This window comes from Polypterus senegalus, chromosome 1 (assembly GCF_016835505.1).
Source record: "Polypterus senegalus isolate Bchr_013 chromosome 1, ASM1683550v1, whole genome shotgun sequence".
NCBI classification, from domain to species: domain Eukaryota; kingdom Metazoa; phylum Chordata; class Cladistia; order Polypteriformes; family Polypteridae; genus Polypterus; species Polypterus senegalus.
Genome location: NC_053154.1, coordinates 35,559,335 through 35,847,692, shown reverse-complemented (window position 1 = coordinate 35,847,692; position 288,358 = coordinate 35,559,335). Strand labels below are relative to the sequence as shown.

The 288,358-nt window shown below is 39.9% G+C and overlaps 5 protein-coding genes and 1 long non-coding RNA gene across 11 annotated transcripts in view; 4 read left to right on the top strand and 2 right to left on the bottom strand.

The window, feature by feature from the left end:
• LOC120524399 (E3 ubiquitin-protein ligase CCNB1IP1) overlaps positions 1–8,305 on the bottom strand; it is a 76,237-nt gene extending 67,932 nt beyond the window's left edge. The window contains exons 1-2 of the mRNA XM_039746256.1: positions 8,191–8,305; positions 1,937–2,094 (exon numbers count right to left, since the gene is read on the bottom strand). The gene's annotated coding sequence lies outside the window, so the exon portion shown is untranslated. The remainder of the gene's footprint in view (positions 1–1,936; positions 2,095–8,190) is intronic.
• On the top strand, positions 5,821–62,195 carry si:ch211-212k18.5 (sal-like protein 2). Of its 2 annotated transcripts, none has more exons than XM_039746247.1 (3): positions 5,821–6,066; positions 56,378–59,058; positions 60,637–62,194. In XM_039746247.1, exons 1-3 carry the CDS (start codon positions 6,018–6,020, stop codon positions 61,141–61,143), a joined length of 3,237 nt encoding a protein of 1,078 aa, XP_039602181.1. In that variant the 5' UTR covers positions 5,821–6,017; the 3' UTR covers positions 61,144–62,194. The 2 variants fall into 2 exon arrangements, with proteins under 2 accessions (XP_039602181.1, XP_039602176.1); XM_039746242.1 differs by lacking the exon at positions 5,821–6,066 and adding an exon at positions 47,789–48,100 and having other exon boundaries at positions 60,637–62,195.
• Positions 62,196–67,031: 4,836 nt separating this feature from the next.
• LOC120524375 lies at positions 67,032–76,351 on the top strand. Its single transcript, XR_005632794.1, has 3 exons — positions 67,032–67,243; positions 70,056–70,198; positions 76,127–76,351. It is a non-coding gene; the product is annotated as an uncharacterized LOC120524375 (long non-coding RNA).
• Positions 76,352–98,937: 22,586 nt separating this feature from the next.
• slc7a7 (solute carrier family 7 member 7) lies at positions 98,938–156,927 on the top strand. Of its 3 annotated transcripts, XM_039746223.1 has the most exons (11): positions 98,938–99,139; positions 104,272–104,357; positions 124,953–125,563; positions 143,224–143,349; positions 143,456–143,600; positions 143,714–143,837; positions 147,768–147,871; positions 147,957–148,053; positions 148,998–149,147; positions 149,651–149,834; positions 156,530–156,927. In XM_039746223.1, the coding sequence occupies exons 3-11, from the start codon at positions 125,047–125,049 to the stop codon at positions 156,604–156,606; spliced, it is 1,524 nt and encodes a 507-aa protein (XP_039602157.1). In that variant the 5' UTR covers positions 98,938–99,139; positions 104,272–104,357; positions 124,953–125,046; the 3' UTR covers positions 156,607–156,927. The 3 variants fall into 3 exon arrangements, with proteins under 3 accessions (XP_039602157.1, XP_039602161.1, XP_039602154.1); XM_039746227.1 differs by lacking the exons at positions 98,938–99,139; positions 104,272–104,357 and adding an exon at positions 119,110–119,216; XM_039746220.1 differs by lacking the exons at positions 98,938–99,139; positions 104,272–104,357 and adding an exon at positions 121,570–121,796.
• A 6,611-nt stretch (positions 156,928–163,538) lies between these two features.
• On the bottom strand, positions 163,539–197,832 carry oxa1l (OXA1L mitochondrial inner membrane protein). The gene is made up of 10 exons (XM_039746209.1): positions 197,703–197,832; positions 196,466–196,606; positions 188,864–189,074; positions 188,621–188,764; positions 188,358–188,443; positions 186,842–187,006; positions 179,828–179,932; positions 174,545–174,707; positions 170,425–170,505; positions 163,539–165,910 (listed from the first exon to the last, which is right to left on the bottom strand). Exons 1-10 carry the CDS (start codon positions 197,805–197,807, stop codon positions 165,783–165,785), a joined length of 1,329 nt encoding a protein of 442 aa, XP_039602143.1. The 5' UTR covers positions 197,808–197,832; the 3' UTR covers positions 163,539–165,782.
• An 11,576-nt stretch (positions 197,833–209,408) lies between these two features.
• LOC120524306 (myosin-6-like) lies at positions 209,409–285,626 on the top strand. 3 transcript variants are annotated; one of them, XM_039746178.1, is made up of 40 exons: positions 209,409–209,472; positions 226,033–226,071; positions 229,536–229,745; positions 230,049–230,192; positions 230,279–230,435; positions 231,262–231,289; positions 232,440–232,539; positions 233,020–233,112; positions 234,072–234,135; positions 235,392–235,490; positions 235,838–235,941; positions 237,883–238,021; positions 238,325–238,443; positions 239,729–239,878; positions 240,143–240,313; positions 241,667–241,976; positions 243,560–243,630; positions 245,985–246,072; positions 248,024–248,141; positions 249,014–249,137; positions 249,908–250,044; positions 251,639–251,894; positions 252,902–253,144; positions 253,239–253,415; positions 258,463–258,608; positions 258,751–258,841; positions 259,396–259,578; positions 259,746–259,952; positions 260,240–260,366; positions 262,188–262,306; positions 264,534–264,730; positions 267,994–268,177; positions 268,257–268,422; positions 270,582–270,706; positions 270,966–271,274; positions 275,022–275,225; positions 275,309–275,434; positions 280,603–280,878; positions 281,024–281,254; positions 285,513–285,626. In XM_039746178.1, the coding sequence occupies exons 3-40, from the start codon at positions 229,545–229,547 to the stop codon at positions 285,531–285,533; spliced, it is 5,805 nt and encodes a 1,934-aa protein (XP_039602112.1). In that variant the 5' UTR covers positions 209,409–209,472; positions 226,033–226,071; positions 229,536–229,544; the 3' UTR covers positions 285,534–285,626. The 3 variants fall into 3 exon arrangements, with proteins under 3 accessions (XP_039602112.1, XP_039602105.1, XP_039602120.1); XM_039746171.1 differs by lacking the exon at positions 209,409–209,472 and adding an exon at positions 224,393–224,452; XM_039746186.1 differs by lacking the exon at positions 209,409–209,472 and adding an exon at positions 224,434–224,452 and having other exon boundaries at positions 226,037–226,071.
• The last annotated feature ends 2,732 nt before the right edge of the window (positions 285,627–288,358 follow it).

Here is a 288,358-nt window from a genome sequence, read left to right as displayed (position 1 = left end):
CACCCGACCATGGGGGGCTTTACAAAGGGCAGGGACGTAATCAGTGCAAGCGTATGACCCACACGCATCGGGAATTTCGCTCGTGGGGAACAATTGGAAGCCACGGTCTCCATCACGAATGGGGTTCAACGGCTTACCCACACTGGGTAGATACACGTTGATCCATTCAGTATAGCGCGTGTGCAGTACCGGACATACAAGTGCATCCCAGACCTGTTAATGCTCAATCTCACGTGGCTGAAAGCCACTTGTCCCTCTAAGAATTTGGACGCCGACCGCTGTTGGGTCGTGTAACTATTTAGCAGGCGGGAGTCTCGTTCGCTTTTGGAAATAACCAGCGACATCCATCCACCAACTAAGAACTGCCATGCACCACCACCCACAGAATCGAGAATGAGCTATCAATCTGTCAATCCTGTCCGTGTCTGGGCCGGGTGAGGTTTCCTGTGTTGAGTCAAATGAAGCAAAAGGCTCCACACCTGTTGGTGCCCTTCTGTCAATTCCTTTAAGTTTCAGCTTTGTAACCATACTCCACCCTGAACCCAAAGACTTTGGTTACCCGGTTGGCTGCCCGGTGGGTCATGGGAATGACTCCGCCGGATCGCCTGTTGCGGGGCCTGCATTGGTGAAGCAGGTGAGTCCTTCATTGGGTTTTAACCAATACACGGAACGAACCAACACAAAATCGTCTGTGCGGCGCTCAGGGTGGAGAGGGAGGAGAGGAGAAGGACATCCACTCTGCTCCCTCCGTCATGCTGATTTCTCGTATACACTGCCTGCTCATGTGCCCACCTCCAACTCGTCACTCGAGTCTTTGTACAGTCCAGATGCACCTGTGACTCACGTAGACTTTTCATTGCTCTGTGCGGTTTTGGCTGCCTTTCTATATATAATCCACCAAGACACCCGACCACGGTGCGAGGGGGGTGTGTACAAAGTGCAGGAGTATCTAAGACGACGCATGTTTGTCGCGGATGCGAATTGCTGTATGTAGCATGTAAAACAGTTTGCTATAGTGCACGCAGTCGTGCGTCGTAACCGAAAACTCGTTTTTTAAAGACTGCTCACTTCATTGTGTTTTAACCTCAGTTGTAAAGGAACGTTTTAAGGATCCCATGGGATACCCCTCGCAAACAGTTTTACACGCCGCATATGGCGATTCACCTCCACGAGAAACATGCCTCTATTAACAGTCAACGTGGGTCGGAGCTGCATGTGACCTCTATGACAGACGAATATAAATGACGCCGGTTTTTCTGTGTCGTTAGGTCCGAAGTTGGTGGGCGTGGCTCTGTGAGTTGTCGCCGTATCCAATGGTCTTGGAGTTGGTGGGCGTGGCTCCTTCCTGCGCGCCATAGGTGTCTCACTTGTCGGCGGCTTAGTGAATCCACGCCCCTTCCAGCGTGCTTTCCATGGTTGTCTTGCCTTAGTGAATTATATATATATAGATTCTGCAAAGATGAGTGGGCCAAAATTCCTCCAAAGCGCTGTAAAAGACTCATTGCAAGTTATCGCAAACGCTTGATTGCAGTTATTGCTGCTAAGGGTGGCCCAACCAGTTATTAGGTTCAGGGGGCAATTGCTTTTTCACACAGGGCCATGTAGGTTTGGATTTTTTTTCTCCCTAAATAATAAAAACCATCATTTAACAACTGCATTTTGTGTTTACTTGTGTTATATTTGACTAATGGTTAAATGTGTTTGATGATCAGAAACATTTTGTGTGACAAACATGCAAAAGAATAAGAAATCAGGAAGGGGGCAAATAGTTTTTCACACCACTGTATATATATATATGCCGCCAAACTGAATCATTATAGTCTACAGATAATACAGCCATGAGGTTGTTTTAATGTAAATACTGAGTACTTATATTCACTATATGCATAACTTATTCAGTTTTTATTTTTATGGTTATTAACATAATTTAACTTACCTTGTACAACTACAAGCAGCAGGAGAAGTGAGGCAGTGTGGCAGAGGTTCACACAATCAGCTGAGTTGACAAGGTGATCCCTACTACATGTGCAACTTGGATGGTGTTCCAATAACTTGCAATGGGGAATCTGTTTTGCTGTCAGGATTAAGTACCATCTGTGTAAAGGAGAAAAACATACAAAATACACAAGTTGCAATAATTTCTCTAAAGTTTAATTTAAAAAAATAACCTAATCTGTCAAATGGAACGCTTCTGTATTTTAAGACAGGTAATTTGGAACATTTACTAATGCTTTTAAATGGATGTTTTTAAGGTTTCTAAAATGTGTACAGTGGTCTCTATATGAAATATCTTCCAAGAAAACTGCATCTGGTCCACTGGAAACTGAATTGTTTAATGAAAACAGACAGACACAGAGTGGTGATAGCAGGTGCTCTTGGATTTTATATGAAAACACCCTCTAATAAGAACAAAACACAAGGCTGCAGCACACCTGTATAAGTTTAGTTATACCAAACTGCATAGTGCAATTACAATTTCTGCCTATATATTTTTTTTCTGTTAATGATTTCTATCACCAACAATCAAGAGCAACTTACCACAGAGCTATTATAATTCAAGTGAACTAGCAGTTGCAGTGCCTGTTTCAAGGTCTTTATATACTTATTTTCAATGCATAACATTGATCTGCTTCAAAACAAAGTAACATTCTTACACAGTTTGAATCTTAGAAAGAAATGTGGCCCAAAGTACAATGAGAATGTAAATATAGATCCAAATAAAACAATGAATTAATGCCCCCATTCACTACTTCTGATCACCTAAATAAAAAATAGCAAAAAATAAAACAATACAATTGGCTGGGAGCTGGAAGGAAAAAGTAACACACAGAATTCTAGTTCGAGGTATAAATGAATGAAAATAATGAAAGAAAATGTTATGTATAACTGACAAAAATATAACTAATAATAAAAGTACACTTTGTAGCTAAACATATCTGAACTCACCAAAAAAATCCTTTCATTTAAATAACCCTAATCAAAGCAACTTGTTTCAACTTGATACTGTGATTGTTTGGCTGTTTCAATCTCTGATACACATCCTCACTGAAACTCATGATTGCGAGAGGTGTGGTATTTAGCTCAATGAGTATCTCTGTTGTCTTTAAGGAGTGTCTTGATATTGCTGAAGATATTCTAACAGTTAACTGAGCTAACAGGGCAGGATTTGTAAGGAAATGCTACTTTTGCAACCCTTGGAAATAGTCAACTTCAATAGTCTTCCAGTAGCTAACGAGCTCCAAGGAGAGAAGCCTTTTATAGCACAGTGCAGATCTATGCCAGAAAGGCTGATGTCTCAATTAATAAAAATCACTGGGATATTTCGGTACCAAATCCTTCAGTAATCTTTCAGTAAAGATTGAGTTTCTTAGTTTTTTGGATATTGTGTGGTTACCTAATACTAGTTGTTTCAACTTTTTCCCACATTAGTCCCATGTAAATAGCTAACTCATGTGTCTTTACCAATGTACAGGTGCTACATTTAAGCCAAGATGTATGCAAAAAATGTGAATGTATTATCTTGATAAAACAAGGCCAGATTACACATTCTGGGTAAAATGTTAAAAAAAACTGATGTTGTAATTATCTCCTGCAAATTATATTATATTATGTTTATATCTGAAATTTGTTCTTATCTGTACTCCCCACATTCTGGAAATCATATAGACCAACCAACCCACCGAAAGCTCAGCATTTCCTGGCTATTTCACTTCAGCTCTGTAAAGTCCATCTTCTCCCTTTGGCTCTCTTGTTCTAACTAAGGTAATTTCACAACAAGCATAAATATGTTACATTTTTAAGCACTCTGACAGATACATACTGTACTATATCATTTGTCTGTGAAGTACATACTGTATGTATGTTATGTATGCCTTAATACTTTAAGTACAGTAAACATCTACATTTTATGAAACTAACTTTTGTAGCTGTAAAAAGCAACAGGGGTATTTTTATTAATCTGAATTTTGCATCACTGCATTATGGTCTTCTTCTCAATTAAGTGAAGTGATCTGTTAAATTACAAATAAGCCTAGATAAATATTTATTACATCCTCATTAAAGCTCCCAAATGTTATTCTGATGTCCTCTTAATTTATGTCCCTATGCTGCTAAATTACAGGATTATCTGAAGGTGTAATCGGGCTTTAGTACAACAGCGTTGTTTTTCCACATCTAGTTAATTTTCTTATCTATGCAAATATTTCTGCTGTGGAGACAATATTTAAATAAGGAGTAGCATTTGTGCTACTTTTATTTCCTAAAATAAATAACTGAAATTTCATTGATAATTTTCTTTATCATGCAACCCCTTTCACCAATTAGTCCACTGAATTAAGAATTTACCACACAAATACATATAGTTGTAAATGAATAACAATTAACACATTATATATTTTTATGGATTGCTAACTTGAAAACCACATAATTACAACTTCTGATTCTTTATTTTTGACACTTAATCATAATTTCTTACATTATCTAACAAAAGCACAGTCCTCTACAGTTCTGATTGCTATTAAGATGCATACTACATATGTCATTACACATATGAATTACAAAAGGACACAAAACTAATTGCAATATATAACTACCAAAAATAAATCTCTGTGTTAACTTTCCAGCTTTATTCTTTATTTTTGGTCTACACCGTACAGCAGGGATTACCAAAAATGGGTCTGTCATTAAACAGTATGGGGCTACAGTGGAAAGGTATGGTATCAGCTCATCTTTAGCATTGAGCTCTGCTTCTATATTGGGACACACAACCCTCAGTTAGTAACTTTGAGACTTTTTGCACAATGGTGCTAGAGTATATTCTTAAAAGAAATGTTGTCAGTACAGTAAGTATCACATTGTTGCTTGCTATTCCCTGGTAGTGTCAGTCCTCTGCCCTGTGTTTGTAAGACAATTTGGCTATTTATGCATATGTCACAAAGATCCTTTCATTCACTGGAAGACCTCTCATGGCAGGCATGCCTGATATAATTTCACAAAGGAAACAATGCACAACTACACAAGACTGTAATCACTGAGGTTTCCATATACACATGTGATCAGTTGTTTCCTTGAACCTCTCATCAAATACCAACTACAATCTGCACCACACCCTTCACATTGAGTTTCCTTCCTGAAACAGCACATTCTCATTATGCATATACTGCATTTTGTTTACAACACACAGATAAATTATATTTCCATTCTTAAATCCTTAATATACAATAAAATGTTTTAAAAATAAAAAAGAAATCCAAAAATACTTGTATGAAATTAAATACTAAATATACTTATGGTTTACATTTCTTCTTTGTTTCAAATAGCTTGGAAAGTAATTTATGGACACCTCAAAGAGACACATAAGAAAAAATATGCATTAGTAAATTGTTATTAAAAAAATTTAAAAGGTTTACATTCTGGCTCAATTCCATTTTTCTATAGTGATGTTTTGTTTACACAAGAGATGCAATACTTGTATGGTACCCCAAACACATTCGTGTTTGGACATGAATTAAAAAAAAACAATACAGCTTATACTTTATATAAATATGTATGTAAATATTTATTGAACATATATGCTGATATTTGCTGCTCTTTGAAGTACTGGCTCTTGTCTCTTCCACTGCAGTTATGCCATCTTTTGCTGACAGACAGCTGGCTTCTGCTGCACAAGAGGTTCAAACAGTAATTAACCATATTGATTGTAAGTCTATGGGCGTCTGTACGTGTTGTTGCCATGAAACCCTGACAAGGTCGTAAAGGGCAGTGTCTGAAGTGAATGAAATGATGAGATGGCTGCAAAAGAAATCACTGCAGCAGGGAAAGCGAACAGGCTGGCATGTGTGAAAAATCTCAGAAAACCTCAATAGCACACACACAGGAAAGCTCACTGATTCAGATGGACGACACATTCACTGTGTGCAAGCTACTCACAGGAACTGCAATGGTGTTTGATAAAATATCACTGTAATGCCCTGTGACTCATAAAAATTGAAGAATTTAAAAATAAGCTCAGCAGCAAAATGCAAATGAACAGCACTATGGACAACCAAATTAAGGCAACATTATTTGGTAAGTTAAATATTTATCTTATCGCTTTACATTTAGAGATCATAGCTGTTAACACATTGATGTATTCAGTCTTTAACAGTGTAATTTTTCAATTTTAACTGTGTATTTTAAATGATAGAACATAAACACATCTTTTAAGATAACATGGGTACATGTTACAGCATGCATCTCCGACGTAAAATGTTTTGAATAATTCAGACATAATAAATAAATGCCAAAAGATGAAGTTATAACAAAACTACAGCATGACAAATGCCAGCGATAGCCAACATAAAGCTTAAGCACTAAAAATTACCATAAATGTAATTTAACTATTATAATGTATTTATAAAGTTACTGGCATTTTTGTCAAGTGATACATACACCCTTTTGAAAAAGGGAATAAGGTTATGCTGTAGAATACTGACATGGGATTAAAACCATAATTATATGCAAATTATTTAATTTGATTATAGTTTTATTAATGAAATTTCAAGTAGCAAATTATGGTGTAAAATTGACTTAACATGGTGACTTAAAATGAAAAATGGGAATAGAGCATTAAGTTCCTTAAAAACTGATGACACTAAATCATAAACCCTTTCTTTAAACATAGATTATTTATTAATGAACAATGTGTCATCTAACCATTTACTAGCATTTACAACTCAAGTATAAGAGGTTTGTTTTTTCCAACTTAAATTATGTAATGCAGTGAATATAACTTATGTAAATATGACACCGTGCTCCGATATTTTAATCATACTCTGCAAAAACCTACTTTGAAAAAAAATCACTCTAATATTAAAATTTAATCAGTTACTGTTAAAGAAAATCAATTTAAATACTGATGAAGAGTTCTAAAAAGGCTCTGAAGAGCTATGGAAGATGCATAATAGAATATTTGTTGCAGTAATACAGTATATTACCACTTTACTTATTAACTGTCATAAACATCAGCAACTTTGTTTACCCATTTAATTTATATATTTTTTAAATTATAAGCATTATTTTTACACAATAAACACTTGACATATTTTGTGGCCAACTGCAGTATACACATTAACAGATATATCATAAGGCTCTATATTGAAACTATATGCTATATACAGGTATATATATTAAAGTATATAATGTGAAATAACAGTCTTCAATCTGATGTATTGACATGTAATCCAAAAAATTGTAAATGTATTATTCTTGGCTTTCCAGTAAAAGGAAACTATTTAAAGTGGACTTAAAGGGATTGAACAAAATGGGGGAAGGCAAATAGGGCACCCCGCATATTCTGCTTCTTCATTCTTGTTTGCGTCTTCCTATTGATGGCAGACGTGAGACTTGACACAATCAGCCTGCGTTTTTGGTAAGCAGTGCGAGTATTATTGAAGTTGGGCTTGGGAGTGGGCAGAATTCATGGAAGGTTCTTTATGTCAGCGATTACCTCATACTGTATGCTGCGACATTTCCAGTGCACAGCATTCCCCGATTCCCCAAAAGACGATAAATCAGCGCATACCACACACACATTTTTTTGTTTTAATTTAAGATGGTGAAGGTCGCCATCCTTTTCATAAACCTGGATCTCCGATTACCTTCATCGGACTGTCGGTTATTGAATGCTGGGTCGGCGGAGGCTGAAGCCTATCCAAGTAGTCTCAAACTTAACTTGTGTCCACTTTCGGATTTTCATTTTTCACTTTTCGTTTCCATCGCACGCAAACATCCAAACTCAGGGCATATATGGGACCAGTTTAACGTTGAAAACCCATCCAACTAGCACATCTTAAATACAAATAACTTGGAAGTGGCAAACCTTAATCAAGCATTAAAACAGTCGGGGTTCTAACCCGGCAGCAAGAAACAATTCAAAAGCAGTGTATTCTGGTTCTCTAAATCCAATCCGCTGCCAAGTAGTGCCCACCTATAAATATTAGTTTAGTTTACTGTAGCACTGTATTCACCTTTATCATATGGGTTTAAAGGCGTTCGAAATATAACGTCCTTGGCTTACTGAGAAAGAAACTGTTTTACGAAGCAAATCTACAGAGAAAGCCTCCAAAAGACTGAATAGCCATATTATGTCTCGCCACCTTGACACTGAAAGGTGAAAGAAACATGGATGATAAAAAAAAAGCAAACTCTTACCAACAAACGAAGCAAAAAGTGTGACCTTTTAACACAAACAAAGCGACGCCGCGCGGAGCCACTGAAACAAATAACTGGTCACGCGGTCCTCCCCACGCGCGTGCGTTTGTGCGCCAAAAACGTTGGACGATGTACACCGTACTGCCACGCTGCACTTTTGGGGAAAATCAAGGGAATTGTTTAAGAATATGAAAAGAGTTTTGAACGTGTTCATATTGATATGACCGCGAAAGACTCTTCTTATGTTGTGCCTAGATGCCCGCTAAAAGCTCTAAGCTAAAATTTTAAAATGAAAACTGTGGATTTATTACATGAATGGATGCACCAGCACTTACATGTGTATAAGGATGTTACAACGACTTTTTGATTAACTGACAATAAACCTAACATAGGTAATAGCTTTCTTAAGGGACAGGTTGGCGCTGATTGCGCGTTGTTTCATCGACCATACGCCGAACTACCTCGATTGGGACATGAGTGAAGCGAGTGACCACTCAGCCCCACACTGGAACGGCGTGTTTTTTTTTTGTTTTTTTTTTTACAGTGGCTGCAGTGCAACTTCTACTACAAACCCCCAAGTTTTCCATGTTAATTGGAGAACCTTTGCTTGCAGATTAATGTCATACCCACGACGAAGCATATGCAGGCCTTGTTGAACGGCCCAACGGGGATTCGAACCGGCAACCTTTCCGATTGCCTGCACAGATCCCTAGCCTCGGAGCCGCCCTGTTTTTTTTCAGAACAGTGTAAAATGCGTACTGAAATGAAATTAAGAGGGACGGTATCAGCACACAATGTAACAAAACGACGAGCGGGTTTAGCAACAGATGGATCGTCAATTCAACGTACGAAAATACAAATGAAAGAAAACCTATCTCAGCAGGTAAGAAATACAAATGAGAAGGGGTTGGGAAAATGTAGAAATGGATGGGCAGTTTTACAAATCTGCCAGTTTTTTTGCAAGGGCAATGCACAAATACAAGAAAAAAAATATTCTCCCTTATGTTCACACAGTATACAGAGATATATATTCGAACACAGTTATTTGCATAACTGTACTGTGAATGCAATTTAATTGATTATGAACATCAAGTTAAATAAAAACAGATGTGTTAAAGGAAAATCAGCTGATATTTATACAAAACAGTCCTGCTTTAGTAGTATCTGTTAATCGAATTGAGCCTCAGCACTGTGGGCCATGGTAGGGCCCACACACAACTATAATTCACTTTTGGACAGTTTGGAAATGCAGAATTTAAACTTCCTGGCATCATGGATCTGGCATTGTAAAAGAAACCACACCGGAGAACTTGCACACTCCACAAAGACAACTCCCTGGATTGGGATCTATTAGAGGTAACTCTAACCACTGAACTTCACGTCATACTGTATTTGAAAGTGAAACAAATGCATTAGTGTGAAATTTTAATGATATAGTATACAGGGTCCTGTTAACAGAAGTGGATTAATCATTCAGGTCTTCAGTTTTGGATCATTTAGTGATCTGATTAAATTTCAACTTTTTTCATAGCAGTCCATATACTTTCAAGTAATCACAAATCAACTGTAGTGTTTAAACACAAAAGGACAACAAAATGGCAAGATCACCCAAAGTAGTATTTCAAAAAATGGGTATGGGGATATTTTTTTAAAATAGGAAAATAATATTCCTTGCAGTTCATCAAAAATATACAAATAAATCTCTAGACATAGGAGTATGTGAATTAATATTAAAGAATGTCAGTTAATTAGTTATTACATGAAAACCTTTAACAGCAAAGTAAAATATTAAATGGAATACAATGAAATACATAATATCTAATCATAATTGTGTTCAACATTTATTTATATCACACATTTTCATACAACAGTGTAGCTTTATATATATATGTTAGGGCTGGGCAAGTTAATGTGTTATTGTCACATTAACGCATTAATTAATTAACGCTGACAATTATTTTATCGAGTGTTAATGCAGTTTTTGTTATTATGATTTTGAAAGCCTCAGTCTCGCTAGCAATCGATAGAGATCAGTGATCTTCTTGTTACAATACTTTTTCTTTTGCTAGAAGCAAAGTTAGCTTTGTTACCTCGATTCCCTGTGCGTGCATGAATAGTGAAGAGAAAACAGCTTCTAGAATGGCATGTGGAGAGATACCAAAGTGAATGCTCAAAGCAAAATAATCCGTGGATGACTTTTTTCGTATTATCGCTGAATCAGAATCTGATTTTTGTCAGACTCCAATTTTGATGCAGTTAATCTGGAAATGTAGATTGAAAACGAAACTGAGGTACCGGCATCAGCTGATTGTGGTGGTGAACACTTTTGTGTAGCTGATGTACCTATGTCAATGTTCGCCTGGGAGGACAGACACGATGATAGGAGGTACAGAACATATTGCATTTCACTGCAACTGCCACCCTTATGCACCTGTCTCACAAAGACAGCCAGGCATCCAGCCCACCGTAAGCTGCAAACAGGCGCAGACACCAGGCACAACAGGCAGCAACAGACGTTTTATGTCGATTTATGTTGAAACCATTGATGCGCTTTTGAGAAAACTTGAGTTTTTTAGAAAAAATATTAGACCTCAAAGAGTTGCTACTGAACATAGACTGCTTATGCTGCTCCCTGATAAAAGAAAATGTTTCTGCTGGTATCTGTTCAGATAAAAAAGAAAACAGATTTAGAAATGTTAACTTGCTGTTGCTTGGATGGTGCCTGTTACAATGTTTTGATCATGGCTCTGGACTCTGAGGGTAACTTGTTTTTCTGTAACAAACTAGATAGGGATACATGAATTCATTATTGAATTTTGCACATAACAATGTGATTGTTTGAGATTAATTGCAGATAATCGTGATTAATCGCGATTAATAATTTTAATCACTGCACAGTACTAATATATATATATATATATTACACTATGGTGTGAGCACACATGACTGAAAAGGAAGAAAATTTTAAAAAGAAAGAAAAGGAAATGTCTGACATGGCAGTCACAGTGAGCTATTATACAGGCATATTGCTGTTGGTATGAAGGAGCCCCAGTAGCATTTCTTGACACACATTTGGTAAGTAATTCATTGGCTGAAAGTTGTCGGTGTTAGTGTGTCTGAGAGAGGATGTGCAGTATTGTTTATAATGGCACTTAGTTTTGTTTTAACTCTCTCTTATACATGTAAGGTTTAACCTCGGGTCACGAATGTCTCGGATCACGTACAAAGCGGGTTACGACCAAAAAGTTCACCAAACTTTTGCATCTGTTTACAACCACACACTTGGGTGACGAACAAGCCAGTTTCCCTTCCGGATTGTGTGCACCGATGATTTCCGCACGTGTTCATTCTCTCCCTGTGCATTCGCTGTGAACTCTTGGTGCTCTGTTTCGTTTTCTTTCCAGTTCATACGCGCCGGTGATTTACACATGTGTTCAGTCTCTCCCAGTGCAGCACATTGTTCTCGGTCAGACGTGCATCACGCAGAAAGACTTTACCTCAAAACTGTAATCTCCTCTCCACCCAGCTTCCTGCTCACTTCCTTCATGCCAGAATTCGACTCATGCAAGGTTAGTTTTCTTGTTTGTTTTTTTTTAGATTTAGTTTACTATTACACTGTGCATTCTATGGTATAACTAACTATTTTTGTGCTTAAAAATCTTTAAAAAAAATGTATTTACATACAGTTTGTGCAGTCCGGAATGGATTAATTGTATTTACATACAATCCTATGGGAGAAATTACTTCGGGTCGTGACGAAATCGGGTTGCGACCAGAGTTTTGGATCGAATTACAGTCGTGACCCGAGTTTCCACTGCATATTGGTACAATAAATGCTATTCAGTGTAAATAAGTAATAAGTTAACACAAGCCTAAAGTTAATTTTTACCAAAGTTCTTTGCACAGTAATGTTAAAAAGAAGAATGAAAAAGTAAACGTGATAAAAAAGAAATGATGAACATATTACTATACTGTTTAAAAATAAAGAGACAGTAGTCTATAGCTGGCATATCTATAAATAATTAATAAAAACTGGAAGCAAGTACTGTATAGTACATGAAGAATAAGATAAATTATATATATATATATCAATCAATCAACATTTATTTATATAGCACATATTCATACAAAAAAAATGTAGCTCAAAGTGCTTTACAAAATGAATAGAAAAATAGAAGACACAATAAAAAATAAACATAAGTCAACATTAATTAACATAGAATAAGAGTAAGGTCCGATGGCCAGGGTGGACAGAAAAAACAAAAAAAAAACTCCAAAGGCTGGAGAAAAAAATAAAATCTGTAGGGGTTCCAGACCAAGAGACCGCCCAGTCCCCTCTGGGCAATCTACCTAACATTAGTCAAACAGTCCTCTTTGTATTTAGGGTTTTCATGGAAGGACCTGATGATGATGGTCACGTAGACTTCTGGCTTTCAGTCCATCAATGTTGGTGTATCATGATGCTTTGAGTAGGTGGTGGTGCGCAGGCCGCCACCACAAAGAAACCGGAAAAAGAAACAGAAGAGAGAGTAGGGGTCAGTATGGATTTTGGAGCCACTGTGAATAGTTATTATGAAGAACTGAACATACAGAGTATCAGTATTAAGTTAAAGTGAAGTTATAAAAGGCCATGTTAAAGTAATGTGTTTTCAGCAGTGTTTTAAAGTGCTCTACTGTATTTGCCTGGCGAATTCCTATTGGCAGGCTATTCCAGATTTTAGGTGCATAACAGCAGAAGGTCACTCACCACTTCTTTTAAGTTTAGCTTTTGGAATTATAAGGAGACACTCATTTGAAGATCTAAGGTTACGATTTGGAATATAACGTGTCAGGCATTCCGATATATAAGATGGAGCGAGATTATTTAAGGCTTTATAAACCATAAGCAGTATTTTAAAGTCAATCCTGAAAGACACAGGCAACCAGTGTAGTGACGTCAAAACTGGAGAAATGTGTTCGGATTTTTTTTTCCCAGTTAGGATTCTAGCAGCTGCATTCTGCACTCGTTGCAAGTGATTGATGTCTTTTTTGGGTAGTCTTGATAGGAGTGCGTTACAGTAATCTAGTCTACTGAAAACAAAAGCGTGAATTAATTTCTCCGCATCTTTCAATGATATAAGAGGTCTAACTTTAGCTATGTTTCTTAAGTGAAAAAATGCTGTCCTAGAGGTCTGATGAATATGCGATTTAAAATTCAGATTACAGTCAACAGTTACCCCTAAATTTTTTACTTCCGTCTTAACTTTTAATCCTAGTGCATCAAGTTTATTTCTGATAACCTCATTGAATCCATTATTGCCAATTACTAAAATTTCAGTTTTCTTTATTTAGTTTGAGAAAATTAATATTCATCCATTCAGAAATACCAGTAAGACATTGTGTTAGTGTATCGAAAGAGTCGGAGTCATCAGGTGCTATTGATAAGTACAGCTGTGTGTCATCAGCATAGCTGTGGTAGCTCACGTTGTAACCTGAGATAATCTGACCTAACGGAAGCATGTAGATTGAGAACAGCAGCGGACCCAGGATAGAGCCTTGTGGAACACCATATCGGATATCATGTGTCTTTGAGATTTGATTACCACAACTCAAAAAGAATTGTCTACCTGGCGGGTAGGATTCAAACCAATTTAAGACACTGCCAGAGAGGCCCACCCAATGACTAAGGCGATTTCTAAGAATATTGTGATCAATGGTGTCAAATGCAGCACTCAGATCTAAGAGGATGAGAACAGATAAATGGCCTCTGTCTGCATTTACCCGCAAATCATTTACTACTTTAACGAGTGCAGTTTCTGTGCTGTGATTTGTTCTAAAACCCGACTGAAATTTATCAAGAAAAGCATGTTTATTGAGGTATATATGTGTATATATATATATATATATATATATATATATATATATATATATATATATATATATATATATATATATATATATATATATATATATAGTATATGGAAAAAAGGCATATTACAAAGCACAAAACGGACCTCATGAAAAAGAAAAGTAAAGGCAAAAAGATGTTAATTTATAATAAACATATAAATTTGTTCAAGCAGTTACAACCCACAGGAGATTACCAGTTTAATGTGAATGTAAAAATGTATTGCTGTAATGTAAAAGATTATTATATTTCTTGAAAAGGGCCAGATTAAAGTCCAGATTAAACATATAGGTGGAACTGAGAACAGAGTTGTGATGGATGCAACTATCTACCTGCGATTAACTGTCTAAACCCAGAAACTCTGTATTGCCTGCTGGTTTCCATTCCAAAATGGAACCAGTGCTTCCATCTTATATTTATATTTATCGCATTATTCTATTTATATTTAATTGTGATTGTTTTCCTGCAAACTTTTATTGTCTTAATATAGTTGTCATCCCAACTTTTTTTGGTAATGGGGTTGTATTATTGTCTTCTTCATTTTACAAACATTGTCTTGTCCTCTAGAGTGGCTACATATATTTTTCAAACACTTGAAAGCAAACACTTCTAGAACAGCACTTTCTTTGAAGTGTGTGTCGCAATACCAAGACTACGCTGATCAGAGGCTATGGTTCACTTTAGTATGTTAAACTGCAAAGCATTGGCAATACCTTTTCAATTTTTGTTGATTTACTGATATTTCGTATGTGAAGCAGGAGACATAAGAAAAATGAGCCTCTCTTTTATTTGTGTAGTCCAAAACACATTTTCCTTCTTCCTTGCAGCTGGATTATATACATTATGAGCTGACCGCTCACTGGTTCTTAACTCTTGCACATACAGAGTCCACCTTCTGACTTAAGTCAAGATCAAACTTGTTTCATTTGGTTTGGGTGAGTCACAGACTAGTGGGACTGAGTCATTGAGTATATGAGATTGCACTACTGGCTACCATGGAAGAGCATCTCAACTGCACCTGACTTGCTTAGTGTATGTAAATGAAGTCTGCAACTGAAAACCCTGGAAAAGTTGTGTAATGTAACAGGGCCTTTAAACACAAGTCTCTCACAGGGTTTTTCGTTTAAGGAGCTTGAAATCTGAATGCATCTTATTGTGTACAGCAATCTTTAATAACATTTAATAACTTCCATGTAGGAGCTGGGGACCTATGCTAGGAACTGGGTGCCTTGGTCTTCCCAGCTCCTGGATTTTAATAAATAATTAAGCAGATGAAAGTGTGTTTACCTGTGACCCTGTTTGAGCAAATGATGTGACAGAAAGATGATGGATGGATGAATGGATGGATGTTGTAAAGTCAAAACTGTAACTCTTTGGGAATCTGTTTAATGCCTATGAAGAAACGAACAAGATAAGATTGTTCGATCAGCAGATGAAGGTTACTGAAAGCAAAGCCTAAATTCTTTAACCTAAAGTCCATCCCGTATTTCACCAAAACTGAAATTCACAAACAAAAATCAAATTCAGACAACAAATCATTAAACCCAGAAAATCAAACAAGAAAGTACACACAAAACTGGAAACATTTGTTATCCTGCTTTGGAAACCAAGAACTGTATGGAGCTGACCTTTCGGTCATTGACCAATATTAACATACACAGCGTAACTTCAGACATCGGCTATAGCAATGCTAAAGCAACCACTACACAAAAACGCTCCACAAAATAACTGCATCCATTATCAAAACAAAATACCACCAAGGGAAGATTCTAAATATTTTTTAAATCCTTAAAATAACAGGATCCCAAAATACTAACAGCGAACATGAACTCGGCGTGTAACAGAAAAAGAAAGATTAAATAGAAATACAAATAAACCTGGAAAAAATTGATTACGAAACTTGATCATGACAAAATGAAGACATTAAATATTAGACAATAATAAATAAAACTCTTCTTGAGTTTTACATGCAGTCTCCCTCTCTCTGTTAAGGAAGCATACTAGATCAGTTAGTGAAGCCTAATCTATCTTTTTTACAAGCAAAGCCTGGTGTCATGGTAGTTATGCACACAGAATGGTAAAACATAACTAAATGAACTGTCCTAATGATGTAGCTTAATTTGTTTCATAGTTTTAATAAATAGATATTTATTATCAGATGACAACTTTTATGTAACCAAACACTGTCTTGTGTTTTGTCACTGTTTTTTCTGCGTGAACTGTAGTTTTCCTTTCTCATCATGTTGATGTGTGCGTTAGATTGATTTGCAATGCATAACTAGCACAGTACAAATGTTTGTGCAGTGTTTGAATGTGACATGCAAGAGGATTAATGTGCTGTCTAGGATCTGTCTCGATATGCATGATTTAGTGTCGGTGAGGCTGTGTGTGTGTCATCACAAACAAAATTGTTATTCTAGTTTTGAAACTGCACCCCCATTTAAATTGTTACATTCCCCCTGTTAGAATTACGTTAATAAATAAGGAAATGTCTCCAGTCCTGGTGAGATAATCTTGCAGCATCCCTTGTTCTTCCCTATGATGCATATAAAACACTGTACTTAATTGAGACCACCTCTTTTATGTATCTTGCATGCATATAAAAGTTGCAAAATGAAGCTTTTGACTGGGGCTGATTGCGCCAGACAGAATTACTATAAGAATGTTTACTAAATGGCCGGCACTGTGGCGCTGTAGTAGCACTGCCGCCTCGCAGTAAGGAGACCTGGGTTTGCTTCCTTGGTCCTCCCTGTGTGGAGTTTGCATGTTCTCCCCGTGTATGCGTGGGTTTCCTCCTGGTGCTCCGGTTTCCTCCCATGACATGCAGGTTAGGTGCATTGGCGATCCTAAATTGTCCCTGGTGTGTATGTGTGCCCTGTGGTGGGCTGGCGCCCCACCCAGGGTTTGTTCCTGCCTTGCGCCCTGTGCTGGCTGGGATTGGCTCCAGCAGACCCCTGTGACCCTGTGTTAGGATATAGCAGGTTAGAAAATGACTGACTTACTGACTATTTACTAAATATTCACAGTAAAAATGCCCTAATAGCCAGCTGTGAATGTGTTTGTATGTAATTTGTAGTGGAGCAGTGTGCCACGTGGTACACATTGTACACCACATGGTGTCCATTTTTACTGTTAAAATTTGGCATGAAGTGGATGAATTAGTACTTATATTGCTAAAAATCCAATTGAAACACATTTATTCAGTTTCAAACCAACAGGTAAAGATCTATTTATTGTTATTACTGTATTCATTTTTGCTAGGTTTACATGCATGTGCAGTTTCAAAATGAACAGATCCCGAGTACTGCAACAAACGGATGTATCACCTGTTAATAACTCAAGCACATATGTGGGATTAGAGTAATCATAATGGACAATTTACTTTTAACTAATGAAGTAGCATTAATAAATAATGGCTTTTAATGAGTTTAATTGTAAATCTATCATTTAATGGTGAACAATATTAAGATATATTTACCAAATGTAGCACTAGCACTATAAGTGTAAAACTAACCCCCTCAACCACTTTCCTTTTTTTTTCAAATTTAATTAATTTTATTGTAATAGTTCCATAGAAATAGATTGATTTTTACAAAAAATAGAATTGAAAACAAATCGAACCCCACCCCTGAGAAAGAGAGCAACCATTTTCTTTTATAAGTGTATTTTATAGCAAGAACCATTAAAAGGTGGAGTACAGTGGCAGAATGTAAGGCATTACTCGGATACAAAGATAGTTCCAATATTAATAAAACCTTAGAAAAATTACATAATAATGAAACTCTAAGGATATCCTGTAGATTCCCTGTCATTAAAATAGCATTAGAAAAAAGATACAATGAATTGAACATACAAAATTTTGTAATATGCGTATAAATATTAAGTTGAAGAAGTGAAGCACATTAAATACAAAAATAAGTTATTTGAAGTAAGTAGCAGTTTGGAATACATTGCCAATCATTCTGGAGAAGTGGGTTTTCTTTTGTGTTTCTGGGTTTGTCTGAGTAGAACAGTGAATAAACTATCCAGGTTGCTAACTAAATGAATTAATAAGCAACAACAGTCCCGTGTTTATGTTAAAATGTTAAAGAAATATGTTAAATGTAGGATTGCTTAGAATGTTGTTCAGACTATCATGAGTCATGTAATAGTCATGAAAACCATCTGTCTTTAGGGTAAGAAACTAAAGAATTTGAGTGTGGGTTTTCTCAAGATTGTCTAAGAGGCCCCATTACGATGAGTGCATATACTGTACTTTGCTTAACCTTAGTCCAAGCAATACTCTAGTTTCTTCCCACATCCCAAAAAGGTGTTCATTCAGTTAACTGACAACTGTTAATTAACAACTCTTCCCTGTATCAGTAAATGTTGTTTTTTGTGTGTGAAAGTGTTTTCTGATGATTTAGTGTACTATATGAAGCTGGTTTCTTCCTTGTACCCAAACTAGCCGGCAAAAATGTTTTTGCAAATTTGTTTACAAAATGGACAGAAACAAAGCTGTTTGTGTACTACACAATAATTGTAGAGAGAAGCCTAAATGAAAGTTACAGCTAAGTGTTTTTATAATGCAGGTATTTTTCTTTCTACAGAAAATAACGCAACAATGTCAGTATTGTATCATTGTACTTTCCCATTCATTTTGCTTATAAATTTACTGAAAATTATTATATTAACATATACTTATTCAAAATCTGTCTGTCTGGAGGGGAAAAATATTTCAATCATTATGTCGGTATTGATCACTGTAATATAATCACTTAAACTCCACGTACATAAAACGTAAATCTTGTTAGTGCAATGAAAATTACATTAATACTAAAGTGTGATTACAAAATCAGCACTTTGAACAAAAAAAAATAAGATAAACATTTCTATACATCTGTTTTTTTCCTGTAGTGGGTCTTAGTATAGTGTATAACACACTTTTTTAGATTTAGGATTTCTTTTTTGAAGTGTTTATGACATTTTTGGTACAAAACACTTTTTTGTTACTGCTGCTTTCTATAAAAGGACATAGTATTGTAGTTATTGCTAATGTTCACAGACATCTTTAAGCACGTATTAATTCTAATTTTCATTTTTGGCAAAAACTATAATGAAGAAAAAATGACAGCATAGCATATCCAGTTGCCAATTCATATTATGTTTTTAGCGAGCAACTGGATCCCATGGGCATAATACATTTTAGTAACCTTTTGCACTTAATGCCTATGTATTTTTTTTTCTTGTGACCCCATACTAGCTGAAAAATTGAAGAATCTTTGTTAGGTTCAGATGTTGAGTTTTATACATATGTATTTATTCTGGTTCCTGAATGTTTCATTGCTTGTTTGATTTGTTCTTACTTTCACACCATGAGCTCTCCATCTTTACAATTTAAATCCCGACCTTTAGATGACTTTTGGAATCTTTCATTCCTTTATTTGCAGGCGAGTCTTCCATGCCAGTAAATACCTTGATACTTAGACAAATGATCTGTTTAGACTTAAGTGAAAGTAAATAACCAGCTTTAACTTGTTTTACAGTTGATATCCAAGGATGTCATAGTTTTGCATAATGTTTAGTTCCGTTAAAAGAGTTTTGGCTCTTGGAAAGAGATCTGCTATGAAATATGATAATGAAACTGCAAATCATTTTTTAAGTAATGGTATAATTGCATTTTAGTATACAGTGAGTTTCACATTTTTAATATTTTCATGTATCATTGGTGTTATAATATTTAGTGGCTTCACTTTACATAACAGATGGCAATAATCAGAAGAGTAAGGACTAAGGCATGATAGTCATGTGTGGATATCTCAGTAGATATATGGGTGAGCAGCTTTCACATTTTTTGCTGTTGCTAATAATTCCCAGTTAAGGACAGCCATTTGGAATATTACCATTAATGTATCAAGTTCTGCAAACAGTAATCTGGAAACTTTTCGGATATATGTGATGACTATTTTTATCCCTTATAAAGATACATTCAATTTGTGCATGTAATGCATACAGTGGAGTCGGAAAAAATTCAGACCCCTTCATTTTCAACACTTTAACAATGTTGTACATTTTATTTTAAATGGATAAATAATTTTTTCAGTAACATTTTCTGTGGCACTCCAAGCTGTAGTCAGGTGCATCCTGTTTGCTTTAATTATCCTTGAGATGTGCGTAAAACTAGACTGGAGTCCATCTGTGGCAAACCAAATTGAGTGGACATTGTTTAGAAAGGCACACACTTGTGCATCAGGACAAAAACAAGGCCATGAAATCCAAAGAGCTCTCTGTAAACTTCCACAATCAAATTGTGGTGAGGCATAGATAAGGGCAAAGGTATTAAACCAATTATAAAGCTTTAAGTGTTCCCAGGAGCACAGCGGCCTCAATAATTGTGAAATGGAAAAAGTCTGAAACCACTAGGACTCTTCTTAAAGTGGGCTGCCCAGCTAAACTAAGTAATGGGACAAAAAGGATCTTGTTCAGGGAAGTGACCAAGATCTTACTAATAGAGCTTCAAATGTCCTCTGCTTAGATAGAAGAGCCTGCAGAAGGAGGACCATCTCAGCAGCATTCCATCAATTGGGTATTTATGGTAGAATGGCTAGATGGAAGCCATTTCTAAGTAAAAGATATATCACAGTTTAAAAGACTCTGAGAGCATGAGAAATCAGTATTCAAAGAAGTATTCAGACCCATTGCTGTGGCATTCCAAAATGTGGTCTGGTCATCCTGTTTCATTTCATTATCCCTGAGATATATCTAGAACTTGACTATAGTCTCCGTGTGGAAAACTGAATTGATTGGACATCATTTAGAAAGGTACACACATGTGTGTATATAAGGTCTCACAATTTATACTGCATGTCAAGACAAAAACCAAGCCATGAAATCCAAAGAACTCACTGTACATCTCTGCCATCAAATTGTCGTGAGGCATAGATCAGCGCTAGGTTATAAACTATTTCTAAACTTTCAGTGTTTCCAGGAGCACAGTGGCCTCAGTAATTGTTAAGTGGAAAAAGTTTGTAACCACTAGGACTTTTCCTAGAGTTGCTCATCTGACCAAGTGGAATAACTGGGCAAGAAGGGCTTTGGTCAACACAGTGCCCTGGAAACCCACTTTGTTTATCTGTTGGCAGTATTTGAATGCTTTAATACAGAAGTCAGGAGCATGCCTGCCTGATTACACATGACTCAGACATTGTCAAGTTTGCTGATGAAACTGCTGTGTCAGGACTGGTATCTAAGGAAAATGAACAGGCTTTCCTGGATGAAGTGAAGGGTCTGTCACACAGGTGTCAGGACATAGTCTACTCCTGCAAGACACAAGAGTTCATTGTGGACTTTTGGAGAAAACACCAGAGGCTGTATGAATAACACTTGATGGAAAGGGTAGACAGTTTCATGTACCTCAGTGTAGGCCTCACAGATGACCTGACCTGGTTCAAGCACCTTGACATCTTATTGAGGAAGGCACAATGATGTCTTTACCACCTCAGATGCCTCACAGATTTCAGGCTGCCTTCCCAATTACTAAAGAACTTCCACACATTCCTTTCAAAGTACTCTGATAGGAACTATTACTGCCTGGTTTGAGAACCACATACCGCAGGACTGCAAGGCTCTGCAGAGAATGGTGTGGTCAGCTGAACTCATCACTGGGTGTGCACTCCCTAACTTCCAGGACTTATACAACAAACAGTGTTGGACCAGAGCAAATTAGAAATTTATTAGTGATATCAGTCATCCAAATTACTGCACCTTCTTTGTGCTGCAGTAGGAAAAATGCTATAGCTTCTTGAAGACCAGTTCAGAGAACCTGAGGAGGAGCTTTTTTTATGTAGCCCATCCACATCTTGCATGAGGATAATAATAATAATTCTCTATTATCAACTCTCTTACATGAAATTATTTATTTAGCTCTTATTTATCACATATGTTATAATTCTATTAGTAATGCACAGTATTGTACTCAATTAACATAATGATTTAGTTTTATATTTATAAACTCATGTATTATTGTCTGCGGTGGGCTGGCACCCTGCCCAGGGTTTGTTTCCTGCCTTGCGCCCTGTGTTGGCTGGGATTGCCTCCAGCGGACCCCCGTGACCCTGTAGTTTGGATATAGCAGGTTGGATAATGGATGGATGTATTATTGTTATTGTCCTTTACATTTCTCTTAAATTTACAGTCTTACAGTTTAGCAACTAAGCATGTGACTACATATTATACTGAATGTATAATTTGCATTTGAAAAATTAAAATTTGATTTAACTTTGCTCAACTTGACTCAAGGTAAATAAACACTTTCAAAAAGTATTAATAAAATGCTTTCTTAAGCCCACATTAAAGTTAGATTGCTTAACACAGCGCCCTGGAAACCCACTTTTTTATCTGTTGGCAGTATTTGAATGCTTGAATACATAAATAAGGTATGCTTAGTTTTTTTCAGTTCAATTCAGTTTATTTCTTGTATAGCACTCTTCACTGAATGCAGACGCAGAGCGCTGTGACACATTCTCAAGCAAAATGCAAGAATAAATGCATACATTTTAAATATGGAATATACACAAAGATGCAAATGTGTTAAAACACACAGAAAAGAAAGTTGAAACTGATCAGTATAAATGGAAGCAAACATATAAGTCTATTAATTAATTATTGAACTATGGCCAGTTGTCAACAGAGCAGGGGAAAATAAAAATTCCAGTCAACAGCATCCCTGGAAAAAATAAATCTCTGTTAGTGGTTGATTGTAAGAGAGAAAATATGCATTGTAAATTTCTAGGTGCATTCACTTACAAAATGTGCATAGATGTGTGTTGCATGTGTGAAGTCAACTTGAAAAAGTCATGAAGCATTATCCACAATGTGTAACTGTCACAAAGCCAGTGTTACAACATATATTTTTGTCATATATTTACATATTTCTGATCATTCCAGCTGGCGTTTTATCAAAAGTTCAAAAATTACTTATAATATCGCTAGCTACATTAATCGTTAAACACAGATAAAAGAATAAATTTAAAAATATTTAAAATATCTTGTCCTATGTTTACTCTCCGCATTACTCCTGTGCTTTTTTCTCAGTACCCTCATGTGTTTCAACCATTCTTGCTTGACTCTTCCTCTGTTAAACATGTTCTTATGAAGCCTTCTTGTCAGATGTCATCATTTTGAGGCACCTTGCTTGCCTCCTGTTTGCTTTTTGGTTACCTCCAATAGTAGGTGGGCCCCCATTACACACTGTGTAAGCATAATCCATTTACTTCTGATTACTTTCTGTCTTTAAAGGTGAGTCTGGTTGTGCTTCATTAGTATCTAACAACACAGCGTCACTCAGTGCATTATTTGCTTAGTCTTTGTTGGAATGCTCCATTTTAACTCCTTTTTTGTAAAAAAAAAAAAATGGCACAACCAGGAATTGAACTTTGCACCTTTAACACATCATGTCATAATCACTACCACTGAGCCACCAAAGCCAAACTGAACAATCAAGACTGCTCGTAGAGACTGGACACAGACAGACAAACAGAACAATGGTTTATTATATACAGTAGTAGATGTGGTAAATATATTGATACCCAGACTGATAAAATATAGAACTGGATTTAACATTTTTTGTGATAATACTGTATATATGTGTGTGTGGTGTAATAAGTAGATAAGTAAAATATACTGCTTTCTTGCCTTATCTTGGCAAATTAAGCTCCCCTTTGGAAAGGTAAAAACTGTTGCTTCCACCCTGTCTTCATGGACTGAGGCTGTTACCAGTCTTATAACACAAGCTATTCTGCATTACTTTGTCAACATCTTTCAGACCTACCATTATGTGTACCCTATGAATCTACATTCAAAAGCTCAGATGGGCACTTCAAGAAATGGATAGTAATATTAGATTACTTTCTTCTGTGGACAGAGCACGTGGATGATTTATAGGGTTTGGGCAACAGTCATGTAAATGTAGTTCTTTCCATGATGCAAGGATATGAGTGGAATTAATTGATAAAACTACGAGTTTACTTTTGTACGGAAGGCTTCTTCTGAAAGATGACTATTGGACAACTACAAAAATGGTGACTATACGCACACATAAGATACCGGGAACAAATATACCTTCTTTATATGCACCAAGTGCTGAAGGTTTTCTCAAAGCGTGTTCCTCTAAATTCCTTATACTGGCATCTTCTGCTATTCTGTAGTTACAGTTGGATTTAGCTTTATCCCCAGATGTTTTCCTGAAATAATGTTCACCAAATAACTTATCTTAGTAGTTTGAATTGTGGGTCATATTCTTACTGCAGCAGTTGCTCCATAACTGTCCTGTGTTTCTTTGTTCAGAACTTTGTAGTTACTGGCTAGGTTTTCATCTAAACTTGATAACACTAGTATTATCTTAAAAATCATTAGATAGGCTTCAGTGTCCTCTTTAAGGCCCATTTGAAGCACATGAGTGGATCTTACTGCCAGGAGGTTAGAGCTGTGTGGGTCATTTCTTCAGCTGCTTTTTGTTGAAGGGAGCTTCTGTGAAGACCGTGAAGGCTCTTAATTGGCCAAATGTAGCTGCAACTGTTGGACCTGCTCTGATTCTCTGAAAGAATTTCACTGGACAATTGCTTGGAAGACTGACTACTGTCCTAAATTCTCTGGACTACTGTATGAGTGGGTCTAGTTCTGTGAAGCCCCAGAGCTTTAGAAATGACTTTATCATCCTTTACAGACTGACAAACGTGTCAGTAATTGTTCTGGAGGTTTTTCAGGGATATGTTTTGATTCAGGTAATGATGTGCCTTTATACTATACAGTACATGTTGATAGCTTTGCACTGATAGATAGATAGATAGATAGATAGATACTTTATTAATCCCAAGGGGAAATTCACATAATTGATAAAACTACGAGTTTACTTTTGTACGGAAGTACAAAAAAAAAAATGATATGAGGTCTGACAATTAAGTTCTTGAACTGTTCGCTTTTGTTGGCAGCACTGTACAGACAGCTCAGTAAGGTTTCATAATCTTGGTGTATCGGTGTTTCACAGCTGTGTTTATGTCGACGTGTGGTGGTGTCTTGCTGAGTGATGTTCATTATTGTTGTTACGTGTTCTTGTGTGCTGTCAAAAAAATGTTGGAGCTTGCATTAGAGCAACGAACAAACATAAGCTCACACAGTACTTCCTGTGAGGGAGTTTTTAGCCAGCAAACAAATAAGTGTATTGGAACACCATCCCTACTCACCTGGGGCCTCATGCATAACGCCATGCGAAGAATTCACACTATAATATGGTGTACGGATGAAAGCGGAAATGTTCGTACGCACAAAAAGATCCAAAGGCATAAATCTGTGCGTTTGCCAACTTCCACGTTCTTCCGCTACATAAATCCCAGTCAGCGTGAAAAGTAATGCACGTGTACACGTCTTCTGTCACACCCTGTCTCCACCCAGAATCATGCCTCTTTGAATATGCAAATCAATATAAATAGCCCTTAAGCTCAGCAAATGTGAAAAAGCAATGGCAAAGAAAAATGTATTATTTGTTGGTTTAAATAGTGGTATAAACAACAAAAGGAAGCTGATCGAGTGAAATAGCGTGTCGGAGAAACTCGAAAGCTCAAGTTCACAAAGTCTCACAGTGCCCGAAATAAAAAAAGTTGTCAGATATCAAAGTCACCGTGAAAGGGAGAGTCGTAGCCCACCGTCTGAGTGTCATATGAAAGCTTATTAGGGTACAGAGAAAAAAAAATAAGCACACAGTGGGGAAAAAAGCACGAAATGTCAACTTTAATCTCGAAACGTCCACTTTAATTACATAGTTTATTTTGTCATTAAAGTAGAACATCATAAACTTCATTTTAAAATTGTTTAATTTACTAGTTTCTCAAATCCCATCGTAACTAAAGTAGCACATTAAATGCTTTGTTTTGTATTTGATCTTCTATGTGCTCAATGTGTGTGAACCACTACGTGATTCTTAAATGGGCTTTCTCTTCCTCCGACAGGACATAGAATCCATTACATTCGTGATATTACAGTATTAAAATACTGAGATGTATACTTGATACCATTTTTATGATGATATGGGTTAAAGCATGTTATTAAACATGGGAACACGGTGGCGCAGTGATTGTTCATGCCTCAATCAAGATGCTTGCTGCGCCGTGCGCGACCTTTGATGAAATAATTTATTGCAGCAGTACTGTCTCTTTCTAACGTACTAATCCCCAATTCCTGTCCTTACTTTTCTTTCTCCAAATATCCAATTGCCACACAATCAGCTCTGTAATAGACGTTAAGCCATCTGTAAGCTTAGAACGCCGATTCTTCAAAACTTTTAAGGAACTTTGAAATATCAAATATAATTCGTAGTAAATGTTTAATTATTCCATCCATCCAGTGTCGCACCAGTCCCAGCAAGAATACAGCACGAAGCAGGAACAATCCATGAACGGAGTGCCAGTTCCTTGCTAGCGTTGCAACACCGTGTCCTCACATGTTTATTTATTAACAATATAGATTATTTAAATGAAGTTAAAGTTTTATCTGTATAATATAATAAACATATTTTGCTGCATTTCATCTTAAAAATGATATTGTCATCATATGTAAATACATGCTTTATAAAGTGGCTTAGTTTGTGCAATATTATAACTGTAGTGCAAGTTTACAGTGTGGTAATTGCACTTATAAGTACAAACAGTTCTACAAGGAGCAATTGATGGACTGATTGAGTGCGTTTAGAGTTCTTGGGATGAAACTGTTTCTGATAAGCGAGGTCCCTACAGGAAAGGCTCTGAAGCATTTGCTGTATGAGAGAAGATCAATAGACAGCATGGCTGAGGCAGCATGTGCTTGATGCTGTATATCGATAATTCTCTTTCCGATCAGCTGCTGTACAGCTATGATTCCACGCTCAGATACAGTGATATAAATATTGTGTTGCAGTGAGAGTAATATGGAAAAAGAAGATCCACTGTTGCATCCCCTAATGGGAGCAGCTAAAAGAAGAAGGTGCAGTGAGAGTAACAACGCTAAAGCAGCTATTGTATTTAGATTAGTTTCACCATTCTGTGGACCATTATATTGTTACAGGTTAATTACAATCAGATGCCTTAAACTAATAAACAATATGCAGTTAGTTTCAGTGTATATAATAAAGCCACATCAGGTATGTGGATCTAAAAAAGAAAGGGTAACCACACAGGAACAGTAGCATTGCTTTGACACTGGGTGCCGCCAGTTTCCAGAACCGAGCGCAGAACTTGTGTATGCCAGGGTTGGAACTATTGTGAAAAAGTGCATGGCTTTACGCCAAGTTTAGGTTTTAAACATAGCGATTTGAGTGTGGAAACGTTCGTACGCAATATTTTTGTGCTTACGCACCGCTTATACATGAGGCCCCTGGTCTGGCCCCCAATGACTTTTTTCTTTACTTAAAGATAAAGAAAATATTGAAAGGATGACATTTTGATGACATTCAGTTCATCAAGCATAATATGGCGATAGATCTGATGGCCATTACATAAAAAGAGTTCCAAAATTTTATGAAGGGTGGACTAGGTGCTGGCGTCAGTGCATAGCTTCCCAAGGCGAGTACTTCGAAGGTGACTGTAGTAATATTCAGCAATGAGGTATGTAGCACTTTTTCTAGGATGAGTTCACAAACTTAATTGTCAGACCTCCTATACTTAAGACACAGTTTCCTTGGTTTTTACAATGGAGCCCTGTTTAATGTGATCACTTAATCTTTAGAGAGGTTCTGAAAAGAAGAGTTATGTATGCCTGTGAGGGCCTAAAATTATTTGGAGAACTTTATGACCAGGAAACCATCCTCTTGTCTCTTTTAATTCTTTTCCTGTTTAAAAAAAAGCAATTTTGTGTAGCATTGTGTAGCATTCTAGTACCTTTCTTCTATTTCTCCAATTTTCTCCATTATACAGTGGAACCTCAGTTCACGACCATAATTCGTTCCAAAACTCTGGTCGTAAACCGATTTGGTGGTGAATCGAAGCAATTTCCACCATAGGATTGTATGCAAATACGATTAATTCATTCCAGACCGTACGAACTGTATGTAAATATATTTTTTTTAGTTTTTAAGCACAAATGTAGTTAATCATACCATAGAATGCACAGCGTAATAGTAAAATAACTGTAAAAACATTGAATAACACTGAGAAAACCTTGAACAACAGAGAAAACTAACACTGCAATAGTTCGCGCTATAGTGCTAGGAAACGCTCGCTAAAAACACTTTTTTTTAATGAGTTTTAAGCACAGTGAAAAAAATTAACATTTGAAAAATCCGTAATTTAATAAACCACTAAGAAAAGTAACATTGCCACAATGCACGCTATGAACCGATCGCTGTAAACAGAACTGAAAACAAAAACAAGCCTTTTCTACCTTATGCGTCCAGCCCTCCCTCTCTCGCTCACTCTCTCTCTCTTTCGTGTGTGCGTGTGTCTCTTTCGCGAGCCTGGAGCACCTGTGTGTGTGCCTCTGTCTCGTGCGCCTGTGTGTGTACGTGTGCCTCTGCGCACCTGTGTGTGTGTGTGCCTCTGTCTCACGCACCTGTGTGTGTGTGTGCCTCTGTCTTGTGCGCCTGTGTGTGTTTGCATCTGTCTCGCGCGCCTCTGTGTGTGTGTGTCTCTCGCGTGCTTCTGTGTGTGTGTGTCGCGCTCTCTCTCTCTCTCTCTTGCTCGCTGCATAGGAAATGCACTGGGAGAGACTGAACCGAACAAACCGAAAGGGAAACTGGGTTGTTCGTATACTGAGTGTGTGGTCGTAAACCGAGGCAAAAGTTTGGCGAACCTTTTGGTCGTAAACCGATTGGTACGTGTACCGAGACGTTCGTGAACCGAGGTTCCACTGTATGTGCTTCTTCATTTGTTTCTGTCTATTATTTAAGAATGTTTAGGGACGTTTAACTTAATCCTCAGACCATAAGAGGGCAGCAAGGAAACACTACAGTCTCAATATTTTTTCACCTGTACAGATATTCAGGGACCAATTATAACAAAGATACCTTGGTCCATAATGAAATACTTCTGATTATGGAAGTAGAGGAACAGATTGCAGCATGGTGAAAAAACACAACCTCCTCCCAGCAAATAGGTTTCCTAACCTGTAGATGTAGGTTTTTGTGGACTGATTTATTCAGCTTTTTTTGTATTGTTCACACGTTTATTAAGCTTTAATTCTATTTGTTTAAAATCAAATCTCTTACATTATCTCTGTAATTTGACAGTTTTGATACTCATTTTGGTTTGGACTTGAAGTCCATTCATTGGGTTAATAGGATTAGCATCTCTTCAGCGTGTAGTACATTAATGCTTGAAAGGCAAAGCCCTCACTCACTCACTCACTCACTCACTCACTCACTCACTCACTCACTGACTCATCACTAATTCTCCAACTTCCCGTGTGGGTGGAAGGCTGAAATTTGGCAGGTTCATTCCTTACAGCTTCCTTACAAAAGTTGGGCAGGTTTTATATCGAAATTCTACGCGAATGGTCATAACTGGAAGCAGTTTTTCCATTTACTGTAATGGAGATGAGCTTGAACGCCGGGGGCGGAGTTTCGTGACATCATCACGCCTCCCACGTAATCACGCAGTACATAGAAAACCAGGAAGACCTCAAAAAGCGCTGAAGAAAACATGCATTATATAATTGAGAAGGCAGCTAAACAATAAGAAGCGAAGCGAAAGTGACATATACAACCATATTCATGAGTTCTGCTACTCGAAACAAAGCACATGTAAACCTACACTTTAAATTAAGTTCATAGACAGGCTGCGCTGGCGCTTGTAATTTAGTGCCTGCCCATATAAGGCCGTCCGTCAGCGCAATCCAATAGCAAACTCCCACTAAATATTCACGGGTGAAGGACTGTGCTTATGGAGAGGAAGATGAGATGGTCAGGGTGGTGTTTGACACAAACTCAGCTTAAACTGCGAGAGAAAGTTTTAAGTGCCAGGACTAAGGTAACATTAAATACAGCCATGGACATAGCACGAGATGGCACCAGCACAGCTGGGAACCTTCGATGCATGTACACCGAGCGGCTCACGGAACTGACGAGTGCACAGATAAAAGCAACAGTTCCAAAGAGCGCTGAACAAAACCAATTACACAATTGAAAAGGCAGCAAAAATATGAAGCGCCTGATACATACAAGCATATTCATAAATCCAGCTACTGCGAAACAAAGCACACGTGGAAAAAGTCAATGTCCCGCTAAAGGAAGACAGTGTAAAAACCCGTGCATGCAGTGTGTCAGGTCTCAGATAAAGAAGAAGACGAGCTGTTTATTGATGCAGTAAGAAACTAATCGATGAATGAAACCTGTCATCTTTACAACGATTGACAAACACGGAATGTAACTTGAACACAACACATCCTACAAATACGAACCTGATTGAAAGAAATAATGATAATCAAATCCTTGATGACAGCAACACTCAGTAACACTCACAAAACAAATACTGTATATTGACAGTCATGTTACGCTATTTTTAAAATGTTCCCTTTTCTTTTCTAGCTTTTTAACACACTACTTCTCTATACGATACGCTGGTATATATATATGTATATATATATATCCCGATCTACATACTCAATAATGGATACTTTATTCGCCATCAATGATTGTTTTGGTAAAGCCATACTCAGTGTATTCATTAGATGAACGGTAAAAAGTAAGAGCGAGGGAGGATGACTTATTGAGGCATGCAGGCTGTAGTGCGCGCCAACTCTATCTGAATTGCGCGATCACATTTGAAAAAATATATCTTTTCAAGTTCTATTTAGTCCATATGTGTCAAACTCAAGGGTCAGGGCCACATCCGCCCGGCGTAATTATATCCGCCCGCAGATCATTTTATATACTGTATTATTGTTATTAATGCCCGGTATATGAAGCGCTGGTAACACAATAAACTACAGATCCCATAATGCAGCGCTTCAGCTGCCTTGCCAACACTTACCGCTAATCAAGTCTAGCTTATGATGCTGCAAGTTATTGCTAGCTCACACGATGCTGAAGAGAAAAGTTGATTCTGAAAATAGAGCCTTTAAAACCGATGGGAGGCTGAGTATATGTTTACTGAACCCGTGTCTCATTTGTGGAGCTAATGTGGCTGTAATTACAGAATTTAATCTAAGACGGCACTATGAGACAAAACATCAGGGTAACCTGAATGCAATGCAGAAGATACAGAAAGCAGAAGAATTAAATAAGAATCTGACACTTCAGCGGACGCTTTACCCGCACAATCACAAAGTGATTTCAAGTGAAGCTGCTTTTATGGGAGACACAAATGCACCAGTGCACTTGCCCCACTTTCCCTGTTGCCAAGTAATGTTAAACCAAGTCGCCACTACGGTGTTCCCAACACGCACTTTGCTGATAAACTGAGCGCACTGAGTTTGCACGGCGCTTTGGTGACTTTGAAGAACAAAAAGTCCGCCTACATGCGGCTCGAACCTTGTGCATGTTTGGTAGCACATATCTGTGTGAGAAGCTCTTCTCAGTGATAAAGACTAACAAAACAGCACACAGGAGTCGCCTCACTGATGAGCACCTGCAATCCATCCTGAGAATCTCCACAACACAGAACCTCACACCAAACAGAAACGAACCTGTTGCCAAAAAGATGCCAGGCGCCCAGCTCTAAAATGACATATGAGCAAAGACAACTGAATGATTTGATTTGTTATTGCTGAAAGGAACACATTTTATTTATATTTCCAGGTTTTGTTATGCAGCATGTTCATATTTGAATTTGTATAATTTTGACAGGATATATTTTTATGGAGAGCAAAATCTTTTGGGATATTTAAAATCTAAGTTTATTTTTATATAAAATTACATAAGAGTAAAGAAATTTGAATGTTTGTTCTTTTAACGTTTACTTTATTTCTAACTTGTATAATTTAGACAGGATATATTTTATGGAGAGCAAAATATTATAAGTTGTTTAAGGTTTGAGTTGATTTATTCAGGAATAATATTCCTGTCTGTTTTTACCATTCCTACCAAAGATATTTCTGTCGACTAAATAAAAATTCCTTCTATTTAAAATTTAAATAGAACTTGAACAAATACGATAGTTCATAATATCCACGCAGACTTGCACGTAAGAGCGGAGTTATCCGTTTTAACAAGCAGCGTATTGCACTGATATAAATAGCTGTGTGTGTATATATGTAGATATGTATGTATATGTATATATATGTTTATATATGTGTGTGTGTATGTATATATATATATATATGTATTTGTGTGTATATATGTGTGTGTATGTATGTATGTATGTGTGTATGTATATGTATGTATATATGTAGATATATATATGTATGTATATATGTGTGTGTATATATATATATATATATATATATATATATATATATATATATATATATATATATATATATATATATATATATATATATGACAGCAACACTCATCACTCACAACAGTGACAAAACAATTACATTGACAATCATGTTACGTTATTTTCAAAATGTTTCCTTTTCTTTTCATTGCTTCTTTAACACACTACTACTGACTGACTGACTCACTCACTGACTCATCACTAATTCTCCAAGTTCCCGTGTAGGTAGAAGGCTGAAATTTGGCAGGCTCATTCCTTACAGCTTCCTTACAAAAGTTGGGCAGGTTTCATTTCGAAATTCTACGCGTAATGGTCATAACCTAAAGTTTAAATTAAGTTCATAGACAGGCTCACTGTTCCCTCTAAGCTGCGCGATTGCGCGGCCGCGCAAAAGCAAAACTTAGGTTGCGCAAAAGTTTTCATCTGCCGCGCAAAAATCATTAATATATTAAACATATTTTTATATATTTAGTTAATGTTACTCACATTCTGCTAATAAAGTTTTAAAGTCTACAGTATATTCAAACCACAAAACCTATGTTTTTTGCTCTATCGGTACATAATTTATATAACATAAGATATCTATGGGTTGCGCATTTTTTACATCATTTACATGTCAGTGTTGAGTCTGTTGACTTCCGTTTCCCGTGTTCTGTTTATTTCTGTAAGATCCGATCCGATATTTAGTTAATAAATTGTTATTTAAAGCTAGTAAAATGTCGCAGTTTTGAAGAAAGCGATAAGGGGACGAAAAAGAAAGTCTGCGTAAAATTTAAGGAAGAATGGTTGCAAGAACATATACAAGCCGACATGCCAGATTCAACCGGTAAGCGACGCACATTTCTGAGAAAAATTTTTAAATATAATCCAGTGACATCTGAAGTTGTCTGTATCATCTGCGAGCGAGCGAATGCCCAGTGCGATTTAGCTTACGGGAAGCGATGGGATGAATGGAAACTTGACTATTTAAAACGTCATTTGCTTCAGAAAGTTCACGAAAAATCTGTTGATACATTACGAAGTCAGCGTCGAGGAACAATTAGGACCTTGTTGAGCGAAGACCGAGAGAACAGAATTGAATTGTCTGAAAGAAAATCGGCCGACGTTGAAGAAGTAAAAATTCTTATTGATAATGTCCTTCTTGCAATAAAATTAAATTCCTCAATGCTGTCTGTTCAGGAGATCCATAATCACATAGCAAAATATGTTAAAATTCCGGAGACTTGGAGAAGTAAAAATTACGCTTTCGAATTTCTGGAATGCATAAATTATGTGATACAAAAGGAAATGTTCAGTGATTGGCGTAGTTAATCTTTCCACACTCTCATTATTGATGAAAGTACAGACATTTCTGTGAGTAAAATGTTAATTCTTTATGTAAAATTTAGAAAAGCAGAGGAGAGATCTTACTGTACTATGTTTGCTGGGATTCTGAAGCTTACAGAATGTACAAGTCAAGCTATAGTAGAAGCCATTACGCAATTTTACAAAGAGAACAATCTGGATTTGATGAAAATGATAATGTTTACGTCAGACGGGGCTTCCGTAATGTTAGGAAAATATAACGGTGTTGCTGCAAAACTTAGACAATCTATTCCATATTTACTTGAGCAGCATTGCGTAGCACATAGAGAGGATTTAGGACTTGATGACACATGGAAACATGTCTCTTTAATGAAAGACATTGAAACCCTAATACGAACAGTCTATACTATTTTTAATCGTTCATCTGTGAAGAAATCCCATTTTGAGGAACTCTGCCAGGCTGCAGAACATGATTCAGTTGCATTCAGACCACTACATGAAGTCAGATGGCTTTCTAGACATTTTGCTGTGAGAGCCATGGTCAAGAACTATGATATGTTGATTCAATATTGCAGGGAACAAGTTGAAGAAAGCAATGACCCTATCCACAAGTACTGCTTCGAAAAGTTGACCAAACCAGAGTATCGTGTTGCCATAACTATTTTGAATGAATTACTAACAGAACTGGCAGAGTTATGTCGACTTCTTCAGAGAAGTAACCTGACAACTATAGAAGCGTTCCAGTTTACCAAAGCCAGAATTAAGAAACTTCGATCACAGTATCTTGGTGAAAACATTCATTTCTCAGCAGAAGTTGATAACTTAATGACATCATATGCGCTTCCGGTCGACACCACTGCCGTTGTCCGTTTTATAGAGAGAGTTTGTGATCACTTTAACAGTAGATTTCCTGACAATGAACTCGGTGATTGCTGTTTTTGATAAAGATGCTTTCACTGCTTCTGAAAATTTGAATAATTTCTTATTTGGATCAGACAAATTTGGAAAGTTGGCAGCAAGATATAGCATCTTACTAAACAAGCAAGAAACAGATTTTAAGAAGAACTTGATTGCTCAGTATGTAGACTTTAAATTGATTATTAGTGAGAAGCAGGCAACAGGTGCCCTTAAGAATTTTGATGTCCTGGTTGCTTACACTAGGCAACAGGAGCAGTTAACTGACTTGTCTCAGCTGCTGGACATTTGTGCTACCTTCCAGGCGTCCAGCGCTGATTGCGAGAGAGGGTTTAGTTTGATGAATCAGATTAAAACAAAGTCAAGAAATCGCTTATAAGTCGACCATCTGGATAACCTTATAAGGATCAAACTTTACTTATCAGGACATACAATTAATTTGAATGAAGTTTATTCTTTCTGGAAGAGCAGCAAAGGACGACGAATTGTTTCTACAGCTGAATGAGCTGATATGTGAGTTTTGAAAAATTATATTTGAAATTAATCAATAATAAAAACTAGTTTCTCGAATATTTTCTTCTAGTGTGAATTTGTCTTTCTCTGCATGTTTTATTTTCATCCCAATATTTTGCACAAAAAAAAAGTTTACAGAGAAAAATTTTGCACACGCTTGTATGCCTTTGCACAAGCACCAGTCAGCCTTAGAGGGAACATTGGACAGGCTGCCGCTGGCGTTTGTCATGCCCATGGGTAATGCGGGATACAAGTTTAATGAGAGGACGCAGGATATAAACAAGAGTTTTGATCACTTTGTAACTAAGTTAAAATTGCACGTGAAGGGCTGTGCTTATGCAAATTCCGAGAGACTGTGTTTGTGGGGGATTGACAGTTAAGGCGGGGGGAGTCACGTCATCATCTCCCCTCCCATTCACCTCATTTCGCTCTGAGCTGAGCTCCGCAGCTAACGCAAGCAGTGTTACAGAAGCGACTTTGTGACGCTGCCACCAAATACTCACAGAAAAATCCACAAGTTAATACACACGCTGTCTCTACAGTTTCTCCACACTGAATCCTCCAGGCACTACTTACAAAAGGTTACATTGACAATCGTGTTACGTTATTTTTAAAATGTTTCCTTTTCTTAGCACAAGCACAGCTGAGAAGCTTCGATGCATGTGCTCCATAACGCTTAAAAATCACGCATTTAATCACACTTTGCATTACAAGCAAAGGGGAACTTCTCTCAATGCATGATTTCATGGTACACCGATTACATTGATCAGCGCTTCCCGATTCATTTTACCCTCGCACCCCCTTGGTTTGAGAAGTATGAAAAAATTATGAGGTTAACACAGAAAAACAGATCACCAATTGAAGCTTTATGAATAATCGATTCGCCATTAATAATTGTTTTGGTAAAGCCATACTGAGTGTAATCCTCATTCCATTTTATAATTTTTCCGCCACTAGCCATGATTAAATAAACGGTAAAAAAGTAAAAACGAAGCGTGGGTGACTTATTCAGGCAGGCAGGCAACAGCTCAATAGCTCGAATTTGGATATAAGTAGGACGCCAGAAATATCTTTGTTAGGAATGGAAGTTGAATTTAGTCTTTAAATTTCTATGGTAAAGAAAAAGTTATGCAATGATGACTACATTTAACTATATATAGTCAAAACTTGATTATATAAAGTCACTGTCGGAATAAATAAAGTCTAAACTTGAATATATAAAGTCAGCGTCGGTAATATATAAAGTAAGCGCTGGAATATATAAAGTCAGCGTTGGAATATATAAAGTAAGCGCTGGAATATATAAAGTCAAATCTTGAATATATAAAGTCAGCGTCGGAATATATAAAGTAAGCGCTGGAATATCGATCCATTTCCCAAGCAGTTGAATCTGACAAAAGGGTCACAGGGGGTCTGCTGGAGCCAATCCCAGCCAACACTGGGCGCAAGGCATGAACCAATCCTGGGCAGGGCACATTCATCATTTTCAAAACATTAACCGAACAGTGTTTTTTTAATTTATTTTTCTGAATACGTTTTTGTTCACTTAGTTCAGTTCAGAGTCGTTTCAATCAATAGATTTTGACTTTGATTTTATAAATTCAGGAATGAGTTTATATACTCCGATGCTGACTTTATATAATCAGGAATGACTTTATAAATTCCGACGCTGACTTTCTATATTCAAGTTTTGACTTTATATATTCCAGCGCTGACTTGATATATTTTGACGCTGACTTTATATATTGAAGTTTTCACTTTATATATTCCAGCGATGACTTTATATATTCAGAAAAAAGTTTTGACTTTATGTATACCGACGCTGACTTTATATATTCAAGTTTTGACTTTATATATTCACAAAATCAATGTATTTGCCTGTTTGGCACCCCATAGTATATATGTGTGTGTTTATATATGTACACATGTATGTATATGTATATATATATATATATATATATATATATATATATATATATATATATATAAATATGCCAGTAACACTCATGACAATTACATTGTCAATCATGTTACGCTATTATTAAAATGTTTCCTTTTCTTTTACTTCTCCGCTGCAAGCTGGTATTTTAATATATAGATATAGATATATATAGATATATATATAGATATATATATATATATAGATAGATAGATATAGATATATATATATAGATATGAGAACAACACTCATATCAATGACAAAACAATTACATTAACAATCATGTTACGTTATTTTTAAAATTTTTCCTTTTCTTTTTCATAACTTCTTTAACACACTACTTCTCCGCTGCGAAACGCGGGTATTCTGCTAGTATATACTGTATATAAAAGTCAATGTGTGTATGTATGTTCTTCCAGCATCACATCCGAACGGCTGGAGCAATTTTCATGAACCTTGGTACACATGTTCCTCATTGGTCGACTAAAACTACTGCGGGGTGAAATCAGCCGTAATCCACCCCCTTCTGGGTAGGGTGGGGGGTGATCTTGCGGTCTTGTATGCATGTTATCATCCAGTTGACACTTGGAACGACCACCAGAGGGCGAACTGGAGGCAACTGCCAGCATTCTTTATGTTTGAGCGCCACCGCGCCCCTGTTGCTTTTGAAATGAAACAGAGTTCTACGCGTGGAAGTGTGTGTGTCTGTCCGGCCCGGAAGTGAGATGTAGAGTCAGGGTGACGGCTCCAGCTCCGAGGATACCCAAGCGAGGCCAGTACACCGACAAAAGGTAACCTCCTAAGAAAGACAGTTGCTTACCTGCTAATGCACAAACGATGCAAGCACTTCGGCAACATGAATCCTTCTAGCAGAGACATGCCCAGAGTAGTTCTGACGATTTACATACTTTCTAGGATCCCATACTTTTAGCAGCACGGGCTTATACAGTTAGTATATACCAGGCGACTGCCAGCATTCTTTATTTTTGAGCAGCACTGCGCCCCTGTTGCTTTTCAAATGGAATAGAGTTGGCTGGTTCTGAGCGTCAACTAGATGATAACATACATACAAGACTGCAAGACAAGGACATTAGTGAGTCTTTGTTTCTTAATTTATTTTTATTTTTAACGTTGTGTTTTCTTAATTATATTTTTCTCAAACAATTAAAAAAGCACGAGGGCGAACTGGAGGTGACTGCCAGCATTCTTTATGTTTGAGCACCACCGCGCCCCTGTTGCTTTTCAACTTAAATACATTTGGCTGGTTCCAAGTGTCAACTGGATTATAACATACATACAACACCGCAAGACAAGCACATTAGTGAGTCTTTATCCATCCATTATCCAACCCGCTATATCCTAACTACACAGTCATGGGGTCTGCTGGAGCCAATCCCAACCAACACAGGGCACAAGGCAGGAAACAAACCCTGGACAGGGCGCCAGCCCACCACAAAAAAATCCACAAAGACACGGGGAGAACGTGCAAATTCAACGCAGGGAGGACCCGGGAAGCAAAACCAGGTTTATTGTTTGGTAATTTATTTTTCAAACAATTAAAAAAAACTTATTTTCCTCCCGGGCAACGCTGGGTATTTCAGCTAGTAAAAAAATATTAAAGCAGAAAGCTAGATCCTGCAATATGACCGTCACTCTGTTTTCCAGCAAATGATCTTATAGCATTCAAAGCCATAACCCCAATTTTTCAAACAGATTCAAACTTAGGGCTATTAAACTGTTAACTCCTGAACAATCATTTGTTTGATCTGTGATCAAGACTCAACCAAGATGCTGTTTAATACATACATGCTTCTTACCTCTCCGTTCTCCATTGCCTCATTATTTCTATTATGCAATCGTCTTTGGAATATGCTAGATTGCCTGTTCACCAGTATCTTAAGTGCTTGTTTTCGGGCACAAAAATATCTCTCCCTTCCATGCAATACAGCCTAATGACAGGGCCTGCTGCCAACCAGTACTACTTCTCAGTCCACACTACCGTACAGATAATTTGTAATTCTTTCTTTAGCCCCTAAACCAACATCCTTCTGTTCCATGCCACCTTGGTGCCACTTCTTTACTAGATGGGTAACCTTCTGTGCAATGTATTTTAATTTAATTCCAATAGCCTATTTAAATAGGTTTATCCAAAAATATACATTCATATAATCAATAGAAAAGAAAAATGTTTAAATGTATCTGTGTAATGCCTGCTACATTACCATTGCATAATGTGTAATTGCCAAAAATGGATAAAGAATTGCTTATCTCTAAACTTTAGTACCCAATTACTTTAGAAGAGAGTAAGTTTAGAAGACGGCAGTTCTCAGGTAAATAAAGCTTTGAAATAAGTACAAATATAAAAGCTGAAGGCTAAAATTTAGGTAGAGAATAATCTTAATGAATTTCATACACTATCGTACATATAGAATGGAAAATAAAAATAATTGACATTTTTTCTGTCCTAATGGACAAGCAATAAATACTGTGTTCAAAAAAATCTTATAGATTTGTAGTCTAATAATTAGTTATAAAATGTGTTACTTTTTGTTGCAGTTGTTATTAGTGTTACTGCCTCCCAGCTCCAAAAACCCTGGTTTAAGTACCAGCCTGGACACTGCTTGTGGACAGTTATCATGCTAACCCGGTGTATTTGTGTGTTTTCCTCAGGGAAGACAGGTTTTCATTTCTCATTGTTATTAAGTTAATTGGCAGTTCTAAAATGTCCCAGTATAAGTGAATGCAGGTGTATGCATGAGTGTGCCCTGCTGTGAACTGGCTCACAGTTTGGAGTTGGTTCCTGTCTTATGTACAATTATTGTTGTGCTAAGCTTTAGCACCTGTGACTCTAAAGTAGATAAACAGTTTAGTAATTGGATAGAATAATGGATTTCTATTTACAGTAAATTTCTTTATTTCCTTGTGGTTTACAGATATATAAAATTCACAAATCAAATATTTCTCTGTTCAGCCTATTTTGGGATGGTGGGAGGGCAGAGTAGATACTGAAGATCATGCACAAGATGGTGTGACCGGTCTTCCACAGCACACCTGGCATGGAGGGCCAGAGCCTATCCCGACAATAATGGGTGCAATACTGAAACCATCTCTGGCTGGTGTGTCAGTCCACCTAAGGCTCTAGTCATGCACACACCCACGCTAAACTCACTGGATTAACTTAAAGTACCCTTTTTATTTACCTTGATAATACTTTGAGCTACCAGATCTGGACACTTCTGAATTGAATACAGCAATTTACCAATGTTCAAGTATCTGTATTCAACAACATTTATTTATACAGTACATTTTCATACAAAATGTGTAGCTCAAAGTCTTTATAAAAAGTTAAAGAATAAAAGATTACAAAGAATAAATAAAAAATATATACAAACTTATACAATATAGATAAACAAATCAGTTACAGAAATAGATGGTAGAGTCCCTAAGTATGGACAAATTGCTATAACTACACTCATTTTCAAGTCTCTAATGGTTATATAGTCCATTGTTCCCTTTATTCATCAGACATTCTAGCCCTTACATTCGTCTTTCTTTGTGTTCTTTATTGGCTTTGTTCATTGGACATTCCGACCCTCTTGTGGACGCAGGATGAAATTACGCTTGAGCCCAGATGCTGGATGTTTTGTTGTTATAGATAGATAGATAGATAGATAGATAGATAGATAGATAGATAGATAGATAGATAGATAGATAGATAGATAGATAATTAAACTGCAGTACAAATTTATATTTTTGATGAGGCTATGGAAGACTATCCGCGTCCAAATGAAATGTAAAATACATTAATTTGAAACAATTTTTTGTGTCATAATTATAAAAAATCTATTTCATGATTCAGTGCCTTTCAGAACAATACACAATATTTCTGCTAATATGAAATGCAATACCAAGGCATATTCCATTCTAATTCATATCCAAGTTCTTTTCATATATAAAAGTAAGTACAGACATGTTCTTCAACAGTTGGTATGACTTAGAGAAACAGTGTAATTCTGGTTTTGCTGAAAAGGTTAATTAGTCAAATGTTGTTACTTGCTGATAATTAGTGCCATTAAATTTTTAGTCTGTTTTAACTATCTGCAATTTACAGAACATTTGATAGATGCTGATGCTGAAAGATTATAATGGCCACAAGTTACATTGTTGACTTACTTAGGCAAGCCATGGACGCTTTGGAGCAGCAGTAGGCTAATGAATTCACTTCAGAAGCAAGTGAAGCTAGCAGTAGCACCAGTGCTGGCTCATCTACTAGTGGAGTCAGTAGTCCCGCCTTATTAAGACCTCGTCTTTTTGCAAATAATGTAGTACAGGGTAAGAGGTAATAGTGTAGTAGACAGCTGATGAGAGCAATTATTGAGAACGAGAAATTTCTAGAGGCATTCTATATGTTCCACAGTTTTCTAGAGAATGCTGTTCAGGAACTTGGCACCCTGCAGTGCAAGTGATTTAAATAGAAGTGCAACAATTTCCAGGTGGTCCAGGATTATATGCAGCAGTAGATGAGAAAGGCAGCCTGTGCGGGACAGGTCCTTTGTGAAGATGGAAGGGGTTTTCTTGTTTTGAGTGAAACAATAAATTCGCCTGTTTGTCTAAGGGTACAAACTGCTCATTCAATATGATATCTTTATGTGTCTCCCGTCTCAGAGCTCATTATAATATTTACTTATTTTAAATCATGTATTTCTTGACAATTATTGAGAACAAACAGTTGTGATTAGAACTCTTCTTATACCTACATGGCAAGAGCTATATGGACAGAGCGGTCCATCTATACAGTCGAACTGGGTGATTGCCTAAAGTGACACTTGAGCAAAGACAGCCACATGTACCAACTACAAACAGCAAAGTGCAGCATTTTAAATAACCAAAACTGCCCGACAGCATATATAAAAAGAGAAGACTGTTGAAAGAGCAGGTACTCCAGAAACACAAAGGGTCATTTTTAAAATACATTGTCTCAGACTCAGATACTATGGATCATAGTCTCCCATTATCAAGTAAATAAGTCGTTGATTCCACTAGAAACTTTGTTTTTCCTGTAAGCAACAGTATGTGTAGAGGGTTCTCAGGCAAAGCAGTAACACATATATCTCCTCAAAACAGACTGACCAGTAGCTAACATTAAAAGGTGAGAGAATTTTAATTGATTCAACGGTATAATTATAGAGGACAATGTTAATGAACTGGATACGACTTTTATAGAACATGAAATAGAAATGCACTTAAGAAGTTTTAAGCTATAAAGGACCAGTGTGTACACTTCAAAACACTAAGCCTAATTAATATAATAATGTACTTTTGTTAGTTGGTTAAGTTTGCTGCAAGTCTGGTTTGTGCAAAATTTCTTTCCCCTGTAGACATTCAGTATGTGTTGACTGGCATGCAGTGCATTACCATGGGATTTGCATTGGTACAAGATGAGTGTATCAAACCATCATTAACGTCTCAGATATCTTGCAGGGCTCAAGATATAGAATGCCATTTGTACCAATTTGAAATAAATAAAATGGTAGTTATGAAACAATCACATGAAAAAGTACCATAATATATATACTGTAGGTGACTTTTTAAATTGTGAAAAGGGCATAATTAAATAAAAATCATTTAATTATTATGAAATACAGTTCCATCAATTTATTTTGGTTCAAAAATGTAGTTACCTTATGTTTAATGTGTGCAGATTATTTTATTTAAAAGTGGGGCTTTTCCAAATACCACCCTTCTGAATGACTATTTTAATGTCCAATGAGCTGAACCTATTCCTATTGGTTAGTCATTTCCTGTTGATTTCCTTCTGCCTGGTTGAAGAAGGTAAGCTACCAAACAACTTCAGCATCACTTACATTCGAGCTAGCAGAAACAATGAGGCAGTGAAGTTGTGATAGTTTTGCACATGAAATATATGCATGAATAATTTAACATGCTGAACAATGGATATGTTTATTAAATAACCAAAGTTCCCAACATTGCTAGTATAAATAAACAGGGAAAAACTTTTTTATCTGGAAATTCAGCATACCTAAACACAACCTGCAGTGAGGCAAAAAGACATACTCTTTGACAAAAGATGTAATTCAGCAAGATGATGAAACTTACCCAGATTAATTGAGAAGAAAACACTGTATGTACCTGTTCTCTTTGAGATTGGACTTTGGCAGGTAGGAAACTCTGCGCATATTGATGTCCTCCATCCATCAACCTTTGTGCACTCCTGCTGCCTGATGGGAGCTGTAGTTCACGCATCGATGCCGGTTTTTGGGGCGTCCTCTCCCATTATAAACCCTCTGCCCGATATGACATATAGCCAATTTTTGATGTCAGATTAATTACAAGGCACATGCAAAATTTCAAGAAAATTGGTTCATTCGATTTTTCATGATTAGTGAAAAATGGGTAATGATTTTATATATATATACTGTATATTGTCGCATGCGGCTGGGGGTGGAGCCCAGCTGGGATGCCCAGGAAGACCGGAGGAAGGCTTGTGCCTCCTCCAGACCACGAGGGGGCGACCGCCCTGGTTGGAAGCCCAACCCTGTAGGGGCCCGTGGCCACCGCCAGGCGGTGCCCCGGTGCCTGAAGAACCCTGGACCTCAGCACTTCCACCACACCAGGAAGTGCTGGGGGGAAGAAGACTGGGGACACCCGGAGGGCTTCCGGGTGTGTAGCCGGCACTTCCGCCACACGGGGGTGTGTCCGCGGGGGATTGCCGGGAAAGCAGCAGGAGCCCATCAGGGTTACTATTTAAGGGGCCGCCACCCTTCCGTCATCAGCAAGAGTGGAGAGGAGTGGAGTGGAGTGAAGGGAAGGCCAGAAGGAAAGGCATTTGGTAACTGTGAGGCCTGGAGTTTGGGGGATCGGTGCTGGAGGCACTAGGACGTGCACTGAACTTCTTGTAAATATTGTATATAATAAACGTCTGTGTCAGTTCCACAGTGGCGTAGGCAGCAGGATTCTCCGTCTGTTACAAGATGGGGACCTGTAGTAAAAAATCAGTCTGTGGACGGCCCCGGACACTGACAGACAGACATCGTTAGTTCACCCAACACACGTTTATTATATACAATATTTACAAGAAGTTCAGTGCATGTCCCAGTGCCTCCAGCACGGATCTCCCAAAGTCCAGGCCTCACAGTCACCAAATGCCTTTCCTTCTGGCCTCCACTCCACTCTTGCTGATGACGGAAGGGAGGCAGCCCCTTAAATAGCAACCCGGATGGGCTCCAGCTGCTTTCCTAGCAATCCCCCGCGGACACACCACCGTGTGGCGAAAGTGCTGGCTGCGCACCCGGTAGCCCTCCGGGTGTCCCCAGTCTTCTTCCCCCCAGCACTTCCTGGTGTGGTGGAAGTGCTGAGGTCCAGGGTTCTTCAGGCACCGGGCACCGCCTGGCGGGGGCCACAGGCCCCTACAGGGTTGGGCTTCCAAGCCCTCTACCCGTGGCCCCCAACACAACCAGGGCGGTCGCCCCCTCGTGGTCTGGAGGAGGCACAAGCCCTCCTCCGGTCCTCATGGGCGTCCCGGCTGGGCTCCACCCCCAGCCGCATGCGACAATATATAATAAACTACTTTAAAAGCTTATTTCTTTATGTATTTAATTATTTTTTGTTTATTTCAATGACACCACAAGCAACATGACACACTGTTAAGTCTTGCAATAAAAAATTTTATTTTCACCTGTCAAAGTAGAGAGGGTGGGCTCTTGTGAGTATCTTGTTTTAAATGGTGAATCATCAGTAGAGTAGGTGTAAGTCTTGGGCCATCAAGTGACACATTTACAGCAGACACTTCAGATGCAATGAATTCAGCGTTTCTTAAATTAAAGGAATTGCTTCCTGTAGTAATTCTGACAGAAGGAAGGATTAGAGCATTCAGTACAGTTAACTTTTTCAGAGGCTGTATTGCTGTGGACTCACACCACAAAGCATCTCAGTTCACAGATTTGCACTATGGTGAACCACTGGTTCTTAGCTACGTAATTAACACTTTTGAACAGTGTGACCTGATTACTTCCTGGTGACATCAGCTGAGATACCTCTCTCCCTCACTCAGCCCCGACATTTTCTGCACAACATCACCACTATACCACAGAGGTGTTCTGGTGTGACTCCACAGCACTAAACCTGGTGACAATGGTGGGATCGGTACTTTGAACAGGTGAAGTAAAGTGGCAGTGTTGCACAAAAAAGGTGGGGTCTGAGAGAGAGCTCAGTTGGCGTCAACATGAAGCACTCTGTTCGCAGTGTTTAGAAGCAGTCTCTGTGCAGCTCAGACTAGAAGTTAACCTCTTATCTCATACTAAAAGCAGACCTACTCCTGAACCAGACATTGCTGGTTTGAAGTTGACCACCAACAGTGCAAATCTGCAAACTTAAGATGCTTTGTGGTGAGTTTACACCAATACACAGACCAGTGGCCCACTTGCACAGGCCTGCATACAATAGATGCAGGCTAAGGCATGGTACGATTTTGGCCCCCCTCGTGGCACATTAATTTTGTTATAGTCACCCTGTTACAACACTGCACCACAGTTATAGTTCTAAAACTAACAACTTTTCTTTTTTCTCTTTTCAGAGAACATTCTGAAACAATTCCAGATATTTTGAAATGATAATCCTGTGCCAGAAGGGGGTACCAATGATGTGCCTTGGAAGCAGCCGAAGTTATAGCGTTAAGTTTACTGTACTGTTTTGTTTTCATGGGTCAGTATCCCTCCCACACAGGTTGAAGGCTTGTCTTACATTAAAGCCACTCTCCTGTGTAGTGTATGTAGGCAGGACAAGTGGTGCCATTAGGAAGGGCTTCTGTGGCTTTAGCCCCTGATCTTCGAGAGTCCTCCGCTCAGCCTGTCCTGTGGACTTAAGCTTTCAGCTTCTGATCTTTGAGAGTCCTGCCCCGTTCTGCATTCTCACAGCACTCGTAAACTTTATGAAAACTTCATAGATGAACTCCTTTTTTGCATCTATCAGATTATTATCCAGGGGGGCTAAGCCCCTAGTAAGTGCTGAAGCTAGAGACGACCCTGGGCTGGCCAGAGGCCTTTAAGGTAAGGCAAGCCTGTGCAGATGGGACACTGATCCATGAAAACATAACAGTACAGTACACTTAAGCGCTATAGCTGCTGTTGATGCAAAACCTCCATTTATCTATCATAGCTATGAATGGTTCTGTAGTAAATGTTGAATAATCTGACCGTCATTTCAGCTCCCCCATTGAAGTATGTGATACTACAAGTTAAAATAACTGCAACTGATAGCTGATTGATAACATTAATACACTCTAAAAACAAAAATTCTGAACCAATTAAAATTCTGAACCAATTCCATGAATGAATAAAAGTGTTAATCATAAAAGTATTTTTTGCCGTGAAAAACATAGCAGGATTTTTATGTTTTGTAAAGGGGCTTTGCAACTGCTTCATGCTCACCACTTTCTATCTTTCTGCCTTTATTTGTGCTTTCCACTCTTTCTTTTTTATTTTTTGTTCCTTCACATTACCACCCCATAACTCCTCATGTACCACAGGTTGAGAACCCTTTCGTATATCAAAGTGTATCTATGCTTGTGTGTGTGTGTGTGTGTGTGCCCATTTTAGGTGGGATCATTCAAAGCCTAAAAACCCTGGATTATTAATCTCACTGTACCAATCCACGTGATTTGAAAAGACTGGCTGAGGCTGAAAAGACTTCATTCTTTTCTTTCTTTTTCTTTTTTTCTCTTTTCCTCTCTCTTCATTTCTCAAGAGTCGTCTTATACATTCACTGAGCTGTGAGGCTGCCTATTCCCTGCTTTGCCAAAGGAAAACCATTCAAGTGTGGCCAGCCGGCTTTTGTCCATGTGCTGCCCCATTGACCGCTTCTGAAAAGGAGATTGTTTTTAATTACATAGGGTGAGGTTTTGGGTAGGTAGGTGGGGTTAGTGCTGAGCAGGATGGTAGCCATTCTTGAAATAATAATGCCCCCACTCATCACCAGTACAACATAATGTTATATTTTGTGTAGCAGTTTAAAATGTCTACCGAAGCAAGGGATTTCCAAGAGAAAGGAGTAAGTATTCTGCAGGGAATATAAACATGTCTTTGGGACAGGCTAAACACATTTTCTTACTACACTGAGCAGATTAATGGGCAACCATATGCAGGCCTCCAGGGGTCTCTCTGGACAAGAGATGCAGCCATGGTGGTAACAGTAATGCTGTACATAAGCTGATGTGTAATGAAAAAAATAAATAGAACCAATTACAGGTGTAGAAGAAAACTCTGCCCAGTCTAAAACACCAGTCCATTGCTCTCCTGAGTGCTGCAGCTGTAGGATGTTCACGATTTGGAACGCATTTTGCATTGTTTAGTAGATAGGAGATTATTAAGATTTGGAATGCAATTGAAAAACGCGTACGTGTGAAATACTGAGAGTACTGCTTGATGCTAAACCATGTTCGAACTCACTTTCACAGGAGCGCAAAGTTGCGCATTCCAGCAGCCTCAAGCGCACCGCTATTGTTGGTTTACTGGGGATTGTACAGGGGGAAGGGACTGCTGAGTGATTTGAGAAAAGAATGTGAAGGGTGTATTTTCCCCCATTTAAATGCAAAAAGAGATCAACTAGTGTGCAACTGTGAGCGAGCGAGCGTGAGAGAGAGAGAGAGGGAGAGAGAGAGGCGCGCGCGGACGATCGATCAATAATGAGCAAAGTGGTCGGGACACCTACCTCTCCACAGCGGGGTGATGTGAAGCATGTGCCACATGTGAGAAAGAACCCGGCACCTCGTGGAGTAGCCACAAGGTACCAGTGCGCCATCACCCACTCCATTAAGAGCGGGGCGCTGCGTAGTTTACTTTTATAGAGAAGATCTCAGAAACTTTCAATTTTAAACCATGTCACGGAGGAAGCAAAGGCGACCGCAGCAGCTGCTCAACTCAGACGTGGGTGGCACTATCAACACTTGTGAGAAAGGTAAGATTTCCGCGAGGGTACCGCGCTATTATTCTCGGTCTCCTTACAGCCTACTCAGTGAGAAACTGGCCATTAAGCTTCCAAACTTGACCTAAAAGCTAACGTGATTTCACTTTGCGCGTGTTTGCCTGCTCGGGGACAGAGGGTGCGAAGTAAACTTTTTGCCTTTTTAAAAAATAGATCTTCGTGCGCTTGTCTAAGTTAAATGATATCTAGTTTTGCGTGTTTCAAAAGAATTTTAACTTTACGTATTCATTTTATTTTAAAAATTGAATGTTTCAGCTTGTTTGCTTGCCTAATTGTACAGCGTTTATGCGCCCTTAAGTTTAACGGTGTGTTTAAACTATTTAGACTAACAGTGTGGAAAAAGGTAAGCTAGATTTTCATGGTCAAATGAGACCATTCTTTCAGAATCTGGAACTGAAGTCCTCGCTTCAATTTGCCACCTTGGAACTTATAACAGGAACTCCTTTCCTCCTCCGTGATGACTAAAAAAGTGATTTCAATGTGTAATTTGATTTGAATGGACACACAGATAAGAAGGTTACATCTTAACTGAATTCATGCTCGTTTGTTCATTCGTGATAACTATCTAACATTTTCAGAAACAATGAAACCTAAAAAAACAAAGACAAGACCTCACCATTTTTATTATTAAAAGTGGCCTTGTCCCAGTAGTGTAGAGGAACCCACCTTGTTATTTTTGTTTACCATTTTTTGAAAGTGATGAGAAAACCTGCCCTCTACCAGACACACTTTTTTTTTTTTTTTGCAATATTCGGTCCACAAATGTATGTAGTACGGCACAGCTGATACTATCTTCAGTGTGTCAATGATTAGAACCTGCATAAAGTAAAGGGTCACTCATATTTTTAATAAAGCTATTTGTCCTCATAGTGATCTAATTTTTAGACTATGTTAGCTATCCTACAGTGAGCCTTGAGTTGTCATAAATGTTTAAACTTGCAGAAGTTGGGCAGTCTGGCAAGTCGGAGACCTGTTGCATAACTAGCTTGTCACTTAGATATAAGTTGGATAAACAATGCTGTGAAGATACGATATGGAGTCTGTTGTTTTGATGAACTACTCAACTAGGCCACTCTGGACTTTGTTTAGTTTGTTTGGCTGTTTATCTTCTGTCCATTGCATTTTTTGAAAGTGCTCTGCATACATTAAGTATGTTAAATAGTATTTTCTTTGCCAAATGGCACTTCTGTCTTCTGTTCTAGTAACTACTATAAAATATCTAGGCGATTAGATTTGTACAGCATGTGCAGCCTGATAGTTAAATAGATCTTTGTTGATATCTCCTATTTAAGCATTATGCAATACAAAGTGAATTTTCTTCATTGAGCTCATTAATGCTGTATTAGCCTGGCTTGTATATTTATACTGGTTGAGACTTTGGACTCTGAGTTTGTGGGTTCAAATCCCACTACTGACACTGTGTGACCATGAGCAAGTCACTTCACCTGGCCATTTTTATAATAGGAATATCAACAAATTAATTGAGGCCTAAAATGAGAGAGGATATTGCAGTGGTAACATAGCCATACTTAAGTATCTTTTTTCTTGCTATTATTTGAGGAACCAACAAGCAGAAGACATGGACTTAAGGCCACATTTTCTGTCACCCAAAAATACTCAATTCATGAAATCTAAAGTTAACTTTCACCATCGTTACTTCTAACTTGGTAAGTGTGGCCATGGTGATATTGGCTATAGCCAAAATAGGTGACTCCAAATTATTAGTAAAAACGAACAGTGAATTTGTTAAATGCAGCTGCTAAGTGTTAGGCATTATTGGCTTAGTACATAAGACTATATACCTCAAGGTTTCCAATGAATCTTCACTTCTGATTCAGTGCTTTCTTTGTAGCTTCGTAGAGCATGTCATTACTTAGCATCCTCCTATCATTTCTTGTCTTGAAATAGGAAACGTTTTTAATGTCTAGCACTATCAGCACTGTAACATCATGCTCAGTCTCTGAGATGGCACCAACAGAGATAGCAAGACTATCAGCCCAGATGGAGCTTTCATTATCTTCAGGGTGATTTTAACTTTGGACCTTGTAATATGTTTCTTTTCTGTATACCAGTGGATTTCATACTACATATCTGTCCAAGACAGGCTGATAGAGTGAACTAACCACTCTGGAGATCCAGAGTCTCATGCTGTGGTGTACACATAACAATGCCTGCCTGAGACACCCACAGCACACTTCCATTGGACAAATGCAAACATATACAAGGACAAAGTGGACTATGAATAAACAGTTGTCTGGACAGGTTTTGCCTACACTTTGTGTATTCTAGGTCTACTACTTATTGAACAAATACACTGACCTGACAGGGGTGTTGCATTGATAGTAGGGAAAGAATCGGAAATAGGTCTGTTAAATGAAAAAACAAAAAACAACTAGATAGGTCAGTATAATACATTTCACTTTAATATTTTAATTTTACTCAGAACCTGGATAGGATTAAGTGGTTTGAGAATATTACCCTTTTATGTTTGTCCTCTTGAACCGATCCACTTAGCGCTTTCTTCACACAGAGCTCATTTACCACCACCCCCACATATTTCTAAACTTGCCTATAGTAAAAATTGCTTCTTTCTTAATGATAGTGCAAAATCCATAACCACCCCCCAACAAAAGCCTATTAACACACTTGTTCATAATTAAAGCCATGCTGCCTCTAATGGCTGCTTTGAATCATTTTCTAAATGCTGCCCATCCTGTTGTTGTGGCAATAAGATACTATATTCATGCTGTGTTTCACCACCCCCACTCCAAATCCTCAGCACTATTCCCGCCTCATCTTAGTAGCAGGATCAGAGTTTAATTAATTTGCTGCTCACTATCCCCCCCACTCCACAGTCCACAAACCCCCATACCCATTGTGCCAAATAGTAGAGGAGCTGGGAAAAGACCACACAGCTCGAGTGATTGAGAATAGAAGCCTTGTGTTTGTGGGAGAGAGAGTGAACTCCAGAAGATGGAGTGGGGAGGTGTCTTATGGAGGTGGGGGGTTGGGGGGTGTTGGCAAGTAGTTATTAACCAAAGGAAGTGAGGCGGGGCAACAGAGTGCAGCTGTCTGTGCTTTTACCTGGGGTTTTGCCAGGCATGCCTGGTGATAACTGCACATGGCATACATAGAAATTGTAAGGTGTATATTTGGGGCCAAAGGGCAAAAAGATAGTGATAAATGGCCATTGGACGGCCATTTATAATGGAGATGAAATAGAACCCAAGCCCAGTTCTGCCACCATCACTTTTACAAGAGGTATTAATCCAGTTTTGCGGCACTTGCCTTCTGCAAATGGGTTTGTTCCAGGTGATGCTTTAAGCCCAACTCTATTATCAGGAAATGTCCTGCCTATACTTCAGCTAGCACAGGTGGAAAGAATTACCACTGAGTGGAGCTGTACTGGGTTGGTTTTGAGGAAGGTTCAGCTCTTACTGAGTATGGACCTGGTAGCTTGTGTTCTTGGCTTAAGACTGTTGTGCTTCCCCACTGTGTATTCATTCATTTGTTCACACCTTTGAGTGTTAAATTTGTGAAAGCAATGACATGCACGAATAATACGGAGTGCCCCCAAACAGCCATGCAGACCTTATCCATTGTTTAGGTCACACAGTCTTAGCGCAATGGAATTTGACCTGGTCATCTGTAGGGGCATCTCTCTGGCCAATGAGAAAGCAGGGTCAGCTTTTTGTTGAAGTTTTTGCTGCAAAAACATGACCTTTTAGCCCCTGTGGGGTTCTGCTTAGGGGCTGGAGAATAATGCTGGAGAGGGGGATGTTTTTTTGAAGTAATGGATAGATAATGTGTTGTCATGGTTACCCATATTGTGTTCAGTTTTGTCGCTTCTTGAGAGGGCTAATCTGTTAATGAAGAGAGTGTGTTTTGTGCGTCTGTGTCTATAAGATGGGGGTGGGGGTGTGAGCGGTTCTTGGAGGGGGTGAGTGGATGAGAGGGAAGAAGAGAGAGGGAACATGGGGGGAAATGAAGGGGGAAGGAATTAATAACAGCAAGCTCGTAGGGAGGGAGCAGCCGCTGTTCTGAAGCAGAATCTGGGTGCATATATGGGCAGGTCTTCCATTGGCATTGTCATCAGTTCATCCATATTTCTTTAATATTTATGGTGTTTTAAAGGGTAAAAACACAAACAAAAATAAAACTTCAAATATATAAATATGATATTGGTCTTCACTGGCACTTAATTTGTACAGACTTTTCTGAGGCTTTAAGAACATTAAACTTTACCAGATTGTGTGGGGTTAGTACATATGCAACTGAGTACCATTCTGTGAATTCCTTCTCAACTCCCAAGTCCTTTTTGGCTGAATGGGTATTGATAATGGAGCATGGGCAGAGGTGCTGAGGACTGCCGATAACAAGTTCACAAAATTAGAAATATAGTAGCAACAAATATTATCAGACAATCATGTTTACGCAAGCTAAGATTTAGGCACACATACTTATAGATGCAGATTTGTATGTACAAATAGAGAGACAAAACCAAAACACACAAAATAGTCTTCACAGTGTGCATACTAGTTAACTATTTGTAATTAATCAAAACAACACAAGAATACACTGATGCAAAAACACATAACAGTCTCAGGCATGGACACATGCTCAAATGCATGCCTTGATAAAATCAAATAGACAGTAAAGTGCATACTTGCACAAACATACACACACACACATGCACAAAAGGAATACGGAAAAAATACGGAAGCACATCTGCACACAGCCACATATGTGACATGAAGAGAGATACAAATACATATATAGCATAGATATACCTATAGAAAGGGGCACAAATATGCAGCTAGTTATAAGCAGTAACTAACTATCATAGACAGAAACACCTAATACCTAGCAGTTATGTTATTACAGTTTTTTATTTGGTAACTTACAGCATCTGAGATACAATTGGTTACATTTCCTTTTTTTGTTTTGTTATTTTTTCCAGCTGGGGCACAGGTAGGTGAAGTGACTTGCTCATGGTCACGCATTATCATTAGCAAGATTTAATCCCACAACCTCTGGGTTTGAAGTCCAAAGCCTTAACCACTATGCCACACTGTCTGCCTAAGCATATGCATACTTAGAGATACATTCAAACAAAACAAGGAGAAAAGCTCAGACATGGACACACACACAAACAAGCAACCCTGACATATGCATACAGAGCCATGTAAAGCCATGCTTACAGAAATGCAGACATATATACTCCTAGGCACAAACAAAAAGTCAACAAGACATAAACACAGAAACACACACAAGCAGTCATAGGCTTATACCCCAATGCTTCCACTTACAAACGTGCATGTGTTCGTAATGCACAGATAATCATAATGTAGACACAAATACATATGTAGTCATATGCTTAGATATACAAACATGTATAGTGAAATAAATATATGAAAAGATACAGATTCGCAGTAGTAGGGAGAAACAAATTAGTATCTACTAATACACATAAACTCATTTACAATACATTTATAATCTCAATCATCCCTCGTTTGTTTGTCTATTTAAATCAGACAAATTGACTGTAGACACTCAAGACTCTCATAGACTTAACCTGCACAACTTGACATAAGCCCATAAATATGTGCATATGTTGACCTAATCATGTAATCAGTCCCAAATGTAGACCTAGAGGACAGTTGCATTTTTTTAAAACATCATGCACTTGTATCCAAAGCAGCATACAACCTACAACAGTGTAATTAGCTATGTAGCAGAGCTTAAGAGGAACAAGCCTGCTTTTAAAAAGACAATCTTCCTTTGAAAAGCTCAATTAGTTACTTGAGCTAATGGCAGACTCGAGCTCCCAATACAGATGTCCAGTGGAAATAACTCATAGCATGAGCACAGCCCATGGATATAAAATACAGACTTAGATACGTGTTTGTGGGAAGCACAGTAGTTAGTGCTGCTACCTCACCACTTCAGGAAACTCCCTGGGCTGCATCTGTGTGTAATGGGTATGTTCTCTACATGTGCTTATGTTTTTCTTCTCCCACATCACAAAAGTGTTAGTGTTATATTGATTGTCAACTCTAAATTAGTTCTTTGTGAATGACTGAGCGTGTCTGATGGCTCATCATGAGTTATTTCCTGCCTTCTACCTGATCCAGCTGGGATAGACTGGAGTGCAAGCAACCCTAAACTGCAAAGCCAAGTATAGAAAATGAATGGATGGAGTGCTCACAGATTAGGGGATATATTTAAAATAATACATTGATTCAGTGTAGATTTGAATTCACAATCTATATACACTACTGGTCAAAAGTTTGAAAACACCTCTGTTTTTCCAGTTTTTCTACAAATGTAATTAGATGAAATGCAATGAATGACCTAAAATGGTCAGTCGTGAACTGTCAAGGGTTTAAATTTTAAAGGTTACGTTAACAAAAACTGAAAAAAGTAAATTTCAGAATATTACAAATGAGCCTTCTTTAGGGAACAGCTAATAGGTTATAACCTACAAATATTCTGCAGCAATTAAAGTAAATAAAGCCTTGCAAGTTGAAGCAAACAATTTGTACAAGTGTCCCAGAGTCTGTCGATTACTTAAAAACCCTGCGTCTTAAGGCAGAGTTGGGAGAAGACTGTGTTTCTACGCTCTCTGAGGTACTACCTGGACAATATTACAGTGATAATGGTAATTTACTAATGAAATGAGACAGAGCATTATTACCCTTAGAAGTGTAAGCCTTTCATTTAGAGAAATTGCAAAAAGAAATAAAATCAAAGTGTTAATGAGTACGGTGTTCCACACAATCCAAAGGCAATTGGAAACTGGAAGAAACTCTAATAGGAAGAGATCTGTCAGACCCAAAGTCACAACTCAATCAGAAGACACGTTTCTGAGGGTCACCAACTTGCAAGACATGTGCATCGCAGCACAACAGCTTCAAGCACAGCTTAGTGGTGATCAAATAAAGAAAGTCTCAGTTTCTACTGAGAAGTATAAATCAGCAGCTAAGAAAACACATGGACAGAAACAAAACAATCGAAAAAATAGAAACACACAGCACATGTCACTTTAAAATGCATAATAAGTATGTGCATACAGAGATTCACATTGAAATACATCCTTACAAATACACACACAATCAGAGAGGACAGACATACACAGTTGCAATCAGAAATAGAAACAAATGGAATAAAACAGAAAGAAACGGATATAAGCACACATGAAAAAGCTTGTGTATGATACACAAATATACAGTAAGTATACATATATAGAAATAAAGATATTCTGCTACAAAACACACAAGTAGACATGAGAAAAAGTACTTATACAAGACAAAAAAGTCAAAGAATCAGATATATACTGACTATTTTGCACAAATTATGTGAAAGGCAAAGAATAAAATAAAATAAAAATTGTTTGAAACACACACAAAGGATATAAATAAACATATATATTTGGAAGCAAGCCATACATGACAAACCTAAATACACAGATAACACAAACAGACAAAGTTCACCGCACACAGAAATAAACTCAGTCAGAGAAATGTATGGAGATTGGGATGTATGGGCAAAAGCTTAGACAGAAAGGTATGGAAGCATACAAATAAAATGAATTAGAGACTCACACATAAATACACCAATCAAATAAACAGATCTATAGTATGCAATGTACCTCAGGGACTCTGTAATAAAGAGATGATTGCAGCAAATCAGTATGTTTTTACTTGAACACTGATAATTTTTCTGATATTATACATTTCTTGAGTACTTTTCAACTATTAGTAATGCATGCTCCACACACTCATAAGCACATAGGTCACTCAAAAAGGCACCAACAAAAAGAGATCACCAATAAGAGGGGAAAATTTTAAAATGATGAATGTGACCCAGTTTCAGTAGCTCAATAGTTTCTTTTCCCATCATTCCATCCCTTTGTCCCAACTCCAAGATAAAGAACATATTTGGTAATCTCACATGGAGGATGCTTTTTTGGAGGTTAATGTTCAGTCTAGTTCTTTGTACTTCACATGGTTGCAACAAGCTAGTATTTTGCTGCTGAGTATCACATGGGTTTTATATTATGTTTCCAATTTTCAGCAAGATTAAGTGACCTAGTGCTCTCCAGACTCAAAAGATTTAAAACAAATGGGTTTAAGTAAATAGAAAGAAGGAGGATAGATCACCATTGAGCCTGTTTTCTGTGACCTTCACTGCCATGCTCATTGACTTAGTTAAAGAGCTAATTTTTATGATTTCTCTTTTTTCTCCTAGCTGATCACACTGATGATCAGGACAGCAGCTCCCTGAAGGTGGAGGAAAGTCGGAGTCACGTCTGTGATCAGTGCTGTGCGCAGTTCAGTGAGCTTTCAGACCTCAAGCAGCATCAACTTCATTGCTCTCGGGACCAGTTGGTCATAATCCCCACCTCCACAGGAGGCCAGACCTCTCCTTTCCCTTCAAACCCTTCTCCAAGTGAGCTAAACTCTTCCCAGGATGATGTAAGTTCCTCTCCTGATGGGTCCACCCACTCTCAAAGCCTCTTTACCCAAGCCCCCTTTGGATATAATTCTGCATCAAATGTAGCAGAAAAATTGGGAGGAGTGAGTCCCACTGTAGAAGCAGATTCTGTCGCTCCACCAAAGCAAAACCGGAAGGAGATGGTCTCCCCAAAACTAGGGGTCTTAGCTACCACCAACACTCCTTCTGCCACGCACCCTGGATCTTCCACCCCTGGCTTGGCCTTTGAAGGTATACGAAGTCCTACTGGTCCAGTGGGGATGGGCGACTCTTCTGGTAGTAACAAAACCGGCTTGAGCATTCCTCTGATCTTGGAAGAGCTACGAATCCTGCAACAGCGGCAAATACACCAGTTGCAAATGACAGAGCAGATATGCCGACAAGTCCTCCAGCTTGGCTCAGTACCCAGCCACCCCCCTTCAGCACTGGCCTCCTCAGCACCACCTCGCTTGGAGCCCTCACCATTGGCATTTTATGCTTCTCTCCTGCAGGATTCCACATCTCTGTCTCCCTCCACTCCAATCTCTGCTCTTTCCTCCAAATCTCCAATTTCCCACATTCTGAAGCCTATCAAGCCTGGTCTTTTACGTCTTCTTGTTCCAGCTTCACCATACGAAGCAAGGGTGGTGGCTGATCCTAACCAAATTCGGCCAACCAACCCCTCCCAGATCTATCCTACCTTAAAAATGTCAAGTCCGAGTCTGCCACCAGGTTCTGTGCAGCAGGCCGTACCCTTCTTGTCATCCTTGCAAAACTCTGGCTCTGCTCCCCCAGCTCTACAGCATGTGAGGGAGATGTCAGGGTCATTTGAGAAAGGTGCAGGGACTGAGGACCGACACCGCTGCCGCTTTTGTGGCAAGACATTTGGTAGTGACTCTGCCCTGCAGATCCACTTACGTTCTCATACTGGGGAAAGGCCATACCAGTGCACTGTCTGTTTGAACCGCTTTACCACCCGTGGCAACTTGAAAGTGCACTTTCACCGTCACAAGGAGCACTTTCCACATGTCCCCATGAACCCTCATCCTGTGCCAGAGCCACTGGATGGTGCCACCAATGGGAACAGCACCAACAAAAACAGCAGTAGCAATGGAGGTGGCACAAGCTCAACGACAGGCCTGGCCCCTGCCATCACCTCCACTGCTGCATCCTCTCTCAGCCCAAGCATCCTTCCATTTCCTGGTCCAGCTCCCAAGGCTCCATCTACCATGCTGCCTCCTAATATGGATCTGGCTTTGCTGTCAACAGCTCACTCCTTACTGGCTCTTAACAGAGCTACCATTGGCAAGCCGGATGAGAACACTCCTCCTCAGGCACCAAAAATGCTTCTCCCCAGCCTGGCTGTCCTTCGTCCACCACAAAATTTTCCATTTTCTGCATTTTCTCCCCTAACCAAGTCATCTGAGACTTCAAAACTGCAGCGGCTTGTTGAAAACCTAGAGAAGAGCAGCATGACTTCAGTTGGTGGGGGGGCAGATGGGGAGAGCAATGCACCAGAGACCAACGAAAGTGGCCCTAGTGGTTACCAATGCATGGTTTGCCAGCGGATCCTGAGCTGTCCACGTGCCCTCCGGCTCCATTATGCCACTCATTCTGGAGATCGCCCCTTCCGTTGTAAGGTCTGCGGACGTGCTTTCTCCACCAAAGGCAACTTACGTGCCCACCAAGCAACACACAAATCTCGACCCCTGGCAAGAGCCCAAAACTCATGTCCAATATGCCAGCGCAAATTCACGAATGCTGTTGTTCTACAGCATCACATTCGCATGCATCTTGGAGGCCAGATTCCCAATCTTCCTACTCTGTCAGCATTTGGCACTGGTGGCAGCAGCAGTGGCACTGAGGTCCCTGCAGGTAGACCAAGCATGGCAAATACAGGAATTGTTACTTTCTGTAGGGAAGAAAATGGAGAAATCGAGAAAAGAGATAAGGAGGTAGAGGAGGAGGAGGATGAAGAAGATGAAGAGGATGATATTATGCAGCACTCGCCGCCCTTTGCACCTGAAGGTTCAGCCACTAGTACAGGTGATCCAGGATGTCCAAATTGCAAAAGCAGCCTGGTTAAGGGTGGTAACTGTGAAGTCTGCAAGCAAAAAATGGCCAAACCAGCTGACGAAGAAATCCATGAGCCCTTAGAACTTGAAGGGGTACCCTACATTCCTGAAAGTCATGGCGATCATAACAATGGCAGCATGAACATAAATGTTGGGAGTCCTTACCCTAATACCCCAGGCTCACTGGCAACTAGCCCTTCTCCAACTTCAAACTCAATTGCCAGAAGACCACCTCCCAGTCGTCAGCACCTCTGCTTGTCCTGCAATAAGACCTTCTCCTCGGCCAGCGCCCTCCAGATACATGACAGGATTCACACTGGGGAAAAGCCGTACAGCTGTAGCATCTGTGGCCGGGCATTCACTACAAAGGGGAACCTTAAGGTGTGAGAAATTTTACGTATCCATCTTTTTTTCTAAAAACTGCTTTAAATGTAATACTGTCATACCAGAGTGGTCATGGATTGTCTAGAAAAGATAAGCTTATACAGTCGTTTTCTTGGCAATCCCTTGAAGCAAGAGTAATGTCCACCAAGGTTACATGTGTGACCTTACATGACTAAGAAGTCCAGTTAAGGCACAAGCTCTGGACCACTGGGAGCAGAAGGTTCCTTTTGAGAGCGATTTCTACATATTTGATTTCTATTCCTTCTCTTTCCATTACTGCCTTTGGTCTATCTGATAATTGGGGCAGTAGATCTCATTATGTCCTTGTCATATGTACCATATTTGAGTCATATCACAAGAGTCCTTCAATCTCAGGCTTTGTACTATAAATGTTTCATAGAATATGTGTGTCTAGAAGTATAATTGTACAGTAATTGTATGATCTTAAGGGGAATTTATACTGTGAAGGAAGTAGATGTAGGAAGGATTTGTATGTTCGTATATCAAAAAAGTATAATTATTATGGGCACCTTCTTGTGCACATGTATCTTAATGAAGTCTGGCATTTATAATAAAGCTTGCCTACATGTGCAATAGAGCAAATTTCTACCTTTTGATAGTTTCAGTTCAGTTTCCCCAATAGCTATGAAGCTCTGTAAATAACAGTTTGTCATGGGTGACTATGTGTTAGAGGAATTGTGTAATAAGATGCCATGTGTGTATGTGCACCAGTAAAGTTCTACTCCTGTATGCCTGTTTAGAAGTATCGTACACAGGTAAAATCCAACCTTTCTTTGTTGTGTAGGAGCTGAGTGCTGCAGTTAATAGTATGTTGTGTATCCTCCAGTTGAAGTCAAGGTGTGTGTTTAAGAACCAAAGTTGCCATCCTGTCTAGCGGAGGATGGTTTAGTCAAGGATTATCCTTGTGACTGCATAACACTGGAGCTATTTAATTAATGTCCAGCCTTGCATTTACAAGTGGATGGAATTTGGCAGTTATAATCTGGTTATGAGAGGTTGTATTGAAGAGTTAGGAAGATCTTGCCCTTCCTTGTATCTCCATAGTGGATGAGATGTTCAGTTAAGTTCCAGTATTCATTACCACATAATACAAGCAACAACATTTATTACTGTAACACATTTTCATGCAAAACAAAATGTAGCTTAGAGTGCTTTACAAGATGACATAGAAAAAAATACAAGAAAAGAAAGACAACTTAGAAAGACGTTAAACTAAGAATGAGTAAATAATATACAAAAAATAATAGATATGTAAATAGAAATAATAAGTAAGAATTATTCACACTTACTTAACATAGATAACACAGGTAACAGAAAAATGTATAGTGCTTATATATATATATATATATATATATATTCATTTTTAAGTCTCTAAAGGTAAGTTAGATATTTTAAATTGTACAGCAGAAGTCCAGCTGTATGTTGCGTGCATCACACACACAGTTTTGTGTGATAATATGGTGTAATGTTTTTATAGTTAGAGCCTAGAAGCAGTAGAGTTGTGTATGTGTCCAGTTTTGCCTACACATCTAATAAATCTGTTTCTTCTGTCAGGTTCACATGAGCACTCACGTGTGGAGCAGCACTCCTCCTCCAGCCAGAAGAGGGCGACGTTTGTCCTTGGACCAAACTGCTTTGGTGCCCCTGCTACCTTCAGAGCCAATGTCTTTTCCCCCTGTAGTAGGGGTGAGTGTAGGGGGACCTATGTCTTTTTGGAACCAGTACACTGCATTTTTGTCTAATAGCCTGGGTCCCAAACACAAGGAGGTGGAGCTGAAAGCAACAGGAACCCATAGAATAACAGGTGTCCCTCCAGTAGCACCAGTGTCTGCTTCAGCTACTCTTCCTGGCACTGAAACAAGTAACATAATTGTCAAGCCTGCGCCTAGAGCTGAGGAGACCTTGGTAGATTCTCTGGAAAAGGAGATGGACACAGAAGACCTGATGGAGAGCAAGCCTGATTCCAAACCAATGGTAACAGACAGCAAGGACTCTGTGGAAGATGCAGAAACTCCATCACTTTCTCCATCAAAGGTAGACACACCGACAATGAGCTGCTAAGTGGGAAAACTGGAAGAAGACAAATGGCCTGTATAGAAACAATATCTCAGATCCTTTCCTGCGTTTTCTTTATGTTTTGATAGGAAAAAAGGGACAGAGAGTATGGCTTCTGAAATTTGACCAGCTCGGGAGGATGACAGTGAATAGTGCATTTTGGCAGATGCAAGTTAATGGCTGGACATGACGCTGTACTATGGTTTATAAAATGCTGACAGATTCAAATGAAAAAGCTTATAACCTAGCATCTGCTTGTTTGTTTTTTTTAAATATATATATTTTTTACACTGGAATGATTAAGAGTAGTAAAACATTGTATTTTGCAGTTTTGTATTACACAGGCCTTAGATAACTGTTGTGGACACTGCATCTAGATGTTGCATCAGGCACAAACCATCATGATCACCATCTCCATTCTTATAATCACAAAAAGAAAGTGACCCAGGAAGTAATTTTTAAAAAAGTTACATTGAAATGTGTTTCCTGTTAGTTTAAACTCCTAGAAAACTGTGCAAATGGTAAAAGATTTTTTTTAACCAAAACCAGTGAAGACTGTCAGCATGATGAGAAGCTGCAACAGGGGACACCCACAGCCAACTTTTGAATGAAATGTCAGGACAAGGCAAATGTGGTGACTTCTGGAAAATGGGCTACTTTCTACAAAATTAAAGAATGCTTGTCTAGTGTCCAGGATTGTCCTGGGCAATGTAGCTACTTGATTTAGCTTCAGATGAATCCTGTAACTTCTTTATGTGAAAGTGTTAGTTAGGGTTGTGCAGATGTATAGCTGTTGTCCATGTCTATTTTCTGTTGATCAGTGTTACCTAATAAAACTGGAAGTTAAACCTGAACACCCACATCATCATTTTCCTGTCCCTTAAAAGGAAGTTAAGTTTAAAGTTGTGTCCCTCCGATAAGCCATAGTATTCAGGCTGTGTCTTCTGGTGACTCTTCACTTGTGCTCTGTGCTAACTTGCCTTGTTCTCCTCCACCAGTAGCAAATGTCACTGCCTTTCTTTGACTTTCATTTCAGATTCTCTAGTTGAGTAATGCCGGGCATTGCATTCCTCTGGCTATATATTTCCGTTCCTCAGGTACAGTCACATGAAGTAACGTCTTACTGTTACACATCATTTTTTCTTTCTTCATATTTCATATGGAGGAAGTATTGTTTTATGAAAATGTTGACTTTAGGTTTGCAATGGTAGACATGTTTTCATATCCTTAAAAAATCTTTTAAGCTTTTTTGAAAGATGTGTCTGTATGTTTCTGGTAAACATTTTGTGACACTGGAACTCAAATAAAAATGGGGCCAATTATTATAAAACTTTGAGGACAGCTCACAGCTGTTGGTCTTAAGAGCTGATTGTGTTTTTGGTGAATTCTAACTATTTAGCTTCAGGCTTTTAAAGTTTAGTGTTCTTAAAGCCAATGTCAGTAACAACCAAACCACTGCTCAGAAGTTCACTAGATTTGGCACACACATTCTTGGAGAATAGTCTTGTAAATTTTGAGTTCAATCAAAGCCTGAGCATTCAACTTTTAAACATTTTCAAATGCAGTAGTCACAGCAGCTAAACTGATTACAGAGAACAATTTCTTAGGCTTTATTCCATGAACACAATGTCCAGGTGAGAGCAGCAGGTACATACTAAAAAAAAGTTTCCTATTTTCAGTATTGAAATCATCAACTTCACTTCATCAGTTGAGGATTTTTCTCCTAAGAGCATACCAATATATGATAAATTGTAATGTATTGCCGGCAGACTGAGCAGTGAGAGACGGTTGAATGCACAGGACCAGAAAATGAATTGTTGGTAAAGTTCAAAACAAAGGTCAATACCGAGAGACAGAGTAAAATACTTTTTTTGGAAAAAAACAGATCACTAACCCAAAATTGAAAGATTTGAATGAAAAACTTTAAGAGCATTTGTTTTTCTAAATCACAGATGGTAAGTGAAACATCATGCCAGTGTTTAAACCATTGTTTTAGTGACGTCAGACATTGCACTGCACCAAACAGCCCTCCTCGCCAATGGAGAATAGAGTCTAAGTAATAGGGCCAATGAAATGGCAGTACCCATTAATAAACAATATAGTGTTGCACAAAACACAACAAAAAATAAATATAAAAGAAGTGCTTCCTTCCGGAGTTATCCTCAGAAAAACATTTTTAAAGCGAGAAAACTCATAACGGGTGAGGATTTTAGCTCTTTCAGTTTACATTTTTTACATCTTAAATGGAACAAACTATGATTAAAGGAATTATTACCAAATTCAGATAGTCAAATGCTATTTAATTTAACCTTTCAAATATAGGGCAAAAATTGTAAGTCCAAATATTTTTAAATTCCTTAAAAATACAAATTACAGTTTTTTAAAAAAATATATTTGCATTTGAAGTGCACCAAAGTGTGAAAATAAAACTTCTTTGTTATTGCTTCTTGCTTCCTGTACATTTTGATAAATTTACACCGTGTATTGTGCTCGAGCTATAAATATGGTGAAAGTCACATGCTAGTTAGATTTTATTGCATATAGTAAATAGATGTGGGAATTTCAAAGAATGCCTCAATATGGTTTTATTGCAGTATTTAGGTCAAGATATGATAACTTTTAAACTACATTTTTTTTTACTGTATCACGTATGGTAATTAGGTTCTAAAATATATTGCAGTGCATTATTCCCTTATTTACTTGAAGTTAAAGAAATCATTTCATTTTGTGCAAAAATGTGCCAATATTTTATACTTTATGACTACCTAAGACCTTTTAATTGTGGAAATAGATTTCAAGTATCTGAGCAGTGACCCCAACAGGAATGTGGGTATTCTGTTATGACACAAAATGCACAGCAGAACATCTTCTAACATCTGCTCTGGTCGACTTAATATTTGTGGCAGAGTTGTGAGCTCATAGTTTAGGATGGAATGTTTCAGGTTTAAAATAATCATTTTGGATACATACTGTAGAAAATGTTTGTGTAAAATTCAGTTGGACACATAACATAAATGGGCGGCACCATGGCGCAGTGGGTAGCGCTGCTGCCTCGCAGTTAGGAGACCCGGGTTTGCTTCCCGGGTCCTACCTGCGTGGAGTTTGCATGTTCTCCCCGTGTCTGTGCGAGTTTCCTCCCACAATCCAAAGACATGCAGGTTAGGTGCATTGGCGATTCTACATTGTCCGTAGTGTGTCCTTGGTGTGTGTGTGTGTGTGCCCTGTGGTGGGCTGGCGCCCTGCCCAGGATTTGTTTCCTGCCTTGTGCCCTGTGTTGGCTGGGATTGGCTCCAGCAGACCCCTGTGACCCTGTAGTTAGGATATAGCAGGTTGGATAATGGATGGATGGACATACATACTTGTAGACATGCCCATATGTGGTAAATGGTATTAGGCAACAACAAATTATTTTTTATTCAGAAGCGCCCCTTGCAAACACTGCAGACAAATGTTATAAGCAATTTCCAGTGAGATTTCTTCTGCACAAAATGTAGTATGTGTGACAGAAAGAAAGAGAGAATTCTGTTTTGCTCATTTTTATAGTATTAGTTTTTCTTGCACTTGTTTATTTTAACATTATGACAGTGATGTCCGCACCTGTAGTTTTTGTGCAATGTTGTTTCTAACAAGGACACCCGTTGATGGCCATGTGATCACTGCCACTGCTTGGTGGTTTCATGCATTGGGTGAACCAAATCCAGATAGTGAGAGGATCTTTTGCCTGCTCTCTTTTGAGCTTGTGCTTTGTTTCGTGTATTGGGCTTTATGTGATGTGTGCCTTTGACTACGGTATGGTATACTAAGTTTTTTGGGGTCCCTGACACCACTCCTACTGTATCCTGCCTTTTGGCATTTTTCTCAGTGTTAGAGGAAACTAAAAGGCACTTCCATGAAGCCCTTAGTGTTAGGACCCTTAGTATGTCCTTTTATACGACTTTGGTTGGTGTTTCTGGATAATCTGCTCGTGTTCTCAAGTGTTTGGCTGCTGGCTGCCACTTTGACTATGACATTTGGTGCTACTTGTTAAATCACACAGTCTCCTTCGAGCTTCCCAAGATGTTCGAGACTGGCTAGTATTTGAATGGGAGAACATCTAGGAAACGTTTGGGGTGCTGCTGGAAGTGGTGTTGGTAAGGCCAGCAGGGGGCACTTACCCTTTGGTCTGAGTGTGGATCCCAATGCCCCAGTGCAATGATGGAAACAATGTGCTGGAAAAATGGTGACGTCCTTTGGATGAGACATACAACCATGATTATGATTTTCAGTGGTCATAAAAGACCACTTGGCATCCTTTTTTAAAGAGTAGGATGTATCCTGATGTCCTGGCTAAAATGCCCTCCTTAGTCTAGTCATTCTGGCTTTCAGTTCATTCCTCGTATCTAAATGGCGATCTCCCCACCAAACAGCTAATGTGTGGTGACTGTACTGAAACAAAAATGTCTGCCGTTGCACCATCCAGGTGGGTGGAGCACATTAGTGCTGGTTAAAGTGGCTCCCTGTTCACTATTTAAAGTGTTTTGAGCAGTGAGAAAAGTGCTATATAACTGTGAAGAATTATTATTATAACAAAAAAGATCTGAAGGGAAAGACTTTCACATTTAACCCATTCATTCTTGTAACACTGAAAAAAATGAGCCCATATGCTTCACTTTACCAGTTTGTTAAATTGCTAATGTTACTGGTATGCCACCTGTGGGAATGCAAAAGCAGTGGATTTTGTTTTGTAAGTATCAGTAAAATGCGTTTCTTTTATAATAATAAGGACGATGATGATGTTTTATTCTATTGTGCCTTTCTAGAAGCCATAATATAAATTTTCTGCAGAAGGGGCAAAAAAAATGCATCCGTTCCCTGCAGTGATTCTTTACCTCGGCTTCTCAGCAATTTCTACTTTTCATTTCATTTCATCTACTTCTAGAACTTCATTTCTTGTGGTGTCTAATTTGACATGGAATCCTCTGCTGACTTCAGGATGAGGTAGAATCTTCCCCTGACATTCAACTACATGAATATCTTAACCATAGATGAAAATGAGGTAAGGAGTACCTGAGGTAAGATGTTTTTTTTTTTTTTTTCTATTCAATAAAATGAAGCTGTGTATTTTGATATATTTTTGCTGGCCAGAAAGAGTTTCCATGTTACTCAGTGGCTAGACAAGTAAGAATTTCACTGCTTTGTGCATGTGACAGTATGTCTACTACTGCTACTAAATTCCTCTGAATCTTTATTTCTGTGGTGACGTGATGTCTTCCTCTAACTCTTCACTTCTTCTCCTATAAGAAACCGGAGGCAAAACGTTCCTCTGACATTTTAGAGCAACACGAGGCAGTGCCTTTCTTTGACTCTTTGCTTTATCTCCATGGGTACAGTAACATGAGACAGTGTCTTCATCCAAGCCTGCTGTAACAATGTAAGGCAGTGTCTTCCTCTGCCTTTTTAACCAGAGTGCTTCCTCTCATATTAAGCCATATCTTCTTCTTTGATACTGGTGCTCCATTTTTGCTCCTTAGGCATGAGTGTAGGACTGTTTTTTTCCAATCCCATCACTTCATGCACCGAGTGGTATGAAAGCCTCAGAATCCCTCGTGGGCCCTGCTTTATGTCCCCTGCAGAAGATGAAGGGGGAGCTGGATATTAAACAGAACAGCTCATTAGCTGTCTCCTGCTTGCCTGTGTCAGAGCCTCCTTTGTGTGGCGGCCTGCTTTGTGCACTCAGCTGTCGTATCCCAGGCAATCGCTTGCAAAGCACTAAATTTTTCTGACAACAACAGTCTTTAATCCACGACACCCGGCTCTAAACTCTGCTCACAGCGGAGATGGGGGAGGGACCGTGCAGGTTATCACAGCTGTCCTTGAATGCCGAATGATTCCCAGAAGAGGGCTAAGTAAGTGACCGGAGCCCTTTAAAGGGGAACTGGACGGCTTTGAGAAGTGCATTACTAAGGATAGTTGCTTGCGCCAAACAGTAGCACCCATGGCCTCTGAACAGGGGGGCATTATCTCAGTCCAGCTAACCAGAAAGTTATTGAAACACACACCAGGACAGGAAGGTTGGCAAAATAAAGAGTCAGCAGAGATGAGACAACCCAGGGACACAAGGCGCCAGGTACTGATGAATTTATAGGAGGGTGGTATTATGGGCACACAGGTCTATGAGAATGTTATGGCCAGTACTGGAACTTGGGTTCAGCTGGCACCTCAGTTCAGCACTGGAGCAGTGTGAATGGAAACTGCAAGCAGCAAAGTGGTACGGAGCACTGAATGCAGGATGAATTCCCCCATTGTGGCACAGACTATGGTTTAACTGGATCGTAGAGGACCAGAAACAGGACACAGGAACAACTTGGACCTTTATCATCTGTGATTACATAAGGTTCATTGGATCCCCTCAGAGAAGCAAAAACGCAACAGCAAAGCCGAAGTAAACTCCAGTGTGAGTCAAGATGATGCAGAGAGTTGAATTGCATAAATTCCGAATACTCTGTATAACTCCTTTTAATGTTGGTAATGCGTGAGATTATAATAAAAAAGTAATAATCGGTGTGGTAGTGTTTAGGTCTGCTACGTTTACTGGGTTCAAATCCTGTGCCTAAATGCTGCTCGTGTGTCATGGTTGGTTATTTTTTATTGTTCAGTTATTTTTTCACAGGGATTGTTTAACTGTATGTGTTTTTGAGGTCACTGTAGCTATTCCTGACTTAAAGATTTCTGAATTAAGGTTGTTTCAGTATGTTTATTTATGTACATGAGGGTAATGTAATACAGGTACCTGTCGACTTATGACCACGTTTGGTTCTGATGGACCAGTCGTAAGTTGATCTGGATGTAAGATGGACTGATATATATATTCAAACCTGACCGTAAATATAGTACTGTATAATAAGTCCCTTATGTCGTATTTTTTGTTTTATATCCTTTTTTATTATTATTCTTAGCACATTGATTGTATAGATTTTCTTTATCTTTTGTTTTTGTACATTTTTTTTATTTTATTATTTTGTTCTGTTATTACTGTTGCTTGCATGGCTGCTGAATCTTTAACAGCTTCTTGAATCTTTTCTTTGTCTGCATTATGTTACGTCAATAGCGTGAGCCTTGCCCAGAGTTCATTGTGTTAACTGTGAGAGGAGAAATTGTACCAGCAGAGTTTGAGCATTCGTATGTTTTCTGTTTTAACATTTCAGCCAGTTAATAATAAATATTAAGAGATAGAGGAGTTCAGCGTGGTCTCATTATCCCTTTGTGGCAGTTTGCACGAAGTGGCATATTCTGAGTCACAACACAGAAGCTTCGAAGGTTAACCGGATTCAAAGCCAGAGTGCAGCAGCACAGCACTGGCTACAATGAGATAACTTAAAGTCGCATGCGATCACATTCGCTTTCTTTCCACCCTTATACTGCTTGATCACTTTTTGTGTCACGATCAATTGCATTTTTTCCTGTACAGTAATTGTAAGACAAATATAACTGAATGTAGTTGAAACCACTGCAGGCAATACACTGAAATTGAGATGAATGAGTCACGACATACGGAGCTGGTGTGGCAAAAACTGTCATTTGCCCGTGAGACGCAGTAGCAGTCATAAGTTAAATGATCATAAGATACATACACCATAAGTCAGGAACTACCTGTAATTATCTCCACTTTTATGATAAAGTTGTTTGGGCTGGCTGTACAGCTTTCTCCATCCACGTAGAAACATTTAATTCAACTGGTCAGTTTCTCTTAATGTTTTCTCAGAGTAAACATACCTGCTGTGCTCTCTGTTAGCATCAAGTAAGAGCAGCAAGCAGTGATGTGTTTTTTATGGACTGAAGGCGTACCAGGGAGCAAAATCCATAGAATGCTTTCTGCACAATATGGAGACACCATTTTGCCATGGTGAAGTGTTTATGAATGGTTTCAGACGTTCAAAAATGGTTGGATAATTGTAAAGAACAAAGAAGGAGCCTGTCCAAGTCCGCTTCCGATGACAACATTGAGCCAGTCCATATCTTAATTCTGACGAACCACTGAGGATTTCAGCCTCAGGTACATCAAGGTCATACAGAGTGGATCACTGCTCGTTACTCTTCTTTAGTGCAAACGGAGAGCAGAGCAAAGCGGCCAAATTTACTACTAGAAAACAAACAAGAGAAACTGACTGGTCACGGTTGAAACTTTAGCACTGTGACCACAAACTAGCCATGTTTGAACACATGTGAGGGGAAGACTTTACAGCTAATCCAAACAAAATTATCACAAAAGTGTGGGTAATTATTGACTTACCCTCATTCATAATTTTGTATTTGGCAAATGCCATATTGTTTTACTTCTGAGCTGCCACTTTGTGACTTTGCCCTTGCTAGCAGCTTCATCAGAGGTCACAAACAAGTAACACTGGGTCACAAGGTATAAACTTTGTTTCCTGAAGTCATTTCATTATCCAAGTTTACGGATATTTCACAAAAAGCACACTGCGTCTAAGTTCATTTGTGTCTTTCTGGTTCTCTGATCTCGGTTTTCACTTCGAGTTTTTTGACTACGAGTTAGCATTGCATTTCAGGTTTCATCGCTTTGATCTCTTGTCTTCCAGTTATGCCTTTAGCTTTCACTTGACTCTTGTTTATCTCCTGGTTCATTCTCTCTTCCTCATGTCATATCAATACGGAGTTTGCATTTCCTCCCCATGTCTGAGTTGAACTTCCTTCAGGTACTTATTTTCTTCCAAAATCACCAACAATATATGGCTTGGCAATTCCAAATTGGTCCTCTTTTGAGTTTGAGTGTGTGCATTTGTGTGAGTGGACTGGTGCCTTGTGCCCACTGCCGTCAGGATAGCCTCCAACTGCCATGATCCTGAAATAGATTGCTCCATAGATTCTTTCAGTAAAAGTTTATTCATCCATTTTCTAACCACATCTCTTATCCTCTTTAGGGTTGTGGGGAGCCAATGCTTACAAACCATAAACCAATCAGAGCACCAGGAGTACAAGACATTCTGATTGGTGGAGAGTACGAGACATTTACAAATTAGAGAGCAAAGAGCAGTCTGCAGAACGCCACAGAAGGACAATGCAGGTACAGTAACTGATTCCGTTTTTTATAACGCAATGCAAACATTGATTTGTTAACATGGACATCTGCATTCAAGTTATACAGGGATCAGAATTCTGATTAGAGCCACCAAGAGCAATAAGAGAGCAATAAGCAATCCGTAGTACATCAAAAAGCAGCAAGCAGACCTGTTCTGAAGGACAACGGAGGTGCAATAAGTGGTGAACGCTTTGTAAGCCTTGTTTTGTCTGCTTAAGTAGGGGTCTGCTTTGCTTTTGACAATTTAACTCACAGTATGCCCTATGTAAAGGACAATGTGGGTGAGCCGGCATGACGGCCAGGATAATCTATGGTACCTTCCCTAGACAGAAAGAGAGGTTAGGAACATGCACTGATACAGCGCTTTGCTACACCCACCACATGATGATCCACCTCAGGATCCCACATTAGGACCCAAGCATGGCTGTGCAACAGGTGACACCTCAGCACCACACTAGTTCAAATGGATTGGATCAGTGTGAGCTTTTTTTGGAGTGCCCATCCTGCCACCAATCCCCAAGTTTTCCCTGCAAATTGGAGGACCTGCTTGCAGGGCTGGATGCTGGTTAACGTCATGCCCAGAACAGAGCAATTGCAGATTAAGGGCCCAACAGAGCAGAATCACTTGTGGTATTTATGGGATTCGAGCCATCAACCTTCTGATTGCCGGAGCAGATCCCCTTAAGGCAGATAGCCTTAGATCCACCACTCCACCTTCCCCAGGCGAGAGGCCAGAATAATGATAGGGCAGTGGTAGCAATATGTTAACACAGTACACAAGGTGGCAGCATACAGTACCTCGTAACAGTATGGCTGTTAGGACAGCTGCAGGGTTGCATGGGATATGTAGTTTGAACATGCAGCCTTGTAAGGGTCCTTTTGAGCCACTGGGAGACCAATCACCCCATAATCTAGGAGCTCCAGAGGTGCTCCTAGGGTAAAGCTTTGATGTGCTAGACGTACCCCCAGGTCTGGCTTTGATGGGAGTTTCCCTCTTCCTCAGCTGATTGAGTGGATGAAGACCAAGCTTACATAGAAAGGAGCAAAAAAGGGAAAAAAAGTTGAGTTGTAACATGAAGAAAAGTCTGTGTGTTGGAAGGTAATGGTGTAGACTTGCGGCTTGTGTGTAGCAGTTGTGTTTGCGGTTTGTGGTTGTTGCACTGAAGGTGAGCTCCCCAAAACAGTAAAGAATTTCCATTGTATTTTTATCTATCACACAATCTTAACTGACCAGAGAGCCTCCCATACACTAGTTGGATCATTCAACTGGAATCATGCATCTGAGTGGCAAGTGACATTTTAAGCCACATGCACCAAAATAAACCTTTTATTTTCTATTCAGCAGATGTGTTATGGGGGGTCAGACAATCCTGTTCAGGGAATCTGGATATACAGTAGGATAGAGCCTGGCTCACTACAGGAGATGCTATGTACTCGAGTGAAGATCAAGTGCAGTGAACCACACATCTGCACGTGGACAAGGGGCTGTGAATGAGGGCATCCATGAGACTTATTGTTTTGGAGGCATTGCACTTGACCCAAACAGCAGGGAAATTTGCTTAACTGCGTCACTATACTTAAATACATCTTCTCATGAAGAGCAAGAACTGTTAATATTACAGTTTATGGGTCTCTCTCATTCTGGTTATTATTATGGCTGGTGTTAGGAGTGGGATAAACCAAAAAAAACAGCCTGAGACAGGGAGGTCATATAATGTAGGAGATGGCGCATGGATTAGTGATTTCAACCTACAGGCTATCATCCCATGAGATTTTATGAAAAGGATGGAACATTCTTTAGAAAAAGCCTGTGGTAACCCCAGCAAATGAAGGTCAACCAGGCCAAAAAGAGCCACATGTACAACTCTAGCTGAGCTTCACAGATCACTGACCATCCACTCGAGCCAAGTACAGGACACCTGGGAGCGGTGACATGCTGGCAATGAGGACAATGCTAAACAATTGCTAAAAAAAAAAAGTACAGCTTGTGGAATCCCATTCACAGATCTGAAAGGTTCAGCATGAGTCGGTTCAATTGATCACGCTTTTGAGAAATTTGCAGTCACAGCCACCGCTAAGGAATACTAGCAAACACTTCTTTAGGTGGTTGCATGGAAAAGGAGGGGTGTTGGAAGTGCTAGAAGACCTGCCACAGGGAGATTTAACAGAGCTGCACTCATTACTGACCATAGAGGAATTTTGGTTTGTCTTGACCGAATCCTTGATGGAATTTCAACCACAGCTGAAATCATTTGGTCAGGTTGGCATGCGAGACCCTTGGTATGTATGCCGCCAAGACTTTGTTCGGTAACCAGCACAGTTTGGTGCAGAATGCAACCGTGAGGGGTCTCTCAATCAGAAGTGCTGCATAGTGATAGTAAGCACACATCATGGAAGGCAAAGATGAGCCATATCCATTGTTAGCTCTATGGACATCCAAAGCTTCTGCCATGCACAAAGAAGACAGCATATAGAACATTAGTCCAGGAACACTGATGTGTGCAGAGTAGCACTGGATCAATCGACAGCCCTAACAATGGACAAAAAAAAAAAAAAAGACTTAACACCCCCTCCTGTGGCAGTGGAATAACAGCAAGGTAAAGGGCATTGGTGGACAATGGGGCTAATGGCACCAATCATGTGATCAGAAATTCTCTCTATGGACTTTATTCTTTTTTTGATATTGAACTTTTTATAATCTGGCTGACCCCTCTCCTCATTTGACTTTAAAAATAATGAAATAATGCTGAATTCTTTACGGGGATTCAAGTAGATCAGCACAAAATTCAATAATGCCTTTCATATCAATCTATTATACTGTGTATTTTCTTTCTGTCTATCTATCTATCTGTCTCTTATATAGTGCCTTTATCTATCATATAATGACTTTCACATCTATCTATCTATCTATCTATCTATCTATCTATCATCTATCTATCTATCTATTATATAGCGCCTTCCATATCTATTTATCTATCATATAGTGCTTTTCACTATCTATATCTATCTATCTATAATATAATGCCTTCCATATCTATCTATCACATAGTGCCTTTCCTATCTATCGATCTATCTATCTATCTATCTATCTATCTATCCAATAATAATATAGTGCCTTTCACACAGTTCTTTCTTTCTTTCCGTCCTACCCTCTACTCTTAAAATGAGTCCCTAGGCTGGAGTCCATCTGCTAGCCATCTTCACTTCTGCCCACATATCCTGTGTTCAGTTTGTCAGATGCGGTCTTCTGTGTAATGTTTTTGTTATTGCACTTCTTTGAAGAACACACATCCCCTCTCGCTGCTTTGGCCTAATGGCTAAGACGCTGCAGCTCAATCCTCATTTTCAGCCACCCCCCCACTCATGTCTGCACAACTGTGAATGTATAATCTAGTTTTAGGGCCCTTGGGAGACGGAGCCTATGTCAGCAAAATTAGGGGCAAAGCAGGAAACTTAGTCTGGTGTGTCATTGCATTGAAGAGTAGAGTACACTAAGTCAAGCACAGTCGTGAAACATCTGAGAGGATACAGGAGGAAACTGGGGGACATGAAGAAAACCTACAGACACCACCCCGAGAGCTGTGAGCCACTGTGCTGCCGCGGTTGTCATATGCTCCAGTAATTGTTGCATAGCTCCATACTGGTAAGGCAGTGAGAAGGTAACTCAGGCAGCACCCCTGTTGCTTGTGCATTCTTGGAATGGCTGGACAAAAACTCACAGAGCACAACCATCTTAGCCAGCCCAGCTATAGGGAAAGGAGAATTCCTCTGCAGAAAGCAGCCAAGAAGTAAGAAAAGATATTAATTATTACCATTTAAACTCACACACCTACAAGTCTTAGATATTTGAATATAACAGTACTATGTTCATCCCTATGGCCACTCAAATTTAAAAAAGTCATATACAAATTGGAATAAAAGAATTAATCAGCCCCGGTAATCTAAATATGCTGGTGGCCACAGCTGAATCTTTGGAAGCGGAGGTGGCTGCCGTCTGACATTTTCCTAACCTGCTTTGTAATGCAGAGGGCCGCTGCAGATCAATACATTTTCTGCTAATTTAGAGAGCGTTTCTGGCACTCTTTTTATTCTTAGTACTAAGATTCTGCAACCAGCATAAAAAAGCAAATGTCACTGTTTTGTCTCCTTTAAAACAATTCCCTTTCCTTTGAAGAAAGCCATTTCTACACTTCGGACTCATCGGCTATGTGCTCAGATCAAAGGTCAGCCTGTTATCAAGCTCTTCAGGGTCCAACTAAATTCAAAAATCGTCACAAATGCTCAGCACAAAGCATGTCGCACATAAAAGGCAGCCGTGTGTCTGCCCGGCTGCCCTGATCCCTCTTGATTGTCTCCATTCTGCGCTCCTCTGCTGTGGTATTGATCGAGCCTCCCTTTATTCACACCTCATGGCGACTCCAAGTGAATAATAATGAGAATTCAGACGGCGTGATCACATCCACTTCAGCAAACTGGCAGCTAGGGCACAGGCCAAACATACCAATCAGGCTGAGCGCTCTAGGGTGGCACAGTGGTGGTGTGCTTAGCACAGCTGCTTCACCGACCCAGTGAACCTTGAACCTTGCACCCAGTCTTTATCCATGTGGAGTTTGCATGTTCTGCACACATCTTCATGGCCCGCTGAATTTGTCCTGGTGAGGTGTACTCAATCCCACCTTCCACCCAGTACTGCTGGAATAGACTGTGGCCCCCTTTTGCCTGTCATTTGGAGCAAAGGGGAAATATTTAACACTTTATATAGCACCTTAACAGCAAAGGAAGAGTCGAGAGCAAATAGGATTTGATGTAAATATAACTGTAAGCTGTTTGTCTTTTAGTCTGTCTGTCGGCTTGTTGCCAATCACCCAAAAATGGACAGTTTGCATGTGTGTGGCCATTGGTCTAACTTAAAAATATTAGCTACAAATTTCTTGGTACGCCTCCATGAAGAAAGAAGAACCCACAATTGTCTCTGAAATATGTTGAAACCGACAAAAGTAACAAAAATCAAATGTTGCTTTAGAGTTTTGATTTAACAGAATAATTCAAATAATAACACAAATGCCAAATTACAATGGACAAAAACGATGGGGCCCATAACCTTCCTTTAGAGGTAACCACTTCAAACAAGCGATTCCCGTAGCTCTCAGTGAGATTTCTGCCCATGTCCACGGGTCGTTTGGCCCACCCTTCTTGAGCAAACGGCACCAGGCAGGTTTCAGTTCTTTCTATAGATGATCGACAAGATTCAAATCAGTGCTCATCGAAGGCCACTTCAAAATAGTCAATGTTTTGTTCTGTCAACAATGGAGTCCTCCTGGGTCTTCTTCCAATTGAGCCCACTGTCACTCAAAAAGTGAAGGATGGTGTGATCAGACACTGATGGTCCTTGATCTTAGGGATCAGCTTGTATCTCCTAGGAAGTTACCAGTTGTCTACCATTCTCACTGTCCTTCTGCCCATTCTGGGGTCAGTTTTCATCTTGTAGCCATGTCCAGGAAGGTTGGCTGCAGCCCTGTGGACCTTAAACTTCTTAATAACATTTGCAAGTGTTGTCACAGGAACACCGAGCTGCTTACACTCTTTGCCTTTAACATGCTTGTTAATAATTTCTTTCTGATCTCCTCAGACGATTCTTTCCTTTGCATTCTGTGGTCCGTGTTCAGCATGGAACACATGATAATTCCTAACAGCAGAGTGACAACGTTTCCCCATTTAAGACTGCATTGGAGACATGTGTGATACTAATTACAGAAAATAGCTAGTTGGAAACATCACTCTCATTGACCTGTTTATGATCTTTTCATGAAGTGCCAACACATGTGTCCAGGCCATTTTAGAATATCTCTGTAAAATAAGCAGTATTTGATCTCTTTCCACACTTGCTTTGCTTCACTTGATGCCATATCAAAGGGATACACTGGCAGAGAGCACATCTTCAATGAGCTGTAAGGACACCAACAGATATGTCCACATCTGTAGATGGAGCATCAGCGAGAGGGGTTGTAATGGAGGCAGGCAACCCCAAAATGAAGCCTTGGCCAGCAGGGACTACAATTCTCATCAGGCAGCAAGAGTGTGCTGAGGCTGATGAGATGACATCATTTGTGCCAGCCAAAGCGGGATCTCATCTAAGAGCGCAGGTACAGTATTTTCTTCTCAGCTAATTTTGATAACAATGTTATTGTCTCACTTGATTGCAGCTTTTATCAGAGTATAGCATTTTGTCTTCTCTTGGGTTATGCGTAGCCATGGCACTCTGAGCTGCATTATTTGTATGAAAATGTGCTATATAAATAAATGTTGGTGTTGTTCTTGTTGAGTTTCTAACAAAACAGTTTATTCCAGTTTATTTTCATCTAAATCAGGGGTCTCCAACACGTCACTCGCGAGCTACCGGTAGCTCACAACCCCTTCCCATGTAGCTCGCCAAAGGATTAATGAATCCTACATAAATTTGAAAACTTGATTAGTTAAATTAGGGATGGGCGATCTTTCCAAAAAATCATATCACGATCCTTTTAACACAAACTCACAATCCACAATCTGAATTATACAATACAATTTATTTTTTATTTTTTGTATAGCCCAAAATCACACAGGAAGTGCTGCAATGGGCTTTAACAGGCCCTGCCTCTCTGAGAAGACAAGGAAAAACTCCCAAAAAAAAACCTTGTAGGGAAAAATGGAAGAAACCTTGGGAAAGGCAGTTCAAAGAGAGACCCCTTTCCAGGTAGGTTGGGTGTACAGTGGGTGTCAAAAGTAGGGGGTCAATACAATACAATACACAAAACAGAACAAATCCTTAATACAGCATAATAATAAAAATTTTAGAAGTACGGAGCAGAATTTAACAGTAGATAATATCACATAATATTGGATATTTTTAGAGTCCTGGAGACCTCATCCATCTAGCTGCCTCCCCATTTGGCCATGCCACGGCTGAAACGTTGTTCAGCCAGCCAATCCGATGAAAGGACCACTTTTTACCATGCAATGAATTGCAATCTATCTTTTCAGTTTGGCATACACTTAAGAGAATATCCAGACTCAAACTCATCAAGACCTAAGTAACACTTTATTTTCAATATCAAACAAAGTTGAATTCAATTGTTCTGTCATTTGCTAGCTAAGCGGAGTTAAGGAACACTCTGCCTGCTACGTGTTTCTCGGATTTGCGCAAATAAATCTGTACCGCAAGCGAACTCTGATCAAAGTCAAAGTGAACTTTATTGTCCTCTCAGCCATATACAAGTATACAGATAGACGAAATTGCGAAGCTCAGGGTCCACAGTGTAACAACATGATGTGCAAATAATAAATTAAAAATAGAATAAAAATTTAAAAATAAAAAAAATTAAAAATTAAAACACAAACAAGACAAGACATTGTGCAAAGATAGGAGAAAGAAGTAGCAGCAATATTGATGTGTAAGATATGTAATATAATAAATAATAGATATAGATAATACAGAAATAATCAGTGTATGATAGTAATTGTTTAATACATGTGTAAACAGTGACAGGTCAGAATGTTTCATAGCAGAAGGATATCAAGAGTGTCAATATACGTAAAGGTCAGTATCAGATTTTCAGTTCTTTTCTACATGCACACTCATCTTAGCAGGATAGTGGTTTTCATGTTTAAAAGTTCTGTTTTTAAAAGTGGTTGAGGCCGTGTGGAAGGTCCCAGGGGGCAGCCTGGTGTTAAGGAGCCTAACAGCTTGGGGTAAAAACTCTCCTGCAGCCTGCAGATCTGGCTTTGATGCTGCAGTATCTTCTCTTGGATGGCAGAAGTGTGAAAAGTCCATGTGAGGGGTGTAAGGGGTCCTGCACAATGCTGCAGGCCTTGCGGACACTGCGTTTGTAAAATATGTCCTGTAGTGAAGGGAGAGGCACCCCAATAATGTTCTCTGCTGTCTTCACTATCCTTTTGAGGTGCCTGCGGTTAGATATGTTGCAGTTGCCATACCAGACAGTGATGCAGCTGGTCAGGACATGGTGCCTCTGTAGAACATGGTGAGGATGGAAGGGGGAAGACTTGCTCGCTTCAGCCGCCTCAGGAAGTGTAGTCTCTGCTGGGCTTTCTTGATTAGTGATGAGGTGTTATGTGTCCACGTAAGTTCCTCAGTTATGTGCACACCGAGGAACTTGGTACTCCTAACAATCTCCACATCTAAACCGTTGATGCTGAGTGGGATGTGGGCAGGATGTGATTTTCTGAAGTCCACGGTTATCTCTTTTGTCTTGTCGACATTGAGAAGATAGATTGTTGTCTTCACACCATGTGGACAGCCGTTTCACCTCATCACTGTGTGCTCTTTCATCATCCCTGCTTATCAGTTCGTATCATCCGCAAACTTGATGATGTGGTTGGTGTTGTGCATGGCTGTGCAGTCGTGAGTCAGCAGGGTGAAGAGCAGTGGACTAAGCACACAGCCCTGCGGTGCTCCAGTGCTCAGTGTGATGATGCTGGAAGTGTTGTGGCCCATCCAAACTGACTGGGGCCTCTTTGTCAAGAAGTCCAGGATCCAATTGCAGAGGGTGGTGTTCAGGCCCAACCTGCTCAGTTTTACAACCAGCTTTGGAGGGATGATTGTGTTGAAGGTGGAGCTAAAGTCTATGAGTAGCATCCTGACATATGTGTCTTTTTTATCCAGATGTGTCAGGGAGATGTGAAGGGCAGAGCACATGGCATCCTCAGTTGACCTGTTTGAGCGGTATGCAAACTGAAGAGGGTCAAGGGAGGCAGGGAGATTAGTCTTTATGTGTGACATGACTAACCTTTTGAAGCACTTCATTATGATACATAGCAAAATGAGAGAAGTCACAAAATCAACCGGAAGCAAATTATAGAAAATAACCCGATCTAAATCTGTTAAGTAGTTCTCTCATGAAAAGCGGACAGAGAGACAGACATTAGATTTTATATATTATATATTAGTAAACCTTCGAAATAATGTGCAGTTAAAGTATCAACAGCATTCTCAGCATTTCTGGAGCTTAGTAGAGCCAGATAACTATAAGAATCTTCACCAAGCAGCTCTGAAAATGTCTGCTTTGTTTGGGTCTCCATACCTCTCTGTGAGTCTGACATGAATGTCATGAAATCAAAGTTCAGAACACGACTGACATTTAAACGACTCCAGAAGAGTGAACCTCAGTGGCTCCACTCCACCAGACACCTGCCTCTCTTGTTGGCTCCACGCAGTGCCAGTCATCTGACTCACTGAAAAACACATCACACCTGTGACTGGACATATGAATAAAGTGACACAGTGACATGGAACAAAATGACAAATGAATAAGTCAGATCTGTGCATTTGGAATTGCATTGTTTTGTTTAGACAGCATTCATGTTTTAATTCAATAGTGTGAGATACGTTAGAAAATGCATACAGACATACAAAATGCACTTGCAGGCGAACTAAATATTTTTTTCTGATATTTTAAAGCAAAATGTGAGTTGTGGACACCAACATTTTAGAAATGTTCAGACAAAACAAGCTTATTCAGTTTGTTTGGGTTGAAATAAGCTATGAGAATAAATGTTAGAAAACATGAGTAGCTGTCGGCCATTTTAATTTTGTAAAAGTAGCTCTCAGGGGGAAAAAAGGTTGGAGATCCCTGTTCTAAATCCTTTTCTTAGAAATATAGAGGTCCAATGATGTGTATGGGCGGCACAGTGGCGCGGTGGTAGCGCTGCTGCCTCGCAGTTAGGAGACCAGTCTGGGTTCGCTTCCCGGGTCCTCCCTGCGTGGAGTTTGCATGTTCTCCCCGTGTCTGCATGGGTTTCCTCCCACAGTCCAAAGACATGCCGGTTAGGTGCATTGGTGATTCTAAATTGGCACTGGTGTGTTTGTGTGTGTCCTGCGGTGAGTTGGCACCCTGCCCGGGGTTTGTTTTCTGCCTTGCGCCCGTGGATTGGCTCCAGCTGACCCCCGTGACCCTGTGTTCTGATCCAGCATGTTGGAAAATGGATGGATGTGTATGATGATGTCAAACCCTTAAGGAGCAATGTTCCTTTCATTTTAAATAAATGCCTTTAAAACTCCAAAAGCACAGTTTCATGGCTGTGAAATTGAATGCGAAACTGCGTGCAAAAGAAGACACTACCAATTATTATGTTATATTATACATAACCATCTGAGAGAGAGGAGCATGGTGTCCTGCACCATGTTGGGCAAATGTGCAGATAGGAATTGCACTGCATTGTGCACATGTGACAATAACAGAAATAAAACTGGTGACGCTTTATTTTTTTTTATCAAAGAAACACATTACATTTTTGAAGATGCCAGCGTTATTGGGCACCTGCATGTTGTTACTAAGTGTGATAAAGATAAGCCACAATGAAACAGAATGGCACGTGGTGCCAAGTTGCTCTCGATTAAGTTATGGTAGAACGAGATGGCACTCGTAATATTTACCGTTTCTTAATGGCAGTCCATTTTATGATGAGGTAGTTAGCATTTTAGGCTTCGGTGCCAAAACAGTGTCGGTGCCCGGATAAGTTGCCCCCCACGTTTCGCCCCCAGGTAATTTTCACCACACTAAATTTTGCCCTGATGTTTATGTACATATCTATTATTGTAATTAAAAATGTAATAAATTTTACCCAACACTGAAAATAAAAAATGTTCAATCAGGTAGTGTTCTTATACGACTCACAGATCAACGTGTTCCACTGAAAATAGTATGCGTGATTGCCTCCATAAAAGGTGAGTACTGTACTTAAAATGTATGTTATGTGATATAGTATTGTACAATTGTACTGGATTTTGAGCATTTTTTTTGCCAGTACTACGACTGTTTCAAGACATGTAATTACGATTTTCGCCGCCTGATTATCGGTGGTGAGTGGCCATGTTGAAGAACCATCAACACCTCGCAGACAGCACAATATCAAAACTGTTATGTCACCACTCACCGCATCATGTATTACTTTCTCACCAAAAGTGTTATTTTTGCATCATGACTAAACCTAAAATCAACTTTATAAAATATCATGGGGGCGAAACGTGCTGGGGGTGAAATGTGAGAGGCGAAATTTCCATAAACCTACAGTGTCATGGTTTGTACTCATTTTAAATCAATGTTGAATGAATCAACTTTTGAATTTATCTTTACAAAATGATCCAGTACTACCACTGGTGCGGGCTCCCGTAATAATACACAGACCCGCAGTGATGTTTCTGAACCCCCAATCCCCCCGGCCCCCCATACTGTAGATGCTTTCTGAGGGCCATGGATTCAATTATTCAACAAGCCATCTAATTTATCAACATGTAATTTAACTTCCATTAGTGAAACCACATTAAACCAAGAATTACAAAGAAGTAGCATTCATGGCTCTCCCCCAATAAGGAGCTACAGTACATCAATTATGGAACCCAGTCAGACAGAAAAAAAACAAATCCTCAACTGATAAGGCAGATAAATTAATAAAGTGCTAGTGTAGATGATGGATGGGACAGGCGCCAATGACAAAAGGGTCCACATTTTAAAAAAATCACAGAACTATTGGAGCGGCATGGTGGTGTAGTTGTAGCGCTGCAGACTGGCAGTAAGCAGATCAGGGTCGTGGTGACTGCATGTTCTCCCTGTGTGTGTGCTCTGGTTTTCTCCCACAGGTGGACTGGCATTACTAAACTGGCCCGATGTGTGTGTTTGTTCACCCAGCAATAGACTGCCCCTGTCCAGAGTTTGTTCCTGCCTTGTGCCCTGTGCCATCTGGGATAGGCTCCAGCACCCCCAACCTGTGACCCTGTTCAGGACGAAGAGGGTTAGAAAATGACTGACATGACACAACTATTGTCTTTCTCACCATAACCCACTATACAAGCCTACTCTGGCAAAGCCGGGTACTTCAGATTGGATTAAAAAGCTCAGCATTGAATACAACTGAAAGTTTAATGCAAGAGGAAACAGGAATGTAGAAGGGACATGTGGAGTACAAATAAGAGCAGAGACAGCCTTAGGGGTGTGCGGGGTTTCTAAGGCTGACCGCTTACGTCAGACGCTGTTACCGGTATGTATGGTCTGTATAAACTTGCGCGTGAATTTAATAAAAATAATGTTAACATACACCGGATTTTCTCATTACAGTATTCAGCTACATCTTTGCAAGATAACACGCGGACTTTATCAAAAAATAACACTATAATCTGTTAAAAAAGTGCAATTCATAATTCATGACGGTACCACGACAGAGCAAAATGCGATGCGGTGTCATGCGGGAATTAGCAGGGCCTCTTCTAGAAAAGTCCCCAAATTGCAAGTGTACTCTGAGTCTCGATATGCAGGATGTAAAAGTCATAACTCACGCTGATGTTATCATGTTTCTGTGCATTAATATTCGGACTATGAAATGTTTTCAAAGATGTACATGTATGGAATTTGACCTTGAAGAGGGATTTTAAAAGGGTTCCTCTTAGAAGCATCTCAAATATATATACACTCACCTAAAGGATTATTAGGAACACCTGTTCAATTTCTCATTAATGCAATTATCTAATCAACCAATCACATGGCAGTTGCTTCAATGCATTTAGGGGTGTGGTCCTGGTCAAGACAATCTCCTGAACTCCAAACGGAATGTCAGAATGGGAAAGAAAGGTGATTTAAGCAATTTTGAGCGTGGCATGGTTGTTAGTGCCAGACGGGTCGGTCTGAGTATTTCACAATCTGCTCAGTTACTGGGATTTTCACGCACAACCATTTCTAGGGTTTACAAAGAATGGTGTGAAAAGGAAAAAACATCCAGTAAGCGGCAGTCCTGTGGGCGAAAATGCCTTGTTGATGCTAGAGGTCAGAGGAGAATGGGCCGACTGATTCAAGCTGATAGAAGAGCAACTTTGACTGAAATAACCACTCGTTACAACAGAGGTATGCAGCAAAGCATTTGTGAAGCCACAACACGCACAACCTTGAGGTGGATGGGCTACAACAGCAGAAGACCCCACCGGGTACCACTCATCTCGACTACAAATAGGAAAAAGAGGCTACAATTTGCACGAGCTCACCAAAATTGGACAGTTGAAGACTGGAAAAATGTTGCCTGGTCTGATGAGTCTCGATTTCTGTTGAGACATTCAAATGGTAGAGTCAGAATTTGGCGTAAACAGAATGAGAACATGGATCCATCATGCCTTGTTACCACTGTGCAGGCTGGTGGTGGTGGTGTAATGGTGTGGGGATGTTTTCTTGGCACACTTTAGGCCCCTTAGTGCCAATTGGGCATCGTTTAAATGCCACGGGCTACCTGAGCATTGTTTCTGACCATGTCCATCCCTTCATGACCACCATGTACCCATCCTCTGATGGCTACTTCCAGCAGGATGTTGCACCATGTCACAAAGCTCGAATCATTTCAAATTGGTTTCTTGAACATGACAATGAGTTCACTGTACTAAAATGGCCCCCACAGTCACCAGATCTCAACCCAATAGAGCATCTTTGGGATTTGGTGGAACGGGAGCTTCGTGCCCTGAATGTGCATCCCACAAATCTCCATCAACTGCAAGATGCTATCCTATCAATATGGGCCAACATTACTAAAGAATGCTTTCAGCACCTTGTTGAATCAATGCCACGTAGAATTAAGGCAGTTCTGAAGGCGAAAGGGGGTCAAACACCGTATTAGTATGTTGTTCCTAATAATCCTTTAGGTGAGAGTATATATATATATATATATATAAAATCTGCTCGAAAGGGACACGCAGGCCTCAAAAGTGGGGTCCCCTTAGACGCGGGGCCTGAGGCGATAGCCCCACTTGCTACCCCCAAATGGCGCTCTTAAATAAGACATAAAAAATAAAAAAACAAAAATGAGTACTTTAGGCAGGGTCAAACATATTACCTGGGATTTAGGGTGGCATGATTGAGGCGGCCTTCGAGCCTCACCATCTGGGTGCAGTTTACACCTCCTGTTGGTGTCTGTGTGAGTTTTCTTCAGTGTCATCCCTCATCTGTGTGTGTTAAGTTAACTGGCCCAGCAGGGGTGAGTGTGCTCTGGGTGTCCACATTTAGTGCCTCTCGTTTTGTTCCAACATACTGTAAATACTCTGACTTCTCTGAGTGAGCAAATGAATGTGGTTTAAGGAGACTTTTTTCTGCAAAGCCTTTTGTGACCAGCAGGGGCCGCTATTGGACCAGGTATCCCTTCTGCTACTATCCAGGCTTGCAAGTCTCCTTCGTTTTCTGCATTCAATTCCGGTCGCTAATGAGTTTGTGTTCTACTCTGCATCTTCTAGCAAGTCACGTTATTTTAATTTTGTACATCGTTTTTCTCCTACAATTTCCAATTTAAAGATTTTACATTTCATGTCTGGCATCATCGTCCACTTTTTGTGATTTTCTGTTTTCCTTTGTCTGGACTAGGGCCCCAAAAGATGATGGCCAATTAAAAAGTAAAGGCTATTTGAAAATTACGTGTTAACCACAATGAATAGGAGCCGATTTAATACAACACATTCACAATGGCTTATGGGTAATTCAAACACACACAGCGCTGCGCTCTGCTGTTAGTCTAGTTGAAGCCAAAGTCAAATGAACATGGATGCTGTGCTGTGGGATTACACCATTGCTGAACAACACACTGTAGTGGGATTTCATTGGGCAGAAAGAATTAAGCCTGCTGAAATTCACCCGAGGACATTGTGCCAAAAGTATTCTGAAGTGTCGTCCTTTCAGGAGGAGCTCCAAGGGACAGCAATCGCCTCTTAGTCCCTTCTTGCCTGCTCAGTTTTGAAGCTAAGATTGCCAGGTTTGGCCATATTGTTTGATTTGATTTGTGTGCTTGAGGCTAACAAGTTCAGCACATCCAGTATCAACATGTCCACCAAAATAAAAAGAACCTCAAGAGATTAAAGTGCCTTTCGTGTCGACTTTAACACCACAAAATGACTGTCCAAATGCATTAGACACGTAGCATAACAATGAAATGGAGGTTAAATTAAACGCTGGCTTGATCTTACGTATGGAAATACACTACCGGTCAAAAGTTTTATAACACCTCCGTTTTTCTTTAAGTTTAATGTTGAAATGCAATGAATGGCCTACAGTGGTGAAAAGGTAAGCAGTAAACTGCCAGAGGTTTAAATTTAAAGATAAGGTTAGCAAAAAACAGAAAAGAAAAGGAAATTTCAGAATACTGTATTACAAATGGGCCTTCTTCAGGGAACAACTAATACTTTGTAGGTCACAACTGTAACAGTAGACGGCGCTACACCAGCGCTTAACCCGACACACAGACACTGACAACACGATTTTAAAACACCAAGAAGCTGTTTAATTTCTCTTCTTCAAGTAAATAGTGCCCAAAGCACCTCCACCATCCAGCCATCCATCCATTATCCAACCTGCTATATCCTAACTACAGGGTCACAAGGGTCTGCTGGAGCCAATCCCAGCCAGCACAGGGCGCAAGGCAGGAAACAAACCCCCGGGCAGGGCGCCAGCCTACCACAGGGCACACACAAGCACACACTAGGGACAATTTCGGATGGCCAATTCACCTAACCTGCATGTCTTTGGACTGTGGGAGGAAACTCACGCAGACACAGGGAGAACATGCAAACTCCATGCAGGGAGGACCTGGGAAGTGAACCTGGGTCTCCTAACTGCAAGGCAGCAGCACTACCCACTACGCCACCGTGCCGCCCCACTTCCACCACAATACACAAATAAACACAATAATGTTTAAATCTCCAAATCTCTCCTCCACATCTCCCAGCAAGCTCTGTCCTCATCCTCCCAACTCCGGCTCGCTTGCTGGGTCTCCACCAGTCCTTTATATAGCCCTTGACCTGGCCGTGTGATTCATCCGCACTTCCAGGTCAGATGGAGAATTGTATTTTTCTTCAGCCCAGAAGTACTTCTGTGCTTCCGTCCCCGTGACTTTGGAGTACTTCTGGGCTATGTAAACAGTTGGGACTCCCCAGTCTCCCTGCAGCATCTCCTGGCAGCACCCACGGTACCCAGCAGGGCTGTGTTGCCGAACTCCAAGTCCCATAGTGCCCTGCGGGCATACACAACCTACAGATGTTCTGCAGCAATTAAAGTGAACAAAGCCTTGCAGGCTGAAACAAACAATTAGCACAGGTGTCCCAACTTGTGTGGATTACTTAAAATCCCTCGGTCTGCCCTAAAGCAGAGTTGGAACAGACTGAAGTATTACTTTGACAATATTCCAGTTGTAATGGCAAGAAAATGGCAATTAACAAATGAAACAAGAATACACTATTGGCACACAGACTTACTGTATTTTGCTCAACTGGAATAATCCTAACTCTCCTATTCTAAGTCAGTGGGTAACTGATGTTATTTACTACTAGGGGGTTCACCACCCTCTCCCCCTGCGCTATGTGCCAGCCACTTTGTGTCTCTGCCACTCGCGTTGTGAAGAGGGGGGAGGGCTGAACGCACCCCAAGGAGATGGAGTCGCTCCTCCAAAACCCCCTCTTAAATGGTGACACAATGGCAAACGAATACTTTTTTTTTTTTTCTTTTTACCTCCTCTTTGCTCGATCAGCTTGTGAGGCACTTTGAACATTTAAAAGCCTGTACAGCAGCTGTCCTACTCTTTGTCTTTAGTTTCCGGCCCCGGGCATGGTTAAATCTTTTGACACAAAGTCTCATTTTGCGGGACATGAGTTCTTGATATTTTTTAGTATATAAATTAAAAGTGGAATAAGAATCTGAAAATCTAACAACATCACATTAAAGTTTGATAAATTCTGAAAAGAATGGTACCAAACATATATATGTAGATTTTAAAATAAGTCCGATTTAAAGTGTGACAAAAAAATGTCACATAAAATCGTTGCACTTTTAGGCTTAGGGTTTTATATACACTCACCTAAAGGATTATTAGGAACACCTGTTCAATTTCTCTTTAGTGCAATTATCTAATCAACCAATCACATGGCAGTTGCTTCAATGCATTTAGGGGTGTGGTCCTGATCAAAACAATCTCCTGAACTCCAAACTGAATTTCAGAATAGGAAAGAAAGGTGATTTAAGCAATTTTGAGTGTGGCATGGTTGTTGGTGCCAGATGGGCCAGTCTGAGTATTTCACAATCTGCTCAGTTACTGGGATTTTCACGCACAACCATTTCTAGGGTTTACAAAGAATGGTGTGAAAAGGGAAAAACATCCAGTATGCGGCAGTCCTGTGGGCGAAAATGCCTTGTTGATGCTAGAGGTCAGAGGAGAATGGGCCGACTGATTCAAGCTGATAGAAGAGCAACTTTGACTGAAATAACCACTCGTTACAACCGAGGTATGCAGCAAAGCATTTGTGAAGCCACAACACGCACAACCTTGAGGCAGATGGGCTACAACAGCAGAAGACCCCACTGGGTACCACTCATCTCCACCACAAATAGGAAAAAGAGGCTACAATTTGCACGAGCTCACCAAAATTGGACAGTTATAGACTGGAAAAATGTTGCCTGGTCTGATGAGTCTCGATTTCTGTTGAGACATTCAAATGGTAGAGTCAGAATTTGGCGTAAACAGAATGAGAACATGGATCCATCATGCCTTGTTACCACTGTGCAGGCTGGTGGTGGTGGTGTAATGGTGTGGGGGATGTTTTCTTGGCACACTTTAGGCCCCTTAGTGCTAATTGGGCATCGTTTAAATACCATGGGCTACCTGAGCATTGTTTCTGACCATGTCCATCCCTTCATGACCACCATGTACCCATCCTCTGATGGCTACTTCCAGCAGGATAATGCACCATGTCACAAAGCTCGAATCATTTCAAATTGGTTTCTTGAACATGACAATGATTTCACTGTACTAAAATGGCCCCCACAGTCACCAGATCTCAACCCAATAAAGCATCTTTGGGATGTGGTGGAACGGGAACTTCATGCCCTGGATGTGCATCCCACAAATCTCCATCAACTGCAAGATGCTATCCTATCAATATGGGACAACATTTCTAAAGAATTCTTTCAGCACCTTGTTGAATCAATGCCACGTAGAATTAAGGCAGTTCTGAAGGCGAAAGGGGGTCAAACACCGTATTAGTATGCTGTTCCTAATAATCCTTTAGGTGAGTGTATATGGAGAGTAGATTTGAAACTGGAAAAAATCTAATTCTCTCTTAGTGGATCTGTACAAACCTTTTTCAAAACCTGGCAGGTTCTTATTAATAACATTTTAGAATAAGCATTTAAATTGAGGAAGCAGATTCTCTCCCCTCTTTTTTATTCGATTTATTTTTATTCATTTATTAATTTATCTATTTACTTATTTTTATTAGCTTAAAGTTTTATACTGCTGGCCTAGCTCTTTCTTAGGGGGTGGGGAGTTGATTTGATTTGTTTTGAACCTTTTTTTTGTAAAACTTGATTTATTTGTACGGAATGTTATTTGATTTTATTTGGGGTTTGATCCTGCCTAGCACCGGATATTCCCAGGATTGGCTCCACCATCTCGCAAGCACCACCAGAGTACTGCAGGTTCAGAAGATGTGTGAATAGGTGGCTTCTCGGGGGAAATGCAGAAGCCTTAAGATTATATGATGTCCAGTGAATTCTGAAATTATTCAGACCCCTTCACTTTCTGCACACTTTGTGTTGTAGATTTTATTTTCAATAGACATATTTGACAGGTTTGCCCACCAATCAACACTTATTAACCCAAAATGACAAAGTAAAAACCTGTATTGATCACAACATTCTTAGAAATCGCCTTAGTCAATGGGTGGGCCTCTCTGGCAGTGTCTTAAATTGGTTTGAATCCTACCTGGCAGGTAGAAAATTCTTTGTTAGTTGTGGTAATCACATCTCAAAGACACATGATATCCGATATGGTGTTCCACAAGGCTCTATCCTGGGTCCGCTGCTCTTTTCGATTTACATGCTTCTGTTAGGACAGATTATCTTGGGGCATAACGTGAGAACATAGCTATGCTGATGACACAGAACTGTACTTATCAATAGTGCCTGATGACCCCGACTCTCTTGATTCACTGACACAATGTCTTACTTGTGTTTCTGAATGGATGAATAGTACTTTTCTCAAACTAAATGCTGTAAAGAGAAAACGGAAATTTTAGTGATTTGCAATAATGGATATAATGAGGTTATTAAAAATAAACTAGATGCAATAGGATTAAAGGTCAAGACAGAGGTAAAGAATTTAGTGGTAATTATTGACTCTGAACTGAATTTTAAATCACATATTAATCAGACCACTAGGACAGCATTTTTCCACTTAAGAAACATAGCAAAAGTTAGACCTCTTATATCATTGAAAGATGCTGAGAAATTAATTCACGCTTTTGTTTTCAGTCGACTAGATTACTGTAACGCACTCCTCTCAGGACTACCCAAAAAAGACATAAATCATTTGCAACGAGTGCAGAATGCAGCTGCTAGAATCCTAACTGGGAAAAGAAAATCCGAACACATTTCTCCAGTTTTGATGTCACTACACTGGTTACCTGTGTCATTCAGGATTGACTTTAAAATTCTGCTTATGGTTTATAAAGCCTTAAATAACCTCGCTCCATCTTATATATCGGAATGCCTGACACGTTATATTCCAAATCGTAACCTTAGATCTTCAAATGAGTGTCTCCTTATAATTCCAAAAGCTAAACTTAAAAGAAGTGGTGAGGCGGCCTTCTGCTGTTATGCACCTAAAATCTGGAATAGCCTGCCAATAGGAATTCGCCAGGCTGATATGGTGGAACACTTTAAAACACTGCTGAAAACACATTACTTTAACATGGCCTTTTTATAACTTCATCTTCTTCATCTTAGTTTAATCCTGATTCTCTGTACATTCAATTAATTATCATTATTATTCATATTCAAAATCTGTACTAGCCCCTACGCCACCACCTAATCAAAGCACCGTGATTTCCTTCATTGATGGATTAAAGGCCAGAGGTCCACATGACCATCATCATCAAGTTCTTCTATGTGAACCGTGAATACCATGAGGACTGACTGAGGTCATTGATGTTAGGTAGGATATCCAGAGGGGCTGGGTGGTCTCGTGGTCTGGAACCCCTGCAGATTTTATTTTTTTCTCCAGCTGTCTGGAGTTTTTTTTTTGTTTTTTCTGTCCTCCCTGGCCATCGGACCTTACTCTTATTCTATGTTAATTAGTGTTTCCTTATTTTAATTCTGATTTATTTTGTCTTTTTTCTCTTTCTTCATCATGTAAAGCACTTTGAACTGCATAATTTGTATGAAAATGTGCCATAGAAATAAATGTTGTTGTTGTTATTCTTGTTTTCATTTAGGTTTGCAAATGTATTAAAAGTCAAAAATTGAAATCTCTCATTCATAGAAGTATTCAGACCCTTTGCTGTGGCACTCAGAATTGGTCTTCTTGAGGTCTGTGTAGAACCTGACTGGAGTCCACCTCTTGGCAAACTGAATCTACTGGACATCGTTTAGAAAAGCACACATCTGTGTATAGAAGGTCCCACAATTCACACTGCATGTCAGGATAAAAACCAAGCCATAAAGTAAAAGGAACTCTCTGAAGTCCTCCATAGGCGTAGATGAGGTGACCAAACGTTTTCTAAAGTTTTGAGTTCCGAGGACCATAGTAGCCTCAATAATTGTGAAATGAAAGACTTTTGGAGCCACCAGGACTCTTCCTACTGTTGGCTGTCTGGCCCAGTGCCTTGATCAGGGAGGTGACCAAGAACCCAATGGTCATTCTAGCAGAGCTTCAGTAGCCCACTGCTGAGATGGCAGAACCTGTCAGAAGGATGACCGTCTCATTTGCACTCCATCAGTCAGTTATTAATGGTAGATTGGCCAGATGAAAGACACTCTTGTGGAACATACTGTAGCAGCCTGCTTGTAGTTTGCCAAACAGCATTTAAAAAGTTCTCGGGTCTGATGAGACAAAAACTGAACTCTTTAGTTATAACTGCAAGAACTGCGTTTGGCCAAGACCAGGCACTGCTCATCACCTGCCCAATGCCATCCTACAGTGAAGCATGGTGGTGGCAGCATCATGCTATGAGGGTATTTCTTAGTGTCAGGGACATGGAGACTGGTCAGAATTGAGGGGAAGATGTTTGCTACCAAGTACAGAGAGGTCCTTGAAGAAAACCTTCTCCAGAATGCATGTTTTCTCAGTCTGAGGCAACAGCTTACCGTTCAGCCCAACAATGAGCAGAAGAGCACAGCCAAGACAACGCTGGAGTGGCTTTGGGACAAAGTCTCTGACTATCCTTGACTTGACCCCATAGAACATCTGTGGAGAGAAGTGAAGACCTGGCAGTTTACAGACACTTCCCATCCAATCTAATCAGGCTTGAAGGCCTCCCAGGAAGAATGGGATAAACTGTCTAAATGCAGGTGTTCAAAGCTTGTAGAGACCTACTCAGGGAGACTCAAAGGGCCTTCTACAAAGTACTGAATTAAGGGTCTGAATACTTATGTAAGTGAGAGATTTCTGCTGTTGATTTTTAATAAATTTGCAAACCTTTCCAAAACAAGTTTTCACTTTATCATTATAGATCAGGGGTGTCAAACTCCAGGCCTGGAGGGCCACAGTGACCTGGCTGCAGGTTTTCATTCTAACCCTTTTCCTAATCAGTGACTTTTACTGCTAATGAACTTCTTTTCCCTTCATGTTAATCGCCCTGTTTTTAAGGACCCAGTCCTCTGAATTGATTCTTTTCCTCATTAAACGGCAGCCAAACAGAAATGAGACGTGAAACGAGCTGACGGATGACCAGCTAAACTGGGGCTTCAAATTCCAGCCAGTTTCACTCCAACCAATTTCTTAAAGAGAAGCCGATTCTTGTTGCTAATTCAACCTGTTATTTAACTCTATGGCTTGTTGCTGCCCTCATTCTGTCACAGCAGACATTTCCAAAACTGTTGATTTTCTGTCTTTTTGTTCTAAGAACGCCGTCAAAATGTTTTGGTGATCTGAGCAGGGTCAGCCTTACTGAGACGTTCACCTTTCTTTATTTTCAGAAACTGCGTAATGGGCAGAAGTGAGCTGGTCATGTGGCAGCTCATTTTGTGTCTCATTATTGCTTGGCTGCTAATTAAGGAAGGACACAGGAGACAGTAGGGTGAAATGACATCTTTCATTGGCTAACTAAATAGATTACAAATGCAAGCTTTCGAGGCAGCTAAGGCCCCTTCATCAGTCAAGGTGTAAGGAAGGAGAAAAACAACAAAGGGGCTTGAATCAACTAAGGCAAAAGAAGTTAATTAGCAGCAAAAATTAGTCACTAATTAAGAAGATGGTTAGAATGAAAACCTGTAGCCACTGTGGCCCTCCAGGCCCGGAGTTCGACACCCCTGTTATAACTTATTCAGCGTAGATTAATTGGCAAAAATGGCAAATTTATTCGTTTAAAATGAAGTCTACAGAATAAAGTCTGCAGAAAGTGAAGGGATTTTGAATACTTTCTGAATCCACGGCATATTTAGCAATTATAAAAAAAAAAAGGGATCTTTTAGGTTAATTCGGCTTAGCGCTCTCACACTACTTTAAAGGGTTAAGGCCAGATGTTCCCAGAGATGCTCCATGGCGTTTATATCTGAGGCAGAGAAAACTCTTATGAGTGTCACAGCTTGCTAACTGATGCACTTCCTTTCCGACTCTCGTTTTATTTGTTTCTTTGCTTGAATTTTGAAACTCCCTTTGGGGCCATCTTGAATGGACCTCTTTGTAACAGAGCAACAAGATCACATTCAGTAGTGACTTTGATTTGCTTTTATCCGTCTGCATTTGAATCAGAGGAACTGGGAAGTCTGAGATTTAATAATGTATGAGCCTTTCCAGTATCAGTTTATTCTTAATATTAGACACACGTCCACTTCAGAGGTTAGCACGCTCTACAGTGGAGTAATTACAGCTTTGAGTAAAAGAAGTGCAGAGTGAACTCAATGCACAGTATATACACAAAATACACATACGTATATTGGATTAGTGTTGCAGTTATGTTTTATATATGAAATATATGCAGTGGTCTGTAGGGGGTGCTCATTAGCCATCTCCCAAACCAAGATGAATCCAAAGAGACCAGTAATTGTCTTATTAATAAAAATACTAAATAAAAGGGATGAATAACTACAGAGAGAGCGTAATGTAAGAAATAAAGAAGAAAGGCGTCATCTTACCGACCCTCGGGACCCTCACTCAGTTCAGTTGATTTTTTCGTATAATGCTCTTCATCGTGTATCAACTCAGACTGTAATAAATTTACAAGCACAATGCAACTTTTACAAATGAAATAATGCACACACGTGAAAATAAAGGTTAGGCTGCACACACAGTCAAAACAGGTAATCCCAGTCTGCTTAAAAGTAAATACATCCTAACAATCTACAGTACGTCTATTAATGTTATCTTTGAGATATTGGCAATTGACAATGGAGGAGAGGAGAGGAGAGAGAGAGAAAAGCCCCCTGGTCACCTGCTCATTATCTTGGGCTGCTTTAAGTCTGTCTGCTGCCCTCTAATGTGCTGGGGGTCTTACATGCTGTCAGTAACCTCCATCTTTCCAATATTCAGTTTCTAAGTTCTGTGGATAAGTAATGGAAGTAAAGTCCAGTTGTGGATCCTGGCCCCCTATTTACAATACAAATTCCTACTCTGCATACAGGGAGGGTTCACAATGCCTGCTTAAAATATTCACCTCCTTGGAAGTTTTGACATTGTATTGTTATATTACATTGAGTGACGGTAATTTGGCCTTTTTGACACCCAACAACAAAAAAAAAAACCTCCTTAATGTCAAAATGACAAAAGATCAGTGCAAAGTGGTCTAAATTAACTACAAATATAAAGCACAAAATAACCGATCTTGTAAATATTCACCCCGTTTATGCCAGTGTTCAGCAGATGCCCCTTTGGCAGCCATGACGGCGTTGAGTCTGTGTGCTCAGGACCCTCTGAGTCGTGCTGGTGCTTTACAAATCTCTACTCTGACGTTTATTCCTCATTAATCCTGTTTGTCAATCCGCTCAGACTCTGTCAGGTGCCATGGAGATCGTGAGTGAGCCGCCTTTTACAAGTCCTCCACTGGATTGAGACCCTTGGACTTTGGCTCAGCCACTCCAGGACATTCTCTTTGCTGTTTTGGCTGGATCCTTGGTGTCATAGTCTTGCTGGAAAACAAATCTTCTCCTGTAGTGCACGTTTTCTGGACACTGCATCAGGTTTGCCCCCAAGATTTCTCCATGTTTTGCTATATTCATTCTACCATCAGAAGCTGTCCAGGACCTGCTGCAGGGAAGTGTCCCCAAAGTCTGATGCTGCCACCACCCTGCTTCACGGTGGAGATGGTGTGGTTTTGATCATGTGCAGTGCCAAAACAAAATTCAATTTTGGTCTCATTAGCCCATAAAACTCCTTCCTGCTGACTTCAGTGACTCCCACGTGTCTTTTGCCAAGATGTTAATTTTAAGCGTTGGCTTTCTCTTTGCCGCTCCCCCATAAAGCTATGACTGGTGAAGCCCCCAGGCTCGGTCTCTCCTGTCTTATAGCTGGTCACTCCTTCAGAGCTCTCGGAGGTCTTTTTCAGTTTTTCTGGACGGCCTGCTCTAGCAGCTGTGCCACATTCCTTCCATTCCCCCAAGACTGATCTAACTGGACTCCAAGGGATATTCAGTGACTTGCATGTTTTCTTGTCTCCAACCCCATGACTTGTGCTTTTTAATCCCCTTTTCTCATGGAGTTGCTTTTAGTGTTCTTTTGTTTTCATGGTGTAGGTTAAGCCACCACAAGTTGGCCCTTAGACTACAATGAACTGAAACCCCAAGCAGGTGACCTCCGTTGAACTAATTCTGGGACTTCTAAAACCAACTTGGCTGCTCCGGTGATGATTTAGGGGTGTCATGTTAGAGGGGGTGAGTACTTACGTGATCACATATTTAACATTTGTAAGTTATTCAGATCACTTTGCACAGATCACTTTATGAACACATAACTCCAGTTCTTAAATCCTTACACTGGCTCTCGGTTAAGTTTAGGGCAGATTTCAAAATCCTCCTTTGAAAATATAAAGCATTAAATGGCCAAGATCCGACTTGTCTGAACTTATCATGACTTACAAACCTGAGCGCACATTAAGATCTCAAGATGCCGGTCTGCTTATAATTCCAAGGATTAATAAAATAACAGTGGGAGGTCGAGCTTTTAGTTACAGGGCCCCTAAACTGTGGAATGGTCTCCCTACTTCTATAACAGATGCCCCTTCAGTCTCAGCTTTTAAATCCCGGCTGAAGACTCACGACTTCAGTTTAGCACACCCTGACTAGAGCTGCTGATTAACTGTACAGACTGCATCTCTGTTGTTAGTCATTAGCACTAAAACATAAGTAACATGACAGTTATAATTGAATACTAACCCTCACCTGTTCTGTTTCTCTTCTCGGTACTCAAATGTGGCAATTGGTGCCACGGCCCACCCTGCCAAGTTGTTTGCCTGCCTATGGTAAAGTCATCCCTGATGGAGGATCACAGGAATCATGGGAAAAAGGGTCCTTTCATCGGATTGGCTGGCCGAGCACTGTTTCAGTCGTGGAATGGCCAAATGGGGAGGCAGCTTGATGGGTGAGGTCTCCAGGACTCTAAAAATATCCAAATCTTATTATGTGATATCATCTACTGTTAAATTCTTCTCTGTACATCTAAAATTTTTATTATTATGCTGTATTAAGGATTTTTTCTGTTCTTTGTATTGTATTGACCCCCTTCTTTTGACACCCACTGCATGCCCAACCTACCTGAAAGGGGTCTCTCTTTGAACTGCCTTTCCCAAGGTTTCTTCCATTTTTCCCCACAAGGTTTTTTTTTGGTAGTTTTTCCTTGTCTTCTCAGAGAGTCAAGGCTGGGGGGCTGTCAAGAGGCAGGGCCTGTTAAAGCCCATTGCGGCACTTCCTGTGTGATTTTGGGCTATACAAAAATAAACTGTATTGTATTGTATTGGGCGGCACGGTGGCGCAGTGGTAGCGCTGCTGCCTCGCAGTTAGGAGACCCGGGTTCGCTTCCCGGGTCCTCCCTGCGTGGAGTTTGCATGTTCTCCCGTGTCTGCGTGGGTTTCCTGCGGGCGCTCCGGTTTCCTCCCACAATCCAAAGACATGCAGGTTAGGTGGATTGGCGATTCTAAATTGGCATTGGTGTGTGTCCTGCGGTGGGTTGGCACCCTGCCCAGGATTGGTTCCTGCCTTGTGCCCTGTGTTGGCAGGGATTGGCTCCAGCAGACCCCCGTGACCCTGTATTCGGATTCAGCGGGTTAGCAAATGGATGGATGGATGTATTGTATTGTATTGTATTGTATTGTACTTTGCAGAGAAGCGTTTTCATGTCGACATTAAAGAGTCCATCCATCCATCCATTTTCTAACCCGCTGAATCCGAAGACAGGGTCACGGGGGTCTGCTGGAGCCAATCCCAGCCAACACAGGGCACAAGGCAGGAACCAATCCTGGGCAGGGTGCCAACCCACCGCAGGACACACACAGGCACACCCACACACCAAGCACACACTAGGGCCAATTTAGAATCGCCAATCCACCTAACCTGCATGTCTTTGGATTGTGGGAGGACTGGAGTGAGAAATGACAAATGAAATGCAATGTGATTCAATGGCGTATAAGAAGAAAGATGAGCCAAGCAAAATGACACCTTTTATTGGCTAAAAAGATTACAATACGCAAGCTCGAGGCAACTCAGGCCCCTTCATTCAGGCGAGATGGAATACAGAAAGTGGAGGTCCCTGAGTTTATACACACACACTAGGAGAAATAACAACACTGGAAAACCTTTAAAGTTTGATTTGTTGTTATGTGTATAAACTCAGGGACCTCCACTTTCTGTATTCCATCTCGCCTGAATGAAGGGGCCTGAGTTGCCTCGAGAGCTTGCGTATTGTAATCTCTTTAGTTAGCCAATAAAAGGTGTCATTTTGCTTGGCTTTTCTCTACATTCATAATGGCTAACACGGTACAACACCCTAAGAAAGATGAGGAAATATTTCAAAGGCACTCACTGAAAGTCCACATTTCGACTGCACCTGTAGGAAATCAAGTTGTAATTTACTAAATAATACAAGAAATCTTCAGCATTCCGCTCAGCCAGTCTATCTGTGCCGAGCTGTCTCTTTGAAACTCAAAAGGTACTCCAGCTCAGTTAATTGGTGCCCAGTATGGCTGTGTTAGTGTGCCCTGTGACAGACTGGCACTGCACCCATGCTTGATTCCTGCCTTCCATCAGATGTGGCATAGATAGGATCTGACTCCCCATCATCCTGAAAATAAAATAAGCAGGGCCAGTAAATGGGTGGATGGGTGTTGTGCTGCCAGCTGCTTCCAGAGGGAGAGGGTGAAGGTAGAAAGATTAGTTTTGGAACGGCAGACGAGGAAGACAGGAACTTTATTTTTAACTACAAAGGAATGCCCGACCTAAAGCAATTACAACTATTATTGTGACTTTTGACCCACAGGTTCCCAGTCTTTCATTTTAAAGAGCTGCTGTTCATTTACAGATCATGTGACCCAGTGGCTTTTCACACGGGTAGCGCTTTAAGAAAAGTTGTCTTTTCCAGGTTCAAAGTGTGCTTTTGGATCAAATATCTGAACATCATAAAAGTTGGACTTTATTCTGGGAGGCATAAATGTGTCTGCTGTAGGGAAGGAGAGGAAAAGATGAGTTTTGGATGAAGGCTCACTGAGAGGAGGAAGAGGGGCCGGGGTCCCAAGTGACAGATACAGCAGGAGAGCTGAGAGATTAGAGCAACAGAAAAAATTGGCCATTCAGCCCAAAAAAGTTTGTCCATCCTAATCATCTTGATTGTCCAAAATTTGAGTTTTGAAGGCTCCTGAAGTCCTACCTTCCACCACACTACTAGGTGACTTTTTCCATTTGTGAAGTTCTTTGTGTTAATTCACCCATTACAATGTTCTGCTGTGTCCCTGTGTTCTGGCTGAAGAACTCATTTTAAAGTTACATCCTGGATCTAGTCTGCTAATTCTGTTTGTCATGTTAAAACCTTCAGTCAAGTCACCTCTTAGTCTCCATTTGCTTGAGGAAGAAGGGAGCTTTGATAGAATTGGGGGGATGAAGACTGGACTGCTTTGTTACTGGGTCTCTGCAGAGAATCCTTGGGTGCCACTGGTTTGACTTTGTGTTGCTCATGGAGTCCCGAATGAGGCACATTACCTGCATTGTGAGGAGGTGTCAGTTACGGCCATGTGTCGCGATCTCCCCGAGGGTGATCTGGCTCACGGGATCCTCATTGCTGAAGATCCCACCGGCTGGACCAAGCCAAGTGGACGCCCACATAATACCTGGCTGTGGCAGAAAGAGGGTCATTTCTGGAGGGTGCGATTTTGTAACTCCATTTCTCCTCCTGTATCTAAGTGGGTCGATTCTGAAGTGCGGGTGTGTGCTGGTGTGTGCGTCAGTGTTCTCTATCCAACGTTCGCTCCTGCGCTGACCACCACAACCCTGAACTGGATTAGGCAGGTTTGATAATGGATGAAGGTGCGGTTCTGTTATTCCACTGATAATTTTCTATCAAGTGAATGCGATACCCACTTGTGTTTATTTATTTAAGCACACTTTTTAAAGCCTACATTTTCTAATGTCTGCTTTTTGGGTAAATTTCCATTTGACAGGAGTTTTTCTTCTTGTTTTTTTTTAAATTTTTATCTCTGATTTGTGACACAACTCCTTGTCAGACTGACTGACTGTCACTTCCATTAAGATTGCTGCCCAGCCTGAACAGCTTGATAAGATGACCACACAACTCGTCAGATTGGTGAAGGATGGCGGATGGCCGATACCTACAGACTCCCTCCTGCATGGGTTTGAACTGAGTGATTCAATCTGAAGCCCTCCGCAGGGGAGACCCTTGAGACGTGACTACTTGGCTTAGACATGACCTGCCACTTGTGGACAGAAATCACAGGTGCGTTTCAGCTGACGGACTTTATCAAAACCAAACAAACCCCGTGGATATGGGAAAGTACATATTGAACGAAGGGAGTATCTTATCAGAAAATGCTTTGAATTGTGACAAATTTAGATGTCATTTGAATTTGTATTCATTATGAGCTGACACCTGAGCAGCACAGAGCGGTGGAAACAGATGGCAGCGGCTTAGTAACATGGGCAGTTTTTGCTTGTTTTTCTATTATGCCTTTTCTTAATCCTTAATAACACGGTGTCTGTGTTGCCACACAGCGTACATTTGACGTAGTGACTTGCTCTTACTTTGCAGAATCGATGCCCCAATGTTTCTCGTCCCTTTCACATGAGGTTATGATGCCAGGCACACTTCCCTTCTTAATGTGTAGGTTGGGATATTGATCGATTAAGCTGGCACATCCAGGACTGGGTCCTGCAACAGTGCAATTTGAATAAATGAGCTGATGCAACACATTCTGGGCTCACTGGTATTTGTGTTTTTCCACAAGCTCCCATTAGACCAGATTATATCAGAACACAAGCAGATGACACACAGCTTTACTTACCTATTGAACCTAATGAACCCTGATGGTCTGGCCAGCCTCATCCACTGTGTCACTTGTATTTTGAAATGGATGGGTCGTAAATAAGGAAAATAGCGACAAAATGGAAATGGTGACAGTCTTACTAGAAGTAAACTCAATCTGTTAGCATTGAAAGTCAAGGAGGAAGTAAAGAACTTGTGTGTAATCATGGACTCTGACCAAAACTTTAAATCACATATTATCCAGATTACTAAGACAGCATTTTTTTATCTAAGGAATATTGCAATAGTTAGTTAGACCTCTTAGAAAAACTGCAGGATGCTGAGAAATTAATCTTGTTTCTGTTCTTTCCTGTAAAGCACTCCTGACTGGACTACCTAAGAAAGACATCAATCAGTGGCAGTTAATTCAAAATGCAGCAGCTGGAATCTTAACCAGTGTAAGAAAATCTGAACACATCTCACCAGCCTTAGCGTTACCTATGTCCTTTAGAATGAACTTTAAAATACTTATAATAACAACAACATTCATTCGGGATACACACATTTACGATATTTTTTGTAACTTTGGTAAAAACAGTATTTGGAATTATTTTTTCTTCAAGATTGCATTGAATTTTGATTCCGTTTTTGGACTTACATCATGACAATGCAACGTATAACTGTCCATGAGTAAATATCGTTTCTTTGTCTCTTATAAATAAACCAACTTTTTTGAATGTTTGTCCCTGTGATTTGTTAATTGTCATGGCAAATGCTATTCTAACGGGGAATTGTAAATGTTTTAATACGAATGGCATATCAAAGTCCTTTGGTGTCTAATGTTATTCATGGAATATACAGTATACTACAGTGGGATGCAAAAGTTTGGGCAACCTTGTTAATAGTCATTATTTTCCTGTATAAATCGTTGGTTGTTACGATAAAAAATGTCAGTTAAATATATCATACAGGAGACACACACAGTGATATTTGAGAAGTGAAATGAAGTTTATTGGATTTACAGAAAGTGTGCAATAATTGTTCAAACAAAATCAGGCAGGTGCATAAATTTGGGCACCGTTGTCATTTTATTGATTCCAAAACTTTTAGAACTAATTATTGGAACTCAAATTGACTCGATAAGCTCAGTGACCCCTGACCTACATACACAGGTGAATCCTATAATGAGAAAGAGTATTTAAGGGGGTCAATTGTAAGTTTCCCTCCTCCTTTAATTTTCTCTGAAGAGTAGCAACATGGGGGTCACAAAACAACTCTCAAATGACCTGAAGACAAAGATTGTTCACCATCATGGTTTAGGGAAGGATACAGAAAGCTGTCCCAGAGATTTTAGCTGTCTGTTTCCACAGTTAGGAACATATTGAGGAAATGGAAGACCACAGGCTCAGTTCAAGTTAAGGCTCGAAGTGGCAGACCAAGAAAGATTTCGGATAGACAGAAGCGACGAATGGTGAGAACAGTCAGAGTCAACCCACAGACCAGCACCAAAGACCTACAACATCATCTTGCAGCAGATGGAGTCACTGTGCATCGTTCAACCATTCGCTTTACACAAGGAGATGCTGTATGCAGAGGAAGCCTTTTCTCCGCCCACAGCACAAACAGAGCCGCTTGAGGTCTGCTCAAGCACATTTGGACAAGCCAGCTTCATTTTGGAATAAGGTGCTGTGGACTGATGAAACTAAAATTGAGTTATTTGGGCATAACAAGGGGTGTTATGCATGGAGGAAAAAGAACACAGCATTCCAAGAAAAACACCTGCTACCTACAGTAAAATATGGTGGTGGTTCCATCATGCTGTGGGGCTGTGTGGCCAGTGCAGGGACTGAGAATCTTGTCAAAGTTGAGGGACGCATGGATTCCACTCAGTATCAGCAGATTCTGGAGACCAATGTCCAGGAATCAGTGACAAAGCTGAAGCTGCGCCGGGCTGGATCTTTCAACAAGACAACGACCAAACACTGCTCAAAATCCACTAAGGCATTCATGCAGAGGAACAAGTACAACGTTCTGGAATGGCCATCTCAGTCCCCAGACCTGAATATAATTGAAAATCTGTGGTGTGAGTTAAAGAGAGCTGTCCATGCTCGGAAGCCATCAAACCTGAATGAACTAGAGATGTTTTGTAAAGAGGAATGGTCCAAAATACCTTCAACCACAATCCAGACTCTCATTGGAACCCACAGGAAGCGTTTAGAGGCTGTAATTTCTGCAAAAGGCGGATCTACTAAATATTGATTTCATTTCTTTTTTGTGGTGCCCAAATTTATGCACCTGCCTGATTTTGTTTGAACAATTATTGCACACTTTTTGTAAATCCAGTAAACTTCATTTCACTTCTCAAATATCACTGTGTGTGTCTCCTATATGAGATATTTAACTGACATTTTTTATCGTAACAACCAACGATTTATACAGGAAAATAATGACTATTAACAAGTTTGCCCAAACTTTTGCATCCCACTGTATATACTATGTGATGTCTACTATCTGCTTTCAGTGTGATGATTGACCTCCAAGGTTATTCCTCTTTTTATTTTATTTTATTGTACAGTAGAATCAACTCTCGGCAGCAGGGCGGCCGTGCAGTGCATGTGTACAGGCGCCGTTCTCATCCCTACCACCTTCGCTGTCACTTCCCCTACCCCTTCATATCTTAAGTCTTCAATCTGCCTCAAGAATGATTTGAGTGGCAGCTTAAGTAAGGAAAGCGCACTAAGTAATTGCAACACAAACACTGACTTAATCAGTTTTAATGCGAAAAGATGCTGACGAAAGAAGAGAAGAAGCGGGCCGCTAGGGTGGAGAAAACGAGAGCTGATCAGGAAGCAGCAAGCGCATCAACATCCGAGCAAATGAATGATAAACGTTCAGAGAAAGAGGATGAAAACTAGGAATGGTCAAGTCAAGTGTATTCACTGCATGTTATCGTTCAGTGTGCCGTTGCTGGTGAAGAATATTTATAAATGGTAATATTGTCAAAGGTAAAGAGTACAGCAAAGTTCTTATTTGCATATTCAACCAATGGCAACACATCTCCATGAAAAACAAGAATATATTAAAGTACCTTGTTTTATTTATTAGAAAACACACATCTGGTTTCCTGATGTCCCCCTTTGTCCTGTTTCCATGACTCTTGTGCAGTGATGCTCCCATTGTGTGATTACGACAATGAGTTAGCGCTCTGTTTGCCATTAGACCACTAGACGTCATCTTTATTATTGTTTGTTTTTATTGTTAGCTTTCTATATAATTTGTTGATGCATTTTGCATAATTCTTTTCTTTGCACTAGCTACTCTGTGCACTCTAATTTCCTTGCTTTTTTAGGTGTGTTTTTCAGTAATTATTTTCAACATGCAGGGTTATTGTACTCTTTTGCAACTACTTAACTTTGACTGGTACACATTTCTTACCACAAATACAAGGGACTGAATTAAGGTGCTGCAGGTTCTCTTCAAGGCTGCCAGAGTAGCTTCAATTTATCCGACCAACATTAGGGTTATGTTCAGGATTAATACCACTTGCGGTATCTTGTACTGTTGCTGCTACCACCAAAGTGTTTCAGCATCACATCTGAGCATTTCCTGAAAGCATTTTTGGTACCAGCCGAGAACCCAAACCACGAGGTCTACCTTTACCATCTCCAAGTATGATCCAAGCATATGGGACCGCCTGACATTTTACGAATGACTTTGAGGCCTATCGCACAACCTTTGAGCCTGATGCCAAATTGACATGACCCACCATAGAGGCTACGCAGAGCTTCATCTTGTTCAAATTCCGGGTCCTTCATTACTCCTTATATTAGAGCACCGCATATTATTATTGCTTTCTCATTTGATTATTTTTTCCGAAGGGAATTTCTCTTCGCCGATTGTGGCTTCCTGTGACCATGTCGTTATGAGGCGTCCAGTAATTATGTCTGAATAACTGTAGGGTTGGATCTCGAGCAAATAAAGGATTCTTTGTGCTCCTCAGTGTGAAGTCAAGCTTGTCTTAGCATTCTAGCTGAACTCTAATAATGGTTTTGGCTTTCCTTTCTGTTTATAAAGGTTTAACGTGTTTAGATTTCAGGCTGGATTCTCAAGTTAGTCTCACCATACTGTTTTGGTTCTGGGGTGTGTCGATGTTCTCAGGTTTGGTGTTATTTGTACTTTAAAGCTATCCAGTTATCTCCTAGTTTTTTTCCAGTATTATTCAATAATACGATTTTGTTTAAACTTCTCTATTGTTTAATGCTTTAAACTATTTTAGTTTGTTACTTATTATTAGAGTAGTTCTGTTATTATGTTCTTTCATTTACTTTTTAAGTTTAGAAGTTTGTAAGTTTCAGATGCTCCTGCCTAAAGACTTAACTTGCTAAAATCCAATGTTGTTATCCAATTAATTATTACTTAGGTAATGATCTAGTCATGTGGTTTATTTGCAATCATCTGCTAAGGCCTCTCTAACTGATTCATTTCCTTTGATAATTGTATTTATGACTTGATGTGCTTTAAATAAATATTAAACTGACCTCAGAGCCTCAACTGAATTACTGTACTTCATTCTCCTCATGTACATTTTTTTGTTTGATTTGGCACAGGTTTCTGACCTACAGTCACTTGAGAGGACATGGGGGAGATCTTGGCTATTTTCATTGCCACAAAGGAAGTCAAAACGTAAGGACTGGTAAGTAGGACTGAAGAAAGGAGGCTTAGAAAACATCCATTGAAGCAGGTAAGACCATCTTGGTGCGGAAAGGCAGTAGCGAGACATGTGGCCTTGTTAATAAAAGATCAAAAAATCAAAGTGAACTTTATTGTCCTCTCAACCATATACAAGTATACAGAGAGACGAAATTGCAAAGCTCAGGGTCCACAGTGTAACAACATGAAGTGCAAATAAAAATTAAAACACAAACAAGGCAAGACATTGTGCCAAGACAAGGCAAAGAAGCAGCAGCACTATGACGTGAAGTATGCAATATGAACATTGATGCAATGGATGGTATTGTAGATACATAAACATATACAATAAATATGTAATATAATAAATAAATACATAATACAGCCCAGAAGTGGCAGCATGACTTGTGTATGATAGTAGATGTTTAAGACGTGTAAACAGTGACAGGTCACAATGTTTCACAGCAGAAGGATGTCAAAGTGCAGAGTGTAAAATCCCTGAAGGTCAGTATGAGATTTTCAGTTCTCTTCTACCTGCACACTCGTCTTTGCAGGACAGTCGCTCACATGTGTAATGTTCTCTGTCAGCGGGTTTTTAGAGGTGGTTGAGGTCGTGTGGAAGGTCCCAGGGGGCAGCCTGGTGTTAAGGAGTCTAACAGCTTGGGGGTAAAAACTCTCCTGCAGCCTGACAGATCTGGCTCTGATGCTGCAGTATCTTCTCTTGGATGGCAGAAGTGTGACAAGTCCATGTGAGGGATGTAAGGGGTCCTGCACAATGCTGCAGGCTTTGCGGACACTGTATTTGTGAAATATGTCCTGTAGTGAAGGGAGAGGCACCCCAATAATGTTCTCTGCTGTCTTCACTATCCTTTTGAGGTGCCTGCGGTCAGATATGTTGCAGTTGCCATACCAGACAGTGATGCAGCTGGTCAGGACACTCTCAATGGTGCCTCTGTAGAACATGGTGAGGGTGGAAGGGGGAAGACGTGCTTGCTTCAGCCGCCTCAGGAAGTGTAGTCTCTGCTGGACTTTCTTGATTAGTGAGGAGGTAAATTCCTCAGTTATGTGCACACCGAGGAACTTGGTACTCCTAACGGTCTCCACATATGAACCGTTGATGCTGAGTGAGATGTGGTTTTCTGAAGTCCTCAGTTATCTCTTTTGTCTTGTCAGCATTGAGGTATTGAGTAAGGCCCCAGCACTGTCTCTGTGGTGCTGTAGTTGTGAGGGGTCAGGAAATAACATGGCAAAGTTCCAGCGGTTTAATAATAAGTACTGTGAGCCGTGGTGTTTGAAGAAGCACTTTGTTGCTATTTATCCATTTGTGAATCAGGTAGTTAGGAATAAAAGCCTTATCAATCACAGAGAGTGACGCCACCATTGTCCATGCACAAGCATTAAAAAGCTATAAAACATTTTTAAAAATCACCTGTGTAGACATACTACTTGGCTTCATTCAGCTTACCTAAAAGAGCAAAATGTTCCATGTTCATGTAACTATTATATCATTCACTTCAAAATGCCACTAGTGTGGGCCACTATTTGCAAGAAATGAAAAATGGAGGAAACCAAACCCACTTTTGTCAAACCAACCTCCTCTCTTTTGATTGAAACCGGGAATCCTGGCGTACAATGAAATGTGGGCACCGTGTGCATGTGGCTGAAAGATGGCCGTTAAAATGCATGCAGCATGAGCTTATGTTTTGTGGCATGGCTCGGCATGACAAAATGAGATATTTATGAAACTATCTCACGGGGGTCTTTGGTTCTAACAGTGTTGAGATGTGAGCTCTCTGAGCACAGCACCCTCAAACTTGTGCAGGAGGCAGCCATCGGTATTAGTGGCACCATTGTCCACTCTTATGACCAGAAAATGCACTCCTGATGGGTCTCAGGCTTAAGGATGTTTCTTGCCCAGAATGCCAGGTAACACACAATGCAAAACAACTTCGAGTGCTTAAGGAAGTTAGTGAGTACAAATATAAACCTTTCACACATAATTTTTGAAAATCTACGCCCAATGGCTGGAGGTTAGCAAATATTATTATCACATTATATAAAAAGGGCGAGCAGGCTGATCTGAGTAACTATAAGCCAGTAAGCTTGATGTGTATCACAGGTTAATTAATGGGAGCGATAACTAAGGGAGAGATTGAGCAGCACCTGTCTGGTACAGAGGGGCAATGAAAGCACACGATAAGAGAGGTAATATGATAATATCTGTCTTGATTTTCACCAGGCTTTTGATAAGGTACCACACAAAAGGTTAGTGATCAAACTAAAAGAAGTGGGAATCCTCTTGTCCTCTTGTGTCAGTGCTGGGGCAGCTGCTCTTTTAAGTATACTGAGGGCTTTGCTCGCCAACTATTTTCTTTTTATAATAGAGAGACATAAACAGTCTAAACAAGAACATAAATCAATAAGCTGATTAAGATAGCAGAGGATATCAAATTAGAATTATCTAAATTATTACATAGGGATATGGACAGCATACAGGCTTGGATCGATCTGTGACAGATGAAATGTAATGTAAGTAAATGTAAAGTATTAAACGTGGGAAGCAGACACATTAGATTTGAAAACAAAATGGCAAGTCTGAAACTTGAAAGTACACCACATGAAAAGGATCTACACTGCACACAGAAGCAATCAGGACAGCTAAAGTTACAGGACACACTAGTGCTGCCTCACCTCATGTATTCGGTACAGCTTTGATCTCTGGACCTCAAAAAGACATAGCAGCGCAAGAGAAAGTATACATCACCTATACTATAATGAGAGCTACTGGGACAGTTATACCAAATACTGAAATAGCCATTGTAAATGTTAGAAGCAGTAGATAGGGGAGAGGAGATCACAGCCAAAGTCTTCTCCTTGTCTTACTTGCCTTCGATGAAGTGCCAGACATCGCCACAGTTTTCTTCGCTTTTGGGATGCACTATATAAGAGGAGACTGTGTGCAGAGGGTACAGACCTATAAATACCTGGGAGTGGAGCTGGATGACAAATTGAACTGGACTGCCAATACTGATGCTCTGTGTAAGAGAGGACAGAGCCGACTATACTTCCTTAGAAGGTTGGCGCCCTTCAACATCTGCAATAAGATGCTGCAGATGTTCTACCAGACGATTGTGGCGAGTGCCCTCTTCTACATGGTGGTGTGCTGGGGAGGCAGCATAAAGATGAGACTTCTCACGCCTGGACAAACTGGTGAGGAAGGCAGGCTCTATAGTAGGAATGAAACTGGACAGTTTGACATCCGTGGCAGAGCAACAGGCGCTGAGCAGGCTCCTGTCAATCATGGAGAATCCACTGCATCCACTGAACAGGATCATCTCCAGACAGAGGAGCAGCTTCAGCGACAGACTGCTGTCACCGTCCTGCTCCACTGACAGACTGAGGAGATCGTTCCTCTCCCACACTATGCGACTCTTCAATTCCACCCGGGGGAGTAAATGCTAACATTATTCAAAGTTATTGCCTGCTTTTACATGCATTTTATTACTATTTAATTTAATATTGTTCTTTATCAGTATACTGCAGCTGGATTATGTGAATTTCCCCTTGGGATTAATAAAGTATCTATCTATCTAGCTATATGAGATAGTCAGTAGTGATTCAGGATTTTATCCGGGGTGAAATAGCAATTAGATATTTGGATTATTATAACATAACATTTTCAAACCTAGTAATCGCTTGTCTTTATCCAAGTCAGAAGCTTTCTTCTTTTTGGAATTCTTTGTGCGTATTTCAGTAGGCTGTTGTTGTTTACTATCATATTTTTGAGCTCCTGTAAATAGTTTAATTTTCCCCTTAGGACAAATAAAGTTAGTTCTTTCTCTCTTACTATCTATTTATTTATTTCAAGGATTGCAGGGTGTCATTTACAAGCCATAGACCTACTGTATGTGTTAGACAGAGACTCTCTCGTTTCATCTAATAAATAATCAAGAAGGTTTATCTGTCCCAGTGTTCATCACAACGCAGTCACCAAGTGAAAAGAAGAGTAAATATCAAAAGCTACAGTTTCTGTGATTAATAAAATCATTTAAATGCATGAATATGATTCAAAAAATTAAGGAAAACCCTAAAACAGTAGATTCTAATTTAATTCAGAAAAATAATTATATATCAAGATTGTGAGAAATGTGGCAGCACTGTCACTTCATCGAGGCTACTATTCTAAGCGGAATCAGAAAGGGAGAAGACATTTTCATCCACATACAGTATATCCATGATTTCCAATGAACTCCCTTTTGAACTCAAACGATTTTAATTTCCAGTACAGTATGTCCTGCGTTTGTAATGTCTGTACATAAAGGGCAAGGACAATCACTTAAAGTTACTGGAGTTTACCACGTCCTGCTATACGTCGCCTGTTCCAGAGTAGGATCAGAAAAGAATTTATACGTTCTTACTCGTAATGGCGAAATGAAAAACGTTGTGTATCATAAGAAACTCTTAATACATTATTCGTTAATAATGACAGTTAGGCTTTTGAACAATATATGAATAACCAGTAACAGCGCACTGCACGTTCTACACTTGACTTGAGCATTTCGTTTCCAACCTCTTTCTCTGTACGTTTATCATTCGTTTGCTCAGAGGTTGACGCGCCTGCTGCTTCCTGATCAGCTCTTCTTTTCTCCACCCTAGTGGCCCGCTTCTTCTCTTCTTCCGTCGGCATCTTTTTGCATTACAACTGATTAAGCCACCGTTTGTGTTGCAATTACTTAGTACGTTTTTCTTCATTTTTCACTTAAGCTGGCACTTAAGTCTCCAATCTGCCTCAAGAGTGATTTAAGATATGAAGAGGTAGGGGAAGTGATGGCGAGAGTGGTAGGGATGAGAACGGCACCTGTACGCATGCACCGCATGGCCGCCCTGCCAAGAGTTCATTCTACAATAAAATAAAATAAAAATAAACAGCGGAGTAACTTTGGAGGTCAATTATCACCCCAAAAGCAGATCGTAGACGTCACGCAGTATATGTGTACCAAATTTCAGGTCAGTTGGTCAAATGGTTTGGGATGATTTAAAATCCTGGACAGACAAACAGACAGCCATGGTAGCGTATTATACAAGAAGATAAATTAATTGCCAAATAATTAATGGAAACTGTTTTACTTTTTTCCAGCCTGAGCAACCACCATGCATCCCTGCTAGTTGAACAATACAGAGAGGACCAGCTGCCCCCATTTGTAAAAGTGATAGCCTTTAAACTGCATTCCATGTGTGTGATATCTGGTTGGCTCCTTCCAAAAATAAAAAATAAGTCAGATCTAGATGATGGTCAACTGAATGAGTTGGAGACAATTAAGAGAGAGAGAGGAAGACAGGAAGAAGTGACAGGAATGGCAATGTGCCCTGAAAGGATAAAAGGTTTGGAGGTCAGGTTTATCCAGAACGTTCTCATTACAAACAGGAGGACAATAGATTGCCAGGAGAAACGAGCTTTAAGAGAAGGTTATGTGTGACCAGGAAACATATTTCAGCCATTAAAAACTTAAATGATACTGGCTGTCTTGAGCCAGGTAAGCAGAGGCTTGGAATCGCTAAGCTAGGACTCAGAAATGCTAACCAGTCAGAAGTCCAACAACTGGGATAAAACAATGAAAAAGACAAAGCAAAGTCAAAAACAGATTTTTTAGTGTTGAATTTATCTATAGAAACTATGAAGTCTTTCCTTTATCATGAACTTTGGATGGGGAACAAACACAGCCCCTCTCCCTTAAATAAGATGAAGTCTGCCACTTTAATAATTAGCACGTTCACAGCTTGGTCCCCTCGATACTATTGTGTCCTCAGAAACGGATGCAATGAATATGCCAATGATGTCGCCATTAATGCAACAAAAAAATAACAAAGCATAAAAATAGCAATTTCAACAAACCAAAAAATAAGAAAAAAATGTACAATTCCTCAAATATTCTCAAACCACTGCAAATCTTGATAGATATGCGATGAACATGGAAATTCAAAGGTGGAAAAAGACAAAGTTGCATGACAATGCAGAGGTGTAAATATCTAATTGGGAGGCCAAAGGAGACCAGAGCTGCCACCACATCTAAAGGCCACTGGAGTGCCAGAGAATTTACGGTTGTTCTGAAAGAGACTGGTTATCTTGGTAGGCCACCTTGGCAAGTTTTTATGATCAGAAAATGAACATGAACTATGATACTGTACTTTGCAAGAGTCACAACACTGAAAAGAAAATAAGAACCTAAGAAATTTGAATAACGAGCAGAGCCCATCGAGTCCATCAAGCGTATTTGTTTAGCCAATAGCTAAGCAGTCCAAATATTGAATTCACTGTCAAAGTGTCTGCTTCAGCTGCATGGCTCGGTAGTTTGTTCCAAACTCACGCAACTCTTCCTGTCTTTGGTCTTAGAGGCACTTCCTCTTAATTTCCACTGGTGTCCTGAGATTCACCATTTAGTTGAAGGAATTCTGCTGGATCTACTTTATCAATACCTTTGAGGATTTTGAAGAGCGATATTGGGCCCCCACACAGTCTCCTCTGCTTGAGACTAAACAGGTTTAATTGTCGGAGTCTATCACAGTATATATGACATGTCCTTAAGTCCTGGGAGGCACCTGGCTGCTCTTCTCTGCACGGTTTCAAGTGCCACTTTTTGTAGCAAGGTGACTAGAACTGCACACAATACTCCTGATGTGATCTCACTAGTGCATTATATAGTCTAAAAACAACATCTATTGAAAGGACAAAAGATTAAGCATCTATACCGAATCACACAGCAAAAAGTTTAGTTAATAAGAGTCTATCCAGAATGTGGAAATACAGAGAAAGTAAATGCAAATCAAATGAAATGGATCAACAATACTGGACACCGCATAACATGTGGCACCAGGGTATGAAACATCATGTCAGTGATCATGGTCATGTCAACCGTTCCCAGGATCACATAATGGCAGCACCGACGAAAAGCCAACCCACAAAGTGTCAAATACAACGCCAGCGAGAAATAACACTGCCCCAGAGAAAATATACAATGAAAAGAACGGCTTTCTCATGTCCAGTCAAAATACATTTTCAGTGTTCGCCACATCGTAAGGAGGTGGAGAGCGCTGCTTTTGATGGCCGACCTGCATGAAGTGACCAGTTACATCTAAGGAGTAAAGATACGGGTGAAAGACATCAAGCAGTAATGCGTTCTGAGCAACTGTTCCACAATCCACCAGGAAATAAAGAGGGAGAAGAAAGGGATGTGTATTATAGGTCTAAATGTGAAGGAGGTGGGCTTGGTAACATGAACAAAAAACTGAATTAAGATGGGCAGCAGAAAAGTAAGTTAGCAAAGAAGAACAGAAGCTGGGCTAAGCAAGAAACAAACTCAGAAAACGATTGATCCAGGTACACACAACTACTGACAGTTCACGTATAATGGCAAGCCAGTAGCATAGTTACTTGAACATCTGTTAATCAGATACACTGTAATATTTAAAATTTCCTGTAAAACAAAAGAGGCAGAAGAGCAGTACAGTAACAGCACAGAGGATTCGGGTCTGTTGTCTGGACTTTATAGATGAGAAATGGTGTAGCTAGCTAGGATGTTTGGTTAGGTTAACAGAGTCCCAATTTACAGCAAACAAGTTCGTATTTGTGATTTGATTCTATAGAGATAACATTTTCTGATTGTATCGAATGCCTTCAGAATATGTTATTGTACTTGTTATGTTTTTTGTAAATTGGGTTGTGTTTTGTCAACATGTTTTGTTTCTGAAATGAAAAGTGAAAACAACAAAAAACAAGTCCTATACTGTAGATATTACCTGACCAGGTCATCGATTATACCTCTGATATGAAGCTAAAGTAGTTTAAAATTAACGGCAGCATTACCAAAACTAATGCAGACGTCTCAACTTGCTCTCACCCACCATTACCTGCACTTCCTTTACTCACTATCTCTAGCAAATCTGATCTGTCATAATGGAGTATTTGGAGAGAACTTGGCATAGACAGGCCTGGATGTATAATGACTGAATGGGGACACAAGTTCCAGCTCATGGAGTCGCTTCTGACTTCACTGTCTTAATCACTGCCATACTGGTGATCAAGCTGAGAAGGAGATGGTGGATTATCTGTTGTCGCAACCAAATAAAAGCAGAAGCCTTGAGAAATATACTGTGTGAGTCTAAAAAAGTCTTAACTTTAAGAGCTGACGATTGGGGGAGCTATCTCCCTTACTGGACTATTCTGTGAAGATTTCAGAATAAGCATGGAGTTGACAGGACTATTCAATGATATCTGCACCAACACTGTCGTGGCCAAAGCACAACCGTATTAATTGTATTTTCAAGGCAAAATGCTCAAGACTGGAATTAGAAATCCAAAAAATGATAAAGATGAATGTAGTACAGAAGCACCTCAGACCTTGGTCTAGTTTCACTGCAAACCTAATAACGCTGATGGTTATGGAATAACTCAGCCAGCCTGTGAGTGTCGCCTCCTATGCCATGCTACCTATACCTTGGCAGTACCATATTCTCCCTTTTTGACTTCTTAAGGCAACAAAGACTTTTCATCATCACATGGTCAGATTGTAGCAACTTCACGGAGTCTTGATGGCAGCACACCCAGATAACACTGTCATCTTTGCACCTGTGTGAGAAGAACACAACACCTATCTGTTATGGTGGGTGCAAAAAAGCAGGATAGTATTCATATTAACCCTGTTAAAAGATAGGTTTATATAGAGAAGGAAAGCTTATGTTTTGTATAATTCAACTTCTTTACGGAGAGGTTTACTTACCTCAGCAGTGACATTCATGTCTCTGGTGACTCTTCCTATGAAGTCAGTAGACAGATTGGGAGCACATGGAGGGTCTTGAAGTTGCTAGAAAGTCGTGTGTGGCGCTCCCGATATCTTTGCAAAAGGATGAAGGTCCAAGTCTTTCAGAGTCCTGGTGCTTCCTGTCTTGCTATATGGGTGCGAGACATGGACACTAAAAAGTGACCTGAAACAAAGACTGGACTCCTTTGGTACTGTGTCTCTTCAGAGAATCCTTGGGTACTGCTGGTTTGACTGTGTGTTGCTCATGGAGTCCCGAATGAGGCACATTACCTGCATTGTGAGGGAGCGTCAGTTACGGCACTGAGGCACCATATGGTGCAGTTCCTTGAAAGTGATACGGCTCATTGTTGGATGGACCAGACCAAGAAGACACCCACGTAACACCTGGCTGCGGCAGACAGAGGGTAATTTCCGGAGGGTGGGACTGGACCACGTGTCTGTCTGGGGGGTTGCCAACCAGGATCCCAAGCTGTTTTGTCGTGTGGTGGGTACAGCAATGCACCGTACAAGTGTATGCTCCCCAACATGAGCTAACCTGACCTGAAGTTCCAAATGAAACTACAGCCATCCATGATTTGAATATTATTGGAACAGATGAATCTCAAAACCAAGGCATAAATATGGGCATTCCAGGGAGTGATGGGATTTCAAGATAGACATGTTTAATACTTTTCAGTGCCTCAAACTAATTAAGGAAAAAGTAAGGGAATATAATAATACAATTTCATCTTTTCCCATTGATGATGCCTGTCGTGTCTCAAAGATGCTTCTGTGGTCTGCCTCAGTATTAATTACCTTTAAGTTTCATCTGCATTGTATCTGACACTTGCAGGAGTGCTCCATGCTGCCCAGGGTGGGATAAAGTGTAGTTCTTATCACTCAATAAATTTGGGGCTCAAGCCAGCATTTCACTGACTAGATCCACTGTGAAGAGCAACTTTACATACCTGTACCAAGTCCCCTTGGGGCACTTTCCTAATAAAGCACAGGACAGCCACCAAGTTGATTTCCGGAAAGAACTAAACGTAGCCTAAGTTTTTGCCCTGTATAACTGGGATATATGTGCACAGTTTCTTAGAGACAGGTTCAGAAGTGTAAATCTGCATAACAGAGAGACACACACTCAGCTTTAGATATAAGGATGGACAAGTACGAGTACTAACATAGGACACTGTTGGAGAGAAACACATATACGCTATATATATATATATATATATATATATATATATATATATATATATATATATATATATATATATATATATATATATACAAATTACAATTAGCCAAATGTACAGCTTTCTGTGGCACAGGGGTATGTGCTGTTGTATCTGAAGCAGAGTCCTTAATTTGAATCCCACACACAGTCTTTGTAAAAAGCACTTTTTTTCCCCGTATCTGCTTGGATTGTTTTTAAATGGTATTCCAGTTTTCCTCCCATGTTCTCCAAAGCATGTGTATTAGGTTAACTCCAAACTGATCCTGTGATGGTCTTGCACCCGTTGCTGCTGTGAGAGGCCCAAGTCCCCTACCACCCCAAAACGGATAAATGTTTGGATAATAATGTTACATTACGTTACACTTCTTCACTAACACATAATGATAACCATAAGCTCCTCCATCCTTGAATGTTCTTCTTCTGTCTCTATGCCCTGGGAACTTTCTAACTCAGGGCCTCCAACTGCTGTCCCCAAGCGACATTGTCTTACTTAGTCGAGGGTCAATTGGCCAGTCCTATAATGTATGTGGTCATCCTTTTATGTCCTGGAGACAGACATTTATCACTTTTCTTACTGGGCAGTGATCCTTCCATAACTTTACAGAATCATTATTAATATCCTTATGGATGTATCTGACATAGTGACCTTTGTTGATGGAAGTTCACTGGTATAGAGACTAGAGTTACCACCGCCAGTATTACCATCTACCAGGCTGTCTTATTTTTTCAACTCCTTTGCTATACTTTCTCAAGCCACTAGCCACCACAGTCCCATACAAATCATTGGCCACGATACATTTTTCCATTATTCACTTTTTAAACTCACTTTATCAAACTCAAACTTGGGGGTTGAAGACTGCTCCCGCAGAAACGAAATACAGAAGGAATGCACCCAGGATATGATGCAAATCAATTTCAGGGCACCTTTACACATCTTCTACTTCTTCTTTTGGCTGCTCCCGTTAGGGGTAGTCACAGCAGATGATCATTTTCCATATCTTTTTGTCTTCTGCATCTTGTTCTGTTACACCCATCACCTGCATGTCCTCTCCCACCACATCTATGAACCTTCTCTTAGGCCTTCCTCTTTTTCTCTTCCCTGGCAGCTCTATCCTTAGCATCCTTTTCCCAATATACCCAGCACCTCTCTTCTGCACATGTCCAAACCAACCTCTCGCCTCTCTGACTTTGTCTCCCAACATTACAGCCTGAGCTGACCCTCTGTACTCGTTCCTAATCCTATCCATCCTCATCACACACAATGCAAATCTTAGTATCTTTAACTCTGCCACCTCCAGCTCTGTCTCCTGCTTTGTGGTCAGTGCCACCGTCTCCAACCCATATAACATAGCTGGTCTCACTACCGTCCTGTAGACCTTCCCTCTCACGTTTGCCGATACCCGTCTGTCACAAATTACTCCCGACACTCTTCACCACCCATTCCACCCTGCCTGCACTCTCTCTTTCACCTCTATTCCACAATCCCCATTACTCTGTACTGTTGATCCCAAATATTTAAACTCATCCACCTTCGCCAACTGTACTCCCTGCACAACTCTTACGTACTTCTCTGCCACTCCCGACTTCCTCATACAATACCACAGCTGCTCTCGAGGCACCCTGTCATATGCTTTCTCCAGGTCCACAAAGACACAATGCAACTCCTTCTGGCCTTCTCTAAACTTCTCCATCAACATCCTCAGAACAAACATTGCATCTGTGGTGCTCTTTCTTGGCATGAAACCATTCTGCTGCTCACTAATCATCAGATTCCACTACTCTTTCCTATAACTTCATGCTGTGGCTCATCAATTTTATCCCCCTGTAGTTACTACAGCTCTGCACATCCCCCATCTTCTTAAAAATCGGTACCAGTACACTTCTTATTCACTCCTCAGGCATCCATTAAACAATCTAGTTAAAAACTCCACTGCCATCTCTCCTTGACACCTCCATGATTCCACAGGTGTGTCATCTGGACCAATGGCCTTTCCATTCTTCATCCTCTTCATAGCTGTCCGTTCTTCCTCCTTGCTAATCCATTTCACTTTCTGATTCACTATCTCCACATCATCCAACTTTCTTTCTCTCTCATTCTCTTCATTCATCAGCCTCTCCAAGTACTCTTTCCATCTGCTCAACACACTCTCCTCGCTTGTGAATACGTTTACATCTTTATCCTTTATCACCCTAACCTGCTGCACATCTTTCCCAGCTCAGTCCCTCTGTCTAGCCAATCGGTAAAGGTCCTTTTTTCCCTCCTTAGTGTCCAAACTCTCATACAACTCATCATACGCCTTTTCTTTAGCCTTCGCCACCTCTCTCTTCACCTTGCGCCTTATCTCCTTGTACTCTCGTCTACATTCTGCATGTCTCTGACTATCCCACTTCTTCGCCATGGTCTTCCTCTATATACTCTCCTGTACTTCCCCATTCCACCACCAGGTTTCCTTCACCTCCTTCCTCTGTCCTGATGTCATGCCAAGCACCCTTCTTGCTGTCTCCCTTACTACCTCTGCTGTAGTTGCCCAGCTGCCTGGCAGCTCTTCACTGTCACAGGGCACCTTTACACATTCAGTCAAGTTAGATTTGCCAAATTAGCAACAAAACAAAACCTGGAGATGTGGGGAGGAATATTCTGAACTCCTTAGTTAGTTACAGGGTCCCGAGGAGTGAGGGCCACTGCTGGCAATGTTAGTAAAGGAAAGAGATGAGCTGTGGACGTCCTTGCTGTCACCTGTAATGGATTCAGTTAGATTTCCCAAACACTCCTTTAGGATGAGAAATGAAAATCTGGAGAAAGCTCAGAAAGGCATCAAGAGATGATCTAGACTACTCCTTGATGCCTCACACGCTTCAGCACACATGGAGCATGCATGCGTACCACACGCAGCTTTTGTTTCATACTGCAACTCGCATGGAGTCCTTCCTCACAGCACTGTTGTCCGGTTATCTGCACTGAAGTTGCGTGTGAATTGACCCCAAGGCAGTTACACAGTGGCAGGGGGGCTGGAGCCTGTGCTGGCAACATCAGCTATGGAATGAACAAATGAATGAAACACTTGATTGTCCGAGACCAGTTTGGGGTCCCGTGTTGGCCTAACAACAACATTTGGTGTTCTGGAAGAATAGGGAGAACAACTCCAGCGGACATGGGTGAAATTTTCATACTTAATGGGACAGTTGATTTACTCCATTGTTTATTTTCCCTCTCTGCGCTATTAACTTCAACTTTATAAACCCCAATGTTAATTGACAATTAATTAATAGTTAACTGTTAATTAATTGACAATTCATTTTTGGTGTCAATATATGCCTGAGTGTGTGCGCCCTGTGATGGACTGGCATCCACTCATGAAATAAGTGGATTGAAAAACTGATTACATATGAGAGTCACTTTTCACTTTTTTAATTGCTTCACAGTGGCCTGTACTATAAAATGGTCCTTAAATAAGTAACTTTTCATAGCTGTAACATAATGTAGTGATTCTCAAAAACTATTATGGCTATGCCAATTCCAGCATCAGTGATCTACTGTATCCCTTCTTCAGTTAATTGCACTGGTGGACCAAAAAAAAGTTTTCTGACCCGATGTTATCTTGCAATATTTTCGGTGCTGCATCCAAAAAGTTTTTTACAATATCACTGTCAGGTAAGGTCTTTGACTGACGTGAAAAATACATTTGAAAGTATTGTCTATTTCCATGCTATATAACCTTTACAATGGTTTTTGTTTCTTTGTTACTTTGCCTCTGAAATGTCTCTCCCAAGAGTCCAGCAGTAGTCAGCCAGCAAATGGGACCCCATTCGCCTTTGTAACACATTCCATACTTGAAAAATCCTGATGAAATCACTCGCCGTGTTCATCACCAAGGTTTTCAAGGAAAAATGACGTATTGTACCCTGTTGTTTAGTATGACTTGTGAAGGTCATTCACTGTTTCAGGAGAGTTTTCAGCCTTACAATTTCCCACAACTTTTGTGCAGACACATTTACAGCTTTGCCAAGCAGCTTTCTCAAATCTTCTTCCAGCCTTTAATCTGTTAACTTTTCCTTAATCTGAGGACCTACAAAACTGCCTTTCTTAATCTTGGCATCAGTGATCTGTGGAATTATATTTCTAGAGTATATGAATCCCGATTATGTTTTATCCATTGCTTTAACAGAGTTTCCCATAAGTCCAGGTTTGATTTGTAGAGGAGGAAGGTAACCTTTCTCCGAATTAACAAGTGGACTGTTTACCAAGAAGGACTGTTTCTAGCGTTGTCACACACCCCTCATGGAGTTCTGTGCAGTTAAACATTGCCCAGGGATTGTTTAGCGATCCTCATGGAGTTCTGTGTGTGTCGTCCATGATTGTCAGAGAGAGTCACGGCAGGAAAGGGAAGTTCTTGATCACTAGGGTTCTAATACTGGAGATCATGAGATGGGGTTACTGCTCACTCAAAGATGGATGCCTAATAAAAGTGACCCCCCAACCACACAGCCAAATTATACCACTAGGAACAAGCAAAGCATGTTTTTGCCACTTTTTCCCCTCTTATTGTCCCACTCATACAAAAAATAAGAGGATTTAGTGTAACCAGACGAAAGTGCAATCACCTTTAGACCTCCACAGATATCCCACTTGTATTCCTCATACTGAATATTCTCTAAAACCAACTTCTTGTTCTCATACGACTCTTTCATGTCAGTAGCATGTCCTACAGGTGCAGAAGGGAATTTATTATGGAGAAGGACAGCTTTCCAGCTCTCTTCTGAGGAGTGAATGAACGAACAGGCTTCACGTATCCACATTGTGTTCAACAAGAACGGAATTCAAAAAAATGTAATGTAATAGTGATTAATATTTGAAATATATACTGTATATATTTTCATCTGAACATTTGTTCTTTGTTTCTGCTGCCCTGGTATTTTGACTTTTGTCTGAAAAGTGCCAAGTGAGTGAAGGCTGAAATTTGAGCATAACTTGGTTTGTATTTATTTGCCAGACTTTGCAGATTTTAAAAGTGGCAATTCAACCCCATTTTGTGTAAAAATTGTTCAGTTATTGTTGTTATTTAAACATTATCCAGCTCTTTGTATCCCATCCGTATGTTTTAAAGCTGGTTGAGCGGATCTGCTGTTTAGTTTGGCAACATTTGGAACAATTTTTGGGGGAAAAAAAATGACAGCATGGATCACATCTTCTACTATCGATGGAGTGTTTCTTTTATTTGTTAGTGTAGGGATTCTGCAAATTGATGATGTCCTTTAAAATCAAGTAGTTAAAACATTCTGAGCTTTTTTAACTTTCCAATCAAATTAGACAACTGCAACACGATTGGACCAAAATAGTTATCATTGATGGGTCTTCAATAGATTGTAATGTGACCAGGGCCAGATTAAGACCTTTAGGACCCCTAAGCACTTAAAACATTTTGGTGTCCCTCGTATATATGAGCTGCACTCCTTCTCAGTGGACGACTGAACAGGACAGCCGACACAACCAAGACAACAACAATCACATGAGGCAGGCCCGCCGCCAGGGGGGGGACAAACAGGACTCTGGTCCGGGGCCCTAACAGAAGGGGGTCCCTTCATGCTTGATTTTTTTGGCATGTGGGGACCCGGGGGAAGGCAGAGGGGCCCACACATACCCAGTTGTCTGGGGCCCGAATATTTCTGATGGCGGGCCTGCATTAGGTTTCGTGGACCGTGTGGCGGTTACCAGATTCTAATTTTGTTGTATTCCCAAAATGAATGCATATCATTAACCTCTAGTATTGTTGTTTTTATTATTGGATGTGTATTTGTATTTTTGTATTCAATGTGGGAGCCCCTTATTGTGGAACAAGGTTCAGCTGCACCATCTGCAGTTTTGCACCATATGGTTGTATGGTTAAAAACTGCAATGGAAAATTTCTGCGATGCCCCCTTTCCCTTGATGCCCTAAGCATGTCCATATTTTACTTAATGGTTTATCCGGCCCTGACTGTGAGGTAGGTGTGAAAGTGGTGGTCCATTTGCACCGTGGTTAATGCTGCAGTCACAAGGTTCTGGAGACCCCAGTTCAATACCCAGCCCTGGCACTGTGTGGGTGGCTTTTACAATTTTTCCAGTGTGGTGTAGGGGGTAAGGCTGTGGACTTCAAACACTCAGGTTGTGGGATCAGATCCTGTTAGTGACAGGCTTGGGATCTCCAAAGCCAAAACATAATTGAGACAAACAGTTCAAATATTGTTACAAAATGTAAATGTGTACTCCTTTTATAGAATTTTTTTTTTTGTTGTTGTAAAAATCGATTTAAAATCGCAAAAAAACAGAGTGTGACTCAACCAATAGTTGATGCAATCTATATTTTTTAATACATTGTGATCTGTCAAAGGCGCTACACAAACTAACTTTTGAATAACCGGTCGACCTCATCGAGCTCCGTGCTGGCTATTTAAGTTCCGGCTTCCTTTCGGTTCGGTCTGGGGGTATCGTTTTTGTCCCAGTCACGAATTATTTCTCAGCATAACTGCCACTCTTTAAGCTATAATCAATACCTATTTATAAAAGGGGGCTGCACTGTTGGGGGGTCTTAAAGTAAAGCTAACACGCCCACCCCAAAACCTCTTCTGTAAAGAACGAAAGGGGCTCATTTGTGTAAGTGTATAGACACGAATCGTCGAGCGATGACGTTGTCGCTGAAAAAGACAGTTCTGTTGGGGAGAGAAGTTTCTTTGCGAAACAACAGGTAGCGAATGGAGCGGTGCGCCCTTGAGAGGGAAAACATCAAGTCCGATATAGGGTGGGGGGGCTTCATCTACTTAGAAATAGTTAATCGTTTTAACCCGATTTCTACCGCTAGACCCCGCAGAATTCCCAGATAAGTAAATGGGTGTGTAGTAGCCACTGCTAGAATTCTAATAACATAATATGATAAATCCACAAGTAACCTGAAAGGTGAGCCATTTAATTATCCGCGAAGATGTACCGCTGGACTGGCGAGCTGTTTTCCTCAGTGTTCGCACCGCACTCTTGTTTGTCTGCTGTGCCTTCCGGAGTTTGAGCGCAACCTTCGCACATCTGCTTATTGACAGTCGGTGGAAAAGACAAAAGCTTTAAAGAGAAGTGTGTGTGTGTGTGTGTGTTTAGGGGCGGGGGGTCGTAACGGAGAGATAGCGGGATGAAGGAGTCACGAGAGAAAAGGGAATGAAAGAGGAAGACACTACCCCCGATGCCGCAGACAGATAACACAATTGAACTCGAGGTGGAAACCGAATGTGCTGATGTGTGTCGCTTTCGACCGTGCCCTGATTAGGAGAGTCCGACCAGCCCTTATACAAGAGCCGGATCCATGCGTCACTCCTTTCTTCCCATCGATAACCTGAAGCAGCATGTCCGGGAGAGCAGGGAGCAGCGGAGAACGAACGGCGCACAGGCACGTAGCCGGCTTTCGGTCTGCCGATTTGCGCTTCTTTTCTTCTTCTTTGTTTCTGCCGCGCCGGTGTTTTGATTTTCGTCAGTGCTGTTGTCAGAAAGAGAAGTGCCAAGTGAATGAAGGCTGAAATGGGATAGTTGATATAATCAAATAATTTGGTTTGTATTTATCTGCCGGACTTTATATATTTTAAAGGTGGGAACTGAACTCAGTTATTGCTTAAACAATAGACAATTATTATTGTTATTTAAACACTGTCCAGCTCTTTGTTTCCCATCCATATGTTCTAAAGCTGGTTGAGCAGATCTGTTGTTTACTTTGGTAAAATTTGGAACCGTTTGAGGAAAAAATGAGAGCGCTGATCACATCTCTTTGTATCGAGTCGAGTCTTTATGTTTTTGAGCTTTACTTTAGGGATTCAGTTAATTGACGATGTCCTTTTAGATGAAGCCGTTAGAAAAATCTGAGCTTCCTTAACCGTTTCTTTCCTGTCGGTACCAATCCATTTAAACAACTGGAAACTTATTGAACCAAAATAGTTCTTTATTTATCGCACTTACATTTTTTTTGCGAGGGTGGCACACTTGTGCAGTGGATTAAATCTGCTGTCAGAAAGTTCCAGGGACCCCAGTGCAACACCCAGCTCCGGCATGGTAGCCTCCTCTGTGGCGTGGTGGTTAAGGCTTTGGACTTCATACCCTGAGGTTGTGGGTTCAAATCCCGCTGCTGACACAGTGTTACTATGAACAAGTCACTTCACCTGCCTGTGCTTCTACTGGAAAAGCAAAAGAAATGTAAATATGATTATAAGATGCCTTGGTTTCACCCGGGTAGTATGGCACTCATTAGGTGTAGTGGCAGCAAAACCACCTCTTGGAACCAGTATGGGGGGGTTAGAATCCTATGTGAAGGCTGCATGTTCTCTCAGTGTCTGTGTGGGGTCCCACATTATGATAGCTCTAGAGTGTGTGTGTGGACCGGTTCCTGCCTTTGCATTAAGCAGGTTTAACAATGTTATGTCATGCATGGGGCTGCACAGTGACAACATTGCTGTCTTTCAGCAAGGAGGCTGGGGGTCTTGCCTGTGTAGAGTTGTCCATGTAGGTTTCTTTCGGGTGCTGCAGTGTCCTCTAATGCTCAGGCTGGATGGAGTGACATTGCTAAATTGTCCATTGAATGTGTGTATATGTGAGTGTGTGTGTCTTCACCCTGCGATAGACTGGTATCCTGTCCAGGGATTCTTCCTGCCTTGCACCTGCTGCTTACTGGGTAGGCTCCAGCCTTCCTGCTCAGGATAACACACGTTTAGAAAATAGATGGATGTTAATTGGCAAAGTTCCGTCAAGTTCAGAGGACTATTTTAATACAGTCCTTTACAAAGCTTTTTACATTTATATATATCTATACATTATATATATATATATATATATATATATATATATATATATATATATATATATATATATATTAAAGAAAACATGTACAATTTAAATTAATAAGATGAAATGCATCATTAAATATGCATTAAATATGCAGTTCTTGTATGATGAGTAAGTGCGATTTCATGAAGGTGCCCTGCAATGGACTGGGGGACACGGGGGGTTCCGGCCTCTGAAACTGTCAGTTGAGGACTGGACTACCACACGACACAGCAATGGAATACAGGGGCCGATGGATGTCGTCTTCTGTTAATACTGTATTCTAATTTACTGTGTACAATAAAATGTCAGGTATTCGCTGTGAAAGGCGCTATATAGAATAAGAACTGTACCAGCTTTTACCTTCAAGTACACCAGGTATTGAAAGGCGCTTTATGAGCAGAATGTAATGCAACTGCAACAAAACAACCACCAGCTACTACGTCCTAACATACAGGACAGAGAGAGCAAACCAAGCAATGTGGTTGAGCTATAAGGGGCAGCTTCAAACATGCAGCCCACCCAAAGGTGCCTTTACAACACAAAGGCTGATAGAATGGTGTGGCCATAATGAAAGAAAAAAAAAAACAATAGTTATATTATTTTCAAAGGTGCCATATAAAACAGATTGACTGGGAGAATAATGCAGGTCTAAGGAGGAAAAAAAAACACAACTTTATATTAATAAGTACTTTATAAAATAAAGGCCTAGAGAAACATGGTGCACATAAATTGTGCAGATCATAGACAACTACTGCCTTGTAATTCTTTTAAATGGTGCTTCATAAACAAACACTAACTGTTCAAAACTTGTATAGCCATAAGAAAATTGGCTTCAAGAGCTGCCGAGTAATAATGAGCATATTGCAAGGCACTATATAAAATAATGGTTGATTAAAAGGTGCTCCAGCTTAAGGAACGGGTTTCTCCCTCCTGACATCTAATGAAGTATATATAAAGTGCTGTATAAAATAATGACCATCCATCTCTCAATTTTCTAAACCTGCTTATTCACAGCAGGGAAGCTGGAGCCTGTCCTAGCAACAATAATAAGTTTTATTTATGTAGCGCTTTTCATACACTCAAGGACACTTTATAATTCAATAAACACATTAACAAGACAACATACATTACTTACAAGAACACCGGGTGACTACAGTTTAAGACTACTAAAATGAAATTTGCAGATTATATATTGAAACAATCTCTAAATCGGTTGTTAATGGTTATCCGAGAGGCACAGGTGCAACTCTGCATTTTTACTGTTCTCAGTAGCCAAGCCGACATGGTAATGGAGGGCAATGTTATTTAGATAGCAATTATTGCAGCTGTTAGCTTGCTCAACCAAGCAGAGAGAGGAGATTAAAATATTCGTGTGTTTAGTGCTGAAGGAAGCAGTACAAAGTCCATCACTGTCTCGGAAGTCACACTGCCTCCTGATCCTGTTCAGCTTCATTAACCAGGCAGCCGGACTATTAAAGACCAGACTCAAACTAGTCCAGGGATCAGGGCAGCATTAAAGGACAAGACCAGAGCAGTCCAGGAGAGTCGCCTGCTAGTTACGAGATCTGAGAAGACGAGCCATAAAGCCAACTCAGAGTCATCTCAATGTCTTAGATGCCATAGCAGCGTTTTGCACAACCTGGCCAGCTATGAGCCATATGCCATACAGTCTTCCGAGACAAGAGCGTCATCACTAGGTCTTGATCTAATGCTTATGTCTTGTTTCTCCTAACAGCTTTTAGACCGGGTCATGTTCATCCTCCAATAAGAAGCTTGGAAACCCTTTCCCCAAACGTCCTCATTCCACATATTGTCTATTATTCAATAAAATGGCAGATAATGTCAAGTACAGTCCTGCCCCCACACAAGACTCTACAACGAGCTCAACAAATGGCACTGCCCAAAACGGACAAGGCCCCGGCGGCTCAAATGAATCCATGAAGCTAAAGAAAGAGATTTCACTTCTCAACGGCATCTGTTTGATAGTAGGCAACATGATCGGATCAGGCATCTTTGTGTCTCCCAAAGGGGTCTTGATGTACAGCGCTTCCTATGGACTGTCTCTAGTCATCTGGGCCATCGGCGGCTTGTTTTCGGTTTTTGGAGCACTGTGTTACGCAGAACTTGGAACGACCATCACCAAGTCGGGGGCCAGCTACGCTTACATCCTGGAGGCATTTGGGGGCTTTATTGCTTTCATTCGTCTGTGGACATCCCTCCTGATCATTGAGCCCACCAGCCAGGCAGTCATTGCCATAACCTTCTCCAACTACATGGTTCAACCCATCTTTCCCACGTGTGAATCGCCCTACCTCGCCAACCGCCTCCTGGCCGCAGCCTGCATCTGTAAGTAAATGTTTAAGGTAGTCTGCCTTTTTAATGTTACTATTATTGATTTGTATATATTTCAAAAGACGTTATTCTTCCGTAAGCTTTCTTCAGACTTCTTTCCTGCTGCTTCTAATGTTTTATTCTTTTCATTAGCATTATAGATAAAAGGAAATAAATTTGGATTATAATTGACACTGGTGATGCCCATTCTTCACTATTGTTTTTGAGACATAGCTACTTTAGACAGTCAGGCTGATGTGGTGTGGCACAATGATGACACACGGGTCGACAGAGTATCATGGGTTTGAATCTCACTCCCAGTCATCCAGGTGGAGTTTGCATGTTCTCCACTCCTCTATTGCCAAAACATGGCAGTTAGGTGAAACAAAGGTTCTAAATTGGTCTGACACGTGTGGACTAGCTATGGACTGGCACCCCATATCTGGTTGTTTCCTGCCTCACCTGAAGCTCCTCACCCCCTGTCATCCTAAATTGGATTACATGGGTTTAAAATGTTATATTGTGGTTGATATGAGGCCAGGAATTCAGCTCATCGTGCTGTAGTGTGTAGCTATCCAGAACAGATTCCTTATCAAGCAGGATGGATTAACAAGGTAACAGGGTTTTCAAGAAGTATGAATAAGCACGATATGATCGTCCAGCGAGAGCCAAGCAGAACTTCTTAGTGCTAAAATAGGGATAATTCATAAGGTGATGAGGAGGAAACATCCTGAAGTCAGAGCCAGGAACAGAAAACCAGCCAGGCTCATCAAGCAAGACAGGCCGTCACAGTCACCTAGCAGGAAACATCTCGGTGCTGAACCAGAGTCAGCAGGAGATGAATCAAAGTTCACGGAGGTGCAGTCAGGAATACAGCAGAACCTTATAGGGTCAGCGTTATAAGCGTGGCGTAGCTCGAGTTCGTGCCGCTCGGGCCGGGGCAGTGCTTCAATCTGCCGCCCTTCAATGTATCTGAATATGTTAACCTATTTAAATAGAAAATTACAATGACGTATAGTGAAAAATTAAGATAAATTTTGCATAGATGTATTCATATATAGAGAAACAGCAATCATTTTTTACATATAATTATTTATAAGCATCAACTAAACAAGAATATAGTAGAGACGCACTGATAAGCCGTGTTCTAATTATTAGTTTAATATAATTACGCTGCGAAAACGAGAACCAGTGTAGTGTACAAGAGATAGGTGGGGATGTTTTCTGTGCAGAGCAAGAACGCATTTGGATTGATAACATTATTTTTGAAGTATTTGAGGATAAAAATCAGAGAATTGTACTTTTTTCATTCCTGAGTGATATTTTTCCGAACCCTGCTGTTTACACACAAATTGTACTGAGCCTTTTGGCCAATAATGCCACCCCTAGCTACGCCACTGGGTTATAATGCAGGATTGCAAGTAGGGCCACTTGGGTGGAAATTTGCACCATCTCTTCATTTTATGAACAAACAACATAAAAAAGGAACAATGACAGATCTTTATCAGTATGTGTCATGCTGTAATCGTGGAGAAAACAAGCTGGATCTACTTTTGAACGTTAAATGCCTAAAAAAGTAAACTGGTGGCACAAATGGGCAGATCTGATTTATCGTATGCCCACCTACATGCTTGATATCAGATGGCAACTGCTTTATCATCTTTAGCCAAGGCAGAATGTCTTGTGTGTGTATGGGGAGGGTGGTTCGTGGTTATAATATTTTGTAATTTTTTCCTTTAGCTTCTGTAGTCTTATTTTCTTCTTGTGGACAGATAGATTGCTTTCTATTATATAGTGCCTTTCCAATCTATCTATCTATCAATTAGGTAGCCTGTTCCCTATGTTGAATACACATTGTTTTATATTTGTCAAAGATTTACTGTTAAGCTTAAATGTATTATAATTTTAAACACTTGTCAAAACTCCCATCTCTATTTGCTTAAGATGAAGACTCACCTCCTTCCATCTTTTCTCTCGGCTGATGCTCTGCTGTCCTGGTATCAGGCCTGTGGCTCCTCTCTGGACTTCTTCGTTGTAATGTGGAGTCCATACAGTGTTCCAGATGTGGCCTAAGGGGTATTTTATCCAGTTTAAGAATAATGGCACATGAAAGGCATGGCATTCTACTGACCTTTTTAACCAGCTCTGTTCATAGTCTGCTGTGTCCATTAGGATTTTCAAGCCTTTCTTATACAGCAAACTTTCCAGCCTCTGAACCCCTATTGTGCAATATTAAACATTTTTACTTTCTCCATGTAAAACTTCACATGTATGTATGTTATGGGTAATACACTACATATCCAATCAAAATTAAGGTTATGAAGTTTGATTCACTCATTGGGTGTGCAAGGAGCCTGTCATAAATATCAGGGCAGCCAGAATGATGGAAAGTCATCTCTGCAGGCCTTTTTAATGCCCTGGATATTTAGATTCTCCTGACAACAAAGTGATCTTGAATTGTAAGGTTTTCAAAGTGTTCATTGTTACTGACTGTGTGTTTGTCAAATTAATGGTGCAAATTGCCCCACATAAGTAATGTATTGCTGCCGGCTTAGGCTCCAGCTCCCGTGTCCCTGTCATAGATTAACTAGGTTGTATGATGGATGGATCAGCACATTTATATAATGATATTTGTTGTATTAAAAACAAAAAAAAAAAGAAGAAAATAGTGGGCCAGTTCTCAGGTGTTGCGAAATCCAAAATCCCAGTCAGGTCTAGAATGATTGAAGTGATCAGTCTGGCTTTAAGCCCACGCCACCTTAGTCGACTTTTCCAGTGGTTTTCAGTCATAGCCTTCATTTACACAGTCTTAGGCAGTCAGGGGTGCACTCCTGTGAGGCCACTCATCTAATGTGACAAACCCAACCACTGAGCTCAACGAGCCTGCGACTGGCCAGGACAGAAATCAAACGGGTGTGATTTTCTCATTAGTCATTGGAGGGGCCGGGCTTTGTATGCAGGAGAGCTGATAACCAATAAATGCTCAGCAAAAAATACATTGGACAGAATGTAACCACGAGGAATAAGGAACACGCATGGTTTGAACCTCACAAATAGAAGAGAAGCTGATTCTGTCTGATGTGTCATGTTTTATGTACGAAAACAGAATGGCAATAAAAAATTGAAGGACAGACTAAACACATTACAGTACGCAACTGGTACAGCACTGGCTGTGGACTATGGAAAACAGAAGAGAAGCTCGTCTGTCTGATGTCTCATATTTCACACATCATAACAGAAAAGGGAAACAAAGGGCAAAGATTGCTGCTGAGCTCGTTGCACCTATTAACCCTATGCACGGCGGGGGCTCTATCAGGGAGCACGCTATTGGCTGTCAAGAAAAGGGGCGGGCACGACCATGTTCTGAGATCGGCGCTCAGTCAGTAAATGTGACATGGGCTGTGATTTTCAGTTGTGTAAACTGACATGGTGCAGCAACAAGATCAGAGATTGTGGTTGGTAAATCTAACATGCCCCCATGACAAAAAGTCACGTAATGTCACTTTGGCTTCAGTAGCAAAAACGCATGTGTTGACGAGATATGACTGCAGTGAACAATCACAGGGCATCTCTTTTGAATTAAGTATCATCTCCTGTACTTCTGTAAGAAGAGGTAAATTTCTATCAGACTGATCAAGAATTCATGCAGTTAATCAAACACTTTGACAGATGAACAGCCGGTCACATGTGGAGTAACACTCTGGTCCCTTTTGTATTCTTATTGATTTTCCTGTGAGACAGCAGGCCTCACATCTGTGCACCCAAACTCTACAGCAGAGAAGCTAAGGGGATTTGAGAGAAAATGCTGGGGACTGATTGGCTCGAAAAGCAGGTGGTGAAGAGAAGTGACATCTGTGCTTTGTTCTGCTTTATATTATGGTGCCAAATGAGATGCAGAGTGTGGTAATTCATTCTATTCCTTCTGTCCCTCCAGTACTGACATTAACATGAAAAATTGGTTTCCTTAGCTCCTCTAAAAAGAAAGCAATCAGTGCCAGTCTGAAGTAGGATCAGGTGCCACAATTACGTCTTTCGAATATATTGGCCTTTCTGTTTCCAAGTCCTGGGTTTGCTTCCCGGGTCCTCCCTGCGTGGAGTTTGCATGTTCTCCCCGTGTCTGCGTGGGTTTCCTCCCACGGTCCAAAGACATGCAGGGTGGGTGCATTGGTGGTCCTAAATTGTCCCTAGTGTGTGCTTGGTGTGTGGGTGTGTATGTGTGTGTGCCCTGCCCAGGATTTGTTCCTGCCTTGCGCCCTGGGTTGACTGGGATTGGCTCCAGCAGACCCCCGTGACCCTGTGTTAGGATATAGCGGGTTCGACAATGACTGACTGTTTCCAAGTGTCCAATGTCACTGCCTTACTCTTAAGGCCAAATAAAGGAGAAGTTCGGTATTTTTTAGTTTTTCACAATCATGGTATATGCCAACCTGTGGCATGCAATTTTGGATGGCGAATAAAATAAATAAATAAAAATGTGATTAATGAAGAGCGTAACTAGAAAGGAGTGTAGGAGTCTGAGTATCACAAATGATTTGGCTTACTTGTGCCCATCCCTTGCTTTCGTAACATTTACTGTATTTCCATCCCAGGCCATTGGTCAGGCTTGACAGATTATGTTCAACAGTTAATTGTGCTGAAACTGTTCCTGGGAATATAAAAAGAGTGGCATTATCTGCTAAGATACTGCTTGAGCTGGCAGCCTGAGCACATGTTTTGATGTGATTTGTGCAGAGAAAAGAGCCAGAGCAGCACATTCCAAGGTGGGAAAGCCCAAAGTGCTGATAACCAGACACTGATAAGACCGCCTTGTTCACAAGAGGTATGAGCATAAAGTGAACTAGTGGGCATTAAGTCCACCCCGATCAGAGCACAGTGGCAGACCGGGATTAAGTAGCCATCGTGTGTGTTGGAATGAGCCTGAACGGTGACAACATGGCTTGTCTTGATGGGGTCTACAAATTTTGGGGTAACAGTATTGAGTCAATCAGGTAAAGAAGAAAGTAAAGCCCGTCAAGACAGTGGAAACAGCACACCGACATTAATAGACACCACCAAGTGAGCCACGATCCCCCCAGAAATGACAAGCAGCACATTAGAGTCCATGCAGACAGCCCCCTACTAGGTGCAGCTGTGCTGGACTGGGACACCATTGGGATTGGCCCAGTGCAAATATGTGTGTGCGGTGGCCCTGCCATGGACTGGTGCCATGATCAGGGCTGTTGTCTGAAAAATCAAAGTTATGGACACAAAGTAAACTCAGCATCGGGTGCAGTAGGTATAGTAAATAGGCAAAAGCTATTTTGTTTCTTCAAATATTGACATCACATAACCAGTTAAGTTTACGTGCAGTGAGGTGCAAATCTTTCAAATTGGTGCCGAAAGACGTCCCGACAACACCCAAAGAAAATCCAATCGTTTCACAGTACAATGGTAGGACCTTTAGACCCAATGTGGTTTAGAAATGTGCCGAAGAGCAATAACACCAACAGACTCAATGTAATCCTCTGAAAGGCTGCAGTTCCCCAAAATTGGTTTACAGTGTCATTATTGTCACTTTTACAGAGTACCGTGAATTCGAACTTTCAGTGCTAATCAACATTTAACACCTCGCCACTCTCTACTGCCATCGTTCACGAGTATGGCTAGCTTACCTTAAAGCTTCTATTTTCCATACCAGAAATCCTTTGTCGTCCTTACCTGAAAATTTTCAGAATACATTTGTTATAACCAAACAGCATTAAATGATATATAAAATACTGTAATGCTTGCTATTCTTTCTGTCATTTTCAGTAACAACACTAACAGGAAAAGGTTGTTTGCTTACTTTTTGCATTAAAAAGAAGTCCAGTAAGTCAGAGTCCCGTTCAGCAATAACATACAAAACGTCATCCGTGGAGTATTTTGCTTTGCGCATTCACTTTGCTCTCTCACCAGATGTCGATGCCATTTTTGCCACTGTTTGCTCTTCGCTACTCACGAGAGCGCAGGGAATCAAGGTCACATCAGCCGGGTGAACTCTCCTTCTAGTAAAGAGAGTCGAACCTTAACGTAACGGCAGGTTTTGTCGAAATTTACAGGCGATGTATTGCCTTATATCCCTAGATGTCAACTTTCCTTCTAGTAAAGAGAGTCGAACTTTAACGTAGCGGCAGGTTTTGTCGACATTTACAGCCGATGTATTGCCTTCTACCCCTAGATGTTGACTAATGTTGACATCCGCCCTCCACCATTGTGTCGACACAAGTCGACATCTGCTCTAAAAGAGTTAAGACGGTTATACATCTCACTGGAAACGATGTCCATGTTCCACTCTAAGTGGGGTGTGTGCCTAATGGGGGTCCTTGTGTGCTACAAATCACGATACTCTGTGGGAAGACTAGATGTGAACTCTAATATGGCAAGTTGGTGTTCCCGGTGGTGGGGCACAGATAGACACTGCAGAGCCACATGGGGGCGCATTGAGTAGAGCTGCTACCTCACAGATCCATTCTCTCCTACACGTGTCTGCCATCTGTGTGCAGTTTGTATGCTCTTTGTGTGTCGATGTGAGGTTTCTTCGGGTGTATTTTTTGTCTCCCATGTTTCCAAAGAAAAGTGCTAAATGAATGGTTGATTCTTAATTGGCCCTTTGATCAACTGGCTGCCACCCCATGGCTGTTTCCTGCCTTACGCTGCCAAGATTTAGCTCTTGTGACTCTGAATTGGATTAATCACATATGTCATGTTACCGCACTCCATGATGTTTTAAGAACTTGCAGCTCCTTACCGTCACTGTAGGCTACATAGAGTATACTGAAGGTCCCCCTCATGCAGTGAACCGATTTGCTAAGTGAATATTGCAGCAGAATTCAGCCAATAACTATTAGAAACGATCCTGATAGTAAACATGAGCTAAGAAAGACAGAGAGAAAACATCTCGGCACATCCGAGTCACCAGTTGAGCCGCTGTATTTCTTGGCTGTGTTAGACTTGCTGGGGTTGTGTCCATTTTCTTTGCGCTATTGTGTAGGACACGCTACAAATCCTGCTCTTCTACAGCATCTTTTGAAGTGGCAGAAAAACACAGTCATAAATCAAGAGCTGTGAACTCAGCTATAAAGAGAAGTCATTATCTTTACTGATGTCGTCATCTCATTTATGTTTACTCGGGAGTGAGTTAATAATTAGCACTGCGAGTAGGGGGAGACGACAGCTCAGCATCTCCAGCAGGTTGGCAGAGAGGCTGGCACACACCTTAAAGTGACTGGGGTCCCGAAAAGATTTCAAAGGAGGCAGCTGCAAGCATACTGGGATGATTTTGGGGGTACAGCTTCTTTAAGAGACTTGTTTGCAGTCTTAGGCTAATGCTAAATCGCTCACAGACTGAAGTGGCGAGTCCACAGAAGTCAAAACGGGCTCTTTACAATAATCTCCTTATGCAACTGCAGTCTCAGAGAGAACTCAAGACTCAGCCACATCCTCGCAATGAGGACTAAGCTGGATTTCTGCTCCGGTCCTGCCTTAAACAAAAGAAACTACGTCTGACACACAGTACATGTATACTCTCGCGGGCAGGATTATCTTTCTGTGTACTTCTAGTTCCACAGACGACAGGCCCCAAAAAAGAAAAACACCATGTTGACTTCTGGCTTAAGAAATCAGAATAATGCTGACTTCCACTTTGACCTCCAGTATCGCCTAAAGAAACCGGTCAGACTACCTCTTTGACTAGAGTCTCCCAAAAAAAAAAAATGGAAGCCAGTTTCCTTTATGAGTGAAGTCTCATAGCCAACACTACCTGTAGGCCTTACTGAGCTTTGTACATGCAAACAGGACGGACAAGGAAAATTAATCTCTTTCAAGTGATAACTGCAAATAAGACCACTCAGAGACAAACCTCGACTTGATGTTGACCTTTGACCTCATTTAATATGCTAACAGACAAATAACCAGGTCCGCCAGAACTGGATTGTTTTTTTGTGGCCATGATTTATTTTGCTTTTAATATGCATGAAAAAAAATAGGATTCAAATTGCTAATCAACATAAACTTGACACTTCTCCCAGAATGCCCACCACAAATTCATATGAATGCAATGCAGCGAGTCTCACCTTCCAAAGATTACCAAAGCAGGTGAACGTGGCACCATCCCTACTTTATTCCATCTGGCTAGTCTCGCAGTCAGTAATGGAGGACCGCAGTGGCTGCAGGTTTTTGTTCCAACCCAGTTGCTTAATTAAAAAAAAAAATCCTTGTCAATTCATTTCAGGGCTCGTTAGTGCTTTAACTCTGCCATGTCAGGTCATTCTCATATCCTAGATTTTTTTTTTCCTTTCTAAGGATATCATCCAAATCATGTGAAGTCTAAAACAGATGAGTAATTCTCAGTCATTTACTTTTTTCTCTTCATTTTCATTACAAGTATTTAATTAAACCCAATAGTGCATGACAAACACACACACAGGTGTACATGGAAACCAGCTAAATGGAGAAATGTTGAATTTCTTCTGTCGTTTGCATCTGATTGCTAATAAAGGGGGATTAAAAACCAAGACTACAGGTGTTTAAGACTCAAATAAGCAATAAGGGTTCAAAATGTAAACGAGTGAGACAACTAAAATGAAGCAGAAGTGTTACTTGAGCAATGAGGGCTTATTATGAAGCAACTGGGTTGGAACAAAAACCTGCAGCCACTGCGGCCCTCCAGGAATGACTTTGCCCACCCCTGCACTAGACACTAGGCCGAATTTATGCCTTCAAATGCAGCACTACACCTCAATCCAACACTGACTGTGGATTAATGAAGAAAGACAGACCTCCACTGCGGTCAGTATGGGAGACGGACGTAGTGTCTGTGACCGCAGTGGAGGTCCTCCTTTCTTCATTAATCCACGGTCAGTGTTGGATTGAGGTGTAGTGTTGCATTTGAAGGCATAAACGTTGAAGAGTTAGGTCTGAATAGGACTGAAAGGAGTAGGCCACATTTACATTGTGACTGTAGATCTGCAGGAAAAAAATCAATCCCAGCATCCTCTACAGCAGTGCTTCCCAAACTCGGTCCTGGGGACCCCCTGTGGCTGCAGGTTTTTGTTCCAATCAGCTTCATAATCAGCGACAACACCTGATAACACCGACCTCATTGAATTGTTTTTCTCTCATTCTACATTCAGAAAAGCACATTTATAAGGCATTTAGAAATGTTTCTGCTTTTGCTCTAGATTTAAATGCTTAACTCTCTTTTGTTGATTTCATTATATTTTGCCCTTTCTCTGTGCAATTTTCTCCCTTCATTGTATCTTAATAATGACAATTTAAAAACGAGCAGATCAGACACCCAGACAAACAGAATCGTGAAAGGCTGCGACTACTTTAGCGTCGGACCCATTAATTAGTAAATAACGGATTAATTAAACAAGACCTAGAAAAGTAGAATGAAAATTAAGATGAAAATACTGTTAAAAAGGAAAAAAAAGGCATTATTCCCATATAAATGCTTGGAACATTTAAATTTCTTTTTTTAACCAAACTTTTCTAACTTCTATATTATTCCCAAAACGCAGAACCTGGGAAATAACACATCACTTAATTAGCGCAGGAGTCCAATGGTTGAAACAAAAACCTGCAGCCATGGTGGGCCCCCCCAGGACCGAGTTTGGGAAGCGCTGCTCTATGGCCCAGTGCAGATGGGGTTAGTTTAACACCGGAAGGTGGGGTGAAGTCAGGGCTTTGAGTGGTCTAGTATGCCCACACCTCCGCGTTCTTACCTTACGAGTACCTGGTGTGTACTCTCAGTTCAGACCACATTAGCAAGCCTTATTTATAACAAACATATGTGTGATCACAACTCTACGCCCACCATAATCTGTATTTCAATATAAAAAGTGCACATTAGAGTGCCATTGATACCCAAACCCCCCCATTATTCACCACGCATATCTAAGGAGTACTAGCAATTGGTTTTTATCTACTTTTGGCACTGGATAAAAGAATTATTAGTGGTGGTCCCCCATAATTTTAGTTCCATCCAAACTACTCAAAGGAGGTGGGTATTTATATAATCTGTCTTTATTTAAATGGAATTTTAACAGAAAGTGAAAATCCCTATAGACTTTACTGAGGTGTGACTCCATAAAAAGTAACCGACATGAGCAATTTGAGCAGGACTAAAATCACAATGTAATGATAATTATTTCCCCTTCTGGTGTAAAACTAAGGCTAGAAACTAGAACTAATTCAGTTTAAAAGGTTAGATCAAAAAATAAGGACAATTTGAAAATGACAAGATAAGAGTAGCAGATAGAAGCTAACTTAATACAACACGTTCATGGCGGCTCATGGGTAATTTGAAAATGCAGAGTGTAACGCTCTGCCGTTCGTCTAGTTGAAGCCTAGCTCAAATGAACATGGAGGCTCCGCTGCAGGGTTGCCCCATTGATGAACTGCGCACCATAATGAGATTTCATTGGGCAGAGGCAGTGAAACCTGCTGAAATTCACCAAAGGACGTTGGCTCAGTTGGCTCAATGAAAAGTTTACAGCGGGAAGAGCAAGTGTAACAGACAAAGGGTGAACTGGTCGACCATCAACATCATGCACACAAGCCCACACCGACCTGTCCTTCATCCAAGAAGACCGGCGGATTACATTGTCAGCACTTACTGCACATTTGGATGTCAGTTATAGATCTGCGCATGCCATACTGCATGCTGACCCGGGGTACCATAACGTTTCTGCAAGATGGGTACCCCCAAAGAGCTCACTGATCTGCACAAGCCAACATCCTTCAGTGATTTTCAGGAGGTTTCACTCCTTTTGTCGAAAGAAATCTCACTACGGCGTGTTATTCAACAAATGGGGCAATCCTGCAGTAGAGCGCCCATGATCGTTTGAGCTTGGCTTGAAGAACATAAGAAATTTGACAAACGAGAGGAGACCATTCAGTCCATCAGGCCTGTTTGTTTACCTAATAGCTAAGCTCTCCCAATATCTCATCCAGGTTCTTCTTAAAGGTTGTCACGTTCAAACTACCCATAAGCCATCGGGAATGCGTCAACTTCAATCCGTTATGGTTACTACATAATTTTCAATGCCTTTACTTTTCAATTTAGCCTTGTAGTTTAGTAAAGACTACCAGAACCTGACTTCCTTGTGCAAATACAATTTAACAGACACTTGACCCGAGTCCACATTTCACTGCACTTTAGCATAGATTAAAAAAAAATATATATATATATAAATCTTTAGTTGGAAAACACTTCAGCATAAAAAATATCTTTAATATCACATAGCCTCAAATCATGCAACTGATCTACAGGTGATATCCATCCATCATCCAACCCGCTATATCCTAACCACGGGGTCACAGGAGCCAATCCCTGCCAACACAGGCAGGAAACAAATCCCAGGCAGGGTGCCAGCCCACCGCAGGGCACACATCCACACACCAAGCACACACTAGGGACAATTTAGGATTGCCAATCCACCTAACCTGCATGTCTTTGGACTGCAGGAGGAAACCGGAGCGCCTGGAGGAAAACCATGCAGACACGGGGAGAACATGCAAACTCCACACAGGGAGGACCCAGGAAGTAAACACGGGTCTCCTAACTGCGAGGCAGCGGCACTACCCACTGCGCCACCGTGCTGCCCACAGGTGATATCTTCTTTGGAATATCAGAAACATTTCTGTCTGTATCCAAACAATAAAAGGGGGTGAATACCAGAGCAGCCCAGAGAAGTCATTTGCAGAAGCTCTTGTACTCGAGTGCTACACAGCTTTAGAACTACTGCCTGTAACAAGCCCATTTCAATGAGGACTCAAAAAGCTGAAGGCCACAGCTAGGCCCGGAGGTGAGTCAGATGACGTAAACCTTCCTGAAGCTGGTCTGCTCGGTGACCGTAGTCTTAACACCACGTCAGACTCCTTCTATCGTCTGCCGTCTCACAAACACGACTAAGCCAGCCGTTATCTTTGTTCGCTTTCATAGCAGGCCCACTTGCACCTGAGTGCTCCCCAATTTGTTGTTTCAAAGAGCACAACAGGAAATGCAGTGACGCTGCGGTTTCCCATCGATAGACAACTCTGTTGTAACCGGGCGTTAAGCAATTATGGAATTTCAGCACTTAGAGATGTGGGTTCCCAGTTTCATTTGTGATGTGCTGAACTCTGGCCCTTTTTTTCCTTTGCAAAGCAGAAGCAAACATGCCTGGCTTATTGTCCGAGTCAGCAGCTGACTTCCTTTGCCACTCTCAGAAGAATTTAGCTAACCTCAGCGAGGCGGGTGGTGGATGTGGGGGGGGGGAGTTTTGTTTAAACCTCCTGTTTTTCTGTAACAGTGTTGTTAGGACTTGCCCTGCTTAAGACGCGCAGCAGGACAGACACATGAAGAATGCCAGCACCTTAATTATGTGTATGAGGGAGAGGTAATGGGCAAGACCCCCTGCACCATGGGTCTCCAACTCCAGTCCTGGAGAGCTACTGTGGCTGCAGATTTTCATTCTAACCCTTTTCTTAATTAGCGACCAGTTTTTACTGCTAATTAACCCTAATTTTTCCTGACTTACTATATTAAGACTCAGACCCCTTAACTGTTTCTTTTGTGCTTTGTTAGCAGCCAAACAATAATGTGTTACAAAACGAGCCAACGCATGGCTAGCTAACCAGTGTCGATCAAACAATATCTGGAAAGAAAGAAAGAAAGAAAGAAAGGAGAATGTTGTAATAACGCTGATCTCCTCAGGTCCACAAAACACAGAAAAAAAAGAGTATCAGAGCACCAAGCAAGGCATGGAATTAAAGAACGGGTTTAATGAACAACAAGAGTCGGCTTCTAATGAAGAACCAGGTTAGATTTTGAGGTCATGACTTAGCTTGTCATTTGTTAGCTCATTTCACATTTCATTTTTACTTGGCTGCCAATTAAGGGCAAAAGAAGCCATTCAGAGGACAGAATGTTAAAAAAATAAATAAAACAAGTCATTAAAATAAAGAGAAAAAAAAGTCAATTAGTGGCAGAAATTGGTCACCGATTATGAAAGAAAACCTGCAGCCACTGAGACCCTCCATCAACGGTGCTGGGCACCCCTGCACTACAAATTAAGTTTTTGGTCAAACAGTGGCCAACATGGACACCAACTACTTTAATCTGCCCAGCGTCTTCTCGCACGCCAGTCTGCTACAAACGTCTGTGGGCTGGCAACACGTTCTGGTTACCAATACAGTGGTATCTCGTATTACGTCCACTTTGGAATAAGTCCAACTTGGTATACGTCCTGTTTGGTATAAGTCAAAGAATCTGGAACGGATTAAGGACGCATACCGAGGTACCACTGTACTTGATTCTGAAACCACAGTCAGTGCCCCGAATCCCACTGTGTCCCCACAAGTGATGTGACCTAAACAACGTGCAGTTTGAGACCTCACCTCTTTAATATCACATGCAACTGATCTACAGGTGATATCTACTTCAGAATATCTGAAACATTTTTGTCCGTATCCAAAAGACAAAAGGGGGTGAATACCAGAGCAGCCCAGAGAAGTCATTTGCAGAAGCTCTTGTACTCGAGTGCTACACAGCTTTAGAACTACTGCCTGTAACAAGCCCATTTCAATGAGGACTCAAAAAGCTGAAGGCCACAGCTAGGCCCGGAGGTGAGTCAGATGACGTAAACCTTCCTGAAGCTGGTCTGCTCGGTGACCGTCGTCTTAACACCACGTCAGACTCCTTCTATCGTCTGCCGTCTCACAAACACGACTAAGCCAGGCGTTATCTTTGTTCACTTTCATAGCAGGCCCACTTGCACCTGAGTGCTCCCCAATTTGTTGTTTCAAAGAACACAATAGGAAATGCAGTGACGCTGCGGTTTCCCATCGAGCGCAGCGAAAGACAACGCTGTTGTAACCGGGCGTTAAGCAATTATGGAATTTCAGCACTTAGAGATGTGGGTTCCCAGTTTCATTTGGTCAGACAGTGGCCAACATGGACACAGTGGATACCGAATACTTTAATCTGTCCAGCGTCTTCTCGCATGCCAGTCTGCTACAAAGGTCGGTGGGCTGGCAGCACGTTCTGGTTACCAATACTTGATTCTGAAACCACAGTCAGTGCCCCGAATCCTACTGTGTCTCCACAAGTGACGTGACCTAAACAATGTGCAGTTTAAGAAACCCTCACCACAAAAAGTGCTTCAAAAAGACAGTAATGTGCTGACAGCCCCGGTATTGTCCGAATTTAGCCAGAAATGAGCTCTATGGCAGTGCAGTACACTTTCTTGGAACTTTTAAGCTGGGCTTCTCTTGTATGAAACAACCTGCCAGCCAAGTGGAGTGGCATCAGAATGGTCAGGGTAAAAAATAACATGCATGTCTGTAGAGAGAACTGAAACTGCGAGGTCCAGCAAGAGCCAAAACACGGAAGGAAAAAAAAATAAATAAAAAATCAGATGACGGATCGTCAAGCTCAATCCCAGGGCACTAAAATGTGACAACAAGCTAGAGTGTCAATCAGGAACTGCTGCAGTTGTAGAATCTGTGAAGATGGGACATATGGGAATCAGCACCATTTAGAAGAAAATCCAAAGGGTAGACAGAATTCCAGCTTTCAATCATTATGGTCAGGGTGATACAAAATAGGCAAGACCAACACCAAACTCTTAAGTAGTCAGCCGTGAACTGTAAACTGGCTCAAGATAAAGGTTTGCACCGTGAAACATGTCAGGCCTTATAACAAAGCTACTGCTTGTGGGGAAAAAACTTAATGAGAAAAACAAAATTTTAAACCGAGGAGCGACAATCTGTTCTGCCAAGCTCATAACTCGGTCATTCTTGCTTATTATTTCAACTGCCTGGTGATTTGTCTGACTGCGTATCTTGCTGGCTTGTTGGAATCTCACAAGTTTTTGAGGGTTGAATTCCTTGTGGGTTCCCACCTGAGTGCACTTCTCCTTAATTTAAACCTCTGTCCTTGGATTCTGTCGTCACCTCTTTCTCTTATAACATTATTCTCCACTGTACTGTGTGCATGTGTACAGTATGTGCTGACTGTGATAAATGAACATCAAGGTACAGCGTGTGCATTAAAGTGCAGTAAAGCTGCCAGGAAGCCCACCAAGCAGGCCAATGCCCCACTGAGGACAGGTGGCACTTAGTTAAATAGCTATGGGTGTGTGCCAAACGCCAAGCAGTGCACTGCTCAATGGCCATGGTAATGTTGTGGAGTAAGTGGTCATCTTCTTATGTGCTTCTTAGTGCAGTTACAAATATGAGGACAAACGGTGATCATACTGCCTCTTGGACAAGCCTTTCTCCTGGCTTCACCACCTTGGTCACAACACTGTTGCTACTCAGATACGCAAACAGTGAGCCATTTGAGCTGACCCATACCTGATAACATCCTGGCATAATGGAAAAGTGCAAGAAAATAAATAAATAAACTGAGTCCAAAACTAAGAATCAGGTCAACAACAGACACACACACACCGGAAAGTATGATAACCGAAATATGGAGCGGGGTGCTCATTTTCAGGTGGACAGAACAAGTGTTCATGTTTAAAAAAAATTAAAATATATATAGTTAACACCTAATTTAAAAGATGGAAATCTACTTCTACACGTAATACATAAGGTGGGAGATCCATATGTTTTATCATGAAAGTGTCCGCGAAAGGCATGTTAGCTTCTTGAAGGATAAGTTCTGTACTTTTCTTGTCGATGTTATTTCTTCACAAACATGGTATGTATGTATTTGTCATATGAAATCGAGTTTAAAAATTGAATTTATAAAGTTAAAAAAAAAATATCTTGCCTACACCGATGCTTTACAATAGAGGCTGTGGGGCATAGAGGAAAAGCTTTAAAAACTTACCACATATATACAGGCAGTTCAAGCCAAGGCAGATGGTGAGTGTTGATCCACACCTTGTGCGTTTCCAATGCATGTTCATGACAGCAAAAGGGTTCTGAAAATTCTCATTTTATCGCATATTTTCCTTGCACTGTTTTTCTCATGGCAAGAATATGCTTTCTATACACTTGTGTGAATTCTCATATAAACACAAATGTAAATCAAATCAAAGCCAATCACATAGCACAAAAAGTTTACTGTGATTTGGTCTTTTGAGAAGAAACCACACCACTGGGAGGTGAAAGGTTGCTGTGCTGGGAAGTGCCGAGCTGGCGCACAGCCGGCCTACTTTTTAAATGGCGGAATTGTTCAAAACTGACATGTAGAAAGTATTTTACAATGTGAGTGTAATCACAAGAGGCGATTCAATACTTGATAACTGTCTTGGCTTGAAAAATTGACATAGTTGGTAAATTTTTAAACTTTTCCTCCATTCCCCATAGCCAACAATGTACCATGCCAGTGCAGACAAGATATTTTTTTTTTAAATTTATATAAAGCCCTTAACTTTAAAGCACAATTTCACATGACAAATACATACACTTGTGAAGAGATAACTTTTAGTTTCCAAACTTATCCTTTACGATTCTTTTTTGTCCCTTAGCTTACTAACCTCGTTTCACGAGTGCACCCTGCCATACTTAATTCATTTAGGAATCCTTAATAAGGGCCGGCTACCTTTTGAAAGGATTCAACACTTAACTTCTGAATAACTTGCTAATGGCTGAGACCAATCTTGCTGTCAGTTTAATGGCTGGCTACCGTGAAAGGATTTTACAGAAACCTGATCAGGTTACACTAACCTCTGAAGACCTGGGTTAGTATCCTACAGAACCTGGAGACGCATTTCAATCCATCATCCAGCACTGCTAGCGTGAGGGCACACAAGGAAGTTTCAGGGCTATAAACTTAAGATTTATATGCAGAGAAACCAGGCCTATAAAACACTAGAAGTTAAAACAGAAAAAAACAAACAACCTGAACGTTTTAAATCAGAGTCCATACAGCAGGCATACGACACAAGACAGTTTGGTTGGCTTTTCAGCTGGTGCAGTCTTTGTCGTCTTCATCTAGCTGAGGAGTTCTTTTTAAGTCAATGCACAGTCTTTTTCCTCGATGGCCAGTCGAGATGCTTGTAGGCATCAGGATGGTTCTGCAGGTGGCTAACTTGGCAGAGATATCACAGAATTGCTTCCAAATTCTCTCCATTATATGGTGCCTTGGTTGTTGATTATGCAAAAACTGGCACCAGTTGCATCAACCAAAACTGGAGAACGGATCATTTTCAGCGGTCTTGTCACTTGTCAGTAAAGCTCCTTGTAGCTAAATACAATAACAGGTTGACTAAAATGTCCCAAACTTTTATTTCCCAATATCCTTCACTCTTATTTGCATGTATTCCAAGATCCTCTATTCCTCTTGAAAATCATGTGCTCACTGACCGATGCTTCTGTCCAGAAAAGGCACTTGCCTGTTAAACTCTCCTGTTTAAATGTCCACAATCAAAAATAATGTCCCATGAGCTTTACAATACAGTTTAGTTCACATAAAAGTTTCTTTAAATAGTCCTGTATTTCCTATATTAACACATCACACAAATTAAATATGAGTGTTATTTAACAACAGTAAAAGGCAGCGTTTTTCACCACAATACAACAAGTGACGACATCTTAAACGGAGCACTCTATGCTGACAGAGGGATGCAATTTCAGACTTCAAAACCAAGAGCACAACTGCACGCTGTCTGCTCTGCTGAACTGCTCTTTAAGATGCCCCCCTTTTCTGTGTTTTTCAGGTCTGCTGACCTTTGTGAACTGTGCCTATGTGAAATGGGGGACCAGGGTTCAGGACCTGTTCACCTATGCCAAAGTCATTGCCTTAATTGCGGTCATCATTGCTGGAATAGTGAGGCTTGGCCAAGGTGAGAGCAGAGGAGGGATTGTAAAAGGCATTGCCTTACTTTTCTCTTTCTTTCTTGAATGGTAATACTTTCCCTGACATTAACGTGGAGCCTGTATCTTGAGCAGGGCACACTCAGAACTTTGACAACATGTTTGAAGGCTCATCTCTTGATGCTGGCAACATGGCACTGGCACTATACTCTGCACTCTTCTCCTACTCCGGCTGGGATACTCTCAACTTTGTCACAGAAGAGATCAAAAATCCAGAGAGGTAACGGATAACAACATTTTGGGTTCTATTTAGTGACAGCACTACAGAATATGTTACCTGACTCGTTAATGTCTTGCCCAGCTTCCAGTCATATGTGTGTTACTACTTTTCAGGAACCTGCCACTTTCTATTGCTATTTCCATGCCAATCGTGACCATCATCTACCTCCTCACCAATGTGGCCTATTACTGTGTCTTGGACATTCCATCCATCCTAAATAGTGACGCTGTGGCGGTGGTAAGTGTGCAGGGTTCTTCATGTCATCCTGTAGATGTGTGTGGCCAAGATGGATCACAACAGTGTAGTGTAGTTTGAACAGACTGACCAAACTGGATTAATCCAGCACTCTGTTTGAGAGTGACCAAGTATAGAATAGAACTGCATCATTGTGACATATAGCATGATGACAGCACTTAGAAGTAAAAACCAGGCTAACCACAAAGATGGATTATGCAGTTGTAGTGAGGCCCACCCGCAGTGAAGATGAGACACCACAACAGTCCAAAGTTGGATACGTCACTTGAGTGCTCCTTTGGCTTTTCTTGCTGGTCCAAGATCATTTCCTGGGTGTCCAGTGGGGATAACCTTTTTGGGAAGTGAAATATGTACGCAAACAGTACGGAGAGAATAAAGAAAGTTGCACACCTTATTGATTGCTCTTACATTTGTTAACCTAGTGCTTACGTTTATTTATGGTTAGAACCTATTACTCCTGCACATTAAGACTGCTGACCTTTTGGCAACATGCTAAATACGTATGTAAACATTTTTCCCAATTTTTGACTTTGTCATTGCTTGTTTCTTTCTTTTTTCACAATCGATCATCTGAGTAGAGTTAGGATGTTCCCGTCACGTCCCCACACTCTCTAGCTACGAGTTCAGAATCCATCAACTCAACAAACTGGTCACAGGCACCCGTGTTCACTCAAGCATGTCTGCCCACCTGAATGGCGATTCACGTAGGCACTAGGCTGACTTTATTCGCATATTGTTGTGAGACACTAGGGGTCGCTGTTGCTCTTTTCAACCTAACAGACAGGCACACTCAACGCAGGGTAAAATCACCTCTGCATCCTTGTTATAGTGCCCTGGAGCACCTCCGCCACCAGAAACTGCAATACAATAATAAAAAACACAATAAATCAACGCAAACCTCTCCTCCACACCTCCCAGCTAGCTCTGCCCTCTACCTCCCAACTCCGGCTCACTTGCTGGGTCCTCAACAGTCCGTTATATTGTGTCTGACCCGGAAGTGCTTGGGTTCTACCATCCATCTGACTTTCCCGCAATTTCCGGGTCAGCTTTAGAAGCAGAGTCTTCTATCAGCCTGGACTATGAAAAAGATAAAAGACCCCATGTCCCCCTGACAGCGTCTCCTGGCGGCACCCACGGTATCCAGCAGGGCTGAGAAGCCGAACTCCAAATCCCATGGTGCCCTGCGGGAATCTGGGGCACCACTATGCTGCAGGGAAATCGCCATCTGGCGTTTTGGGGTAGGCAGTGGTCACACAGTAGCTGCCATCCCCCATCCTTCTCTTCTTTGGACACCCCGACTGGGTTGAGCAGCCGGCTGTCCACCACATTGTGTTAAGTAAGTTGTTTGAGTACAATGAGCAGAGCCACTGTAAACAAGAACATCCATTTAAACAGCATGTTATTTGTTGTTCCCATCAACAATGTTTGCAGACAGCGCCAATTTCATTCACAAACAAACCCTGCTGTATCCTCTATTGGCTTCACTGAAAAGATGTTGACCTTGCTGAAACATATTATTGTGCTCATTTTAGTCTGCCCCCAATCACCTCATAACCTACTATGCTATTCCAGAGTGCTTACTGTAATCATCGTCAGGAAAGAACTGCATGGAGTCGTTCACTGAAAATCTGCAAAACAAATGCCAAGATGAAGAGCAAGTCAAAAACGAAATAGCAAGAGTCAAATACCAGAATGATGAAAACAAAACTTTCAAATAGCATTTGTTAACTGGTTGAACCAGTACCTGGAAACTGAAGGCAAATTGCCTCAAAACAAAACAGTAGAAAATGCACCCGTCCCAACAAAAACAACTCTTACAGGTCTTCTGTTTATGTAATCAGCTGCCACAAAAAAAACAAAACGTTAACGTTAACCACTCAAAAATGAACCATAACTAAAAGGGCTTTTGCCCTTCAGAGCACACACTGAAGAATCTGAAATCTCATACAAAATGTTTCCTGTTGCTCTGTTAAAAATGCATTGGAAGCACAACCTACCAAGGAAAGCCATGCCACCTTGAACATCTGACCAGCATTACACTGAGCAGACTCTTGTCGTGACACATAAACACTTTAGACGTTGCGAGTGCAACACTAAAATGGTTATTTCATCATGCAGATTAAAGTAACATGATGCCCTGAACCAGTTTGTCACCTTACTACAGATGTGCGCTGTAGCTCTAGTTATGTAAGAGCACAAAAGGTACCAGCATGTTGTTCAAAGGTTAGGTGGTGGACTCTAACAGGAACATCGTGACAACAGTCGGCATCACTGAGACCAAAGCAGGCACTAACTGCTGCATGGGTCTCGTATATACACTTTTTTCTCTAAATGCTTCTGCCCGCTTTTCCAAATCCTTCCAAGGCACAGTCCAGTTTTCCTTCCCTGTCAGAAGGGCTTCTGCTGCCACTCAAGTATCAAGTTCTGCCCATCCTGCCAAAAGCCTGCAGACTGCTGCCTTCCACCTTATGCGTCTGCTGGGTGCAGCAATACTTCCTCACAGGCCCAGTAACAGGTACTGAGTGATGCCTACCACTATAACAAGCTTTTAACATTTATTTTCAAGGACATGTGTCATTTTTGAATTTTTGGTACGGCTGGAGTGCCCGTGGACTGTGAGGTTTGCTGATGACATTGTGATCTGCAGCGATAGTAGAAAGCAGATTGAGGAGACCCTCGAGAGGTGCAGATATGAGAGGAGAGGGATGAAGGTCAGTAGGACCACCAAGAAAAAATACATGTGTGTGAATGAGAGGGAGGTCAGTGGAATGGTGAGGATGCGGGGAGTAGAGTTGGCAAAGGTCCTTGGGATCAACAGTAAAGAGTAATGGGGATTATGGAAGAGAGGTGAAGAAGAGAGTGCAGGCAGGGTGGAATGGGTGGTGAAGAGTGTCAGGAGTGATTTGTGACAGACGGATATCAGCAAGAGTGAAAGGGAAGGTCTACAGGATGGTAGTGAGACCAGCTATGTTATATGGGCTGGAGACGGTGGCACTGACCAGAAAGCAGGTGACAGAGCTGGAGGTGGAAGAGTTAAAGATGCTAAGGTTTGCATTGTGTGTGATGTGGATGGATAGGATTAGAAATGAGGATATTAGAGGGTCAGCTCAAGATGTACAGTTGGGAGACAAAGTCAGAGAGCTGAGATTGTGTTGGTTTGGACATGTGCAGAGGAGAGATGCTGAGTATATTGGAGAAGGATGCTAAGGATAGAACTGCCAGGGAAGAGGAAAAGAGGAAGGCCTAAGAGAAGGTTTATGGATGTGGTGAGAGAGGACATGCAGGTGATGGGTGTAACAGAACAAGATGCAGAGGACAGAAAGATATGGAAGAAGATGATCTGCTGTGGCGTCCCTAACGAGAGCAACCGAAAGAGGAAGAAGAAGGTATGGTTGGAGGTCCCAGACCCAGCAGCAACCGACCTTAATTTGCTCTTTGCTTTCATGTGTTTGGGGATGTTGTAGGAAAACACAGATAAAACACTGGAAGAACATGCAAACTCCATCTGGACTTGGGATTTGAACACGACTAAAACCTTACATTACACATTAATTAATAAAAAGTGGAATTGACCGGACATGCAACATATTTGAGTACGTGTATGTAGACTAATATATGCCGACACCTCCAGAGTGAATTTAGAACAAACTGGACCAATACAACAGGCTGACTCGGTATTTCTAGTCAGGGCAGAGGTCAAGTAAAGCAAGTCCCAGCTCACCCTCCTCTGATTTAGGTGTGCTAATGATTCATTTCATAGCTAATGTGGTCAAATTCACAAAGTAATGGGAATGTGTCTCTTCTGCATTTCACTGCATAGCCATGAGGCCCAAGGGAAGCCTTCATCTTCTCTCTTCATTAGTGGCAGCCCTGTCCATGGTGAATAAAGCCATTTTCTTCTGTCTTTCTTAGACTTTTGCTGACCAGATTTTTGGCATTTTTAACTGGACCATTCCACTGGCAGTTGCCCTATCCTGCTTTGGAGGGCTTAATGCTTCAATACTGGCAGCCTCAAGGTAACTTGTGTGTTTGTGTCAAAGGTTGAATATACTGTAGCTATGGCGGTACTGCAGAAATGACTGTTGTCTTTGTAAATTCCAGATTGTTCTTTGTTGGGTCCCGTGAAGGACACCTACCCGACAGCTTGTGCATGATCCACGTTCATCGATTTACTCCAATTCCTGCACTTCTCTTCAATGTGAGTACAAAATATAAGGAAGGAAGGAAGAATGGTAGCTGAGCTGAGAAAAGGCAGCTGGCGAGTGTGCTGAAAATCAGACCACACACTTCCAGGCTATGTCCTTTACTGTTGCTGTATTCTAAACGATATGCAAAACTGTGTTAAGTGTTCTGAGCGCGCAGTCAATGACGTGTGTTAACTAAGAATAAACTGAGCTGAATTATTCTTATTATAAGACAGGAGACCCCAGGTAGGACAAGTGGGTGAGACCTGAGACTGAGGGCCAAGAAAAGTGTGACAAGTGAGGAATGAAGCCCAGGACAGGCCTTTATAATCTTCCTCTTGTGGATGAAAAATGTTCTTGGGTATCAGCAAAAAGGAAACGAGGATTATTTACCTTGGCTAAGGAGATTCCTTTATTTCAAGGCTTTGTGAGAAGTCAAGCAAAATGACACCTTTTATTGGCTAACTAGAAAGAGTACAACATGCCAGCTTAAGAGGGCGACTCGGGCCCCTTCTTCAGGCAAGATGGAATACAGAAAGTGGAGTTCCCCTGTTTATATACACCCACTAGGAGAAATAACAACACTGGAAAACCTTTTAAGCTTAATTTGTTTTTATGTTTCCTGGTGTGTACTGTATATAAACACCGGGAACTCCACTTTCTGTATTCCATCTTGTCTGAAGAAGGGGCCCGTGTCGCCCTCTTAAGCTGGCATGTTGTACTCTTTCTAGTTAGCCAATAAAAGGTGTCATTTTGCTTGACTTCTCACTACATCCATAATGGCTAACACGGTACCACACCCTAGCACTAAAGGCCTTTGTGACAAAGACATGTCCCACCTATCACCTGAAACAATGAAGTGACATTGCACAGAACGCTTATAAATGCTTACCTGTTCCAGATGCATGGCCAAGGACCCTTTAGCCTCCATATAATTTAAATATTGCTTTGTCCACAGGGTGCGATGGCGCTTGTATATCTTTGTGTGGAGGACATCTTCCAGCTTATTAACTATTACAGCTTCAGCTACTGGTTCTTTGTGGGCTTGTCAATTGCTGGGCAGCTGTACCTTCGTTGGAAGGAACCCAACAGGCCACGGCCACTGAAGGTAAGAAAGTATAATCGCTGAATGTCGGATTAGGACTATACAGCATGTCAGTTACCATGTGCTTGGTGGATGACATTAATATATCCAGCTTCTAGACTGTTAGCAACAAGGTGAGGGCACAGCAACAATTAATTTCCCACCAAGAAATGTAGCCAGTAGACTGGACTTTTTATCTTCAGAACTTACTGTAAAGTGCCAGCTATATGCCCAAACGACTTTGATCTTGTTCTCTGAATCCAGAAAAGCATCCGCTCTATTTCTAAACCCATAATCCTGTAAAGAAAACTCATTTCTTCTGCCGAGGCCAACAATATCACCTTGTGTGCATATCATCACTACAAGTTCTACTGAAAAGTGTTACCATATAGTGTTAAAAGCCTACTTTGCAATATTTAAACAAGTAAGAAAATGGGTTGAAATATGGATCATACTGTGTAGCAGGTGAATAAACACACACACGCACACAAAATAAGTCATGTTGGGGCTTTTCTGTTTCCCTACAGCTCAGTCTTGTCTTCCCAATCATTTTCTGCTTCTGCACAGTATTCCTGGTTGCTGTTCCACTATACAGTGATACCATCAACTCATTAATTGGAATTGGAATTGCTCTGTCTGGAATCCCAGTTTACTTCATTTGCTGCTACATCCCAGTCCACAAGCGACCAAAGTGCCTACGCAAAGCCATTGGTAAGTAAGCGGGGATCTGCTTCTTGGTATGATAAAAGCATTTCCTCCGTTTGATTATGAATCATAGGCAACCCTACCACTCCATCGTGATTTCTTTTTCTTTCACTTCCTAATTCTTTAAATATTACATTAAAATTGCTCTATTTATTAATTCTGTTCCTGCACCAAATAAATACTCTTGAGAAATCCTGAAAAGAACACATCAATAAAAACAAAGACCCTTTAGCTTAGGGGCTGATTCGTGACCACTTGATATTTACCTGCTGTCAAAGATTTTTCTTAACTCCAAATGACAGCCCACCCTCTTCTCAAAGTAAATAACGGCCTCTCTACACTCGCTTCTAATTTTAGGCGAAGACCTCCTTTCTTGCTTTATTTCCAGTTGTGGCCTCCATTCATGTCATTTCTGAACAGTTTCATTTTATTTCTTTATTTTTTACTCTAAATTTAAATGTCAAACTTCCTTCTTACAGGTTCTCTGCCTTACTGTAAACTGAGTGGCCACTTTATGTTTGTGTATCTAACTGCTCAATCAGTGACCGCTTCCCGTACATATTGGGCCATTGCTTTTTAGAGAAAGTAGGCAGGTGCCAACAGATCACGTGCACGTGAACAGACGAGAAACGCTGAAAAGGGTTTGACATGGTAGGGTAGGGTAGGGTAGAGGGCAGCAGATGGGGTTGGTTGATCTTTTTTAATCATTTACTCAATTCAATTCAATTCATTCTTATTAAGCACACTTCCACTCACAAGCTCAATGCGCTGTACAGTATAAAAATTGTACAAAACAAACAGAAAACCTAAATGGAGACACAACGTGCAATAAATACAAAAGTTTACAAATATACATGGTGGTTTTAAGCCCAAATTCTAAATGTCTGAATTCAGATGCATTTTGAAAAGAATCAGGCAAATGACAACAATTTAATTTGGATAAAAGCTCTCCATATATACAAAAATAAAAGGGTATGGGGCCTAGAAGTTAAAGTGGATGTTGTTTGTTAACATAATGCAGTATACCGTGGAGCACAGGATACAGAATGTCAGCCAAAGACCCAAACAGGCTCTATTCTGATTAGAAGAACAAAAAAAAAAAAAAGTTCTTTTGTTTGGATTAATTTTGAACCACCCTATTGTATTTGCAATGTTCATTTTATTTGTTTGATTGAGTTGCACTCTGTTACAATGTTTTATTCTAAAATAAAGGCAAGAACCATGAGAGAATATGCAGAAATACCAAACAACCAGAAAAATAATCCCTGCAGAAGGAGGCCAGTTTTCATGGCACAGGCCTGGCTACTAAATGCGAACATAGAAACGGTCAAATGCAACAGGATCTCTGAAGGGCCATCAATTTACAGCGACAGATGTATCTTTGCAGAAGGGTAATACTTTCATGCCACGTGGAAGGAAAGACCTGCCAGTTTAAACTAGTTAGTCTTCAATCAATCATTTATGTGATAAGATGGAGTGAGCTGTTCAATGTAAAAACTCACGGCTACTAAGTCGTGACAAGGATAGCACAATGTAGAGTTGAATTCAGCTGGCATCCCTGAGCCATCCTTTAGACAAATTTAGGGAGGTCAGCCAATGGGGAACCTACTCACTGTTGGGTAGGCCTCTCGGTGTAAAATCACAGCCTCCAAAACGATTATTGGGCCAGTTTGCTAGAATAGGCTCCTTGATTTGTATTTTCTTTAAATGTATAGTAAATGACTACACAGTTTACACAATTTTCTTTTTACTTTCCAACAGCTCAGTGTAAATCAGTCTTCCCTTGTAAGCAGTTTGTATCTCTAATCCTAAATGATAGCAGCCTTTAAACAGAAATGCTGGATGTCCATTTTCCATCCATCCATCCTCTTCCGCTTATCCGAGGTCGGGTCGCGGAGGCAGCAGCTTGAGCAGAGATGCCCAGACTTCCCTCTCCCCGGCCACTTCTTCCAGCTCTTCCAGGGGAATCCCGAGGCATTCCCAGGCCAGCCAGGAGACATAGTCCCTCCAGCGTGTCCTGGGTCTTCCCCGGGGCCTCCTCCCGGTTGGACATGCCTGGAACACCTTACCAAGGAGACATCCAGGAGGCATCCTGATTAGATGCCCGAGCCACCTCATCTGACTTCTCTCGATGCGGAGGAGCAGCGACTCTACTCTGAGCCCCTCCTGGATGACTGAGCTTCTCACCCTATCTTTAAGGGAAAGCCCAGACACCCTGCGGAGGAAACTCATTTCAGCCGCTTGTATTCGCGATCTCGTTCTTTCGGTCACTACCCATAGCTCATGACCATAGGTGAGGGTAGGAATGTAAATCGACTGGGAAATTGAGAGCCTTGCCTTACGGCTCAGCTCCTTTTTCACCATGACAGACCGATGCAGAGCCCACATCACTGCAGACGCCGCACCAATCTGCCTGTCGATCTCACTCTCCATTCTTCCCTCACTCGTGAACAAGACCCCGAGATACTTGAACTCCTCCACTTGGGGCAGGATCTTGTCTCCAACCCTGAGAGGGCACTCCACCCTTTTCCGGCTGAGGACCACAGTCTCGGATTTGGAGGTGCTGTTTCCCATCCCAGCCGCTTCACACTCAGCTGCGGACCAATTCAGAGGGAGCTGAAGATCACGGCCAGATGAAGCAAACAGGAAAACTTTATTTACAAAAACGCCATTTTGCACTTTTATTTCATAGTACCATCTTGCAAGTGGTTTCTTTTTTTCTAAATACGCAGTCAACCAAGTCAAACACTTTATGAAAAGGAACTTGCGTTTGCACTTCATGAGAATCCCTTTGTGCCAGGATGTGGTCGATGGTAGACTTCTTAGGTGTTAAACCAAACTGCTCCAGTTGCTGGTAGGTGAGCAAGTGATCAGGGATCCTATTGCGGATGACCCTAGCAAGGACCTTACCCGGCACCAAGACCAGTGTTATCCGAAAGTTGTTGCCACAATCAAGGCAATCAGATAGGGACAAATCCCGTTTTCCCTTCAGTTAGGATGATGCCATTCTCCCAGATGGAAGCAAAGATTGATTGCAATGCCAGGAGGACAGCCTTACCACCAGCCTGGAGAAGTTCACCCCGGGCACCACAGATCCCTGCAGCCTTCCCTACCCTCAGCTGGAGCACCTCCTGTGCAGTCTCAGTGAGTCTGGGTGGTTCACAGCTAATTGGAGGATCAGCCTCAAGAACTGTGGACCCAGAGATATCCAACGTCCTAACCAGAGGATCAACTTTAAACAGCTGCTCAAAGTAGCCAGCCCAGCAGCTCACAACTTCAGCATAATCTGCAAGGACCGATAGATAGATAGATAGATAGATAGATAGATAGATAGATAGATAGATAGATAGATAGATAGATAGATAGATAGATAGATAGATAGATAGATAGATAGATAGATAGATAGATAGATAGATAGATAGATAGATAGATAGATAGATAGATAGATAGATAGATAGATAGATAGATACTTTATTAATCCCAAGGGGAAATTCACATAATCCAGCAGCAGTATACTGATCTGGATTTGCATAATGTTGTGACTCCTCTGTAAGTAGGATGTGGGTCACTAGACCATATATGGTGTGTCACATGCTCACAGCTTCCTCTAACAAACATCTTATCCACCCAGAGTTCCCTCACAGCCGTCCTTCTCAGTTTCCAGTACAGACTGGATTGGCCATCAAGCCACGCGGTGCGACTCCTCGTGATAACAGCCAGGGTGCCCTGCAAGATGAAATATCTCCTTCTGGGAACACCGGTAACACCAACACAGCTTCTCAGCGACCTTCAGGGTCTTGTCTCCCACACAGTAGGGTTCAGTAGACTGATCAGCCAAAATTAAATGGAAGCTTCATTCTGTCAGTTTTTAATTTATCTACAGTGTTGTTATTTGCAGCATTTACCAACAAAAAGACAATTAATGGTGCAAAACAATTACATTATAGTGTTAAATTGAAAAAGCCCACAAGTACAACATATCTACTTCTACACTAAAAGTCACATCAAGACTTTAGTACTAGTAGCCGTCTGGTGAACACTGGACAGAATACATAACCAAGAAGAAATTAAGTTATTGAAGCAGCAGAGAATAATTCATAAAGAATTTTAAAAAGTCGTCAAGAAGCAGGACTTCAGTTCAAGTGTAAGCTTCACATAATGTAACCTCGCAAACAGACCTAGAGATAGCATTTCAGGAGCGGGATACACAATTCTTGAAGGACGCACACCAAGAGCTTTCTCATTAAACTGTATGATGAGGAAAAGAGTGGTGTGCAGTGAAGACCGCCGATTCTGGAGTGTTGGTACTACCAGATATACGAGCTAATATCAGATCATTCTAGATCATTCAGAGGGGACTGAGTGGTCTCATGGTCTGGAACCCCTGCAGATTTTATTTTTTTCTCCTGCCGTCTAGTGTTTTTTTTTTTTTTCTGTCCTCTCTGCCCATCGGACCTTACACTTATTCTATGTTAATTAATGTTGACTTATTTTCTTATTGTGTCTTTTATTTTTCTATTCTTCATTATGTAAAGCACTTTGAGCTTATTTTTGTATGAAACGTGCTATATAAATAAATGTTGTTCTTGTTCTGTATCCAGCAGGAAGTTAGTTTAGTGAGTCATGTAAAATGAAATGTGGTCATCGTTTGACGTGAGGGAAGACTGACAAAGAATGATGCAGAGCAATTGACTGAAGACGGGCAAATCACTTGAGCATCTAAAAAAAGGAAGACAGGGAGAGAGTTTTGTGATTTTATGCAAGCGGTTCAGAAGATGTGCAACTCAAAATTCATAATCATATCAAGCTTCAGCACCGACGTGTGTTATGAGATGATGTGCATGGATCCAGTCAGCAGTAAGACACTTGGCTTCTGAGCTTTGCTTGACATTCTACTTAGTAGAATTAAAGAACGTCTGCACTCATCTTGATCCTCACGTTACTGAAGCAGGTAGCGAGCGTATCCATTTGATAAGCTAATTCAGCGCAAACATGTATAAATTAAACACATGCAAACCAGGCCTGAGCCTCTGAAGCACACCATGAGCGCTTGAAATGCTTTTACCTTTGAAGAACGACGGCTGCATGCCACCAGATAGGTGAGAGTACAGCAGAAGACATTTGTAATCAGCCATGTTAAACACAGTGCGCAGTGACATTTACAAAGAAGAGTCGTTCTACTACATTTGCTTTCTATACATTCTCAAACCGGGCAGCACGGTGGCGCAGTGGGTAGCGCTGCTTGCCTCGCAGTAAGGAGACCCGGGTTCGCTTCCCGTGTCCTCCCTGCGTGGAGTTTGCATGTTCTCCCCGTGTCTGCGTGGGTTTCCTTCCACAATCCAAAGATATGCAGGTTAGGTGCACTGGCGATTCTAAATTGTCCCTAGTGTGTGTGTGTACCATGCGGTGGGCTGGCACCCTGCCCGGGATGATTTATTCCTGCCTTGTGCCCTGCGCTGACTGGGATTGGCTCCAGCAGATCCCTGTGACCCTGTAGTTAGGATATAGTGGGTTGGAAAATGACTGACATTCTCAAACCTACTAAATGAAGCTCAGGGCTGTGCCGGGCCTGAGCTTATCAGATGGGCAAAGGATACAAAGGCAAGAAACATTGGACAGGGTAGTCCTCCATTTAACCTCATGCTTGTTTTAACTGTTAGAATATATTAAGCAAAACAGCTATAATAGGTGAAATGAATTGGGAATAATTTGACATATGGAATGAAACCTGTACGATGAAACAAGACAAAATAAAACAATGTCCAGTAAATAATGTGCTAAATAAAACACAGCATGCAGAAACGATCCGGAATGTTCACAACACACAAATGACGCCAATGGCCGAGCTCTTCTGTCTGACTAAGGACTAGCGTTATGTTGGACAGAATATTGTGTGACGTTTTAGACGGTTGTATAGTACGGCTAATCTGATTATCACCACTTCTTATATCACAGATTTGTTCCAGGGCTGATATTTAACTTTAAGGACTTTGTTTAAAACTTCGCCTCAGGCTTCAGAAAGGGGGGATTCAATGCTTGAGGTTTAAGTTTAAAGAAAATGACACGTTGACCTTAGAAGTTGAAACGGCCAATTTGACAGATGATTTCATTGCTTGGAAGATTCTGCAGGGGGCTTTTGTGAGTAAGAAGGGCAGAGTCTTTTCAAATGAATGCCCGTTAGTTTTTTGGTGCACAATCCTGAGGTATATCGGTGTGTGTGAGTGACCTCCTGCATGGACACAGCAACTCTCAAGATTTATGTAAGCACATAAACTAACAACTGATACACACTGGAAACAAGATGTTTTAAAATTGGGAGACAGCTGCACTACACAGAAAACTCTTTCAGTTACAAAATGAGGTGGCATTTGTACAAATCTTTAAGACCTGAAACTGTAACTATGTTGAATTCCTGTGTCCTCTTTCTGTCCTGTTAGTCTGGAATGCGTGGGCTCGAAGTTGTGACCCATGTCTTTATACCCTCCTGTGTTTCTAATCAGCTGCCAGACTGGAATGAAAGCAACATTGTCGCTCACAAATATTCATTCATATGTACTTTACCTTTTATAAAAGATGTGTTTCTAATAATTGCCAAATGAAAACACAGAAGTACACGTTAGAGATTAATATAATAAATCTTGTCCTTGTAGATTTCTCTTAAGCGTCAATGTCTCAACTAAAGATTTTGTTTTTCTTTCTAGCATCCATCACACGATTCATCCAGTTTGTGTGTTTCTCAGTGCTGACAGAAATGGACACTGAAGACAAGAAAGAATGAAGGAATACACACACACACACACACACACACACACACGGAGGTCATCCCGAGATGTAAATCCTGACAGACTCTACAGAACAGCCGGGCGGCTCACACAAGACAAGCAGAGCTCAAGCACGACAGACAAGTTAAGATGTCAAGGACAAAACAAAGTATAAATGCTGTGGGGTTTTTATTTTTTTGGCCTAATATATTCTGGATTTTTGAAGAAAGGGTTATGAAAAGTGAATACTGTATTGACTTTTGACAACAGTGTATTTTTAATATAAAAAGATATCATTATTCACTCAAGATAAACGGGAGTATTTTTAAAAATGTGAACTGTGGTGTCGTTCTTGAGTTCTTTCCAGATAATTCATCAAGAAGATGTGCAAAACCGTAGTGACGGCAAGAAGCTTGTGAGGCCAACGGCTGGGGAGCCTGTCTGTCTGAAAATGTCCTGTATTTTAAATCTTTCTTCTATATCAATACATCTACAGGCTTAACAAAGGAGTCTGCTATATGCTAAGACCTGGAAGTTATGCTTCCTCAAAACATCGCAGAAATAACACAAATTACAAATACCCACCACGCTAAGGCAGCGTCAGTTTATGCAAAGAATAAGAACATGAAGACGTGTTGTACTATCACGACATTGTAATTTGACGGACGTTTTTTGAAACCATCATCAAAACTACTCCATATTAGCATTTGCTCTTCTGTAATTACAGAGCCATGCACATCAATATAAAAACAACCTTCCTCTTGACTTAGCTGACTCTGCTAAATCTTTGTCAACGTCTAGCAGCATGTACCCACGTTAAATTATTTATACAGGCAACTAATTACCAAGATGACAGACAGCCTTGGTAACAAAAGCTGTAAGAAACATCGACACAGATGGGATACTTTATATTTCAATGCACTCTGTTATATTTGTAACATCATGGAAGAATATATTTAACCAAACTCACCGAGTTGCTCTTCACACATTTCTAAAAGGAACCCACCACACAGGAGGAGATCTCTGCTTGGGTTTATGGTGTACACCCAGAATTGTCTCCCGCCTGGCCTGGGTGTGCCTCGGGATTCCCCCGGAAGAGCTAGAAGAAGTGGCCGGGGAGAGGGAAGTCTGGGCATCTCTGCTCAAGCTGCTGCCCCCACGACCCGACCTCGGGTAAGCGGAAGACAATGGATGGATGGATACACATGGTGGCCAGGGCATTTGCTATAAATACTTTGTTCTCGACTAATTTTGATTATCATTTAAACATTATCAACATTTTCATGTATATGCTCTGTAAAAACAAATAAAGCCTAAAGTTATTGTTTCACAGTTGGTAGCCATTAAAACAAAATAAAATGGGCACTAACCGTCTCTGCCAATGCTGCAGTGCACAGATGAAGTAAAGCTCCTCCAAGAGCTCCTCCAAAAATCACATAACCTTGTAAAGAGGGAAACAAAAATGTGATTTCAAGACACGGACAAGGTACGACTCTTTAATATGTAGTTATGTCTCTTACCTTCATCCTTGTTAGGTTTGCAGGGTATATTAAAAAAAAATAAAAAATAACACACACACTTTAGAAAATCTGGCACTTGGTGACATTTTCTGAGTGTCTGTTTCAAATTAATTTTGGTTTGAAATTAACATGATGTTCTTTGTTGAAAAAGACGAGATATGTTTGAGTTTAACTGAATCAACTGTAGTTTTAGATTACTTTGTAAAATAACTTTACACGTTTATATTTGCCAAAAACCACCCGATGGAACTGTTTGCACTTTTAAAATCTCAAAAAAACTTCCAAGGTTCTTGGCATTTTGTTTTGCGCTCACCTTAAGCCAATCTTCTCCTTCTTTCAGCTGCTCCCATTAGGGGTCGCCACAGCGGATCATCTTCTTCCATATCTTTCTGTCCTCTGCATCTTGTTCTGTTACACCCATCACCACATCCATAACCCATCTCTTAGGCCTTCCTCTTTTCCTCTTCCCTGGCAGCTCTATCCTTAGCATCCTTCTCCCAATATACCCAGCATTTCTCCTCTGCACATGTCCAACGCAATCTCGTCTCCCAACTGTCCAACATGAGCTGACCCTCTAATTTACTCATTTCTAATCCTGTTCATCCTTGTCTCACCCAGTGCAAATCTTAGCATCTTTAACTCTGCCACCTCCAGCTCTGTCTCCTGCCTTCTGGTCAGTGCCACCGTCTCCAACCCATATAACATAGCTGGTCTCACTACCGTCCTGTAGACCTTCCCTTTCACTCTTGCTGGTACCCGTCCGTCACAAATCACTCCTGACACTCTTCTCCACCCATTCCACCCTGTCTGCACTCTCATTATCACCTCTCTTCCATAATCCCCATTACTCCGTACTGTTGATCCCAAGGATTTAAACTCATCCACCTTTGCCAACTCGACTCCCTGCATCCTCACCTTTCTACTCCCTCTCATTTACACACATGTATTTTGTCTTGTTCCTACCGACCTTCATTCCTCTCCTCTCTACAGCATATCTCCACCTCTCCAGGGTCTCCTCAACCTGCTCCCTACTATCGCTACAGATCACAATGTCATCAGCCAACATCATAGTCCACGGGGACTCCTGTCTAATCTCATCTGTTAACCTGTCCATCACCATTGCAAATAAGAAAGGACTCAGAGCTGATCCCTGATGTAATCCCACCTCCACTTTAAATGTATCCGTCACTCCTACCGCAGACCTCACCACGGTCACACTTCCTTCAAACATATCCTGTACAACTCTTACATACTTCTCTGCTACTCCCGACTTCCTCATTCAATTCCACAGCTCCTCTCAAGGCACCCTGTCATATGCTTTCTACGCAATGCAACTCCTTCTGGCCTTCTCTAAACTTCTCCTTCAACATCCTCAGAGCAAACATTGCATCTGTGGTGCTCTTTCTTGGCATGAAACCATACTGCTAGTCACTAAACATCACCTCACTTCTTAACCCAGCTTCCACTACTGTTTCCTAAAACTTAATGCTGTGGCTCATCAGTTTTATCCCCCTGTAGTTACTGCAGTCCTGCACATCCCCCTTATTCTTAAATATCGGCACCAGTACACTTCTTCTCCACTCCTCAGGCATCCTCTCACTTTCCAAGATTCCATTAAGTAATGTGGTTAAAAACTCCACTGCCATCTCTCCTAAACACCTCCATGCTTCCATAGGTGTGTCATCTGGACCAACAGCCTTTCCATTTTTCATCCTCTTCATAGCTGTCTTTACTTCCTCCTTGCTAATCTGTTGCACTTCCTGATTCCCTATCTCCACATCATCCAACATCTTCTCTCTCTCGTTCTCTTAAGCCAATAAATGTATTAAAATGTCAAAATGTTCTCTTTCACCGACCAATGATGGATTTCAATGATAGAGACTTGCAGAAATGTTTTCAGTTAAATGGCTCTGCAGTCTACACATCCGTAGTTAAAATGTAAGGAATTTACAGTGGTGCGAAAAAGTATTTGCCCCCTTCCTGATTTCTTATTCTTTTGTTTGTCACACAAAATGTTTCTGATCATCAAACACATTTAACCATTAGTCAAATATAACACAAGTAAACACAACATGCAGTTTTTAAATGATGGTTTTTATTATTTAGGGAGAAAAAATCCAAACCTACATGGCCCTGTGTGAAAAAGTAATTGCCCCCTGAACCTAATAACTGGTTGGGCCACCCTTAGCAGCAATAACTGCAATCAAGCGTTTATGATAACTTGCAGTGAGTCTTTTACAGCGCTCTGGAGGAATTTTGGCCCACTCATCTTTGCAGAATTGTTGTAATTCAGCTTTATTTGAGGGTTTTCTAGCATGAACCGCCTTTTTAAGGTCATGCCATAGCATCTCAATTGGATTCAGGTCAGGACTTTGACTAGGCCACTCCAAAGTCTTCATTTTGTTTTTCTTCAGCCATTCAGAGGTGGATTTGCTGGTGTGTTTTGGGTCATTGTCCTGTTGCAGCATCCAAGATCGCTTCAGCTTGAGTTGACAAACAGATGGCCGGACATTCTCCTTCAGGACTTTTTGGTAGACAGTAGAATTCATGGTTCCATCGATCACAGCAAGCCTTCCAGGTCCTGAAGCAGCAAAACAACCCCAGACCATCACACTACCACCACCATATTTTACTGTTGGTATGATGTTCTTTTTCTGAAATGCTGTGTTCCTTTACGCCAGATGTAACGGGACATTTGCCTTCCAAAAGTTCAACTTTTGTCTCATCAGTCCACAAGGTATTTTCCCAAAAGTCTTGGCAATCATTGAGATGTTTCTTAGCAAAATTGAGACGAGCCCTGATGTTCTTTTTGCTTAACAGTGGTTTGCGTCTTGGAAATCTGCCATGCAGGCCGTTTTTGCCCGGTCTCTTTCTTATGGTGGAGTTGTGAACACTGAACTTAATTGAGGCAAGTGAGGCCTGCAGTTCTTTAGACGTTGTCCTGGGGTCTTTTGTGACCTCTCGGATGAGTCGTCTCTGCGCTCTTGGGGTAATTTTGGTCGGCCGGCCACTCCTGGGAAGGTTCACCACTGTTCCATGTTTTTGCCATTTGTGGATAATGGCTCTCACTGTGGTTTGCTGGAGTCCCAAAGCTTTAGAAATGGCTTTATAACCTTTACCAGACTGATAGATCTCAATTACTTCTGTTCTCATTTGTTCCTGAATTTCTTTGGATCTTGGCATGATGTCTAGCTTTTGAGGTGCTTTTGGTCTACTTCTCTGTGTCAGGCAGCTCCTATTTAAGTGATTTCTTGACTGAAACAGCTGTGGCAGTAATCAGGCCTGGGGGTGGCTACGGAAATTGAACTCAGGTGTGATACACCACAGTTAGGCTATTTTTTAACAAGGGGGCAATTACTTTTTCACACAGGGCCATGTAGGTTTGGATTTTTTTTCTCCCTAAATAATAAAAACCATCGTTTAAAAACTGCATTTTGTGTTTACTTGTGTTATATTTGACTAATGGTTAAATGTGTTTGATGATCAGAAACATTTTGTGTGACAAACATGCAAAAAATAAGAAATCAGGAAGGGGGCAAATAGTTTTTCACACCACTTTATAATAACCTGAATTTCCTGCAGGTATTCAGACATCCTCCCACTGTCAGACCTGCCGTTACGAGGAATGCTTCACTTCATCCAGTTGGTTTCTGATTTCTATTAAATTCTGCCAAGATAGGCTAAACTGAAAGATTTTAGAAAATGGATGAACAGATAGGTGGATGAAGGTTATTCTCATTGTTTTTAGGAATAATGATAGTTTCTTTAATATTGGAAAATTGACATGCTTCCACAGTTTTTAATTGTTGTTTGGACTCTGGGTCGAGCCTTGCATCCAAATGTTTTCCAGATTTATAGAATGCCTCTTAAAAATTCACTCAGTCTGAGTTCATTAGCCAGAGGCTTCCTTTGGACATGGTGATGCTTCATTTCAAGAATTAAAACTTGGGGTACCCAGCAAACACAATCCTTGTTCTTTGTTTTTTATCTGTGAATGAAGAGTGAACCTAGCTGACCAAATAACTAATCCCAATACATTATTATTATTATCATCTGACTCTCATACCTCACCACTCTTCAATTCTTCCTCACAGTTTGTATTCTCTTTTGTTGTTGATGTCAAAAGCTGGTTAGACTTTGGGTCATCAACGAGAAACTTCTGGTCACAGCACATTTCTACAGTCTGTGTCTTAATCGTGGCACGTGAAGAGGACCTGCACAACTTGACTGGGTGGACTTGATACTTGATTTTGTGGATTTTTGGGATCCTTGCAGACTGTGTTCTGAAAAATGAAACATACACTATAAACCGCAAATGCTACAAATTTAAAATTCACATATTTTAGAATAGAGGAAGAAATTGTTGACTATTTAAAAAAAAAAAAAACCACCACCACAGAATTAGGCCTGTAACTTCCAATTTTCTTTTTCTGGCAAAAACAGTGATGTGAGTAAATAGTGCTACTCTTGTTTTTGTACAGGAAACGTCAATTTTCTTTCAGCACTTCTTTTAGAGCTTGTTTTAAAAACATAACCTCTTTATGACTGTAGTAATATCAAGATATTATGGGTTCTGCTATTATAATCAGGGCTGTGGAGTCAATTTTGGGTACCTGGAGTCGAAGTCGGCAAAAATGTACCAACTCTGACTCCTAATAAATTTAAATTGTATTAAAAAAAATACAGCAAGTTCAAATGTCCCATTTCACAAACAATAGACCTAATGAAGTACTTCTCTGATGTAAGAATAAAGCCCAGTGCAGATTTGTGTTACTACTAGTGTGAAGTTCAGATGAGCTAATATACAACCTGACATTCACATATTGTAATCTGGATTATGGTACATTACAATAAGAGTTTTCATTTTAATTTCAGATATAATGTGTTTAACTTAAAGTTCATTTGAGCGTAAACAAGTGTGATGATGTAGGTGGAGGTGTGTGCTATGGCCTGATGTGTGTTCAGGGGTTCCTGTCTTTTGTTTAAACTGGCCAATACAGTAGAGAGTCAGCCAGTAGCTCTGTGGTTAAATGACGTGTATGTCGCCTTCCTTTAATCAACATTAGATACATCAGCATCTTAAATACAGAGGAGTCGGAGTCGAAGGATTTATCTACGGACACCACAGCCCTGATTATAACAATATTTCTTACAGTTAGATCAAGATAGCCTGATGAAACTGGGAATTTTTTTCAATTAAATAAAACAAAAAGAACAAAAATGTTTAATGCACCCCATTTCTGTGTAAGTATTCTAGAATTATTTCCTTATTTTTGTTTACAGTAAAAACACAAACTAACTGACACCTGAAGAAGGTCAAACTGTGCAGCACTGTGGAGGTTTGCAGGTGCAACTTTTCCATTAGGCCATCCTGCCTGCCAGCCAAATAATATCTTATAGCATTTGAACAAAATGAAAATAGTACACAGAAACTTCCTTTTATTCAGTGGCACAACCACATGCAACCTCGGCAAGAGAAGAATAAAATGAAACAACTGTCTGAGACGTCTCTGTTTACTTGACGAAGGTTAAATAAAGCTTTCTCATTTCAAAATCAGCTTTGATTGACTGAAAAGGGGCAGTCTATTATTCATCTATTAAAATTCAATCATAAACCATAAAAAGCCCAGTGTTAAGTAAATGGGGGCTCAGACAATGATCACTGGCCTATGGCTGCGAAGTAACAACACCCTGGTCCTAATCAAGTTATCACACTAATTTGAACCATGCACAACTAATTTCATATCGCTGAGTAACATTATGATCAATAGATAATTAAAAAGGCAACCTAAATCATAATAAACAGAATTGTACTTTCCCAAAATCCAAGAGATTCCATTATTTTCAAAAAATGTAGAAAGAACATACTGAAAGTACAGTAATGCAACAAAAAATATATATTAATATGTACTGACTTTAATCATTTGCTTAAATCCTTCTGGTCCAATAGCTGAGCTCAGACATTCCTCAAGTGTTACCCTTCATCTCCCTCCTCTCCTGATACACCACATAAACATGTCCACTTGACAGGAGAGGCTGTGAACTTCGTATCTGCTGATGATACAACACCCTAATCAAAACACAAAGCTGCGGCCAAACTACACCACTCTAATCAGATGACTAAATAAAAAAGAGAACATAAAGCCGAGAACGACGACCTGTTCACATCTCTAGAAGAGTGTGACTGGGCAGGGGGTGCTGGACACAAAGTTCTCCAGAATGAGCAGTTTGCACAGTAGGCCTCAGGCTGTTACTATACTGTACATTTGGACAAGAACATCACAGAGTGTTTGTCCCCTTCCTATTATTGCAGACTTTTACACTGAATATTTTGAATTCTTCAACCAAACTCTAGCTTTAGATAAAAAGGAAATGAGTGTACAAATAACACTTTCTAAAAGTGAATTTATTTAATGAATGCAGGTATCCATCCAGCTATGGTGTTAGAAAGCAGCAATGGCCACTGTGTGAAACGGCACTGCTCATTTCATCGGCAGCGTCTCAAAGGGAACGGTACTACAGCGACCTCTAAAATGGTCCAGAAAGAAATGAAAAACATTCTTTGATTTCATAATGGACAATAGCAGGCAACTGGAGACCACTGGCCATGGAATAAAACATGATTCCTATCTAATTCATCTTTTTTACATTAATGAGAAATGAAATATGGTCTTAAGAATAGTGTAGTGTGAACTCTCAGCTGGCATACAAAAAACAAAAAAGAATAAAGTTTTCATGGTAGAAAAAGCTCAGCCTGGGTTGGGGAGAACAAGCATCCATACAACATTTCAATAAGGGATTCCAAACAGAGTCTGCTTAAAGCTACTACACCAGACCTAAATTTATTTCCTCATCTGTTTGCGTTCTTCTCTCCATGTATGTGTACAAGTGAGAGAAACACAAACAAGACCTTCCACAAATTTATTCCGTACAGCCAAAGTGAGTCAACAAACTGCCATGCTAAGTGGACAGGTGTAGCCGTAGGCCTTTGTGTCGACAAGGCCTCACAATCAGCAATAGCAGTTCTTAAGAAACGCATCAGGTTCACTGTGCTACAGAACAAAGGGCATCTCCTATCATATCAAACCTACCTCTGTGAAGTCAAATAACATAAAAATACTGCATTCAGTTGGAAGAGTTTTATACAAACAGACCATCAAAATGTCAATGTCAAATCTAAGTGATAATTTCCTCACGTAAACCTAATGAATAATAAAAACACTTCTCCTCCCTGAGTGTATGAAAAGAGTGCTCACGTTAAGCGTTACATTCATTATCAGCTCACAGTTCCATATTAAAGAAGAGCAATCTACTGTTTTGAAAGAAAGATCTCCATCTGACAGAGTGAAATAGAAGGCCAGTAAAAACACACTAAGAACTCGTATCTATTCTGATATTTTTACTGCCCACTTATTGACACAGAATATGTTGTATGACAGGTTCAACAGGGGTGTCTGTCTATCACCTTATATAAAGCCAAGATTGGACATTTTGCAGTTTTCCAAAAACAGTTTCCAACATGTAGATGACAAAACAAAATCAAAAAGAGGTGTGGAGTAGCCTAATCGAGCTGTTCAGGATGGATTTGCATCGAATGCTTCAATGGTGAGATTTCCGGTTTGGAAGTGAACAGATAAAATGTGGAGTCCGTAATGAAGACATAAAACTGTTGCTCAGCCTATTGTATCTTCCCAGGGCCTCTTCTTTGTCTTGTTTTGCGCAACTGTAGCATTTCCTGGAGGTCCAGCTTGGGGCACATGTTGCTGAAGTGGGTTCTGGGTAAACGTCTGTCTCAGTGGTCCTTGAGTAAAGAAAAAAATAAAAGTCAGCAAAAACATAAATCTGCATATTTCTACCTATCTATATGTATACCCACACACACAGTGCCCCCATAATGTTTTGGACAAAGACGCATTTTTCTTTGATTTACCACTCTGCTCCACATTTTCAAATTACAATTCAAACATTTCAGACATGATTGAAGTGCACCTTACAAAGTTTCATTTAAGGTGATTTGCATACGTTTTGCTCACAGCACGTTAAAGCTCAGTGTTGCTTTAGCAGTACGTTTAGGGTCATTCATTGTCCAGTCTCTAATCTCTGGCTGACATACAAAGGTTTTCCTCAAGAATCGCCCTGTGTTTAGTGCCATACATCTTTCCGTCAGTCCTGACTCATTTTCCTGTTCCTGCCAATGAAAAGCATCATCACAGTATGACGATGCCACCACCATTCTCGACTGTAGGAATGGTGTTCTTGGTGTTGTTGGGTTTGCACAACACACACGACATTTTCAATGCTGGGCAAAAGTTTCAGTTTTAGTCTCATTTGTCCAGAGACCTTTCTTCCATGTATTTGGGGAGTCCACCACATGCTCCAAATGTTTTCTTATTTTTCTTCTTTAAGCAATGGCTTTTTTTCTGGCCACTCTTCCATAAAGAGCTGCTTCTGTGGATTATATGGTTTAAAGTGGTCCTATGGCCAGAAACTCCCATCACCACTGTGGATCTTTGCAGCTCCTTCAGTGCTATGCTTGGTGTCTTTGTTGCATCTCTGTTTGATGCCAGCCTTGCCCGGTTTGCTGAGTGGCCTTCTCTTGTCAGATGTGAATTGGTACCATATTTTTTCCATTTTCTTAGAACAGATTTAAATACTCTTCCATGGGATATTCAAAGTTTGGGATTTTTTTTTATAACCCAACATTAATCTCTATTTCTCCACAACTTTGTCCCTGACCTGTTTGGAGTGCTCCTTGGCCTTCATGTTGCTTGCTTAGTGGTGCTGTAAAGTCTCAGGCTTTTTAGTTATACACACATCATGTGACAGACATGACATTTTGATTGGACACAAGTGGAACCTAGTCAACTAATATAATATCATCTTTATACTTGGGTCAGGATAGAGTAATATAGAAACGTAATATTTTAAAACAAAGTGCTGAGATTCAGCTCTGCAGTGTATTACACATCATCATTCCCTTTCTTGTGACTGAAGTTAATGTTTTAAATCTATTTCTGCGGTTAAGAATGTGTAAGTCTATTGCATCTAATAATCAAAAGCTCTTGAGTCAACTCATTCCTCTTTTTTGGCTGTGGAAACATTTAAAATATTTTAGCTGTCTCCATTGTAAACATGGGAATACTCAGTTATGGCACATAACACACAAACATACACACTGAAATAATGGCTGAATTTACCTTTAGGTATGTTTTTGTGACACTAGCCTTTAAGTCTTAATAGGATTATCAGCCCGTGAGTGACATTAGAATGTGTCACATTTATATGATTGCTTAAATATACTGTATACATTATCTCATTTACAATTATTGTGGCTACACATTACATTGACGTATATTTACATCATTAATGTGCTTCTTCCACAATGACCAGGATTGGCAGAATTAGGAACAAATACATTAGGGGGTCAGGTCAGTTTGGAGACAAAGCCAGAGAGTTGAGATTGGATTGGTTTGGACATGTGCAGAGGAGAGATGCTGAGAATACTGGGAAAAGGATGTTAAGGATAGAACTGCCAGGTGAGAGGAAAAGAGGAAGGCCTAAGTGAAGGTTTATGGATGTAATGAGAGAGGACATGCTGGTGATGGGTGTAACAGAAAAAGATGCAGAGGACAGAAAGATATGGAAGAAGATGATCCGCTGTGGCAACCTCTAACGGGAGCAGCCGAAAGAAGCAGAAGAGGCTGTGTAAGAAGCAGAAGCAGAGTAAGGAGGTAGATTCTTTGTTGGGATATATCAGAAGGATGCATTTAGTTGTGCAAGTACCATAGATTATCCTGTGTATTTACATAGATGTTGCAGAGCAAATGTTAGCAATGCAGTTTGGATTCCTATACCTATATATGGTACATCTGGCTTTGCCTCAGGCGCTGACGTCCAAGGTTCGATCCCCATAAGGGGACGCAAAAGTGTGTACACCTAACGAGCCCCAATAAGGGTAAAACACATGTTGAATATTTGTATTATTTGGCTGACACTGTATCAAAAACTCACAAACACTATATTATATACACATACATACTGTATATAATATACAATATATTTTTGTATAGCCCAAAATCCCACAAGAAGTGCCACAATGGGCTTTAACAGGCCTTGACTCTCTAAGAAGACAAGAAAAACTCCCAAAAAAACCTTGTAGGGAAAAAAAAAATGGAAGAAACCTTGGGAAAGGAGGAAGTTCACACACACATATATACTATGGAAACAAAGGTCTGTGATATCGTTTGCATATTTGTAGCTAGGGATCCACAAAGGGAGAAAGAATCACGTATCTTAAAAGGTTTTTTTCCCTAAGCACTGATTTGTGCTTAAAATAGACCTCTTCGGCCGATGTAATGAAGAGCTGTCTGTTTAAACGGGGCTGCGAGATGTGAACTCAGCTCTTCGGCGCACCTCATTTGATTTTTTACTGCAAACAAATTTTCAAAACAAACCATATTTTACGACTCTAATCAGAGTCGGAGTAATAATTATGTTGGCGTGGTCATTTTAGATCTGAGGTCGGCTAAAATTTAAACAATGACCGTTGTTAATACCCAGCCATCATTACTCAGTTTGCCAATAGATGTCAGAAGGACGGATGCCAAAACCGAACTGCACAAAAATAGATTTCGACGTACCAAGCAAATCGCGATACGTTCTAAATTACTTACGGTTCTGGAGCTGTCGAAGGGTTTACGTCAGTCGACGATGTTAGTCCTGGAAAGTACGCCCCACCAAACCAACGTTCCAAAAAACCAACCGAACTTACTGTTATCTGCTCGGTCGTCCAGCTGCATCACTGAAGCATTCGAACATTCTTAGCCAATCATGCAATAGTGCTTCCGCATTTCCCAAGTTATGTTCTAACTACAGAGGCAGAGTCCCATTGCATGGTTCTAACTTGTATTGAGTCGAGGTATTGACGCGAACACCATACATAGGGATAGTATCAAATTACTATATATACATACATACACGAGGAGGGACCCAAAAATAATCAGAATTTTGTTATTGTTAGGTTGGTACTTGTAGTACATGGTTGGCCCACTAGGGCGATCTAGTTACACTCCTCACAAGTCAGTCTGCCAAGTGCCATCAGTCTGGAAGGTTGTGCTTGTGTTCAGTGAATTTTGAAAAGTAGTTTTGTGCAAGCGTCATTTTTTTACGATGGCCGATTATCGTGAGCAACGCGCGGCAGTGAAATTTTGTTTTCTTCTTGAAAAAAGTGATGCAGAAACTATTGTTATTGAAACGGTATAACAACCCTGAACCACCCACCCTACTCACTGGATTTAGCTCCGTGTGATTTCTTTTTGTTCCCTCGGATGAAAAAAGACTTGAAAGGAAGGCGTTTTGCTGACGTCGAAGAGGTAAAACAAGAAACGACCAGAGCATTAATGGGCATTACTTCAGACGAATTTAAAAAATGTTTCGAACAATGGAGCAAACGGTTAGATAAGTGTATTTCCACCAATGGAGAGTACTTTGAAGGAAACTAATTATAGTTTATACAGAAAATTAAATTAAACATAAAAAAATATTTCCAGTTATTTTTGGGTCCCCCCTCGTGTGTGTGTGTGTGTGTGTGTGTGTGTGTGTATATATATATATATATATATATATATATATATATATATATATACACACACACACACACTAGCTGTGTAAGTTTGTGCTGTAAAATGCCTGGGCTCCTAGACACCATGGATTCTGGCACTTCAATCAATCCCATCAGTTGTGCATTAGCAGCTAGGTGAGGTTCGCTTTTCTCTGCAGTTTTGTTTTGCCGACGTACTTGTCTTCATTGTCTATCAGCGGCTAAGCAAGTTTCTCACTCCTCGGTGGATTTGTTTTGCCAATGTGCTCGCCTCGCTTGTGTATTAACAGCTAAGCAAGTCTCTCTCTTTTCTTGCCAGTTCCACTTTGGCAACAGAGTTGCTTTCTTTGAGCTTCATGCTGTAGCCTCGTACTTCCAGGCTGGACAGATAGATACACAAAATTCCATGCGTAGACATTTATATATAAAATGTATGACTTGGAATGTCAAAGTATGAATTGGGATCAACAGAAGTGATATACAAATGAACCCAATAACAATTCTTAAGTTTATTTAGTTATGAAGAGTCAAAAGATAAAAAGGCAACAATTGTATCGGAGCCAATTAGTTAAGAGAAAAACTACAAATGTAACCTATGAAAGATGCTAAACTCTTGAAATTTCTTTTACATGATTTATTTGTATTCAAAATAAAAACAAAAAACTAGTGACCTTTGTGCATTTTATCACACAAGGATCAAATGCAATTTCAAGTACCTTTAGCCGCCAACTGTAAGTGATTTTTAATTTTCTGCTCCCTCTCCTCCAGCTGGTGAGCAAGCTGTGCATTTTTCCAACCTGAGCAAAGACAGAACATTTTTCTTTTAATATATACTGTATATATATATATGTACAAGTTATTTGAAGTTAATGAAAATCTGCATGAATGTAAAAACACTGTTTCAATTGTCACCTTTATGATTTGTAATTGAAAAAGTTGTACAAAAAAATTAAACTATTAATATGATATGCCTAAAAATAATAGTAATAAAATAAAAAAAAAAAAAAACAGTTGCCAAATTGTTCGTTTCAGACCATAGCAGGTGGTGTGACCAACCAGCTAAGGAGTTGCAGATCACATTATTGCCATCTTGTGTGCCAAGTACATTCAATACCAATAGCAGTGACATTTTACGATACTCAATGCCTATCAAATACCACAACATTCAATAGCTTTTTATTAAGTACCTCCATTACTGAAGTGATTAATAGTGTACCTTTTTCAGAAACACAATACAAAATATATAACTACTATCGGTAACAGCAGCTTTCAATACCAGTATATCCATAAAGTACAGGGTGGCCCACGAAAAAGTAGCCCACCTCCCTGGCAAAAAAGGCGCCCTTCCATGAAGAAAGAAAGAACTTGAAATGCAAAAATCTTTACTCACTCTTTACAGAAAGTGCTGAAAATGATCTCCTTGTGCATCAATGCATTTTTGGGCGCACCTTAACCTGTTGTCATATACACGACGCAACTCTGGGGCGCCAATGCTCCGAATTGCATTACGAATATTGTCTTTTAACTGGTGTAAAGTTCTCAGGTTATTAGAGTACACTTTTCCCTTCAAATTGCCCCACAGATAAAAGTCACAAGTGCTTAAGTCCAGCGATCTCGGCGGCCACAATCCTTTGGTGACAATCCTGTGCAAAAATGTCCCGCGTTTCCTTAATGGAACCCGTGAGAACGTACGCCTCCACTATTGCGATTCTTTGTGGAATTGAATACATGTCGCTCAGCTCGTACTCACACGTTTGCACGACGTCTACACAGCTTTCGTGATGAGGGTAGTCAATCGGTGCGCCACTCTGGCAGGAAGGCGGGCTACTTTTTCGTGGGCCACCCTGTAGTTACCCAACTAAAATACAGGTGAACAAGTATTGGCATTCATAAATATTTAAATTCAATGAAAGTGCTGAATTTTAATGCAATTTCCTCAGGGAGGGGGGTGGGAGATTTTGTCATACTGTATGGTTTATAAAGAATGATCTTCACATTTAAACAAACTCTTTAAAGCTGTTTTTGTAACAACATGCTTTTAAGTCTGGTTTTGCCTGTTATGTTTACAACATTTGCTATTTTATGATTTGTATTTGTACCATTAGCTGGTTAATAATTTTACTAAATAGTAATATTTAACAGATGAATCAAATTAATTCCAATTTTAAATGTCAGAAACTCATGGTGCTTTAATATTACAAATCTGCAACCCCCCCTTTTTTTTTTTAAACATTCGTACCAAACTTAAAGATTCCTGTGTAAAATCGTACTTGTCCATTTCAAATTAATCCTTTATTTCAGAACTCCTATTAAAGAGCTGTTTTCATGGTTTCTTTCATGACTAACCAGACTGTTATTGCTCATGCCTGAAATGGACCAACTTATGTCATTGCTGGTATAAATATGTCAAATAGTCACTTCATTTGAATCGTGCCTCGCTCGATGTTCTCATGTAATGACTTTTGTTAGTGCTGCACTGCCATTCCTCCAACATCCCTACATGCGTTACTGCAGTTACATACGAGGTTCCCTCGATGCTTGAATTAATACACTGCTTGGCTCATTTCAAACAGAGAATGAATGGCAAGCCTCCATTCATTTATCGGAACTGAGTAGAAGCAATTAATCTCATTATTTCAACTTCTCTTAGAAATATGTGTGACAATACAAGTTAAATGATTTTATCTCATTTGATCGGTAACATTATTTCACTCCCAACATACACACAAATCTGTTTCTAAACTAATTCTATAATGGGGTAAAAGTGTCAATACCACAAGCCTGTGTGCGTTTTGCTTCTTTTTTTTTTTTTAATATTAAGTATGATTCCTGCACTTGCACACTGAAATTCCCCTGCACCAACACAAAAGCATTTGCAGATATGACCTCTGCTGTTTTTCTTTTTAAAATGTGTTGATGCAGGGCTGTAGCATCATTACTGAGTAATTTTCATATGTAGCTTTATTACTGCTTTTATCATGTACTGTATTATTGTGCCTCCTGGAGTAATTTGTCTACTTGCAGTCATGCATGAGTGCAGTACCGACTTTCTCAGTACTGCCAATACTGTTAAAAAAAAAACAAAAAAAAAACAAAAAACTGGTACCGTTACACTTTTGGAAACTTTGGTATCAAATTAGTACTGAAATATCAGATCTTGTGACATCCCCATCCCCAAGCCTTTCTACCAGTCATATCACCACATATCATTCATTGGGAGTTGTATAGAATTATTATTGAAAACAGTATGACTTAATAAAAACAGACAGCCAGAAGCTGAATCCCACCCTTAGCTCAAGAGCAAGCCATGTAATCTTCCAGTATGTAAAATTTAATACGTTTTGAATTCAGATATATTTTTAAGATAGGACTCAACATTACAGACACTCTTCTTCTTTCGGCTGCTCATGTTAGGGGTCGCCACAGCGGATCATCTTCTCCCATATCTTTCTGTCCTCTACATCTTGCTCTGTTACACCCATCACCTACATGTCCTCTCTCACGACATCCATAAACCTTCTCTTAGGCCTTCCCCTTTTTTCTCTTCCCTAGCAGCTCTATCCTTAGTATCCTTCTCCCAATATACCCAGCTACTCTCCTCTGCACATGTCCAAACCAATGCAATCTCGCCTCTCTGACTTTCTCTCCAAACCGTCCAACCTGATCTGGCCCTCTAATGTACTTAATCCTAATTCTGCCAATCTTGGTCATTGTGGAAGAAGCACATTAATGATGTAAATATACGTCAATGTAATGTGTAGCCACAATAATTGTAAATGAGATAATGTATACAGTATATTTAAGCAATCATTTAAATGTGACACATTCTAATGTCACTTATGGGCTGATAATCCTATTAAGACTTAAAGGTTAGTGTCACAAAAACATACCTAAAGGTAAATTCAGCCATTATTTCACTGACTTCCTCTCCCAACCGTCCAACTTGAGCTGTCCTCGAATGTCCTCATTTCTAATCCTATCCATCCTCGTCACACCCAGTGCAAATCTTAGCATATTTAACTCGGCCACCTCCAGCTCTGTCTCCTGCTTTCTGGTCAGTGCCACCGTCTCTATCCCATATAACATAGCTCAATAATTCAACATTACAGACACTACACAGTCATTATTTTTAAACTTGAACAAAATGAATATTAAAAAATCTTGATGTATCAAGTAAGGTGCCAGGATTTTGTGAAATATTTTTTCACACAGTAAGGCTTTCAAGTTAGACTGTGACTATAAGACAAAGATTTAACAAAAAGAACAAAAACCTTAAAAACAACAAAAATCTTTTGAAATTAAATTTAACCTGCACAATTCAATAGCAAGATTCTAATAAACATTAATGTTGAACATTGTCTTTGAGTACATTATTTGTCATTTATCTGAATTTGTTAGATGAACTTTTCTCATTGACTGGAGACTTCTGAAGACCTGGATTAAGTGTTAGCAAAAAGCCTTTTCTATTCAAGACTGCAGAAAGCCTTCAGTTCAAGGATTCTGATGGTACTACTGTGAATGTTTATAGTATGACGACCATAACTGCATGCACACTATATACCACACGCAGTCCAAGGACATTTGCTTAAAATTCTGCATGCCATATTTGTTTATTGAAATATTTTTTATTTACATTTTTAATTGACTTCGGGTATTTCCTGTAGGAAGAGAACACAGTACCAATGTAGATTCCAAAACCATTTTAGGAATTTAAACTACAGTAGAATAGATTGGTGCCATTCTGAATTCAGTTTTATACCAAATATACTGTATACAAAAAACTGAACCAGCTAATAAAAAGACCCAGCAAATATGATCTTGTTCTTCCAGAATTACCTGTCTTTAAGCTCTTGAAGAAGCCTTCCTGCGTTGGAAGAACAGATGTATCATGTTTGACTCTTTCTGGTATTCTTAACTTCTTCCGCACTGCAGGCGCCTTTAGAAGCATAACTTGCGCTAGGGAGAAGATGTTGGAAGTCATCCAATAAGTGAAAATGGCCTAAAGAGAGAAAGAACAAGGTCAAACTTAGATTTTAAACCTACTCATAAGTTAAGTGTTTCGAGTAATGTTAAAGTCAATCAGAAAAAAATGGCAAATTAGTTCCGTCATTGTTGTAACACAATTAGCTACAATTTGGACTAAAAAATTATTTACCAATAACGACTTAAATATACAGTTGATATTGTTCTAAAACAGATCACAAAATCAACTTATTCATCCATTATTGATTCTGTTTAATAAAATGTTATGCTCACTAGGGATGATTCTTAATTTTAAAAGGACCAGGTACAAATCGAGAACTCACTCACTCACAGGCCCAAGGATTGTTAAAGGTAGGGAATGTGGGAGGGGGGGATTGTTGAGGGGCAGGGAGTTTAGGACAGAGCAGGTTTACAAGTATACATGGAGGAATAAACAATAGCGTAAAAATAAAAATTCGTAGTAATATGTATTCTAACCCAACATTTAAATTTAAAAGGATTAACAATTAAAAATAGCTTGCCTTAATGTTAGAAGTATCAAAAATAAGGCATGTGAGTTGGAGTTGTATGTAGCAGAGCATAACTACAATATAACAATAATGGAAACCTGGCTAAAAAAGAAATGTGGGGATGATTATGACATAGAGGGATACACATGTTTTTAGGAAGGATTGACAGAACAGAAAAAGAGCGTGGGGATGCTGTTTATGTCAAACAGAATTTAAATGTAAGTCCTCTTCAGTTAGACAATGAACCCCATCTTAGTGAGGACACATGGCTTCGCCTGGAAAGTATATTCAAATAACTATCATTATTATTTATGGTATTCAAATTCCATACTAACCACTACTTCTTCTGTTCTTTTTCTGGTTTTCTGTGGTGGTGATCTGCGCCGCCACCACCTAATCAAAGCATCGTGATGTCCCTACACTGATGAATTAAAGACCAGAAGACGAAATGACTGTCATCATCAAGTTCTTCTATGAGAATCCTGAATACAATGAGGACTGATTGAGGTAATTTATGTTAGGTAGAATGCCTAGAGGGGCTTGGTCGGTCTTGTGGCCTGGAACCCCTGCAGATTTTAATTTTTTACTCCAGCTGTCTGGAGTTTTTTTTTTTTGTTTGATTTTTCTGTCCTCCCTGGCCATCGGACCTTACTTTTATGTTAGTGTTCCCTTATTTTAAATCTTATTTATTTTGTCTTTTTTCTCTTTCTGCATCATGTAAAGCACATCGGATTACTATGCCGATAGTAATTTCAAAACACATCTTTTTAGTAATATCAAAAAAGCAAGTTTACACGGGGATATTATGGTCATGGGGGATTTTAACTATCCGAATATTAACTGGGATAACCTTGGCAGAGCACAAGAGCAGGAGTTTGTAGTTCAGTGACTATAATCCGTAACTGTTTTTTAACACCAACACCAACACAGGGTGAAGTCTGTCTGGATTTAGTATTTTGTAATAATCAGGATAGAACTGAGGGTGTAGAGGTGATTGGATCACTAGGTTAAAGTGACCATAATATAATACAATTCTCAGTGATTTGTAAGTGTGTCAGTACAAATGCAAAAACTGAAATTGTTAAGTTTAACTATGGTTGGGCAGATTTTGAGCAGATGCAGCAAAGTCTAAGGAGGACAGAGTGGGATAACCTTTTAAGTGTGAAAAAAGTGAAGGTGGTGGAGTGGTGGCTCTGAGGCTAGTGATCTGCGCCAGTAATCAGAAGGTTTCTGGTTCGAATCTGGTGAACACCAGAAGTGACTCTACTCCGTTGGGCCCTTGAGCAACATCCTTAACCTACAATTACTCTGTCCTGGGTATTTCATTAATCTGCAGCCAGCCCTGCAAGCAGGTCCTCCAACTTACAGGGAAAACTTGGGGGTTGGCGGCAGGACTGGCACTACGGCCATAGTAAAAAAAACCTCAATGTTCCAGTGTGGTGCTGAGATGTCACCCACTGCACTCAGGTCCAAATCCAGGTGGTTCATCATGTGGTGGGTGTGGTAATATGCTATCAGAGTATGCCCCCAACGGTCAAAGAGCAGTGGAACAGGTTTAAAAATGTCATGTAGGACAGTTACATACCTAAATCTGGAATTAACAGGAGATTTTTAAAAAAAATCACAGTGGGTTAATAAAGAGTTAAAAAAAAAAGCTACAAAGGAAAAAACAGCTCTATAAAGTGTATAATACTAATAACTACAAAGTGAATCATAGGGAGTATGAGAACATGAGGGCAACCATTAAGAAGGATACTACGGAGGCCAAAAGACAGTTGGGGAGGAATATAGCAGATAAGGCAAAAGAACACCCTAAGGGATTCTTTCAGCATTTTAGTAGCAAAAGAACAGTCAAGGAGGAGGTCAAGTGTATCAGAAATAGTAAATAGTAAAAATAGAAATAGTAAAGGGGAATTAAAAGTAGAAATAGTAAAAAATAGTAGAAATAGTAAAGGGGAATTAAAAGGTATAGACAGTGAAAAAGCGGATGTTCTAAACTTGCATTTTTCTGAGGTCTTCACAAATGAGTCAGTTGGTAACCTCCCAGCAGTAAATGGGACTACTAAGGAGGTCCTGAATGATGTAGAAATTGTAGAGGGAGAAGTTCTGCTCAGATTAAATAGTCTGAAATCAAACAAATCACCAGGACCGGATAATATTCAGCCTCAAGTTCTTAAACAGGCTAGCAGGTACATATATAAACCTTTGACACATATGCAGAGGAAGTCACTGTGCACACATTAATGGAAGAAATTATTAAGGATAAGATTGAGCAGCACATGGCAAGTACAGGGGTTTTACCCGAATAGTCAGCATGGGTTTAGAAGAGGGAGGTCATGTTTTGCTAGCATGCTGGAATTCTATGAAGAAGCAACCAAAGGATCAAAGTGGAGCATATGATATTATTGATTTTGACTTTCAGAAAGCGTTTGATAAGGTGCAACATGAAAGGTTGGCCATGAAACTAAACAATGTGGGAGTTCTGGGTGCGGAACTGGCTCAAACACAGGAAGCAGAGGGTCATGGTGCAAGGATCCTTATCAGGATTGCCTGATGCCAAGAGTGGTATTCCACAGGGGTCAGTGCTAAGTTTGCAGATGACAGCAAGATATGTGGATTTGCAGATAATTTGGAATCCGTTACATCATTACAGAAGAGTTGGACAGCATACAGGCTTGTGCAGATTTATGACAGATGAAGTTTAATGTCAGTTAATGTAAGATAGTACAGTATCAACAGAAAGTAAAAATGTTTGGTCTGAATACACAATGGGAGGTCTAAAAATGAGAGTACAACTTAGAAGAAGGATTTAAGAGTTGTAGTGCACTCTACACTATCAAGTTCCAGACAGCGTTCAGAAGCCATTAAGGAGGCTAACAGAATGTTAGGTTATATAGCGCCCTGATATGTAAAGTACAAGTCCAAGGATGCTCAGGCATTATAATGCACTGGTGAGGCCTCATCTGGCTACAAAAAGTACTAGAAAGTGCTAGAAAATGTCCAGGGAACAGCGGCTAGGCTCATTCCAAGGCTACAGGGGTTGAATTACGAAGAAAAATTAAAAGAGCTGAGCCTTTTCAGTTTAAGCAAAAGAAGATTAAGAGGTGACATGATTGAAGTGTTTAAAATTATGAAGGGAATTAGTACAGCAGATCAAGACTGTTGGTTTAATATGAGTTCATCAAGAACACGGGGTCACAGTTGGAAACTTGTTAAGGGTAAATTTCACACAAACATTTGAATTTTTTTCTTTACACAAAGAACAATAGACACTTGGAATGAGCTACCAAGTAGTGTGGTAGACAGTAAGATTTTAGGGACTTTCAAAACTCGAAGAGGAGAGGACTGGTGAGCTTTCTTGTGCTGAATGGCTTGCCAGATTGTTTTAATGTTCTAATGTTTTGTGGACCAGGACAGATTTGCACTCCATGGTCCTTCATTTTCCTCTCCCATTGATTTTTAAATATTTTATTAACACTTTTTTTTTTTTTTTAAAGACTTATTAAGTGGATAGGACTGGTGAGCTTTGTTGGGGTGAATCGTCTGTTCTGGTCTAGAGTATTCTAATTTATAGTGGGGTCAAGAACGTTCTGTGTAACTTCTGTGTCAGCAGTCAGGGCATACAAAATTCCCAGCTTTTTTTGTGTTAGTGTAACAGCAAAGCCAGATAATTTTATTAGATTCAGAAGGAATGGCTGTCTAAAAAAAAAAGCTAGAGCTTGGTGCCAAAATCATCATCAGACCTAGCTTAGTGGATCCAGACAAAGTACTGCTACCAATGCTTCAAATTAAGCTTAGAAGCAGTTTGTCAAAGCCCAATTAAAAGATAGAAACTGTTTTACATATTTTGTGCCAAACATTTCTGGGTTTGGAATTATATTAGTATTGTGATTTCTGATGTATAATTTGATGGTGCGATGAATTACCTCAACAACCGGTAACCCTCAAAGATCTAACTTATAACTTTAAAGGTCACAATAAAGATACAAATTATAAAGAATTTGTGAAAAATTTATTAAGTTTACGCAACTGGATTGTAACATTTCCAGACAATCTAGGAGTAGTGGATGAAGGGGAGTGAAATTAGGGACATGGAAAGGAGTTACTTTGGGATGTCAGTATGAAGGTGGACTACTCTTGATGATTCATAGGCACACACCAGGAAAAAAATAGCTACCAGACAAAGTTTTTGACCAAAGAAAATAAGAAGTGAGAAAAGCTAAGGAACTTATATGCACCTCAATGAATAAGTACTGTTTTCTTTATATATACACAGTATGTTTAAAAACATTAACTAAAACTTTTCATGTTAAACTAATATTAAAAAATGTTGTATAAATTGTATAACCTCTTAAATTTTTTTTCAGTTTTGTACTTAAATGTGATATAATGGAGACATTAATTGTTTTTACTACATTCATGAATACAAATAAAAATAACTATTCAGAATTAAAACTATTTTTTCAGAACTTTAAATTTTGCAGACCTGTAATGCAGAAGAAAACAAAATAATTTCTATATCTTTTGGTTTTAACTCACAAGATTCACACTGCTTCAACTGCTTTTAAACTATACTAATTGTAAACTTAGATACTGTTTCAACATATAAATGTGTTATTCAACTTACTGTGGGGAAGGAAATGGTAAAAGGTAGAATGGCAATTGGCATGATTCTAAAGACTGTCTTCATTGCCCTTAGGTTGGGGTTGTCAACACCAGTCTCTGCTCCCAGCTGGAAAATATAAAAATTGGAAAAATATATATATATATTAATTTAGCAGTGCATTTCAGAATATGCACGAATGTGTATGAATATGTGCATGTATTCACAGTATATATTTTAGAGCATGACAATACAAAAGAGGAAAAAACACTACAAAATATCAAAAGAATATTCCACAATTGAACTAAATCAACTGGTGTTTACACTAACCATGCTCAAAGGTGTTATCAATTATAAATAAATGCATGGATAAATTAGATAAGTACTGATCAAAAAATATATATGTAGAGCCAAAACAATTAAAGTGTCACACAAAGTATATTAAAACAGAAATGCATGAAGGCATATACAGTGGTGTGAAAATCTATTTGCCCCCTTCCTGATTTCTTATTCTTTTGCATGTTTGTCACACAAAATGTTTCTGATCATCAAACACATTTAACCATTAGTCAAATATAACACAAGTAAACACAAAATGCAGTTTTTAAATGATGGTTTTTATTATTTAGGGAGAAAAAAAATTCAAACCTACATGGCCCTTTGTGAAAAAGTAATTGCCCCCTGAACCTAATAACTGGTTGGGCCACCCTTAGCAGCAATAACTGCAATCAAGCGTTTGCGATAACTTGCAATGAGTCTTTTACAGCACTCTGGAGGAATTTTGGCCCACTCATCTTTGCAGAATTGTTGTAATTCAGCTTTATTTGAGGGTTTTCTAGCATGAACCGCCTTTTTAAGGTCATGCCATAGCATCTCAATTGGATTCAGGTCAGGACTTTGACTAGGCCACTCCAAAGTCTTCATTTTGTTTTTCTTCAGCCATTCAGAGGTGGATTTGCTGGTGTGTTTTGGGTCATTGTCCTGTTGCAGCACCCAAGATCGCTTCAGCTTGAGTTGACGAACAGATGGCCGGACATTCTCCTTCAGGATTTTTTGGTAGACAGTAGAATTCATGGTTTCATCTATCACAGCAAGCCTTCCAGGTCCTGAAGCAGCAAAACAACCCCAGACCATCACACTACCACCACCATATTTTACTGTTGGTATGATGTTCTTTTCTGAAATGCTGTGTTCCTTTTACACCAGATGTAATGGGACATTTGCCTTCCAAAAAGTTCAACTTTTGTCTCATCAGTCCACAAGGTGTTTTCCCAAAAGTCTTGGCAATCATTGAGATGTTTCTTAGCAAAATTGAGACGAGCCCTAATGTTCTTTTGCTTAACAGTGGTTTGCGTCTTGGAAATCTGCCATGCAGGCCGTTTTTGCCCAGTCTCTTTCTTATGGTGGAGTCGTGAACACTGACCTTAATTGAGGCAAGTGAGGCCTGCAGTTCTTTAGACATTGTCCTGGGGTCTTTTGTGACCTCTCGGATGAGTCATCTCTGCACTCTTGGGGTAATTTTGGTCGGCCGGCCACTCCTGGGAAGGTTCACCACTGTTCCATGTTTTTGCCATTTGTGGATAATGGCTCTCACTGTGGTTCGCTGGAGTCCCAAAGCTTTAGAAATGGCTTTATAACCTTTACCGGACTGATAGATCTCAATTACTTCTGTTCTCATTTGTTCATGAATTTCTTTGGATCTTGGCATGATGTCTAGCTTTTGAGGTGCTTTTGGTCTACTTCTCTGTGTCAGGCAGCTCCTATTTAAGTGATTTCTTGATTGAAACAGGTGTGGCAGTAATCAGGCCTGGGGGTGGCTACAGAAATTGAACTCAGGTGTGATACACCACAGTTAGGTTATTTTTAACAAGGGGGCAATTACTTTTTCACACAGGGCCATGTAGGTTTGGATTTTTTTTCTCCCTAAATAATAAAAACCATCGTTTAAAAACTGCATTTTGTGTTTACTTGTGTTATATTTGACTAATGGTTAAATGTGTTTGATGATCAGAAACATTTTGTGTGACAAACATGCAAAAGAATAAGAAATCAGAAAGGGGGCAAATAGTTTTTCACAGCACTGTATTTAAAAACAAGTAAATGTCTTTCTAATTAATAGATAAAACATTAGTTATTCTGCTAGTCAATATCATATAATACTTCACAAACTGAAGTATTTTCAAAATGTTCTCCTATGTTATTAAGGGACCCGCACAGTTAATCTCCTTTTAAAATGTCTCAATTTCACAAAAATAATTTGCCTTTTGCTTTTTTACTTTTAAAAACAACATCAATATGCTGTTTTGTAATGTGTCTCTCAAGATGCAGATCAATACTCGGTAACTTTTTGGCTTGATATACGAGATGAACGTATTAGGTATGTTTTGAGGTTCTTGCATTCACCTATGAACCCTTTAGCCCCATTGTAAGCTGCAAGACCAGACAAGGTATTTTAAAGTTTATTTTTTTTTTTAAAAAAAAACACACACTTCACACAGACTAAACCTGGATTCACTGGGGATGGTGGTAGAAAAGAGGATGATGGCAAAAGTATAGGGCATCAAGACTGATGTTGTTCATTCCCCCATGAAGTGTTGCCCTGGGGCAAAGCAAAACTTCCTCAAATCACTGCAAAGAACCTGCAAGAAGGTTCTGTTAGCACCGAAGTGTGGTGTTGTTTGAACAAGTATGCTCTGCATTGAAAGGTTATCTACAACATCATTACAAAAGTGAACATATAAAATATGCAATATTTATACTTAGATAAGCCAGAAGTATTGGCAAATCAACTGCTGTGATCATTAAAGAAATAGAACACTGGCTATAAATACCAAAGGTACATTTGGTGATAAAAAGGAGAAGCATCTGAAGAAAAGAACATTTTGTCAACTGTTAAGCATGTGGGTGGACCTATTTTATTGAGAGCCTCCGAGTAAGTCAGTGGGGTAGGAAGTATTGAAAAGGTAAAATGGACTCCGTTAAGTATCATCAATTCTTGGAAGCTAAGGTTGTATTAGTAGTATTATTACATAGTCTCAAAGTCAATGAAGGTAATGAAACCTAAAAAATGTTGGATATTATAATAAGTTAACAATCCAAAAACACCTCAAAATCGCCCATAAGTTAAGAAATGAAAGATTGAGATGTTGACATGGCCTTAATCTCCAGACTTGAATATTATTAAAAATTTGCAAGGAACTTTCAAATATGCACTACATGCAAGACAACCCAATAATCTTCATGGGCTTGAAGCATTCAGCAAGGTAGAGGTGTGGTTGAGGAGGATGTTGCCCAACATCTGAGGGCTGCGATTTCCCAAACTTTTGTATGTACCATATTTTATGCTTACTTTTTCCAATCTGTTTAATTTGGCAAATAAATAATAATTGTACATTAAAATTTACAGAAATGTGTTGTGTTTATACTGTTGCTTCCTGCACAGTCTGTGCTAATTTCTTTTCACTTAGAAAAATCAACAAAATGTAATTGAAGCAGAGGTACATAACCACTGGTACACAACAGCAGAGAACATTTTTCCATAATCTTTTCAAATCATGAACTGTGCAAAACAATTTGAAATCAAACGGTCATATACCTGAATACCATTCTTCACTTGATTATGAGACAGGTCTTCTGGCACTACCTCCTTTGACCATATATTCTGGTTTTGCTATCTGATTAAATCATTCAAGACTACAATTTTTACACATCAAGCAGTGCTGGGATATGATAAACTTGTGTTAATACCGTAGACAGGATCACTTAATGAGCACCGAAATATGTTAATTTTATAAACTGCTCAACAGCAAGAATGCGCCTCTGCCTTTGAGAAAAGATGACTTTGTGTAATTCATGATTTCATTGGTTACACAATGACAGGCTACATTGAAAATACTGTATTAAAGTTTAATTAAACTTATTTAGCTATTCATTTCATTAACCTACATTATCCATGGTAGGGCTTAGTATTACAAAGAATGAAGGAAATATAAAAAAAAATGTACAAATTTTTTTAATTCAGTTTATGAGCTGCCCTCATAATGACAATATCTTAATTGTTGTTTTAACAATGTGTGAGCTGAAATTATCAAGTATGTCACTCACTTTGCAAAAACAAAAACACACCTCTTTGTCTGCACTATGAAGTTGGAGCAGGTGATGACACAGGGGAGGGAGCAGAAAAGGAAAAAAAAACTCTTTTAGCAGCTATTTTAAAAAACCAAAAACAGAGGAATTTACAGAAGGCGAGTGTCTGCACAATGCCATTGAAAAAGAGTTTAAGAGCTACTTGATGATATCTGATACCTTGATGATTTTTGTTCTCTCTTGTATGTTGCACAATTCACCTTACAGCAGAGCACTTTATGTTTATCAACACTGTAATGTTGATGCCCTGTAGTTCAATTATGATTAGTATTTTATTCCCTTTGGATCCATATCTTGTTTATATTAAGGGTAAGTGTCTGTTTAAAATGCTCTCATTGTAAGTTTTGTTGACCTTAGTGCAATTTTTTGTGTAAATTCTGTGGGCAACTTTGAAACAGTTTACTCATACTTTCACTGTTTGATCTCAGTAATACTTTGACTGATGATTCTAATGTTTGTGTTATTTTACTTCAGTTTTTAAGTAAATAAATAAGACCTGTTTTCCTTAAATGTGGTTTCCATTAAATCTCATTAGTAAAGGAACAATTAATATCCTATTAACAAGACCAAGCTAGATCAATAAGATGTAGATCAAATACATTTTTAAAGGATGCAAAGTATAGTCTAATTGTCGTTATTGTCGAAGTCTCAGAAAATAGAGATATAATATTTTTGCCAATATCGCACACCCTGACACTTTAAAAAAAATCTTTTTCACGCTGCCTATGCCTTGCTGATCAAAACTATAGATGAACAGGAAGAGTGGAACTGTTTATTGCAGTGGAGTCCAGGCATTTAAACAAATTAAATGAGCAAATGCAGTGGGCTGCATAAGGATGTTTTATTTATCAACATTTTTATTGGAGCATCTTGTAACCTACCAAAAGTTTTTATGAGAATAATGTATTTGCAGAATTACAACTTCAATAAAATAAAAATCAAATCATTTTTGGGAAACAAAATAATTATTACAGTGGGGCAAAAAAGTATTTAATCAGCCACCAATTGTGCAAGTTCTCCCACTTAAAAAGATGAGAGTGGCCTGTAATTTTCATCATAGATATACCTCAACTATGAGAGACAAAATGAGAAAAAAAATCCAGACAATCACATTGTCTGATTTTTAAAGAATATATTTGCAAATTATGGTGGAAAATAAGCATTTGGTCACCTACAAACAAGCAAGATTTCTGGCTCTCACAGACCTGTAACTTCTTCTGTAAGAGGCTCCTCTGTCCTCCACTCGTTACCTGTATTAATGGCACCTGTTTGAATTCGTTATCAATATAAAAGACACCTGTCCACAACCTCAAACAGTCACACTCCAAACTCCACTATGGCCAAAGAGCTGTCAAAGGACACCAGAAACAAAATTGTAGACCTGCACCAGGTTGGGAAGACTGAATCTGCAATAGGTAAGCAGCTTGGTGTGAAGAAATCAACTGTGGGAGCAATTATTAGAAAATGGAAGACATACAAGACCACTGATAATCTCCCTCGATCTGGGGCTCCATGCAAGATCTCACCCCGTGGGGTCAAAATGATCACAAGAACGGTGAGCAAAAATCCCAGAACCACACGGGGGGACCTAGTAAATGACCTGCAGAGAGCTGGGACCAAAGTAACAAAGGCTACCATCAGTAACACACTACGCCGCCAGGGACTGAAATTCTGCAGTGCCAGACGTGTCCCCCTGCTTAAGTCAGTACATTTGCAGGCCCGTCTGAAGTTTGCTAGAGAGTATTTGGATGATCCAGAAGAGGATTGGGAGAATGTCATATGGTCAGATGAAACTAAAATAGAACTTTTTGGTAAAAACCCTTCTCATCGTGTTTGGAGGTGAAAGAATGCTGAGTTGCATCCAAAGAACACCATACCTACTGTAAAGCATGGGGGTGAAAACATCACGCTTTGGGGCTGTTTTTCTGCAAAGGGACCAGGACGACTGATCCGTGTAAAGGAAAGAATGGATGGGGCCATGTATCGTCAGATTTTGAGTGAAAACCTCCTTCCATCAGCAAGGGCAATGAAGATGAAACGCGGCTGGGTCTTTCAGCATGACAATGATCCCAAACACACTGCCCGGGTAACGAAGGAGTGGCTTCGTAAGAAGCATTTCAAGGTCCTGGAGTGGCCTAGCCAGTCTCCAGATCTCAACCCCATAGAAAATCTTTGGAGGGAGTTGAAAGTCCGTGTTGCTCAGCGACAGCCCCAAAACATCACTGCTCTAGAGGAGATCTGCATGGAGGAATGGGCCAAAATACCAGCAACAGTGTGTGAAAACCTTGTGAAGACTTACTTTGACCTCTGTCATTGCTAACAAAGGGTATATAACAAAGTATTGAGATGAACTTTTGTTATTGACCAAATACTTTTTTTCCACCATAATTTGCAAATAAATTCTTCAAAAATCAGACAATGTGATTTTCTGGATTTTTTTTTCTCATTTTGTCTTTCATAGTTGAGGTATACCTATGATGAAAATTACAGGCCTCTCTCATCTTTTTAAGTTGGAGAACTTGCACAATTGGTGGCTGACTAAATACTTTTTTGCCCCACTGTATATGTGTCTAATACAAATACAATAGCTACTATTTACATGTAGCATTCTTTAAATTACTCTTATTCTTTATCTGTCCTTAAGACTATATAACACCTGGTCAAACTTTCTTACAACTTTTAGTTTAGTTTAGTTTTAGACCTGCGCAAATGCCACATTTTCTTCTGAGAATTTTACAGTACAACTTTCAACATGCAAGATGAATAATATTTAAGTGTATTTAAACTTTCTTCTTGTAGCCTTTTGGACATATTTTTATTCAGAAAACAGACAAGGTTGAAGTTACTTGATACACACTTGTGGTCAAGCAGCTTTGTTTTGATCTAATGTACCTCTATAATGGCGCACATCGTACCAGTCACTGCCAAGGGGAGAATATAATAGGGGTCAGCCATAGTGAGATCAGTAAACCACAATGTTCCACCAGTCTGCATGCTGGGAACTGGCAAATAAGCCATCTTCCGAAGTGCAACGAAAAATGAGATAAAGACAGGTGCCTGTAGAACAAAAAGAAAAATAATTCAGAGAAAGTCGGCTTATTATTCAAAACAAGAGACAGTACAGGCCAAGGGAACTTTTCTCCTACATAACTAACTAATAAATGTGTATGTAGAAAAACTTTTAATGGTCCATAAGGATAGTATACATTCTGAAAGTAACACTTTTATAATCAGTTACAAAGCATTTTAAAAGCAAAAAACAAGAAGGAAATTAAGATACCAGGTAATAACATGTAAAGCCACATTTATCAGTTGAAGACGTCTAATAATTCCTGTGACTATTAAAAATTGTTGCAATCAAAATCAGTGGTTCAAATTGTACAAAATCCATCATACAGAATGTGCAACATCCAAGACAGACATGATTTAAAAACAAGGAATACATTTTACTGGTCCAATGCAGATCTAGCACATGGAGGTCATAAGCATCAGGTTAAAAACCCATGGCTGGTAATAGGACTATGCCTTACAGTTTTATTTCGCCCATAAAGCTATGCTCTTCACAACACCAACTCTATGGAGATAATGGTGTGACAAACTGTGCGGTATATTACAAGTGGCACTTTTGAAAATCTTATAAAAGTTTAGGGATTTGACTGGCTAAGGGCAGGAACTTAAATCACAGGGACATTTCCATTAACTGTCAGGGGTGTACTGGTGGACATGTGCGAGTCTGCCACCAAAAAAAAGTCAATTACTACAAGTTCTTTCAAAGTTCATGCAGTTTGTACACTCAAAAGGGACTGCCAAAACACAGAGCATAAATTGAGAAAAACTAAAATAACACTACACTATAAAAATTCCGGGATGCAATAACAATCTAACCTGAGAATCAGTCTTATTTACTCCAAAATTATTCATGGCAACGAAGGAAAGAATACTATTTTCAACTAATTAACATTTAGTAAACCCACCGCTGCAGAAAATAAATTCCTTAAACTTGAAGGAATAACTACTCAACTCAAACTGTTAACCTGCTTCCCAGATAAAGTCCCTACAAGCTTTTTCAAAGTTCTGACTGCTTAACTGGGAGCATAAAAGACACAGTTTACTGGTCTCTCTAAATCTCTCATCTTCTTATGAAATTAAATACTGTGTTCTTGAAGCACTTTTGAAGTTTTCCATCCAAAATACAAGTTTTCCACAGTCCCCCTGACCAAACCCTGAGCAGTTTTAATCTTTTCTTAATTTGCACCCAACATTAACATGCAGATCAACATATACTTAGCTAAACTGATTTTTAATGATGGTTTTTAAGAAAACCAAACCACTGCTCTTCCTCCCACCCCCAGAGTCTATTATGTTAAAAAAAAAAAACATATAAATGCTTCGTGAGAAAGAGTCTTACTTGTACTAAAGGAACTAAGAACCCTCGAAGTGGATTAACATCATGCTTCTTCTGGTATAACATCATATCAGAATATGCTTTGGAGACTAAAATATAAGTGTAAAGTAGATAAAAAATAAAAATTAGCTGCAGAAATATGGGTAAAAATAAACATCTTTGTGAAAAACTACAAAGCAGGACCATTAGAATGGTACCACTGTTGACATAAAACAACAGTTCTAACGCAAACACAGAAAATGAAGAATCAATCAGCTCAAACTCACACTCAAATTTGTTACCACTTCGCTTAGCCTCATTCATCCGGTTACTTATTTTTGTCATTTCGGGAAGATGGTTATTCAGTTTTATAGCCTCTCGCTGGCCCTTCACAATGAGTGGAAAGATCAAGCATCTGGCTGTAACAGTACCTAGATTAAAATATGAGAATAGAAATAGCTCTAAATAAGAGAAGTACTTTTATAAATATACATTTTTAAATACTGACTCTCAAGTATTCACACACTCACCAAACACAATGGCCCCCCACCAGGGTAGCCCAACACCTACATGAAGAAATTCTAAGAGGTTCTGGATAAGCCCCACAGGAGTATACCCTCCCAGACCTAGCTCTACCAGACTAGCTTCTGCGCCTGCTGTTGTGTCCAGAAGAGTTGGTGCTGTCTCTGCAAGTTGGTCAAGGATAGGAACATCAGATTTTGAGGGCCCTTCGACTGGCACCTGAGAAAACAGAAATAATCATCACTAGAACATCTCATTAGACTGTATTCACTTGCAGTCTCTGTTAACCTTGAAACGAGTCACTCTTAAATTGAAATTTATCTTTGCAAATGTCAGGTTCATGTCACTTCCACAGACCTGAAACTTGCTAAAGAGGAAATGGCTATTAAGCCTTTATGATTTTAAGAGAGTGCATGCAAGTAAAAAAATAACTGGGAAATTCGCTGCTTTACTTCTATTATATTTAAATGATTACTATACACAACAGGGCATTATATCTTGTTTAATACATAACATTTACATTATGTCAGTGATAAAAAGCTTGTAACATTACTGTTTTTGGAGCCTGGAGGTTATGGTTACATGGAAAAAGATAAAAGCCTTCATCCAAAGTAAATGTATCATACCTACACAATCAAGGAAGAAAACACAGTTTTAGTGTTTTGTCCCTTTGCCTCCAAACTGAAAAAGTGCTCTTGTACCTTTGATGCATCCTGTGATAAAATAAATTGGTGGCTTCGTGTGATCATTTTTGATTAGTTTGATTAACACCTGTATAATTATTAACAAAAGATGGTAGTGACAAAAAGCCATGTATTCGGTATGCAGGCTTACAAAAGATAAATATGTTAGACGCAGAAGCACTCACTAACACCTGACAGGGTTAATTTCAAGGTAGCCTTTATGGACCACATTTGTTGAGGCAAAGATACTTAAGGGCATCAATCACGTCTTTCACCTTACTCTTAAGCCATACTCAAAACACTTTGCAGAACTTATCTGTCCTATAAAAACACACCACCATTAAAAAAAACTCTCATAAGACATTATAAACAAGAAAAACTTAACTTTCTAACTGCCTACTTGAAGAAGAAGGTTTTACTGTAAAAGAGGGTAATTAAATTTCAGCTTATTTTAATGACAACCTTCAGCTTAGGATACAAAGGTCAGTGAAATGAAAACATTAAAATATTTTTTCATAATTTATTTCAGTATAGGGTTCATAAAACTAGTGTTAGGCGATATTAACTTGAATTGATATTGGTATTTACAGGTTTTCTATACAGAGTTCAAAACATGGCATTTCCTCAAAATATGAAATAATAGCAAAGGAAACAGTTATTTTATTTTCAGAATGCATCCATCCATCCATTTTCCAACCCGCTGAATCCGAACACAGGGTCACAGGGGTCTGCTGGAGCCAATCCCAGTCAACACAGGGCACAAGGCAGGAACCAATCCTGGGCAGGGTGCCAACCCACCGCAGGACTCACACATAAACACACCCACGCACCAAGCACACACAAGGGTCAGAATCACCAATCCACCTAACCAGCATGTCTTTGGACTGTGGGAGGAAACCGGAGCACCCGGAGGAAACTCACGCAGACACGGAGAGAACATGCAAACTCCACGCAGGGAGGACCTGGGAAGCGAACCCGGGTCTCCTAACTGCGAGGCAGCAGCGCTACCACTGCACCACCGTGCCGCCCTTTCAGAATGCAACAATTTCATAAAAATGTGTGCCTCAATGCAACTGCTCAAATAGCATGTTTACTCCAACCATTTTTTTTTACATCTCCTATGCTTACTTTTAAGCTTCCATTGTGTATTGTCTGCTTTGCTGTCATCAGCGTCTAACAGTCAACAGACATACAAGTTTGCAGTTGATCAAGTCATATTTTGCAGCCAATGCTCTTAAAAGCTTCTTGAATCATTCCTTCTCTACAAAATCAACTGGTACTTTACAGGGTTGGCACCAAGGAAGAATCTGTAAGGGGATGCTTGAAATTCTAAAGAAAGCAGCGATATTCCAGTGGAAACAGAGCACTATTAAATACCCCAAAAATCTTTACTTTCACTTTCAATCTGAATAAACTGTTAGGTAACATCTCCCTATTAAAATTTTACATAATAAACTAATGCAGATTTTTATTTCATGAATTGGTATTTTATTATCCTATGACTATCTCCTAATTATGGTTGTACATTTGACAGATTTAAAGATCACCGGGGCCTCATTTATAAAGTTTGACTACACACACAAACAAGGAATGAAATGTGTGCACACACAGCTTCCCATGCAAAGGTCAGGATTTGTAAAAGAAAACTTGATGAGCGAACATGCGTGTATTTACAACAACTCTGACTCATGTATATGCAACATTTTAGAGAGAGAGAAATGATGTTGACCTTGATTCAAGAGGGGAAATGCAGCCAAACCAGCTAAATGATAACTTAGTTGCATAATGAGACATATCACCAAGCCGTTATTATAATGAGCATTGACAAGACAGACATAGTACACCTCAAAAGTGACCGATATGATGTATATAATTTAGTTCCCTTCTAAAAGGGCCAATATTGCATATTTCAAATTAAGAATGTTTTCGGTTATTGTTATTCATCAGTTTATGTCGGCTACCTGTTGTCATTTCTCGGGGAACTTTACTCCATCATACCCACTGTGTCATTAATTTACTGGCGAGGAGCTACAACCAGTCTTTGCATGGTGCGGGTGCACATCCATAAAACATTTTTACCAAATTAAAAAAATGCAAGTTTCAGCAGTTTTCCTAACTTAGTTGAAGTGGTTTACTGCATAAATATTGTAATAAGGGCATATAGCGAAAATTACGCTTCTTTTGTTAACTGTATGCAGTTACAATAAATTAACACACAAGTCTCCTGTAATGCCAAGATGAGATTGACAAATGTCATGGTTCAGTGGCATATGACAACCCATGATTCATTTATTTTTAAGTAGCTTTGACAGACAGTAGGGTACTGTACATTGTGGTTGGCTTAATGGTAAGGTAACTGGGTGAACCGTCAGCTTTTCATATGGCCTGTACTATCCATTGTAATAGCAATCATGTTATTATACATACCAGTTAATAGCAGCTACCCACTCAAGACTCTGACGCCTTGCACCTTTCTCTGATCCCTAGGAGAGGCCGTGGCTGTGTCTCGATGAGTCAGGTGGGAGGCTGACCTACCAGCCAATGAAGTTCTGCTGTGTCGTGACTGCATTTGTATGAGACTGATTAGCATGCTTTATATATTGATGTTTCCAGGGCTGTGGAGTCGGTAGATAAATGCTCCGACTCCGACTCCTCAGTTTCTAAATCTTCCGACTCTGACTCCTCTGTATGTATATACTATGCTAATGTATTTTCTACATCCATTGAAGGAAAGGAAGGCAACATACATGTCATTTCACCACAGAACTACTGGCTAGGAAGCCAACACTCTACTATAATGCCAGATTAAAGACAAACACAATGAAAACAAGGTTTTGTTTATTTATTTATTTTTTTTTTTAAACAAGTGTCTGGATAGTAATAGCAGGCATAAAAATCAGGAACAGGAAATGTATTGGTTGAAAAATACAAACCACATTCTTTGGTAGTTTTAACTTTTAAAACAAAAAAAAAAAAGCTTAACTATATGAACTAAACACAATATCTGGAAAACCTATATTAAACTTGGAATACAGTTATAGTTAAAGGAAAGGAAATAAATATGGCAGCCTCCATATTCCTCTGACCTCGGGTTCCCTTTAAATGCAATCTAAAATCAGTGGGCTTTAGGCTAGGTTCACAGTTCCCTGTAACAGTGGAACACGACACAATGGAAAGCGGTGCCGCACCTTACCTGTGCATTACATCCCATATAGTGACGCATACAGTCAATGAAAAGCATGCTTCATGGTTACTTGACATGTTCGTTTTGTGGTAACATTATGCACTGCATGCATTGGGCTTTATTCTTACAGCAGAGAAGTAGTTCATTATGACTGTTTGTGAATTGGGACATTTCAACTTACTTTTTTAATTCCCATTCCCATTCCCAGTTAACTTTTTGCCGACTCCGGGTACCCAAAATTGTCTCCGACTCCACAGCCCTGGATGTTTCAGAAAGGTGTTTCATGTACACATATTTACAAGGTAATTTTGACTTAAAAAAGTGCAATTTGCATAGAAATATTTTTTTTTTTTTTAGCGGATTCATATTTTCACACTCAAATTCACAGGAAGTTTTTTTTTTTAATGAAGTTCCAGGACAATGGATTTATAAATGTTAGCGCACAACAAATGAGCTAAATGTTGATTATCCATTTCTGATTAAGAATCTCAATTCACCTACTAAGCAACCATACATACTAAAAATGAAAATAAAATGGCCAGTAATGCAGTTTACCCCATACATAAACAAAGAATAATTCACAAAAAAAAAAAACTATGAAAGCTGACATTCTTATTTCTGCTTGTGACATTTCAGTAATGGAAAAACCATTAAATGGACAGAAGAGGGCTTACACAGTGTGGATGACTCAATTCAGGTGTGATGGGAATTACTGGTTAATGTAGTCACTTGACCACTGATAAAGTACATGTATTTCTGAGACCCAAATTAGGTAGGCAAAAGTGCAGTTCGCAATACGATACAGTAAGTCACTGGCAGCTGTTATCTTGTTTCAAGTGTGGCTTGTAAAAAGTGAACATTTAATGGAACTTTGCTTAGCAGGGGCACATTTGGCAGGAGAGATGGAGGATGTTACAGGTGCCAGCAAGTGCCTGGATGGCCTCTTCATATGCAGTAACCTGATCATCTGTCTTTAGATGTTGTATAGCCTGAAATGTCATCCCTAGTACAACCAAACAATCTTCAAACGGCAGCGCTAACCCTACCTATTCTACATGGTTCCTCTTCTGGTCCTCGCTCCATTTTTTTCATGTTCACTTATGCCAGGCAACACAGGCACAGTTGACTAAAACATGCTTAGAAAGACTGCAGATTCTATTTAGCATACAGAAGAAGTAGTAGAAAATCAAATAAAAATGCTGAACATCATGATACCGACTTTTGCACATTGATTCTTAGTAAATATCAAATTGATTTAAAAATTCAAAATTCAATATACTGCCCAGCCCTACATACAACTGTCATTTTTTGATGTAATGTCCATTTTGCCCGATATAAGTCCCCCAGTACTTAAAAAGAGCATAGATTCCTTTGTGGGTTGGGGGGAAAGAATTTTGGACATGTCCACCTCCATTCATTCACCGTCTGCTGCCCCTCTTCATCTGACTTGAACATCTCTCTGCTCATTGCCTGACAGATGGCAGATGTGAAGCACACTCGAACTGCAAATTCTTGATGGTTGCAACTGTTACATGGGCAGTATGAAGCCAAGAACTGCCATGCTGCCACCAACACACCTGGATTTGTTTATATGACAAAGATGGATTCTAAGAAGGTCTAAACGTGGCACTGCTGACAATGTTCCCTCTGGGCAAGTAGCACTGCAAAAATGACATCTCCTCCATCCCAAAACAGAGTCTGTATCACCTGCTCTGCCTTCCTTGTTCACTCTCTGGATTTCTAGCTGGTGGTAGTGAACCCAAGTTTCGTCTGAAGTTACAATTCTTTCTGGGAAGCTATTACCTTCTGCTTCAAAGACCTGCAGATGTTGCTGACAGGCATCAACACGTCGTCGTTTCAACACTGGAGTCACACTCTGTGGCATCCACCTTATAGACACTTTGTGAATGTACAGCACATCATGGATGATGCGGTATGCTTAACCAAGACTTAAGTTCAGAAGAGCAGCTATTTCATTCACCATCACTCGACGATTTTCCATTACAATGCATTCAACTTCTGCAGTCGACTCTGGTGTTGATACTCGGTGTCTGACCAAGCCAAGTGGAGAGGCTATCACAGAACTCACACCATTTTGGAGCTTCCTACTCCACCTGTACACTTGACAGATATGCATCACTGTACTGAACCTTCATTTGCAGATGAATTTCAATAGGTTTCACCCCTTCACTGCTAAAAAAGAGGATGAGGGAATGCTGCTTCTCTTTGGTGCACTCCACTGGGGCTGCCAGTTTTGCACTGTTACTATGGGGTCACATTAGGTGACACTTCTAGCAATTATCAGTCATAGCCTTCATTTAAATAAAAAAAAAGAAGAATGAAGATGGTCATGTAATGTGACATATCCAACAATTCAGTCCAAATAGTTTGATTTTATCATTAGCTGGATGGGCAGGCTTAGACAGCCAATAAATACTCATCTGGAAATACAATGCAACAAGAAATAAGGAACAAGTGTGCTTTGGACCTTGCAAACAGATGAAAGGCTTGTCTTTCTGATATCTTGTGCTTTACATACTATGACAATGGAAAAAGCTAGACTTGCACTACCTGTCAACCCATTGAACGCCGCCTGCTCGATCAAGCAGCACAAGGGCTTTTGATCTCAAAAATGGCGCTTTTCCACTGCATAGTACGGCACAGCACGGTTCAGTACAGCTCACCTTGGTTCGGCTCAGTTCGGCTCGGTTTGCGTTTCGACTGCAGTTTAGTACCGCTTTAGAGTGGTGTCGTTATAGTTGCGCCGACCTCCTGAAAAACTTTTTCATTCCGCGTCGTCCCATCCAGCTCTCGCTGGATCCGCTCCTCGGCTACCAACGAGAGGAACGTCTGTACTTCTTCAACAGACCACGAAACAGCCATTTTTGGTTAAAGGTGCGTCCGAACCTTCGTTGGCTGTGCTAAAAATCTAGTGGGTCTGTTGTGTCTCATGTCGCAAGTTCAGTGACGCCGTAATGACGATTTTCTCCGGCCAATCAGTGACCAGCAGAGTTTACACGTCATGTTTTGGTAACGGTTCGGCGCGCTTGGAACCTCGGCTGAGGTGGTACTAAAAAAAGGACCAGGTACCAGGTACTGTTCCCAGTGGAAAACCCCCCAAAAGTGAGCTGAACTGAACCGTGTCGTGCCGTACTATGCAGTGGAAAAGCGCCAAAACAGAACAACGGCTCATAACGACTTGGTACCTGTTAACAGTTTCTAAAGCACCAGATCTGGCAGGAAGCATGTTTTTGGCAGTCTAAAAAAAGGGGTGAGAACGACTAGGCTGGAAGGTCAGCACATGATCACTAAATGTAATATAGCAAGCAATTTTCGGTTGTGTAAACTGGCATGGTTTAGCAATGAGATCAATGACTGTTATATGACATACCCCACGGCTAGAAGTCATGTAAAGTGACATTGGCTTGTCTTCACCATTCTTCCACTTGCTGGACTTTCCTAATGTCTTTGCTAATGATGATGCCAATTAACATGACAATGGTGCAGTGTCTTATATCTTTACCCCAATTCCAAGGTTTTCATTTGATTCCCCCATATATATTTCTCCAAAATGTTTCTATCTATACATGATGCATATTAATATAGTATTTACTTGTATAAATATAACTGGAAACTCCCATGAATCTGTAGTAGCCTACAGATACTGAAGGGGCAGTCATTATTTCAAAATAGGCCAGTCATTTTTTTCTCTAGAGAGAGATTAAAATTGACATTTAACTTACCTGGGAACTGCTGTGGCGTACCGCCATTGAAGATACCAAAACACGAGGGCCATGGTGACACTTCATGAAGTCAGTTCTAATCAAATGCGTACTAGATCTACCGTGTTGAGAGTGAATACATGACAGCTGCCGGTGAGAAATCTGTAAAAGAGATTTATTTTAGAAATGCCAGCTTAAGATAAAATATTGTTATAACACTGTAAGTGGGTCTTAGTGCAAGTACAATCCATTACTATCCCTGTTAGTACTTACATAGCTACTATTTATAATACAGGTGGCAAACACCATATTCCATACCTTTATATAGGATATAGTAGAACTGTTTGTGTAACATATTTTGATAAATGGAGCACAGACAGAATAAGGAACTTGCACAAGTTCGGTGGGTCTGTGACTAGGAGGCAGCAAATAAACTGAAAATTAAAGTCCGGTGCTTTTACAATTACAACGCAGCATGTGAAATACTTGTGTTGTACCAGCAAAAACTAAACACTTTACATAATAAAACTGCTGTTAGTAATTGTCAGTTGTAAACAGATGAACACAGGCACGCCGTCCAAACTGATTCTGGCTTTACATCCTTCGCTGCTTAGAAAGGTGCGGAGTCTCAGTGACGTTAACTGCAACATAATGGCTACAAATGTGTTAAAAAATTAATAAATGAAACTTCAAATAAAGTTTCCATGCACAGTGTGTGACTTGAAGGTGACTACGTACAAAACATCGAACTTCTCCAGTTATCAGAATTAAAACTCTGAGGTCACACTGCTAAATTTTGAGGTTCTGCACGTGCTGCAAATTTTAACAAGCTACTTATTTTATTTTAGGATGCCAGGTCTGTGGTCTGTTTATGTCCCATACCTATATATATATATATATATATATATATATATATAAAATAAGCGTTATTTCAAAACACAAATGCAGTTAATCGTTTAATTGAACAGTACAGGAAGTAGCACTGTAATAATACATTTAGAAGGTGCAAGGTGACCCACGTGGATCTACCATCGATAACCAACGACAGCAATTTTTGAGATATGAGATTACTGTTACTTGTATTTTACCGTTACCGCTCAGTTGAAATTTCCTAAACGAACAACACTGAATTCAGTAAGTTAACACCAAAACGTTTAATAATGTACACAAAGCCTGCCATCCAAGCACAGCTAAAGTATTCTTTATTACGCATATTATTAAACACTTACTAAACACATAACCATGCTTAATGTACTACCTTGGCATGACCATCTTTAAAGAAAAATAATACAGGGTTTTCTTTATTCCCACAAATATATCGGCATAAGGCGCTCCAATTCGTCCTTCCCCTGAGCGCCGCCATCTTGAAAAGGTCATGCCGAGGTTACAAGCTACGGCAACACGCAAAAGACAAACAGCGCTGACTTAAAAAAAGAGAACGCTGACAGAAGCGTCTAGCATTATTTTTTTCTTTCTTGTGCTACCACAACATCTTACAATATTTAGATCTCGACTTTTCTTTCAGCTGCTCCCTAGTATATTTTATATACTGCATGTGTTTTGCTGTCAGTAGAAGCCATTGTATCAAAACAGAATTCATGTGCAGTTGTAGAAGTCTTTAGACAGCATATCATTCACATACCTTAAATTATTTAGACTGGGCCAGTTTAATTCTAATGACAAGTGAACCAGGGTGACCTATGGTCTTAAAATAAAACACTCCAGGTACAAAGAAATAACAGTAAACACTCCACTGGTTGTTTAAAAATATAAGAACTTACACTTGATTGTGATTTGTGAATGTATATGTAATCTGTCCTGGGGGATTATCAATAGATGGGCTTGTGGGGGCTGTGCTTTAATTACAATTTGTTTCTGCCCATTAGTAAACTGCACACCAGGTTGCTGCTACCTATAATTTTTTAATTTCCAGAATATATCAGGTTATAAGGTTTAGGTTCAGAAAAAGATTGTTGTAAGGATGTAAAAGCAATGCTTGCTTATGGTTGTAGGTTTTGACTATTTGACGATCTTCTCCACTGTTGATGTTCATTTCTGTCTCTTTCCCACTCTTACACTCTGCATTCATGCCCTCTGAGCCATTATGTTTGCCTGCTGCTCGCTAGCTCCATATTCAGGGCTACTTCTTGCTTGTCTATGTGCTTTTCTTGTCTGCTTATTTTTTCTCGTTCTTAGTCACTTAATCACATTCTGTGATATGCTTGGCACTCAGCCGACTTTACTTGTCTTCCTTTTCTTTCTGCTGTTATGGTGGTTATCAATTGGTTTCTCAATCACTTTGCCAAAAACACCCATCCACAGGCCACTTTGCCATCCTTTATTGCCTAAAGTCTTATATTATGATTACCTCTTGCTTGTCTGTTTATTTCAGTGTCTCTTTATTGTTTCTCATTCTTCATCACATAATCACCTCCTGCGATGTTACTTCTGTTTTATCTTTCTGACAACATGGTGGTTAATCACTTGGTTGCTCTAAATTTCTTTGCCATAAACATATGACCAGAGGTCATGGCTACAAGGTTGGTTCTGTCAAAATTTTTTTTTAAATTTCCAAGCATTCACTCATTTTCCACTGCTGATCCAAGACCAGATCGCGGTTACAACACAACAGACTTAGCAGTGTGACCCATACGCCCCTTTTCCCAGCCACACTTGCCAACTAATACTGTGGGATCCCAAAGCGTCTTAGGCCATCTGGGGTATATAATCCTCTCAGTGAGCCCTGGGTCTTCCCCAAGGTCTCCTCCTAGCTGGTCGCCCCTGTAAACCTCCACAGGGAGGCATTCATATCGGTTGCCTGAGCCACGTCAATTGGTTCCCCTTGATGCGGAAGGTCAGCGGTTCTACTCCTAGCTATTCCAGCATGTCTGCACTTCAAACCCTATCTCTAAAGTAGAGCCCAGTCACCTTGAGGAAAGAGATCAGTTTGGAGATTGTATCTGCAATCTCATCCTTTTGGTCATTACCCAAAGCTCATTTCCATAGATTAAATGGTAAATCGAGGGCTTTGCCTTCTGGCATAGCTCCTTCTTTACTACCATGGATTGATATAGCGACTCCATAACTGTGCTCACTGCCCCAATCTGTCTGTTGATCTCACCATCCCTTTTCCCATCACTCATCAACAAAACCCCAAGATACTTAAACTCCTCTACTTGAGGCAGTAACTCACCTCCTACTCAGAGAAAACAATCCACAATTTTCATATTGAGGACCATGACCTCAGATTTGAAGCTGCTGATCCTCATCCCAGGAACTTCACACTCAGTCTCAAACTGTCCCAATGTGTGCTGGTGTTCACAACCTGATGAAGCCAACAGGACCACGTCATCTGCCAAAAGCAGTAATGCAATTCTAAAGCCACTTTCCTGGGAACTGGACACTCTCTATTCCCTGGCTGAACCTTAATACGTATATACCTGTGAAAAGTACAAACAGGATAGGAGACACGGCACGGCCCCAGTCCCAATCCCAACAGGAATGGCTGTGACATTTTTCCAAGTACGCAGAAACAGCTCTCACTGCAAGTATATTAGGTGGCTGAAAAGCCCTTGTTAGAGGCTCCAGTACCCCATACACTCCCAGCACAAACCACAGGATTCCTTGGGGCACACAGTCATACATCATCTCTGAGTCTACAAAACACATGAAGACCAATGGGTGTACTCCCATGCCCCCTCCAGGATCCTCATGTGTTGATCCACCATTTCACAGACTGAACAGAATCCACATTGCTCCTCCTGGATCTGTGGCTCCTTTCCAGCACCCTGGTACAAGCTTTCCCTGGAAGGCCAAACAGTGTAATCCCCTGATAGTTGGAGCACACACTCCAGTCCCCCTTGTTAAAAAGTGGGACGGCCACCATGGTCTGCAGCTCCCGGAACACTGCTCTTGACAACCACACAACATTGTAAGGCATGTCTGCCATGCTCAACTCTGTCCAGGGCTTTCAGCATTTCTGGGCGGATCTCATGCACCTCTGGGGCCTTGTAACCACAGTATATAGTTGCTTAACTAACCTCCCTCAGGGAAATGGGCATTGATCTAAAATCAGCTTCTGGCTATGTCTCCTCCACAGAGGGTGTCAAGTTCAGCAGCTCCTCAAAGTGTTCCTTTCACCACCAGACTACATCCTCAGTCTGGGTAAGCATTTCTCCACCCTTGCTACAAACAGCCTGGGTGAAGCCCTGCCTTCCTCTTCCAAGCCAATTGATGGTTTGACAGAACCTCTTTGAGCCTTATCAATTGTTGCTTTCAATGGTCTCTCTGTATTCCACCCACACCTGGGTTTTTTCTTCCCTGACCATCAACACTGCAGTCTTTTTTGCCTTTTGGTAGCCCTCTGCTGCTTCAGGAGTCTCCAGTGCTAACCATACACAAAAGACCTCCTTCTTCAACATTATGGCATCCTTCACATCTGGTGCCCACCTTTAGGTCCTTAGGTTGCCATCTTGAGAGGCATTTATGATTTTCAGTCCGGAGCTCTTAGCAGCTTCTTTCACAATGGAGGATTCAAACAAGGTCCATTCAGACGTTTTGTCTCCATCTTCCCCTAGCATGTGGGAAAAGCTCTTTCTGATGTGGGAATTGAAAGTGATTTGGACAGAGGTCTCTCACAGACATTTCCAGTCCAGTTTCACTACTTGCTTGGGCTTTCCAGGTCTGTCCAGAAGTCTCCCACACCATTTGACCAACTCACCATCAGGTGGTGATCAGTTGACAGCTCCACTCCAGTCTTCACCCAAGTGTCCAGAACATATGGCCACAAATGTGATGATACCATTATAAAATCAACATAGATCTTTGGCCTAAGATGCTCTGGCACCAAGTACACATATGAGCCATCTTGTGTTCGAACAGGGTGTTCATTATAGACAAACCATGCCTAGCACGTGTCCAATAACAAAACACTGCTTGTATCTTTCAATTAAGACCAAGATCATGGTTCTAGCCCCATTCATTTGCAAGTAATCACATGACAGATGCATATACCTTAGATTTTTATATACAGAATATAGATCATGCATTTTATTTATATAGTGCATTTTACATGTTTACAAAACTTAATTTAGAGTCATACAGGAATGTTTTGACAAATCTAAGATGAGCACAAAATATTTTCTTGGTAAACAAAGTTTTTCACCCTGTTCCTCTGCAATTTGTCCCATTTTTTACACATCAGTTTTCCAAAGGCACAGTAATGAGAAACTTCTGCCTTTCACCTATTTCACATTTTAAATGCTCAACTTATTTCTTGGTACTTAAGTTTAGGGAGTTCTTGTATATTTATTTCTAATCTATCTGTACAGGCTCTCTTTTTAGATCATCACACATATTTCACACTACCATTTAAGAGGCAACAGGAAAAGCACATTTGAATGACTTCTTACCTCTCCTTTGTGCTTAGTAATGGGCATGAGATGGAAGCATTATCAAGAGTGCACTATTTAAAGGTCAATCAATTAATGCAGAGCCACACAGGAAGAGTGATAGCATGAAGAGCTACAGTACATCCCTAAGTGAATTCCACAGGAGTCAAGTTATAAAAATTGTTCCAATTGGAAATCAGGGTTGAGTTGGTGGCTGGGAGAGGGTGATTAGGAGACATGCTATGAGAAATATTGCTTGGCTTAAAACAATAAGGCTGCTAATAATATACACAATCATTAACCTGGCAGTTATTTTTTTAACAATATTTATTCATTTTGTTTGACTTTTCTTTAAGTTTCTTGTAAGGTTACATTTTTATATTCTCTGTCTTTTAGATTCTATGGCTCCATCTAAAACAGTGGTATTCAGTGTTTATGAACCAAGGACCACTTTGCTAAAGTCAAATCTAGCAGCAGACCACTTCTACAGTAATTCTACATTGCATTTCCCAAATTTATTTTATGAAATGTATTTATGTGAAAAAAAAACTAAGATTCAAATCCAACATTGCTGGATTTGTGTTTCAAAGATTAAAAGATTTCAGTAATGACCCTTTAGCCATAAAAATCAGTTAACAGCAAGCAGCCTGCTAGCACTGACATGTGCCGTCATCAGCAGCATGGAGTTAAAGGACTGCCTTGACCAGGCAGACTTTCAAATATGTTTGTAAGAGAGACCTGCACAGTATCCAAGATTGGCTGGAATGGAAATAGACTGAGATGGAAGAACTGTGTACAGAGAAGCAGCCACAACAAGCAAAGAGGGGCGAAGCTTGAAAAGTGTGGAGATGAAGCAGAAGTTGTTACAATTGAAAGGAAAGCTAGACTATGCGGTACATGTTGGTAGGTTTAGACCCATTTCTCATTTACCAAAGTACATTTATTGAGTAGCACCAATGTCAGATAGCAGCCTTGATTGCTAAAAATAAATGCTTAAACAAGTATGTAACAGACTTATATATCTTAAAGATTTAAAAGTCACTTTGACCTAATGACTGTCAACCTGCGAACCACTTGTGACTTACATTGGGAACATTGGTCTGTGCTTTATTGTACAGCTTTTACGGTAAGTAGTATATTGCTCTTACATGGCATCAGTTTTAAATGATTAATGATAAAGCCAATAACCTCTTTATGTTTTATAATGTCATGCTTTCCTTAAAGTAGATGAAATTATCAGTAAAACCTTTTTTCTTTTTTGTGTCAACAGTAAATAAATTAAGGAGATTTGTTTGCTTTTAATATCTTAATTAACTCTTTGAGGGCTGAATATTTTTTCCAAAAAAAAAAAAAAACAATTTCTGAAAAGCAGTGGTTTCACACAGAAATCAACATAAAACGTCTGTTGCTGAATGCTCTGGCTGCCAGTTTGCCAAGAATATGCAGCAGGCTTGCAGCCAGGCTGTCTTTGCATGGCTGGGACACGGTTGCAGTGCATTGCAGTCTGGTTTCTACCTACCTTATCATTGTTAAGTGGCAGTCCTCACTGGCGAACAATGCCAGTACAACGATTAGCTGGGGACCAATCAGCTGAAGCTGGAACCTCACATTTGTTTTCAATCACTTGTATCAAAATCGGAGCCTGACAAGTCATAGTCCAGTTCAGAGGTAAGAGGCACACAGAGTCATCAACAGAGTATTTTGCTTTATGCATTCGCTTTATTCTCTCGCCAGATGTCAGTGCCATTTTTGCTATTGTTTGTGCCTTGCTACTCATGTGAGCACTGGAAATCTCGGTCAAATCAACGAATCTAACTTTCCTTCTAGCAACGAGAGCCCAACTAAAACATAACGGTTGGTTTTGTCTCAGTTTACAGTCGATTACCATTGCCAACTCCTCCTTTTGACAAAAGTCGACATCAGCCCTGAAAGAGTTAAAGTGAAACGTATTATACTGGTGATCATATCAAAGCTATCAAAGGTATGTAATAGTGGTAAGGCAGTTCAAAAGCTTAGAAGAAGTTGTATGCAAGTGAATAGGCCTCCATTCACAAATGCACAATGTGAACAAAACAAAAGGATATTGTGAACAGCTTGCTTTTCTTCTATACACACAAGTTTGGATTTGGTTTAGGATGTGTAATTTTTTAAAAGACCCCTTTGCCAAACATTCTTTATGTAGTGGTCTAGAAGTCAAATATCTAAAAAAAAAAAAAACATATCAGTGATGAGTTTTCTCAGTTTAGCCAATTTGTGAACTTTCTGACTTACTTTCCTTCCTTTTTTGTAATTGTTATGTTTCACTTCAGTTTTACAGAGTTATCAGTTGTGGTAATTTATAATCACAAAATCTTAAAAAAATTATATAAACAGAGTGAAAACCACCAAGATCTGCAGAGTTTGTGACATGGTGGAAGTAGTCATTAGAAGATGGATGCACATGGCCAGAAACAATATTTAAATAGGCTGTGACATTCAAGTGATAATTTATTTGTATTAACAGGTCCAAAGTGTGTCAAGAAAAAAAATCCACAATTTAACATGATCAACACCTGCCTGGACTGTTGACACATGGGAGGTTGGTTGCATGGAATTATATGTTGGTGCCAAATTCTCACACAACAATCCTTGTACCCTTGCAGAAATGAAGATTCATCAGAAAAGGCTATGTTTTCCAGTCTTCAGTTTTCCAGTTTTGCTGAGATTGTGCCCACTGAAGCCTCAGTTTTCTGTCCTTCTATGACAGGAGTGGAACCCAACATGTCCTTCTGCTGTAGTGGTCCATTCGCCTCAAGGTTTGACTTGTTGTGTATTCTCTTGCTTTTTCATTTACCACAGTTGTAAAGAGTGGTTACCTTAGTTACCGTAGCATCTCAGTCAGCTCAGTCTTGTCTGGCCAATCTTCTCTGACCTCTCATATCAACAAAAAGTTTCTGTCTGCAAAACTGCTACTCACTGGATATTCTGATTTTTGCACAGTTCTGAGTAAACTCTATGAGACTATTGTGCATGAAAATCCTAGGAGATCAGCATTTACAGTAATATTCAAAGCAGCCATTCTAGCACCAACAGTAATATCACAGTCAAAATCACTGAAATCAAACTTTTTCCCCATTCTCTGAGGAATTAACTGAATCATAAACTGAAGCCCCTAGCCTGTATCTACATGATTTTATGGATTACGCTGTTGCCAAGTTATGAATGGTTGATTAGATAGTTGTGTGGATAACCAGGCATATGGGTGTTCCTAATAATTTGTTTGGTGATTATTTTTGTGTCTGTATACATGTAAAGACACAAGAAACAAAGAAAGAAGTCTGGGGCACTATATGGCATAATCACAATATTTAATTGATAGTCAAAAGACATAACAAAAATGTGTTGTAGGTAAATTGGTGTTCAGTCGGACTGCCTAAGATGAAGGCATTTCCTATTATGAAGGATTCTGGAAGGAAGAGTTGGGTCCAGGTGGTCTGACATCAGAAGTGATGTCATGGGTGGAAATATGTCAGTCTTCCTTTATGCAGAAGGAGAAGAGAGATTGTTATTACAGTGCCTTCTCATGTCTCAGCAGAGAATTACATTCACCTTAGCCCTTACAAGGTTACAATGTATATAGTATATGTACAGGTGCCGGTCATAAAATTAGAATATCATGACAAAGTTGATTTATTTCAGTAATTCCATTCAAAAAGTGAAACTTGTATATTAGATTCATTCATTACACACAGACTGATGTATTTCAAATGTTTATTTCTTTTAATTTTGATGATTATTTCTGACAACTAATGAAAGTCCCAAATTCAGTATCTCGGAAAATTAAAATATCAATTAAGACCAATGCAAAAAAAGAGAAAAGAAAAGTTGGCCAACTGAAAGGTATGAACATGAAAAGTATGAGCATGTACAGCACTCAATATTTAGTTGGGGCTCCTTTGGCCTGGATTACTGCAGCAATGCGGCGTGGCATGGAGTCGATCAGTCTGTGGCACTGCTCAGGTGTTAGGAGAGCCCATGTTGCTCTGATGGTGGCCTTCAGCTCTTCTGAATTGTTGGGTCTGGCGTATTGCATCTTCCCCTTCACAATACCCCATAGATTTTCTATGGGGTTAAGGTCAGGCGAGTTTGCTGGCCAATCAAGAACAAGGATACCATGGTCCTTAAACCAGGTACTGGTAGCTTTGGCACTGTGTGCAGGTGGCTGGTCCTGTTGTAAAATGAAATCTGCATCTCCATAAAGTTGTTAGCAGCAGGAAGCATGAAGTGCTCTAAAACTTCCTGGTAGACGGCTGCATTGACCTTGGACCTCAGAAAACACAATGGACCAACACCAGCAGATGACATGGCACCCCAAACCATCACTGACTGTGGAAACTTTACACTGGACCTCAAGCAACGTGGATTCTGTGCCTCTCCTCTCTTCCTCCAGACTCTGGGACCTTGATTTCCAAAGGAAATGCAAAATTTACTTTCATCAGAAAACATAACTTTGGACCACTCAGCAGTTTTGTCTTTAGCCCAGGCGAGACGCTTCTGATGCTGTCTCTTGTTCAAGAGTGGCTTGACACAAGCAATGTGGCAGCTGTAACCCATGTCTTGCATACGTCTGTGCGTGGTGGTTCTTGAAGCACTGACTCCAGCTGCAGTCCACTCTTTGTGAATCTCCCCCACAGTTTTGAATGGGTTTTGTTTCACAATCCTCTCCAGGGTGCAGTTATCCCTATTGCTTGTACACTTTTTTCTACCACATCTTGTCCTTCCCTTCGCCTCTCTATTAATGTGCTTGGACACAGAGCTCTGTGAACAGCCAGCCTCTTTAGCAATGACCTTTTGTGTCTTGCCCTCCTTGTGCAAAGTGTCAATGGTCGTCTTTTGGACAACTGTCAAGTCAGCAGTCTTCCCCATGATTGTGTAGCCTACAGAACTAGACTGAGAGACCATTTAAAGGTTTTGCAGGTGTTTTGAGTTAATTAGCTGATTAGAGTGTGGCACCAGGTGTCTTCAATATTGAACCTTTTCACAATATTCTAATTTTCCGAGATACTGAATTTGGGACTTTAATTAGTTGTCAGTTATAATCATCAAAATTAAAAGAAATAAACATTTGAAATACATCAGTCTGTGTGTAATGAATGAATCTAATATACAAGTTTCACTTTTTGAATGGAATTACTGAAATAAATCAACTTTGTCATGATATTCTAATTTTATGACCGGCACCTGTATATGTACACACAGATATATATAAAGTGAAACACAATATAAGTAGCATGCTACAGGTTTATAGGGTTATTACTTTCATGTGCAAAGAGTACAATGCAATGCAATGCCATGATTAGTAAGCACCTTTCCTAGAAACTTGTCTTCCTTAACTGAGAAATCTCAAACCACATAACCTAACAGCAAGAAATTATACTGCTTAAGAAAAGTAGATGTAAGAGCACCCAGAGTATTATTAACACTTTTAGTCTTACCATCTTGTATCACTAATTCAATATGTAATTTAAAAAGATACCTTCTCATTCTCATGCAAACATGGGAAATAGAATAGTACTATATTAGCTAAGAAAATGCTCTTTCATCGTTATCCCTACAATGGTCTTTCAACACTATGATCTGTTTAACATTTCTTGATAAATTGTGTACAGGAAATCAAATTGGTAAACTTTATAACACGCAACCTCCATGACCCAGAAAAGGATTTAGTAAATGCAGAAAATGAGTAAAGGAATAAACATTAATATATTTTCCCCTGTTTTTTTTAATATATAGCTGATATATCTAATATGTAGCTGATGTATGTAATATATCAGTTATTTCACTGAAAATGCAAACTACAACAATATCAGCCTGAAAATAAATGCTGAGGAGAGAACAATACTGAACAACACAAACCTATCTTCCAACAACAAATACAGCTTTGTTGTGGCCTGTCCTTGATTTCTCTGAGTGTTTGAAGAAGGCCGTGACAAAATGTTCTAGCAGAGGCGGAACCAGCCTCTTCCTTGTTAATTCCACAACTGTTGTTCCAAATGAAACAGAAGATGGTATATTCTAGTTTAGTTAAAGCCATTCAGCAGTTCTGGGAATGTAAAGCTTTGAGTTCATTAACCAGTCGATGCCACAGGCAGCTGTTGAGGCCCTGGCAAAGCAGATTGTCCATTTACAGATGCTTCAGTAGCTTAGCAACTCATTTAAGTTCTGTTACATTAAAAAAAAACAGCTGCCCGTCAAAGGTTCCCTGTAAACATATCAAATAATGTTTAATACATAACCCACTCAAAACCACTTAATCCAAGGTTATGGGAGGTCTATACGTTTACAGATGTTAATTATAGTTTATAGAAGAAAGTGAAAACCCTTGGACAGTGCACCAGCCCATCTCAGGGCAAGCTTACATACGTAAAGAACCCAAGGCACTGGCAGCATGTAGGGTGCCACTTTAGTCAGGGTGACATTTTCATGCAACACTATTTTTTTAATGCTACAACATAAAACAAACAATACAAGTTAATTAAGAACATTAAGAATTACATAAATGTTAAAGGCCTTATGTATATGCTACCTTTATAAAGTTATAAATACTTTTATATTAGTCCGTCAGTCATTGTCCAGCCCGCTATATACTAACACAGGGTCACGTGGGTCTGCTGGAGCCAATCCCAGCCATCACAGGGCGTAAGGCAGGAACAAATCCCTGGGGAGGGCGCCAGCCCACCGCAGGGCACACACACACACACACACCAAGCATAAACACTAGGGACAATTTAGGATCGCCAATGCACCTAACCTGCATGTCTTTGGACTGTGGAAGGAAACCGGAGCACGCGGAGGAAACCCACGCAGACACGGGGAGAACATGCAAACTCCACTTTTTCAAAAATTTCTAATAACACAGTTTCACCGCATTATGAGCATCCGAAAATCAAAATGGAACGTGTGCATTTTGAAGCTATATGTCAGTGCTTGATATTGGCATTCAGTTTCAAATTTTTAGTATATTGATTATGCCATTTTGTAAAATTTTGTTAATTTACGGAATATTATTAAGGTGCCATGTAAAACATCTGTTAAATGCCTCTAACTTCACCATGTGTGTTTTCCTTTAAGGAGGGCAGTGTTTCAAAGTACTGTACCAAGGTATCAAGCTTGCAAGATGACTGAAACAAACAAATTTAATTTTGCATTCAATTTTGTAATTGCGAAACTGAAAAAGAATATCTTTGGGAGTGAAGAATGTATATATTATTATTCTTTTTAATATCTATTTTCTCATTTTGTGTTGTTTTAAGGCTAATTTTTTTTAATTTTTTCCAAAAATAACATTTAGCATTTATTGCTTTGTCTGTTGTTACAAGGACCCACTGCATGGTGTGAGTATTGAAGCCTGTATTTCAAAACATATTTTATATAGATTAAGTGTATCATATAATTCATAGTAAGGATATGTTGGGGGGAAGAGTTTAGTGGTAAAAAAGTACCTTTACTCTGGTGGCATTATTTAAAGCGCCTGCCCTGGCCCTTAGTAACCCAATTTAAAATCAACAATTAACATGTATGTGTACATTGACAGTGACCAGGAGACGCATTTTAACCCTGAATGCTGGATCTGTGATGCACCTTCTGGGCTCATCAGAGGTAAGCACTATGACACTTACCATTTCTGTTATTAAAGCCACTGACAGCATGTTTCTTTTAGATTTATTAGTTATTAAAAGGGGTCACCTGGTTGGCACCCTAACATTTCTTTGGTGGACATGTGTGTTATCTTGGTCGACAATTCCAAGTAGCCGCGAAATAAGCAGAGCTTGCAGGGGTAGAGGCACGGCGCAAAGCTGTGGAATTTTACCTGATGGGATGGGGCCAAGGACCGGCAAAGTTGCATCCACGTGATGACGTGGAGTCATACTTGTTGATTTGGGCTCATCTTCTGGAACCCTTCCTGTTGAGGGAAGTGCAGCAGGCGTATAATAATCTGGAGGAAAACGTCACTACTGATTATCCCACTCTCACATGCATACTTACAATACATGTATTCTAAAATCTGTTTATATTAAAGAGGAAAAATACTTAAGCAATCAATTGTTTTGTGTTTTATATCTCTAATTAACTTAGAACACTTTGCAGAGATACGTTTTCACTTTAACATTAGTTGATCACTGTCAAAAAAGCCAAATTTAATCCACTCTGATTCAATGTTGTAAAACAGTAAAATATGAAAACTGCAAAGGGAATGAATATGTTTGATAGTGAGGCACTGTAAACTCCTATTCATTCCTTTTGAAGTTTTACATGGTCTACCTTCCTACATATAGTATATTACCCACCTACTTCATAGATGTAATCCTTCACATGCCGTTAAGTCTTAAGGTGCATGGATCCTACTGACAGGGGTGTAGTAAAAGGAAAAGCAAGGAAGGCAGTTTCCTAGGGTACTGAACTGGAAGGGGGAACTCCAAGGGTGTCCATTTACATAGGTATTAACTGTAAGGACAAATCTGCAGGAATCCATCTTGAAGCAAAGCATCAGCATCCTGCAATGACACAATCACCAACCTCCCTAAAGGGAACCACAATCTTTGCTGTGAGAGATTTTTTGTGATGAATGTTAACTTTTTAGTTATGTTAAATTATAACCAGAACCTTTTACAAAAATCATAAAGATTAATACATGTCTGGAAGCAAAAAGTGTATTTACTCAGTTTATGTCTGATTCAGCTTCAATGAGTTTCCCACTGTAGTTAGAGCACAGCCAAAATCAGCAGCACTAATTCGGCCACAGGTAACAGTGAGACAGGTTTAAACTGTCCAAATGCAGTCCCTCGGTAGACCTGATTCTTCCTATCGCTGTTGTCTCTGGTGACAGAAATGTTTCATTTTTAAAGCTGATTAAATCTTACTTGAGATCTATCGTAATATGTGCCAGGAGAGGCTTTCAGACTGAGCTCTGATTTCAACAGAGCACAATATTTGAAGGTCTTTGGACTTAGAAAATATAGTGGCTGCATCTGCTGTAGCAACAGCTCCCAAACACTGATTTGGAATGCTATGGTAATACCATTACGGACCATTTTTGTTTTTTTTCTTTATTTCTATTTTGTTCACTTTTTAATATCATGATGTGCAATTTTTATTTTATCACCATGTGTACCTTATATTTATTTGTACTTTTTCACTTATATTGATTTTTAAAATTTACGTTATTCAATTATTATCATTTTTCTATATCCTATACAAATGTTGTGTTTATTGTGGTGTTTTATTTATATAATGATTTTCACAAAATTAGAATAAAGAATTTGTGTTTATTAAACTCTCCCTGTTGATCTTATTAATTTAAGCTTTGAGTTATAATAATGTTTTGAAATTTTACCACATCGGGACTCGGTGAAGAGTGAGCTGGAGGGATCAATGAAGTTTTATGCCTAGGGCCCCCAGTGTCCCCAGATCACCACTGCCTACTGGTCCTGCAGGCCAAACATTTTTTCAGTAGTGACAGATCATTCAATGTTATGGTTACCCACATCTGGAACTCCTTACTTCTACATTTTCACAACTGCTCTTCACTTTGTCCTTTTAAAACTGGATTGAAAACCTTTCTGTTTATTCAGCATTTTCCTACAGTTTTAGGCCCTGTTCACAGTAGTATGTCCATCCATCCATTATCCAACCTGCTATATCCTAACTACAGGGTCACGGGGATCTGCTGGAGCCAATCCCAGCCAACACAGGGCACAAGGCAGGAAACAAACCCCGGACAGGGCGCCAGCCCACCGCAGGGCACACACCAAGCACAAACGGGACAATTTTAGAATCACCAATGCACCTACCCTGCATGTCTTTGGACTGTGGGAGGAAACCAGAGTACCCGGAGGAAACCCACGCAGACACGGGGATAACATGCAAACTCCATGCAGGGAGGACCCGGGAAGCGAACCACAGTAGTATGTTTTCCTTTAAAAACAAAGCCATTACTCTCAAGCCTTTTGTCCACACCACCATGGCATGTTTAATCAATCAATCAGTCATTTTCCAACCTATTATATCCTAACACAGGGTCACGGGAGTCTGCTGGAGCCAATCCCAGCCAGCACAGGCAGCAAGGCAGGAACAAACCCCGGGCCGGGTGCCAGCCCACCGCGGGGCACGCACGCACACGCACACACTAGGGACAATTTGGGATCACCAATGCACCTAACCTGCATGTCTTTGGATTGTGGGAGGAAACTGGAGCATGTTTAATCATCAAAAATGAAAACTTTTGAAAATTTTCTTTACAGCCGTAAATTTCTGAAAACACAGCCTCAGCATTGTAACGTGGACAGGCAAAAATGCAGATATTTAAAAAACTCAGACTCTGATTAGTTTGTCCTAAATATGTGGCTCTTCCCTGATTGAATCTTTCTGATTATAATTTCTCATTCCTTGATTGGCCACCTTTCAAAAGGCAAATAATTTATCAGTCATTACATTTTTGCGATAAATCCCTGGTGTCACCTGCCCTTCCAAGTATTTTTCCTCTGATGTGTGAATGTCCAGTGTAGGTTAACATCTATGCCCTACGCATTTTTAGCCCTTTTAGTGTGGATGGAAATACTTTTGTAATGAAAACACTAGTATAGATAGAGGTAGTTTTTGTTTAAAAACGCTGTTTCTAAATGCAAAAGTAGTTGTGTAAATGTAGACAGATTGTTAACCCTTGTAGAATTTGACAATATTGTTTGTTCTGTTTTGTTATTGTTATTTATTTCTGGCTGCTGTATGTTTTAAATACTGTATGAAATATCCATGAGTTTGAGAAAGGTGTTATATACAAGGGACGTTCAAAAGGTTTCCGCACTTTTATATTTTCGTTGGAAACTGTGAAGGCGGGAGGTGTAATAATTGGGCATTAAAAAGTTGGTACGACGCTGGGAAATTTGCATCGCAAATGAAGGTGACTATGTAGGATAGTGATGTCAACTCTTTTGAAATTCTAAATAAACAGAGTTAAAAAAAGTGCGGGAAACTTTTTGAATGCCCCTGGTATATAAAACTTAGTGTGATTATAATTTGTGATTGGATACAAGGAAACACACACAGAGAATGTAAAAAAAGGTGAAAAGGTTGGAAAAGCACTTTATACTTGTCCTTGGCTTTGCTAAAACACACAGCTGGGAATTTCTTGAGTCAAACAACAAACCCTGTTGTCAGGCTGCAATGTGGATACATAGCAGAGATTTTGTAAGGCATGTTTAATGAGGTCAGAGCGCACTTGCATAGCAGTGGACATCCTTCACAAAGTGTCCATACTTTCCATTTTAAGATTGCTTGGAAAAGAAGGAGCAAATGCGCTATTAGTTCAGGACAAGCCATTGACATGTGCAGCTGATGGCTAAATTAAAAACCTTTCATTGCTTTTTTGTCCCTGAAACAATGGGCATACTATATAAGATTAAAGGTTATTAAATGTTACAGGTTATATAAGTTTAAAGGTTAATTTCCAGCTAAATAACCCTCACATTCATTGGTTGCACATCAGATAAAGACTATACTTGTCTTTAACCTTCTTTCCTTCTCAACGTGGAAATAACCTTTAACTTTTTTTTTTCCTTTTAATATGTACGCTAACTCTACTAAATAACACTGCAATAATAAGGTTCATTACACTCTAAACATGGAAGGACGATAAGGTTGGAGACTGAGTAACCTTTCTTGGCTTTTGCTAGAATTCTGGTTGAGGCCAGACAGCGAACTTGACCTTTTGAAATTATAAGCATGAATTCTTTGAGACTGTCATCATTGCGATCATAAAGCTCTTTTCAAGAAAAATCCCCATCCTTACCCGACCACTGATGTCAACTCGATGTCTGTCTGGTGAAAGTGGTGCGGCCGCCAGGCGCCTGCGCGCGGGACCCTACAATCGATTCCCGTCATGCGCACGTGGCCCACGCGTGTTGGAAAGACGCGCGCAGTTTAGTCAATGGGCGGCAAACGGCCGGCATGGCTTTGACAGGGCCGAGGTGTTTATTCGACCTGGAAACATTTTGTGACCACACAGTCACCATATTCATGCGGGACGGTGCGAAGACCAGCCGCCACATCCCGCATCATACCACAGCGTGAGTTACCAGGGAGCTTCTGTACCTTTGTGCCGTGTCTCGCCATTAACGGCTTCGTCACGCTTGCCGTGCGTCCAGTTTTTTTTTCAGTTCAGCATGATGGCCCTCGAATTCCCGAGACAACTGCGCTGACAGCCGCGGGGCTCGAGTTACCACGGCGCGTGGCATCCGAAACGTGTGACCCCGGGGGCGCAATTACAAGACTAAAATAAATGTGTCAATAATGCTAGCAGTGGCGTGCTTCCTACGCCATGGGTGGGGGGGTTCAGTGTTTTTTGAAATCGGACAAACTGTTGCCTTTAGCCAGGCGCCCCTCGCGCCCTTTGCCCTTCTCGCTTGAGGAGTGCATGTAAATGGAACGTGCCAATGGGAGTACACGAGACGTACGCGACCCGTCACTTGTGCTGATGCATAAGGGGCCGATTTTAGTCAAGTTAGTATATTACCTTCGGAGTTTGAAATTGTTATATAAACTGCTCAAACAAATTAAAGGAACGCTTTGAAAATATATAAGATCTCAATGGGGAAAAAAAATCCTGCTGGATATCTCTACTGATATGGACCAGGTAATGTGTTAGGAACGAAAGGATGCCACAACGTTTGATGGAAATGAAAATTATCAACCCACAGAGGGCTGAATTCAAAGGCAGCCTGAGAATCAAAGTGAAAAAATGATGGGGCAGGTTAGTCCATTTTGCCGAAATTTCATTGCAGTAACTGCAAATCATACTTAGTAGTTTGTATGGCCCCCATGTGCTTGTATAAATATATGTCAGGACATGCTCCTGATGAGACGACGGATGGTGTCCTGGGGGATCTCATCCCAGATCTGGACCATGCATCACTGAGCTCCCGGACAGTCTGAGGTGCAACCTGGTGGCGTCGAATGGACTGAAACATGATGTCCCAGAGGTGTTCTATTGGATTGACGTCAGGCAGGGCTGGATTAAGACCCTTAGATACCCTAAGCACTAAGTAATTTTGGTGCCCCCTTACACTAGTAATTCAAAATATTAAAACAATAACAAACTAGAAAATATTTCTAGTTGAAAGGTTTTTTTGAAATGCACGGTTTTCATTTTGACATGAAAACCGTTGATTTACCATTTTGATTATTTAATTTATTTATGGCTTTTGTGTCAGTTTAGCAAATCTATTTACACATATTCTTACTATAAGATTTGAAGAATATTTTGTAAAAATTTTGTTAATAAATCTTTATTAGTAAAAAAACTATAAACAATTTTATCTAATAGTAATCAGCTGTACAATTTTCACTTTTACATAATGTAAATTAATTAAAAAATATCCAAGAATAGAATTAAATAAACTCACCAGAATATTTTTTCCTCAAACTGGGACGATATTTTGTTTTTGCTTAAAACAGAAAATAACGCTTTCTACGCGCTAGAAATTTATTTTAAGTTAAATAACATAATTCACGAAACACAACAATTACATGATAATAATTTTTAATCAACTATTAATTATTATTTAAAAATATAAAAACATATTGTTTTGAATCAAATGATTTTCACAATATTTTGACATAACATGGCGTTTTAGAGAATCACCATGAAATGGAAATTCCCCATTGTAGATGGCACCAGTATGCAGAACGCACTGTGTAAGGTGCCATCTACGAACAGTGACGGCATAGGGAGGTACAGGGAGGCATTATTCATTTCTCATTAAATTTTGAAAATGGTTATAAATTGAATTAATTTATTAATTTAAATAATTTATGTGATAAATTCAGCCATGAAAAATTTTTCTGGTGCCCACTTTACCCTTGATGCCCTAACCATGTGCTTACTTTGCTTATATGGTTAATCCAGCACTGAGGTTAGGCGAGCGTGGGGGCATGTCAATGGTATCAATTCCTTCATCTTCCAGGAACTGCCTGCATACTCATGAGGCCGGGTATTTTCGTGCACCAGGAGGAACCCAGGACCCACTGCACCAGCTTAGAGTTTGACAATAGGTCCAAGGATTTCATCCCGATACTTAATGGCAGTCAAGGTGCCATTGTCTATTCAGAAGAGGTCTGTGCATCCCTCAATGGATATGTCTCCCCAGACCATCACTGACCCACCACCAAACCAGTCATGCTGAACGATGTTACAGGCAGCATAACATTCTCCATGTCTTCTCCAGACTCTTTTACGTCTGTCACATGTGCTCAGGGTGAACCTGCTCTCATTTGTGAAAAGCACAAGGTGCTTCTGGTATTCTATGGCAAATGCTAAACAAGCTCAACAGTGCACATGGGCCGCTAGAGGACACCAGGCCCTCAAGCCACCCTCATGAAGTCAGTTTCTGATTGTTTGGTCAGAAACATTCACACCAGTTCCCTGCTGGAGGTCATTTTGTAGGGCTCTGGCAGTACTTATCCTGTTCCTCCTTGCCCAAAGGAGCAGATACCCGTCTACGGCCCTGTCCAGCTCTCCTAGAGTAACTGCCTGTCTCCTGGAATCTCCTCCATGCCTTGGAGACTGTGTTGGGAGACACAGCAAACCTTCTGGCAATGACACATATTGATGTGCCATCCTGGAGAAGTTGGACTACCTGTGCAACCTCTGTATGGTCCAGGTATGACTTCCTGCTACAGTAGTGACACTGACTGTAGCCAAATGCAAAACTAGTGAAAAACAGTCAGAAAAGATGAGAAGGGAAAATGTCAGTGGCCTCCACCTGTTAAAACCATTCATTCCTGTTTTCGGGGTCATCTCATTGTTGCCCCTCTAGTGTCCCTGTTGTTAGTTTCATTAACACCACAGCAGCTGAAACTGATTAACAACCCCCTCTGTGACTTAACTAACCAGATCAATAGCCCAGAAGTTTCATTGACTTAATGCTGTACTCTCATTAAAAAGTGTTCCTTTAATTGTTTTGGTTTAAAAAACCAGCAGTATGATGCTCCTGTTTCACAGAAGTGCATAATCCTGTTGCAGAAATAAAAGGTACTGTATGTACTGTATATCAAAAATATTTTTCTATTGTTTGCTGGTCTCATGCTGACCAGCTTACACCTTGCCACATAACAGTTAGTGCTGCTATGTGCAGTGTTTGTAGAGTGTGTATTCTACCCATGTTATTGTGCTTTGTCCTTTTTAACCTTAATGCAGTTCTAAACTTGAGCTTTTACTACTTCAGTTTAGCCAATATATTTTCCTGAGCAGTGCATGGTTACGTTTAAATCTATATGGGTGTATTTTGTCAGATAATGAAAATGTTACAGGGAATGACGATGATCTGATGACACTTGAAACAGACTGGGCATCTGCATCCCATTGTTTGATCGATCTTTTGTGATTTGAAGAGTGCATGTCACTACCAAAAGAGGAACAGACATTATTAAGTAAGTTAATGTTTCCATTAATGAAGTCTATACACATACAAGAAAATACTGGTATGGGTCACCAGACCCACATGAAGAGAATATGCTAATTCCTGTAGGACAGAAACTTGGCCATGAATCAAGCCAAGTGGCAATATTTAATTAATTTGTTATTTTAAGGTTATTTAGTTTTTTATTTCATTGCCATTTTGCAAGATTATTTTTTCAAGAGGTGCCATCATTTTGCATATCTGTTTATATGGGTGTTGCCATTTTATGTTTCTGGTTTTTATATGTCCCATCATTTTGTGCCTGGTTGCTATCATGCTATATTGTTGTTAGACACATACTGTAAGGCACATGCTATGTTGACAGTGTAATCATGATGATCTTGTTATAAAAGATGGTTGCAAGCATTAAACAGCACCCAAACTTTGTTTAACATAAAGAGGAGATTTTATCAAGTTAAATGAAAACAATTATATTCAGGCTCTGTTTTTTTTATTTCATTCAGATTTTCAACTAAAAGTTTATTTGTTTTCTTAGAACCTTTGTTTGCTAATCTGATACCATAATGTACTGATGACTTCTGCTTTGTTTGAAATACTTTGGTTTGCACTTAAAGGAAAAACAAAATTTTAGATCTCTGCTACTGACCTTTACAATTGTCCAAGTTTACTTTTTTGAAAGGTTCGACTGTCACAAGATCCAAAACCCAGGCAGCTGTAAAAGAGCAACATTAATCACTGCAGAAATGTATCACTACTTTTAAAATCAATACACATGTATTTAAATGTCAAGTCTTTACTCAATTAAACATTTACTTTTATTAAAATTCAAAACTGTCCCATCTTGCAGAATCAACAAAGTACTATCAATTAGCAAAAGACAAGGTTTTTTTTTAGAATGGCTGGGCTTTTAAGAGTGACTAAGAACAGGTAGACAGGCTGAGTTAGCAATTTCTAAATTCACAGAGGCAACCAAAACCATAGAGGTAAACAGAAGCAGTAAAGGCTAGAAGCAGGGAAAAGTTCAAAAACTACAAGAAAATCTAAAAACAAATTAACTTATTTAGGAAGTTTTCCTTCTTGCATAGATGTGCAGATGTAGCTGATATGATTGCACACTCTGTGCTGTACAAATATATCTGTGCCCTTTGAGACACAATGCAGAGCACTGTCAAAGCCCTAAACACCACCAAAATTGCAGTACAGTATAACACGAATAACATGAAAAAAGTTCAGATACTACCAAACATATTTTGAATCATTTTATACTTTTTGCACTTACATAAGTTTATGTTCAGTGTCTTTAAGTAGATTAGATAAAGCTTCATTTGTCCCAAGTGGGAAATTTGGCTTTTTACAGAAGCTTAATAAATAATTAAAATAAGTTCCAAAACAAGTTGATAACTGCTGAAACATGTAGTTTTGAGTGGAAACTTACTCTTTATACTCCATCGTTCCCATTGACCACTTCTGTGGTAACTTTCTGAAGCCATTTCAGATTAAGGTGAGGGACAGTAGAAACGTTGTTCTCATTCATATTTTGTGAAAAAAGTATCAGAGACACTTAGACACTTGTGAAAGCAGAAATGAACTACACACTAATCAAGAGCACAGGTTCAACAATAATTTGCTGAGTCACAGCAAAATGTGTAATTCTCTTCTGCCTATTTACTGTTTATGCTATATGTGAGCGTATTGGATGTGCATGGGAAGAAAGGCGTTAAAAACAGAAAATAGAATTCTGTATGTAGGCACTTTATTCTGCGTCAGCCTTACTGTCTATGTTTTTTAAGGTAAGGAAAAAGAAAATTAAGCCTGCAAGATGCCTGTGCCTTCCCAACCTGTCTTGACCTATCATCTCTTCACTCCCTAAATTCCTTCTTTTATTAGGAGTCATTCTTTGTGCTTAAAGCCACATGCTCTCTCTCTCTCTTACTGACTAATCCACTCTGGCTTCCATTCACTCCACTTTTACTTCCCCAAATGAGGGTTTGGCGCCAGCACAGCCCCTTTTTCTTTGTATACCACACCATCAAATGGCCTCATGCCAGGAAACCTGCTCATGAGCAGCTGCCAGACATATACATATTGAAAGAAATTGTATGACTGGCAAAGTTTTGCTCGAGATACAAGAAGCAATAACTGACAATACATACAATACATACAATAGGGGAAGTGTGGTTGGGTGGGTACTTCAAATAGAGGAACCCGTGTTTGTAATCAGGATCTCCTTCTGGCATTAGTAAGTTAAGCAGCCAACATTTATGCTGATGGGGTGCCCCTAAGCACATACATAGAAGAGGGATGGAGCCCTAAAACAGATGCTTAAGGACACAAAAAGGCTAGAAACTTCCTTACTTGTAAATAAAAATGCCCTCTAGGTGCCAGTGTAAAACCAGGTGCCCAGAGGTTATTATGGAAATTTCTCTGTGGGCACAAAAGCAAAAGTGAGGATGAGATCTTTTGGAATGGATAGGTGGCATCAACATTTTCCTGCTTTGAACAAAAGACCCCCTGATGTATATTTTGCAGGGTGAACAGCATGAGTTCTTGCAAGAGTAAGTCTACCCTCAATAGGGCATGAGTAGATTAAGTGGTGATTGGGAGAAAATGTTCAACTTTCTTTAGCCAATTGGCAAAATGGACAAACAATCCTACCTGATAATCAGGTACCAGAACTTTTTACAGCTAGGCCTTCTTGGGCGGAGGTGTTTATTTTTTATGTTTTATTTGTTAGTTATTTATTTATTTGAACATCATTTGTTGCTGTTGTTATTACATTTTTTGTACTAAGTTATGAAATAATGAAAGCAACTACATACATCGCTTTTATAAGGTTTTGTATATTCTACATGGCACTGGACCTATGCTGAAAGTAATGTGATACCATTCCTCCTTGAGAAATTCCACCAAGTTGAAAATACAGTCAGAAAGCTCCTTAAATGCTCAGTTCAAATGAGATCTGGTGACTGGAATGATTTTGGTGTATTTGTTGACCACTTATATTTTATGCATATACTGTACTTATTGTCATCTGGTTAGATTACAGTAATTGTAATGTGTCATTACTTTAGTTGAAACTATTATACAATGATATTATTGAAGGAAGTGGGTTCAAAACACTGTGGAAGTGGCATATAAAAGGATCATAATATTACAGGAGCAGACTTTTACTGAAGTGTCCCTTGCAAACTAGCATGTTATCCCTGCCTCATACCAGCAAAACAGCTTTCTTGAAAAATTCATCAACAATTAACCAGCACCACAAACATCTACAATCAGTTGCTGCCCTCTTATCCCATATATGAGCACAACTACTACTATTCTTGCAGTAGGTCCATTTAAAACCTCTGCCCTATTTCCATAGTCTCTTCTGGCTTATTTCAGGTCCTTCGGGCAGTTTTGTCCTCTAGCTGACTCTAATAACATTCCATCACTAAACACAAATTATTAAATTGCCTGTCACTCATGTCACGTTTGGGATACCTGTCTTTGCTTAATAAATCCAGGCCATGTTTCATTCTAGGACAAAATGCAGACCATCTTTCAGTTGGCAATCAACATATTGGGAGATCTTTTAACACAGGAATGTCAATCTACTCTAGTATTATATTGTCATCCATTGCAACACATAATCAAAAATCTTATACATCCCTTATTGAGACTACTAATTCAAGACCTAGGGAGAACTGAACATTAGCACGGTAGCAATTTAGATTAACTTGAAAATGATACTGTAAGTAACATTTCTGAGACAAAAAAACAACTTTCCTTTTAACTAATAGTTTAATTGTACCGTGTTGATATTAAGAAAGTGTATCACAAGTTTGATTGAATATATAAAGAAAACACTAGAAATGTAGCTGCTCAAAAACATTGCTGGATAAGATATAGCTTTTAAAATAAGTTCTAAATGTAAAGAAATAAGTAAACACAGCATGAGGAAAAAATATCTGAAAACTGGTGACCTGCAACTGAGGCCTGTGCACTTGCACATGCTCAAAGTCAGATTCATGGAGTTAATTTTGTGTTTTATCAGAGGCACCCCTGTCTAAGTTCCCACAGCTTTTGTAGTCTGAGCTTCCTGTTGAATCATTGTTTCTCTCCTATAAGTTGGGACTATTTCAATTATAGCATATGTTACATAATTCTCTTTTGCACAAGCAATCATTGGTAGCTTGAAATCAGGCAAGGTTATAATGCCTATACAGTAATGATTATGTATACATAAGAAAGTAACTAAACTCTAAACAGTCTTGTCATCATTTCCTTTATAAAGTCAGTGGCCACAGTTGTATATTGCCAGGACAAACATTATATGGGATTCTACTGGAACACACAGAGTACTCAGCAAAAACACAGACATAGTCATGCACAGAGCAAGAGTAAATAATACGCATATCCAAAACGGATCATTTTTCTTTTGTTATTGATAATTCCTCTGTCTCCCCTTCCTCACAGATGAAGAGTCTGGGTGTCATCCTTGACTGTACTTTATCTTTTCAGTCCCACATCAGTAACATCTCCCGGTCTGCATATTTCCACTTGCGTAACATTAATCGTATTCGCCCCCCGTCCCTCACTCCCCACACCACTGCTATCCTTGTTCATAGCCTTATCACTTCTCGTCTAGATTATTGCAATTCCCTTTTCTTTGGTCTTTCTCGCACATATCTTTATAAGCTTCAACTGGTCCAGAATTCACCTGCCCGCATCATTACTAGAACCCCCTCTATTCACCATATCACTCCCGTTTTGCTGCAGCTTCATTGGCTTCCAGTTCAATTCCGAATTCAATTCAAAATTCTCCTATCAACTTTTAAGGCTATCCACAACCTTGCCCCTCCATATCTGTCTGACCTCATCCCGTACCCTTAGATCTTCTTCCTCCATCCACTTGACTGTCCCCTTTGTCCGTCTTACCACCATGGGGAGCACAGCATTCAGTTGCTCTGCTCCCCAGCTCTGGAACTCGCTACCATCTGAGCTAAGAAATACTGAATCATTTTCACTTTTCAGATCTAAACTTAAAACTCATTTGTTTTTCTCTTTGATTACAATTGCTCTGTCTGAGTTTAATTTTGTATTTTACTTTTGTTTATAATCTGTGTTTTATCTATTGTTCGGTGTCCTTGGGCGTTTAGAAAGGTGCCTACAAATAAATAAAATACATTATTATTATTTATAAAGGTGTTTATTTTCCATAGAAAAGCATCCTAGCTGGTGTTTGACCCCAGGATTCTAAAGCTACCCTTTACAGAACATTTGGAAATAACTGCTGTTTTTTTTAGTATGATTTAACACCAATACTGAAATATTTATAGAAGTTTTTCATCCAATCTGTGCATGTCATGAAATGTAAATCTCTTTATGTAACTGCTTTACATTAATACAGATACTTTTAAATAACCTTCTTTTTGCACTGCACAGTGTTCTACACTGCTATATGTCATACTGCATTTATATAAACTGTGGTTTCCTGGAAAGCACACACTGTATGAATGCTTCTTCATTTGTTACTGAGAAAACAATTGCTAAGAAGAATTTCTGGGTACTAACTGATACAGCAGGAAAAAAAAACTTCCCCTTGAATTTGATCTCAACATAAAATTGTAGCCTCAGCCTTTATAATTAAATTGATCTCACTCTTTGTAATGTCCTTGGCTAATGAATAAAATAATGAGCAACCTTTTTACTTTTCAAAAAGTAATAAATACTGTCAAGAACTGCACATGTTTAATAATTTTTATATGTTATAGATGGCAGCTTTGTAAATGTCTTTGCAAGTGTAATTGGCAGTATGTCGGGATTATCTAAGAAAATGTTTTTAACTTTTGAAAATGACAGTAATTTCCAAGAAAAATTGACCCCTAGGATTATATAAAAAATAAAAAGTCAATCAGTTTTCCCAAATTGTTGTTTCCAGTTCAGTCTTTCAGCAAACCGGGAGCCTTTCTTGGGAGCTTCAGGTGTCATTTTTTGTATCTGTTTTATCTTTACAGGTTATCTTGTTCCAGGTTTTTAATAATATCTTCTGAAAAAAAAAACAAGGATTTAATGTACATTGCTAAAATGTTATAAATGGATGTTTATGATTAAGAAAAATTCAGAATTTTGATATTCTGTATTATCAGTAGGAACATAAAATATTAAGTTGAACAGATGAATTAAGAGAAAAAAACAAATCTAAATGTTAAACCACGCAGGCAGATTGTTTCCTGTAAAAGCAGCTGCAGTCTATTTTTTAACTCCATTCTTTGCATATCCTCCAATTACTGAGTGTTTAAAATTAAAATTCTTTCAATAGAAAGAAATAATACTTCTACTCAAACCCATGGCACTCTTCCCAGGTACTTAGAAGCAAGTAAACGACTTTAATGAATCAGACATAATGCCCTTACCAGTTGTTAATCAAGCAGTGTGGACACTACTTGTTCAGCACTATTCTTGGCCCTCTGGTAGCTGGCAAACGATTAATGATGAGTGAATTGCATGTTTTGGAATATAACCTCCTTTCAACACCTTTTAATCTGGCAGCGTGGGCATCATCCCAGTACAAAACTAAAACTACTGCAGTATAAGTTGCCAAGGCACCTTCCAGTATAATTCATTAGCTTATCACTTCTTGTTTTAGTGTAAAGTGGCCACCTTGCATCTGGAAGCTAGGATTAGGTCAAACAACAGGTGCTGCATTTTATGTGCACTGCTGTAGGGAAATGTTTCTTACAAGCTGGGTAGCCTTTCAGGAGCAGGCATAATGACATTAATGATATTGTTACAAACTCATTGTTCATCCCTAAAGGTTCAGGTGGAATGATATGATCAGTAGGGGAAGAAAATGAGTGTCTGCACAGTCAACTACCACTTTTAAGTCATAAATGTAAGCTGTTAGTTACAAATCATCTGCAACAGAAATAGGAATGCATTAACGTGCTTTGAGGAGGAAATCCAAAAATAGTCATTATTGTATTCCCCTCCCTATGCAACCAAAGTGTCAGCACTGCTCCCTTCTACTGACCCTTTACTAATCCCAGGACACAATTAGATTTGTGTTCTTTAAGCCTTCTGTTGTGCCCTAATTTGGCAGTGTCCTGGGACATTTATAAAGCCCCTTGGAGAATAGACATAGTCAGAGAAGCTAAACCACCTTCTGTGTCTTTTCTCTCCAGGTAAGGATAGTATAATTTACTTTATATTGAAGTTTGTTTACATTTTTATGTTCATATTTGCATTATATTATATAGAACACAGGAAGAAAAATAAAAATCTTGGCATTTAGACGAGGTGGGCGCAATTCAGAAAAATAAGAAACAATACCAATTCACTTTTGAAGTGTACACAATAGCTTGAGCAGGGAAGAAAGAAAAGACAAACTTCCAACCACTCTTGAAATAGACATATGGATGGAGCAGGTAAGAAAGAGAAGACAAAGCCACTTAGCACCCTTCAAATGTACAATATAGTCTGAGAAGGTAAGGAATAAAACATGACAAAAACTGTTACCAATGTTGAGATGGGCAGTAATGCCTACAGAAGTTAAAAAGGTGCCATTGTTATAGGGGTCATTACAGTCTGACCATGTAGGAAACAGAAACAGAGCTTCTGATCACTCCTGAAGTGTAGAATATAGCATGAGCAGACTTGAAATGAAGACAAATCCTTTGCTTACTTTTGATCCAAAAATGAAAGTAAGACATATTCTTTAAGTATGCTTGAAATTCATAGTCAAAGCAGATGAAGATAAGATGAAGTGTGTATCTATTTTTGAGATAAACAGTATAATCTAAGAATGTAAGAAAGTGAAAAATTACAAGTCTGTAGTGATACTTAAGATGGATAGTTACCAAGTGTCAAAGTTTCTATTAACCCAGGACAGTACATTTAAAGAAGGTAAGCAAAGGAAGACTGTGTAATTTATTAGTGTAATTCATTTGAGATAAGAAGTATCATCGTATTAGATAAAAAGGAGAAATCAGTATAATCTGAACAGGTAAAAGAGAGTCACAGAGCATTAACCCAGTCTTGAAATATACAGTATATTCTAAGGTTGAGATATAAAATTACCTTTGAGCAAGACTAGGCAGTTGGATTCAGTATGAAAGATAAAGAAAGGTTTGAAGCAATTCTTGAAATAGTACAATCTGAGCAGTTATTAGAGTTCTTTAAAATCTCATGATATATGCAGTATGGACTAAATACATAATAAACAGAAGATAAACGGATTTGTTTCATTCAATATCCAACCCCCAAATAAGGAGTACTATATTGGTATAGCAAGTAATAAAATAAGACAAGCCATAGTTAATCTTGTGATGAGCAGTACAATGAATGAAAAATAAATCCTCTACTAACTCTTGTCATGGCTGGCACTGACCGAGGTAAGAAAGAAGAGGTAATCAGTTAATTGAGATTTCTGAAAAGGAGGTAAAGATCAGTCAGGTGAGCAAGTTAAAGCAAAGCTTGTTGTCACTTCTGAATTCTTTTGTGTGAGCAGTTCTGGGTGTGCTCTATGAAAATACTACACAATATCTTACCTATGCTATGCTTGTTTCTTTGTCGCCTTGCAGTTTCCTTTCCTGAAGTCAACCTTGTTAATTTTTGTGTACTTTTGCATGCCTCTCATGATTCTTCATTTCTGTATTCATCCTTTCATCACTGAGTGTTCCTTTTTTATTCTTTGTTCATTCCCATATTGTTTTCAGTTCACATAATCTTCCTTTCTATTCTAACTTCTTTTCATTTTCCCTAGGAAGCCTTTTGATTCCTCTAACCACTTTAATTAATCAAGGTAAAGTATTTCTGTATTTTTCTGACACTTGTAATTACTTTAGAGAAGGGGTTTTCAAAATCCTTATGGGCTGTAGCATGTTACATAGTGTATATTATTCCAACAACGCTCTCAAACATCATAAATCATTCCCTGTACACATACATTTTGATAATTCCTAGTTTTAACAGGGGGAACCAATATAGCCTTTCACCCAAGGTCTTTCTAAAATGTACTGTTGTTTTTGCTTTGGTAAAAGGCAGATGCTGAACCAACATGCCCAAACCCAGTGCATCACAGAAAAATGGTGCAAACGATACATGGAGGCAACACCAAAACTAAATTGAATCTTGAGACTTAATAGCTGAAGCTCTTAATCAATATGTCTTAAATAGTACTTTTAACAGCATAAACTATTGCAAGACCCTTTACAGAGCAAAATGAATAGAGTGCAGTGGTACATATGCAGACTGATCAATGCAATAAAATCAATATAACATATTAAAATAAAAGCAGAAAATGCAGCATTTGAAGATACCAAGTACCCTTTGGAGGCGTGTACCAGACAACATGCCATAATCCTTATCAATCTAATTTTCTTAATTTAGCAAAATCTACTTTTCACCTTTTCATGGGTTTGAATCCCACACTCAGTTGTCTGTCCGGGTTTTACTTCTGGAGGTCCAGTATTTTTCTGACATCCTCATAGATGTGCAGGCTAGGTTAATAGGTAAATCCAGATTTTCCCAGTGTAAGTGTGGGTGTATGAGTGAATGGTGTGCCCTTTAAGGTACTGGTACACTGTTGGTGGCTTTTCCTTCCTTGTTCCTTGTGATAGTTTCTAGTCTCTTCAAAATAGCCACCCTTTGCTCTGATTACTGCTTTGCACACTCTTGGCATTCTCTCGATGAGCTTCAACAGGTAGTCACCTGAAATGGTTTTATTGAATGAGGAGGTGTGTCCAAACTTTTGGCCTGTACTGTATATATATATATATATATATATATATATATATATATATATATATATATATATATATATACAGTATAACAGTATAACAGTATATATATATATATATATATATATATATATATATATATATATATATATTTATATATATATATATATATATATACACTGACTCATCCCTGTGAGGTTGGTTAAGGCCTCTTATATTGGCCAACCCAGAAGTGCTTCTGTTCTTCTGCTCACATGGTTTGCCAGCACTTCTGGGCCAGGCGAAAACCTCATGTCATATGGCTTCTCCACTTTTACAGCACCCCCTGGTGGCACCCATGGTACCCAACAGGGCTGAGATATAGAACTCCAAGTCCCATGGTGCTCTGTGGGAATCCAGGGTAATGCTGCAATGGGAGAGGCAGTGCCCTAAAAAAGCTGCCTTCCTCCATCCTTACATTTCCTGGGCATCAACCTGGCCATCTCTTACTATATATATATACTGCATATAAAGAAGAAATGTTTGTTTGTGGAATTTATAATTCTAATTTCACAACTATTTTTTATTTGTGTGGCAATTTCCCCAGGTCTGCATTTTCTTCAGATGCTCCAAGTGTCTTCCCAAATCTGAAAATACAGTATGCGTTTTAGGTTAACTGGCAATTAATTTTGGCTCTGAATGACTGGGTGGCTTCAGCAATGAAACATGATATATATTAAGTATACCTTAGAATGTTATGCAGTGACAATTCATTAAGGAAGATAAAAGTGACCACAGGTATCATTCAATAAAAAAGATGCCAACAGGAAAGAAAACAAAAACAAATTTCAGTTCTTTTAGGAAAAAAAGAAACTGAGAAAATGCATAGTTATGCATTCACTGTCAATTTTGGCTTGTACGCAGTTCCTGAAATTACTTTATATTATTAATGATTAGAGCAATTCACATTCATATATATTTTTATTGAAAAATGTTGCCCAGGGCATGCATCTGTGCAATGCATTATAAAAGATATACTCATACTGGAGACTGGAAAGGCTCACTGAGTGGCAGCGTGAATGTACAGAAGATAATAGGTAAGGCTAAGAGGTGCTGGTGTAAAATAAATTCTGGAAAAGTTCACTTCATACTGACAGGAAGTCAATGGAACTCCTTTAGACTCAGGACAGAGACCACCTTTTATGACTGGCAGGAGGCCAAAATGCTCTCAAGGACAATTGGCCCCTAACATAGAGAGCTTGGGAGGGCCAAAGCATGGCGTTCTCAGGGCTGTGTAAGGATGCATTTAATTAAATAATTGTTAGAGGGCATTCCTGACCCTGGAAGTATGTACAATCATGTCCCAAATACTATATCTGAAATGGGCTTAATGGCTGCTTCCTTCTCAGCAGACTTGAGATAAGGTCACACTTGCTAGGCAGATACTATAGCCAGATGATCTGGAGAGAAACACACACAATGACAGGTGAAATCAACCTTTAGATTAACCATTATTTTAAAAATCATCTTTCTATAGTGAATACTATCAAATAACAATTTAGGTGAAGAGCTGAAGGAAAAATTTGCATACATTTTTTAAAGTTGGAGCATCAGCAGGTTAAAGGTCATGCCTTGGGTCACATATTAGTTGGGGCTTGAAGTGGCCACTTTATGTGTTTAAGTCCAACAGCCTATTCACTTGTGCCCTATAGCCTGTTTTAGCCTTGACCATTTGGGTAGGTATACTTCATTTTGCGTCTTATTTGTTTTCCTATGTTATGTTCCCTCTTTGATAAACCCTTCCAATGTTGTTTTTATAAAATAATGCAGTTCTTAATGAATTTTGAAGTTTAAATATTTTGTTAGGTTAAACACATGGTATTTCTAATATATATACAGTATATGTTATATAACCAAATAGGACAGGCCATGTAGGTTCTCTATTTCAAAAGAGGACCATAAACTGTTTAGGTCCTCTAATTAGACGTGTGAGTATACAACTGGGGAGTGGTGAAGGAGTGGCACTATGCCTTACTTGTTGAAATTGTGCCCAACAAGTAATGTCTCTGAGGGTGAAATAAAGGTCATAGTGGACTTGCAAGGTGAGTTGCATATTGAACAGATGAAACTCTAATAATTATGGTGGACAGGCACATATGTAACCTGATTAGGAAGTTGGGTGCATGATGAACACTTCGTGGTCTCTAGCCTATTGATCAAGGAGTCAGGAAACAAGTCGAAACAAAGGCTCAGAATGGCAGGTGGGAGTAAGTAATGCGTCTACAGAGCAGTGTGAGATTGGAAGGAGAGTAAGGAGGACTTTTAAAGTACTTGAAACATTGTATGATTTGGAGACTGTATGAAATTGAGCAGTCTCACTTGATTATTGTTAATCAGGTACTGTTATTATTGGATGGAGCTTGAGGCCCACATAGTACAGATAGGAGATGGTAATAGTGTTTAACAATAGATGAAGATTACTTTAAACTAATGACCAAAGATAACCACTTTCTACAAGAACACATTGTCTTCTTACATCTTCACACAGCCATTCACCATGGGAGATGCATTAATGGCGGAATTTGGAGCTGCGGCCCCCTATCTTCGCAAGTCTGATAAGGAGCGGCTTGAGGCCCAGACACGAGCATTTGACATAAGGACTGAGTGCTTTGTGGCAGATGACAAGGTTGAATATGTTAAAGGCAAAATCATCAGCCGTGAAGGTGACAAAGTAACTGTAGACACAGAGGATGGCAGGGTGAGTAATTCATCACTGTAGTTAATGAGCAGAAAGTGCATGACATTCATAACTTGAGAGAATTATATCTAGACTAATACCGGAATACTGTTTTAATATAATATGGTCAGCTTGCTCACATAAAGCACAAACACCCTGACATAAGTTTATATCATACTGTTGCATGACCAAGTGAAGCATTGTAACCAGTAAAATCAGTTTAACTTCCTGACAACATCAAAACATTGCATTATTAAACGATTGCTTTTGTTTCAAGTACTGTTTTGAAAATGTTTTACTCACTAACACTTTTCTTTTTAATAGACTGTCACTGCCAAGGATTCTGATGTACACCCACAGAATCCTCCAAAATTTGATAAGATTGAGGATATGGCCATGTTCACCTTTTTACACGAGCCAGCTGTGCTGTTTAACCTCAAAGAGCGTTATGCATCCTGGATGATCTATGTGAGTATGTGCTTCTCTCAAGATACATTAAATAGTAAAAATAAATCTATAGCAAATAAAACAGCAAGTGTTGCCCGTTTTTGCAGACCTACTCAGGACTGTTCTGTGTCACCGTGAACCCCTACAAGTGGCTGCCCGTCTACAATGCTGAGGTGGTTGCTGCCTACCGAGGCAAGAAAAGAACTGAGGCTCCTCCTCACATCTTCTCCATCTCTGACAATGCCTACCAGTACATGCTGACAGGTGAGGTGATATTCTGCTCTGCCTTCACTGGCTCCCTGTGTCTTATAGGATTGAATATAAAACACCATTGCTAGCCAATAAAGCTTCAAATGGCCTTGCCCTGGACTACATTGCTCACTATGTCCACTCACTAAGGTCCACTGATTCTGGCAATCTCTTTGTGCCCCACTTGTCATGCTCTAATCTGTGCTCTCTGGGTGACAGAGCCTTCAGTTCTATTACACACAGACTTTAGAACAACCTTATTTATTCAGAAAGCATTTAAAATACACTGACATAACCCTGGCATTCTGACACTTTGTCTCAGTTTACCCTCGGTGTCCAGGTCCTCAAGATGATTGCATTTGTATCACAAATTATGTTATCTGATCATGGGTTTCTTGTGCTATCCTGGTTTATTGACACTTGTCCTAATTCAAAGCTTTGTGTTTTCTGTATTTATATTTTATTTGATGTTTTATGCTGGTATTATTTTGTATCCAATGTTGTGTATTTTATCTGTTTTTCCTACTGCTTATGTATTGTTTATTTTTTAATTTTTGTGAAGTGATTTGAGCATGAGAAAATATAGTCGCTGTCCTTAACTTTCATAAATGGTGCTCATTGGGTAACGGAGCTCTAGGCAGCTGCCTATATTGCCTAATAGATTGACCGCCTCTGATTACTATAGACTACACAATTACATATTTAATTCTAAATGAAATGTAACTTCAAATAAAGGGAACATAGGCAATATATTAATCGGGAGACTACAGTAGATAGACCAAGATGTAACATTTTAGTGGTTAATAGTTCCACAAATTACAGCCATCTTTTTTGCTTGCAGATCGTGAGAATCAGTCTGTTCTGATCACGTAAGTACACAGTAAAAATTATTAAGATGTTTTATATTATTTGTCACAAACTTGATCACGAGCCATAGCAAAGTTTTGGCGCAGCCACCCGTATATTGCTTTCCTGGCTGCTAAACTGCAAATAAAAAGATAGCACTGGTGTGCACAAATCAGAGTCCAGAACAGAACTGAGGGAGTAGGGGAAAGGTGGAGGCTTTTAAAGGTCAGGATAGGAAGTGACGTCAAAAGGGCCGGGATCGGAAGGGTCTTCAACCATAGGCTCGCGTCTGGAAATGACATCAAGGGGGCGGTAACCGGAAAGATCTTCATCTATAGGTTCGCACCCGGAAGTGACGTCACCAGGGCCAGGTGGAATTTCCTGTGAATGATCTGCATTGAAGCGAGAAAAAGAATCAGTGCATTCTGCCCTGCCACCCTATCCCGGTCTGATTTGGAATTGCCCTCATTCAAGCCCTTTAGCTGCGCACGTGTGTAACATATTGTACTTAATTATTTGGATATTCTGAAAATAATATCAATGTAATTGTAATGTGGGAATTTTAGCACAGGCTATGCTATGCTGCATAATTTCAGAGAGTCTTAACCCAGAAACAAAAATCACTTTATCAGTTTGTATAAGTTACAGATACACTCACCAGATAGAGGATATAGATGCATAAAGGGTTTGGAATACTGCTCCAGATGTGGTGTGTTTAATCCAACACAATGCCTTCTTGATTTTCACGCTATGGTCACGTATTGTGTAGGTGTGCTGTAGTCAGTTTGAGGAAGGAATTGCACTTGGTGGCAACAGGGTAGCTAGTTCACTCCACTTTTGCCAGACTATATTAGATAGTTAATGTTGATTACACTGGCATAGTAAGTGTTGGGTTGATCACAGCTGGGCTTTGGCATGGTGTGTAGCCTGGTGGCTAAGGATTTAGACACTAAACCCACAGGCTGCAGGTTCAGCTTCTGGCACTAAATCACTGTGTTACCCTGAACAAATCATTTAATCTGGCAAGAGTTTTGACTGTAAAAAATGTATAAACAATTGTAATATACATAACTGTACATTTTTAGTGCCTTGGAATAATATTAATTAGAGGAATGTACTATGTTTGATCATGGACCTGGCTGATGGAGTGTTCCTCAATCCTAACCCCAACAGTGGAGAATCCGGTGCTGGGAAGACTGTGAACACCAAAAGGGTCATTCAGTATTTTGCCAGTATTGCTGCCATTGGAGGCAACAAGAAGGACACCAGTAAGGTAAGTAACCACTGGTTAATGCTTTAGTAACCAACACGATTATGCAAAGGTTAATTTTTATCACTGAGAAATTAAAAAAGTATGAAAATTGTATCTTGAATTGAGTAGTTAGGTGCGAAAAGGCCAGGTTTTCTTTTTCATGCTTCAGGAACCTGTATTCAGTTCCAGGACCTTTCTCTGTCTCTGTAGAATTTACACTATTCTCCTGTGGCCATTTATGTTTTCTGTGTATATTTTGGTTTCCTTCCACATTCCTTTAAGATCCATTTTAGACTAATTGTTGACTATATTCTAGTCTGGTGGGTGTGGAGGTGTATGTGAATGTGCATCTCCAGTCTGGGTTTGGTTTCTGCAGGATCCCTGGGACCCTGTAATGCAAAAAAGTGGTCTTATAAAATGGATAGCTGCATAAATGACAGTAAATGGAATGTCAATTGATAATGTCTTCTGTGGCTGAGTTTTCTTATTTTCTGTCTTTAGGGTACACTGGAAGATCAAATCATCCAGGCCAACCCTGCTCTGGAAGCCTTTGGAAATGCCAAAACACTCCGAAATGATAATTCCTCACGCTTTGTAAGCACTGCCTTATTTTGATGGCACAGATAATCATTTGATGTAATCATTGTTACTCATTTGTCATGTTACAGTATTCCCATAAGAAAAATGTCTTTTACATAAGTAGGTATGGCAGGTTGTTGAGCAGGCAAGTTCTAAAGTAGCTTACATAGTAACTATCAGCCTTCCTGTAATAATAATAAAAACAGTATACAGTGTATTGGTGGCGTGTAGATAATGCTGTCACATAACAATTTTCTACATGCAGTTTGTATTTTTTTTTCCCTCATGTTTGTGTTTTCTCTAAAGACTTCCAGTCCAAAGGCATGCTGTTAAGCTGACTCTAAATATGTCAAGTTCATAGATGTGTAAACACAAGGGTGTCCTGTAATGGACTAGAGTCACATCCATGTAAAAATGTCACGTTACTTGTATACTTATAGCCACCCACCTTTTAAGTTGTGTACTTTATTAATAGGTAATATAATGGTTAATTTGTAAATCGTATTACTATAAGCAGGCAATGTTGATTTTGTTGTGATCTCAATATGACATTGCCTTACACCCAAGTTTCCACCATCTCTGTGTTTTCTGTTGTGCTCTTGTTTTCTCCAGCTTTTTATGTAATTGATTTTGCAGTTGTTTCATATACTGCCTTTTATGATTGACCACATCACAGCCACAGCAGTGCTGTCCTTCTACTATTGTATGTTAAAATAAAATCAGTATTCTGTGTCCAATGCATTCAGGTAACACCTGGTGCTAGTATCAGAGGTACAACAAAAGATGTTTGGTGGGGTTGCATAGGTACTGTAGAACTCCATACTTTCAGAGACTAAAAGTGTTAAGTCACACCGTTTCTGTGTCCCTTTATTCGAAATAACAGGTTCAGAGATCGGATCGGTGCATCAGTATTGAGTTTCTTTTTCTGAGTCAATAAAACTGACACATTTAATATTCAATTGTCTCTTTCTCAGGGTAAATTCATTCGAATTCATTTTGGGGCCACTGGCAAGTTAGCTTCAGCAGATATCGAAACTTGTGAGTATGATTCAATACACACTTTTTTATTTGCCTTAAGGCAAATAATTCATACAATTTAAAACTAAACTTGGTACATGAAAGTAGGCAGAACTCTTACTGACATGCAATCATGATTTCATATGATACATGGTTTGAGACTGTTGTGTTATTTTATGTTATGAAACATTTGCATTTGGTCCTGATGGCTTCCATTCTGTAATCCATACACTCATTTTACAACCTCTTACTCGCAGTTAATGCTGTGGTTGTATGCTCTCTGTCTTCTTGTGTGCATTCCTGCACCTAAGATAAGATAAGATAAATCTTTATTCTCATTGTCACTTTTACAAAGGAACAACGGAATTGAAGGTGCTCTCGACTCAGTGTAAGGCATAAAAATTAAAAAACAAGAAAAAGAATAGTAATAATACATTACAAATATATACAAATTACACTTGTCATATATACAAATCGCACTTGTTGACTTAAGGTGTATATTACACATTTAAAGAATGATATGGAGCAGTTTTATTTGGGTTCAGGGCCATGATTGCTTTTGGATAAAAGCTGTTTTTAAGATGGTTTTCATTGCTCTTTATCTCTTGCCTGATGGCAAGAGACTGGGATGTGATGAATCCTGTAAAATGTCTATTGCTTTTTGTGTAGCATCAGGAGGTGTAGATTTGTTCCAGAGTGGGGAGGGTACAACCAGCCTGTATAGATTGCTAAAAATGTCGTAATTCTCAGACCTGCTTAATACAGTGAGGGAGCCAGCACAAAGCAGGAAGCAGCCTTGCATGGAACTTCCACCCACTGCAGAACCACATACTGTATATACGGAAAAATTTGTAACCTGTGTAAACTGCTGGAAATACCAATTGAGATTTCTGTTCTTTTCAAATTTCTCAAAACTTACTTTGTTACATAATGTCTTCATCTTAATGTTACACTTTCATTATACTGTATTGCAATTTTGCTCTGCAGTTTTATATTATCATTTGACATTTGATTCACATGCGTATCCAATGCATCTTAAAACGTCAGGTTAAGTTATAGCAGTTTGTTAATAATTTTACAGGAAGGTTAAGCGACTTGCTCAGGGTCACACAGGAAGACAGAAGCAGAAACTGAACTGATAACCTTGGGGTTTAGAGTCCACTAAACCATACTGCCTGCTGTATCTTCTGTATACACCACTTCATACAAATAACATTTTTATAGTATGAGACCATGCTAATATTTTCTGACCTTACCCTTATTCTTTTTCACTCCAGATCTTCTTGAGAAGTCTCGAGTTATCTTTCAGCTTAAGGCTGAGAGAAACTATCATATCTTCTACCAGATCATGTCTAACAAAAAGCCAGAGCTGCTGGGTAGGTGAAAATGCTTATTCAAGAATAGGTACTCAAGGTTCACTCACCTGCTTGATAAGAGCCTACTTATGAGTTAATGCCAAATTCATGAACTTTTCACTAGCACATTATTTGGCAGTGTTGCAGATGCTGTTGGCGGTCTGAGACTAATTCACCCTAGTTTTCAACATGACCTAAAATCTGGTCCTGTCTGTACTGTCAACTTTTACTCAGAATACAAATGCTCTTCTTACAGTGTAGTCTATCCAGTTAGACTATTGGATTATCATTCAGTTCTGCACTAATAATTTTAAATATTGTGTTAAATAGTAAAAAAATTCTCATTTTCTTTTCCCTTGTCTGCCTAGACATGCTTCTTATCACTAATAATCCTTATGACTACTCCTACGTGTCCCAGGGTGAGGTGACTGTTCCATCCATTGATGATGCAGAGGAGTTAATGTTAACTGATGTAAGACTAATATCTTTTAATAGACTCATTTGCTGTTATGATTACTATTTTTTTTTCTTTATGTTAATTGAACTAAAACAGAGTGTACAGAGATACGTTACCTCATTTTAGAAAATACCCATAAATCTGTAGTTTTATTTCAAAAAAGATGCTTAAAAAAGATGGAATAGGACTTTCAATAATTGAAGTTACACACATACTTCACTGTTTTTAAATATTTTAAGCACATAAACAGATCATACTGTATACGCTACCTGACATCACAAAGCAGAGTTCACAGTAAATACATATTGTAAGTAGCAAATATGTTTTAAAGAAGAGGAGGGGATTGCTCCTGTTAATGCTAGTGTTAACCATTTACGCTCAGAAAGCAACATAACAATCATCATATGTAGAAAACTCTCCTGGGCAGCTTAGTTTATAATTAATTTAAATACCTTCATCTACAGTATATCTAAAATGTCTACAATTCACTGTGATGCTTTAAGAGCTCTTAATATCAATCTGCTCCAACGTATTTTCATTTTTTTTTTTACCTTTGTGTGAGTTGTTAGTTCCCTGGGATTTACCATTTGTTTCACATATCTTGTACTGCACTGTTCTACCTTTTTGTCTGATTTATATTCTTATTTACTTTTAAAGTTTGGTGTCTCTGTAAAAGGAGCCTAACACAATAAAGATTAATTGAGTGATTTTTAAAAATTTATTCATGAAATGCTGGAACAGGTACAATTTAAGTATTATTACAATTGTTACAGAAATTAGAAAGTATTGAAGATGAGAATAGCAAGCAACATGTTGATTGTAATATTTAAAACTATCAAAAAGAGAAGAGAAAGAATAAAGCAAATAAATAACCTTCAACTGTATAAGGTAGAGTGCCTTAAAAGTATTTAGATCTCTGGACCATTTAACATTTTTAATTTAGTAGCAGATTAATTGTGATTTTTTTTTCAGTCATTTATTTAACTTTGAAAACCATATCAATTCAAACAGAAAACGTCAAAAACGTAAAGAGCGGGTATCAAATTCAAATTTATTGTCATATGCTCATAAGACAATGAAATACTTCCTTACATGTCTACCTTATGTCTGGATCCCATTTTGAGAATTAGCATTGTTGCTGTTTTGTACTATACTGCTATACAGCTAACACTAAGGAATTCAAACTGTCAAAACAGTGTGCGACTATAAACAAAGAAAGAGAAGCATAAAATTAAGTGTTGTGGAAGAAACTTTCTTCTATTTACAAAGAAGTCTTTCACAGAGACCAAATGAGAATGCAGAACAATTCTTTATTTGGACATGCATATGCACACCTCTTGTTCAATGGAGTGAGCAATTAATTCAACAATTCATTCTCTTTTATACTTTTCTATTTCCATTATGGTATCTAATACATCACGTCATCTAACTCTTAATATGCAGAATTCTATCATCTTAACTAATCAACTACAGCCACCAGTAATTTCGTGTATGTATCGATTCTTCCATTATTCTAAAATCGCTTCCTTAATAGGGGTGTCCTATGGGTTTTTACATAATAGGGGTGTTAGGGCTGTTTCACTAGTTTGTCCTTTCTTTTTAAGGGGTGCTCATTGCTCATTTACTTCATTTTAACCTTAGTACAGTAGTTATGTTGGTGGCTTCTCTAAGATAAGGCAAAAGCCTCACTTGCCTACGCTTAAAACATCACTTAGTTAACCCTTTAGTTGCCTTCAGTCCTTTTCCTTACATTTTAATAATTCATTGTTACAACATCATTTAAGTATATACTTGTAATAGATTATAAAAGATTATACATTAACTAAAGATTCCATACAAATAATGCTAAATAATAGAAAATTAAGATGTTGCATTGACTTGAAAACTATGAAAGTATGAATAATGAAAATGAAGTTGCTAGTTTTTTTGACAGCCATGTTTTTCACTGTTTTTCAGAGTGCATTTGATGTGCTAGGCTTTACCCAAGAGGAGAAGCTAAGTGTCTACAAACTGACTGGAGCCATCATGCACTATGGCAATATGCGGTTCAAACAGAAGCAGCGTGAAGAGCAGGCAGAACCAGATGGCACAGAATGTGAGTTTTGCTCATCCTCTCACTGGGTCTCAGTAAATATCCAGGCCTCATAACAAGCATATCTAGGAAATCTGAAGAGGCCCTACATATCAGCCAGTTGACAAACATGATTTCAGAGGCTGTTATGGATGGATCTCAAAATGAAAACATTCCTACCACTTGTTAAATAATTATGTGGAATATAAATACATTTCCAAAAGGCCTTTTAAATGTGGACGCTAAAAGCTCTATTGTTTATTGTGAAAGCAAAATTGTGCGTGTAGAATGCTCACAGCTGAGTGACTAATTTTGTTTTGTTTTCAGCTGCTGACAAGTCAGCATATCTGATGGGTTTGAATTCTGCAGACCTCCTCAAAGGTCTTTGTCATCCTCGTGTCAAAGTTGGGAATGAATATGTGACAAAAGGGCAGAATGTCCAACAGGTAGTATGCAAGTTATTTGTGAATAGCACAGCGTATATCAGTACCACATTGGCACAGTAGCAGTGCTGCCGCCTTATGGAAATGGCAGCCTGGGTTTCAATGCAGTGCTGTCATTTTTCCATGTGGTGTTTTCACTTTCTCCCAGTTTCTTTATGGATTTTCCTCCCATATCCTCAGATATCTGCACATTATATTAATTGGTGAAAACATGTTATATGCATTTTTGGCAACAAAAAATACATTAATATTTTGAGTTAAATACTGTTGTCACTTGTAACATTATACATTGTACAAATAAATCCTTTCTTGGATATCTGATGAACAAGCCACGCATTGCTACTCCATAAAGTATTTAAATTCAAACATAGCCCAACGTGTAGCAATGTTAAACAGTATAAAACCAGTTTCATTCTGTTGTATAGTATTTTTATTTCAGATTAGTTTGCTATTCTTTATACTCCAATCTTTTAACAGGCAGCATGTGACATGACTGTACATATAAATCCGCCGAGCACAGAATGATTTGATATGAACAAACCCCATGCGTTAAAGTGACCCTTTCGATATGTACATGGGTCAGTAAAATCTTTAAAACATTTTGATGCAAGAAGAGAAAAACTCTAGATATGTTGTGCATACTTAGATACTACATACTGTATGTTTTTTGAAAAAGATCTTGGCATTTATCTTATACGGTATAGTGAGCTGTGAAGTCAGCCAGACAGAGTTCCCAACAACTCTATGGATCTCCAGAAGTTGTGTATGTGTAGACAATAGAACTACTTGAGCAGAGTTAGAATAGCAACTAGCATGGTGATTAAGTCCTTGTAATACTACAGAGTAGCTGTAATAGGCATCTTAATAAATCATCAAACAGGAGATAATTGTGGGATTTCAGAGGAAACATTTAACAATGTGCTAAAAAAATGTCACATTAGCTGTGTTCAGTCTACATGGCCTTTTTTTTTGTATCAGTATACTGCTGCTGGATTATGTGAATTTCCCCTTGGGATTAATAAAGTATCTATCTATCTATCTATCTATCTATCTATCTATCTATCAATCAATCAATCAATCAATCAATCAATCAATCAATCAATCAATCAATCAATCAATCTATCTATCTATCTATCTATCTATCTATCTATCTATCTATCTATCTATCTATCTATCTATCTATCTATCTATCTATCTATCTATCATTATGTTTCATATAGCACATTTTAACATAAAAATAGTCTTATATGTAACAACTTAATTATCCTTTTATTATTCATTTTCCCAGGTCTACTACTCACTTGGTGCACTTGGAAAGTCAGTGTATGAAAAGATGTTTAACTGGATGGTTGTGAGAATCAACCAGTCTTTGGATACCAAGCAACCACGACAATATTTCATTGGTGTGCTGGATATTGCTGGTTTTGAGATATTTGATGTAAGTAGAGTTCACTTTCATAATGCCTGGAGAGCTTAGATGATGTAGCTACCCACAATGATATTTGATGTCCCTCATTTATGTCCTGTTCAGATGTTTCCACTATGTTATCTTTTTCTATTTGTCTTTGATATTTTTTATTTTCACATGATCTAGCTCTCATGTGTTGCCCTGTAGTGGCCTGCTATCAATGGCGCATTTTTTCTAATAATGCTGTGCCCAGACAGTTTCATCTCAGCATCTGACAGCTTTCCTTTCTTTCAGTTTAACAGTTTTGAACAGCTGTGCATCAACTTCACCAATGAAAAGCTACAGCAGTTCTTCAACCACCATATGTTTGTCCTGGAACAGGAAGAGTATAAAAAAGAAGGCATAGACTGGGAATTCATTGACTTTGGCATGGATCTGCAGGCCTGCATTGATCTTATTGAGAAGGTCAGGAAAGTAGAGGGGGAACAAGGGAAATAAAACATGTTGTTTTCTGGTGTCATTATGTGGCTATATTCCTGAGGTGAGTTTTCAAAAATAAATAAAACGAGACACACAATAAGGAGGATTCAGGCCAGAGAGATACCATCACACCATACTCTGCTCTGACTTAAACAGTGTTGCTAATGTTTATATGGCAGGAATTGGATAGTTGATTCCTGAAATGAGTCTCGTCTTGTTTTACAGTAGGGGGCAGTAGCTCCATGATATGGAGGGAGAGATTCTCTGTGTCTTAGAAAGGATAGAGGTCGCAGAAACTGTTTATGGTGACTGGTCTTTTATAAGAGTTTCACGGGTGCTGTGACAATAGGGTTGCAAAAAGGTACTGTAAACTGGCAGCCATCGCACTTTGCAAGGCCCTCTTACTCTTCAGATCAAGGAGTTGTCCAAAGCAACACTCAGCATGGACCAAAAGAATTACAGAAAGCAGGTTGAAGATAACCAACAATTTCTTTGTGAATGGAAAATTAGCATAAATAGTAGGGTGAGAAAGTGCAAGTGGTCACCATTTATTTGTAGGCCGATGATCAAGATAGACTTTTACCGTTGTGATTATTGACTTATAACTTTGACGGCTCCTTCTGTGAATTCCCTCCCGTTGCTTTCATTCATAAGTAAAAGCACACAAATTCCTGACTTAGTTTTGTCTGTCCTAGTTTTTACAGTAGTAAAGTACTTTTACACTAGCCGGGTGATGTTGAACATGAGAATAGGAAATAATATAATATGCAATTACCTTTCCCCAATTAACAAAAAAGATGCTTAATTCCTATTATAAAACAGTCATTCAGTAAATATAAAGCAGAATGTTGACTTTACTAAAATAAGTAAACTGTAGCTGTTATTTGATTTCACTTGACAAACAATAAAAAAAAACATTCAGTGTGTGCACATCAGCAAAGTAACATGCAGACATATTGATCAATGATTCAGATATAAATGATAAATGAATCAGAGACCGCACAAAGGAAGGTGGGCAACACAAATTCAGTGTTCTGGGTTCAAATCCCATACCCATGTCATTGTCTTGTGTAGAGTTTGCTATGTCTTCTTTTCCTCTGTTATTCCCCAAATGCAATCAGGATAGGTTAATTGGCCATTATAAATGGCTCCCTCCCAGGGTGAGTTAGTGTGTGTGTGTGTGTCTGGGCCCTTGGATAGTTCAAAGTTGTTTCCAGCCTTGTGCCTGCGGACATAGGATAGGCTCCAGTAGCTACTGTATTAAAATGTATATATTGTATTTATGTATAAGTGAAGTCCTGGGCTAATACTGACCACTTACTTTTTTTCTTCTTATAGCCTTTGGGCATAATGTCCATTTTAGAAGAAGAGTGCATGTTCCCTAAGGCTAGTGACACGACCTTCAAGTCCAAGTTGTATGACAACCACTTGGGCAAGTCCAATATGTTCCAAAAGCCCCGCATTGTCAAAGGCAAACCGGAGGCTCATTTTGCACTTGTGCATTATGCTGGCACAGTGGATTACAACATTACAGGCTGGTTGGAGAAAAACAAGGATCCCCTCAATGAAACTGTAGTTGGGCTGTACCAAAAGTCCTCTGTCAAGATGCTTAGCGCTCTCTTCTCTAATTACGCTGGAGCAGACAGCAGTGAGTATATAACACATTATTTTTTAAGAACAATCTGTGCTGAAACACGGTATTTTTGAATTGTTTTTTCTTTTGCTGTACGTGTGAATGTCTGAAAAGATTTGTAGTTTTCATTATGTCATTGTCTAATTCTGGATGATCCTAGTAAAGACTACTTAGTTTGTAAGGCATACGATAAAACAAAAAAAGATTAAAGTTAAAAACTGCAGAAAGGAAGATGATAATTCATTATGCATTTTCTTATCATGTTTCTCTGGTAGGCTGGCTTCCTCTCACATACAAAAGATTTGTTTGTTTGGTTGATTGTAGTACTAGGGTGTTGTACCGTGTTAGCCATTATGAATGTAGTGAGAAGTCAAGCAAAATTACACCGTTTATTGGCTAACTAAAAAAGATTACAATATCCAAGCTTTCGAGGCAACTCAGGTCCCTTCTTCTGGAAAGATGGCTCGAAAGCTTGGATATTGTAATCTTTTTTAGTTAGCCAATAAACGGTGTCATTTTGCTTGACTTGACCCTTTTTGTAAGTCACTTTGGATAAAAGCATCAGCTAAGCTAATAAATATAAATGTAAATATTTTTTCTCTATTATGACATGCTTTATATTTTTACCTTCGGATCATTTCCTCTGTTTACATTAAATATATTAATTTTGTAAGATAAATTAATGGAAAACATAACAATAGAGCATTAGGGGTCAGTGTAGTTTTTGAAATGATCCTCCTTAGCAATGAAAGGATTGTAAATACAGTCAATTGTATTTTTTCATATTGGCTCTTTCAAATAGTCCAACTACTTCAGATTGAACTTTATTTGTCCTAAGGGTTAGTATGAGGGTGTTGTTATACCATGTTAACCATAATGGATGCGATGAGAAGTCACCTTTTATTGGCTAACTAAAAAAGATTACAATATGCAAGCTTTCGAGGCAACTCAGGCCCCTTCTTCTGTAATCAATCAATTTGGTTGTTTGGTAATTATGAACAGGTCCAGTATAAATGCCTATTTCTGGATGATTCTAATAAATTCCTCTTAGATTATATAGTATCCTGGATAAAAACTTTATAATTCATAAACTGTAAAAAAATAAAATCCATCCATCCATCCATTTTCAAACCCGCTGAATCCGAATACAGGGTCACGGGGGTCTGCTGGAGCCAATCCCAGCCAACACAGGGCACGAACCAATCCTGGGCAGGGTGCCAACCCACCGCAGGAAAAAAAAAAAATGATAACCCATTATGTGTGGTTTTTGGGTAATCTGGTTTACTCTCAAATCCCAAAGATTTGCTTGTTTAGTTGATTGGTGATTATAAGTTGCCAAGTAGGAGCGACTGGGTCTGTGTGTATAAATTGTGTCCTGTGACGGATTGATGTGCCATCCAACAATGGCTACTGCTTGCTCTCCATGCTGACAAGTGTCTTGCTATCCCTCATCCCTGTGAAAGAAATAACACTTCATGGATGGATGGTTTGTAATGACCATTAAATAATCACCGTAAAAGTAGCTCACGTGAATGTTGATTTTGGTGTAAGATTGGTGTACTCAGTAGTGAAAGCATTTTAAACCTTTTTTTTTCTAGCTGCTGAGAAATCAGGCAAAGGTGCAAAGAAGAAAGGCTCTTCATTTCAGACCGTGTCTGCCTTGCATCGGGTGAGTGCTCCACTAGTGAAATGTGAGGGGCTAAGTGTGGGGGGCAAACTGTTGGGGGTGAAATGTTAACATTATACAAAGTTATTGTCTGATATACCTGCATTATTATCACTCTTTAATTTAACATTGTTTTTAATCAGTTTGCTGCTGCTGGAGTATTGGAATTTCCCCTTGGGATTAAAAAAAGTATCTATCTATCTATCTATCTATCTATCTATCTATCTATCTATCTATCTATCTATCTATCTATCTATCTATCATATAGTGCCTTTCATATCTATCTATCTATCTATCTATCTATCTATCATATAGTCCCTTCCATATCTATCTATCAGTCATATAGTGCCTTTCATATCTATCTATCTATCTATCTATCTATCTATCTATCTATCTATCTATCTATCATATAGTCCCTTCCATATCTATCTATCTATCAATCATATAGTGCCTTTCATATCTATCTATCTATCTATCTATCTATCTATCTATCTATCTATCTATCTATCTATCTATCTACCTATCAATCATATAGTGCCTTTCATATCTATCTATCTATCTATCTATCTATCTATCTATCTATCTATCATATAGTCCCTTCCATATCTATCTATCTATCTATCATATAGTGCCTTTCATATCTATCTATCTATCTATCATAATTTATTTTTTAATGAATATCAATACTGACATACTACTTTACTGGTGTTAATATTGTGCTGGCACAAGAGTACTCTTATAAGCACCCTCTATAGTTATGTTACAACAACTATTTTCCTTTTTATTGCTAATTCATCTCATATACTGTAGGCAGAGAGCCTTTCTGATATCTTGTGAGAGATCCGTCTCCTATTGCAAACAGAATAAACTTAACATGTCTACGCGTTTTTTTGTTAGCCACTGTGATTGTGACCCCTGTGGCTATTCTTCTTACTCAGACAAACATAAAGATGGCAAACACAGCGGGGAACACAAAGTACAATTAAACAGAAAGGAAACTAAAACCTATTTGCCCTGTAGACCTACCTAAACATGTCTTAAACTTGTATCTGCCTAGCAGGCTGGTTTAGCACACATGCACTCTTTTCACCTCCCGTTTCTCTACTACTCCCTCATTCTCTCACTTTTCTTCCACCTACCAGTATATCGCTTCCTGGATCAAGGAGTGACTTCCCATGTCACTGGTCTAGAACTCTTTTTGCTGTGTTCTGGCACCATTTCCCTAATAACAGGGATAATTTAACAGAAGGGAACAAGAGATGTCTCTGTGTCTCTCTCTCTTTTTCTCTCCCTCTCCTTTTCTCCTCCTGTCCATTGTTGAGTTACCTGTCTCCTAGTGTACTGTAAGTACTTTCCTTGTTTCCGTCCAGGAAGGCCATTTCCCCCTCTCTCTCTCTCTCTATCTCTCTCTCAGAAACATGTCAGCACCACTCTTTGCTATCCTTTCAATCCTTTCAATGCACGTTGCAAAAACACTACTCATACCACTCCCGAATGATTCCCATGCTTCCACACAAACACCTGCAGAACCTCTTCTGCTTCCAGTGTGGTTCTCTGCATTGTCTTAAGGTTGTATGTGGGACTTCATTCTGGACTTTTTCATCTTGGTGGTGCCCTTTGTCATGGCAAAATCTTGCCAGCCAAGCACCCACTCACATTATCTTTGCCCACCCTTCACAACACATATCCACAAGTGTAAATCAGCGGCCATTTACTTGAATTTGGTTAACACACATTTGAATGTTAAATAAACATGTTTTAGCTAGTAGCTAATTGATCCAGTGATCGCAACTGACTGGTTCTTACAAGAGAGAAGGATGTCAATCTTAAGTCTGGGCAGGATGTAAAAGAGGTCAGTCATTTTACCCACCCGCTATATACCAACACAGGGTCACGGGGGTCTGCTGGAGCCAGTCCTAGCCAGCACAGTGTGCAAGGCAGGAACAAATCCTGGGCAGGGCGCCACCCCACCGTAGGGCACACGCGCACACACACACACACACACACACACCAAGCACACACTAGGATCGCCAATGCACCCAACCTGCATGTCTTTGGACTGTGGAAGGAAATTGGAGCACCTGGAGAAAACCCACATAGACACGGGGAGAACATGCAAACTCCACACAGGAAGAACCTGGGAAGCGAATCCAGGACTCTTTACTATGAGGCAGCAGCGCTACCCACTGTGCCACCGGGCCGCCCTGTAGAAGAGGTGCTTCGGGATTTTTGTTTTAAAAGCATTTTTTAAATGCATGTTTAGCTCTGAAAACATAAATCAGCTAAATGAGATAATCAAACATTGCCGTATACAATGCAAGAGTGAAAGTCAAGCTGTTTGTGTTACTTTCTGATAGGAAAACTTAAATAAACTGATGACTAATCTCAAGACAACTCATCCTCACTTTGTCCGCTGCCTGATTCCTAATGAGCGCAAGGAGCCAGGTAAGGTACAACAACTGTAAAGTCTTTAGTGAGATGCAGTTACTCTGATCATTTATGATGAGTGTTTTGTTATTTCTGTGTCCTAAGTCACCTCTCCTGCTTGCTTTTCACCTGTTCTCACACTTTTAGTTTCATGTTTTATGGTAAGACTAAGATAAGCCTGATGCTATTTCCTGATTAGTTATTATAAAGAAGTAATTTTGTGAATTTCCCCTTGGGATTAATAAAGTATCTATCTATCTATCTATCTATCTATCTATCTATCTATCTATCTATCTATCTATCTATCTATCTATCTATCTATCTATCTATCTGTCTATCTATCTATTATACAGTACAACTCATATCTATCTATCTATCTATCTATCTATCTATCTATCTATCTATCTATCTATCTATCTATCTATCTATCTATCTAATGCTTTACTCTTTAATTGGACTACTTTGTCTAGCTTCTTGCTTTCTTCAGTTTTGGACCTGCTCTTCTTGTGTTTTGACTTTAATTTTATCCGTAATCTTTTAATGTTTTTTTCACTGTTTTATTGCTTCTGTTTGTATTGGCTTGCTTAACTGTGTCTTTATATTGATGCAGTATACAATTCAGTCAAAACAATGCAATCTATGTCTTCTGTTTGTTTGCAATCTCGCACTTTACTTCAGTTTCAGAGTAGAAAATGTTGAATTCGCTCTGTCACTGCAAACACAGCAGCAGCTCCTCAGAACAGCGAGTGTGGCCTCCTACAGGAAGCCAATGCTCAATAGATTTCAGTAATGTTCTGATTATCTAAAGAAGGTTCAGGTACTGACAGCTTCTCTCCAGCACAATCTGATGTATTCTGAAGAACAGAAATTGAGTGATGACTTCATAATATGAGCTGAGCTGAATCTTGATTTTTTACATGTGCAGAATCATTTGGTTTCATTGTAAGAATTTTGCTTGTGATTTTCTCTTTTTTTAATCATTCTATTGGTGATGCTATTTTGTGTTCATCTTTTGCATGTCCCATTGCCAGTCACATGAGACAGAAGTTACATAACATATTAGGTCATCTCATGCTGCCTATAAAATATGTCAGTGCTCATGTCCACGTTATTCAAGTATTCAATTAATTTCTAAAATAAAAATACTCTCTTTGATTTCTCTACATTCAGTTAGGGAAAGAATTTCAGCTTAGAGTTAGGACTTTGCAACATTTATTTTTGACAATGATTTCTGGTTAGCATTTTGGTTTTGGTATTTGGTTCTGAACTGTGTGAGTATGATTCAAACTCTAGTTTGGTCATATTCCCTTATTTTTTAGTTCCAGCTCTTAATTTTCTTTTTTTTATTTAACTCTTCATGATAAGGCTATCAACACTGTTAACTTCCTGGGTGTACATAGCACATGGCAATACAGCTGCATGCTTCTTAAACGTTTAAGAAGGTTAAATGTGTAATTTGCTATGAAAATCTATAGGTTTACAGGAGCTCCAGGGTTACATGCAGCTACTCTCGCAGAGACTGTTCCACAAAAAGCTATCTTGCAAAAAGCATTTATCCTAGCAGTGTACACTCACACTCACACCAAGCAATGACTTCACCAGTGGCAGATTTAGTTTCAGATGACATGGACAGTCGCGGCGTTGACCACCTCCTGGGTGTCTAAGTCTATGATTACAGACTGCCCGCTACGGACAACAAGGGGCATCATCTCCACACCACCCCCTTCGCTCAGAGCTCCAAATGTGCTTCACCCAGCACTGGACTTCACCCTCCTAGCCTCAGTGCTACCCAATTCTCAGTCTTTACATATTGTCACAACCAGCAGATCCCTTGATATCCACAAATGGCTAGTCACTCAACTGGTTACCAAACATCTTGTGCCAAGACAGAGCTGAAGACCTGAAGTGGAATGGGCTGCACTCACTGAGATGTGATACAGTAAATATTATTTTGTCTCTCTTTTGATAGGTGCGATGGATAACTGTTTGGTTATGCACCAGCTACGCTGTAATGGTGTCTTAGAAGGCATTCGTATCTGCAGAAAAGGTTTTCCTAACCGAATTCTGTATGGAGACTTCAGGCAGAGGTGAGCTTAAGCAAACTGTAACCTTCAGTAATCAATTAGAATTAATAATTTTAATATGAAAATTATTAGCGATATCAGCTATTTCAACAATGGCCTGTTCTCTGTGCTATGTTCACGGAAACTTTATCTCTGCCAGTTGAAAAAGAGTAAGGAGGAACTTCTTTATCCAAAGTCCATCTGCATTCTAAATAAGGACAGTGCTTAGCGCTACATGGTTCACTATTGCTAATTCTGTTATACTAAGTAATTTATTATTTATGCTGTCATTGTAATTATTAATTTTTATTGTTTATTGTATTTTATATTCTTCTTTAATGCACAGTGTTGGAGTTTACCACCTAAGCATTTCACTATATACAGTATAGTACTGAGTATAACTGTATGTGAGAAATAAAATGTAATTTAATTTGATTTGGTGAAACCAGATTGAAAGTTTACACTATACTAAATCAAGGTACAAAATGAAGGGCTTCCTGGCAGGCCTGAGACCCATTCATTAACTCTTTAGTCACCCTGTTTTGTGGTGCTTTAATTCACTCATTGCCCATTACTGGATTTGAGATAAAATACTTAGGCAGCATCCGTGATTTAGTATTGTAGGAAGAAACTGGCACAAAGGATGTAACTCATCACTGAAGTGGTTTTGCTTAAAATTTTACTGAGGTCCAGTATCAGGTGGCAGCATTGATCCATGCTGTTGATTTTATTGCATCCAAATATAATCCAGATTTGAAAAACTCAGAACTGACATATATGGTGTATTACCCTGACTTAGTTTAGCTTTGTCACACTCTTGGATATACCTGCGTGCTACTGCATATAAAGCAGTTAAGGTCAAGATGATGTAAACAATCAACTGTTTTATTTGATAGATACCGTATTCTGAACCCAGCTGCAATCCCAGAGGGACAGTTTATCGATAGCCGTAAAGGGGCCGAAAAGCTTCTGGGATCTCTGGACGTTGACCATACCCAGTATAAATTTGGACATACTAAGGTAAATATTAGCATCCTGCTAACTAAATTATATTCATTTTGTCTTGATGTTTGGGATGGCTTCGGGATATAGGTGTTAGTTTTGTCACAACTTCAGTTAATTTGATTTGATGTATGTTATATGGGTTAGAGACGGTGGCACTGACCAGAAAGTAGGAGACAGAGCTGGAGGTGGCAGAGTTAAAGATGCTAAGATTTGCACTGGGTGAGACAAGGATGAACAGGATTAGAAATGAGGACATTAGAGGGTCGGCTCAAGTTGGACAGTTGGGAGACGAGATTGCGTTGGTTTGGACATGTGCAGAGGAGAGATGCTGGGTATATTGGGAGAAGGATGCTAAGGATAGAGCTGCCAGGGAAGAGGAAAAGAGGAAGGCCTAAGAGATGGGTTATGGATGTGGTGAGAGAGGACATGCAGGTGATGGGTGTAACAGAACAAGACGCAGAGGACAGAAAGATATGGAAGAAGATGATCTGCTGAGGCAACCCCTTAACAGGAGCAGCCGAAAGAAGAAGAAGAAGATTACTAATTCTACAAAATATGCATGTTCTGCCAATGTCTATGCATTACAAATATGCACATGTTGGACTGATGGGCAACTCTTAATTGACCTACTAGGAATGAACGTGGATATAGGTTTCAGAGCGCCTTTGAACAGACTTATGCCTTAACCAGTGCTTATTTCTGGTAGATAAGCTCTGGATCTCTGTGACCTTCAGAAAATGAATAAATAAATGGCTGCATTAGTAATCAAGCTCTTTGATTTGTAGGTGTTCTTTAAGGCTGGTTTACTTGGCACACTAGAAGAGATGAGAGACGAAGCGCTTTCTCGTATTATAACTGGAATCCAAGCCAATGGAAGAGCCATGCTGATGAGATCAGAGTACAAAAAAATTGTTGAGCGCAGGTAATTAATTACAAAAAATATTGATCCACTTTGCTATTGTTAGATAGACCAGGTTTTTAGCATTCAGACGTTCAAGAACCTAAGACTCAGTCAACCTACTGTATATGATAACATGACCTGTAAAGAGTGAACAAGAATCCTACCTACACTTGTATAGGTTACATTTATTTTCTTGACAGTTCTTCAAGGCTAATGCTAAAATTCCATCAACTGTGATGCACTTCAGTACATCAGTTAGAAACTGAGGGAAAACAATGTTATAGTGTTGAAGAACTGGCATCACAGCAAGACAAGAAGATACATTTATATGATTTGTCAATATTTTAAAAAATAATCACAAGAAGACATTCATATTGGGTAATGTGTTTCTGTCGATGGAAAGATTCCATTTCCTAGGTGTTCTCGTGTTGAGCAGCACAAGACACATACTTCTTAATTAGGACGACCTGTCCTTTCTAACCTTCCTAAAGACGATCATATGGGACATTTTAGCGAATTGGGACACAACCTTAGCTTATATGCCATGTCAGTGGATTCCAGCCTCTTTGAAAGGGGTTGACATTAATGACCACAGTTAAAGGGTGCATGCCACATCAGTGAAAGTTTAGCTCAACATGATAACTTCTTTCATTCTATATCCCAGGGGTACTCAGTTATGGTCCTTGGGGTCGACAGTGGCTGCACGTTCATACTTTAACCAGTTTAACCAGTTAAAACCTGTTTATTTACTATTAAAGCATTTTTACCACGCTTATATTCACCTGTTTGTTGTCTGGTACAAATCTTGTAATCGATATTTAACTCACTTCCTATTGTCCAAATGACTTGAAATTTTGCACACTTACTCACTTCTGATGACAATACATGAAGCAATAATCAGTTTCACTGATTCATCAATTAATCCATGTTAATTAAGAAATGAAATTTTCATATGAAGAATAGTTCAAGATTTCACCGCAAGTAACAGATAGAAATATTAAAGGAAGTGTTAAAATGATTACAAAATTAAAGACTAAAAAGTTGAAAATAATATACATATAAAAAATACTTTTTAAAAAACATGCTTATATTAAGTTAAAAAGTGTACTAAAAAGTAAAAAATAAGTCTCTCATACATCACTCGTAAAATAAAAGCGTGGGCGCTTTTCATCAATCAACATTCAAAAAGTGCCTTATTTTTTACAAGTGGCCACCAGCTATCCAGCTAATGTAATTCCATTTAAACCTGAACACATGTGTTATGAAATATCTCTGTTAATAACATGTTCTGAAATAATTGAGAGAGAAGGGAAGGACCACAAAACATACAGATAAAGTTCTCGTAAAACGGAAAAATTTACAATTTTTGTTTTGGAAGAATGAAAGACATATAATTGAATACCAAGTTTCATTATCTGTTAGGCCTGGTGTTTAATTATGGAAGTGGTTGGCAGTAAAACATGAAGTCACTGCAAACCTCGAGCACCGTAACTGAGTGCCCCGCTATAGCTTATGAACTACAATAAGTATGAATGTCAGTTGTGAATAGGATGCAAGTGTATGCTTTCCACTGTCAGTACACACAGATTAACTGATGTTTGTGCTTGCTATGCAGAGATGCTCTGCTTGTGATCCAATGGAACATACGTGCATTCATGGGGGTAAAGAACTGGCCCTGGATGAAGCTGTATTTCAAGATCAAGCCCCTCTTAAAAACTGCAGAGACGGAGAAAGAGATGGCCAACATGAAGGAGGAGTTTACTAAACTCAAAGAAGCCCTAGAAAAATCAGAGGCCAGACGCAAAGAGTTGGAAGAGAAAATGGTTTCATTGTTGCAAGAGAAAAATGATCTGCAACTCCAAGTCCAGTCTGTAAGTTCAAACCTACAAAATACATTTTTTTAGATGTATTTACTAACATTTTATGGTAGCTGCTTTAGTGATTTAAGCATTTCGGAACCTAACCGAGGGTGTACTTTGTTAGGACTTGGATAAAATATCTTTAAGGGAAATTGGAACACAACTAAAAGTGATTTTGGCAGGCCAATAATTGACACATCTCCATCTAGACAAGAATTTTCAAATCCATACCTGCAGTGTAGAAAGTTTAGATCCAGCGAAGGTTTTATTAATGAAAGACCACGTGGCAGTATTCTAAATGATAGAAAAGTTAACACTGGTCTAAACATGCCAGTAGTCTTTTTCCAATGTATTTGGTATTATAGTTTCCACACATTTTTGCCAGTGTTGCAATGCTACAGATTAATTCCTTCCTGTCAGTGTTGCAGATATTTTAGGCCATATAGGTAATTGTTTCACGAATGCCTTGAGGCTTTGTATACAGTAGTCGTTTCTGAACTTCAGTTTCTAGTTTCATACACGACTAATTCAATCCAATCTACTGGTTACGTAACATAGATGACATATCATTTGATCACTTGTGTAGGAGCACACACTGATACTGCACATTGCCACACCCACCACACGACAGACCACCTCAGGTTCCCAGATTAGGACACGATTGCAGCCATGCAACGGGTGCCACCTCAGCACCACACTAGACCAGATGGAGTGGAACAGTGTGAAGTTTTTTTATGGTGGCTGGAGTGCCAATTCTGCCACCAGACCCCAAGTTTTTCCCTGCAGGTTGGAGGGCCTACATGCAGGTCTGGATGCAGACTAACGTCATACCCAGGATGGAGTAATTGCAGGTTGAGGGCCTTGCTCAAGGGCTCAACAGAGCAGAGTCCCTTTTGGCTTGGCATTTACGGGATTTGAACCAGTGCAGATCCCTAGCCTCAGAGCCACCACTCCACCCGTGTGCGCAGAGTCTACACTCATTTTTTTTTACAAGAAACCATATTTGTCATATATCACAGGAGCAAGATAACCTAACAGATGCTGAGGAGCGGTGTGACCAGTTGATTAAGAACAAGATCCAGATGGAGGCCAAACTGAAGGAGACTACTGAACGCTTGGAGGATGAGGAAGAAATGAATGCTGAGCTGACTGCCAAAAAACGGAAATTGGAAGATGAATGTTCTGAACTTAAAAAGGACATTGATGACTTAGAGCTCACTCTGGCCAAGGTGGAGAAAGAGAAGCATGCAACTGAGAACAAGGTATACAAACATTAAACAATTAAAAGATAATCAGTGAAACCTGAACCAGAATCAGCAACTGTAACAGCATTCCTATATATTATAATTGTCACAGGTTAAAAACCTAACTGAGGAGATGGCAGCATTGGATGATACTATTGCTAAGCTGACTAAAGAAAAGAAAGCTCTCCAAGAAGCTCATCAGCAGACACTGGATGACCTTCAGGCTGAGGAAGATAAAGTGAACACGCTGACCAAAGCGAAGACCAAGCTGGAGCAGCAGGTGGATGATGTGAGTATCAAAAATTCTATGGACTTTATTAGAGAGTTTACTGCATTTTACAGAGAATTGCCCATCTAGTGAGGAAAATGTAGTGAAATGGTTAACACTGAATACTACACTCCTTGGGATTTGTTTTGTACGACCATATTTTTATGCAAATGTAAATGTTCACGATCTTTTCATTCTAAGCCTTGTTTAATACACAGATCATCAACTCTACCCCACTCAGTGTACATCAGATTAAAATGGAATTAAAACAAGACTACTTACAGGGATTTTACAAAATAAGAGAAACACTAAGCAACATATTAATATCGAAAACCTAATAAGGAGTGAGGCCCATCTTGGTATTCTGTCGTTCATGTCCTGAACTGTGAGTAGTGGGATATCATACCAATCTTTAAAAGACCCAGTTCTTTGGGGAATGAGGGAGATGGACGCTTACTTTGCACTCTGTGCTTCAGATACCCCAATAAAGGCCAAGGAAGGCATTTGAGTTTATCCCGGTATTCTTGAAACCACTTTTGTGTTAGTTTAGCATTGTTTATGGGGGCATTATCATCCTGGAGTAGGGGGATATCGTGACAGAAGGGTAATTGTACTATTGGGGGCACCTGGTCTTTTAGCCTTATATTCCTTGCTTGTCTAACAACTACACAGAACAATATTGGAACTCTGTGTTAGTTACTGTATGTTACTCAAAACTCAACTCATACATGTGCTAATTGCCAGAGTTCTTGAATAAATGAAACAAACATATTGGAAATGAACAGAATACAGCGCCGCTTTTCAGCTGAATTTATAGCTGGGATTTAGTTATTTTAAGGATAAACACCTTTATCTTGAGGAGTTTCTGGTATTTTCCTTCTACTTATCCCATTGTATTGTTGTCATAGTTTATGTCTTTATAATATTTCAAAAGAATTTGTTTGTGAATTTGTGATATAATCCAATTCAAATTATTATTTTTAACCTGCACCAGCATTCATTCATTCTTCTGGCCAGTTGTGAGCACAGCGGCTGTTTGAAGCTCTACCAAATGTACCGGAGGTGAGAGCACGTCCCTTTTCTGTAAGACCAGCAGCAAGGAGCTTGTTCCTCTTTTTATTGTGACTGATGTCACTTTGTTTCTCCTTGTAGTTTCAGCAGCAGTGCAAATGCAATGATCTGGTCGTCTGTCTTCTGAAACACTGCCTACAGGGGAGTTGTTTAATCCAGACTGTCTGACAACACTGGCATAGGACAAAGTCTACTTACTATACAGTGGTGTGAAAAACTATTTGCCCCCTTCCTGATTTCTTATTCTTTTGCATGTTTGTCACACAAAATGTTTCTGATCATCAAACACATTTAACCATTAGTCAAATATAACACAAGTAAACACAAAATGCAGTTTTTAAATGATGGTTTTCATTATTTAGGGAGAAAAAAAATCCAAACCTACATGGCCCTGTGTGAAAAAGTATTTGCCCCCTTGTTCAAAAATCACCTAACTGTGGTGTATCACACCTGAGTTCAATTTCCTGATTACTGCCACACCTGCCTGTTTCAATCAAGAAATCACTTCAATAGGAGCTGCCTGACACAGAGAAGTAGACCAAAAGCACCTCAAAAGCTAGACATCATGCCAAGATCCAAAGAAATTCAGGAACAAATGAGAACAGAAGTAATTGAGATCTATCAGTCCGGTAAAGGTTATAAAGCCATTTCTAAAGCTTTGGGACTCCAGCGAACCACAGTGAGAGCCATTATCCACAAATGGCAAAAACATGGAACAGTGGTGAACCTTCCCAGGAGTGGCCGGCCGACCAAAATTACCCCAAGAGCGCAGAGACGACTCATCCGAGAGGTCACCAAAGACCCCAGGACAACTTCTAAAGAACTGCAGGCTTCACTTGCCTCAATTAAGGTCAGTGTTCACGACTCCACCATAAGAAAGAGACTGGGCAAAAACGGCCTGCATGGCAGATTTCCAAGACGCAAACCACTGCTAAGCAAAAAGAACATTTGGGCTCGTCTCAATTTTGCTAAGAAACATCTCAATGATTGCCAAGACTTTTGGGAAAATACCTTGTGGACTGATGAGACAAAAGTTGAACTTTTTGGAAGGTAAATGTCCCGTTACATCTGGCGTAAAAGGAACACAGCATTTCAGAAAAAGAACATCATACCAACAGTAAAATATGGTGGTGGTAGTGTGATGGTCTGGGGTTGTTTTGCTGCTTCAGGACCTGGAAGGCTTGCTGTGATAGATGGAACCATGAATTCTACTGTCTACCAAAAAATCCTGAAGGAGAATGTCCAGACATCTGTTCGTCAACTCAAGCTGAAGCGATCTTGGGTGCTGCAACAGGACAATGACCCAAAACACACCAGCAAATCCACCTCTGAATGGCTGAAGAAAAACAAAATGAAGACTTTGGAGTGGCCTAGTCAAAGTCCTGACCTGAATCCAATTGAGATGCTATGGCATGACCTTAAAAAGGCGCTTCATGCTAGAAAACCCTCAAATAAAGCTGAATTACAACAATTCTGCAAAGATGAGTGGGCCAAAATTCCTCCAGAGCGCTGTAAAAGACTCATTGCAAGTTATCGCAAACGCTTGATTGCAGTTATTGCTGCTAAGGGTGGCCCAACCAGTTATTAGGTTCAGGGGCAATTACTTTTCACACAGGGCCATGTAGGTTTGGATTTGTTTTCTCCCTAAATAATAAAAACCATCATTTAAAAACTGCATTTTGTGTTTACTTGTGTTATATTTGACTAATGGTTAAATGTGTTTGATGATCAGAAACATTTTGTGTGACAAACATGCAAAGGAATAAGAAATCAGGAAGGGGGCAAATAGTTTTTCACATCACTGTATGCCAGTGGCCCTTACCATTGCATCTGATGACAGTCAAAATGTTATTAAGTGGACATAAAACTGAATAATCGTGTAGTATGGAATAGCTTTCACTGTAAGACATATGCTTCCAGTGTGGGCAGGAAACTGAGGCTCCAGTTGGATTGAATAATTGTATAATTTAAGATCAGTCACCTCCGGTGGGCTGGCACCCTGCCCTGCACCCTGTGTTGGCTGGGATTGGCTCCAGCAGACCCCCGTGACCCTGTAGTTAGGATATAGCGGGTTGGATAATGGATGGATGGATGGAAGATCAGTCAGTCATAAAAACATTTGTCTTGCTGTGTCCCAAGATTTGGATTAAGGCCTTTTTAAAGGTGACCTGATCTGGCTTTGGTTCATCTTCACCTCCCTGTCCTAAAATGCACCTAATGAGTTTTATAAGCAGTACTGTATTGCTGGTCAGAGGATCTAAACAAACTGACAACTTGTAGTGAAAGTACACACCTTATAACTAGAGTTTTCTCTTTCTAGATGTTTTTCTCTATCGGTATGTGTGCCTGCAGGATAAGTAAAGAGACCAAACATTTTCCTCACTGACTGATTTCAAATTATACAATTAATTACTCCACATGGAAACTCAGTTACTTTTTCACACTGGAAGTGCATTAAAGCGAAAGCAGTTATAAACCACACCACCAACACCACACTCAAAATGAATGGGCCATTTAGCGTGCAGACTAATCTAAGTATAGTATAGCAGCTGACTGGGCTCCTTCTGTAGGCCAGATACGTTTTACAAAGGTGGCTTTACTTTTGTCAAAGGTTGCCAGCTAGCAGTTGAGACGTACTGTATAAAGAGATTCAGTAAGAGATTGAAGTAAAAGGTTAACATGTTTATTTTCAAATGTGTGCATCACACTCTGATCAGGGTTCTCGAGAGACTGATGGAGGAGTCTGAGTGTCTGGGCTTGCGAGTGTCCTGGATAAAAACCAAGATCCAGGCCTTTAATAACCTCTTAGGCACAGCCATCAGCAGTGTGTCTGTCTGCGGAGAGAGTGTTGACCTTGTCGAGAGGTTTACTTACCTTGGCAGTGACATTCATGTCTCTGGTGACTCTTCCTATGAAGTCAGTAGACGGATTGGGAGAGCATGGGGGGTCATAATGTCACTGGTAAGGGGTGTGTGGTGCTCCCGATATCCATGCAAAAGGACGAAGGTCCAAGTCTTTAGAGTCCTGGTGCTTCCTGTCTTGCTATATGGTTGAGAGACATGGACGCTATCCTGTGACCTGAGATGAAGACTGGACTCCTTTGGTACTGTGTCTCTTCGGAGAATCCTTGGGTACCGTTGGTTTGACTTTGTGTTGCTCATGGAGTCCCGAATGAGGCACATTACCTGCATTGTGAGGGAGTATCAGTTACGGCACTACAGCCATGTGGAGCGTTTCCCGGAGGGTGATCCAGCTCGCAAGATTCTCATTGTTGGGGACCCGAGTGGCTGGACCAGGCCAAGGGGTAACCCACATAACACCTGGCTGCGGCAGATAGAGGGTGATTTCTGGAGGGTGGGACTGGACTGCGTGTCTGCCTGGGGGGTTGCCAACTGGGATCCCGAGTTGTTTCGTTGTGTAGTGGGTGCGGCAATGCACTGTACCAGTGCATACTCCCCAACTTGACTTGAGTTGCATCACACTGAGAATCCAAGTTTAGAGGAACAGAGTTCAGGAAAAAAGGCTACATAATTTAACATCTTCACCTACCATACCGAGAGGTTAAGCACTGTTCCAAACTGCTTTGGAGCCTTTATAACAGCTAGAAGTTGCCAGTAAATTTGTCACAATTCCAAATCCATAATAGACATTCTCCCTCTTTCTGTTACTCCCCTCTCAATCATTTCTCTCAGATTTAACCTTCCTGTTAAAACAGCTTTGAGTTTTCACTCTACCTTAATTCTCAACTTTAGCATCAAAGGTCACAGTGCACTCTGTTGGCTTTTATTTGCTCATTTGCCCCACACAACTCATATTGCTTTGTAGTCCAAACAGACTCGATCATGCTGAAAACTGGTACACCAGCCATCACATTAGCCCTAAATCACACATAACAAACTCTGGTACCATTATAAGGAGAGAAGATGACAAATAAAGCAATAAAAGAATTTGAAATTGAGATGGTTATGAAACAAGACCTTCTTTCCTTTTTTTCTAGCTGGAAGGGTCTTTGGAACAAGAGAAAAAGGTTCGAATGGATCTGGAGCGTGCCAAAAGGAAGCTTGAGGGTGACTTGAAGCTGATGCAGGAAAATGTAATGGATCTAGAAAATGACAAACAGCAGCTGGAAGAGAAAATCAAGAAGTAAGGGGCCATGCAGAAGAGCGATTATTAATAAAGCAGCTTTCATTTTTAATTTTGGATAATGAAGGGAAATCAGATATTCCAGCGTAAAACACAAAGCATTGAAAACTATTTTTTGACTGGTGACATTATTGTCTTCTAGGAAAGAGTTTGAAATGAGCCAGATGAACAGCCGAATTGAGGATGAGCAGGCATTGGGCATGCAAGCTCAGAAGAAACTGAAGGAGCATCAGGTTGGCATAAATGTCCTTCCTTTCTTCAAAGAACAGTAGTACAGGCTGTCAGAAATTATTAAAAATATTGCACTAATTTAGATGGAACAATATGTTGCTGTTCTGTTCTGTGTTCATGTTATTAATATATCAGGTTTCAATAGCTCCGATTGTAAGTAGTGATCTAGGCTCATGCAGAAACTTGGAGATGGGGCAGAGACATTAAACATTTGGAAGGGAGCCATTGCAGTTTAGAGCTCTCTCATCTATAGAGCGAAGGTAATATTTCTTTAGCTCTTTGAGATGAGACAGTTTATTTTTATTCCAAAACCCTTCAGTTTGTGGCCAGAAGGCAACACTGAGCTTTGTGACACCAAAGAGCAAATTCGTCAGCAGAGACAATATATTGACCCTCATAGCGCACTGAAGCTGTTGAAATGCAAAGCAGATGATCAGGGGTTGATATTCTAGTGAAATGTGTGAAATTCCTGCTACCGACATAATCGGCTGTCTTACAGGTCATACTTATATGCCATTTGATGTATAATTGTATGATTGTGTTTGGCTCCCTATAGGCTCGCATCGAAGAGTTAGAAGAGGAGCTGGAAGCAGAAAGAGCGGCTCGTGCCAAAGTGGAAAAGCAGAGATCTGACCTCTCACGAGAGCTGGAGGAGATCAGCGAGAGGCTGGAGGAAGCCGGAGGTGCAACCTCTGCCCAAGTGGAGCTGAACAAGAAAAGAGAAGCAGAATTCCAGAAGGTCAGAAGATTACTGTATGGCACTCTGGCTCATATAAAATCACACTCACGCATAAATGAACCCAGCTGTATTGATTACTAGCACAATTCCCTTGGCGCTTTTTAATTAGTGTTATTAAGAGGTAAGAGGCACCCTGATTTACTTATGGAGTGTAAACTTTCCTTTAGATCCGCCGTGATCTAGAAGAAGCAACTCTCCAGCATGAGGCAACAGCTGCAGCACTACGAAAGAAGCATGCAGACAGTGTCGCTGAGCTGGGAGAGCAGATAGACAACCTGCAAAGGGTCAAGCAGAAACTGGAGAAGGAAAAGAGCGAGCTCAAGTTAGAACTGGATGACATAGCCTCAAATATGGAGCAAGTAGTCAAGACTAAGGTGAGAAAATAATGAAGCCCTGAAACATACGATGACTGAAGGTGTTGGCAGTCAAATGATATTCTACTGGGAAACATAATTACAGCATTACAGATGGATGAAACATTCTATTATTTCAATAGTGTGTGTTATGTATGAGCAGAATCACAACTAACAGCAAACAAGTGATAACGTGCTGAGGAATTGTAGAAAATGGTAGAAACAGGCAATGATCTTACCTATGTGTATGTTATTTACTATTTTCCTGTTTTTTATTTAATCAGTTGTTGATTAAAATTTCACTCTAGGTAAATTTGGAGAAGATGTGTCGTTCACTGGAAGACCAGGTGAACGAAAATCGCACTAAGATTGAAGAAAGCCAACGCTCTCTCAATGACTTCACCACTCAAAGGGCAAAACTTCTAACAGAAAATGGTAAAATTTTGAAAGACTTGATTTTGAAACACTCCTCCACCCTGATGTCTCGACTGACTGAACTGCATCACTCTTGATCTCTCTTGTATCCTCTCATTGCATGTCCAGTGGCAGCGAGTTTCCAACTCTTCTAGGTGTTGGCACTTTACTACAAGCCCAGTTAACATTCAAAAGGCCAAATCATGTCATGTATCCACATTTTCTGAGTCCCTGTTTCTGTTTGTTGCTTTGTTGCTGTACATTTATTTCAACGTGTTTATTATTATTATTTTTATATTATTATTGTTTTTTTGTCATTATAAAGATGACATCCCCTCTCTTTTTGTATCAGTGTTGGCCGTAGCCATGCTTTATTGTTGTTACACTCTTTGCTGGACGTGTAACATGAAGATCATATGACATGCCATGTCATCACGGTTCTATACAAGATGGCGATGCCAGGCAGCATGTTGAGTACTGGACCACAGTCAAACAAACACTAATTTAAAGTGTGAGTTAGGGGCAAATAAACCAAGATAGAATTAAGAATTTGTGCAACACTTTTCTCAACAACAGTTTTGGTTTTGATGTTTGCTGCCGATTGCACAGTTGGGAGTTACAACCTGGCTTGTTCTCCGACTTTGACTTTTACCTTACTCATTCCCCAGTTCCTTTCCGACTCTCCATAATTTCCAGTGAGCATGTGTACTATTTAGGGTGTTCAACAACAACAACAACATTTATTTCTATGGCACATTTTCATACAAATAATGCAGCTCAAAGTGCTTTACATGATCAAGAAAGAGAAAAAAGACATAATAAATAAGAATTAGAATAAGGGAACACTAATTAACATAGAATAAAGAGTAAGGCCCGATGGCCAGGGAGGACAGAAAAAGCAAAAAAAAAAAAAATCCAGAGGCTGGAGAAAAAAATAAAATCTGCTGGGGTTCCAAGGCCACGAGACCACCCAGCCCCCTCTAGGCATCCTACCTAACATAAATGACCTCAATCAGTCCTCATGGTATTCAGGGTTCTCGTGGCTTCTGGCCTTTAATCCATCAATGTAGGGCATCAAGGTGCTTTGATCACGTGGTGGTGGCGCAGGTCGCCACCAAAGAAAACCGGAAAAAGAACAGAAGAGAAAGTAGGGGTTAGTGTGGATTTTGAATATGAATACCATGAATAATCATGATAATTAATTGAATATACAGAGCATCAGGATTGGACTAAGACGAAGCTATGAGAAAGCCATGTTAAAGTAATGTGTTTTCAGCAGTGTTTTAAACTGCTCCACTGTATCAGCCTGGCGAATTCCTACTGGCAGGCTATCCCAGATTTTAGGTGCATAACAGCAGAAGGCCGCCTCACCACTTCTTTTAAGTTTAGCTCTTGGAATTCTAAGGAGACACTCATTTGAAGATCTAAGGTTACGATTTGGAGTGTAAGGTGTCAGACATTCCGATATATAAGATGGAGCGAGATTATTTAAGGCTTTATAAACCATAAGCAGAATTTTAAAGTCAATCCTGAATGACACAGGTAACCAGCGTAGTGACATCAAAACTGGAGAGATGTGTTCGGATTTTCTTTTCCCAGTTAGGATTCTAGCAGCTGCATTCTGCACTCGTTGCAAGTGATTTATATCTTTTTTGGGTAGTCCTGAGAGGAGTGCATTACAGTAATCTAGTCGACTGAAAACAAAAGCGTGGATTCATTTCTCAGCATCTTGCAATGTTATAAGGGGTCTAACTTTTGCTATATTTCTGTTCAGAACAACATAATGTTTCTTCTAATATACGGAAAAGAATTTCTCATGTTTGCCTATGTGTTCTGCTGCAGGTGAGCTTACAAGGCAGCTGGAGGAAAAGGAATCTTTGATTTCCCAACTGACACGTGGAAAGCAGTCATACACACAACAACTGGAGGACATTCGTAGACAGCTGGAAGAAGAAGTCAAGGTAAGATTCATCTAGCTAAAAAAACATCCAGTTGCTCTTGAAATCCATTCAAGTTGGAAGGTATAGTTCACAATCATCGACTTCAAGTTCAAATGTATTGTCATACTGTATACACAGTGCAGTGAAAGTCTTATTTCCTTGTCTCCTGCAGAGTAGTCACAGCAAAATAAAATGAACAACAGGTAATGGATAAAACATCACATATCAAATACAACATCAGACCAGTGGTCTTTTTGAGTGGACGATGAGTAGCTCTGTGACTTGAGCATAAAAACTTTCCCTGGTGAATGACTAGAATATTTTTGGGTTCCTACTCTTGAATGGGCAGCAGAATCCCATCTTTATTGCCACCTGTCAGTCAAGACGTTTTGTGGCCTCTTGCCTACTCTCCCTGGTTTGTACTCTTTCTCTCATCCCTGACTCCTTCCCTGTTGGGTCACTTGCCTTTTAGCAGGTTTGGCATTTCCAGCCAGCCTTCATCTCTTCCTCTTTTTCTGCTGGTTTCAAAAGACATATAAGGCATAACATCAATCACCCCTTAAACCTCCTGTTACCACACGGGCTCACACATGTACTATCTCCCCAGTCAGTGTGTTTTTCTATCTGCTATGAAGCTCTTACTGTAAATGGGATATTTTTGTTGTCTTCTATTATTGTTACTCAAAAAAAAAAAGCATAACAATCATAAGACAATGTTCAAAGCAGTCCATCAGCAACTAGAGATATTCATGTTACATCAAAGATAATTTTTTTGCATGTTTCATTTTTTCCCATTGTATCTGCATTTAAATACAACTGACATTCAATTTTAAACACGATAAACCGTAGAAGATTGTTCACCCACTTAGCTTTGTGTATATGAACTCTCCTAATCAACAATACCAAATTTCTAATGTACTGCATCATCCTTACCCTAGACGTGTTATTGCTCACATAACACAACACATGGTCGAGTTCTTTAAAGTTAACATCAATTTTAAGAGCTCCAGACATGTAATGTTCAATTTCCACTCAAAAAGATTCTGTATAAATACAAGTAGTACTGGGTGCTGTACAGTGGCGTAGCGTGGGTGTCAGCCGCCTGGGGCGGAGGAAAACTTTGCCGCCCCCTTATTTAGGTATTTCAATTTAAAAGACTAAAATATACAGTAATTCTAAAGAATTTTTTGCCAAGAACAATCATCATTATTGTGTATTGTACAGGTTACAAATAAAAAGTCATGTATATATGTTTTACTGTACTGAGTACAGACGGTGTTGCCAGTCGCTACAATGACCAAGATGTCATTATTATACATTCATTTAAAGAAAGGGGATTCCCCAGTTTCGTCACAGAATAAGTAATGAAAAATTCTGTGCTCATTTCAATCGGTCCGAATCGTAGGAGCGACAAAAATCTGAAATGAAATGGTTCACATTTTTACAAGATATTATTATTATTTATTATGAAATTTTGCCGCCCCCTAAAAGTGCCGCCCCTGCCGCCCCCACTACGCTACGCTGGGATCATGACACTTCATAAAGCATTGACTGGTGTAAATAAACCGTTGTGATTGGTTAAAACACTTTGCAGTTTAGGCTTCCTTAAGTTATTTTCTGTGTCCTGCCATTAAAAATATATTGAAGAAAGAATTACTAGACCTTACGTTACTCCGAACTTCTCTGCCTGTACTCCTTGTACATTGAGAGCTCAGTAACTAGTGGTAATGGATTGATGTCACTGATGGCTTATTTTTATGCATAACATGTGGCCTAACTTGACTTCACTTTAATTCAATGCTTTATAGCGCTCTTAACTGAATACAGGCTTACAGTGCTTACACAAATTTCAAAACGATAAGATAATAAATGTAAAGTACTAAAGTTGTTATCATTAGCATCCATTAATATGCATATTAACGGTTAAACACAATCATGCAAGAATAAGTTTCCATTTGTGTAACAACTGTGATATAGCCAGATAACAATAGATGAGAAGAAAAAAAATTGATAAGACAAGTACGGTACTGTACGTATATCATTCCTCGAGAATATGAATTCCTCTGGGATTCCAGAGACTAAGTAACAGAAGTGACAGTTCTGAGGACCAACAGTGAAGCCAAGTAACCACTCTCCCTTTTCGAAATATTATACAATATTATGAGTACAAGCTGTAATCCGTAGCTGTACTTTATAAATTGTTGGAAAATGATCTGAACATAACTCTGGCAATCTATTCCTACCCCAGGCCAAGAATGCACTTGCACATGCATTGCAGTCTGCCCGGCATGACTGTGACTTACTTCGGGAACAATTTGAGGAGGAGCAGGAGGCCAAGGCAGAGCTGCAGAGAGTGCTGTCCAAGGCAAATGGGGAGGTGGCACAGTGGAGAAACAAATATGAGACCGATGCCATTCAGAGGACCGAGGAACTGGAGGAGGCAAAGTATGTTCTCATTTGTGCTCTTTTCTGCCTCAACTGTTATTTTATGTTCTGTTTTGTTGATCTGTCTTTGCAAGCTACATTGAATTATTGCTTACTTCTTACATTTGAATTCTTTGAGAATTGTATTGAACAACTTACTTTGTCTTATTTTGAATAGTTTTACAGAACTAGTTCAAAGTCAGAATTGCAGAGCGTTGCAGCAAGCAGCATCCCAGAGTGTTTTATATCCCAGATAGATTTTGAATTTTGTTGCCTTCTCTGTAAAGTCTCTTCAAATAGATGGATAGATGGCTTTTTCTATTCAATGTAAGTGGATAGATAACAAATGTGTAAGAGGCTTGAAGTGTTCTTGCGATGGTGAAGCTTTTTGCACGGCCTGTGCTTAAAGATCTTGACATAAGACGAGCAAAAAGCTTTCCTTTCGAAAGAAAGTAAGCAGCGATGTTGGTAATTCCATAGGGACCCAGGTCAAATATGTAAGTGTGTCAATTGAAATATAGGATGCAGTTAGATTTGGTGTAGCTTTGATTTGTTCTATTTGATATATGTGCGTAATATAAAATGAAAGGGAAGACACAGAAGAGATAATAAAAATATGAAGTACCAAATTCACTCATGTCAGTATTATGCTTATGCTGGGTTCGCCCTATAAACTACAAGTCTGACAATTTAGAGAAAACAAAGCTACTGAATTCACCGAGTTGTAACATAACGCTGACCTTTCACCTTTTTATATTAAACTAGGCTGACCCGCCTTTGAAGGCGACCGACCTTTAAGTTGACCACTTCTTAAGGCAATTCAATATGTAGATCAATTTGATATTTTATACACTCATTAATTTGGTTATATTGCATTTGAGTGGTATTACTTTAATACTCGTAGTTTCTGTTATTTTTGTGATGAAATGTAAACTTTTTTTCTATATTGAGGTCGCCCTTTTGAACCCCCCTGATATTTACTACGCGCTGAGACATTTGTACTCCATCAACATTAATTATTTCCAGAGACGTAATTTTGTCTATTTTTCCAGCGCATTGCGCACAAAAGCAAGGGAACAATGGGAACACCAGAACTCTGCTCACATCATGTCGCTTCGTACCGCAAGCTGCAAGTAGTAAGTCTGTAATAAGCGGAATACCGCTACGCTTTCCACTCACGGGACGGAAGGACAATCCCGACCGCTTTTATATAGTAAGAAAGAAAGAAGAAGTATTCGCACAGTCTGGAGAAGAAAATCATCTTTTACCTGGAAAAACGAAACTACAAATCCCATCGTGCATTGCAAAATGGACAGGGCGTGTGTGAAACTCCGCGCCTGCGTAGCACTCACGGGACGGAAGGACAATCCCGACCGCTTTTATATAGAAGGATAAGATAAAAAATGATCAGCCAGAAATGCCATTGTTGTGCTTGAATTACATTTGGAATGAAATTATACATGTTTAATACATTTAGTTTGCTCTTTATTTTCACATAAAATATACAGTTTAATTCTAGCTGTTTAATGGCATTTTCAAATGCACTGACTTGGGAAGGTGAAACATCAAAGGTTGGAGCTCTGAAAGCTCAGGCAGCAGGTGAACGCAGCATAAGCTTTACACTCGCTGAACGGACAGGCATTGCAGATGTTTTGCTGTAACTCCCTCTACACCATTCGAATGGCAGATGATATGCTGACTCGCACGAGAAGAGAATGTGGGCGGGAGATGCGAATGTCAAAAGATGGGCACAGGTCAGAGCTGGGAGTCAGAAGGCACTTTTCCCCAAAGCCAAAAAACAATACAAAAAAAAGCTCTCAATATAAACCCGAGGAGAGATTTGTTAACTGGAAAATTTACAGGAAATAAGTTGTAGCACTGTGATTGAAGGGTTTATCCTTCAAACTCAGTTACCCCAATCAATGATTGGACTTACCTGTATATCATCGTCCAATTGACGTCATAAAAAGAGAGTTCGCTGATGAATTCTTTGGGAGGATTACCATAGAAGTGGCTGATACATTAACCTAAAAATGGTGGCGCTCACGGGAAAACCGAATGGTGTCACGATAAATCGAAAATAAATTGTAAAATTTGTTATAAAGTCCATCATACACTAAATGAATGATAGATTCTGAACCGTTGCATCTCAAACCCCTAGAGAAAATGTATAACACACCAGAATCCCAGGAGGTACAGTATATGCACAATACAATCTTAAAGTGTACAAACAATGACAGATGTGGTCTCACCCCGTTCTCTCCAGTTGTTGGGAGGATGGTTTTTGATTCTACATTAAGGTTGTATTGTTGGACTTGCACTAATGTTCACAGCTGCCCACGAGGGTCATTTCCGATGTTTGCACTCTTACCAGGTAACAGGCTATAGTTTTCAATTTTGCAGAAAAAGATGTATTTCACACATTGTGTCAGGCATTATCAGCCAGACAAGGATAGTGATACCTAGTATCAGGCCAGAGTGGGAGAAAGTAAAACATTAAAGAGAAGTGCATTGCAATTTGAAATTGTGGAGAGCTTTTTGAATTTGCTGTAAGAGCAAGCATGGGGAGTCACCAGCAGCTTCAGCAATTCTCAGGTTGGTTAAGTCTGAAGACAATGAGCTGTGCAGCTCTACTTGGATCACACAGTGCTGCACATTTTGGTGAGTTGCACGCTATCCAACAACGGGAATGGAAGTTGTTTTGGATTCTCAAGATTTAGGCTGAATTTCAGGTCTTTAGCAACGTGACTCAATAGCACCTTCATGCAAAACTCTTGAGAATAACAACAACAATGGAACATTTTCATACAGCAGTGTAGCCCAAAGTGCTTTACAAGATGACTAAATGAAAGCTACAAGAAGAAAAAACAATTCAAAATAAGCGTTAATATTAAAGAATAAATAACAACACCATGAGGTAAGGTCAGATGACAGATTTCCGGGAGAACAGAAAAAAAAAAAAAAACAAACAAAAACTCCAGCTAGTCTGAAAAAAATAAATAATTGAATAAATAAAATCTGTAGGGGAGATTGAAATGAAGACCCACCTTGGGTGTACAGCATGGTCTTTTATGGTAATATTCTGGATGTTGTGTTATAATATACACATTATTATAATGTGCATTTGGATTGACACGCGTCACACGTGTCAATCAGTTAAACTGACTTCAGTTATTTCTTACATGAATTCATCTTCTACATTTTACCTTTGCTGGCTGATCTAGTTACTACCTCCATCTTCTTCTTACAGTCATTTTTCACACTTACTTCTCTTAACCAACCAGAAAGAAGCTGGCACAGAGATTGCAGGAGTCTGAAGAAGCTGTGGAGGCCGTCAATGCCAAATGTTCCTCCCTAGAAAAGACTAAGCACCGGTTACAAGGAGAAATTGAGGACCTCATGCTGGATCTGGAGCGCTCAAATGCTGCAGCTGCAGCCCTAGACAAGAAGCAGAGGAACTTTGATAAGGTAAAGTTGTAAACTGTATATGAGGGGGCACAGCTTTGTTGAGGGTGTTGTTTTATGATTCTCCTCCTTTTTTTTATAGGTTGTAGCAGAATGGAAACAAAAATTTGAAGAATCCCAGAGTGAGCTTGAAGGATCACAGAAAGAATCCCGAACTCTGAGCACTGAATTGTTCAAACTTAAGAATGCCTACGAAGAAGCTCTGGACCATCTGGAAACTCTTAAAAGAGAAAACAAAAATTTGCAAGGTACACCCCAAAAAAGATTTACGATTATACAGTGAGTAGCAACCTGAGATGCATAGAATCTCCCTCATTGCATGACATCTGTACAATATGAACAATAATATTGAATTTAAGAACTCTGAAGTGACTCTGTTTGACTTATGCTTCCACATAATGAATCTGTGATTAAGCAAATGCTGATTGAGGGAGGCACCGTGGCACAGTGGTAGCACTGCTGCCTCACAGTACAGAGACCTGGGTTCACTTTCCTGGTCCTCCCTGCATGGAGTTTGCATGTTCTCCCCGTGTCTGCGTGGGTTTCCTCCCACAGTCCAAAGACATGAAGGTTAGGTGCATTGGCGATTCTAAATTGTCCCGTGTATGTGTGCCCTGTGGTGGGCTGGCCCCCTGCCTGGGATTTGTTCCTGCCTTGTGCCCTGTGTTGGCTGGGATTGGCTTCAGCAGACCCCCGTGACCCTCTGTTACGTTATAGCGGGTTGGAAAATGACTGACTGACTGATTATGTTCATCATGGATGATAAGGTGTTGCTGGAGTTTTAAAGAGATTTACATATCCTGCCAAGATAACGCCAGCCCCCATGGCCCTAAATTAGGTTAAGTGAATTAGAGAATGTTATGTTATGTCAAGTAGGTTTTGTTTTTAGCCTCTGGTGTCTGCCCAGTCCAACAAATTGATGCTGGAAAAGTACTTTCACACAATGACAGTAAGAACACACCAGTGAGACGGGTATTCAAGAACTAAAGTACTAACATTAATAGGAATTGTGTGTCCACGTCAGAAGGAATTTCTTTCCCAGTATCCCCTAAGTTTTTGTTTATGGGTCCCTCTCACTGAGGACTATTCCCTTTGTCCTATTTAGTCTTTTGGGGTTTGTATTGTCCCAGTAAACCTTTTGCTTGCTTGACTCCCAAGTCAAGATTCAGTAGTCTTTTTTAGAGTGTAGCTGTGGCCAGTGGCATATGTACAGTAGTAATGGCAAAGAGAGAATGTCACTTTGCAAGATAAAGCAATTTCATTGGCTAAATGTCACAGGCTGAAACTGCCCAGTGGAAGGCTTTCCTTTAGTTCAGGGAATGGTGGCTTGTAATCCCAATGTTGTAAATTTCATCCAAAGTTGGTAGCTCTCGGGCATCCGCCCCGAGTAATTCCTCTTAGAAAAAGGCTCACAGTTACTATGAGTTGAATTAAACACTTGACAAATTTAGTGTCATGTTTAAGATGTAGCAGTAACCACATACTACCTGCACCTGATAATGCTATACATGATGGTACTAGAGTAAGTCAAATGTGTAGAACATTTCAGATAGAAACTATGATGTGCTACCTTCTCGAGAGGTTGGTTACTTGCCAATGACCTTACTACATTAATTCCATCTTATCGAGAACCATTAGAAGAAGTTGCTTTTGCCAAATATATAAGGTTGACTTGAGAAATTAGGAATATCATTTCTTGGCACACTGCATCTTATTCAGTTGATCTGTTGGTGGGAAGAACCTTGTTTGGCTTGACCCAGATTGTATGTAGTCCTACTGAATTTAGTATGCACCAGATTTTCATTACAGTTTATATAATCTCATCTGAGATTCAGTGTTCTTAGTAAGAACTTTCGTCTACTCCCCGGATAATGCCTGAAAATGGACATTAACTATTTTGGAAATCAATATTTAAGACACTACAGGACATTCACAAACTGAAACTGATCCAAGATTAGAGGAACACGGATAACATAGTATGAAGTCAGCTTAAGTTTACAAATTTGCCAGTTCATTTACTATTCCTTCTTTGCTGTTTGAGACAGTGTATGCTATCAGTTCACGCCAAGCCATTCAAGCCATTTGGTCTTCTGATCTTACATCATATCTAGTAAATGGTACATGTTGACTGTGTCAAAATTAAGTGATCCACACTAAGAGATGCTCAGGTTAATTGGTTCTCAAAGGCACAGCAGAAACCACATTCTTAGTAAATGGGTGTGTTGCAGTGCATAAGGTTTTTAAATTACAGTTATGGTTTTGCCCCTCATATCTAGGATTTTCCAAGAAGGATCTGCCTTCTAAAAGCACTAACAGCCTCTCCTGTCCTTGAAATGAGGGGGCTAACCAGTTAAATATTGGAAAGTAGAGCAATCCTTCATGGTAAACATCTCTCTATTGTCCCCAGAGGAGATTTCTGATTTAACAGAACAGCTAGGAGAAGGTGGCAAAAGTGTGCATGAGTTGGAGAAAGTCCGCAAGCAACTGGAAATGGAAAAAGCTGAGCTACAGACGGCTTTAGAGGAAGCTGAGGTTAGTTACCTTTAAAATGGTATCCATTACATTGTTGTAGGAAACTTAACATTAGACAAACAATAACTCTTACACATTTTTTATATTAATAGCTGCAATTTTTCACCATATTCCCACATAATCTCTTTTTCCATCTTAACTAGTATTGTCATTTTCAAAAGGGGTCTAGTCTAGACGTCGGATTAAGCATAAGTATTTGGATTATCAAGTCACATTTTACTGCAAAATTAATGGCAATAATTGGAAATGCCATCTACAGGCGTCCCTGGAGCATGAAGAGGGAAAGATCTTGCGTGGCCAGCTGGAGTTCAACCAGATGAAGGCAGATGTAGACCGCAAGCTGGCAGAGAAAGACGAAGAAATAGAACAAGCCAAGCGCAACAGTCAACGTGTGGTGGAATCCCTACAGACCTCACTGGAATCGGAGACCCGCAGCCGTAATGAGGCCCTGCGCTTGAAGAAGAAAATGGAAGGTGACCTGAATGAGATGGAAATCCAACTAAGTGCAGCCAACAGACAGGCTACAGAATCACAGAAACAGCTCAAGATGGTACACGCCAATCTTAAGGTAATAAACAAACAGTTGATAAGTCATAACTTGTAGTGTTCTGGTCATATTGCTGGAAATACCTGCCCAAATCTGAGGGCATATGACACTCACCCTTGTCAGCTCTCAAAGGTGATGCTTCTCACATAGAAAACAGGTAATACACATTCAAGAGGACCTGTGAATGTGTAGGTCATCTCATGTCATTTTCTGACCCTCTTAATGCAGACCAGGGTGGAGAAGGGGTTCTGGGGCCTATCCCAGCTAGCATAGGGCGCATGGCAGGAACAAACCCTGGACAGGGTGCTAGTCCATCTCAGGACAAATGCACACACACACACACACACACGATCAAGTTTAGCATCACCAGTTCACCAGACCTGCATGTCTTTGGACTGTGGCAGTTAACCAGAGCTTCTGGAGGAAACCCACACAGACATGGGGAGAACAAGCAAACTCCAGGGAGGACCCGGGACACACACTCTGGTTTCCTTACCGTGAGGCAGGTGTCACAGAAATCAATGGTGCAGCACAAACAGAGGGCAAGTAGTGATATGCTGAATAAATACTCCCTAAATACTTACAGTTTAAAAGGACAATCCCTTCAGTACAAAATAACAAAATGTTACCTTCACTAATCAAAGAACCTCTGTAGAGAATTAGCAAAATAATCATTTTTACTTTCAAACTGCTACATTTATTTAATTAATAATTAGACCTTTATAACAGTTATAACAAGAACAGGCCAGAAATGTCTGTCAATGTCTATTCACCTAACTTGTAAAGATAAAAACATCAAGTCAAGTTTAAAAGGCTCCTGAAGTCCTGCTCCCCACCGCACTACTTGGTAATTTATTCCATTTGTCTGCTATTCTTTGTGTGAAGAAAAAGTTGAAATATTTATGTGAAATTTACCCTTAACTGGCACTCATCTTTGTCCTTGTGTTCCTTCTGAAGAAAGTAACAGCGGTGATCCACTGTGCCAATTCCTTTCACAATATTAAAAACTGCAGTCATGTCACCTCTTAGTCTCTGCTTGCTTGAACTCACAAGGTTCAGCACCTTCAGGTCGTACCCATTTTTATGGACTCAGTCTAGTTGCTCTCCTCTGAACTTTTTCTAGTGCTGCTTTGTCGTTTTTGTAGCCTGCAGACCACAACTGCATACAGGACTCCAGATGATGAGTTCAGTAACTTAAGCCTAACCGCCCTTGACCTGTAGCTCCACACATCGCGCTCTGTAACCTAACACTCTGATAGCTTTCTTCATTCATTCTGTACACTGTCTGGATGAAGGTAGTGATGAGTCTGATCCTTCTCATATAGTGTACATCCAAGCTGCAAACCTCCCGTTGCTCATCTAAATCTAACATTTTTACTACTTACCTGTAATGCTTTACATTTACTTGCATTGAACTTCATCCGTCCCAAATCATCCCAAGCCTGTTTTCTTTCCAGGTCCCCCGTAATGATCCCTGACTATCTGCCATTCCGCCTAGATTGGTATCCTCTGCACACTTTTAGCCAGTCTGTTATTTGTTCTGCTTATTCACATCATTTACTCATTTTAATAAGAGCAGCTGCCCTAATACTGATCCCTGAGGGGCACCACTTTTAACATCACCTAATCTTGAAGATGTTCTTGGCATCGTCTTCTTTCTTTTTCCTTAATAATAAATATTGACAATTAGAAACTGCAGACAGATGTAAAGCAAAAATACATAAAGCAGAACATTGTAGCACTCGTAAAGTGTAGAGCTGTAGACAGAGCCGTTCTCAAGCTACAGCTCTTATGAGGTCAGGCTTGGCAGTTATGTAATGAAAATGTTGTGCCACCAATGTCAAGCTTATTATATTAGATTTACTTTGACCGTCGATTTTGTAAATTAAGCATGTTGTCTATTTTAACATTTATACTAGTTATACCATGATTGCTGCCATTTTGTGTGCTGGTTGCTGCGCATTTGAGCTACTCATTGTGTGAAGGACAGCTCAAAAGAGTAAAGTATTTCCCGATAATCAGAAAGGTATTCTAAATTTGAACTTGGTTTGCTTTTGTTAAGTGCGTCCGAGTTTTATTTTGCCCTAAGAGTTTTGTTAGCCAATCACAGTCATTTAACTCTTTCAGGGCTGATGTCGACTTTTGTCAAAAGGAGGAGTTGATGATGGTAATCAACTGTAAACTGTGACAAAACCATCCGTTATGTTGGACTCTCATTACTAGAAGGAAAGTTAGATTCATTGGCTTGACTGAGATTCCATGCGCTCACGTGAGTAGCAAGGCGCACACAACGGCAAAAATGGCACTGACATCTGGCGAGAGATCAAAGCGAATATGAAAAGCAAAATACTCCATGGATGACGTCTTGCCTATTATCTCTGAACTGGACTATGACTTGTCAGACTCAGATTTTGATATAAGTGATTGAAAACGAATGTGAGGTTCCAGCTTCAGCTGATCGGTCCCCAGCTAGTCGTGCTACTGACAATGTTCGCCAGGGAGGACTGCCACTTAAAAATCAGATTGTAATGCACTGCAACCGTGACTGCCGCTGCTGCTGTCCCAGCCACACAAAGGCAGCCTGGCAGCAAGCCTGCCGCACATTCTTAGCAAACTGGCAGCCACAGCATGCAGCAACAGATGTTTTATGTTGATTTCTGTGTGAAACCATCGTTTTTTTTGGAAAAAATATTCAGCCCTCAAAGAGTTAATACTGACAATTGTAGCAGTTTGCCATTCACATCTCTGCTGCTGCTCAGTTTTTCTGCTCCACGTCAATCTGTTTAATTAGGACTGAGACAGTCACAACACACTTAATCATTTCAGTTTGCATCCCCCATCTTTTTTACCTTCTTCCCTTGAAAACTCTCCTTTCTTCCATTGGTCATCCTCTTCCTATGTTCTTTATTCATATACCGCTTATATCCTCTACATCTTTCCATCCATCCATTATCCAACCCGCTATATCCTAACTATGGGGTCACGGGGGTCTGCTGGAGCCAATCCCAGCCAGCACAGGGTACAAGGCAGGAAACAAACCCTGGGCAGGGTGCCAGTCCACCACAGGGCACACACCAGGGGCAATTTAGGATCACCAATGCACCTGACCTGCATGTCTTTGGACTGTGGGAGGAAACCCACGCAGACGCGGGGAGAAAATGCAAACTCCATGCAGGGACAACCCGGGCAGCGAACCCAGGTCTCCTTACTGTGAGGCAGCAGCGCTACCCACTACGCCACCGTGCCGCCCTCCTCTGCATCTTAATATGTCTAATTGTACAGACAAAAGCAGTACACACATATTTATACTCGGGCGATTATACTTTTGCTTCATTGCAGCTTTTCTATGAAAGCTTTCATCTTGTACCTGTGTTTTTATTAGCTGTTTTTTATGGGCTGTGGTGTTCAAACCCTCAATTTGACCCTCACTCACATTCGGCCAATCTATGAATCATCAGTTAACGTAACATGAACATATTTAGTGCCATGAGAAGAAAACCTGAGCACCCAGGGCAAAATCCACACAGTCACAGGGAGCACATGCAAAATCCACATAAAGAATTTGAACCCAGGACTCTGTGCCACTGTACAAGGCAAACACGACAAGCGAAAAATACAACTTAGTTAGGTGATCCAATTTTACAGGCAGAATTTTCAGACATGGGTACGCTGTCTTGGTAGCAGGGGATGTGAAACAAACTTTGCCAGCAAGGATCACCTACATTTTTAGTGCCCTCTTGATAGTTATCCCATTTCAAACCTCTGCAGGATTCACAACTGCAGCTGGACGATGCAGTCCGTGCCAGCGATGAATTCAAAGAGAACATTGCCATTGTGGAGCGTCGCAACAACCTCTTACAAGCAGAGCTTGAGGAGCTGCGCAACATCCTGGAACAGACAGAAAGGGCCCGTAAGCTGGCTGAGCAGGAACTACTTGACACCAGTGAGAGGATGCAGCTTTTACACTCACAGGTGAAGCTGGCACCAGTGGCAAATATTTAACAAAAATCACAATTTGAGAGATGGAAAGTAACACAGATACCTTTTTTTTGCAGAACACCAGCCTTATAAACCAGAAAAAGAAGTTGGAATCAGACATATCTCAACTGCAGGGTGAAGTGGAAGAGTCAGTACAAGAATGCCGCAATGCTGAGGAGAAGGCAAAGAAAGCCATTACTGACGTGAGTCTTTATTTCTCTACCTCTGTTTCATGTGGAGATGTTTTGTACAGCCCTGACTGCTAATATACTGTTATACAGTAACTGTTTGTCCATCTGCATTATCCTGCAGTGAGTGGAACTCCGCAAACTTGTTTCTATACAAGTCTACTGTCAATCTGTAGATTTAACACACACACAAACCCCATACACTTAGCAACTGATTATGAGTGATGTCCGCACAGCTTATCAGTCCTCAGTACTCCATTTAGGGACTCACAGGCTTTGGGGTGTCCCCTAACATAACTTAGATCAGGGGATCTCAATCATGGCCCAGGAGAGTCACATTGGCTGCAGTTTTCATTCTAACAAGATAACAACATAATTAGAGGACACTCCTTGCTGATAATGAAACTTGGTATTCAACTATAGCGCTTTCATGTATCCAAGACAAATTTTAACTGCCTTGAAGATTTTTCCGTTTTTGATAACATTATACATATTTAAAGGACTGCTAAGGCGGTACTGAGGGATTTGGAAATTGTAGAGGGAGAAGTGCTGCTCAGATTAAATAAGATGAAATCAAACAAATCACCAGGCCCAGATAATATTTATCCTCGTGTTCTTAAGGAGGCTAGTGAGTACATATATAAACCCTTGACACATATTTTTAGGAAGTCACTGAGCACTGGAGAGATTCCAAAGGACTGGAAAATGGCAAATATCATCCCATTATATAAAAAGGGTGACAGGGCAGATCCAAGCAACTATAGGCCAGTAAGCTTAACATGCATCACAGGAAAATTAATGGAAGGAATTATTAAGGATAAGATTGAGCAACACATGGCAAGGACAGGAGTTATTCTGAACAGTCAGCATGGGTTCAGAAGAGGGAGGTCGTGTTTTACTAACATGTTGGAATTCTATGAGGAGGCAACAAAAGGATACGATCAAAGTGGAGCTTATGATATTATTTATCTGGACTTTGAGAAAGCATTTGATAAGGTGCCACATGAGAGGTTGGGCATCAAGTTAAAAGAAGTGGGAGTTCAGGGTGATGTTTTTAGATGGGTGCAGAATTGGCTCAGACACAAGAAGCAGAGGGTGATGGTGTGAAGAACCTCATCAGAACTGGCCGATGTTAAGAGTGGTGTTCCACAGGGGTCAGTGCTAGGGCCGCTGCTATTTTTAATATATAGAAATGATTTAGATAGGAATATAAGTAACAAGCTGGTTAAGTTTACAGATGATACCAAGATAGGTGGATTAGCAGATAATTTGGAATCCGTTATATCATTACAGAAGGACTTGGATAGCATACAGGCTCAGGCAGATTTGTGGCAGATGAAATTAAATGTCAGTAAATGTAAAGTATTACACATAGGAAGTAAAAATATTAGGTTTGAATACACAATGGGCGGTCAGAAAATTGAGAGTACACCTTATGAGAAAGATTTAGGAGTCATAGTGAACTCGACACTCTCAGCTTCCCGTCAGTGTTCAGAACTCATTAAGAAGGCTAACAGAATGTCAGGTTATATAGCGCCCTGATATGTGGAGTACAAGTCATAGGAGGTTACGCTCAACCTTTATAACACACTGGTGAGGCCTCATCTCGAGTACTGTGTGCAGTTTTGGTCTCCAGGCTACAAAAAGGACATAGCAGCGCTAGAAAAGGTCCAGAGGAGAGTGACTAGGCTGATTCCAGGGCTACAGGGGATCAATTATGAAGAAAGATTAAAATAACTGAGCCTTTACAGTTTGAGATAAAGACGATTAAGAGGTGACATGATTGAAGTGTTTCAAATTATGAACAGAATTAGTCCAGTAGATCGAGACTGTTAGTTTAAAATCATCAGCACACAGAAACTTGTTAAGGGTAAATTTCACACACACATCAGGAAGTTTTTCTTCACACAAAGAACCACAGACACTTGGCATGAGCTACCAAGTAGTGTGGTAGACAGAAAGACTTTAGGGACTTTCAAAACTCGACTTGGTGTTTTTTAGAAGAATTAAGTGGATAGGACTGGCGAGCTTTGTTGGGATGAATGGCCTGTTCTCATCCAGATTGTTTTAATGTTCTAATGTTTCGTGGACCAGGACAGATTTGCACTTCATGGTCCATCCCTTTCCTCTCCCATTCATTTTTAAACATTTTATTAACACTTCATGATACATATTGACAGCTTTGACTGGAACCAAGTTACCTGGAAGTTCCTTATTTGCAACTCATTATTAAATGGTGGCTGGTAAGGAAAACAGGAAATGATGAAGACCTAAATGTAGGTGCTTAAAACTATAATAGGCAGTTAAGTGGTCCGAATCTTAACAAGTGAGTCACCTAAAATTAAGAACACAAAATATTGCTTTATCAACAAGTTAATGGTTTCTTATTAAGAAAATAGTTGAAGTGAAAGCCTGCAGACCTCCAGGATGATGATTAAGGCCCACATAAATGATGATAATGGCTGACACACCTTAGTCCGCAAGAACAACCTAGAAAGATGGACGCTGATTCACATTGGTTAATGGCACTTACCAGCCGATGATTCATTACTTCTGCTGTGCTGTCCTCTGCTGGGGACGCCCCCCTTAGCCTGCTAGCACTGTAGACAGGACAGTGGTCATTTCACTACAGCCCTGCATGTACTTGACTGTTTCAGTTACTCAAGATATACAAACAAAGTAACAGAAAAGGAGTATTTATTAAGAACAGAGTAATACCAGAAAGAAGAAAATCTTTCTATATAATACGCTACCGTGGCTGTCCGTTTGTCTATCCAGGATTTTAAATCACCTGTAGCTCCTAAACCATTTGACCTACTGACCTGAAATTTGCTACACATTGTGGAAAGTATCCCAGACACAGACAGGTGGAAAGAGATGGTTCAACCCACAGACGTTTATTCTGCATATTTACTATGGTTTACACAAGTGCACACAACCCCAAAGTCCAGGCCTCACAATGCTTCTTTGGCTCTTCTGACCGCCTCCTTTCCTCCTCCAAGACCTTGCCTTCCTTCACTTCCAACTCCAGCCCCCAAACGGAGGGAGGCGGCCCCTTTTATAATCACCCAGTGTGGCAGAAGTGCCGGCTGCGCACCTGGAAGCACTCTGGGTGTCCCTGATCCTCTTCCCTCCCGCACTTCCGGGTGTGGCGGAAGTGCTGAGGTCCAGGGCTCCATAGGCATGGGGTGCCCCCTGGCGGTGACCCCCACGTGATCTGGGGGAGGCGTAAGCCCTCCTCTGGTCCTCCGGGGCGTCCTGGCCGGGTCGCCTCCCCCCCAGCCACCTGTGACAACATATACTATGTAATGTCTACTATCCACTTTCAGGGTGATGGTTGACCTCCAAGGTTATTCCTCTTATTATTTTATTTCATTGTAGAATCAACTCTCGGCAGCGGGCAGCAGGGTGGCCATGAGGCGCATGCGTACGGGTGCCATTCTCATCCCTACCACTCTCGCCATCACTTCCCCTACCTCTTCATACCTTAAATCATTCTTGAGGCAGATTGAAGACTTAAGTGCCAGCTTAAGTGATAAATAAAGAAAACGTACTAAGTAATTGCAACACAAACACTGACTTAATCAGTTTTAATGTGAAAAAATGCTGACGAAAGAAGAGAAGAAGTGGGCAGCTAGGGTGGAGAAAAGAAGAGCTGCTCAGGAAGCAACAAGCGCATCAACCTCTGAGGAAACGAATGCTAAACGTACAGAGAAAGAGGATGAAAACTAGGAATGCTTAAGTGAAGTCGTGCAGTGTGACGTCACTGGTATAATAATAAATGTAAATGGATAGTAAAGTCTGGATGTGTAGTCCTATATAAAAATACAGTCGTTTAAAGGCTTCAGAAGGCTTACAGAAAATTAACAACAAAGGAAACATCAGCGTCAAAAGACTTGTTTAAATTGAGCAGTCCGGCTCATCCATTTGACGCCCAGGTAAATGAAGTCTTTCTCTCTTCAGACATTGGCTCTGGTCTCTCTGAAGGAATGAATTTTATATAAAAAAGGTCCCTTGGACTTCCAGACCTTCCACAGATTGGCCTGCTACTCTAAGTATGGACATCTCTTTTATTCAGGGAGCTTTATGTGTTAAATTTCTTGCTGCCTCCAGTTCCATTTACTGTTAAATTGTACACTGCCTGATCCTTCTATTCTATTATACACTTAAATAGTAATTAAATACACTATGGATTAACATAGACAACATAACACAGCATTGCTCTCAGTAAAATAGTCCAGAAGAGTTCATTAACAGGTCATCTGAGCAAAACCTTGTATGTGAGGCAGACTGCAACTTATTTTTAATGTACACTTCCAAAAAGTGATTTTATCCATCCATTTATTCTATAGTTTTCATGTCCATCTGTCCACTTATTCTATAGTTTTCATGCCCATCTGTCCACTTATTCTATAGTTTTCATGCCCATCTGTCCACTTATTCTATATTGTTCCCCTTATCTACCGTATACAGAGGTTTTGAGGTGACATACTCACTATTCATGGTGCTGAAGGGTGGCGCCAGGTTGCATTTTCATTATAAAATCCAGACCAGTGGTTCAAATCCTAGGCTGGGCCTGAGCAGTCAGGAGGCAGAAGTAGAAATCCGAGCCATCACTGCAAACACAACAGAAAATGCAAAGCCTGACAAAGGAGACAGTAAGACTAAGCACAGCAGTCGGGTTTAACTGCTCACCATTGTTCATCATGTGAATGCAGGCAGCCATAAACGTGAGGGCATTGCGACGTGTCTAGGGGCCTGGAATGATCGATATCTTTTATGAAAGGATGACAAGCTTCAGTTTGGATACCACTGAGTATTTGATAAATACATTTTGTAGAACTCACTCTAACAACTTTATAAAAACTGCCGTCAGGGCAATTCAAAGAAATGTATGTAGGACTTTTCAGCACACTGTGCGGCACTGCCGCCTGTCATGACTCCGACTCCTGGTGGCAAGTCTTGGTCAACATTTAGATTTTCACGGAATAACAGAAATGGTATCTGTAATGAAAATACAGTAAATCCGATCACCATCTTCCCAAAACTCCATAATTGGATTTGAGTCCTGTCTGTTAATCTGATTACTTTAAATAAGAGGCCCTGGTTTGACTGCATGGTGTTGATGAAGGAACAGCATTTGAAGTGACTTGTGACTGACTGAAATCTTTTACCTTTCATAGGCTGCCATGATGGCAGAGGAGCTGAAGAAGGAGCAGGACACTAGCGCGCACTTAGAGCGCATGAAGAAGAACATGGAGCAGACCATCAAGGACCTGCAGCACCGACTGGATGAGGCAGAGCAAATTGCAATGAAGGGAGGCAAGAAGCAGCTTCAGAAGCTGGAAGCTCGGGTCCGAGACCTGGAGAATGAATTGGAGGCAGAGCTGAAGCGTGGCGCCGATTCCGTTAAGGGCATTCGGAAATACGAGCGTAGGGTCAAGGAGCTAACGTATCAGGTGAGGGACACCCACAGCTGTCCACATGAGAAATTCTGGCAGTAGGCAGGAGACTCCCTGAATTTGAGTTACTAGTTACTATTGCTAAGCTTTCCTTGCCAGTATTTTTCACCCAATTGTTGCTTCTCAATCTCCTTGTATACAGACAGAGGAAGATCGCAAGAACATGGCGCGACTGCAGGACCTGGTGGACAAACTGCAACTGAAGGTCAAGTCATACAAGCGCTCTGCTGAAGAAGCTGAGGAGCAGGCTAATACCAACCTAGCTAAATTCCGCAAGCTTCAACATGAGTTAGATGAGGCTCAGGAGAGAGCTGACATTGCGGAGAGCCAAGTGAACAAGCTGCGTGCCAAAAGCCGGGATGGGGCAAGTAAGGTAAGGATGTGAACAGACATACTGAGGGGGGGGGCGCTACACAGCTAATCCTGCTCTGAACGACATTCTACTCAAGAGGTCCTCTTAGCTTTCAGAATGAGGAGCACTTTGTCATCCCTGCTGTGATGGTATGGGGCTCCTGTCACAATTGAAGCCCTGTCCCACCCTGAGCGGCTCGAACTTGAGCTACGCCACTGACATGGAGGGAAGGGCTTCACTGTACTCTGTAACAATGCCCACATAATGACCTATAAAAGTCCTCGAGCATTGTTCATGTCCTATTATAAAACTGTACTTCTAGGTAAATCATTCCAAAATCTGTCAATGCAGGTAGCGGTACTTTACATTTCCCAGATCAAAGTGGTCAGAATTCTTCTTCTTTCTGTTCAAACACATCCATCAGTTCATCTTCTAACCTGCCTATCCAGCTCAGGGTTTGCAGGAAGCCAATGCCAGTCTTGGTTATGTTAGAAGCAGGGCTCACGCACCCACACTGTGCCAACTTATTAAGTCAATAAGCCTTCTTTATGACGTGGAAACCCAAATGAACACATCAAGAACGTGTAGCCTGCACACCGGTGCCGAGCAGACTCGGGAGCAGCAGGGCAAGCAGCTCTCCATTTCAGATGGATTGAACAGCGGCCTCGATTCAAGGCATTTTCACACGTTTTACTTTAACTCGTGGGTATTTCCTCTCTCTAAGACTTCTGCTAAGCTCAAAGTCTCATTATTTCTGCTGCTCTTCCTTTCCGCGTGTCCAGTTTTTGGGACAACCTAGCAGCTAATGTGATGAAGTGCACAACAATCGGCAGAAAGACTTCAATGGCATCACCCCTAGTGGTGTCCATGCCATCCTGGTGCCACTTGCTGTCCTACCCACAGTACGCAGATGGCTTATGTGGGGGTCCCACAGGATTTTGAAGATCAAGGGATTGAGCCAGCAGTCATGTGACTTATTAGGCCACCATTCCTGCTGCTGTAAAGCCACCAAAAATTAGGGAAACAAAAACAAACGATGAACACCCCAAATTCTCGGGTACTCTTCACCTGTGTGATGATACTGGAGCAAGACACAAGGTGAACATCAAGTCTAGAGCAAGATTTGGTGTGGAGGCAAGGGTGCCAACCTGAGGAGAACAACTGGGTGAAGAGGTACACCAAAATGGAAATGATGGGGAGACGGGAGATTTGGGTAGAGGTGGTGAACAATGACATGACAAGAATGCGTCTCACTCCAAAGGATCCGCAGGGTTGTGGAAACTGGAAAACGATTTGGGGAGCAAACCTGGATAACCCAGGAAACTGGCTGTTAAACTAGTGATGATGTCGACAGTACAAAAAGCATCCGTCTCTTAACACTGCACTGCTTGCTTTGCTCGCTATTTTGGCTGGCATTTAGGGCAGCAGCCAAGGTCCTCCACTTGTCTGTCTCGGGCAAATTTCTGTATGGTGCCCCAACTGTGGTTCATGGTCTTCTGTTCTTTCTCTCTAGTTTGCCTCCAGGTGTTCGTTGGTCTGCCTCTCTTACATTTGCCTTTTAGGGTCCAGTGGAGGGCTAAAATGTTGTTCTCCTTCGATTACAAGTCCAGTCTATCTCCGCCTTCTTCTGATAATGGTGGTGTTCTTGCTTGCATCTGGTGAGCAGCTCCTCATTTGAGATTGTTTGTGGTGCGGAAATGCAAAAGGGTTCTTCTCAAGCTACTGGTGTGAAATGTGGACGGTTTGGAAATGTCTCCTTCTGTGGTCCACCAGCACCCGATTCACACACAAGTGGGAACTCTGGTTAGGCCTTAGCTTGATGTACTGAGATAACCTCCACACTTCATGACTTCTTCTTTCGGCTGCTCCAGTTAGAAGTCGCCACAGCGGATCATCTTCTTTCATATCTTTCTGTTCTCTGCATCTTGCTCTGTTACACCCGTCACCTGCATGTCCTCTCTCACCACATCCATAAACCTTCTCTTAGGCCTTCCTCTTTTCCTCTCCCTGGCAGCTCTATCCTTAGCATCCTTCTCCCAATATACCCAGCATCTCTCCTCTGCACATGTCCAAACCAATGCAATCTCCCATCTCTGATTTTGTCTCCCAACCGTCCATCTTGAGCTGACCCTCTAATTTACTCATTTCTAATCCTGTCCATCCTTGTCTCGCCCAATGCAAATCTTAGTATCTTTAACTCTGCCACCTCCAGCTCTGTCTCCTGCTTTCTGATCAGTGCCACCGTCTCCAACCCATATAACATAGCTGGTCTCACTTTCGTCCCGTAGACCTTCCCTTTTACTCTGACTGATACCCGTCTGTCACATATCACTCCTGACACTCTTCTCCACCCACTCCACCCTGTCTGCACTCTCTTTTTCACCTCACTTCCACAATCCCCATTACTCCGTAATGTTGATCCCAAGTATTTAAATTCCTCCACCTTCGCCAACTGTACTCCCTGCATCCTCGCGATTCCATTGACCTCCCTCTCATTCTCACACTTGTATTCTGTCTTGGTGGTCCTACTGACCTTCATTCCTCTCCTCTCTACAGCATATCTCCACCTCTCCAGAGTCTCCTCAACCTGCTCCCTACTATTGCTACAGATCACGATGTCATCAGCCAACATCATAGTCCACGGGGACTCCTGTCTAATGTTGTCTGTCAACCTGTCCATCACCATTGCAAATAAGAAAGGGCTCAGAGCTGATCCCTGATGTAATCCCACTTCCAACTTGAATGCATCCGTCACTCCTACCACAGACCTCACCACGGTCACACTTCCGTCATACATATCCTGCACAACTCTTACGTACTTCTCTGCTACTCCTGACTTCCTCGTACAATACCACAACTCTTCTTGAGGCACCCGGTCATATGCTTTCTACGCATTGCAACTCCTTCTGGCCTTCTCTAAACTTCTCCATCAACATCCTCAGAGCAAACATTGCATCTGTGGTGCGCTTTCTTGGCATGAAACCATACTGCTGCTCACTAATCATCACCTCACTTCTTAACCCAGCTTACACTACTCTTTCCCATAACTTCATGCTGTGGCTCATCAATTGTATTCCCCTGTAGTTACTGCAGTCCTGCTCATCCCCCTTATTTTTAAATATCGGCACCAGTACACTTCTTCTCCACTCCTCAGGCATCCTCTCACTTTCCAGAATTCCATTAAACAATCTGGTTAAAAACTCCACTGCCATCTCTCCTAAACACCTCCACGCTTCCACAGGTACTGTATGTCATCTGGACCAACGGCCTTTCCATTTTTCATCCTCTTCATAGCTGTCCTTACTTCCTCCTTGCTAATCCATTGCACTTCCTGGTTCACTATCTCCACATCATCCAACGTCTTCTCTCTCTCGTTCTCTTCATTCATCAGCCACTCAAAGTACTCTTTCCATCTGCTCAACACACTCTCCTCGCTTACTTCATGACCATTTTCTCAATTCACGCATCAAATATAAATATCAGTTTCTCAAAACTGATCTCAGTTGGCTGCAGTTAGAAGACAGAATTAACCTCCATCATCTGCTCCAGTAACCAGTGTGACCCAACGGTAACAAAGTCATAATCCCTGCTCTACAAACGATGATGCCAGCCAGGAAGCAGAAGCCATTTGTTAGTACCGAGGAGCCCAGCACTCCAGAGCTGCTCATTAGCACCGTGATGAAGCACTGCTGACTCGTAGACCTCAGATCAATGGCTTCAAGTCCTGGTCGCTGTACATCTTCTCCTGTAGCTGTTGACTGGTACCTCTGAATTGTCAGGGCGTTGAGTGTGGCCTGGCATCATCTCTTTTACATAATGACGCTACGACAGCCTAAAGCTACCCAGGACGCCATCTGGGTTTAGCGGATCCTGATTGATATGTGGGAAGAGTGCAGTGAAATTCTTTCTTGCAGGTGTTGATGAACGTGCCTCACACTTCAGCACCTTCTAGCGAGTCTGTCTGCTTTACATTAGAGAACATATTTGTCATTAAAAAACAAAATAAGGGGGTTTATGATAAACATATGAGGGTTAGGATATGGGCCTGCACTCCGTGAGGAGATCTCAAGAATACATTGATTTGGACAGTAAGGGGGGCTTCACTGTTTGTAAAAAAAGGAGATGGCAAACTGCAAGGCTGAGACTGGCAGCGAACAAGCCGCCTAACGAAGTGCATTGCTTTTCTTAGTTTCAAATTGTTCTGATTTGCCATCCAAGCAGTTTCAGAGTTGATGTTTACCTTCTCTTGTTAAACACACGTATTTGTTCTCTTTCGCAGAAGTCGCACGATGAAGAATGAAGGGCCTTCGGTACCCTGTTTGGTCTGTGAGCCATCGTGGAGCATCTCTGCAGTACGTGTTGTAGTTCAATAAAAACGTGGTTGCAGTTTCAATGTGTTGCAAAGCTTCTCTGTGTGTGTGTGTGTGTGTGCTCACTAGCCTTCAGAAAAATGGCTTCTGGTTCTGAACATCCCATGGTAAATGCTGGTTCCCAGAGAGGGCTTCTTGTGTAATTATGGGCCTCTGGCTGTCTTTCTTATTCATCTACAAAATTCTGGCTTTGCAAAGACTTGACCCCTTTTCAAAAGTGCGCTTATATCTTGTGACGCCCGGCCTGTTCCTTGACATTTTTGAAGGATTCACTGGTCTGCCATTTTGTATTGTGATCTGTTTATTGTGTGTGGGTGTGGAGTCTGTACATTCACCCCATGGCCTCCTGGTATGATGCAGTGGCAATGCCACGGGACTTTTGAATTACTAGACCAAGAGTTCAAAGCCCAACTGAGACCCCGACCCAGTCACGTCAGCCCCTGCTGCTCCAGTTCTCACACACCTAAGTGAACGACTGTGGGCCACTTTGGATGAAGGCCTTGGCCCCAAGCTCCACATTTGACCGTAATGCCAGCAGTCAAACTCACACCGCAGTGGGCTGCTGTGCGGTGGCTCCTCGCACTGCTGACAGACACAGCAGTTTGTCGCTCATTTCCGATTCTCTCCAACTGCTGAAATTAGAAACTTCAAACATGGAGATCCTGTGCATCCTAAATAAGGCGTCATGTCTCACATTCTCCAGATAGTGAAACTTAAACATTAGAAACTGCACGCGTTCTGCTGGAGCTGTGAGACAGTTACACTAACCACTGCACCACCATGGTACTCCTCATTACCACTTCCATATGGAGTAAAATACGGTCAATATTACAACTGAAATATACCCACTTGACGGTACTAAAAGCACCAGCGCCACTCGGTACTGTAAAGGGGGCCTCACTCCCCAGTTTCAGCAAGTCTGATCCCATCAAACGAAACTGAAGAAAATCATTCTGTGGCAAATCACGAAAAGTCAAAAGCTCCAAAAAGAGAACGGGTGATGGCACACACTGAACCATGAAAAGTATAAAAAAAATGGAAAACAAAACCAAAATAAAGCGACAGGGTGTCACAGCGCTCTGCTGGGATGTTTGGCATCAGAGACGTCAATGTCCCCTCGCTGAATCTGACTGCTTCCTACACTGAGGCCCGTATCTCCTGATACTTGTGGACACACTTTTCCAATGTCACTGTCCCTTTTGGTATCACAATTATTTGGGGTGCTTTGACACTGAACTGGGAGACCCCCACACCTAAGCGGAGCCCTCTGGACTCACAGGGTGGGTGTTTCTCTAAACAGGCAGGATGCGCTGTCACCTTTCATCTCCTACAATTAGAACTGAGGGCCAGAAGGCTTAGAAAGTTCCTGGCCACCTCCGTTCAGGTAATGGAGAGACAGGATACCTGGGTGATTACACCGTCGGGTCCGGTGCAGCGTACCTGAGATGGCGCCGCACCAGAATGTCTCAAGTAGTATGGCACTAGCAGGGGACTATCCTCACATCTAAGTGAACAACGGCATGGCAGCAGAATTAAACTTGACTCATCTGCAGCTAGAGCTGCGGTGGTCTGGGCTTCACCGTCTGTCAGGAACAAATGAAACTCATTCAAACCTCACAATACACACTTGGAAACACCGCATTAAAAGCTTACACCTTCATCTCACACATTCTTGTTACTGTGACATTAAATCAAGTCAAATTGTGAGGTGGACTGCAGATTACTGCAAATAGGATTCACTTCGAGGATTATGTAAAGGCCTTCTTGTATAGGAACCGTTTACTGCAAAATAGCAAATGGAAGATATCACATCAAGACCTCAACTGTATCAGTGCATTGAGCCGTGATGCCGAGCACCAGCAGATCCGCCGTCTAAATGTAACAGTCGCTCCACTGTGTTAGGAAATCCCATCGTCAGTAGGCGCAGACTTAAATGAAACAAAAAAGGAAAATACAAAGAGTAGCAATCTGATGAGAATCTGGGTAGTGAAGGAGCTGTCACATCTGACAACTTGTCCAGAGACTTTCGGTCGTTCCTTTCATTGACATAATCTTAGTGAGTCGCAGGCAGTCACGGTGTGCTCCTGTGAAGCTCATCATCTAGTACGACATGCCCAGTGACAAATAATCGGCGACTCGCTACGATAAAATCAAACGGGACTGAAATTGTCTTTAGTCGTAGGGGCAGGCTGTGTGTGCATGAGAGCTGACAAGCAATGAGCACTCACTTGGAAGTACGATACGCGTAAAGTGTTTGAAAAGGTTAAGGAAACGCAAGTGTGTTGGACCTCGCAAACGGAGGAGTAGCTGGCCTATCTGATGTCTTTACAAAACCACACCGGAATGAAAAACAGAATTAAAAAATCAGACGTGAGCATCAGTAGGCTTTGTGCCCTACAAACTAAGTTGCCTGAACGATTCTCTGACATTTTAGTAATTATTGACTGCTCTGATCCTGATCTTTCTGATCATAAAATAGCTCATTACGATAGGAAGTGATCAGAAGAATTCATAATTAATTGCAGAATTTCAGTACTTGAGGATTCCTCTAGTGTGCCTCTTTCTCTTGCACAGTTTGGCTCAAAAACTAATCAGCACATCGTCATCTCATAACAGGCTCAAGTTTCGAGTTTGGGATTTTTCTGTCCAGCTGTTTTAGCTCAAGATACTCTGACACACAGACACAGACCCATTGTCGAGATATCGATGTTTTCAGTATCATGGGACCCTAAAACATCGAGATCCGTTGACAAGT

Bases quoted from the DNA above. Each gene is read 5' to 3' on its own strand.
- si:ch211-212k18.5 (XM_039746242.1), top strand. From the start codon at position 48,022: ATGTCACGGAGGAAGCAAAGGCGACCGCAGCAGCTGCTCAACTCAGAC. The intron at 48,101-56,377 runs GTAAGATTTCCG...TTTTTCTCCTAG, and splicing joins TATCAACACTTGTGAGAAAG to CTGATCACACTGATGATCAG. The intron at 59,059-60,636 runs GTGTGAGAAATT...TTCTTCTGTCAG, and splicing joins CTACAAAGGGGAACCTTAAG to GTTCACATGAGCACTCACGT.
- slc7a7 (XM_039746223.1), top strand. From the start codon at position 125,047: ATGGCAGATAATGTCAAGTACAGTCCTGCCCCCACACAAGACTCTACA. The intron at 143,601-143,713 runs GTAACGGATAAC...ACTACTTTTCAG, and splicing joins GAGATCAAAAATCCAGAGAG to GAACCTGCCACTTTCTATTG. The intron at 148,054-148,997 runs GTGAGTACAAAA...CTTTGTCCACAG, and splicing joins TTCCTGCACTTCTCTTCAAT to GGTGCGATGGCGCTTGTATA.
- oxa1l (XM_039746209.1), bottom strand. From the start codon at position 197,807: ATGGCGGCGCTCAGGGGAAGGACGAATTGGAGCGCCTTATGCCGATAT. The intron at 188,765-188,863 runs GTGAGTGTGTGA...ATTTTAATCTAG, and splicing joins GTGGGGGGCCATTGTGTTTG to GTACTGTTACAGCCAGATGC. The intron at 188,444-188,620 runs GTGAGTTTGAGC...CTTATATTTTAG, and splicing joins AAGTGGTAACAAATTTGAGT to TCTCCAAAGCATATTCTGAT.
- LOC120524306 (XM_039746178.1), top strand. From the start codon at position 229,545: ATGGGAGATGCATTAATGGCGGAATTTGGAGCTGCGGCCCCCTATCTT. The intron at 232,540-233,019 runs GTAAGTAACCAC...TTCTGTCTTTAG, and splicing joins ACAAGAAGGACACCAGTAAG to GGTACACTGGAAGATCAAAT. The intron at 238,444-239,728 runs GTAGTATGCAAG...TCATTTTCCCAG, and splicing joins AAGGGCAGAATGTCCAACAG to GTCTACTACTCACTTGGTGC.